The sequence below is a fragment of the Trichosurus vulpecula genome, chromosome 7, assembly GCF_011100635.1.
Source record: "Trichosurus vulpecula isolate mTriVul1 chromosome 7, mTriVul1.pri, whole genome shotgun sequence".
Taxonomy (NCBI): Eukaryota; Metazoa; Chordata; class Mammalia; order Diprotodontia; family Phalangeridae; genus Trichosurus; species Trichosurus vulpecula.
Genome location: NC_050579.1, coordinates 8,868,455 through 9,156,812, shown reverse-complemented (window position 1 = coordinate 9,156,812; position 288,358 = coordinate 8,868,455). Strand labels below are relative to the sequence as shown.

The following is a 288,358-nucleotide window of genomic DNA, read 5'->3' as shown; positions in this document are numbered from 1 at the left end:
TAAATAGCCTGTGGTTCCCAAATAAGTTGCTAAGGAAAGTAACTTTAAGGGGTTAACAATCTCACTTTGATCCAACGTACAAATATCATTCACTTAGTTCAGGAGGAGAAGCCAGCACCCTGGACTTCAGAGCAAACACAAACAAATGTCAAACATACACAACATAAACAGACTAGATCACAATTCATAGTTACCAGGAAAGCCTCAACATCTGGGTTCACAAGCTGGAGGTCTCTTAAAATGGCTGCCCATAGTTCCATGCCACTCTTCTAGTGACTGAGAGCCCCAGGAGAAGATGCCAACCTCTTGAGTTTATATATTCTGTTCAGGGTCAAAGGATGTCACCACATGCAACTCACCTGTGTAACCAAAAAGTTTCATACACCTAGGACTCAAACCAAGGTGGCTTAAAAGCCTCTGGCATCACAAACATGTCACTCAAACCCTTGCAAACCAGGCCTTCCTTTGAGGCAAGGAGGTCATTGAAGACTCCTAATTTAATCAAAGAAACAAAGGCCAGACTCATCAAGGGCACTTGGTTAAATAAGTACTAAAAGAGAAAACAGTAAAAAAGTCCCACCTTAATTGCCAATACTGATGGTCAGAGAGAATGCTTGGCAGGTGAAGAGTCATGTGTGAAGACCCAGCAAAGAGGCCAGCCCAGCAGCCTCAAAGTGTAGGTGGCAGAGAAAAAGTATAAGATGATAAGGAAGGTGAGGGGGAGGGGTGATTCTGCAAACTGTCCTGCTACAGAGACATCCTCTGTCTCTCTTTATATGTGTGCCAGCAAAGGGGCCCCTGCCTGTGTTTATGCATGGGCATATGTGTCTGAGCTTGGGGTTCTGTGTGCATGTGTGCATGGCATACCAAGGCAGTGTCTGTGTTGGTGCTCATAAAGATGTCTGTGAGGTATGTGTCTGCTTCCTGTGTTTAACTACTTATGTGTACTTATGTCTATGTGTGCCTCTGTGTGTGTGCACATGTGCGTGTTGTACTAGAGCAGTGTCTGTGCTGGTGCTAGTGAGGATGGCTGTGAGGTGTGCGTCTAATTACATGTGTACACTTATGTCTATGTGTGCCTCTGTGTGTGTGCACGCCTGCATCTGGCTGTGCATTTGCCTGTGCTTGTCATCTTCAGCAGCTGAGCACATCTAGAAATGATTTCAGGAGGAGGGAGGCCGAGTAAGATTCCAAGCACAGTAAAGGGCAGATGTTTCTTTTAATGTCTTCAGCAAAAAAAGAAAGGAAGAGCAAGGGCTGGTCTGGTTAGTCTCTCATCCCTGGCAAAGCCAACCGGGCATTGTGACATGGTAGGCAGAGCAAATCCTGCCTCAGACACTTACTCGCTGCATGACCATTGGAAAGTAACTTACCCCTTTCTCTCAGCCTCAGTTTCCTCATCTGCAAGATGGGAGCAGAAGCTGGACTCAACCTGGAAGGACTTTATCAGTTCTGAATCATGAAGCCTATAAACACCTTCCATGGTGAGAGAGGGGAGAGTTTGCCAGAGTTGCGCACCAAACCATAGGGTCACAGATGGGGAAGAGACCTTGCCAATAGTCAAGTTAGTGAGGGTTGGATCAGGAGTCAAAGATCTCAGTGTAAATGAAATCCTCTGACTTATTCAATCCAGGTCTCTTTTCTACTCCACTGTTAGCTCTGCCAGCTCCCCATCTTTATCCTACCCCTTGTCACCTCATCTTTACTGGCTACCCGCCTGGGAGCCCAGATTATGATTTCTAGGGAGAGATACCTTTAGACTCAAAAGTCTGGTTCTATGTAGGTGTGGCAATCCTGCCAGCAGGAAGACTTCCCAAGTCCAACTTGCTGAACATCCATCCTCCTGCACCTAGGGCAGAGTTCAAAGGAATAAGGAAATGGAATAACCGACATGGAGTATAAGCATTAAAATGGAGTTGGAGCCAATTAAAATCATATGTAATTCTGGGCTCAACTTTAGCCCAAAGTCCTTTGAGTTGTTAGAAAGGTTCCACATTCTGCTGAAGCAGTGACTGAAACCATTGCTAGGGACACCTGCTGGTAGGCTACCTAACCTTCTGTATTTGCACAAATGGGCCCAGCTCCCACCTGAATAGAGCCATCAAGAGTGGGGAATGGCTAAATTCTTAGGATTGGGGAAATAGATACAGTGTTACAGACAGGAAGATCTGTATTATGAAGGCAGAATTTATGATTTCAAAGAGAATCATATATATGTCTGAAAGGTTCGAAACCGCAGGATATAAGGAATTCTCTAGGTAGAAGGCAGAAGAATTAAAGCATGTATTTAAGCTCTAAAGTAACAGACCCATGAACCAGCGTCCCCATTTTGATATTTTGATCAAAAGCTCCCAGGCCCAATAGGTCCGCCTCACAAGAATAACCAGGAGGCCACAGAGAAGCATGATGGTATAAAGCAAAATCATATACATGCTTCCCCTCTATGGTAAGAAGATTACCCACTGGCCTCAAGTCCTTGCTCAGCACTCCTCGGTCCACATGTGGGTCAGCTCTGCTACCGGCAGCTCCTGCTTCAGCTTTGGCTGTAGCTGTCTCTGGCTCCAACAGAAAAAGGATCTTCAAGCTGTCTTCTCTCCTCTTATAGAGTTTTTGACATCATCAAGCCTCACCTGAATGACCAGAGCCAATTGGTTCTTGAGTTGGCCCCTCCCCTTAGGACTCTGGGAGGTTCACATCCACGTAGATTAGGTTAACACCCAATAGGGCATGGCTCTGGAGTTAACACCTCCCCTTAGCCAGACCCATGAATCATCACAAAGAGGAGGACTTAAACCCACGTGGTCTAAAAGCCTCACTATTCCAGACATATAAACTAGGCCCTCCCTGGAGTTAGCCTTACCTTGGACCCCAAGAGCCCAGCATAAGCCAGTAAGGCTTAATGAAATAAACTGAGTTACTCAAAGAAAACAAAGGTCATTTTGCCTATCGACACAAGATCCTAGAGCAGATTGAATCCACCTCACCCCCATTTTACAGATGAGGAAACTGAGCCCCAGAGCCAGCCGAATGACTCTTTGAAGGCCAGTATAACGCAGTTTAGTTCAAAGGAGGCTGTCTTTGGTGTTGGCTAACTGAGCAAAGATCCAAAGTTTGTTCCTTACTCCTTGTGTGTCCTTCATCAAATCACTTTTGCCTTTGTAGCCCTCAGTTTCCTCTTCCATGATATTTCAACAAAAAGTTGAATCAGAAGGAAAAAAAATGTGAATTAGACACAAGCCCCAGCAAGCTTTCCTGAAAGAGCTAAAGAATGATTTTTAAAAGCAAATATGAGTGATAGAGGAAAAAAGTAGGCAAATAAATGAAAGCAAAGAAAGAAAATTATGAAAAGACAATAGATTGATAAAGAAAAAACGGAGGGGGGAATACTGAAGAAAATAAAACCTTAAAATACAGAACTGGCCAAATGGAAAAAGACATACAAAAATTCACTGATGAAAATAAGTCCTTAAAAATTAGAATGGAGCAAGTGGAAGCTAATGACTTCATGAGACATCAAGGAACAATATGATAAAGTTTTTTAAAAAGTAGAAGAAAATGTGAAATATTTCATCAGAAAATAACTGACCTGGAAAATAGATCAAGGAGAGATACTTTAAGAATTATTGGAATTCTACCTGAAAGCCATGATCAAAGAAAGAGCCTAGACACAATATTTCAAAAAAACAGAAAGTGAAACTATCCTGATATCCTAGAACCAGAAGATAAAAAAGAAATGGAAAGAATCTACTGATCATCACCTGAAAGAGATCCCAAAATGAAAACTCCTAGGAATATTATAGCCCAATTCCAGAGCTCCCAGGCAAAAGAGAAAATGCTTTAAGCAACAAGAAAGAAACCACTCACTCAAATATCATGGAGCCATAGTCAAGATTCAGCAGCTATCACATTAAAGCAGCACAGAGCTTGGAATATGATATTCCAGAAGGCAAAAGAGCTGGGATTACAACCAAGAATAACCTACCCAGAAACACCAAGTATAAGCCTTGGGGGAGGGGAGGCAAGAATGGACACTTAATGAAATAGATGACTTTTTAACATTCCTGATGAAAAGATCTAGAGCTGAAAAGAAAATATAACTTTCAAATACAAGACTCAAGAGAAGCATAAAAAGATTAACATGACAGTGAAATCATAAAGGACTCAATAAAATTAAACTTACAAAGTCCCTAATTTATAAAAAGGTCCCTAAGTGTAGCCTAGTGAAGAGAGCTGCCTCCAGGGCCAGGAAGACATGGGTTCAAGCACAGTCTCTGATCCCTTTGTTTCACAGCCAAAGAAAAACAAATTTTACTAAAGATTTGCCATATTGGGTAGACTCTTAGGGAGCCTGAGCATTTGTGATGCCAATGCCAGTGGGCCAGATCAATCCGAGCTGAGCTAGATAGAATCTGAGCAACAGTTTATGATCCCTTCCGGACATGTGACCCTGGTCACCACTCAGCACTCCAGAAAATTTTTTTGAGATGCTAAATTGCAGGAAGCACCTTCTTCTTGTCCCCAGAACTGATAATAATGGCCGAGACATGGCCTGACCAGGACAACCTCCTCTAGTTGGCTGACCACCTTCTGCATCCTAGACATCATGGCAGTGTCACTTTTAAGGCATCCTAAAGATTGCATTAGCTTTTGGGCTACCATAAGGCACTGTGGATTCACAGAGAAACTTCAGTCCATTTGGAGGTCCAGATTTTTTCTCAATAGAACAGTTGTCCAGACACAGCTCCCATGCTATAGTGGAAAGAACATTGGATTGGTTGTGAGAATATTGTTGAGATTCTAATCCTGGCCCTACCCTTCACGATCTGAAGGACTGATGTAGCTCACTTAACTTTTCTGGGCCTCAGCTGGCTTATCTTTAAGATGAGGACATTGGAGTAGATGGCCAGTAGGTCCTCTGCTAACTCTATATAATGATGATTCAACAATCATCTGATGTGAGACATATGAAAGTGATTACCTGGGCCCAAGAGCAAGACTTTATATTTGTCCCTTTTTGGTTTTATTTCATTAGATTTGGCCTAATTCTCAAGCCTGTCGAGACAGGTTTGAATGCTCATCTTATCATCCAGAGTGTTAGGTGTCCTTCCTGACTCTGTAATTGGGAGCCTGACAAAGTGCGCTATCTATGCGTTTCCCTAAGTCACTAATAGAAATGTGAACCAGCATAGGGCACCCACAGATCACAGGACACTTCCTGAAGATGCCTTCCTGTCTTGTCATTGAACCAAGGATGAGTGTGCATTGGGTCCAACCATTTAACCAGTTCCAAATCCACCTAACTGTATTGCTGTCTATCTAGCTGTGATCTCTGCATCTTTCCTAGGAGAATAACCAGAGATACTCAGTCTAACACTTTGCTAGCCTCCAGGTAAATGACAGCCACTGAATTTTCTAACCTAGCAGGCTAATAACCTTGTCAAGAAAGGCAGTGGGGTTACTCTGGCTTGACCTGCTTCTGATAAGTCATTCTGACTCCTTGAGTCAACTGCCTCCATTTTTAGATCTTCATTAACCCCAGAATTTTGCTAGAAATTGAAGGCTAGAGTGTATAAACTCTGTATTCTTCCATTTTATACCCATCTTTGGCCTTCTGGCATCTCTCCTATTCTCTTTGACCTCTTCAGGACCACAGGCCATGAATGGCTCAGCAATCACATGTCAAGGCTTTTGGTGCCCCAACAGGAGAGGTCATTTGAACTTGGTGGCTTGAATTCATTAAAGGTGCTTCTTAAGCTGCCCTCTTATCCTCTTCCTATTTTCCGGGGACATTCGTTCCTTATTGGAATATCCACTCTGTCTATCCTTTTCAGGCACTCATGGAGGCCACACAGCACATGGAAAACACTCTGACTCTGAAATTAGAGGAGCTGCCTTCTGTGAGCCAATTCTCCCTCCTGGGCTTGTCCTAACCATGTGTCTCTGTTCCAATCCCTTTACCTCTGGAGGCTTCTGTTTCCTATCCCTGTAAAATGAGGGGGTTAGACAAGATGGCATCTGAGGTCCCTGACAGCTGTCACTTTAGGATCTTATGGGAATTATAATGACTAAGCAGCACAAGAATCTAGAGAAAAAAATACCCAGAAACAAAAGAGGAAATGGAAACAGCAAATTTTTGTTAGCATAGTATTAAAGGTGGTGCACAGATTTTTAAAGCAAACCCTGAATAACAAATTTACAGTTTTATCATCCCCTTGCCCTATTATTTGTGTATGGGGTATAATATGACTTAGGCTGCAGAATGTAGTGGAGAATCCACTTCCCTCGGAGACAGGATGACTGGGGGTCAAGTCTTGCCTCTAACACATTGTGGCTGTGTGATGCCAGGCTAATCACTTAACCTCTCAGCATTCTAGGCAGATTGCTAAGACTGAAAGTTGTAGAGAAGGTGCCAACCTTCATTCATAAAGGGGACTTCCTCACTTGGGATTGCCTCAAACCAATGAAATGCCAGGTCTAGCCCCTAGTTTCAAATTGTGGACTTAAACACATGCGCTTATGGCTGGTAAGATTAAGATAAGCATTCTTAACTTCATCTGTATCCTGAACTCCTTTCAAAGACTGCTGACATTTATGGACCCCCTTCTCAAAATCATGCTTTTAAATGCATGAAATAAAGGTGGGGCCATGATGGCCATGTGAAAACAGTGTCTTACAGGAGTTTTCTCTCAAATTCTGTCAGATACCTCTAAAAAAGTGAAGCTGAGCAGATTTTAGAGAGTTAGCAACCAGTAGCGCACTGAATGTGGCAAATTTCCAAGGCAGGAGAGGCCGCAGGGTTGACAGGACAGATCTCTAGGCTGGGAGAGTGCCTAGAGCGTGGAGCTGCACCAGACCACACCAAAGCTGAAGCAGCTGCGGAACTCAGCCAGCAATCCATGCTGGGCGAACCCTGGGCACAAAACTGGTGGAGATTTCCAAGCCTCCCAACACAGGAAAGGAATCTGTTGGACCTATGGGAGGCAGCAGTGCAGTGTCTGCAGCTGTGAGGACAACTACTCTGGAGGCTTGCAGCCCACAGTCTAAAAGTTTGAAACTCACCTTCTTGAACTTCTGGGAGGCATAATGACCAGGAAAACAGCTCTCATCCCTTCCTTCCTCACCTAGATAATAAGGCCTTGGGAGAAATACTGACATAGAGGAGCCAGAAGTGGGGCTTCAGTAGCCAAACAACAGAAGTTCCTGAGCCCCAGGAGGGTGGAGCCAGCAAGGATCACCACCAGAAACCCAGAGGAGCCTTCGCACAGCTAGGAGAAGTGGCAGACATCAGTAGAGACAATGGTTGAGACCACCCATGCCCTAGCACAGCAATATGGGAAGAGGAGACCTCCAGCAACCAGACCACCCCCTACACACCTCATGAAACCAGAGGCCATAGCACACAAAGCCAGTACCTAAGCCCACAATTCCCAGAACAAGAAGCCTGGCATAGAGCCCCCGACCCCAAGAAGAAGGAATCCACTTTAAAGCCATGAAAAAGTTAACCAACATGAAGAAGCACTCAAGAAAACAAAGGACCATTGAATCTTTATGGAGAGAGGGAAGATCAAACTACCAATTTGGAGGAGGACAGCATTGACACTATATCAACATCTGAGACCTCAAAAGCAAATGTAAACTGGTCTCAAGATCATAAAGCATTCCTGAAAGAGCTCAAGGAGTATTCTAAGAACCAGATTAGAGAGGTAAAAGAAAAAAAAGGAAAAAAAATCACTGAGAACAAATCTTTGAAAAGTAAAATTGGAGAAATGGCTAAGGAGATTCAGAATCTAATTAGAGAGAATGATGCCCTGAAAAGTAAAATTAACCAAATGGAAAAGGAGGCTCAGAAGAAAAAAGAACATAACAATTCATTAAAAATTAGAATTGAGCAAGCAGAAGCTAATGACTCTATGAGGCATCAAGAATCAATCAAACAAAATCTAAAGAATGAAAAAATAGAAGCAAACGCGAAATATCTGATTGGAAAAACAACTGACTTGGAAAATAGATCCAGGAGAGAAAATCTAAGAATTACTGGCCTACCTGAAAGCTATGATGAAAAAAGGAGCCTGGACAGTATCTTCCATGAAATCCTCAAGCATAACTGCTCCGAGGTTCTAGAACCAGAGGGTAAAATAGTCATTGAAAGAATCCACCAATCATCGCCCCCTCCTGAAAGAGATCCCAAATGGAAAACTCCAAGAAATATTATAGCCAAATTCCAGAATTATCAGGTCAAGGTGAAAATACTGCAAGCAGCCAGAAAGAAACAATTGAAATATTGCAGAACTACTCCTAGTCAAGATCACGTAGGATCTTCCAGCTTCTACATTAAAAGACAGGAGAAATTGGAATATGATATTCTGAAAGGCAAAGGAGCTTGGACTACAACCAAGGATCAACTACACAGCAAAACTGAGCATAATTTTTAAGGCAAGGAGACGGACATTCAATGAAATAAGGGAATTCCAGACTTTCCTGATGAAAAGGCCAGAGGTCCACGGAAAATTTGATCTTCAAATACAAAACTCAAGAGAGACATTAAAATGTAAACAGTGGGAAAAACCTTGTTAATCAATAAGGGAAAAATTGTTTAAATCCTTATATAGGATTATATATATTATATATATGATATATATAATATATATCATATATATATAATATATATATCGGTCTTGAGAAAAGTACAGTTATTTTGAAAATTGAAAGGGATATAATGGACTGTGGGTGTCAGTATAAAATAACTGATATAAAGATAAAAAACATAATTAAGGGGTGCAAAGGGATTGTTCTGGGAGAAGTGGTAAGGAGGAGGTAGAAAAGGGTAAATTAGACCTCATGAAGAGGCACAAAAACATTATAGCAGAAGGAAAGAAGAGTAGAAGAAGAGTAGTATATGAGCTTTACTCTCATCATATTTGGTTCAAGAAGAGAATAATATACTCTGATGAGTATAGAAATCAAACTTGTGCTACAGGCAGTAGGAGCGGAAAGGGGAAAGAAAAGGGGGGTGGTCAGAAGGGAGGGAAGAAGTAGCAAGGGGAAAAGGGTAAGATAAGGGAGGGAGATCAAGAGGGGTACACTGAGAAAAGCAGTGGTCAAGAGCAAAACTCTTTTGTGGAGTGGAAGGGAGAAGGGAGAAATAAAAGCATAAACGTGGAGGGGGGAATAGGATGGAGAAAAAGAAACAGTAATCATTACTGTGAATGTGAATGGGATGAACTCTCCCATAAAACAGAGGCATATAGCACAATGGATTAAAAAAACCATAATCCCACAATACATTGTTTACAAGAAACACATTTGAAACAGGTGGATACACACAGGGTGAATGTAAAAGGCTGGAGTAGAACATAATGTGCTTCAGCTGAAGTGAAAAAAAAAAAACAAGGGTAGCAAACCTAATCTCAGACAAAGCAAAAGCAAAGATAGATTTAATTAAAAGAGATAGGAAGGACACTATATCCTGCTAAAAGGCATCATAGAAAATGAAGCAATATCATTATTTAACATAAATGCATCAAGTGGAATAGCATGCAATTTCCTAGAGGAGAAGTTAAGGGAGTTACAGGAAAAAGTAGACAGCAAAACCATACTAGTGATGGTCCTCAACCTCCCCTTCTCTGAACCTGATGAATCTAACCTCAAAATAGACAAGAAAGAAGTTGAGGAGGCGAATAGAATTTTAGAAGAGGCAGATATGATAGACCTCTGGAGAAAACTGAATGGGGATAAAAAGAAATATACCTTTTTCTCGGCAGTACATGGCACATACACAAAAACTGGCCATGTACTAGGGCATAAAAACCTCTCAATCCAGTGCAGATAGGCAGACATCGTCAATGCGTCCTTCTCAGATCATGACTGAATAAAAATTATTTGTAATAAAGGACCATGGAAAGATCAACTAAAAACTAAATGGAAACTCAATGATCTAATCCTAAAGAATGAGTGGGCCAAAGAACAGATCAGAGAAACAATTAATAACTTCATTCAAGAGAATGACAATAATGAGACAACATACCAAAATTTATGGGATGCAGCAAAAGCAATTCTTAGGGGAAGATTTATATCTCTAAATGCTTACACGAATAAAATAGATAAAAAGGAGATCAACGAATTGGCCATATAACTGAAAAAGCTAGAAAAAGAACAAATTGAAAATCCCCAAATAGATACCAAATTGGAAATATTGAAAACCAAAGGAGAGATTAATAAAAGTGAAATCCAGAAAATTACTGATGTAATAAATAAAGCTAAGAGCTGGTTTTATGAAAAAAAAAACCAAAAAAACTGATAAACCTTTGGTCAATTTTATTAAAAAAAAGAAGAAAACAAAATTACCAGTATCAAAAATGAAAAGGGTGAAACCACCGCCAAGGAAGAGGAAATTAAAACAATAATTAGGAATTATTTTGCCCAATTGTATGCCCATAAATATGACAATCTGAGGGAAATGGATGAATATTTATGAAAATATAAATTGCCCAGGTTAACAGAAGATTAAAAATAAATTGAGCAAGCCCTCAATGAACTCCCTAGGAAAAAAATCTCCATGGCCAGATGGTTTTACATGTGAATTCTATCAAACGTTTAAAGAACAATTAATTCCCATACTTTATAGAGTATTTGAGATAATATGTGAAGAAGGTGTCCTACAAAATTCTTTTTAAGACACAAATATGGGAGACAAGCTGAACCGTGTGGAGCTGATCCTAGACGAGCTGACCGAAGGCTATGGAGACCAGATGATAATCTTGAAGATCTGGATGAGGCAAATCCATTTTCCTTTAAAGAATTTCTGAAAACCAAGAACCTTGGACTGTCCAAAGAAGAAACAACCAATGCTAGAATTTACACCAAGGAATCTACAATACATACATTAGGACTTGAAAATAATTCCCCAACTTCTAAAGCTGTAGGATATGGTTTAGAATATGAGGAACCTTTTTCCCAAGATCCAACTGGTGCTGGAGATTTGTTAGATGAAGATGAAGATGATGACTGGAGTGGGACTTATCGGCCATCTGCCGTGGAACAAACTCATGCTTCCAGAGTTGCTACTGGCACATCACCATATAATACATATATTTCCTTTTTTACCAACCCATCTGAACTGTCAGGCATTGAGTCTCCTGCTCCGTAGACCTTAAATGATAGTGACTCATGTTTCTCCTACATCTCAAGTGAACAACACAAACAAACCATTTGATGCTCATGGAGAATACTTGGGAGATAGGCATTTTCAGTCACTGCAGATAAGCTATGAAGCACTTAAAGAAGAAAACTGTAAGCTAAGAAGAAAAATTAATGAGATTCAGAACTTCTCTGAATCTCAGACAGAAATGGTAAGAACACTTGAGCGGAAATTGGAAGCAAAAATGATAAAAGAGGAAAGCAACTATCATGATCTCGAATTGGTGGTACAACAAATGGAACAGAATCTCGAATTAATGACTAAGGGGGCTATGAAGGGAGAAAATCAAGTTGCAAAACTGAAGCAGGAAATAAATATGCTCCAGCCTCAGCTTACTAATTATAAGAGAGACAATGAAGCCCTGTGATCTAATCAGTGTGCCAATTTGACAGTAGTTAAGCAAAACACTGATACTGCCTTGCAAAATCTCCGAGTCGTCATGAACAACGCACATGCTTCGATAAAGCAGTTGCTTTCTGGAGCTGAAACATCGAATCTTGTTGCTGAAATCCTTAAATCCATAGACAGAATTTCTGAAATTAAAGAAGAGCCTTGACAAACTGCTGAAATGTCTTCTAACTTAAAGGTATGTTTAAATGCCGAAATCACTTTTTGCTTTACTTGGGGAATACAATTGTGTCTTTAAATATACAGTCATCTTCCTCAGTACTCATCATGAAATACAAATTTCATGACATAAAACAGGGTTATTAGCCTTAAAAACTCAGTTGGGTAGCAACTGTTGGACTTGAGGTGGGTCTGAAGTTTATATAAACTCTTTTAGGTGAACTGTCATATTTCACAAACTCTAATAAACAAAGACTCTCTTACCAACAGTTGAAAAAGGGGAAAATTAATCTGTTTTTAGGGAATTTTCTAAACATGAAGATGAGTTCTGAAATAAGTATTGCTTTCTACTGTCTGTTATGGCATTTCCTGGATATTAATTGCAAGATGAGCCCAACTAGAGTGTCCTTTGTTAGCACTTTTAAAGAAAAAAAAAGAATAAAAAGTATAACACAAAACAAAAAGGTACAAATATGGTACTAATACCTAAATCAGGAAGAGTCAAAACAGAGAAAGAAAATTATAGACCAATTTCTCTAATGAATATTGAGGCAAATATTTTAAATACAGTATTAGCAAAAAGATTGCAGCAACTTATCACAAGAATAGTACACTATGACCAGGTAGGATTTATTCCAGTAATGCAAGGCTGTTTCAATATTAGGAGAACTATCAGAATAATTGTTCATATCAACAACAAAACTAGCAGAAACCATATGATTATCTCAATAGATGCAGGAAAAAAACAACAGTCATTCTCATTAAAAACACTAGAAAACATAGGAATAAATGGAGTCTTCCTAAAATTATAAGCAGCATCTACCTAAAATCATCAGCAAGCATTATATGTAATGGTGATAAGCTAGATCCATTCCCAATGAGATCAGGGGTGAAACAAGAATGTCCATTATCACCCCTATTATTCAATTTGGTACTAGAAATGTTAGCTTTAGCAATAAGAGAAGAAAAAGAAATTGAAGGAACTAGAATAGGCAAAGAAGAAATTAAATTGTCACTCTTTGCGGATGATGTGATGATTTACTTAGAGAATCTGAGAGAATCAATTGAAAAACTACTTGAAATAATAAACAACTTTAGCAAAGTTGCAGGATATAAAATAAACCCACATAAATCCTCAGCATTCCTATACATTACTGACAAAGCCCAAAAGCAAGAGATAGAAAGACAAATTCCATTTAAAGTTACTGTAGACACTATAAAATATTTGGGAGTCTACCTGTCAAGACAAATCCAGGGCCTATATGAACACAATTATGAAAGACTTTTCACACAAATAAAGTCAGATCTAAACAAATGGAAAAACCTCAGTTGCTTGTGGTTAGGCCAAGCTAATATAATAAAAAAATACAATTTTACCTAAATTAATTTACTTATTCAGTGCCATACCAATCGAACTACCAAAAATTATTTTGCAGAGCTGGATAAGACAATAACAAAATCCATCTGGAGGAACAAAATGTCCAGAACATCAATGAAATTATTGAAAAGAAATGCTAGGGAAGGTGGGCTAGCCATAACAGATATCAAACTGCTATAAAGCAGCAGTCATCAAAACTACTTGGTACTGGCTAATAAACAGACTGGTGGATAAGTGAAATAGGGTAGGTACACAAGCCGCAGTGTCAACAACTATAGCTATCAAATCTTTGATAACCCCAAAGAATCCATTTTCTGGGCTAAGAATTCAATATTTCACAAAAACTGCTAGGAAAATTGGAAACAGTACGGCAGAAACTGAGCATAGACCAATATGTCACACTGCATACCAAAATAGAGTCAAAAAGAATTCATGATTTAGGAATAAAGGCTGATACTATAAGCAGTTTGGGAGAGCAAGGAATAATTTACCTATCAGATTTATGGGAAAGGGAAGAATTCATGACCCAACAAGAGATAGAGAGCATTACAAAATGCAAAATGGATAATTTTGATTATGTTAAACTGAAAAGTTTTGTATAAACAAAGCCAATGCAGCCAAGATTAGGAGGGAAGCAGAAAATTGGGAGAAAATCTTTACAACCAGTGTCTCTGATAAAGGCCTCATATCTAAAATACACAGGGAACTGAGCAAAATTTATAGGAATGCAAATCATCCCCAATTGAGTAATGATCAAAGGATATGAACAAACAATTTTCAGAATTAGAAATTAAAGATATCTATAGGCATATGAAAAAGGCTGTAAATCACTATTGATTAGAGAAATGAAAATCAAAACAACTCTTAGGTACCACATCTCTCCTATCAGATTGGCTAATATGACAAAACAGGAAAATGGTAAATGCTGGAGAGAATGTAGGAAAATCGAACATTGATTGTTTGTGGAGTTGTGAACTGATACAGCCATTCTGGAGAGCCATTTGGAACTATGCCCAAAGGCCTGTAAAATGTGTATACCCTTTGGCCCACCAATACCACTTTTAGGGCTATATCCCAAAGAGATCACACAAGTGGGAAAGGGACCTGTATGTGCAAAAATATTTATAGCAGCTCTTTTAGTGGTAGCAAAGAATTAGAAATCGAGGGGACGCCCATCAATTGGGGAATGGCTGAACAAGTTGTGGTATATGAATGTAATGGAATACTATTGTGGTATAAGAAATGGGGAAGATACAGACTTCATAATAATCTGGAAAGACCTACATGATATGATACTGAGTGAGAGAAGCAGAACCAGGAGAACATTGTACATAACCACAGACATATTACTTCTGTGATGACTAACTTTGATGTACTTGGTTCTTTTCACCAATACAAGGTTCAAAGACAGTTCTAAGGGACTCATGATGGAAAGAGCTATCTACATCCAGAGAAAGAACTGTGGAGTCTGAATGCAGATGGAGGCAAACTATCTGCTCTCTTCTTTTTTGGTTTGGTTTCTTCTTTCTAATGATTCATTCCATTGGTCATAATTCTTCTTTACTACTTTACTATTGTGTAAATAAGTTTAATGTGATGGTGTATGTAGAACCTATATCAGGTTCCATGCCATCTTTGCGGGGAGGGAGAGGGAAGGGAGGGGAAGAAAATTTGGAACTCAAAAACATGTTGAACTGAGTGTTGTAAACTCAAAAAATATTAAAAAATTAAAAAACAAGACTGCAAACAAGGCAGTGCATGGGCTTCTGAGGGGTGGTGACCTCAGAGCTGAGGAAGAGGGGGGGCCCTTACTTATGGCAAAGTCCAACAAGAAGACTAAGTAGACCAAAAGGAAGCGCAGCACATCTCGACGGATGACCTGGAATAGACACTCCCGCCCTGAAGGGGAGGTTCGTAATGGAAGGAAGCCTTGGAGTCAGAGGTTCCAAGTTCCCAATCTAGAAGGTGTTAGAATTTGAACTCAGGTCTTCCTGACTCAAATGTACTGACCTAAACCCTAGACTGCATTGCCTCTCTTGTGGTGACCCCCAAAATTCAGCAACCTGCTGGGGATGAACTTCTCCAACTCATCTAGGCTAAATATTCAATTTGGTTCAGTTCAACAAACATTTATTATTTTGTCTTCCCCCCATAATGGAAGCCTCAGAAGGGCAGGGACTCTTTTACAATCTTTGTATCCCCAGTACTTATGATATTCATAAACAATTGATAGTGGGTGGCTTAAGAAATGCTTGTTGAATGACTGATGTGAAAATATGCTTAATGTGAATGTATATGTAGAGCCTGTATCAATTGCATGCTGCCTTAGGGAGGGGGGAGGGAAAGGAGGGGGAGAAAATTTGGAACTCAAAAGCTTGTGGAACTGAATGTTGTAAACTAAAAAGAAATAAATTAAAATTTAAAAATGCATAAAATAAAATACGTACGATTATAAAGGAAACCTATTATTTTAAAATACAGTTACCAAAACACTTTTTTAAAAAGTCATAGGACTCAGGTCAAGAACCTCTGGTTCAGAATTTAAAAATATAGTGTATCAGGTGATTAGTAAAAATAAAAACCCTTGGCAACCAATCAATGAGTTGATTCCTCACCTTTGGATTGAGCTATGTAGATGAGGCAGCTTAAGATCTTGCACATGAGAGGCCTGAGGGAAAAGTTTTTAACTCCTCCAGCCATGGATATAACTAGATAGAGGGTCTTAAGATGCCAGTGTTGGGTCATCAACTCATAGAGTATTTCTGGGTGTGTGCCATGTGATAAACTGATGTACTTTATGGAGAGGGGAAGAAGCAACAGTAGCAGCATTAATTAGCTTTCTGATTCAGTTAGTTTTGAACTAGATGACCCTTCAACCCTAAATCTTTGATTCTATGTGCCTATAATGCACCAGTCATTACATATTGAATTTTAAAATCTTAGAAATATAGAGCTGGAAAGAATGTACACAAATAACCAGTGCACTGCCTTCTTGCGACAAATGAAGATGGGGAGACCCAGAAGAGATACGTGACCTCCATGAGCTCTTCCATTTAGATAGTGGCAGTGCCATGACCTTTGGTTATCTCTGATCAAAACTGTTAGATTCCTCTATAATAATTTTGAGTGTTCGCCCCTCTCCTAACAATTCTCCTTCCTCCACTTCATGCTTGTTTCCCTACTCCTGTTTTCTTTTTCTGCCTTCTCCCTTCCCTCTACCCCCTCTCAACATCACATTCCTGTAAAACAATTCAAGGAATTCTTGGCTGGGTCCACTTATGGACTGGCTAGTTATGCCACATAGACACTTTCCTTTCTTCCCTAATGTTTCAAACTGAATATCCCCAAGGGCATCAGTAGGAAATTCTTTGGTATGTTTTTTATAATTCTGTTTCTCAATTTGGTAGATCTGAGTTCCTGCTGCATGCTGGTTTTGGGCATTTACACATGCTGTTTCTGAGTAGAAGGATATATTGTGGGAGGAAGGAAGAAGAAAGGATTAGCCATCCACATAGACTCTGTGGGAGACACATATAAATGTTATCTCATTTCCTCTAATTAACAGCAGATTCTTGCTGGAAATCTTTCCACTCCTCTGATGCCTCTGGATTGAATGGAGGTGGTGACCCTGGGGCCCCAAAGGCAGTACCAGTGGAAGATGCCTTCTGACAGGTAGAGTTTTGAGGATATGTGCCCTGGTGAGGTGAGTTTGTGTGCTCTGCAAATCACTTTGGCTCTGCTCAGGGGGCTCCCAAGATTGAGATAGGCTACAGGTCCATTTCAACTCTTCTTGAAGAGAAGCTATCAAGTGACATTTCTTCCTTCACTGTCATCTTCTCACAACCAGACCACCCCTTGCTACTACAGCAGTGACCATGCTGTGGATGTTTTACTTTTTAGCTTTTGAATCCTTCACCACAGGCTTTTATTCCCTCCCCCATCCTGATTGGTGAGCCCCTCATGTGGCCTATTTTTCAAGAAGGCCCTTGTCATGCTTCACTCTAATCCCTACCATAATCAAATCAGTCCTGCAATTACACCTAAAAGGGGTGTGTCAGTCTATCTCCCTATGGCTCACTCCCAGTCCCTGTAGCTTTCTAAACCAAATGGCTCCTCCCTGGTCACAATGTCCCCCATTAGAATGTAGGTAGCTCCTATAGAACAACTATTGTCCATGTTGCTTGGAAAACGTTGAAGGCTTAATCAATGCTTTTTCACTCATTCACTCATAGGTGCATCAAGGCAGTGGGTGCCCACATGAGTATCAATGAGATAAGGGTTCCTTGAAATATTGTATGAATACGGTTGCCATCTTAAACAAAGAAAAAATTATACATGTCACAAAAACCCTTGTTTTAATGCTATTGAAACCATTATAAGATGGGAGGATTTAAAAATCTTCATTTAGCAAATATTTCTTTACTGATAATGTCCCATGAACTTTAATTGAAGTACTGAGGGAGATTCAAGGTTAAGGAAGATCTGGTCACCAAATCCCAGATTCTCAAAGTTGGAAAGGAATCTCAGAAGTCACTGAGGCCAACCCAAGAATGTCCTCCCTCAACAATGGCTCATGGACTGTTGGCTTCCTCCTTCAAGGGGGATCCAAGCACGTCCTCAGGTGACCCATTCCAATCTGCCTAAGAACACAGTGTCCCAATCCTTGAATGTTCTGCCCCACCTAGCAACCATCCCATATCTCTCCTGGCCTTTGCCATTTAACTTCTTGATAAGCTTGTCATATCAACTGGTTCTCCCAATTCTTTACTCCCTTCTGCCCCCTTTCCTCAACCTCTTGTGACATGACCTCTGCTGAACTCCAAAATAGCCAATGGCCCAATTCTTGTCCTCATTTTCCCTAGGATCTTTGTGACCCTCTGCTGCTGCAGACTCTATTCCTAGGACTTCAGGGTACCATATTCTACTGATTTTCCTCTCACCACTCTTAAGACTCCTTCAATTCAACATATATTCACAAAGCACTTCCTGGGTACAAGCTTCTTCTCTAGACGTGTTATAGGATGAGTCTTGAGGTTATGGATTTAGAGCTGCAAGGGACCTTAGAGGACACCAAGTCCAACTTTGCTTTAAATTTCCCTTAATATTTTTCACTTAACAAAAATTTTCCCTCCCTCCCATCTCCGCTTTCCCCATTGGTTTTTTTAAGAGCTACAAAGCTTTGGTAACAAATCCCTAAGTTGGCCATATGGTATGTCTCCTTCCACACCCTGAGTTCGCCACTTCTTTGTTTCAAGAGATGGACAGATACTTTCTTGTGGGTCCTCTGGAATCGTGCCAATCCCCTAGATTTTACAGGAGCAGAAATTGAGTTTATGGCACTTACCCAGGGTTGCACAGCTAACAAGCGTCTAAGGAGGAATTTGAACCCAGATCATCCTGCCTCCAAGGCCGGACATCTCTCCATCGGACCCCGTAGCCTCTATCTCCCTCCCAAAGTCTTGTCCTCCATCCTCTTCTCTTCTCTTTTTCCGTGATCTTCCTTAGCAATCTCATGCAGAGACGCCTGGCAAAACTTGTAAGAACGGCATAGATTGAAGATGGCAAAAGAGGGGAAACAACATACCCAGCAATGACGTCAACGGAAAATGAGAAGGCAGCTGACCTTCCACTAACTGTAATGAACAGCCTCGCTTCCAGAGAACAGATGGCCCAGCAGCCGGGTACACTCTTCTTGGTGGGAGGGGGGAACCACCGGGACAGAGTGTCGCATACATAATAGGAAGTGGTCTTGGTGGTGCTTGACTATCTCTTTTTCTTGTGAAGGGAGGCTCAGTAAAGGAGGGAACTAATGGAATAAAATGGAATAAAACCCAAAATTGCCAAAGAATCCTTTAAAGATAACAATAAGCGCGCGTTTTCCTGTCGTCTTAAATAGATTCTTTGGAGCATTTTCCAGAATTTTTTTGTGATACCTCGGGAGGAACAGAAATTCGTGCCTTGTGTGACGGCAGGAACATCCTCGGGTCCTTTTCAATCTGAAGACAATTCCTTGTGCATTTGAGAACGGTTCTGTCCCAAGGATTTCTGGCGGCCGATCGGTTTTCAAGCTTTTGCTTCAACATTTCTTTCATCTCCTCCCTTTGGAGCAGCGGCGGGGGTTGGACCTGTCAGTTGTTCCCTCTCTCCAGTTTTCAGACGTACTTGCTCCCAACGGCTCCTCATCTCTCCTCGGCTCTTCCGATTTCATGGCAGAATCTGCACACGTTCCGGAGCCTTTCTGACCCGCTGAAGTGCGTATGCTTTGGTGAGCTCTCTCTGCTCCTTGGAAGGCTCCAGGGCTTTCTCCTGGGTTCTGGGCTGTTTGCTGAGGTTGAAGCAGACAGCTACGGAGCCACCAGATCCTGACTCTTGTTGGTTACACAATGTGACTGTCAGCACGTGAATGATTCTAAAATCATTCCAGAATCACAAGATTTCAGGGCTGGATGGCCCCTCAGTCGTCCATTAGTCCAATTCTCATCATCCCTGTGCAACTTGCAAAGCAATCCAAAGCAAAAACCTGATATGGAAGGCACTAGGTTAGGTACTGGGCATAAAAAAACAAAATGAAGAACAGGGTTTGCCTTCAAGGAGCTTCCATTCTGTTGGACATGTGGTTAAGCGACCTTTGCTTGGCAACCTCTAAAGAAGCAGAGCCTGTTTCTCTTTGGGGGCAGTTCTAATTGTTGGTCATCTTTACCTTAGGTTAACTCTAAATCTGCCTGTTGTATCTTCACTCAGTGCTCTTAGGTCTGCCCCCCTGGGGCCAAGCTGAAGGAAGCTAATCCCTCCTTGGTGCGAAGAGCTTTCAGCAGGGGAAGAGGATGGAATTTTGGGTTCCTTTGTAGAAAAGACTCTTCTTTAGCAAGATGGGTCAGCACCTCCTTTGTTAGGAACGCATTGGCTTAGAAAGCTAGCTACCTGAGGCACTGGGGTTCTGAGGGATTTGCCCAGGAGTGTCTTTAGGATAGAATGCCCAATTTTCAGCTTGGCATTGTTGGTGCTGTCATCAGCACAATGCACACAAGACTGGACCACTCTCCTCTGAGTATCTTGACCTCCTAATCACTGTAGCATCAGTTTAAATTTGTTCCTGGGTAAGAAAGATTGGATGCTACTCAAAGGGGAGATGATGTGATAGAACAATCTGGATGGAGCCTATCCCACAGAATGCCAAGGTTCTGGAGCACTGAGGGGTGACTCTTGAGGCCCCCCTTTTTGTGGCCTGGTGTAATGGATAGAGCCATGACTTTGGAGCTGGAAAACCTGAGTTCAGATACAAGCTCTGTGAGTCATCCTTATTGTGGATCAGTTACCAGGTCCTCACTTCTCCTTATTTGTGAAATGGGAGGTTGGATGGTGCCTCTCACATAGCAGAGACTTAAGTGCTCATGAGATTCAATTGGACCTGCTGACCTCTCAAGTGTCTTCTAATACAAACCATACTCTTTGGTACACAGTAGGTGATTAATAAGTCATGGCTGAATGTATGGATCTTTCATGGGATTTCTTCTCCCTACACCTCTGTGATTTACCAGGTAGATACAGTTAGGTTTCAGGTAAGGCCTAACATGAAGCCAATGCCATCCATGTACCAGATGCTCAATGTGCTTGTTGAATAGGATTTAACAGAACTTTTTTGTAATCAGGGACCAAACCCACAAGAGAAGCAAAAGTGGCTTACGTGGCCTTGGGATCTTTTGTGAAGAAGACACATACCCTTTTCTTAAAATTTTCCTGAATAAAATTCAGCAAATCCTTAGGACAAAAAGAGAGAACAAAATGTTACAAAGTGACATTGAAACTCAGGTTGCATTAAAAGCAACAATCATTTCTATTTTTCTCTTTCAGATGAAAAGAGCCTCAGCCCTAAAGATCAGTGAAAGAATCACAATAATGGATGCTAAGTCTTTGGAGCTTTCTAGGGTATGAAAGGTGATATACAAATACCAATGACATTTTTCCAAGGTGTAATTCTTCCAAGAGATTTGGGTAGTTGGGTGTAGTAGAGAGAGAGCCAGCCTTGGAGGTAGGGGCCCCTGGATTATTAGTCCTTCCCCTGACACTTTCAGGGGGTGTGTCATCTTGGGAAAATCCCTTAGCCCCTCAGTGCCTGAGGTGACCCTTAGAGACCAGTAGTTACCTGCAGGTTGGTGATTGTTCCTTTTATGGAATCCTCCACTTGTAACTGGGAGGAACTTTAGAGTCACCCAGCCCAACAGCCTTAGTTTACAGATTAAGTCAGGGGCAGAGCTGGGTCTTGAAACACCGAATCTAGCTTCCTTTTCACTTCATCAGGCTGTTTTCCAATGAGGACCTACTCTGGGCAAGTTTTTTTGGTATGGAAGAAGCAAACTTTGGTGAAAGAGCTAAACTTCTAAAAACAAGCACAGGTTTTGCCCTTTGGCAGTGTTCTCCACCCGTACAGAACATTGGCAAATCTGTGCTGCCCTGTCTCTCGTCATCATTTTTATTTTATGCCACTGACAAATTTCAACTCAACTTGACCAAAAGGAAGAGAATTCTACACAATGAGCTGTTATGAGGGTGGAGCCCACTGGACTTTGTTCCAAGGTGCTAGAATTTAGCAGGCACTCATAAAACTTGCCTCTCTTTGGTGGCATGGCAATAGCTGGGTTTGGCACCTGGCTAGCATGGGTAAAAGTTAAAATTGGAGGCTGGGAAGAGGCATTTCCTTCTCCCTTCTCATGCTCTCCTCAGTAGCACTCTCACGGTGCCCATGCGCTCTTCTCCAGTTGAACATGATCTGTGGAATTTGTACCCTTCAGACAAGCACTACTCTTCATGAGTCTTTCCATACATAGAACTTCATTGTATTGGAAAAAAAGTCAATAACTGTCAGTATGGGGAGAGGCTGGAGAAAAGATCTGGGCCTTTCTACACCTGAAACAACCTGTTGGTGGTTTGTTCTGGTGTTTTGTTTTGGCAACAGAGACACATAAGTTTGAACAGAACATGAGACAAGGAAATAAATAGAAAAAGGCAGAAGTAGAGAATCTTCCTATGACTTAGCTGCGAAGTCCTCCCTGTGATAAGTTATGGAGCAGCCCTATTCCTAGGAGGCATCTGAAGTGGTTCTGGATTGGAAGTAAGAGCACCTGCATTCAGATCCCAGCTCTGCTCCTTCCTAGCTGTGTGACTGTGAGAAAGTGGCTCACCTTTTCTGGGCCTCATTTCCCTTGGACCTTCTCTGGTCTCTAAGGTCACTTTCTGACTCTAAAGGTCTTAATGGCTCCCATAGCTTTAAGGTATCTAAAGTACTCTTCTCTTATCAGCTTTGGCAAATTTTATTTTGCAGGTAAGGAAAATGAGGCACTGAGAGGGTAAGCAGTGAATTCCCCTGTCACACAGCTAGCAAATGGAAGAAGGGAAAAGCCAGGGGAAAATCACCAGACTGAGGAAAAGCACTGGCTTTGGATTCAGAAGCTTCAGGCAAGTCACTGCCCTCTGGGCCCTGGTTCCCCATCTTTAAATCAGAAATAATCCTTGCATTCTAAGCACCCCAGCAGGGTTGTAAGGAAAGTGTTTCATCAATTGCAAAGCCCTCTGTGTATGTACTTTAAAACAATTTAGCAGAAGAGGTGGTGGCAAGAATGTTAGCTAAGAGGTGAATGATGGAAAAAGATAACTAGCTGGCCACAGAGGGTGAGGGGGTAGCCCATGGGCTTCACTGAAACATGATTAATGTGAAGATGACCTGAAGAGGCCCCCAGCAAGTGAGGCAGAACAGCAGCGGGGACCTCAGGGAAGGTCCTGGAGGAGGGTCCCACAGCATGGGTGGGAGCGATCAGTGTCCTTGGAGGGAATGAGTGATATCCTCAGTGAGATCCACCCAGGCAGATCCACACCAGCTATCTGTCATGGGGATGGGATTGGACCCATGATTTCCCAGGTCTAGAAAACATCCTTCACCAGTGCAGATAAGCAGCTCTTCTCTAACTTGTAGTCCCACAGAATTGCCAGAGACACTGAGATGTTGAGTGACTGGCACACGTCACACAACCAGTGTACAACAGAGACAGGATCGGAACCCAAGACTTCCTGACTTCCTACCAAAGGAGGGACAAATGGGGCCTTTTGATGGAATTCTAACTTAAAGGAACAGGGGGCAGAGCCAAGATGGGGGCTGGAAAACAGGGACTTGCCTTAGCTCCCCGCCAGGTCCCTTCAAAACCTACAAAAAATGGCTGTGAACAAATTCTAGAGCTGCAAAACCCAGAAAATAGCAGAGGGAAGCAGGCCTCCAGCCCAGGACTGCCTGGATGGTCACTGGGTGAGGTCTATTATACCCAGAGCTGGCAGCAGAGGGAAGCAGAGCCCAGTGTGGGTGGTGGCAGGAGCAATGAGACCAGGAGCCCGGTGGAACAGGCCCTAGGGCCCTGAATCAGTGAGCTATGGCAGTTGCCAGACTTCTCAACTCACAAAAACCAAAGACAAGGTTAGTGGGAAAAGCTGCGGTGGACAGAGTGAAAGGAGTTCACAGTTTGCCCATCTTCCCTGTCCCCGGATATATTAGGAAGGCAGAATTTATGATTTCAAAGAGAATCTCATATGTGCCTAAAAGGTCCAGAACCTCAAGATATAAGGAATTCTCTAGGCAGAAGGCAGGAGAACTAAAGCATGTATTTACACTCCACAATAACAGGCCCACAAACCAGCGTCCCCATTTTGATATTTTCATCAAAAGCTTCCAGGCCCAATAAGTCCGCCTTACAAGGGTAACCAGGAGGCCACAGAGAAGTGAGATGGTATAAGGCAAAATCGTATACATGCTTCCCCTCTATGGTAAGAAGATTAGCCACTAGCCTCTAGTCAGCTCTGCTACCGGCAGCTCAGCTTCGGCTGTAGGCGTCTCTGGCTCCAACCAGAAAAGGAAAGGAGGATCTTCAAGCTGTCCTCTCCCCTCTTATAGAGTTTTTGACATCATCAAGCGCCGCCTGAACGACCAGGGCCGATTGGTTCTTGACTTGGCCCCTCCCCCTAGCGTAGACCATGTTAACACACCTCCCCTCAGCCAGCGCCACGACTCATCACACAGGAAGCTCTGGTCCTGCCCTGAAAGAGCAAGCCCCAGCATCCAGGGAAGCTCAACGAGGCAAGCTGAGTCATTCCAAGAAAACAAAGTCCATTCTGGCTACACCGGAGCTGCATGGGTGGTGCAGCTACGGAACTACAGCTGCAGTTGCTTCCAGTCCCAGGTCCACTTGGTGGGAGGAATTAAGTGGTGGATCAGAGCAGGAGTGCAGAGCCTGCTTAAGATCTGAGTCAGGTCCAGGTTGGTGGTTCTTGGGGGAGGAGGAGCGCTGGTGTGGCAGAGCTCACTGCATAGAAATAGCTCTGAAAACAATGGCGCATCCCCTCAAGCTTGGAACAACGTAGTCTTTGCACTACAAGCAGTCGTGCCCGGAGGAAAAACTCAAGGGTCAAGTAAGTTGGCTGGGAACATGGCCAAGAAGTGAAAATGGATTCAGATTCAGTCTCAGACTTTGGAATCTTTCTTTGGTGACAAAGAAGACCAAAACATACAACCAGAAGAAGTCAACAAAGTCAAAGAGCCTACATCAAAAGCCTCCAAGAAAAACATGAACTGGTCTCAGGCCATGGAAGAGCTCAAAAAGGATTTGGAAAAGCAAGTTAGAGAAGTAGAGGAAAAATTGGGAAGAGAAATGAGAAGGATGTGAGAAAACCATGAAAAACAAGTCAATGACTTGCTAAAGGAGACCCAAAAAATACTGAAAAATACACTGAAGAAAACAACACCTTAAAAAAACAGACTAACTCAAATGGCAAAAGAGCTCCAAAAAGCCAATGAGGAGAAGAATGCTTTGAAAGGCAGAATTAGCCAAATGGAAAAGGAGGTCCAAAAGACCACTGAAGAAAATACTACCTTAAAAATTAGATTGGAGCAAGTGGAAGCTAGTGACTTAATGAGAAATGAAGATATTATAAAACAGAACCAAAGGAATGAAAAAGTGGAAGACAATGTGAAATATCTCATTGCAAAAACCACTGACATGGAAAATAGATCCAGGAGAAATAATTAAAAATTATTGGACTACCTGAAAGCCATGATCAAAAAAAGAGCCTAGATATCATCTTTCGAGAAATTATCAAGGAGAGCTGCCCTGATATTCTAGAGCCACAGGGTAAAATAGAAATTGAAAGAATCCACCGATTGCCTCCAAAAAAAGATCCCAAAAAGAAAACTGCTAGGAACATTGTGCCAAATTCCAGAGCTCCCAGATCAAGGAGAAAATACTGCAAGCAGCCAGAAAGAAACAATTTGAGTACTGTGGAAACACAATCAGAATAACACAAGACCTAGTAGCTTCTACATTAAGGGATCAAAGGGCTTGGAATATGATATTCCGGAGGTCGATGGAGCTAGGATTAAAAACAAGAATCACCTACCCAACAAAACTGAGTATCATGCTCCAAGGCAAAATACAGACTTTCAATAAAATAGAGGACATTCAAGCTTTCTCAGTGAAAAGACCAGAGCTGAATAGAAAATTTGACTTTCAAACACAAGAATGAAGAGAAGCATGAAAAGGTAAACAAGAAAGAGAAATCATAAGGGACTTACTAAAGTTGAACTGTTTTGTTTACATTCCTACATGGCAAGGCGGTGTGTATGATTCATGAGACCTCAGTATTAGGTTAGCTGAAGGGAATATGTATGTACGTATGTATATATATACAGATAGAATGGTGTACATTATCTCACATAAAAGTGGCAAGAAAAAGCTGTTCTGTAGGAAGGGAAGAGGGGGCAGGTGAGGGGGAATGAGTGCATCTTGCTCTCATCGAATTTGAGCCAAAGAGGGAATACCATACACACTCAATTGAGTATCTTACCCCCCAGGAAAGAAGAAGGAAGAAGATAAAAAGGGGGGACAATAGAAGGGAGGGTAGATAGAGGGAGGAGATAATAAAAAACACTTTCTAAAAGGGGCAGGATCAAGGGAGAAATTTCAATAAAGGGGTATATGTTACGAAGGAGAAAAAATATAGTTAGTCTTTCAGAACGTGAGTATTGTGGAAGAGTTTTACATAATGATATGCATGTGGCCTATGTTGAATTGCTTGCCTTCTTAGAGAGGGTAGGTTGGGAGGGAAGAGTGGAGAGAATTTGGAACTCAGAGTTTTAAAAACAGATGTTCAAAAACAAAAAAAAAAGTTTTTGCATGCAACTAGGAAATAAGATACATAGGCAATGGGGCATAGAAATTTATCTTGCCCTACAAGAAAGGAAGAGAAAAGGGGATGGGAGGGGAGTGGGGTGACAAAAAGGAGGGCTTACTAGGGAATGGAGCAATCAGAATATATGCCATCTTGGAGTGGTCAGGAGGGTAGAAATGGGGAGAAAATTCATAATTCAAACTCTAGTGAAAATCAATGCTGAAAACTAAATATATTAAATAAATTAAATAAATAATAAAAAACTTAATAGAACAAAGGGCCGCATTTGAAGACCTAGAGGGCCACATGTGGCATCAAGGTTGCAACTTCCCCCCCTCCCCGTTGGGGACCAAAAAGAGGCTCTGATCGAGTATGATGGGGAGAAGCTGTTTCTGTCAATGGCAGCAGTGGCTACTCACACTCTTGGTGTAGGATAGGTTTGTGCTTCTTGATATTCTGGAGTAGAGCTTTCAAATGCTCTCCGTGGTGCTGTTTCTTAAGTTCCTCATGGAATGCCCCATAGGCCAATGCATGTGACAGGAAATAGGTTTGGAAACACAGCATAAGGATGTGCTGACTCCTCTAGATCACAGTAGGATTTCTGTTGTTTTTTATCAGCAACTTGTTTGGAGCTTCTAGTCTCAGAGAGTAGCCTGGGACACAGAAGTGAGGGACTTATCCATGGACTCTCTACCAGCATTTTTCATGAGTAGAACCTGAACCCAAGCCATCCTGACCACAGGGTCAGTGGTCTAGCTACAATCTCTTATTGGCTCTCAGGTTTTCAGAAGAGAGCGCTTCATTCAGCAAACATGGATGGACGTGTTGGAACAGGCTTAGATTCTGGGGAAGCTACAACGGCGTTGGGTCCTTCTGCACAGAAATGATTTTAACCTTGGAAGTCACCCCGTTTACCCCTGAAGGAGAGTGGAGCTTTTCTTCCTTTTTATTTTAATGAATCTATTTTTTATTCTTAGTTTAAAACACTTAGTTCCACAAGTTTTTGGGTTCCAAATTTTCTCTTCCTCCCACTCCTCCCCCTAAGCCCCTTAGCTGGCATGTAATCCAATGTAGGATTCACATTTAACTCATTTACATAATTGTCCAGTTGTAATGAAGAATTATAACCAATGGAATGAATCATGAGAAAGGAGAAACAAAACCAAAAAAGAAGGAAAAAAAGAGAGTAAAAAGTTTGCCTCAGTGTTCATTAAGACTCCATAATTCTTTCTCTGGATGTGTGTAGCTTTTTCCATCATGAGTCCTTTGGAGCTGTTATTGAATCTTGCATTGATGAGAGGAGTCAAATCTACCAAAGTTAGTCCTTACTGATACCTTGTGTCTGTAATTGTGTATATTGATCTCTTGTTTCTGCTCCCCTCGCTCGGCATCAGTTCATATAAGTCATTCCAGGTTTTAATGAAGTTCGTCTGCTCTTCGTTTCTTATAGCACAATAGTATTCCATTACATTCATGTACCACAATTGCTTTAGCCATTTCCTAATTGATGGGCATCTCCTTGATTTCCAGTTCTTTGCCACCACAAAAGAGCTGTTATAAACACTTTTGTACATACGGGTTCCTTTCACACTTGTATGATCTCTTTGGGATATAGCCCTAGAAGGGGTATTGCTGGGTCAAAAGGTATGCCTTTGGGCAGAGTTCCAAATGTCTCTCCAGAATGGCTGGATAAGTTCACAACTCCATCAACAATGTTCGATTTTCCTACATCCTCTCCAGCATTTATCTTTTTCCTGCTTTGTCGTGTTAGCCAATCTGACAGGAGAGATGTGGTACCTAACAGTTGTTCTGATGTGCATTTCTCTAATCAATAGTGATTTAGATCATTTTTTCGTATGACTTATAGATATCTTTAATTTTTTCCTCTGAAAACTGCTTGTTCATATCCTTTGACCATTTCTCAATTGGGGAATGATTTGTATTCCTATAAATTTGGCTCAGTTCCCAGTATATTTAAGACATGAGGCCTTTATCAGAGACATTGGTTGTAAAGATTTTCTCCCAATTTTCTGCTACCCTCCTTATCTTGGTTGCATTGGCTTTGTTTACATAAAAACTTTTCAATTTAACATAATAAAATTATCCATTTTGGATTTTGTAATGCTTTCTATCTCTTGTTGGGTCATGAATTCTTCCCTTTCCCATAAATATGACAGGTAAACTATTTATTCCTTGCTCTCCCAAATTTCTTAGAGTATCAACATTTATTCCTAAATTATGAACCCATTTTGACTTTATTTAGGTATATGGTGTAAGATATTGGTCTATGCCCAGTTTCTGCCCTACCATTTCCCGATTTTCCCAGCAGTTTTTGTGAAATAGTGAATTATTAGCCCAGAAGTTGGATTCTTTGGGTATGTGAATGACTATAGCATCTTGTGTACCTATCCTATTCCACTGATCCACCAGTCTGTTTCTTAGCCAGTACCAAGTAGTTTTGATGATCGCTGTGTTATAGTGTAGTGTAATATCTGGTATGGCTAGCCCACCTTCCCTAGCATTTCTGTTCATTTATTCCCTTGATATTCTGGATGTTTTATTCTTCCAGATGAATTTTGTTTTTATTTTAACAAGCTCTGTAAAATAATTTGACAGTTTGATTGGTATGGCATTAAATAAATAAATTAATTTAAGTAAAATTGTCATTTTTATTATACTAGCTCAGTGTAACCACGAGCAACTGATATTTTTCCATTTATTTAGATCTGAATTTATTTGTGTGAAAAGTCTTTCACAATTGTGTTCATATAAGTCCTGGGTTTGTTTTGGCAGGTAGACTCCCAAATATTTTTTGGTGTCTACGGTAACTTCAAATGGGATTTCTCTTTCTATCTCTTGCTTTTGGGGTTTGTTAGTAATACACAGGGATGCTGAGGATTTCTGTGGGTTTATTTTATATCCTGCAACTTTGCTAAAATTTTTTATTATTTCAAGTAGTTTTTTACTTGATTCTCTTGGATTCTCTAAGTAAATCATCATATAATCTGCAAAGAGTGACAATTTGATTTCTTCTTTGCCTATTCTAATTCCTTCAATTTCTTTTTCTTCTCTCATTGCTAAAGCTAAGATTTTCAGGACTAAATTGAATAATAGGGGTGATAATGGATATTCTTGTTTCACCCCTGATCTTATTGGGAATTTATCTAGCTTATCCCCATTATATATAATGCTTGCTGATGGTTTTAAGTAAATACTACTTACAATTTTAAGGAAGACTCACCTTTCTTTTTTATTTTTTTAAATTTTTAAATTTTTTTTTATTTTTAGTTTACAACACCTCGGTTCTACATAATTTTGAGTTCCAGATTTCCTTCCCTTCCTGCTCCCCTCCCTCCCCAAGATGGCATGGAATCCCACATATAACTTCGCATTGAATTAATTTGCACACTAGTCAAGTTGTGGAGAAGAATTATGACCAATGGAATGAATCATGAGAAAGAAGAAACAGAACCATAAAAAACCCAAAAACAGAAACAAAAGAGAGAAAAATAAGGGGGAAAATGGCGTGCATGAAGTGTGCCTCAATCTACATTCATACTTCATAGTTCTTTTTCTGGATATAGACAGTATTCTCCATTGTGAGTCCTTTGTAGTTGTCTTTGCATCTTCTGTTGCTGAGAAGAGCAAAGTCTGCCAGGGTTAGTCCTCACAGAATCCATGTATCTATGGTTGTGTATAATGTTCTCCTGGCTCTGCTCCGCTCACTCAGCATCATATCGCATAGGTTTTTCCAGGTTGTTATGAAGTCCGTATCATCCCCGTTTTTTATAGCACAATAGTATTACATTAACTTCATATACCACAGTTTGTTCAGCCACTCCCCAATTGATGGGCATCCCTTTGATTTCCAATTCTTAGCTACCACAAAAAGAGCCGCTATAAATATTTTTGTACGTATGGATGCTTTTCCCACTTGTGTGATCTCTTTGGGATACAACCCTAGAAGTGATATTGCTGGGTCAAAGGGTATGAACATTTTTATAGCCCTTTGGGCATAGCTCCAAATGACTCTCCAGAATGGCTGGATCTGTTCACAGCTCCACAAACCATCAATGTTCAATTTTCCTACATCCTCTCCAGCATTTACCATTTTCCTGTTTTGTCATGTTAGCCAATCTGACAGGAGAGATGTGGTACCTAAGAGTTGTTCTGATTTGCATTTCTCTAATAAATAGTGATTTAGAGCATTTTTTCATATGACTTATAGATGTTTTTAATTTCTTCCTCTGAAAACTGTCTGTTCACATCCTTTGACCATTTCTCATTTGGGGAATGACTGGTATTCCTATAAAATTGGCTCACTTCCCTGTATATTTTAGAGATGAGGCCTTTATCAGAGACATTGGGTGTAAAGATTTTCTCCCAATTTTCTGCTTCCCTCCTAATCTATGTTGCATTGACTTTTTTTGTACAAAACATTTCAATTTAACATAATCAAAATTATCCATTTTGCATTTTGTAATGCTCTCTATCTCTTGTTGGGTCATGAATTCTTTTCTTTTCCATAAATCTGATAGGTTAACTATTGCTTGATCTCCCAAATTGCTTATAGTTTCAGCCTTTATTCCTAAATCATGAACCCATTTTGACTTTATTTTGGTATATGGTGTAAGATATTGGTCTATGCCCAGTTTCTGCACTACCGTTTTCCAATTTTCCCAGTAGTTTTTGTGAAATAGTGAATTCTTAGCCCAGAAGCTGGCCTCTTTGCATTTATCAAAGAGTAGTTTGCTATAGTCGTTGGCTTCTCCATCTTGTGTACCTATCCTATTCCACTGATCCACAACTCTGTTTCTTAGCCAGTACCAAGTAGTTTCGATGACTGCTGCTCTATAGTACAGTTTAATATCTGGTATGGCTAGGCCACCTTCTCCAGCACTTCTTTTCATTAATACCTTAGACCTCTTGTTCTTCCAGATGAATTTTGTTGTTATTTTATCCAACTCTGTAAAATAATTTTTTGGTAATTCATTTGGCATGGCACTGAATAGATAGATTAATTTAGGTAAAATTGTCATTTTTATTATATTTGCTCAGCCTAAGAGCCACCGATATTTTTCCATTTATTTAGATCTGACTTTATTCACGTGGAAAGTGTTTCATAGTTATGTTCATTTAGTCCCTGCATTTTTCTGGGCAGATAGACTCCCAAGTATTTTATGGTGTCTACAGTAACTTTGAATGGAATTTCTTTTTCTATCTCTTGTTGTTGGACTTTGTTAGTAATGTATAGGAACGCTGAGGATTTATGTGGGTTTATTTTATATTCTGCAACTTTGCTAAAGTTGTTTATTGTTTCAAGTAGTTTTTTTACTTGATTCTCTTGGATTCTCTAAGTAAATCATCATACCATCTGCAAAAAGTGATAATTTAGTTTCTTCTTTGACTATTCCAATATCTTCAATTTCTTTTTCTTCTCTTATTGCTACAGCTAACGTTTCTGGTACCAAATTGAATAGTATGGGTGACAATGGACATTCTTGTTTCACCCCTGATCTTATTGGGAATGCATCTAGCTTATCCTCATTACAAATAATGCTTGTTGATGGTTTTAGGTAGATGCTGTTTATAATTTTAAAGAAGGCTCCATTTATTCCTATGCTTTCTAGTGTTTTTTAATAGGAGTGGGTGTTACATTTTGTCAAAGGCTTTTTCTGCATCTGTTGAGATGATCATATGGTTTTTGCTAGTTTTGTTGTTGATGTGGTCAATTTTGGTAATCGCTTTCCTAATATTGAACCAACCTTGCATTCCTGGAATAAATCATACCTGGTCATAGTGTATTATTCTCGTGATAAGTTGCTACAATCTTTTTGCTAACATTTTATTTAAAATTTTTGCATCAATATTCATTAGGGAAATTGCTCTATAATTTTCTTTCTCTGTTTTGACTCTACCTGGTTTGGGTATTATTGTCATATTTGTGTCATAAAAAGAATTTGGTAGGACTCCTTCACCTATTTTCCCAAATAGTCTACAAAGTATAGGAATTAGTTGTTCTTTAAATGTTTGATAAAATTCACATGTAAAACCATCTGTCCCTGAAGATTTTTTCCTAAGGCGTTCATTGATGGCTTGATCAATTTCTTTTTCTGAGATGGGGTTGTTTAGAAATTTTACTTCCTTTTCTGTTTACCTGGGCAATTTATATTTTTGTAGATATTCATTGATATCTCTAAGGTTGTCAAATTTATGGGCATACAATTGGGCAAAATTATTCCTAATTATTGTTTTGATTTCCTCTTCATTAGGGGTGAACTCGCTGTTTTCATTTTTGATACTGGTAATTTGATTTTCTTCTTTCTTTTTTTAAAATCAAATTGACCAAAGGTTTATCAATTTTATTGTTTTTTTTCATAAAACCAGCTCTTTGCTTTATTTATTAATTCAATTGTTTTCTTGGTTTCAATTTTATTAATCTCTCCTTTGATTTTCAGTATTTCTAATTTGGTATTTAATTGGGGATTTTCAATTTGCTCTTTTTCTAGCTTTTTCAGTTGTATGCCCAGATCATTGATCTCCTTTTTCCCTATTTTATTCATGTAAGCATTTAGGGATATAAAACTTGCCCGAAGAACTGCTTTTGCTGTATCCCATGAGTTCTGGTATGTTGTCTCACTATTGTCATTCTCTTGAATGAAGTTATTAATTATTTCTATGATTTGTTCTTTGGCCCACTCATTCTTAAGAATTAGATTATTTAGTTTCCAATTAGTTTTTAGCTTATTTTTCCATGGTTCTTTGTCACAAATAATTTTTATTGCATCATGATCTGAAAAGGATGCTTTGACCACTTCTGCCTTTCTGCACTGGACTGTGAGGTTTTTATGCCCTAGTACATGGTCAATTTTTGAGTACGTGCCATGTACCACTGAGAAGAAAGTATATTCCTTTTTATCCCCATTCAGTTTTCTCCCGAGGTCTATTATATCTGCCTTTTCTAAAATTCTATTCACCTCCGAGCCAAGATGGTGGCTGAAAAGCAGGAACTAGCGTGATCTCCCCACTGAGCCCCTCCAAAAACCTATAAAAAATGGCTCTGAACTAATTGTATAACTGCACAACACACAAAACAGCAGAGGGAAGCAGGTCTCCAGCCCAGGGCAGCCTGGATGGTCTCTGGGTGAGGTCTATCCCGCACGGAGCTGGGAGTGGAGCAGAGCCCAGTGTGGCACGGACTAACCAGAACAGGAGCCGGACAGAGCATGCCCTAGCGCCCTGGATCGGTGAACTGCAGCAGTTACCAGACTTCTAAACCCACAAACACCAAAGACAACAGAGAAGGTTAGTGGGAAAAGCTGCAGGAGTGGAAGGAGTTCGAGGTTCGGCTACTGCCCCAGGGGCAGCAGAGGTGGGGCAGCTACAGAAGAACAGCTACAGTTGCTTCCGGCCCCAGGCCCACCTGGTGGGAGGAATTAAGTGGCAGATCACAGCAGGAATGCAGAGCCTGCTGAAGATCTAAGTCTACTCGGGGTTGGGGGTTCTTGGGGAAGGAGGAGTGCTGGTGTGGCAGAGCTAGCGCATCCCCCCAGACTTGGAACATAGAACTCTTTAGTCTACAAGCAGTCGTACCCCGCTGAAAAACTCAAGGGTCAAGTTAGTTGGCTGGGAATATGGCCAGGTAGTGAAAATGCACCCAGATTCAGTCTCAGACTCTGAAATCCTTCTTTGGTGACAAAGAAGTCCAAAACATACAGCCAGAAGTCAACAAAGTCATAGAGCCTGTAACAAAAGCCTCCAAGAAAAACATGAACTAGTCTCAGGCCATGGAAGAGCTCAAAAAGGATTTGGAAAAGCAAGTTAGAGAAGTAGAGGAAAAATTGGGAAGAGAAATGAGAAGGATGAGAGAAAATCATGAAAAACAAGTCAATGACTTGCTAAAGGAGACCGAAAAAAATGCTGAAAAATACACTGAAGAAAAGAACACCTTAAAAAATAGACTAAATCAAATGGCAAAAAAGCTCTAAAAATCCAATGAGGAGAAGAATACCTTGAAAGGCAGAATTAGCCAAATGGAAAAGGACGTCCAAAAGACCACTGAAGAAAATACTACCTTAAAAATTAGACTGGAGAAAGTGGAAGTTAGTGACTTTATGAGAAATCAAGATCTTGTAAAACAGAACCAAAGGAATGAAAAAATGGAAGACAATGTAAAATATCTCATTGGAAAAACCACTGGCCTGGAAAATAAATCCAGGAGATATAATTTAAAAATTATTGGACTACCTGAAAGCCATGATCAAAAAAAGCCTAGATATAGTCTCTCAAGACATTGTCAAGGAGAACTGCCCTGATATTCTACAGCCACAGAGCAAAATAGAAATTGAAAAATCCACCGATTGCCTCCTCAAATAGATTCCAAAAAGAAATCTCCTAGGAATATTGTCACCAAATACCAGAGCTCCCAGGTCAAGGAGAAAATGCTGCAAGCAGCCAGAAAGAAACAATTTGAGTACTGTGGAAACACAATCAGAATAACCCCAGAACTAGCAGCTTCTACATTAAGGGATCAAACGGCTTGGAATATAATATTCCGGAGGTCAATGGAGCTAGGATTAAAACCAAGAATCACCTACCCAGCAAAACTGAGTATAATGCTCCAAGGCACAATATGGATTTTCAATAAAATAGAGGACTTTCAAGCTTTCCTAGTTAAAAGACCAGAGCTGAATAGAAAATTTGACTTTCAAACACAAGAATCAAGAGAAGCATGAAAAGGTAATCAAGAAAAAGAAATTGCAAGGGACTTACTAAAGTTGAACTGTTTTGTTTACATTCCTACCTGGAAAGATGATGTGTATGATTCATGAGACCCCAGTATTAAAGTAGCTGAAGGGAATATTCATATATATATATATATATATATATGTGTGTGTGTGTGTGTGTGTGTGTGTGTGTGTGTGTGTATGTGTATATATATGTATATGTGAGTGTGTATGTATGTATGTATATATGGATATATATATATATATATATATATATATATATATATATAGAGAGAGAGAGAGAGAGAGAGAGAGAGAGGGCACAGAGTGAGTTGAAGATGAAGGGAAGATATCTAAAAGAAATAAAATCAAATTAAGGGATGAGAGAGGAATATATTGAGAGACGGAGATAGGGAGAGATAGAATGGGGTAAATTATCTCGCATAAAAGTGGCAAGAAAAAGCAGTTCTGTTGGGAGGGAAGAGGGGGTAGGTGAGGGGGAATGAGTGAATCTTGGTCTCATCACATTTGACCTGAGGAGGGAATACCATACGTACTCAATTGGGTAACTTACCCCACAGGAAAAAAGGAAGAAGAAGATCATAAAGGGGGGATGATAGAAGGGAGGGAAGATGGGGGTGGAGGTAATCAAAAACAAACACTTTTGAATGGGGACAGGGTCAAGGGAGAAAATTCAATAAAGGGGGATAGGTTAGGAAGGAGCAAAATATAGTGAGTCTTTTACAACGTGAGTATTGTGGAATGGTTATACATAATGATAGGCATGTGACCTATGTTGAATTGCTTGACTTCTTAGCGAGTGTGGGTGGGAAGGGAAGAGGGAAGAGAATGTGGAACCCAAAGTTTTAAAAACAGACGTTCAAAAACAAAAAAAAAGTTTTTGCATGCAAGTAGAAAATAAGATACACAGGCAATGGAGCGTAGAAATTAATCTTGACCTACAAGAAAGAGAAGGAAAAGGGGATGGGAGGGGAGTGGGGTGACAGAAGGGAAGGCTGACTGGGGAACAGGGCAACCAGAATATAAGCCATCTTGGAGTGGGGGGGGAGGGTAGAAATGGGGAGAAAGTTTGTAATTCAAGCTCTTGTGAAAATAAGTGCTGAAAACTAAATATATTAAATAAAAAAGAAAGAAAATTCTATTCACCTCCTTAACTTCTTTGTTATTTATTTTGAGGTTAGATTTGTCAAGTTCAGAAAGGGGAAGGTTGAGGTCTCCCAATATTATAGTTTTGCTGTCTATTTCTTCCTGTAACTCCCTTAATTTCTCCTCTAAGAATTTGTATGCTGTACCACTTGGTGCATATATGTTAAACAATAATATTGTGTCACTGCTTATGGTGCCTTTTAGCAGGATGTAGTGTCCTTCCTCATGTCTTTTAATTAAGTCTATCTTTACTTTTGCTTTGTCTGAGATTAGGATTGCTACACCTGCTTTTTTTACTTTGGCTGAGGTGCAATATATTTTACTTCATCCTTTTACCTTTACCCTGTGTTTATCCCCCTGTTTCAAATGTGTTTCTCGTAAACAGCATATTGTAGGATTATGCATTAATCCATTCTGCTATCTGCTTCCGTTTTATGGGACAGTTCATCCCATTCACATTCACAGTTATGATTTCTAGCTGTGTCTCTTTCTCCATCCTATTTCCCCCTGTTTGTGCTTTCATTTCTCCCTTTCCCCTTCCACTCCTCAACAAAGTTTTGCTTTTGACTTCTGCCTTTGTCTGTTTACCCTCCCTCTTTATTCCCCTCCCTTATCTCACCATTTCCCACTTGCTACTTCTCCCCTCCCTTCTGACCAGCCCCTCCCTTTTTCCCCCTTTCCCCTCCTAATTCCTGTAAGACGAGTTAGATTTCTATACTTATCAGGGTATGTTATTCTCTTCTTGAACCAGATCATATGACAGTAAAACTCAAATATTGCTTTTTACTCCTCCCTTCTTTCCCTCTACTAAAATGTGTTTTTGTGCCTCTTCATTTGGTGTAATTTACCCTTTTCTACTACCTCCTTACCTCTTCTCTAATAGCCCTCCCTTTACATCTCTTAATTATGTTTTTCTATCCTTATATCAGTTATTTTATACAGACATTCACAGTCTATGTGTATCGCTTTCAATTGCCATAATAGTTGTACTATTCTCAAGATTGACATATATATTTGTATATATAAAACATACGTGAGGTGATATAATCCTATATAAAGATGTAAATAATTTGCCCTTATTGATTAATAAGGTTTGTGGGGGATTCCCCCCGTCTACCTTTTTATGTCTCTCTTGAGTTTTGTATTTGGATATTAAATTTTCCATTGAGTTCTGGCTTTTTCTTCAGGAAGGTCTGGAATTCCCTTATTTCGTTGAATGTCCATTTCCTTGCCTGAAAAATTATGCTTAGTTTTGCTGTACAGTTGATCCTTGGTTGTAGTCCTAGCTCCTTTGCCCTTCAGAATATAATATTCCAATTTCTCCTGTCTTTTAATGTAGAAGCTGAGAGATCTTCCGTGATCTTGACTGTAGGTCCTCGATATTTGAATTGTTTCTTTCTGGCTGCTTGCATATTTTCTCTTTGACTTGTAATTCTGAAATTTGGCTATAATATTTCTTGGTGTTTTTAGTTTGGGATCTCTCTCAGCGGGTGATTGATGAATTCTTTCAATGACTATTTTGCCCTCTGGTTCTAGGACCCCTGGGCAGTTATCTTTGATAATTTTTCGAAGATACTATCAAGGCTATCTTTTTCATCGTGGATTTCCAGTAGACCAATAACTCTTAAATTGTCTCTCCTGGATCTGTTTTCCAGGGCAATTGTCTTCCCAATTAGATATTTCACATTTTTTCTATTTTTTCATTCTTTACATTTTGTTTTACTACTTCTTGATGCCTCGTAGAGTCATTAGCTTCCACTTGCTCAACTCTAATTTTTAATGAGTTACTGTTTTCATTTTGTTTTTGTGTCTCCCTTTCCAATTGGTTGATTTTACCTCTCAGGGTGTCATTTTTTCTATTTAGATTCCGAATTTCCATAGCCATTTTGCCAGTCTTATTCTTTAGGGAATTGATTTTGTTAGTGTATTTTTTTCCATTTTTTCTTTTACCCCTCCAATTTGGTTTTTTAAATCCTCATTTAGCTCTTCCAGTAATGCTTTTTGGGCTTGTGACGAGTTCACATTCCCTTTTGAGGTATCAGATGTGGGTATAGTGTCATTGCTATCCTCTTCCAAATTGGTGTTTTGATCATGCCTGTCTCCATAAAAAGAATCGATTGTGTTCTTCTTCATGTTCGTTAGCCTTTTCCTGGCTTTACAATAAATTTCGCCTTTTGGGGCTCAGGGCTCTTTGTCCCAGCTTTGTGAATTATAGCCTTCAGTTTCCTGAGGTGTGGGGGAATGGTCTGGCTGCCTGATGTCTCTTCCCCTAGGGTTGCTCTCCAGCACTGTTGCTCTTCAGCAATGGTCTCAGCTGTTTGTTTTTTGAGCTGGCGTCTGGCACTTCCCTGGGGGAGCAAGAGTACGTCTGGGTTCCTGGCATTGACCCCTGCTGGCTTTGCCCCACTGGGACTGGGCAACTCCCACTACTCGGCCACTGAAGCCTCACTTCTGTCTCCTCTATTCCAGCGTTTTTTCTCCAAGGAATTCTCTGGGCGGTGGGGGGAGGGATTAGATCCGTTTACCTGGCCATTATGTCTCCTGGAAGTTCAAGAGGCTGCAAGCCTCAGGAGTTGATGTCTCATGGCTGGTGGCCTTGAGCTGCCTCTCCTCGCTTCCACAGGCTGCCTTCCTGTGTTGGGAGGCCTGGGGGTCTCCGCCAGTTTCCTGACCCCAGCTTTCTCCCAGCCTGTCTCCCACGTGGTTTTCCCAGCTGACTGCTTCCGCTTTGGTGCTGTCTGGAGCAGCTCTGCACACCGAGCGCTCTCCAAGCCTACAGATTCGTTCCTTTGGCCTTTCAGACTCTCTTGGCTTGGAAGTTTGCCCCACTCAGACAGCTCGCGGTTTCTAACTCTCTCAAATCTTCTCAAATTCACTTTTTTATAGGGATCTGACAGAATTTGTGGGAGAGCTCCAGTAAGATGCTGTTTTCATGTGGCCATCTTGGCTCCACCAAAGACTCGCTTTCTAGTGTTTAAATAGGAATGGGTGTCATATTTTTTCAAAAGCTTTTCCTGCATTTATTGAGATAATCATATGGTTTCTGCTAGTTTTGTTGTTGATATGATCAATTATGCTGATAATTTTCCTACTATTGAACCGGTCTTTTATTACTGGATTAAATCCTACCTGGCCATAGGGTATTATTTTCGTGATAAGTTGCTGCAATCTTTTTGTTAATATTGTATTTAAAATACTTGCATCAATATTCATCAGAGAAATTGGTCTTTAATTTTATTTCTCTGTTTGGACTCTTCCTGGTTTAGGTATTGGTACCATATTTGAGTCATAAAAAGAACTTGGTAGGACTCCTTCATCTATTTTCCCAAATAGTCTATAAAGTATGGGAATTAATTGTTCTTTAAATGTTTGATAGAATTCACGTGTAAAACCATCTGTCCCTGGAGATTTTTTCCTAGGGAGTTCATTGATGGCTTTCTCAATTTCTTTTTCTGCGATGGGGTTATTTAGATAATTTACTTCCTCTTCTGTTAACCTGGGCAATTTATATTTTTGTAAATATTCATCCATTTCCCTCAGATTGTCGTATTTATGGGCATACAATTATGCAAAATAATTCCTAATTATTCTTTTAACTTCTTCTTTATTGGAAGTGATTTCACCCTTTCATTTTTGGTAGTGGTTATTTGGTTTTCTTCTTTTTTAAATCAAATTAACCAAAGCTTTATTGATTATATTGTTTTTTTCATAAAACCAGTTCTTAGTTTTATCTATTAATTAAATAGTTTTCTTGATTTCAATTTTATTAATCTCTTCTTTGGTTTTAAGTATTTGTAATTTGGTATTTAATTGAAGATTTTCAATTTGTTCTTTTTCTAGCTTTTTTAGTTGCATCCCCAATTCATTGATCTCCTTTTCTCTATTTTATCCATTTAAGCATCTAGAGACATAAATCTTCCCCTAAGAGCTGCTTTTGCTGCATCCCATAAGTTTTGATATGTTGTCTCATTATTGTAATTCTGTTGAATGAAGTTATTAATTGTTTCTATGATTTGTTCTTTGACCCACTTACTCTTTAAGATTAGATTATTTAGTTTCCAATTAATTTTAGTTTATATTTCCATGGTCCTTTATTACAAATAAATTTAATTGCATCATGATCTGAAAAGGATGCATTAACTATTTCTGCCTTTCTGCACTGGATCGTGAGGTTTTTGTGCCCTAGTACATGGTGAGTTTTTGAGTATGTGCCACGTACCATTGAGAAAAAGTATATTCCTTTTTATCCCCATTCAGTTTTCTCCAGAGGTCTATCATATTGTATTGGGAATCAAGATGGGCTCCTAGCAGTTATTAAGCCAAGTGCCTTGAAGGGTTTTGCCTTTGTTTCCTTGATTAAATTAGGAGTCCTTGATGACCTCCTTGCCTCAAGGGAAAGCCAAGTCTACATGGGTTTGAGTGACATGTTTTTGGCCTCAGAGGCTTTTAGACCACGCGGGTTTAAGTTGCATTTTTGTGACGATTTTAGGTCAAGTGGGTTCTAAGGGGAGTTGCTAAGACAAGAGCCAATAGTAAGAGCTTAAGTTCTGGTGGCTCAGATGAGGCTTGTTGGTGGCTAACGAGTGCATAAAAAGAGAAGACAGAGCTATTTGCTTAGGGCTCTCACTCTTGGCGGTGTGCTGATGTGGAGACTGGGCAGCTATAGTTAAGAGCCCCTAGATTGCAAACCCAGATGTTCGGACTTTGTTAAATTCTGGTAATTATGCATTGAGATTTGAATCAGAAAGGTCTGCTTGTTGATGTTAGTAATTTGTTCGTATTTGCTTTGAAGTTCAGGGTGCAGGCTTCCCCCCCCCCCCCGAACTAAGTGAATGGTATTTATATGTTGGATTAAAGTAAGATTGTTAACCTGTTAACATTGCTTTCCTTAGTAAAGCAGATCAAAAGAACCTGGACTTGCTGAGTCCTGTGAGCCAATTGTTGTTGGTTTTACAGCCCTCCTCAGCAGCTGTTAGCTGGATTGTTGCAACACATATATACCTTTTTTTTAAATTCTGCTCACCTCGTTAACTTCTTTCTTTGATATTTTGAGGTTAGATTTATCAAGTCCAGAGAGGGGGAGGTTGAGGTCTCCCACTTGTGTAGTTTTGCTGTCTATTTCTTCCTGTAAATCCCTTAACATCTGCTCTAAGAATTTATATGCTATACCACTTTATGTATATATGTTAAGTAACGATATTGCTTTTAGCAGGATATAGTGTCCTTCCTTATCTCTTTTAATTAGATGTCTTTGCTTTTAATTTGTGTGAGATTAGGATTGCTACCTCTGTCTTTTTACTTTAGTGGAAACATAATATATTCTACTACAGTCTTTTACCTTTCCCTTGTGTGTATACCCCCTTTTAAAATGTGTTTCTTGTAAACAGTATATTGTAAGACTAGGTTTTTAATCCATTCACCTATCTGCCTCCGTTTAATGGGAGAGTTCATTCCACTCACATTTTAATCCATTCAGCTATCTGCCTCCGTTTAATGGGAGAGTTCATTCCACTCACATTTACAGGTATGGTTACTATCTGTGTTTTTTTCTCCATCCTATTCCCCCCACATTTATGCCTTTATTTCTCCCTTATCCTTCCAATCCTTGTTTCAACAATCCAGCTAGCAGCTGTTCTGGGGGTGTGAGACCAACTGAACCCCAACAACAAGAACACTACCAGCACGCTGCAAAAGCACAAGTTCTTTTGATCTGCTTTAGTAAGGAAAGCAACGTTTAGGGGTTGACAAGCTTACTTTAATTCAGCATACAAATATCATTCACTTAGTTCAGGGGAAAAAGCCAGCACTCCGAACTTCAGAACAAAATACAAACAAATTACAACATCGACAGACAGACCTTGTCTGATTCAAATCCCAGTACATAGTTACCAGAGTTTAACAAAGTCTCAGCATCCGGGTTACAAGCTGGAGGGCTCCTAGCTACAGCTGCCTGGAGTCTCCACCTCAGCACCACCATGAGTGAGAGCCCTGCAGAAATGGCTCTGTCCTCTCTTCTTATAGGGCTTCAGACATCATCAAACGTCAACTGAATGACCAGAACTTAGGCTGCTATGATTGGTTCTTGAGTTAGCACCTCCCCTTAGTTAGCCCTACCTTGGGCCCCACCTTTGTTGCCAATCCACACCCACATAGGTTTTACACTTAATAGGGGTTTGGGCCTGGGGCTTAGTACCTAGTAAGACTCAATAAAATACACTGAATTACTCAAAGGAAACAAAAGCCAAACTCTTCAAGGGCACTTGGTCGAACTAAGTGTTAAGAACCCATTTTGCTTACCAACACAATCCTCAAAAGAGTTTTGTTTTTGACCACTATCTTCCTCACTTTTCCTTCCCTAATGACACTCCTTCCTTACCTTGCCCTTTTCCACTTGCTACTTCCCTCCTTTCTATATACCTACCCTTTTCTTTCTCCTTTCCACTCCTACTGCCTGTAGGACAAGTTTGATTTCTATACTTATCAGAGTATGTTATTCCTTCCTTGAACCACATCCAATGAGAGTAAAGCTCAAACACTGCTTTTCTCCCTCCCTTTTTTCCCCTCTATATTTTTGTGCTTCTTCATGTGACATAATTCACTCTTTTCTACCTCCTCCTTACCTCTTCTCCCAGAACACTCCCTTTGCACCCCTTAATTATGTTATTTATCATCACATCAATTAATTTATACTGACACCCTGGGTCTTTGTAGATCCCTTTCAATTGTCATAATAACTGTAAAATTCTCAAGATTGACATATATTTAACATATGTAAATCAATATAATATTATATTAGCATGTAAACAATTTTCCCTTATTGAATAACATGGTTTTGTTTCCCCCCCCCCCCCATTTACCTTTTTATGTCTCTTTTGAGTTTTGTATTTGAAGATGAAATTTCCACTTGAGTTCTGGTCTTTTCATCAGGAAGGTCTGAAATTCCCTTATTTGAATATCCGTCTCCTTGCCTTAAAAATTATGCTCAGTTTTGCTGTGTAGTTGATCCTTGGTTGTAGTCCAAGCTCCTTTGCCTTTCAGAATATCTTATTCTAATTTCTCCTGTCTTTTCTTGTTGAAGCTGCAAGATACTGCATGATCCTGACTGTAGTTCTGCGATATCTGAATTGTTTCTTTCTGGCTGCTTGCAGTATTTTCTCCTTGACCTGATAATTCTGGAATTTGGCTACAATATTCCTTGAAGTTTTCAATTTGGGATCTCTTTCAAGGGGTGATGGGTGGATTCGTTGGCTGACTATTTTGCCCTCTGGTTCCAGGATCTCTAGACAGTTTTCCTTGACTATGTTTTAGAAGATACTGTCCAGCCTCTTTTTTTTTCATCGTGGCTTTTCAGTAGACCAATAATTCTTCAATTGGGTCTCCTGGATCTATTTTCCAGGTCAGTTATTTTCCGAATCAGATATTTCATGTTTTCTTCTATTTTTTTTTTCATTCTTTGGATTTTGTTTGACTGATTCTTGGTGTCTCATAGAGTCATTAGCTTTAACTCACCCAATTCTATTTTTTTAAATCATTATTTATTTATTTAATATTTTTAGTGTTCAGCATTAATTTTCACAAGAGTTTCAATTACAAATTTTCTCCCCATTTCTACCCTCCCCCACTCTGAGATGGTGTATATTCTGATTGCCCTATTCCCCAGTCAACCCTCTCTTCTGTCACCCCAATCACCCCATCCCCTTTTCCCTTACTTTCTTGTAGGGCAAGTGTGTTGGTAATCAAAATGGGCTCTTAGGACTCAGTTCAACCAAATGCCCTTGAAGAGTTTGGCCTTTGTTTCCTTGATTAGATTTGGGTGTCCTTGGTGCCTCCTTGCCTCAGGGGAGGGCCTAGTTTACACATGAGTTTGAGCGACATGTTTGGGACATCAGAGGGTTTTAGACCACGTGGGTTCAAGTTGCCTCTTTGTGACGATCCTAGGTCATGTGGGTGAGTCGCTGTGATGACTCTAGGTCACGTGAGTGAGTCGCATATGTGACTCACCCTTGACCCTGAAAAAGATATAAAACCAGGGGTTGGCTTTCTATTTTTCAGAGCTCTTAACAACAGCTTAGGTGGTGCCAGTGACTCTGGGCCAGCCCTCGTTATGAGCTCCCAGGCTGAACCTAGATGTTGGTAACTGTGAGTCTGTATTTGGTTTGTCTGTCAATGTTTGTAATTTGTTTGTATTTGCTCCGAAGTTCAGGGTGCTGAATTTTTCCCCTGAACTAAGTGAGTGGTATTTGTATGCTGAATTAAAGTAAACTTGTCAACCCCTTAATGCTGCTTTCCTTACTAAAGCAGATCAAAAGAATCTGGTCTTTTGAAACGTGCTGGTAGCATGCTTGTTGTTGGGCTTGTGTTGGTCTTTCACCCTCACAACAGCTGCTAGCCAGATTGTTGAAACAGCAAGATATATTTTATACCCCATTGCCTGTATATCTTATTTCCTAGCTGCATGCAAAAACTTTTTTTGAACATCTGCTTTTAAAAGTTTGAGTTCCAAATTCTCTCCCCTCTTCCCTCCCCACCCACCCTCCCTAAGAAGACAAGCAATTCAACGTAGGCCACACAGGTACCATTATGCAAAACACCTCCACACTACTCATGTTGTGAAAGACTATCCATATTTTGCTCCTTCCTATCCTATTCCCCTTTATCCAATTTTCTCCCTTGACCTTGTCCCTTTTCAAAGTGTTTGCTTTTGATTACCTCCTCCCCCATCTGACCTCCCTTCTATCATCCTCCCTTTTTATCTCCTTCCTCCTTCTTTCTTGTGGGGTAAGATACCCAATTGAGGGTGTATGTCATTCCCTCCTCCGGTCAAATCTGTTGAGAGCAAGATTCACTCATTCCCCCTCACCTGCCCCCTCTTCCCTCCCAACAGAACTGCTATTTCTTGCCACTTTCATGTGAGATAGTTTACCCCATTCTATCTCTCCCTTTCTCAGTCTCTCAATATATTCTTCTCATATCCCTTAATTTAATTTTATTTCTTTTAGACACCATCCCTTCATATTCAACTCTGTGCCCTCTTTCTCACTCTCTCTCTCTCTCTCTCTCTCTCTCTCTCTCTATATATATATATATATATATACACATATACACACACACACATACACACACATGTATATATACATACATATATATATGTGTGTGTATATATATATATATATATATATATATATATATATATATATATATGTATATACACATTCCATTCAGCTACCCTAATACTGAGGTCTCATGAGTTACACACATCATCTTTTTATCTAGGAATGTAAACAAAACAGTTCAACTTTAATAAGTCCCTTATGATTTCTCTTTCTTGTTTACCTTTTCATGCTTCTCTTGATTTTTGTGTTTGAAAGTCAAATTTTCTATTAATCTGTGATCTTTTCACTGAGAAAGCTTGAAAGTCCTCTATTTCATTGAAAATCCATATTTTGCCTTGGAGCATGATACTCAGTTTTGCTGGGTAGGTGATTCTTGGTTTTAATCCTAGCTCCATTGACCTCCGGAAAATCATATTCCAAGCCCTTCGATCCCTTAATGTAGAAGCTGCTAGATCTTGTGTTATCATGATTGTGTTTCCACAATACTCAAATTGTTTCTTTCTGGCTGCTTGCAGTATTTTCTCTTTGATCTGGGAGCTCTGGAATTTGGCGACAATATTCCTAGGAGTTTTCTTTTTGGTATCTTTTTGAGGAGGCAATCAGTGGATTCTTTCAATTTCTATTTTACCCTCTAGCTCTAGAATATCAGGGTAGTTCTCCTTGACAATTTCTTGAAAGATGATATCTAGGCTCTTTTTTGATCATGGCTTTCAGGTAGTCCAATAATTTTTAAATTATCTCTCCTGGATCTATTTTCCAGGTCAGTACTTTTTCCAATGAGATATTTTGAAATGTCTTCCATTTTTCCATTCTTTTGGTTCTGTTTTATAATATCTTGATTTCTCATAAAGTCACTAGCTTCCACTTGCTCCAATCTAATTTTTAAAGTAGTATTTTCTTCAGTGGTCTTTTGGCTAATTCTGCCTTTCAAGGCATTCTTCTCCTCATTGGCTTTTTGGGGCTCTTTTGCCATTTCAATTAGTCTATTTTTAAGGTGTTATTTTCTTCAGTATTTTTTGGGTCCCCTTTAGCAAGTCATTGACTTGTTTTTATGGTTTTCTGACATCATTCTCATTTCTCTTCCTAATTTTTCCTCTACTTCTCTTACTTGCTTTCCCAAATCCTTTTTGAGCTTTTCCATGACCTGAGACCAATTCATATTTTTCTTGGAGGCTTTTGATGTAGGCTCTTTGACTTTGTTGACTTCTTCTGGCTGTATGTTTTGGTCTTCTTTGGCAGCAAAGAAAGATTCCAGAGTCTGAGTCTGAATCTGAGACCATTTTTGCTGCCTGGCCATGTTCCCAGTCAACTACTTGACCCTTGAGCTTTTTATTGGGGTATGTGACTGCTTGTAGAGTAGAGAGTACTTTGTCCCAATCTTGAGGGACTGTGCTGCTATTTTCAGAGCTGCTTCTACACACCAAGCTTTGCCACACCCGCGTTCCTTCTCACCCAAGAACCACCAACCAGGATTGTAACCCAGATCCATTCAGGGCAAAGTAGGCTTTGCACTCCCTCTCTAATCTGCCACTTCCTTCCCCGAATCAGATGGGTCTGGGGCCGGAAGCAACTGCAGCTGTAGCTCTGGAAGCAGCCTCAGAGCTGCACCACCTCCACTGCCCCTAGCACAATGGCCAACTGCGAACTCCTTTCACTCTGCCCCAGCAGCTTTTCCCACTAATCTTCTCTGTTATTTTTGGCCTTTGTGGGTTTAGAAGTCTTGTAACTGCCACAGGTAACTGATTAAGGTTGCTACTACTGTTCCATCTTGCTCCTGGTCTCATTGGTCCTGGTGCCACCCACCTTGGGCTCTGCTCTGCTGCACTCCCAGCTCCATGCGATAGACCCTTCCCAGTGACCATCCAGGTTTTCCTTCCTGGATCTCTGGTTCCCTTTGCTATTTTGTGGGTTCTTCAGGTGTAGAATTTCTTCAGAGACATTTTTATAGGTGTTTGGAGGTACCTGGGGGGGAACTTATGAGAATCCCTGCTTTCCAGCTGCCATCTTTGCTCTCTTTTAAAGTAATTACTTTGAAGCAGTATTGTGCACCAGGTGGGCAAAATGAAATAGCTAGTACTCTATAAAGGAGCTACTTTCAGAGCTGCTTCTACACAGCCAGATCTGTCACACCAGCACTCTTCCTTCCCCAACAACTGCCAACCCGGACCATGACTCAGATTAAAGCAGGTTCTGCACTCCTGCTCTTATCCACCATTTAATTCGTCCCACCAGGTGGGCCTAGGTCTGGAAGCAACTGCAGCTGTAGCTCTGGAAGCAGCTTCAGAGCTGCACAACCTCAGCCGTTCCCACCAATAATATGTGCGTGTATTTCATGCCTTTGTGTTTTCTAAACATTTTCTGTGTCATCTGCTGGCCTTTTCCTTCCACCTGCAGCTTCTGCAAAACTCCCCCCAAATTCCCATTTAACTTTTCATGCCAACATGAAATATATTGAAACTGCAATGGGGAAAGTAGTGATGTGGAAGGCATTTGTGCCATTTAGTTATCTTCATGCTCTTTGTATTCTCCCAGTAGAATGTCAGCTCTGTGAGGCTGATGGGGGCCACTTCATTTTTTTGCCTTTGTATCCCTGATACTTACTACCTTTTATGGTATGCAGAAAACACTGAATAAATGGTTGTTGATGTACATGGAATTGAGAAACAGTGTGGTGCAGTGATTAGAGTGTTGGACAGGGAGTCAGGAATATTTGGGTTTGAATCTCATCCCAGATGCTTAGTACCTGAGGGACCATGGTCACTTAGACCAGAGGATTATAAAAGTTCTTTCTAGCTTTCATGTTATGATCTTCTGAGTGAATTGGCTTGTTTTCCTTATTTCAGTCCTGCTATCAAAGTGGCAGATTTACCAACAATGGGCATCGGAGATGGGGAAAGTGTAACCATACAGATGGACCTCTGCACGCATCTGCTGAACTCCTTCCTAGTCCAAGATCTTTGCTGGTGAAGCCTCTTTCTGTTGATATGGAATGAATGAGTCCACTAGAGGAGAAGGGAATTATTTCTCTTCTAGCAAGGCAGTTCCATGGGACCTTAAACCAAGCCCCAGTTCTCATTATTTAGTAGACTAGTAAGGCTGGCATTTGCAGGGGTGCCTGGAGAGAAGATAATAGCCAATCCATATTTGGAAGGAGCACCGCCATTACTCTGATGGGGTGTCTAGAGCCCTCAAGGAGTAGCCAGAACTTCCGTGTAGACTGCCTAACTTAACAACAGCAGGTGCCTCAGGGCCTGCTAGCTCATCCATCATCTGGTGAGTGACAGGTGTACCTCTCCTCTCTAGAATGCCTATGTTTGGATGAGTCTGAATTAGAGAACAGTAGCAAAAAGATTCTTTGAAACCTTTGAACAAGATAGTGAGGTCAATGCTTGGAAACGTGGAGACTGGGCTAGACACGAGATGGCAGGTCTGGATAGCACCTTTGTTTTACTCACAAGGGAAGAAGGCAACACTCAAAGGTGGAGGATTCACAAAGTCCCAGAATCTCAGTGTTAGGAGGGTTCTCAAAGACTATACACCTCATCCAGCACATGCTGGAGCAAAAAGAGTCTCTTCAACCCACCAACATAAGAGTCTTTGCCCAACACTCACCTTGGGAAGCAGCTTATTCCATTTTTGGATGCCACTGAGGGTTATGAACTTTTCCTCAACATCAGCCCTCAAGAAATTGCACTCATTGGTCCCTGGGGCATAGAAAACAAGTCTAATCTCTCTCCCAAGTGATGACTCCTCAAAGCCCTTAATTTGGCCAATCCTTTGATGCTGACCATCTTCCCACGCTCCAGGGCACATATCAAGGATTAGAGCAAGAAATATTTTAGAAAATAATGCTAAGTAACTGCTTTGCTTTAATTTTTTAAAGATGGTAACTTTAAAAGGAAGAACTCAGAGACACCTAAGAAGATGTACAGAAGGATACAAAGGAAGGTGAGCAGAACCAGGAAAGTTAAATACAACAATGGCTGCAACAATGTAAACAGAGACAACGAAACTAACCACAGTAATTAATAGTGATCAAACTTGTCCTTGAAGAAGAGAAGAGAAAATATTCCCTCCTCCCTCCTTCCATCCTTCCCATCTTTGCAGAGGTGGGGGAGGGGAAGGAGAGGAAAGGGAAGGCTAGGGATTAGGCAGCACTGGGTGCCACAGCGCACAGAGCCCTGGGCTGGGAGACCAGAGTTCAAACATGGCTTCAGACACTCACTGGCTACACAGTTCTGGGCAAATCACTTAACTGCCTCTGCCTCAGTGTCCTCATCTGTAAAATGGAGAGAATAATAACACCTACCTGCCAAGGGCTACTGTGAGGATCGAGTGAGCTAATGCTTGTAAGGCGCCCTGCAAACCTCAGAATGCTTGACAAATGCTAGCGATTATTGTTCTTTGGGGTTCCTACTGCCAGGCTTGGGCAATGTGTTGGCCGATTTGCCAGACTGCCTTTTTCTTCTCTCCCTTTGTCTTACTTTGTTTTTATTATAAGTGATGGCTCTCTGTATAGAGGAGTGAGGAAGATTATAGACAGAAATGAAGGTGATGCCAAAACAGACCAAGGGAAATGAAAACTTAGAAAAAAAATTATAATTTTGAAATCATCAGATCTTAGAGCTGGAAGGGATCTTATTGAACATTGAGTCCAGCTCTTTTCAATTTCAGATGAGCAAACTTGTCTCAGTCAGTTTTAGTGACTGTACATGGCAGAGTCAAGATTCTGATCCAGATCCCTTGGCTCCAAATCACCCATTTCCCCTCTCCCCTTCCCCGAGCTCCCCAACTCTGAAAGCTAGATGTTTCCTTTCTAAATACAGGGTTTATGAATCCCATGGACAGAAACACGTTTTTAGGAACAACTAGACAAGAGGGGTTAATATGGGACAGGGGGAGTGGAGAGGAGGGAGAGAGAAGATTTATTTTCTGTTTTACTTAGGAATCTCAACATTCTAGAAAAGTGACCACGGGCATGGTTGGATGTAGAAAATTAAATAAGAATGAGCACTTTAATTATTTATCCAAATCTCCAAAGTGCCACAGTGTTTTCTGTGTGGCTTTTAAATAATACAGAAGATGCACCTGCTTGAGCAAGTGAGAGACCTGCCTAAGCGGCACAACTTAATTGCAAGCCCCATTTCCAGTTCTCCTCCTATCAGTTAGTATTTTAAAGTTGCTGCTTGTTGGTCAATTTTATGCCACTTGATGAAAAGGCTGACCATGCTTTCTGCCTGCCTCTAGTCTTCATGAGCCTGTTAACTAACTCCAGAGTCCATAGCACAGCACTCGGGAGAACCCCTCAATCCTTGCCCCTCTGAGGAATCCTGCCCCAAACACAGCTGAGCTGAGGCATCCCTCCCCTTCCCCCCAAATCATCCCCATCACAATTTTATCAGCAAGGTAAATGGGCAGAAGGTATAACTGGGATGAAAGCTTGGGTTCACTTTTCACAATACTCTTAGCTGTAAAAATTAGTGTTTAGAAAACCTTTCTAGACTCCTCTGTGTGAGTCAAAAGCAGCACCAAGTTAACCCCTGAATCGCTTCTTCCCATCCTCACCTGATGGCTTTCAGAAAATTAAGATTGTGCTGCTTCTCCAAGTTTAGAATTTCCCTCCAAAGCCCAAGTCTGCCCAGATACAAGGAACAGCAGGAGCCCCTGTCTTCTGTCCCTTAATGGGCACTACAAGGAATTCCTCAGTGAGGAGAAAAGCGCCTGACTCACCATTGTAGCTGAGATGCCGGCAGAGCCTTCTGTTGGCCTCAGGATTCCGGCTGTGCTCAAGGCTTTTTGAGAGGAATATTCCAATATATTTCAGAGGCCAGAGCCCCACCTCCTTCTCTGTGGGATGCTAGCAAAGGGAGGAACATAAAAGTCAGGGCACTGAAAGGAGGTTGGGGGGAAGCAGGAGCCATTTGATATCTGCATAGTAAGGGCCTAATGTGGGACTGAGTGGATGCCTGCAGAGATTCTCAGAGGCAGGTGCCAAGTTCAAGAGACCTACTCGGGGCCTACTGGCATCCCAAGAGGCCACATCCTAGTCACTCTCCAGCTCCCAGATGATTGACAATGCACTCAGAAAACCACAAATGCAACCGGAAATGCTTGTTAAAGAAAGTGATCCAAGAGAGCTAATGAATGGGGGAAATGGGGCCGATTAAATGGAAAGGGAGGGGCACTTGTTTAACAGGCCTCCCTGTCTATTTGGGGAAGATGCTGGGAGAGCCTCCCACTTCTGAACTGTTTTGTCTTTTTTATCCAAGAACAATATCACAGCAATGAAACTTGTTAAGTGCCTACTGTGTACCAGGTCCAGGGAACTGTAAATAAAAAGTGAAAGGGGCTGCCCTCAAGGAGCTTACCTTCTAGCACAAGAGCAATGAAATCAGACCACAAAGGTGGGTGGGAGTCTTACTGTTGGGGAGGGCTCTAAGTATCCCACTGAGGATTCTGTCCATTATGCTAGAGGAGCCAGAAGATCACTGAGCAGGGGAGTGACGCAGGCAGATCTCTGTTTTAGGAGTATCACTTTGGTGGCTGTGTGGAGAATGGACTGGAGAGGGGGAAACCTGGAGGCAGGGAAGCCAAATAGGAGGAGATGGTCTGGCCTGAGGAAGATGCAGTGAGAACAGAAAGAAAGGATCAGATGCAACAGGTGCCAGGGAGGTAATGTGAGCCAGATTTGGTAACTGATGGAAGACAGGGATGAGGAACAGGGAAGGGTTAAGGACGATGTTGAGATTATGGCTGGGCAAGATGGCAACGCTGGTGCCCTCTGCAGAAAGAGGGATGTTTGGAAATGGGATCAGGGCTGGGGCAAAGAGCAGAATGTGAGTCATTCAAGGAAGCAGAGGAGGGGGTTAGATCCCTGGTCTGGAAGAAGCAGGTGCAGCCACAATACAGGAAAGCCTGGCTGGCTCTCTTTCTGGAGCCTTTTCCCATCCCAGATATTTAGGGCACAGGGCATGGTGGACACTGCTGACAGTGACCTTTAACCCTGATAGCTCCATAATCCTGCTATCTGAGTGTGAGCAGGTGCAAGGCAGGAGAGAGGAGGAGGAGCAAGGTGGGATCCCCAGTGCCCTGGAGCCTGGGGTACCAGAGGTGATGCAAGGCATCCTGCTTGTCTCCAAGCACCCGGAGACTGCCTCACCTCCAAGGAGGATGATCAGCAGGGCGTGTGACACTTGTGATATAGGGGCTGTGCCAGAAGCTGTGCAGTGTTGGACCATGGCAAGACCCCCAGCTCTGGAGTCTGGGACCTTGGCTTAATGAGGATGATGAGGGTGACAGTGCACGTTGATGACTTGCAGAGCACTTCACCAAAATGATCTCGTTTGATCCTCATGACAAGCCTGGGAGGTAGGTGCTTTTATTATCTGTATTCTGTTGTTGTTCAGTCATGCTCAGTTTCCAATTCTTTGTGATGCTATTTGGGGTTTTCTTGGCAAAGATGCTGGAGTGGTTTGCCAATTCCTTCTCCAGCTCATTTTACAGATGACGAGACTGAAGCAAACATGGTTAAGTGACTTGCCCAGGGTCGTCCAGTTAGTAAATGCCTGAGTCTAGATTTGAGCTTTAGGAAGATGAGTCTTCCTGATGCCAGGCCTGGCACTCTATCCATCTTGTCACCTAGCTGCCCCAATTCTACAGATAAGGAAACTGAGGAAGACAGAAGTGAAGTGATTTACTCAAGCCCTGGAAGCTGGTAAGTGTCTGAAGCTGAATTTGAACTCAGATCCTCCTGACCCCAAGATGGTATGGAGTTGAACTGGCTTCGTTCAGCTGAAGAGAAGTTAAGGTGGAAGCAGACACTTACACGTGGGTAATAGTTCAGCACCAAGTCCATTGAAGGAGTCCTGTCCATCTCATTTTGCATTTATCCTTTTCCTGAAGAATCCTGTTCATTCAGGATCACTCCCTGCTGCTGCTAGGGGTGGGCGAGGAACATTGTATTGCCTTTTTCCCAAAGTGCTAAAACCACTTGTTGAGGCATTTCCTGGTGGGGTCTTTCTCTTTCTGAGAAGGAAAACATTCCCCTGAGTCTTGTTAGGGTGCAGGAGGTGGCCACCCTGAGCAAGCATCAGAAATGAGGCCTGTGTGTGTCCTTGATGCTCAGAAGCTGGCATGTTAGAGCTGAGAGGGGCTGAGGAGATGAGCTCTTTACCTTGACTATCAGAGCTCATAGGGACCTTTCATGCCATCTCCTTATTGCATGTGGACCTGGAAAGGACCTTAGAGACCACCGAGTCTAACCCCTCATTTCACAGATGAGAAAACAGGCCTAGAGAGAGGAAGTGGGTTGCCCACAGATTTCATAGGCAGAAAATGTGATCTTCAGAAGGAACTTCAGTAGCCACCTAGTCCAGCCCCTACTGAAATGGATCCTGAGTAAATAAACCCAACAAACCGCCATCCAGCCTTTGGTTAAAGATTTCTAAGGAGGAGGAAATGCACTAATCAATCTTTATCCACAATCATTTCATAAGCACTTACTGTGTGCCAGGCACTGTGCTAAGTGTTGATGATACAAAGAAAGAGCAAAAAACAGTCCCTGCCCTCAAGGAGCTGACATTTGAATTGGGGGAATCATCTAAGTGGGAATGTGCCAGATATACACAGAACAGAAGGAAGGGGGATATCGAGGGAATGGTTGGGCATCTGGGGGAGGGGACCGGGAGAGGCATCTTGGAGGAGGTGGTGCTGGAGCTGATACTGAGGAATCTGAGAGTGGGAGGCTGGGAGGGAAGGCACCTGCTGTGCTGTCCCATTCCACATGAGGATGGCTCTTTGTGTCCAGCCATCCTGCCTGCACTAGGCTCTTGGCAGCCTCCCTCAGGGCTCCTGCTTCTTTCTCACCTCAGAGGACAAGGAGAAAGATCTGATAGGGAATCCCCAAAGCTCTCTTCCTGCTGGACCATGTTGTCCCTTGTGTTTGGCATAAGGAAGCTGGGGCTCCAGGAGATGACTGGCCAAGCCCATTCCTAGCAAATATTGTAGTCCAAGGCATCAGTGGAATATGACATAGGAGGGATTGCTCATGTGTCTGCACATTGGTTTGCTCTTATAATATTTGTGCTCCTTGTACTTCCTGGAATCTTGTAGGTGTTTAATATACATTTTGTTGTGGATTGATGAGCATGAGCAGCTCCATGGAAAAGCTTCAGGGTTTGGAGTGGGGAGGTGTAGGTTTGAATCCTAGCTATACCACTGACTAGCTGTATGACCCTAGGTGAGTCTCTCCCTCTCTCTGAGACTTAGCTCTTTCATCCTTAGGATTACATGGAAGGTCCTCTCCAGTTCTCAGTGTATATAATGCAATGAACATGGAGGGTAGGATGGGGGAGTAATGTAAAAAGAGCTGGAAAGGTCTCTTAGAGGCATGTAATAGGAGGGTCAGATAGTGGGTAGAAGTAAAGTAAAGGAGGCAGGAGCGATAGGAAACAAGAGATATGTACAAACATAAAAACAAGGATCAGGAGTGGGAGTATGTTTGGGAAAGTATACATCTACATACACATGTATATATGTATAAGTGCATGTATATATGTGTGTATGTATATATTGAGAAACATATCTAAAATATATTTTAGCCTTCTGGAGGGAGTAGGGGAGGGAAAAAAGGAACAAAGTTAAAAAGTGCACAGCAGAGAACAAAAGAAAACACAAGGAGGCAAAGAAAAGATGGACAATTCTCAATACAAGGTGTATTATTTGTCATGCTGGCTTTCTTGAAATGAAAATTTATCGTTACATATTTGGAATCCTCTCTTATGTTCTGGTATGCACACAATATGCCTTTTTTCTTTCTTTGTATTTAAGCTTCAATATTTAAGTTTACAATATGTTTTTATTTCTTTTCTCTATTCTGTATTTGTGTTTTGGTAAAATAAAATAAAATTAAAAAAATTCTAGACTAGATCATTAAAAAGATCAATAGACCCCTGAGAACTTAATGTTAACTAGTTTAATATTAATGAGGTCATAGGATATCTAGATAAGGAAGTGGTGATGACAGAGGATTAGAACAGGCCATGCTAGGCCGTCTCTTATTCACCAGATTACTGATGTTGGAGATAAAGGAAATACTGTGGAAAGAGTTTACCTAGATCTTAGCAAGGATCTCAACAAAGTATCACTTATTATGCTTGTGGACAAGATAGACACAGAGTCGCTAATAACACAATTGGATAAATCCACAATGTGCTGGCTTGACAGGGCAGACTCAGAATGGCTGTTAAGGGCTTGATGTCAATGAGAAAAGGGGTACTGAGTGGCCTGCCCCAGGGTCCTCTGGCTGTCCCTATGCCTTTAAGCAAATTTATCATTAATTTGGATAAAAGCATAGACAGCAGGCTCACTAAATTTGCAGATAATACAAAACTGAGATATTCTAAGATTGGGCCTGCTGGTCTTGAGACCACCATGACAGTTTTCCCTTGAGGGAGACTATAGCTTACAGACTCTATGCCTGGAAATCATTGTTCTAAGTTTGGGCCTGATGAGGCCATCACAACTATCTCCCCTTAAGAGAGGCTGTAGCTTATGGAATATACTCATGGAAAGTACTGACTTTTTTTAAAGGTTGGTACAGCTGTGTCCACCGAATGAAAACAAAATAAAACCAGCTTGCTTTTTCTCCCTAATAACAACCTCCCCAAATAACATTTTTCCCTGGCCCCTGATTTACAATTCAGCCAGCGGCAGGGAGGCCATTGAAAACGATAGTAGAAGAACCTCACTCTCAGAAGAGCACTTGGGAGCTACCTTTTCCTTCTGCTGAAGCATCCCTTCCCTCCAGCAGGAGCACAGTCTCTCCTCCAGAAGGAGTGGCTCTTCCCAGTGGAGCACAGCCTCCCCTCCAGCAGGAAGTTTCCTTCTTGCTGTAGTACCCCCTTTCTGCTGAATGGATCTGAGGTTCTGTTCTCCTCAAAGCAGCACTACCCTTACATGAGTTATACTCTATGTTAGTATATATACCTATGTTGTGTGTTGGGTCCCTTTTCCTCTCCCCCCTTTCCCATCTTCCCCATTGCTTGTAATAAAGATTTGCATTGAACTGATTTCTGATGTTTTACATGATATTCTTAGCACTCACACTCATCGAGGTTTTTTTCTCAATATGTCTGGCTGTCCCAGGTGTCATTCCTTAGACAAGAACTGGGTACTCAGACAAGGACAGCCACATCCCTACTGGGGCAACATGGCACTATGAGCCCCACTACAAAAAGAAAGGGTCCATAGGGGAACCCTCCATCCTCCCTGGAGTGACTCTCTTATGCCAGAGGATGGTCTTGAAGGAATTGGTGCAGAAATTTGCAGATAAAACAAAACTGAGAGGAATAGCTGACATATTGGAAGGTGCAGTAGAGATCTAAAAGGCTAGTTAGGCCACAGTTCTGAGCTCAGCCTAATAACATGAAATTCAACAAGGAAAGAAAACTCTGAAGGCTTGCCTTGGGGTGCAAAAAACTAGCTTCACAATAATAATGGCTAACATGTACCTGGCACTTTAAAGTTCGAAAATTATTTTACAAATATTATCTCATTTTATCCCCACAATAGTTCTAGCAGGTAAATACAACTATTATCCCCATTTTATAGTTGGAGAAACTGACAGTGGTTAAGTGGCTTGCCCAGGGTCATGCAGCTACTAAGTGTCTGAAGCTGCATTTGAACATGGGTCTTCCCGACTCTAGGTCCAGCTCTATCTGCTGTGCCAGTTCTGGGCTTTACTACCCGTGTAACCTTGGACAAGATCAGAAACCTTTCTGGCCTCAACTTCCTCATCTATAAAATGGGAGTGGTGATAGGATGGTGTCCAAGGTCCTTTTTGGGGATATAGGTCGAAATTTCTGGGACATTCTAGTTCTAAATCTTTTTTTAAAGTATAAACCTAATGGCTCCCAGCCAACATAAATAAATATAATAAGCAGTGCACAAAACCTTGTGTAAGCCCCCAGGCTTTAACATGGCAGAGCTCAGATTGTTACTAAACAAAGGAGCTGCTTCTGTTCTGTAGCCCCTTCCACAGGGAAGTCTGAGGCAGAAGGATGGAGGGGTTAAGTCCATAGTTATGGACTCAGAGAACCTAGGTTCAAATCTTGTCTCAGACACTTACCATTCATTTGAGCTTGGGCAAAGGTCAAGGCTCTCTAAGGTTGGACTTGATGGCCCCTGTGCCCTCCCCTCCCCCACCCTGAAATCCAGATTGATGGTTGTTCTGAAGAACATGTAGCCACCTCGGGAGGAGAATCCCTCTGCATTTTCTCAGATGAGCAAATGAGTTTCCAAGTGCTTCCAGAACATGAAAGTGGGTGCAGGCGGAAAGGAGGAGAGCGACAATTTTAAAAATTATTTCTGTAAATATCAAGCTACATTCCAAGGAGATGGGTCTATGGGTGGGTGGTGCACGCACACTAAGGTAAGGCAGCCCTCCTTGAGTCCACATCAGGAAGAGAACAGCAGCCAACCCACATGTATCTTTGATGAGTATGCCAATGAATCAATGAATCAGCAGGTGTCCATTTGGCCCCTACTATGTGGCTTGCACTGGGCTAGGTGCTGGGAACACAGAGAAAAATGAAAACAGTTCCTGCTCTTAAGGCTCTTTTACTCTAGCACCAGAGAAAACATGCCCACCAATAGGTTTGTGCCAAACATCTGCAGAGGGCTTGTATCTATCGTGACACCAAAAAATTCTCTGATGTACATAGTAAGGCACAGAGCTGGTGCAATAGTAGAGTTTTGGACCCAGATTTTGCTCTGTGAGGGGGTGTCAGTATTAGGTGCAGGGGCTGGGGGGATCCAGAAAGACTTCTTAGAGAAGGTCGTGCTTGAGCTGGGCTCTGATGGAAGCAAGGCTCAGCATTGCAGGTGCCAAGGGTTAGCCAAGGCATTGCAATGCAGGGTGTTGCTGTCACTTAGTAGGCCACTAATGGCCACTATTACAGTTCCTGCCCTATGGTTCTAACCAGAATGTGTTTTTTCTTATATCAAAGTCTTCTGCTTTTATCTTACCAATGCTTGATTTTTAGGGGATGGAAGTGGCTTTTTATCCTTCACCTGGGGCTTTCTGTAACACAAATACACTTCTGGGGTCATGATTAATGTTTTCTAATGGGACATCCATTTTAAAAATCAATGAAAAGAATTTGTAATAAAAATAGAAGACAATTAGGTTGATTTGGTGTGACATATTTTTAAGTCATAATTTATGGGTCTGCAAGTTCTTAGGATACTGTTCTCCCAGCCCTCTCTGATGGACTCTTGTATTACAAGTGTGAATCATTTCTGAGTCAGAGATGGCAGATTAATTGACTCATGATGGCCAGAATCCTCTTTCCTCCCGGGTACCTTCAAGAGGTATGAGACCTGCCCCTATTAGTGATCCTGTCAGGGACAGTTATGGCAACTTTTGTGCCCCTAAGGTTGGTGGTGTCTCTCTTCATGGGCTCTAGCAGCTTCCTTGCTGCAATGCCTCTGGGTCTCTATTTGGGGCATCCAAGACAGACTCCAGAATGACTTTTTTTTCCTATTTTAAAATGCTGGTATTGGTGTCTGTATAAGTAAGGCAAGATTCACCATATCGATGTTGATCATGAATATGCCTGCATAGTTTGGAATTGCAAAATATAAGAGACTCTCTATGTAGAAGGCAGAAGAAACAAAACATTTATTCAGACAGCAGAGGATCAACTCCCCAAACCAACAACTCCAATTTGACATAGCAGTAATTGTATCCCAAAGTGCGCTTTACTATAACAGTGAGGAAATTAAAACACAATATGGCAGCAAGGAGCCAAGCCATCCTGTAACCTTCTCCTCTGCTAGGGCCTTCTCATAAACACCCACTCATGAGTTCTGTCTGCTTGCTTGTGTCCTCTCTTCCCAAAATTTTGAGAGCTTGCAGTTCTGAAAGCCCTTGCAGCGCTCCCTGTCTCTGTCTCTGTGTCTCTTCAGTCTTCTCTCTCAGCCCTCCCAGTGCTCTCTCTGTCTTTCAGTCTCTTCCAGTTCTTGGTCTCTGAGCTTAATGGCTACCCTCAGGATATATATATATACACTTCTTATGGCCTGAGGACTTCACACCTAGTTAGCAAGAGGGTGTGGACTTTCCAACAAACAAACCTCACTCATTCAAGCTTCCTTTAACTAGTTCCACCTGAGTCCTATTAAATGGGCAGGGAAGATATTCAGTCACACTAACAGCACAACATCTTTTGGATTTTTTAAAAAATCACCATAATTTTCCCCCAGCATTCCTTCCCCTCCCCTCCCAGAGAGCCATTACATATTATTTAAAGAAAATGAAAAGAAGAAAAAATCAGCCTAACTCATCCAGATATCAAAAATGAGTGAGAAAATGTGGGATCTGCCTCCCTTGTGGCTTCCTACCTTTGCCAAGGGAATGGGGCAGGAGAGGTCAGACAGGTAGGCAAAGAATCAGGGAGGAGCAACATCACAAAACCCAGGAAGGGTAGAGCACCCATGAGGAGGGTGGGCACTGAACCAGATGCTGCAGATGACAGGGAGGATGAAGGCCAAGGGAAAGGTGGGGCCAAATCCTTCAATGAAGCAACCACCTGTCACTTTGGAAAGAGCAGGGTCAGGTCCAAAGCCAGAATGTAAGAAGTTGGAAAAGGAGCTTGAGGAGAAGCAACGGAGATAATGAGTGTTAATCATTTTCCCAGGAGTTTGGCAGTGAAAAACTTGCCAATAGAATGGCTTGAGAAGATGGTCATTCATTCATTCACTCAATCAGTCATTCATTCATTCAATCAGACATTCATCCATTAAACATTTAATTAGCCCCTACTATGCCAAGGACATGCAAGGGCAAATAAAGTTCTTGTTTTTAGTGTAGTGGGGTTTGATTTCTTTTTTCTTTTGTTTTGTAGGAGGAGATACTAGCAGCTGGGGTATGCTTAGGCCCCACAGGCACCTAGCCTGAGCCTTGAAATAATCTACAAATTCTGCAAGGTGGAATTAAGGGAGAGAAGGCCATCCTGGTATGGAGGACAAAGGCACAAAGACAAGAGGTGGGGTTTCTGTATGTGAGGATGGACCATAGAAAGCTCTGGAGAGTGTTTATGCAAGAGGAAAAGACATGGGCAGAGTGTGATCTGGACATCCTGCCTTTGATGCCATCACAGAGCCTCTGAGTAGCTCACTGAGTCCAGGATGCTAACCAAGTCCTGGGTTAACTCCAGCCTGATTCTAGCTGCATGTTCTGAACTCCACATCTGGACACAGGCTGGCCCTGAGGTCACCGGCACAAGAAACTCATGTCAGGAAAAATTCTCTGTCAATGCGGGGTCATGGTACCTTCCCGGAGTCTTACATTCTGAGAGGATTGCCTAAAGCACTGAACAGTCCCCTAACCCAGAAGTTGGCCTGCAGCCAGGGTGTTGCTTGCTTTGAGGCCAGCATTCTGCCCCCACACTACCCAAGCTGCCTTCTGAAATAGAAATGAAAGAGCATGAAATTCACTCTCTTGGGCACATTTTTGTCTTTTTGTCATGATTTTATTTAAAATCTTTGAATGTGGGTTCATTAAGGATAATGTAGTGTTTTAGAGTTCTCTTCCTTTTCTTGATCCTTTCTTGGTCCAAGTGCTGGTCTCAAGTGATGGGTCTCACAAGGAGCTTGGAAGGTTGTTTTCTTTCTCAATCTTTGAGAATAATTTATGTTACCTAGGTATTAGTTACTCTTTAAAATCTTGATACAATTTTCCTGCATGAAGTTTCTTGAGTAATTCCTTTAGAACCCCCTCACTTTGCCTTTATATTCTGGCCCTGGGGAGCCAGTTTAGAATGATGGTGAGAATGAGGATGAGGATGGTAGTGGTGATCATGGTGATGATGGCTCACATTTCTGAAGCACTTTTCAGGATTGTGAAGTACTTGAAGCATGCATTACCACTTTTGATCTTCACGATAGCCCTGTGGAATAGTACTATGGATATTTTTATTCCCATATTTCAGAATAATCCCATATCCCATATTTCAGATTCCTTTCAGAATAGCCAGGCTCATCATGGCAGCTAAGCCCTGGGACATGTTGAAACCAAAGGCAGTCCTTGCTCACAATGTGCTCTGGGTGTGATGGGGACAACAACAAGCAAAGACATACATATAAACAAGTTGCATTCAGTATAAATAGGAAATATTCAAAAGAAGGAAGGCACTAGAATTCAGGAGGACTGGGAATGGCTTCTTGTAGAGAGGGAGATTGTAGCTAAGACATCAGAGTCACTGGGGAAGCTGGGATTCATAAAGTTTGAGAAAAAGGAAAGTGACAAATGTTTGAAGGTCTGTGGGAAAGCAGACACATTTATATGTTATTAGTGTAGCTATGGACTTGAATAAATCAATGACTTCAGGTAGTCTTGTCATCTTGATTACATTGGATTGGCTTAGCCAAGAGCAAGGAATATTCCTCCAGTTATTTAGATCTCTATTTGTGGAAAGAGTGTTTTGGACTTTTAGTCAGAGAGTTCCTTTAGCTGTCTGGTAGGCAGATTCCTAAGCATTTTGGCATTTATAAATATTTTAAATGTAATTTTCTTTCCATCTTTTTCTGCTCACTTTTTTGGTAGTACAGAAAAGCTGATGATTTCTGTGGATTTATTTTATGTCCTACAACTTTGCTGCAGTCATTATTTTGATTAATTTGAGTTGACTCTATGAGGTCCTCTTTATCATCTGTAAAAGCTATTCTCTCAATTTTTTTCTTGTTTTATTGCTATAGCTCCCATTCCTAGCAGGACATCCAATAGTCACAGTAAGAATGGACATCTTCACTTTCTCCCCCTCTTATCAGGAAGTCTTCTGGTCTTCTTCCCATTCCTTGTAATCCTGGCTCTTGGTTTATGACAGACATTACTTGCCATATTAAAAAAAATCCCTTTTCATCACTTTTTTTTCTGGTGGTTTTTTGGTTTTTCTTCCAGAAATGGTGTGTTTTGTTCAAAGCTTTTCCTGTACTTATTGATAGAATTACATGATTTTTGCTTTTACTAATGTGGTATGGTATGTTGATAGTTTTCCTAATATTGAACCAACACTGCGTTCTTGGTGTGGATCAAACTTGGTTCTAACATAGAATCTCTGTGATGTGTCGCAGCAGCCTCTTTGCTAATATTTGATTTAATAATTTGGCTTCAATGCTCATCAGGAATATCGGTTTATGCTGATTTTCTTTCTCTGTTTTGATTCTCCCAGCTCTAGGTATCAAGATGAGATTTATGCAATATTACGTATTATATAATTACATATTAATATGATATTATAAATATAATTTATATAATATATTTTTCTATTCTGGAATTAATTGTTCTCTGAATGTTTGTAATTAAGGGTAACCAACATTTGTATAGTGCTTACTCTGTGCCAGGCATTGTGCTACACACTGTATAATAACCTCATTTAGTCTTCACAGCAACTCTGTGAAGTAGGTGCTATTATTATCCCCATTTTACATATGAGGAAGCTGAGGCTGAGAGAGGGCAAGAGATTTGCCCAGCGTCACACTGCTAGGAAGTGTATCAGGTTAGATTTTAATTCAGATCTTCCTGACTCCAAGCCCTGTGCCCTATGCAATGTACTGCCTAGCTGCCTTTCTAGTGAAATTCATGAAGGTAGTATTTATGGCCTCCACAGCAAACAGAATTGGCAGATTAGAAAAACTTGGATCCTCAAAGGTGTTTTTTATTAAATAGAATTTTTTTCCAATTACATGTAAAGACAATTTTTAACATTTGTTTAAAAATTTTTGAATTCCAAATTTCTCTTTCTCTCCTCTCTCCCTCCCTCCCTCCCTAAAATAGTAAGCAATTTGATATAAGTTATATATGTGCAATCATGTAAAACATTTTCATATTAGTCATGTTGTGAAAGAAGAAACAGGCCAAAAGAAAAAAAAACACGAAAAAGAAGAAAATGAAAATAGCCTGTTTCAATCTTCATTCTGATTCTATTAGTTCTTTCCCTGGATGTGGACATTTTCCATCATAAGTGTTTGGAACTGACTTGGATCATTGTAATGCTGAGAAGAGCTAAGTCTATCAGAGTTGATCATTGCATAATGTTGCTCTTACCGTATATAATGTTTTCCTGGTGCTGCTCACTTCACTCTGCATCAGTTCATGTAAGTCTTTCCAGCTTTTTCGGAAGTCCACCAGCTCATCATTTCTTATAGCACAGTAGTATTCCATTACATTCATATACCACAACTTGTTCAGCCATTCCCCAGTTGATAGACATCCCCTCAATTTCCAATGTTTTGCCACCACAAAAAGCTGATATAAATATTTTATATAAATAGGTCCTTTTAATGATCTTTTTGGAATACAAACCTAGTAATGGTATTGCTGGATCAAAGGGTATGGATGGTTTTATAGCCCTTTGGGCATAGTTGCAAATTGCTCTCCAGAATGGAGACTCCACCAATAGTGCATTAGTGTCCCAGTTTTCCCACATCTCCTCCAATATCCAACATTTGCCTCTTTTTTTTATTAGCCAATCTGATGGATGTGAGGTGGTTCTTCAGATCTGTTTTAATTTGCATTTCTCTCATCAATAATGATGTAGAGCATTTTTTTTCTTACGAACAAAGATACCTTTGACTTCTTCTTCTGAAAAGAGGTAAGTCTTTCTCAAGAAATAAAAGGGCATGTCTTAGAGGATGACCAACCACTATTAATCCATGATGTGGATGAGTTGACATTTCCCTCATGGACACTTCTCCCCCAGGTGAATGTATCTACAAGAGAGGGGGACAACCAGATCTAGGCCTGATCAGTGGGAGCCAGTATCCTGGGCATGGCCACATTCACTTGACACCAGTGGAGTCCAGACCATGTCTCATAGTGCAGGGAGATGAGGTTTGGGGCCAGCTATGCTGAAAGGACTGCCAGGAATGGGACACACAATGCTTGCAGGTTTCCACCTGCTCTTGTGTCTATTATCCTAAGTACTTCTAGCTTGATGACCACTAAATCTTTGTCAGGCAGCACAGATAGACTTGTATGGTCAAGCTCAGAGGTACCAGCTAGTGTCATCTCTACACCGTCTGATCTCTCTCATCTGGACCTTTTATACTTTCCCACCGAAACTGTCCTGATCTAGCCTTCGTTCACTTTCTCTTGGACTCTATTCTAAAGGTCTCCATGTCTCCAGTCTTTCCCAACTTGAATCAGTCCTCAATATTGCTGTCCTCCCTTGTCACATCATGGTCTTGCTTTTAAATCTGTGCTGAATCTTCATTACCATGGGAAGAATTCCAAACTCCCCAGCCCAAATGTACCTTTGTGTTTCCCTGATTATACCTCCATACTCTCTGATCTCTCTTGCTTTGGTCAAGATGTCCACTCTGCCTAGAATGCTCTTCCTTCTTCCCAACTCGTTCCAAACCGTATTTGCCCTTAGAGTTCTACCTCAAATGTCATTCAGTCTGTGAAGCTGTCCATGACTCCCCCTTCCTGCATCAAGAATTGCTCTCTCCTTTCTCTGAGCTCCTGTGGGACCTTCTACCCAACCTCATATTCTCAAGTTAAATGTCTTTTAAATACCAAGGTTCTTCTAGCAATATTGTTTAGCTGTAAGCCATGGAACACTGGGGATGCCAAAGAACTGAGACTGTCAGTCACCCAAAGGGAAATCGTAAGAAGCATGGTGATGGAAACAAGGCTGCCACAGATGTGCTCAATCTGATCCTGTGGTCAGAGTATCAAGGCTTGAATCTTGGCTTCAGCACTTGGCAGCCAGAAGATCTTGGGCTCCTTCCTTCAAGTTTCTCACTTTCTTCAGCTGTAAAATAAGGGGGCTAGATTTGATGGCTTCTGAGTCCCCTAGTAGGTCTAAGTCTACAACCCTAAGATCCCACCCTTCTACAGCTTCTGTTTCCATTGAAGAATTGAACACTAGAAGCAGTGTTAAAGAGATTGGAAGGGGGTTGGGCAGTGGCACAGCAAAGGCCACAGTGCTAAATGGACAAGTTGTGTGCTCCACTTGCATCCGCATTGTGCTGAGACATTAGGAGGAAGTCTTCTAGGACATTGAGTGCTTCAAGCTTGTTGATTACTGACTGGGGGATTTTGACAAGAATCTGGAAGAATGAGAAGGGATGGATGGGTTTTAGAAGGAGTTGGACCTTTGGAAGGAGGGAGGAGGACCCACATCAATGAGGCTGCAGATGCAACCAAGTAGCAACATATCAGTATGCTTTTAAGTGGCCATATTAGGCTGAAAACTCCATTAGGACTGTTGCTGTTCCACAAACATACATTTGAATGAATCAGTGACTAAATGGTTACCAAAAGAAGCCAAAACAATGCACACAAAAGCAAAATCAAGTCACAAACAAGAGCCTCCAGGAAAAACAGTTAGGGATTTATTCATATATTTTGATGTGTTTTGAGCAATATGATTACTTGTGACTTTGCTACAAACACTGTTTCTGGATGACTGATAACATTTCGATCCATTTGTACTAGCAGAGCACCACGTGACATTTTTCTTTGTTTGGCCTGATCTATATTGGTCTTGAAATGCCGAAACAATCCATTTCATTTGAGGGACACAGTCTAATTCCAAACATTATGAAGATAAGCAGCAGTCCAACTTAGCAGATGTGCCCATCTTCCTGTGTCCAAAGGGATTGCATGAATCTTGAGCCCTAATGGAAGGAATCAGCCAGCAGCGTTTTGAAAAGAAATAGAGGCTGGAACTAGAGAGAAGGTGGTGGGGTGATGCATTAACATTGATAATAAATGATTTACAATCACAACTCATTAAGAAGCCACATAAAAGGGGTGCTGTATGTGTTTCCAGTTTAAAAAAAAATGATTCCAAATGGATAATTGACTCATGCAGTTGTTCTAAGCAAAGGATTTGAAGCTAGAATCTTGAAGAATGGGGAAGAAGAATCGATTCTGCAGTCATGTTCTAGCGTTTTGAGTCTTGACAGCATAGTGTCTTGAAAGGGAGAAAGGAGGGCTAACAGTCAGAAGACCTGGCTTCTGCCATAGCTCAGCTGCAAAGTAGCCGTGTAACCCCAGAGAAGGTCTTAGAATCACAGTATTTGAGAGTTGGAAAAGACTTCAGTGGTCATCGACTCAAACTTGTGCCTGGATCAATCTCCCAGGTTGTATTTACACAACCTCCCAGGCACTGGTCATCCAGGGCTGACTTGGAAAGCTCCAGTGAATGGTAACTCACTTCTACCTGAGGCAGGCCATGACTGCTGGATAGTTCCAATTGTTATGAGGTCTTCACTGACCCTGACATAAATGATCTAATTCCCTTAGTCCTCATTGTTCTTAATTCTATCCTCTTAGGCCAAACTGAGGGCAGCTGATCTCTACTCCATGTGAAATGGGAAATCAGATATCAGGTCCCTCCTCTAAGACTCATCTTCAGTCCAAAAGTTTGCCCTCATTGCACTTCCATTTCCTCAGCTATGATATGAGGTGGTTGAACTAAATGGTCATCTTCTAGCTCTCGGGCTCTATGTTCCTACTTCAATAAACAACAAAATAAGATTAAGATTTTCTTTATCAAAAATTGATTGGAAAATGAGCTGTTTGCATGAGGGTACATATGTGTATTTGTGTGCTTGGGTGTGCATGTAATTCTTATGGGTACATTTTCTGAAACCATAGAGAGAACAAACTAAAATTTCATCTAGTTTTCAAAGTGTGGCTCAATGAGACTTAGGTTTGGTGGCTTTGTTAGGTCTTCCTTTTTTGCCAAAGCATTTCTGGAAACAAAACTTGAGGCATTTTATAGCAATTAGTACAACAGTCAATACAATAGCCAGGAGGAAAGCCATGACATCCAAGGAATGGTACTGGATCCAGTTGAGGTCATGGGCAGCAGCGCGTAAATGTGGGGCCCCTTTGTTTCTCATCACGAATTCCACCCAAAACACAGCAAGGTCAAGGGGGCTGATAGGCCGATCTTTATGAAGAGCTGACATGCGCATGATGTTTTCCTTGTAGCTAAAAATATTAAAAAATGTAGATTAATAGACAAAGCCTCCAATGATAGAGAACTATGCCCTCTTTGGGCAGCTCTAGAAGTAGCCAAGCTACACAGCAGCCAAGACCTTCTTTCTTTGATGTTTTCTATTTCTTTCTCAAGGTTATTTGGTCACTCCATAAGAAGCTAGATTCATAGATTCCAGAATTAAGGAATTATGGAATCATGGGATTTCAGAGCTGGAAGGACTGCAGAGGTTAACTGATCAATCCTACTTCCAAAGCATAAATCCCATCTAAGTTAGCCTCAAGAAGTGATTATTCAATCTCCACTTGAAGACCTCCAGGGATGGTGGATTCACATTCTCCTGGAGGTGGCCCATTTCCAAAGAAAGAACTAAAATCATAGATCAATTTCAGAACTGATGTCATTGATGAATTAATTAATTACTGAATTAACAGATGATCGGAAGACACCAACATAGCGAAGTATTAGCTACAGATAGATAATATGTAAAGGAAGAACCATCAGGTTGGCCAGAACTTCACGGATGCTAGAGCTGGAAGGAGTCTCTGGGGATTATGAAGTACAACTCCTTCATTTAACAAAAGAGGAAACTAAATATCAGAGAATTGAAATGGCTAGTCCATGGTAAGAATGAGAGACAGGACTCAAACCCAAGCCTTGGGATTTTAGATGGTTATTTTTCACTCAGTTTATCAAGCTGGATTTCTTCAGAAGATCTTCTCACACAAAGATCAGCTTTGATTTATGCATTAGGGCAATTGATTTATGCATTAGGGCAATTGATTTATGCGTTAGGGCATTGACAGAAACAGTTTAACTGAATATCAAACATAACCAGGTAAGTAAAACCAAGGAGATTAAAGACAGTGTCAGAGAATAGGATTTGAATTTCTGAACTACAGTTTAAGAGCTAGAAATGATAGACTTGACCAGGAAAAGACTGCCTTTAATGAGGGCCAAAAAATAAAATTGGCTAAAGATTTGTGAATTTGATCAATAGGGCATTAAACAGAAAATAGTGAGGGAGGAAGAAAATAGTCTGCCTATATCCACAGAGCCAGATGCCACAGAATTAATGGGTTTTCCATAAGAAGAAACATAATTATGGAGAAGCCTACACAGAAATGTGCTGTTCTATTAATGAATGAGATGTGAATTACGACTAGAATATACCAGGGGTAGGAAATAACTTGCCTAAATGGAAAAGAGTAGATAAAAGAGGATGAAATAATATTATATATTCAATACAATTCAGTTCAACAAGAATTTATTGAGTGTATATGAAGAAATCGACTCCTGTGAGGAAATCTACAAATCAAGGTGGTGAAACACGGTGGAGAGTGTTTGGGGAGGATTGATGGAGGAAGAGACAGAGGCATGGTAGTGGAAGAAGTAAATAGCAGACTGCATAACCAGAACGAAGAATGATGGTTCCTGAAGTGAATCACAAAGGTACTATACTTGCAGGATGGTAGAGCAATGGTGCACTTCAGTTACCTCTATACCTTCTAGAAGTGTCTCCCTGCTTAAGGCAGACAGCTGGAGCAACTACTCCATTCCCTTGCTGACCTTTGAAGATGTGGAGTAAATCTCAGGAAGAATGATTCCTTTGATCTGAATCTGATTACTGACAGGGAGCTTACTGTTGAAATAAACATAACAGGACGCTTGGGGGAAAAGTGAACACTTCATTACCGTGTCTGTGATAGAGGATGAAATGTCAGAAATCTTCCTGGTGCCCAAGATTTTAGTGGGTGAATTTCAGTGTTAAAAAAAAGAATGTCTAGGATACTATGGCTTAAAATTCTACAAAGGAAATCAGCTCAAGAAGGAGAGGAAGCCGAAAATAATGAGCCAAAATTATTTATTTCATTGAAGAGGAAAGAAGGTGAATTGTCTGAAGATCCTGATGTGGCTGCATAGGGAGCTCATCAAATAACTCAGCTCAGTCAATGAGGAAGTGGCTGTGCACTAAGTACTGGGTGAGAAGGAAACCAAAGGTGATGAAACCCTGGATAAATCATGGCAGCATCCTCAAGGCTACAATAAAAGGAGGTGGTTGGTTAAATCAAAGGATTCCAAAAAGGGCTTTTAAAACTGTATTTGGTGAATGAAAGATCAAAGAAGAGACAGGATCAGAGGGTAGAAGACATGTGACTAGACCATAGTTCATACACATGTCTTATGGACTGCAGGGTTGCTGTCTAGAACTCAAGGGTGTGACATGGTGGTCAGAAAGACTGGAAGGGGCTGCCTTGATCCAAGCTGAGTTTCTTTAATGAGGATGCCTGGACATACTGGATCTGGGGTCCTGTGCTCAGGCTGGCTACTTCGTTTATGAAAGACACTAATGAAGTCAAGCACATGCAGAGGGTGATGATCAAGAATGAACTTGAATGTGAATTGGCTGATAGAACTGGGCATGATTTAGCCTAAAGAAGGGAACATTTTAGGGGAGACATGACAGCTGCCTTCAAGGTTTGCGTGACTGTCATGTGGAAGGGAGAGTAGACTTGTCTTGCCTGGTCCCTGAGGGTGGAAGTAGGAGCAAGGGTGGGAGACATATCAAAGCAGATTTCCAATTTTCAATTACAGTCATCCCAAGGTACAAAGTAGAATTTCTAGCAGGTCATCAATTCCCAAGTATTTCAGATTTTACTGTATGTCAAATAGAACCACTTGTTAGGAAATCACAGAGGGTGTTCCTGCTCAGAGATGTTTGTTTAGAATACTTGTACTTTGTTGTGAGGTAGAGAAGTCATTGGAAGGTGATAGCAATGCAGAAAAAGAGCTCCTAGATGCTATTAATTTAATATGAAATGAAAATGAGTGACTGTTTCCCAGTTTATCTTATTAGTAATCTGGAGTTTGCCCTTAGAAGGGGTACAGCAGCATTACAGTTAGATGTCTGTAGCAAATGGCCATGCCATCGCAACTTGCTTTCTTACCTTTTATCATTGATAACCTTCTTCAGTGCCTTGCTGAGATCATCAGATGTCATTTCAAGGACGTTCAGGGTTACTCCTGCCCCTCTTGACTCCATGCGTTTAGCATTGTCCATCTGATCTCCAAACAAAGGCATCAACACCATTGGCACTCCATTACACAGCCCTTCATAGATCCCATGAGATCCAGCATGAGTGATGAATGCCCGGGTCTTTGGATGAGCTTAGGAAGGAAAATAGAGAAAGAGTTCATCTCCATGACCTGATAATCTACTAATTTGCAGAGGACAGAATATTTCACAATCTGAGGGCACTAGAAACAGCTACTGTTACTATTATCTATTGTGGGAAGTCAGAATATGGGGCCACGAATCAGTGGAATTAGCCCTTATTGCTTGGCTCATAGTGTTAAATTAGAAACTGTGCAAAAAGACTATTCAGCCTTGATGTCAGGAAAAACTCAGTAACAACAAGACTCTCCCAAAGCTAAGTGGAATGAATGCCTTGGGAGGTTATGGGTACATCTTCACTGGAGGTCTTCAGTCAAAGAAAAAAAAAATAATCTCTAGTAAGGGACTTCATCAAAGGAATTCCTACAATGGTCCAGGTTGGATTAACTGGCCATGGGGGTGGGGTTCCAGCTCTGAAGATAACTAAGATTATGCATGTACCATATCAACTAAAAACCATTAGAGTTGTCCCTGTTTCTGTCTACTGATGGTCACTTGGATACAGACTACAAGCACCATTGTAACCTCACTTTCACATTCATACTTCATCCCTCCTACCCCCACCACACACTTGAACACATACCAAGCAGATCATTCTGTGGGAGCCATTTCACAAGTTTGGTATTCTTGGCTAGATTAGATGGTGGTGTTCCAGTGTATCGCCACAATACCTTGGAAGAGCAAAAAGTAATGAATTTGAGAAAAGCACATGATGCAGTTTCAGCCTAGTAGAGGAAGTGGTGACCCCTAAAGACTTGTGATGAATGAATATGTCCTTCAAGAACTCCATCAAAGATACATACATCCTTTGTTTTAAGCCCATCTCCCATTTGTGCCCTTTGAAAAAAAATATGACTTTTCAAAGCAAGAAATCAAAGGCCTTGGTTCATTGGGTAGTTTCTGGAAGAGTCTGAGGTTACAGTTGTTCCTTGCTGATATGGCAACTCAGGTCAAAGTGACCTGGAGAAGGGCTGGGATAGAAAGGGTTATGACCATACCTTTCTCTCAAGATTTGGGAATTTTGTATGTTATAAAATCCATAGATTAACTTGCTCTAAATTCGTTTAACATGGATCCCTGACTCATTCTAGGAAGATATTTTTTTGCCTTAGGATGCATGTCATTTCTAACTCACAAAAAAGAGGTATGGTGTAATTGAAGTCAGTGGACCTGGGTGCAAAACCCATATTGACACTTGATTGTTCCCTGTGTAATCTTGGATGTACCTCTCTGGGGTTTTCCCACCAGAAAATGAGAGAGTTGGGCTTGAAGGCCTCCACAAGTGGAATAATGACCTTTAAGGGGAATATTCCACCATTAAATCAAGTAGTCATACAACGTAAATGGTCCAAAGTATTAGGAGTGGGATATAGTGGGTAGAGAGCACTGGGTTTAGAGTCAGAAGAATTAAGGGCGAATCCTATCTCTGTTATTTACTACCTGTGGGACAGTCCTTCATCTCTCTGGGCCTCAGTTTCTTCATTTGTAAAATGGGGGGGTTGGTTTTCATGACCTCTAAGGTACCTTCCAGGTTCAAGTCTAGACTGCTATGATGCTATTCATATACTTAATGCATCCAAGAAATGCGACAATCTCCAATCGGATGTTTTTAGTAAACAGTCAACTTTTTAGTCCCATTCAAAATATATCTAAGAAAAACAAGTATCCAAAAAAGGATGTTCTGTCCTACTTTTAAAATGCATTTGTAAAGAGGATAGTTAAGTGAGCTTTGGCTAAACTCAGTGGAACATGACTGGGAGGTGGAGGAAGAGAGCTTGGCTATGAAACTACAAACCCCTTGTCGTAGTAAAGACAACCCATTTGGGTCCCGGGGGGCAGCAATTATTAGACTTTGTCTAGGGACGTAAAAGAATGGCAGGGTGTTGTCCTTACCATCTGAGGTATTGTGCCCAAAGCTTCAGCGATTTCCATGGCTTTGGTCATTGGGATTTCTGAGACCATAGAGCCCAGGGAGAAGATCACAACTCCATGCTCCCCAGAAGCATTCACATAGGCTTCGAATTCCTAAAATAAGAGGAAAGGATCTAATTTTATAAATATCATACAATCTGTGCACGATATCCTTCTCTGAGATCAAAAAAAGCTTGGTTCTGAGAAAGAAAAAAAAAACAAGGCAATGTAGTTAAAGGTACAGCAGTCTGATAAAGATGAAATCATAGTAAAAACCTGATAGATGCCAACCCCATCCCACAATGACTGAATAAACTCTCCATAGGTCAACCATTCCCTTTTACCTTTTTTGTTTGCATTTTTAATATTTTAAAATAAAGATGTTTTATTGATGCTCTCTCTTCTTTTTAACATCATGGCATGGAGTAAATGGAGGTGACAGACATTAAACCCCTGAGCCATGCTGCACAAAGCTTACCTAAGAATGAATCTCACAGTTTTAGCTGGAAGAAGTTTGAGAGATCAGAGATAAGTGAAGAAGGCTATCTTCTCTGGGGCGATGAAGCAGGTAGGGTAGGGGCCAGGGTCTATGCTCACTGCTTCTTCCTCAGTGCTTAGCTGGCACTCAGGGAAGCCTCAATATCGACTGCATGAAGAGGGGCCTGCGGGCACTTAATAAACAGGCAGAGAGAAAATGAGGATTGGATAAGAAGCCCCTACTATAGACTGCACACAAAAGGAAAAAGGGTCTGGCAGAGGTTGAGATGGGTAGAGAGTGTCATGAACATGAACTTGGACAGACTATGTGAGATGGGGGATAGAAGGGCTGGTGCATTATGGCCCATGGCATCACAAAGAGTCAGACATGACTTACCAACAACAAGCATAATCTTGACACCAAAACCAAATTCAGTAAAATGTCCAAACTATTTGCATGGAACCAAATGTGCATAGACAAACATACAATGCCTTCAACTCAGGAGAGGAGAAAGCTCCCACTGCCTCGAAGTGCCTGAGCTAAGGCAGCACCTACTAGGAAGGCAGCAGCACAGTGGGGAGTGCTGGCAAGGAAATCAGAAGAACTAGGCTCAAATTCTTGCTCTCATCCATAGAGTCTTAGAAGGGTAACTTCCCATGTCTGATGCCCAATTGCCAATGTATAAAACTGAAATAAAACCCCCCACCCAATTACTTCTTCAGGTTATTGAACAGTAAAACTGAGGTTACATGAGAACACCTGCAATAAAGTGTGGAAAGCACAACAAAATCATTAACTAAGCAAATTCTCACAGTCAGGAGGCTTAAAAAAGTAGGAAGTTGATGCAATACTCACTGGAGATAATGGTTTTGTGTAAGCAGAGTTTATTGCCCCAATGAAAACCATATTGGGATTTCTGAGACCCATATGGGAAAGTCCTTTACAAAATCACTTCTCAGGAGCCAAATGGAACCATAGCTCAGAAGGTCTATGACAGTCACCTCTCTCTTTAGGAGTTCAGAAGCAAGATGTGTGTATGGGGAGTACACAAAATTACAAAGGAAGAACTGGGATAGAGCAACCAGCATGTTTTTAACTCTCTGCAAAAATGTCATGTGATCTGTGCTCTCTGAGAACCCTCGAGGAATGTAATAAGGAGGATTGGGGCACTGTGTGGCATCATAGTCTAAACTGCACGGCAATCCATGCAAAAAGTAGATAGCAGGCAAAGAGAGATATTTGGCTGCAATTGGGCCACATGGTAAGAAAGGGTCCATGAACAGAGCATCGAAGTGATTGTCACCAAGATGGGTCATCAGCTCTTTGTTGTAAACCAAGTGTGAGCAGACAGACAGAAGCAAAGTTGTGACATTTCTCACTCTCTCTATTGTTTCAAAAATAATTTTCCAAAAGTCATTATGTCTCAAAAACTTCATGATTCATCCCATGGAAATGGGATTCCAACTCTCCCATCTGAAAGGGCACCGGGTACCGTGTGAGGGTATAAAATGGTGCTTCTTTGATATGTAAAGTCATGGCAGGGGCAACCACAACGATCTCATGTCCTCTCTGCTGCATCTCCTGAAGGACCCCATGCATACTGAGCCAATGACTACCATCCTGTGGAACCACCAACAGCTTGCCCTCCTTTGCAAATGCCAAGCAATAAATCCAAAGGAGTAGGACATATTGAGATTTCGGTCTTCCAGACATATCTCCACCTAGTCGGCATCACCTAGTACATTGGAAATACTTTGTCCAATACTTCTCCTTTTGCCTACTTCTTCTACAGAAATTGATCTAAGTTAATATTTAATCAGGAAGTCAAACAATCAGCTGAAGAGAACAAGAAATTTGCATGGTAGAAGTTAAAGAGTACCCAACAGTGGGGATTTACTGGGTCAAAAATAGTACCTTGTCTGGAGATAGCCCCCATTTTGGGAGGCTAGGGTGATTCTGCGGCTAGGAGGTCCAGAATGATTTTAAGCAGTTTAATAATAAATTACAACAGGGGTGTTCTGGGGTAGCCAGCCAGATGTATGGCAGATCTCCACAAAGTCCCTGGAAAAGTCCCGTGGTAGTTATAGAGGTAAGATGAAGGAAGAAACATTATAGTGTGTTATTGGAGTTTGGCCAATATTTTGGCTTCTGGCTTAGTATTGGGCCTGAGTCCCAGAGCCCAGGAGCCAGGCCAGTGCTGTTGGTAAATGCTCAGACATACAAGGTCATGTACTGATCAGCATGACCTCTCTTGGCTTTCACCAATAGGGACCCCATAGATATTATCTGATGTTCTCTCCCCTGAAATTCTCAGATATGGAAGAGGTATTCTGGCCCTGGCTTGCAAAGGGTTAGTAACTCATCAACATGTGAACGCCCTCCATCAGGGCAAATCACAGCCCTCCCACACCTTCTCTGAGTGATGCTTGTCCATAGTCTCCCAGAAATATTCCAGAGAAGATCCAGTTAATGCACAGTTGCTGTAGAAGTTCTAGAGTCAGAATCTGAATCCAGGTCTATCCCAGTAACCCAGAGCAGTAATTGTAATAATCATGCCCCAAGGGAAATTTGTGAGTGAGTGAGTGAGTGAGCGAGTGATTGTGTGCGTGTGTGTGTGGGGGGGGGTGGCGGGTGGAGTGGGGTTGGTGGTATCTAAGATCCCTCTTAATTCTAGTGATATGCCTTTGAGATCACCTCCAATTTATCCTGTATTTATTTTGCTTGTACATAGTTGTCTGTCTTCCCCATGGGAGCACCACGAGGGCAGAGGGTAAGAAATCCATGACAGTAGGGTGGTATCTCAGCCATTTGCCCTGTGTTTCCCTTTTGTGAGAGGACATAGCTTGGTGGCTGTTTGCATTTTCCTCCTGTGGGAACCTAACCTAGGTGGTTGAAGAGAGGTATGAAGACTGTGGAAGGCAGAAAAGTCCCTTGATGAAGTTCCTTAGGAAGATAAGGAGGCAGTGTGGTACAGTGGAGAGAACACTAGCTCTGGAGTTAGACACCTGGAGTTTGAGTTCAGGATCTGCTATCTAAATAGACTTTGGGCAAAGAGACTTTTGGCAAACCCCTTAGATTCTCTGTGTCCGCAACTCCTCATCTTTGAAATTTGGGGGTTGGGAAACAAGACCTCTGATCTCTAGATCTGTAATTGATGAGTCTGGCATCCTAAAACTGAGTCCAGGTGACTGTCAGAGACTTTGTTTTGCGGTATTTCCTTCCCTTAGCTATAGCCTTAGAAAGGAGGAGAAAAGACAGAAACTGACATCCTTTGAGAATCCATATACTCCAGCACAGACACATTCCATGTAGAATTGTAGAAGCAAGATGATTGTGAGGGTACAATGAGATCATGCACATGAAAGCTCTTAGAACCCATAATGTGTCACATAAATGTCATCTATTCTGATTCACCCTATGCTACTCATTCCTATCTCAATACTTCCAGAATTCATGGAGTTCCGCTAGGATGGGCATTTCCTCTACCAAAATAGATTGCAACCCCTCTATACCTTAGAAGGTGGTCTTTAGGAGTTGCTGTGGGCACACGATTCATCCTCCTGTAAAATTCTGGTGAGTCTCTATGCACTTAGCTATGCTGTTCCTCAGGTGGCAGATATAGTCCTGGACATGCTCATGGGTTTATCCAGCTTGGACCATCTTGCTAGAGCTTATTCTTCATTGGAATATTCTTGGAGAGGTCAAGGACAAAACATTGGGGAGGAGGACTTCAGAAAGTGATTACTTTAAAGAAAGGAGTCAATCCAAATTCCTTGTATTCATAGGAAGAAACAGCCCCAAAGAGGGAAAGTGAGGTTCCCAAGGTCACTCAGGTTGTAAATGGTGTAGCTAGTAGTAGAACCCCATCTTCAACTTCCACTGTAACATGCTAATGTGAATAAGGGGCTTAAACACCCTGGCTCCTCCACACTCTTCAACCTCCTCTCGTATACCCATAATTGTAATTACACATAGAGTTTAAGGCTGCCCCATTTACAGAGAATAAAGTTAATTTGCTTCCTTTACTCTAGACCAGTTCCTATGAAATGATGCAGCAAATATCTCTTCTGAGGAAAAGAAAAGTGAAGCATCCTAATCTAGAGGGGGGAAATGGAGCTTCTAACAATGCCCATGATGCATGCACAGGATGAATGGCATACAAGTTTCTTAGGGCAAAGTCCTTGTACACACAATCCTTGTTACTTTACTACCCACTTCCTAATTATCTCCATGACCTTGGCCTCAGACCTACAGATTGGATAAAGAAACAAGAAAAGTTTCCATCTAGAGTGATACCTTTGAAAACTTTATGCAAGACATTGTCCTCTTCATGTGTGGTCATCTTGACTACTTAAAGGGAGAGAAAAAAAATTCTATAATGCATGCTGATAAGATAAGCTTGAGAAGAGACAGTCTCTCAGATAAAATATCAGGAGATACATTATTCTGAGGATCTGAGGGAAAATTGCTCCATAAATAAAATGTACTGAGTGGTGTATAAGATAAAGCATATACAGTAATGGAGGAAGAAGTAGGCATTATAAATATTCATATGATTTTTGTTTATATCTGATAAAGAAAGAGTGAACACAATTATGCACAAACACAAAGATTTCATTACAGAAGTTCATTAAACTCAAGAGGGAAATGGGAGACTGGGATGAGGGGGATGGAGAAAGTTCTAAGAGGGAAGGCATGATGAATAAAGGAATAGCTGTATGTGAAATAAGCTTGAATACTCGAAGAAGGAATATGAAAGGAATATCAAAATGAAAGGAAGAAAAAAGAACAACCTGGCATCAGAGTGAGGGAAGGAGAAGAGAAGAGCTACTATGGAGAGGAAACTGGCTTTTTCACTTATTTTTTTTTCCAATAAAAATCTTATTTCTAAAATATATAGGGAACTGAGTCACATTTACAAGAATAAAAGTCATTCCCCAATTGATAAATGGTCAAATGATATGAATAGGCAGTTTTCAGAGGGAGCAATTAAAGCTATCAATAACTATATAAAATGCTTGAAATTAATAGTAATTAGAGCTATGCAAATTAAAACAATGCCGAGGTACTACCTCATACCCATCAGATTGGCTGAGACGACAAAAAAAGGAAAACGGTAAATGCTGGGGGGATATGGGAAAATAGGTACATTAATACACTGTTGGTAGAGCTATGACCTAGTCCAACTATTCTAAAAAGCAACTTGGGACTATGCCCAAAAAGCTTTTGAATTGTGTATTCCTATATGGCTAATGCAGACATTTGTTTTGCATGACTATATATATTTGTAATGGTGGGCTTTTTTTTTTAACCTGAGGAGGAGTGGGAAAGGGAGAACATTTGGAACTGAAAATAAAGTAGAATTAAAAAGTTTTTAAACAAAAACTCCTATAGTGATATTGTAATGGAATCCTGAATTGTGTTGGGTTACATCTGTGTTTAATTAGGTGTTATTTTGTATTAATGCAATGAGTTGCTTATGTTGTAATATGCACAAGTAAGTATATTTCTTGTTGTCCTTGAGAATGTAGAACATGGCCATTTAATTTATCAAACTTTAAAAAATATTATTTTGGGGAAAACTGCTTTCAGATGGAAAATTTCTCTCTCTCTCTCTCTCTCTCTTTATATATATATATATATATATATATATATATATATATATATATATATATATATATATATATGGCTTTTTCACTTATAAAAGCACAAGTGTCAGGCAAACTCCCCTTTCTCCAATCCTCTTATTTATAGAGAGGGAGGTTGGAGAAAAAAGAGAAAAAAATGCAAGAGTACAGGATGGAAGAAAATATTAAATTAAAATTCACAACTGTTATAATGTGAATAAGGTTAACTCAACCATGAAATGGAAGAGGATGACAAAATGGATTAGAAAACAGAACCTAACAGTTGAAAACACAAGAATTCACACAGAATCAAAATGAAGGACTAGAGCAAAACCTATTATGATTCAGCTAAACTAAAAAAAAAAGCAGGGGTGGTAGCCGTTATTTTAGATAAGGGAAAAAACAGCATAAATGATGAACAAATATCAATGCCTAATGTGTATGCACCCCATAACGTGGTATCTAAATATTTTTAAATGTTAAATTATAGGAAGAAATAGATAATAAAACTATAACAGTGGGGGACCTTAGTATACTTTTTCAGATCTAGGCAAATCTAACTAGAAGATACATGAGAAAGAAGTTAAGGACTTGAATAGAACTTTAGAAAAATCAGAAATGATAGCTCTCTGGGAACCAATGAATGGGAATAGAAAGGGTTAGGGTTAGGGTTAGAGTCAGAGTCAGAGGCATTTTAGGGTTAGGGTTAGCTGTACATGACACCTTTACAAAAATTGACTATATATTGGAGCATAAATACCTCACCCAAAATGTAGAAAAGCAGAAACACTAAATACACAATTTAATGATCAGAAAGTAATACAATTTATACTCAACAAAAATTGAAGAAATAATTTCAAAACAATTGAAGACTAAATAACATAATTCTAAAGTCATACCATAAAAAGTAGTATTTATTAAGTGCCTATCATGTGTCAGGAATTGTGCTAACAGCAAGAGATACAGAGAAAGGCAAATAACAGCAACAGTTTCTACTCTTCAGGAGCTCAGAGTCTAATGGAAGGGGGACAACATGCCAACTACTCTATACAGACAGGATATATACAGGATAAATTGAGGGTAGTCTCAGAAGGAGATTAAGCATGACTAGTAAATATATTTTCCAGATGGTAGAGATGAAGTGGAAGAAAGTAAGACACCTTTCCAATCTCTTTCTATATTGCAAATGTGGTCTTGGTACCTAAACCAGGAAGAGATAAAACTAAGAAAGAAAAGTATAGACTACTATCCTTACTGGACATTGGTGCAAAAAAAATGAGGCAGTAGGCTACTACAACATATTAGAAAGATTATATATTGTAACAAGGTTTTGGTTATACCAGGAAAGCAGTATTCATTCAACATAAGGAATACTATAAATATTAACAAATATTAACCCTGTTAATGATATAAATTATAAAACCCATATGATTATATAAATACATTCTGGAAGGACTTTTGACAATATCCAACACTGATTTCTAGTAAAAACCTCTATAAATTATAGGAATAAATCAACTTTTTCTTGATATAGTAAATTGAATTTTGCTAAATTGAAAAGCAAACATTATGAATGAATTAAAGTTAGAATCCTTTCCTAGAAGAATAGGAGTATAGCAAGGATTCCCATTATCACTACTGCTAAATTGAAAAGCAAACATTATGAATGAATTAAAGTTAGAATCCTTTCCTAGAAGAATAGGAGTATAGCAAGGATTCCCATTATCACTACTGCTATTTACCATAGTGGTAGAAATGTTAGCTGTAGCAATAAGACAAGAAAAAGAAATTGATATGATGATGTACTTAGAGAACCCTAGAGAGTCAACTAAAAATTAACTGAAATAGTTAACATTAGCAGGTTTTGAACATAGAAAATAGATCCATGTAAATCATTATCCAGCATTATCAAAATCCAGCAGTAAGATCTAAAAAAAGGAAAATTCTGTAAAATAACTATAGAAGCTATAATATATTTGGGAGAGTATGAATCTAACTATAAAACATTCTTCGAAGATATACAGGCTTAAATAATTTGAGAAATATAGGTTGATTCACTGTAATAAAATGGTAATATTATCTAAATTAATTTACTTATTTCATGCTGTACCTATCAAATTCCCAAAAGAATATTTTCTAGAGTTAGAAGGAATAACAAAATTCACATGGAGGAATGAAAGGTCAAGAATCTCAAGTTTAATAATGAAGAAAGGAGATCTAACTGTACCAGATCTCAAACTATACTACAAAGTGGTGATCATCCGAACAATTTGGCAGTGATTCCCCCAGACAGAGCCTGATCAGTGGAACAAGTTAAGTATACGACATACAGAATCAAACAGTAATGCAGGGTCTGATAGACCCAATGGCTCCAGTTGTGACGAGACTTGTTGGGGAAACAGTACAGCAGTCCGGCAGAAATTAGGTTTAGACTAAGACCTCACAGAATACACCAAAAGAAACTCCAAATGGATATATGATCTGGACATGAAAGGTCATAAATATCAGAAATAAATTAGAGGAGCAAAGAAGAAATTACCTTTGAGATAGGTGGATGTGGAAATAATTCATAGCTAAAGTGATAGAGGAGATGACAGAAGACAAACTGGACAATTTCGATTATAGAAGATTGATACACTCCAACTTCTTGAGATTCATTTATTCAAATAGCTTAGCACAATCTCTTGCAATTTTTTTTGTGGCAAGAACATTTGGCATAGGAATGCCAAAAGATCAGCTTTGGAGGGGACTTCCAAAATTATCCAATACAATGACTACCTGACCAAGTACGCTATCTATATCTTTCTCAGCAATTTGCCACCATCACTGAAACTAGATTTCTCCTTGGATTGGTCCCTGCCTACTCTTTACTTAACACAAGTCAACAATACTTATTGAGTTCTCCCTTCATGCCCAGCACTGAGCCAAGTACTAATGGCAAAAAGTGGGCAGCCTAGAACCTGGTCCATACCCCCATCTGGGTCAACTATTTACACCTCCACATCACACCATTCAGAACTTAATAATGATCCAACAGCTCTGACCTACCCCTCACATTATAATACAATAACAGCTAACGTAGATGTAATTCTCTGAATTTCAGAAAACAATTTTCATTCACCATCTTATTTGATCCTCATACACAACCCCATGACATAGGTACCACCTATGTGATCCAGAAAGTAGCATGGCACAGTGGGAAGTATTTACTGTATTTGGAGTAGCAGTCTAAGGCTCAAATACAACATTTGCTTCACTACCTTGTGACATTTAAAAGCAATTTGCTATTTTTACTTTCTGTTAATCTTTTTTTCTAATCCCGTTTTAAGCCAATTAAAAAAAATTAAAATAAAACTCTCAATGCATAGATACATAGTCCAGGCAAAACAAATTCTTACACTAGCCACATCTGAAAAATATGAATCCTTCTGCATTTTATGTTCATGACCTCTCTGTGGCAGGAGGCAAGAGAAATATTTCATCTTTTTTCTTTTGTGCTTATGGTTTATCGTGTTGATGAGTGTCTCAAAAGTCTTTCAAAGTTTTTCCTTAGTGATGTTACTACATTATATAAAACCTTCTCCTAATTCTGTTCACTTCACTCTGTATTAGCCCATAGAGGTCTTTCCACTTGCCTCTGAAATTCTTCACTTCATCATTTCTTATGGCACAATAATATTCCATTACTTTCACATACCACCATTTGTTTATCTGTTCCCAGGGGTAGGTGCCTGGTACAAGCCAACTCCAGTCCAGCCCTGCCAATTCCCCAATAAGAGGACATCCCCTTAATTTACAATTTGGGACCACCATAAAAAGGACTGCTATAAAGATTTTTGTAGATATCAACCATTTTCCTCTTTCTTTAATTTCTTTGGAGTATGGGCCTGGTAGTGGTATAGATAGGTCAAGGTGTCCGCACAACTTGGTAATTTTCTGGATATAATGTTCTCCAGAATGTGTGGACCAATTCATGTGTTTGCCAACACTGCACTAGAATGCCTGTTTTCCCACAAACTCTCCAACATTTGTTTACTTCTCCTTTTTGTCACCTTTGTCATCCTGATAGTGGGAATCAGAATGTTAGAGATGTTTGAATTTACATTTCTCTAATCATTAGTGATTTGCCTTTTTCATGTGATTGTTGATAATTTAGGTTTCTTTCTGTGAAAATTGCCTGTTCATATCCTTTAGGAATTAGCTTCTAACCTTATGAATTTAAATCAGTTCCTCATACAGCTTTCGTCTCACACCTTTTTCAGAGAAAACTGTTGCAAAGATTTTTTCTGTTACCTCTTCCCTTCTCATTTTTACTATATTAGGTTATTTATGGAAAACATTTAATTTTCTATAATCTAAATTGTCCAGTTTGTCTGCTGTCATTTTAATGCACTTAACCTAAATGCACTTAATGCACTAAAGAGGCTTATGCCAATTCCTCAGTCAAGTCAGAAAATTTATCCCTAAGGGAAAAATACCATATGGGAGTGGGGACAGGGTAGGCAGGAGAACTCTGGATCATGATTCTTGTCTTTGTTCTGCCATTGACTAGCTTTGAGCACCTGGACAGGTCATTGCCCTTCTCTAAGGTTTGGTTGGCAGATGTGTAAAATACCAATGATTGTATCTGGTGACCTGTCAGGACTATGGCAAGAACCAAGGGAGATGATAATTAAGTGTGAGTGCTTTGAAAATGAAAAAGCAGGATACATGTGTGAGATGTTATTATAAAAAATGCTAACAATCAATCTGATAGAGCTACTCAAGGTCAGACTGGCACATGCCATACTATGCTGGCATACAGTGGCACAGCCAGGGAATCTCCTCTTCTGCTTCCGTCCCTTTATACAGTATGTCCTCTCTGCCTGGATTTCTTTTTCTCTTTACCTACACATCTTAGACTACCCTTCTCATCCACTCTTGAAGACTCAGCTTAAATTCAACCTCACTGGATTCCTCCCATTCATTCTTAGGGCCACTCATCATACCCACACTGAAAATTATACTGTATTTCTTTTTTTCTATAAGTATCCTGGGAATATGTTCTATCTACTGAGAAGGCTATAAGCGTCTTGAGGTCAGGGACTCTCTCATTTTTGTATTGGTATGTTGAGTGCCCAATAAAGCACTGGGCCTGTAGCTGGCACTGGAAAAAAATACTTGATTGATTGATAGACTCAAAAGAAAGGGAGTACATTTGCTTCAATACCTACCAGAGACAATGGCTTTTTATAAACACAGTTTATGCCCCTAATGAAAAACATGTTGGGAATGACTGGCTTGGGACACTCTTTCACAAAGTCGTTTTTCAACAGCCAAATCAATTTATAGCTCAGAAGGTCCACCATGGTCACCTCTTTCTTAAGGAGTTCAGAAGCGAGATGCTCATATGGAGAATAGACAAAGTCAGAAAAAAGGGCCTGGACTGCAGTGAGCAACATGTTTTTCAAATGCTGCCCAAAAGTCATCTGATCTGTGTTGCCAGAGAAGCTTCTTGGGATACAAGGGGAAGGATTGGGGCACCTAGTGCTGACCAATCAAGACTACACGGTACTCTGGGCCCAAAGTAGACAGCAGGCAGAGAGAGGTACTGGGCTATGATTGGGCCACAGGGAAGGAACGGATTAGTCAGGACAGCATCAAAGTACATGTCTTCAAGGCGGGTCATCCACTCTTTATTGTAGACCAAGTGGGAACAGGCAGTAAAAAGCAAATCAGAGCTATTTTTCATCCTCTCTATTGTTCTAGAAAAAGTCTCCCAGACTATGGAATTCTGGAAGGGATCATTTTTAATCCATTGAAAGCTGACCTCCAGATCTTCCTTCTGCAAGGGCACTGGATACCGTCTGAGCTCATAAAATGTGGCTTCTTAGATAAAAGCAGTCACTTCAGGGGCAACTACCACAATTTCAAGTCCTCTGACCCACAGCTCTTGAAGGGCCCCATGCCTACTGAGCCAGTGGCTGCCATCCACTGGAATCACCAGCAACCTTTCCCCCTGTGCCATCCTCAAGCAGAGTACCCAAAGAAAGAGTCCCAGAGTCCTGGAATATTGAGCAGTCATCTCTCCCTTAGTTTGCCATTTGCTACAAGCTACTTCTCTCTAGACCAAAGAGCTTTGATCTGTAATTCTCTGTCTTACCTCCAACTGATTTGAATAGCTAGTTAATATTTAGCCCAGCCCCATGACTGCCCTTATTGATAAAAGATAAACTACAAAGAACAATACATTTGCTTTTAAAAGCTAGAGTGGCAAAGGGGCTAGGGATTCTAAGTGCCCTCTCATGCCAAGCTAGGCAAAGATGGCGGGCAGGCTGTGCCACAGATTTCTACCAGCCCCACCCCCACATTGCCATAGATTCTCTCAATGTATGATCTTATCCATGTAGATATTCTTCCCCAACAACAGCGATCACAACACATTCATAGACTCACATTACAAACTCTTCTTGCTGTGTGGTTCTTTGAATCTACAGGATACTCAAGACATCATTTCTGATCCCCCCAATTAAAATCTGTCCAGTCCCATTATTGTGTTCATGGGTGGGAGTATTCTTCCCCTCCTTTTTTGCATATTGCTCACACTTATATATCTCCTTAATTGAATGTAAACTTTTTGAGGCCAGCAATTACTTCCCTTTTGTATTTGCATCCCCAGCACCTAGCAAAGATCCTAGCATGGCATAAGTGCCTAATAAATGCTTGGTAATGGAGCTATTTGGATGAAAATGAGAGTCTTTGAGGACAGGGCCTATTTGGGTTTTGTCTTTATATTCCTACACATATCACAGTACCTGGCACATAGTAGGTGCTTTGTAGATCTGTACATAGCTTTTACATAATGATTTATGTATCTTTGACTGACTATCCCAATTAGAATTCAAGCTTCCTGGAATCAGGGATTTTGTGCTTTTCTTTGTATGCCCCATGCTTAGCACAATGCCTGGTAGACAACAGGAGCTTAATAAATGATAATCGATAGGTTGAATTGAATTGAGTCATCCATGCTTTTGAATGGAAATGTTTCTGAGTTGGTGATTTTCCTTAAGGATTGGGAAGGGGGAAGGGGCTACAAAATTACAACTAAATAAAATCCTATAATGACCACCCTGTCCCTTTCTGAATGAAGAGAACACCCCATCAGTTTCCACGAGTCAAGGAGCCAAGTGCAGCTGTTCAGGGGCTGGCCTCCCTCCCTCACAGCCTGATGGGATAGGGTAGAGCAGAGTCTTCATCACTATTGCCTGCAAGTCTCTCTGGTAGAACCTTGGCTTTCCTGGCATCCCTTAGGTCTCAATTTGCACTTCACCTGTTTCAGGAGGATTTCTTCTGGCCTCACCTATGAATTCTTTCTCTCTTCCATTACAATCCATCAGTTACATCTGTCTTGAACATGCCTCATTATTTGTACACTGTCTGCTCCCATTAGAGTGTCTGCTTCTAAAGGGAAGGGGTGGTTTTTGCCTTCCTGTGTGCACCAGAGCCCAGCACGGTGCCTGGCAGGTAGGCTGCAGTTCATAAGGGCCTGTCATTTAATGCCTCAGTGCCTATAACAGCTATCTAAGGCTAAGAGTGAAGGAGGAATTGCCAACTGTTTAGGAGCAGGGAGTTCCTACCCCACAGAATTCTCTAGTAATGACTAAAAAAACCAAACCTCTCATCATGGTCATGGAATTATAAGAAGTTCATTGGTTAATCATTTCCCTGTGGACACAAGCAGGCTGCCACCATCTCCCATATCTTTCAAAGTCTACAGTGTGTGGCAGATCTTACCTACTTACATATCATAAAGAGAAGATGACCTGGTCATAGAATCCACATTCCTACTCATCCCATCTGCTCATACTAACATTTCTGCCTTCTTGGTTGGAAACAAGTCCCAGTGTATAATTCATTGGGTTAGAGGAAGACTTGAACCCTCAACTTACTGACTCCAAAGCCACCTATCTATCCTCTCGGCCACACTGCCACTCTTTTTCAAATCATTTCTTCACAAGTGTTTAGTGAATTGAGTTGGCATTGCAATTAAAACACAAATCAGTGTATTTCCACCAAGGTCCCACTCCTCTTCACCCAAACCCTTCCATCTCTATTAATGGCACCCCCAGCCTGCCAGCCACCTGGATTCACAACCTTGGGTTGGGTAGTTCCTCTGCTTCTCCCCCCATCTCTAGTCACTTCCCATTTCTTATTGAGTCTATGTTCATATCATCTGTCATATCTCTTGCCTTTTCTCCACTCCCAGAGCCTCCAACCCAGTCAATGCTCTCATCACCTAGCACTCTATACACAGTGCTATGTAGCTGTCCTCTATTCTATAGGTTCATAGATTGAGAAACTGAGGAGACCTTAGAAAATCGCTGAGTTTTCTCATTTTTCAGATGATGAAACTGATGTCCAGAGAGTGGGCATCTCTGTCCAGTAAATGGCTTCCCCAGCATCACAGAGGGAGAAAATGTTTGAATCCAAATATTTATGACTTCAAGTGCAGTGTTCTATCTACCAAACCAGACTGCCTTTCACTGTTTATAAAAGGAGGGGAGGGACTAGAAGGTCTTTGAGGTCCTTTCAACCTATGAGTCTCCAAGCCTATGACCAAAGTCCCAAAGGGTCATTGAAAAAGCTCAAGACTGTGTATTACATCTACTACTGACTAAAGAGGAAAATAAACTGACAAGTGCTGTGGCCACACAGTTAGTCTTTGGTAGAACCAGGTCTCCTGATTCCTAAGGTCCTGAAAGCCTGGAGCGCTGGAGGGAGTGACAACACAAAGAAATCCTGGCAAAAAATGTAAACAAAACCCCTCAGACCTATCCCTCTGCCTCAAACCAACCGCACAGTTCTGCCTAATTCATAAAATGTCACAAACCTTATAAGACAATCTTGTCGGCAAATCCTGGCTCTCCAAAGTTTTGGGGACTAATTAAAAAAGTAGTCAGATTTTCTTTTAGAAACAAGGACATCTAATTAATCCACTGAGTGGCACCTGCAATGTTGGCTAATGCATCATATACCAACCTGAGAGAGCTGCTTGGCACTGGCATAGTTGATGCCCCCAATGAAGACCATGTTTGGCATGATGGGTTTAGGGTAATACATTACAAAGTCTGACCTCATAAGTCACACAGATTCATGGCTCAGAACATCCACTATACTCATGTCTCTCTGAAGGAGTTCTGAAGACAGGTTTTCATAGGGTTTCAGGTACATTGCCACAACAGGGCAAAGGATATAGAATGTTCTTTACCCACTGTAGGAATATCATGTGGTCTGTGTTTTCTGTGGCCATTCTGGGGACATAGGATGATGGGTCTGGGCATTGAGTGCTTTCAGTATCTAAACCACAGGGGAGTCTTCTCAAGAAGTAAACAGCTGGAATGGACAGATACAGTGCCACAAAGGATTAGTGGGATCAGTTAAAATGGCATCATAGTGGGCCTCTTCCAGGGACCTCATCAGTTCCTTGTTATAGAATAAGTCCGTACGAAACTTAAAATACATAACCCATCTTCTTAAGGAGTATAGCAATGTCAAAAACTCTCTTCAGAAAAGGTTTTGGGTCAAATATCAATTGGAAATCAGATCCCACTAATTCTTCAAAACTGTCCTTGCTGAATGTGACAGAAAAGGACCTCAAAGTGTAGTACTGTCCTTCCCTGACATATAAAGACAACTCAGGTGCCAGGACAACAGTTTCATGGCCTCTCAGGCTGAGCTCTTGGACCACTTCACACATGCTGAGTCAATGGCTGCCATCAAAGGGGATCACCAGCAGTTTTCCCCCTTTGACAAACCCCAGGAAGGCAGCACTGAGAGCCAGCCCCACCAGAGCCCAGGGCTGAGGTTGAAACCCTGTGGCCATCTCTGCAACATCCAGGATCCCTAAGAAAGCAGCGTCTCTAAACTCTTCTCTGTCCCTTCTCACAACCTTGCAGTTTTGACAACACTCTGCCTTATATATGTGGGTTATGAAAGCAATAAATTTCATGAGGCAAGAGGCAATTCCAAGAGAGACTGGACTTTTGGTTCTTCATATTAATTATTTACTTCCTTCGGTTAATCCAGTATCTCTCTCTCCCTCTTCGTTGTTCTCTCCTCCTTTGGACCTAAACCATACTCTGAGCAAAACTGCCTTGACAACACTTGTATGTCAGGATTACAGCATCTAAATTTTGAGGTGGAGGGGGATTTAGAAGTCATCTCATCCAATCTCCCCATTGTTCAGCAGAGAGGACTAAAGCCAGAAGAAGAAAAAGACTTTCCCAGTAACTTGGCTAACCACTCTCATTGTCCACTTTCTTCTCCTCCCTTACCTGCCAGTTTTCCATTAATGAGTGGTCTGCACCAGATTGAATATCCCCCTCCTGACTTGTTACTTATTCACTTATGATGTGGTTTCTGTTCCCATATGACCTGGCTTTTGTGCTGCACTGGACACTTGTGTCCCCTGTTTCAGCCTTGGATTTTTCTCTCCCACTTCTGCACTCTCTGATCCTCAGCCTTCCTCTCTACCTTCCTGTTTGTCTTTTTTTAAGTAACAAAGAGTAATAGTAGTAATAATAATAAAGAGATTTACAAAAATATGAAAAACAATGCCACTCTGCGCTAAAATAGTTTTAAATTAAATCATTATTATTCATGTTAACATAAAATTAAGTTATTTTCAATGAATTAATATTTTAAAATTTTATCAGTTTTAATTTCTAAGGTATGAAATATCAATAAATACAATCTACATCAGTGGTTTCAAGCACAAATAGAAATAGGTCCACTAAGCTGTACATAAGGATCCATATGGGTTGCATATTTAATTAGAAAATCACAAACTAACATTGTCTATGTTTCATTGTATTTTTATTTTGTTAAATATTTCTCAGTTACATTTTCATCTGGTTTTGTTTGCGTTCAGAAGTGTTGCAGCCACAAAAGACCAACAGGCCTTGTTTTCACACCTCTCATCTACAGAAACAAAACCTTTGTCCTGAAACACAATTTTTATAGTAGAAAGGGATCCTCTACTTTTTAAGAGTGTAAAGGGGTCTTAACTCTAAAAAGTTTGAGAACTGGTGATCTAGGGAACTCTTGCATGAGGAACCTCACTCTACCAAATGTAGATTGGCATTTAAATTGCAACTTACAAATTTAGAGAGTGATCTAGAGTACTGAGAAGCTAATTGACTTGTCTAGAATCACCCAAGTTGTATAAGTCAGAAGTGGGACTTGAATCTGGCTATTTCTTGCTTCAAGCTTGGCTTTCTAGCCACTGTACCACACTGCCTCTCATATTAGAGATATTATCCCCATTTTATAGTCAAAGAAACTGAGGCTCAGAAGACTTAAGTGACTTGACCATGTTCAGACCCCCAGTAAGTGTCTGAAGTGGAATTTGAATCAAAGTCTTCTAGATTCTACATCAGTAAGCTATCTACAAAGACTCAGTGATGTGTGTGTATTTATATATCTATATTTATATATGTATATTTATATATTATAAATATGCATATGTATATACATATATGTATGTATATTTGTAACCAGAATGGCCTTTGTTTTCTTTGAATGACTCAGCTTACCTCATTGAGCCTCTGGACACTGTGGCTTGCTCTTCTGGGGCAGGAAGCCCAAAGAGCATTCCAGGAAGCAGACAACTTCCTGTGTGATGGGGCTGGCTGAGGGGAGGTGTTAGCTCCAGAACCTGGTCTACGCTAGGGGGAGGGGCCAAGTCAAGAACCAATCGACCCTGGTCATTCAGGCGGCACTTGATGATGCCAAAAACTCTATAAGAGGAGAGAGGACAGCTTGAAGATCCCTTTTCCTTTTCCGGTTGGAGCCAGAGACACCTATGGCCAAAGCTGAGCTGCCGGTAGCAGAGCTGACTCACGTGGAACGAGGAGTGCTGAGCCAGGACTGGAGGCCAGTGGGTAATCTTCTTACCGAACAGGGGAAGCATGTATGCGATTTTGCCTTATACTATCTCACTTCTCTGTGGCCTCCTGGTTACCCTTGTGAGGCGGACCTATTGGGCCTGGAAGCTTTTGATGAAAATATCAAAATGGGGATGCTGGTTTGTGGGCTTGTTACTGTGGAGTGTAAATACATGCTTTAGTTCTCCTGCCTTCTGCCTAGAGAATTCCTTATATCCTGCAGTTCCGGACCTTTTAGGCACATATGAGATTCTCTTTGAAATCATAAATTCTGCCTTCCTAATATAATATTGTATTATATATGTATATACATGTATACACATATATGTATATTGTATATGTATATATGTATATTGTATTATATGTGTATTGTATTATTATGATTAGTATTAGGAAAGAATCATTTAATGTAAGAAATTTAAAGATCTTATGAGATCATTGATGTACAGATTCACAAAATTTTAGAACTGTAAGGCACTACAGATGCTGTCTATTCCAACCCACACACAAAAAGGAATCTCAACTGTAATTTACCCAGTAAATAAGTAGTAGTCTAGCTAGGATCTGATTAACACTGAAGACCATCAATGAGGGAAAACCCAAAACTTGCTGAGGCACTCATTCCATTTTGAACAGTTCTAAATGTGAGGAATTTCCCAACATCAACTAAATTTTGCAAAGGGCTGCACAAAGCCTGTTTAATCTTCCTTCCACAGTTTAGGAATTTTGTCTCCCCCAACATCTTTTCTTCTTCAGGCTAAACATCCTTACTTCCTTCAAACCACCCTCATGATACATGAACTCAAGGCCCTTCATCAACCTGGTGGTCCTGCTCTAGATACTCTCCAGATTATTATTTACCTTCTTAAATTGTGGTGCTCAGAACTGAGGATAATACTCCAGACAGAGTGGTCTGTCTGACCAAGGAAGAGTATGGAGGAACTATCTATCACCTCTTTGTTCATAGAAGCACTGCCTCTCTTAACAGAGCATAAGATTATATTTCTTCCTTTGGCTGCCCACATCACACTCCTGTATCTTTTTTCTTTTCTTGTTTCTTTTTCTTTTTTTTTTTGGAATTTTTTAAAACTTTATTTATTTAATATTTTTAGTTTTCAGCATTGATTTTCACCAGTTCGAATTACAAATTTTCTCCCCATTTTTACCCTTCCCCCATTCCAAGTTGGCATATATTCTGATTGCCCTGTTGCCCAGTCAGCCATCCCTTTTGTCACCCCATTCCCCCTCATCCCCTTTTCTCTTCCTTTCTTGTAGGGCAGGATAGATTTCTACACCCCATTGTTTGTATATCTTGTTTCCTAGGTGCATGCAAAAACTTTTCTTTGAAACATCTACTTTTAAAACTTTGAGTTCCAAATTCTCTCCCCTCTTCCCTCCCAAACCCCCCCTCCCAAAGAAGGCAAGCAATTCAACATAGGTCCCATGTGTATCATTATGGAAAACCCTTCCACAATACTCATCTTGTGAAAGACTAACTATAGTTTGCTCCTTTCTATCCTATCCCCCTTTACTCAGTTTTTCCCTTGACCCTGTCCCTTTTCAAAAGTGTTTGCCTTTGATTATCTCCTCCCCCTATCTGCCCTCCCTTCTATCATCCCACTTTTACATCTCCTGCCTCCTTCCTTCCTGTGGGGTAAGATACCCAATTGATTGTGTATGTTATTCCAACTTCAAGTCAAATCCAATGAGAGCAAGATTCACTCATTCCCCCTCACCTGCCCCCTCTTCCTTCCATTGAACTGCTTTTTCTTGCCACTTCTTTGTAAGATAATTTACCTCATTCTATCTCTCCTTTTTTCCTTCTCTCAATATATTCCTCTCTCATCCCTTAATTTGATTTTATTTTCTTTAGATATCATCCATTTATATTCAACTCACCCTGTGGCCTCTCTCTGTCTCTCTCCATATATATATATATATATATATACACACATACATACATACATATATAAGTATACACACACACACATATATGTATATATATATACATATATATATATATATATATATATATATATATATATATATATATATATATATATATGTATGTATGTATGTATATATTCCCTTCAGCTACCCTAGTACTGAGGTTTTGTGAATTGTGCACATCATCTTTCCATGTAGGAATGTAAACAAAACAGTTCAACTTTAGTAACGCCCTTATGATTTCTCTTTCTTGTTTACTTTTTCATGTTTCTCTTGATTCTTATGTTTGAAAGTCCAATTTTCTATTCAACTCTGATCTTTTCACTGAGAAAGCTTGAAAGTCCTCTATTTTGTTGAAAATCCATATTTTGCCTTGGAGCATTATACTCAGTTTTGCTGGGTAGGTTATTCTTGGTTTTAATCCTAGCTCCATGGACCTCCGGAATATCATATTCCAAGCCCTTCAATCCCTTAATGTAGAAGCTGCTAGATCTTGTGTTATTCTGATTGTGTTTCCACAGTACTCAAATTGTTTCTTTCTGGCTGCTTGCAGTATTTTCTCCTTGATCTGGGAGCTCTGGTATTTGGCAACAATATTCCTAGGAGATTTCTTTTTGGGATCTATTTGAGGAGGTGATCGATGGATTCTTTCAATTTTTATTTTGCCCTGTGGCTCTAGAATGTCAGGGAAGTTCTCCTTGATAATTTCTTGGAAGATGATATCTAGGCTCTTTTTTTGATCATGGCTTTCAGATAGTCCAATAATTTTTAAATTTTCTCTCCTGGATCTATTTTCCAGGTCAGTGGTTTTTCCAAGGAGATATTTCACATTGTCTTCTATTTTTTCATTCCTTTGGTTCTGTTTTATAATATCTTGATTTCTCATAAAGTCACTAGCTTCCACTTGCTCCAATCTAATTTTAAAATAGTATTTTCTTCAGTGGTATTTTGGACTTCCTTTTCCATTTGGCTAATTCTGCTTTTCAAGGCATTCTTCTCCTCATTGGCTTTTTGGAGCTCTTTTGCCATTTGAGTTAGTCTGTTTTTTAAGGTGTTGTTTTCTTCAGTATATTTTTCAGTATTTTTTTGGGTCTCCTTTAGCAAGTCATTGACTTGTTTTTCATGGTTTTCTTGCATCACTCTCATTTCTCTTCCCAATTTTTCCTCTACTTCCCTAACTTGCTTTTCTGAATCCTTTTTTAGCTCTTCCATGGCCTGGGACCAGTTCTTTTTTTTTTGGAGGTTTCTGTTGTAGGCGCTTTCACTTTGTTAACTTCTTCTGTCTCTTTGTTTTGGTCTTCTTTGTCACCAAACAAAGAAACCAAAGTCTGAGACTGAATCTGGGTGCGTTTTTGCTGCCTGGCCATATTCCCAACCAACTAACTTGACCCTTGAGTTTTTCAGTGGCGTATGACTGCTTGTAGACTAGAGAGTTCTATGTTCCACCTTTGGGGGGGATGTGCCAGCTCTGTCACACCAGCACTCCTCCTTCCCCAAGAACCCTCAACCCGGACTGGGCTTAAATCTTCAGCAGGCTGTGCACTCATGCTCTGATGCGCCACTTAATTCCTACCACCAGGTGGGCCTGGGGCTGGAAGTAAATGCAGCTGTAGCTGCCCCACCTCCATTGCTCCCGGGGCTGGTAGCCGAACCGCGAACTCCTTCCACTCCCGCAGCTTTTCTCACTAACCTTCTCCGCAGTCTTTGGTGTTTGTGGGTTGAGAAGTCTGGTAACTGCTGCAGCTCACTGATTCAGGGCGCTAGGGCCCACTCCGCCCACCCAGCTCCTGGTCTGGTTGGTCCACGCCACTCAGGCTGGGCTCTGCTCCGCTCCGTTCCCAGCTCCCAGCTCCCAGCTCCGTGTGGGATAGACCCCACCCAGAGACCATCCAGGCTGACCTGGGCTGGAGCCCTGCTTCCCTCTGCTGTTTTGTGGGTTCTGCCGTTCTAGAATTGGTTCAGAGCCATTTTTTATAGGTTTTTGGAGGGACTCAGCAGGGAGCTCATGCTAGTCCCTGCTTTCCAGCTGCCATCTTGTCTCTGCCCCTCTCTCTTAAATAATTTACCAGAAATGTTTACAGAATTGAATTGAGATTTGCAATTGAAACACAAGTAAGTCTATATTCACCACCTTTCTACCCAAAGCCCTTCTATCTCTGCTGATGGCACTCCCAGCCTGCCAGTCCACAGGATTCACAACCTTAAGTTTGATCTTTCCTGTCTTTCAATCCCAGGATCCATTCACTTCCCATGTCTTAGTCAGTCTACGTTCATATCATCGGTCATATCTCTTGCCTTTTCTCCACTCACGGAGTCTCCACTGTATATACTATGCTATCTAGCTGACCCCAGTTCCATAGGCTGACCTCAACAGATTTAGAAATTGAAAAGACATTAGAAGTCCCTGAGTACTGGTCCATTTTTTCATATAACTAAACTCATACTCAAAGAGTGGGTATCTTTGTCCAGTAAGTGGCTTCCCCAGCATCACAGAATTAGAAAATGTTTGAATCTATGTCTTCATGACTTCAAGTCCAGTGTTCTGTCCACCAAACCAGGTTGCCACTCACTGTAAGTACAAAGGTAGGAGGTACTAGAAGTTCTCTGAGGTCTTTTCAATCTATGAGGCAGTGAACCTCTTACCAAAGTCCCAAAGAGTCAGTTAAGAAGCCCAAGTCTGTGTATTACATCTTGTTTAACTGACAAAAGGGGACAATAAACTGCAAAGAAGTAAATCCCTTCACCCATGGGCACACAGTGGGTCATTTGCAGAACCAGATCTCCTGCTTCCTAAGGATCTGAGAGACTGGAGAACTAAAGGCAGTGAGAACACAAAGAAATCAAGGAAAAAATTGTTTGCAAACAAAAAGCACTCAGGCTTATCCCGCTGTCTCAAGCCAACTCCACAGTTCTGCCTAATTCACAAAATGTCACAAAACTAATGAACAATCTTCTTCTCAGCAGACCCTGGAAGACCAAAAATTTAGGGGCTAATTAAAAATGTAGCCAAATTTTCTCTTAGAAACAAGATGCTCTAATTAGCTCATTGGGTCGCACTGGCAGTGTTGGCTAACACATCACATACCAACCTGAGAGAGCTGCTTGGCACTGGCACAGTTGATTCCCTCAATGAAGACCATGTTTGGCATGATTGGTTTAGGGTTCTCTGTCACAATGTCTCTCCTGGTAAGCCACAGAGAACCGTAGCTCAGCACATCCACTATACTCATGTCTCTCTGAAGGAGTTCTGAAGCCAGCCTTGCAAAGGGTGAATAAATCATCTGGCACACTACATGATGGGGCCAAGAGTATAGAATGTTCTTTATTGGCTGTAGGAATATCATGTGGTCTGTGTTTTCTGTGGCCATTCTGGGTATATAGGAAGATGGGTCTGGGCACTGAGTGCTTTCAGCATCTAAACCACAAGGGGTTCCTCACAAGAAACAAACAACTGGAATGGACAGATACTGTGCCACTAGGGCTCCACAGGGAAGAGCAGGATTGGTTAAAACGGCTTCATAGTGGGCCTCTTCCAGGGACTTCATCAGGTCCTTGTTATAGACTAAGTCCAAACAAAAAGCTAAAATGCATATCAAAAACCTTTTTTAAGGTTGTAATGACATAAAAAAATCTCTTCAGGAAAGGTTCTGGGTCAAACACCTTCTGGGCACTATTGCGGTTCATCACCTGGGAAAGATCCTTGCTGAAAGTGACTGGAAATGTCCTCAAGGAGTAGTAGTGTCCATCCCTGATGTGCATGGACACCTGGGGTGCCAGGATGTGACTTTTATGGCCTCTCAGACTGAGCTCCTAGACCACCTCACGCATGCTGAGCCAGTGGCTGCCACCCAGGGGGGTCACCAGCACCTTCCCTGATTTGGCAAAGCCCAGGAAAGCAGTACAGAAATCCAGCCCCACCACAGCCCATTGTAAAGGTTGGAGCCCCGTGACCATCTCTGCAAAGACCAGAACTCCTGAGAGTGAGCGGAATCTATGTAAACTCTGCTCTGTTCCCTGCTTTGATAACTTTGTGCCTTATCTTTGTCTGGTCAAGAAAGCAATAAATTTAATGAAGGAACAGATAATTCGAAGAGAGTAAATGCTTGGATCTGCACGTAGATGATTAGCTTCCTTAGATTAATCATTAAAAGAAATATCAGTTTCTCTGTCTCTATCTCCATTGATCTCTCCTCCTCTGAACGAAAAACACTCAGAGCAAAATTGTCTTGTAAATATTTGTATGTCACAATCATAGCCTTCCAAACTCTAGGTGGAGGGGGATTTAGAAGTCATCTCATCCAATAACCCCCATTTTACAAAAGAAAACAGTTGAAGGAAAGGAAGGGACTCATCTAGGAACTTGGCTGCCCACTCTCTTTGGCCAGCTTTCTTCTCCTCCCTTATCTGCCCATTTTCCATTAATGAGTTACCTGCACTGGATTGATTTTCCTCCTACTAACTTCTCACTAACTCCCTTATGATGTACTTTCTGTTCCTGAACTGACTTTTTTCCTGCCCTGGACTCTGGTGTCCCCTGCTTCTTCCTTGGATTTCTCTCACCATATACTGAACTGCTCTGATTCTTAGTCTCTCCCTTGTAATACCCCAAAACCCCGTGAACCATCTGATGTTCAGTTGTTAGGTCATAAGGGAGGGCATCCTCTCCCTTTTCTCAAAACTCTTTGTAATCTGTTCTCCCAAGTCTACAGTGTGTGTCAGATCATATGTGCCTATGTGCCATAAAGAGAAGATGATGTAGTCATAGGTCCCAGTTGTCTTCCATCTTTCAAGTCTGTTTATAGCAGTGTTTCTGCTTCCTGGTCAGAAACAGTCCCTGATGCATAATTCACTGGTTCAGAGGAAGACTTGAACCCTCATCTTTCTCACTCCCAGGCCTCCTCTCTACCATCTCTGCTGCACTGCCTCTCTGTCTTAAATCATTTATCCACATTTGTTTACTGAATTGAACCGACATTGCAATTGAACCACAAATCAGTCTATTTCCCTCAACTTCCCACTCCTCTTCATCCAAACCTTTCCCTTTCTGGATGGCATCCCCAGCCTTCCAGGCACCTGGATTCACAACCCTGTTTAGGGTCTTTCTTCTCCTCCCCCCCAGCCTCTAGTCACTTCCCATGTCTTAATGAGTCTATGTTCATATCATCTGTCATATTTATAGCCTTTCATTCACTCACAGAGCCTCCAACTTAGTCAAGGCTCTCTTCACCTTGCACTCTATCCACTGTGCTATGTAGCTGCCCTCAATTCTATAGGCTTATAGCCTGGGAATCTGAAAAGACCTTAGAAGTCACTCAATCTTCTCATTTTTCAGTTGATGAAACTGACGCCCAGAGAGTGGCATCTTTGTCCAGTAAGTTGCTTTTCCAGCATCACAGAGTAAGAAAATGTTAGAATCCAAGTCTTCATGACCTCAGGTTCAGTTTCTATCCACCAAACCAGGTTGCCTCTCATCATTTTTGAAATGAAGTGAGGGACTAGATAGATTCTGAAATCCCTTCAACCTATGAGCCTGTGAGCCCATGACCAACACTCCAAACACTCATTGAAGAAGCCCAAGCCTGCCTACTACATCTCCTTCATTTGACTAAAGAAGAAAATAAACTTTAAAAAAGTCAGACTCCTTCATTCACACATATGGACAGTGGCTGAACCAGGTCTTCTTATTCCTAAGGACCTGAAGTACTGGAGAACTAGAGATAATGACAACAGAAAGGAATCATGACAAAAAGTGTTTGCTAACAAAACCCTTCAGCCAGATCCCTCTGCCTCAGGTCAACCCCACAGTTCACAAAAATTTCACAAAACTTATAAGGCAATCTTCTCAGCGTGTCCCGGGACACCAACATTTGGGGATGAATTAAAAATGTAGCCTGTTTTTCTCTTAGAAACAAGATGTACTAATTTACCCATTGGGCGGCACCTGCAATGTTGGCTAGAATACAAACCTGAGAGAGATGCTTTGCACTGACACAGTTGATTCCCCCAATGAAGACCATGTTTGGCATGATTGGCCTGGGATAATCCATAACAAAGTCTGTCCTCACAAGACACACAGATCCATGGCTCAGAACATCCGCTATACTCATGTCTCCGAAGGAGCTCTGAAGCCAGCCTTTCAAAAGGTGAATATATCATAGAGCAAGCCATGTTCTGGGGCAAAGGTATAGCATGTTCTTTACCCTCTGTAGGAAAGTCATCAGGTCTTTGTTTTCTGTGGCCATTCTGGGTATATAGGAAGATGGGTCTGGGCACTGAGTGCTTTCAGTATCTAAAGCACAGGGAAGTCCTCTCAAAAAAAATAAGCAGCTAGAATGGACAGATACTGTGACATCAGGGCTCCACAGGGAGTAATAGGATGGGTTAAAATGGCATCATAGTGGGCCTTTTCCAGGGATTTCATCAGTTATTTGTTATAGAATAAGTCTGAACAAAAGCTAAACTACATATTGCTCACCATCTTTCGAACAATAGCAATGTCAAAAATAGTCTTCAGGAAAGGTTTTGGGGCAAACACCAAATGGAAAGGAGACATCATCAGCTCTTGAAATTGATCCTTGCAGAGAGAAATCATGGGGTAGAGCCAAGATGGTGGCTGGAAAGCAGGGACTTGAGTGAGCTCCCCGCCAGGTCTCTCCAAAAACCTATAAAAATGGCTCTGAACAAATTCTAGAACTGCAGTACCCACAAAATAGCAGAGGGAAGCAGGGCTCCAGCCCAGTACAACCTGGATGGTCGCTGGGTGAGGTCTATTGTGCATGGAGCTGGGAGTAGAGGGGAGCAGAGCCCAGTGTGGGCGGTGGCAGGACCAACCAGACCAGGAGCCATGCGGAACAGGCCCTAGCACCCTAAATCAGGGAGCTGGAGCACTTACCAGACTTCTCAACCCACAAACACCAAAGACCACGGAGAAGGTTAGTGGGAAAAGCTGCGGGGGACAGAGTGGAAGGAGTTTGTGGTTTGGCCCAGGGGCAGCAGAGGAGGTGCACCTACAGAACTACAGCTGCAGCTACTTCTGGCCCCAGGCCCACCTGGTGGGAGGAATTAAGTGGTGGATCAGAGCAGGAGTGCAGAGCCTGCTTACGATCTGAGTCGCTGTTCAGGTTGGTGGTTCTGGGGGGAGGAGGAGCACTAGTGTGGCAGAGCTGGCTGTATAGAAATACCTCTGAAAACAACAATGCATCCCCTCAAGCTTGGAACAAAGTACTCTTTACTCTACAAGCAGTCATACCCTGACAAAAAACTCAAGGGTCAAGTAAGTTGACTGGGAACATGGCCAGGCAGCGAAAACTGACTCAGACTTTGGAATCTTTCTTTGGTGACAAAGAAGACCAAAATATACAGCCAGAAGAAGTCAACAAACTCAAAGAACCTACATCAAAAGTCTCCAAGAAAAACACGAACTGGTCTCAGGCCATGGAAGAGCTCAAAAAAGATTTGGAAAAGCAAGTTAGAGAAGTAGAGGAAAAATTGGGAAGAGAAATTTGAATGATGTGAGAAAACCATGAAAAACAAGTCAATGACTTGCTAAAGGAGAACCAAAAAAATATTGAAAAAAATACTGAAGAAAACAACACCTTAAAAATAGACTATCTGAAATGGCAAAAGAGCTCCAAAAAGCCAATGAGGAGAAGAATGCCTTGAAAGGCAGAATTAGCCAAATGGAAAAGGAGGTCCAAAAGACCACTGAAGAAAATACTAAATTAAAATTAGATTGGAGCAAGCGGAAGCTAGTGACTTTATGAGAAATCAAGATATTATAAAACAGAACGAAAGGAATGAAAAAGTGGAAGACAATGTGAAATATCTCATTGGAAAAACCACTGACTTGGAAAATAGATCCAGGAGAGAAAATTTAAAAATTATTGGACTACCTGAAAGCCATGATCAAAAAATGAGGCTAGATATCATCTTTCAAGATATTATCAAGTAGAACTGCCCTGATATTCTAGAGCCCGAGGGTAAAATAGAAATTGAAAGAATCCACCGATTGCCTCCTCAAAAAGGTCCCAAAAAGAAAACTCCCAGGAATATTATTGACAAATTGCAGAGCCCCCAGATCAAGGAGAAAATGCTGCAAGCAGTCAGAAAGAAACAATTTGAGTATTGTGGAAACACAATCAGAATAACACAAGATCTAGCAGCTTCTACATTAAGGGATCAAACGGCTTGGAATATAATATTCCGGAGGTCAATGGAGCTAGGATTAAAACCAAGAATAACCTACCCAGCAAAACTGAGTATCATGCTCCAAGGCAAAATATGGATTTTCAATAAAATAGAGGACTTTCAAGCTTTCTCAGTGAAAAGACCAGAGCTGAATAGAAAATTTGACTTTCAAACACAAAAATCAAGAGAAGCATGAAAAGGTAAGGAAGAAAAAGAAATCACAAGGGACTTACTAAAGTTGCACTTTTTTGTTTACATTCCTACTTGGAAAGATGATGTGTACGATTCATGAGACCTCAGTATTAAGGTTGCTGAAGAAAATATGCATATATATTTATGTGTATATGTGTATATATATATATATATGTATGTATATATATAAATATATATGTATGTGTGTATGTATATATATGTGTGTGTATGTATGTATATATGTATGTGTATATATATAGACACAGAGGGCACAAGGTGAGTTGAATATGAATGGATGACATCTAAAAAAGTGAAATCAAATTAAGGGATGAGAGAAGAATATATTGAGAGAGGGAGAAAGGGAGAGATAGAATGGGATAAATTATCTCACATAAAAGTGGCAAGAAAGAGCTGTTCTGTAGGAAGGGAAGAGGGCGCAGGTGAGGGGGAATGAGGGAATCTTGCTCTCTTCAGATTTGACCTGAGGAGGGAATACCATATACACTTAATTGGGTATCTTACCCTACAGGAAAGGAGGAAGAAGATAAAAAGGGGGGATGATAGAAGGGAGGGCAGAGAGGGGGAGGAGGTAATCAAAAAGAAACACTTTTGAAAAGGGACAGGGTCAAGGGAGAAAATTCAATATAGGGGGATAGGTTGGGAAGGAGCAAAATATACTTAGTCTTTCACAACATGAGTATTGTGGAAGGGTTTTACATAACGATACATATGTGGCCTATGTTGAATTGCTTGCCTTCTTAGGAAGGGAGGGTAGGGAGGGAAGAGGGGAGAGAATTTGGAACTCAAAGTTTTAAAAACAGATGTTCAACAACAAATACAAAAGTTTTTGCATGCAACTAGAAAATCAGATACACAGGCAATGGGGCATAGAAATTTATCTTGCCCTACAGGAAAGGAATGGAAAAGGGGATGGGAGGGGAGTGGTGTGACAGAAGGGAGGGCTGACTGGGGAATGGGGCAACCAGAATATATGCCATCTTGGTGTGGGGGAAGGGTAGAAATGGGAAGAAAATTTGTAATTCAAACTCTTGTGAAAATCAATGCTGAAAACTAAATATATTAAATAAATTAAATAAAAATATTTAAAAAAAGAAAGAATAATCATAAGGGACTTACTAAAGTTGAACTGTTTTCTTTACATTCCTATGTGGAAAGATGATGTGTTTAATTCATGAGACCTCAGTATTAGGGTAGCTGAAGGGAATATACATATATATAGACAGAGGGCACAGGGTGAGTTGAATATGAAAGGATGATATCTAAAAAAATAAAATCAAATTAAGGGTTGAGAGAGACATACATTGAGAGAGGGAGAAAGGGAGAAATAGAATGGGGTAAATTATCTCGCATAAAAGTGGCAACAAAAAGCAGTTTTCTAGGAAGGGAAGAGGGAGCAGGTGAGGGGGAATGAGTGAATCTTGCTCTCATTAGTTTTGACCTGAGGAGGGAATAACATGTACACTCAATTGGGTATCTTACCCCACAGGAAAGAAGGAGGAAGGGGATAAAAAAGGGGGGATGATAGAAGGAAGGGCAGATGGGGGAGGAGGCAATCTAAAGCAAAAACTTTTGAAAAAGTACAGGGTCAAGGGAAACAATTGGATAAAGGGGGATAGGATAGGAAGGAGCAAAATATAATTAGTCTTTCACAACATGAGTATTGTGGAAGGGTTTTGCATAATCATACACATATGGCCTATGTTGAATTGCTTGCCTTCTTAGGGAGGATTGGTGGGGAGGGAAGAGGGGAGAGAATTTGGAACTCAAAGTTTTAAAAGCAGATGTTCAAAAAAAAGTTTTTGCATGCTACTAGGAAATAAGATATACAGTCAATGGGGCATAGAAAGCTATCTTGTCCTACAAGAAATTAAGGGAAAAGGGGATGGAGGGTAGTGAGGTGACAAAAGGGAGGGCTGACTGGGGAATGGGGCAATCAGAATATATGCCATCTTGGAGTGAGGGGAGTGTAGAAATGGGGAGAAAATTTACAATTCAAACTCTTGTGAAAATTAATGCTGAAAACTAAAAATATTAAATAAATAAATAAGAAAAAATTGATCCTTGCAGAAAGTGACTGGAAAGGTCTTCAAAGCGTAGTACTCTCCTTCCCTGATGCACTGGGACAGTTCTGGTGCAAGCACAACACTTTAATGGCCTCTCAGGCTGAGTTCCTGGACCACTTCACTCATGCTGATTCAGTGGCTGCCATCCATAGGCATCATCAGCAACTTCCCCCCTTCAACAAAAGCCCAGGCAGGCAGCACAGAGAGCCAGCCCCAACAGAGCCAGGGATGAGGTCAGAGCCATGTGGCCATCTCTGCAATGTCCAGGGTCTCTAAGAAAGCAGGGTCTGTAACCTCTGCTCTGCTCCCTCTCACAACCTGGCAGTTTTCACATCCCTGTGCTGAATATTTATCTTGTCATGGAAGCCATAAATTTCATGAGGCAAAAGGTAATTGAAAGAGAGATTGGACTTTTGGTTCTTCTCTTATATAATTGGTTGACTCCCTTAGATTAATCATTCAAGGAAATGTCAATATCTCTCCCTCTCCGTTGTTCTCTCCTTCTCCGGACCAAACATATACTAAAAGCAAAGCTGCCTTGACAGCCATTGTACATTAGAATCGAAGTATTCCAAGAACTGTGGAAGAGTAGGATTTAGAAGTCATCTCATGCAATCCGCCCATTGTACAGATGAGAAAACTAAGGCCAAGAGAAGGGAAAGACTTTCCCAGGAACTTGGCCCTCCACTCTCTTGCCAACTTCTTCTCTTCCCTTTTCTGTCCATTTCCCATTAGCGAGTGGTCTGCACCACATTGAATATCGTCCTTCTGACTTCTTACTCTTATGATGTGGTTTCTGTTCCTGTCTGACCTGACGTTTCTGCTGCACTAGACTCCAGTGTCCCCTGGTTCTTCCTTAGATTTTTTTTCTCCCATTTCCTGCATTGCTCTGATTCTCAGTCTTCCTCTCTAGCTTCCCCTTTGTCTTTCTGTCTGAGTTTCATTCTTGCAAGACTCCAAGGCCTCTTGAACCATCTGATGCTCCATTGTAATGTCCTGAGGGAGGGCATTGGCCTCTTTTTTTCTCATAACTCCTAACTCATAACTCATAACCTGCTCTCCCAATTCTACAGTGTGTGGTAGATCATATCTGCCTATGTGCCATAAAGTGAAGATGATGTGGTCATAGGACCCAAGTGTCTCCTGCCCTTCCTGTTTGCTCATACTAACTTTTCTGCCTTCTTTGTCAGAAACAGGCAGTGATGTGTAATTTGTTGGGTTAGAGGAAGACTTGAACCCTCATCTCCCTCACTCCACGACCTCCTCTCTATCATCTCAGTCACACTGCCTCTCTGTCTTAAATCATTTCTCCACAAATATTTACTGAATTGAATCAGCATTGCAATTGGAAAACAAATCAGTATATTTCCCCCAACTTCCCATTCCTTTTCACCCAAACCTTCCATCTCTGTTGATGGCACCTCCTGCCTTCCAATGACCTGGATTCACAACCATGTTTTGGGTCTTTCCTCTACTTCAGCCCCAGTCTCCAGTCACTTCCCATGTCTTAGTGAATCTATGATCATATCATCTGCCATATCTCTTGCCTTTTGTGCACTCACAGAACCTCCAACCTTGACAAGACTCTCATCATCTGCCTTTTTTTTGAAAGATCTTGAGCTTGTCAACAAATGCCCTCCTAAAACTATGTCTTCCAAAACCCGACCCTACAAACCATATGTCGTCTGATAAGGCAGGACTGAACAGAACCATCCCTCCCCTAGTCTGAAACCTCCTCCTTCTCCTAACAGGACCTAAGGAAGATTGATTTTATGAGCTTTCTGGCCTTTCCCATTATTGGCTTTAGTAAAAAGAAGTGAAGATGAGTCAATAAAAGAGAAGATGAATCTCTCCCTTTCCCTTTGTTCCTTAGTTCCTGGGATGCTATGGCCCAGCCCTTCCAGATACTCTCCAGCTAATATGCTGAGGCCCCAAGGACACACAAGTAGCAGAATGCAGATTCAAACTCAGGTGCCCTGTCTCCGAATCTAACTTTCTTTCTCTTGGTCCATGTTACAGTAAACATGATTGATATGTGTCTGATGATAATGTGTTGTCTATACTGTGATAATATGTCATAGAACACATTATTTATGTATTACTATATGTGTGGATGGCTATTCACAGCCCTGCTCCACTCTCTCACATTCTCTGTCTCTCTCTCTGCCTCTCTCTGTCTCTCTTTCTCTTGGTCTCTCTCTTTCTTACTCTTTCTCTCTCTTTCCCACACACACACACACACACACACACACACACACACACACACACACATTCATTCTAGTGACCTTCCAGTCTCTCTTGCCTTTCACATGGTTCATGCACTTCACTCAATGGTCCTTCAGAAGTAGATGGATGAACCATGAAGGCGGCTTGCTAGGAAATGATGTTTGGAAAGTGGTTTTCCAACCCTTCAATGAGATGAGCCCTTGGAAATCATGAGTGCTGTGTCCCTTCCTAAATGAAGGGGATCCCACATAAGTTTTTATGAGTCAGTGAGTCCATTGCAGCTGTCTTCAGTGGATGCCCTTCCCCTCCCCCTGCTTCCAAAGCCTAACAGGATAGTACAGAGCAGAGTCTTCATCCCTATTGCCTGTAGGTCTCTCTGTTAGAAGCTTGGCCTTTATGGCATCCTTCGGGTCTCAGTTCACACTTCACTTGCTTCAGGAGGCTTTCCTTTTCTCCCCAGCTATGGATTCTTCCTCTCTCCCATTACTTTCCATCAAATGCATATGTCTTGAACATGACCCATTATGCTCCCATTAGAGTGTCTGCTTCTAAAAGGCATGGGTGGTTTTTGCCTTCCTGTGTGCACTAGAGCCCAGCACAGTTACTGGCAGGTAGGCTGCAGTTCCTAAGGGCATGTCATTTAATGCTTCAGTGCCTGAAACAGCTATCTAAGGCTAAGAGTGAAGGAGGAATTGCCAACTGTTTAGGTGGAGGGACTTCCCACCCCAAAGAAATGTGGAGTACTGATAAAAAGAAAACTTTCATCAGGGTCATGGAATGATAAGAAGTTAATTGGTTAATCATTTCCCTCTGGACACAAGATGCCTGCCACTATGTCCCATGTCTCCCAAAGGCTGTAGTGTGTGTCAGATCATACCTGCTTATGTATCATAAAGAGAAGATGACATGGTTGTAGATCCCAAGTGTCTTCTACCCTTCCTGTATGCTCAAACTGACATTTCTGCCTTCTTGTTCAGAAACAGGCCCTGATGTGTAATTCATTGGGTCAGAGAAATACTTGAATCCTCATCTTCTTCACTTTACCGCCACCCCTCCATCACCTAGGCCACACAGCCTTTCTGTCTTAAATCATTTCCCAAGAAGTGTTTAGTGAATTGAAGTGGCATTGCAATCTGAATACAAATCAGTTTCTTTTCCCCAACTTCCTACTCCTCTTCAGCCAAACCCTTTCATCTCTGTGATAGCACCCCCAGCCTGCCAGTCACTGGATTCACAGCTTTGGGTGAAGTTTTCCCACTCCTTCTCTCCCAATCTCCAGTCACTTCCCATGTCTTATTGAATCTATATTCAAATCATCTGTCATATCTTTTGCCTTTTCTCCACTCACAGAGCCTCCAACCTAGCAAAGGCTCTCTTCATTTGGCACCCTATTCACTGTGCTATGTAGCCGCCCTCAGTACCATAGGCTCATGGACTGAGAACTTGAAGAGACCTTACAAGTCAACGAGTCTTCTCATTTTTCAGATGATGAAACTGCTGTCCAGAGAGTTGGCATCAGTGTCCAGTAAGTGGCTTCTCCAGCATCACAGGGTGAGAAAACGTTTGAATACAAATATTTATGACTTTAAGTCCAGTGTTCTATCCACTAAACCAGGTTGCCTCTCACCATTTGTAAAATCGTGGGAGGGAATAGATGGTCTCTGAGGTCCCTTCAATTTATGAGTTTGTGAGCTTCTGACCAAAGATCCAAAGACTCAATGAAGAAGCCCAAGTCTGTGTATTACATCTTTTTAACTGACTAAAGAGGAAAACAAACCTCAAAGAAGCCAGACCCTTTCCCCATGGCCAAAAAGTAGGTCAGAGTCAGAACCAGATCTCCTGATTCCTAAGGACTTGAAAGACTAGAGAACTAGAAACAATGAGAACACAAAGAAATCTTGGCAAAATGCAAACAAAACCACTCAGAGACATCCCTTGGACTCAAACCAACCCCACAGTTCTGCCTGACTCACAAAATGTCACAAACTTCATAAGGCAAGCTTCTTGCTAGCAAACAATCTGTCTCCAAAAGTTTGGGGACTAATTAAAAACATAGCCAGATTTTCTTTTAGAAACAAGACCCTCTAATTAACATACTGGGTGGCACCTGTAATGTTGGCTAATCTATTACATTCCAACCTAAGAGAGCTGCTTGGCACTGGCACAGTTGATGCCTCCAATAAAGACCATGTTTGGCATGATGGGTTTGGGGTAATCCATCACAAAGTCTGCCTTCACAAGCCACACAGATGTATGGCCCAAAACATCTACTATAATCATGTCCCTCTGAAGGAGTTCTGAAACCAGGCTTGCAAAAGGTGAATATAACATATAGCACACCACGTTCTGTAGTAAAGGCTATAGAATATTCTTTATCTGCTGTAGTAATGTCATCTGGTCTGTGTTTTCGGTGGCCATTCTGGGGATATAGGAAGATGGGTCTGGGCACTGAGTGCTTTCAGCATCTAAAGCACATGGGAGTCCTCTCAAGAAATAAACAGTTGGGAGGGACAGATATCATGCCACAACGGCACCACAGGGAATAGCGGGATTGGTTAAAATGGCAACATAGTGGGCTTCTTTCAGGGACTTCATCAACTCTTTGTTATAGACTAATTCTATACAAAAGCTAAGGTACATGTCACTCACCCTCTGACTGACTATTACAATGTCAAGAATTCTCTTCAGAAAAGGTTTTTGGTCGAACATCAAAAGGAAAGAAGACTTCACTAGCTCTTGAAATTGGTCCTTGTTGAACATGACTGGAAAGGTCTTCAAAGTGTAGTACTGCCCCTCATGGTGTGAATGGAGAGCTCTGGTGCCAGGACAACATTTTGATGGCCTCTCAGCTCCTGGATCACTTCATGCATGCTGAGCCAGTGGCTGCCATCCATGGGAATCACCAAGAGCTTCCCTCCTTTGGCAAAGCGCAGGCTGTTAGATTCATTCTGGGAAGACCCCAACGACTCCTGAGCAATCTGATGTTTAGTGGTAAGGTCCTAAGGGAATGCATCCCCCACTCTTTTCTCAAAACTTGTTGTAACCTGCTCTTCTAAGTCTGCAATGTGTGTCAGATCATACCTGCCTACTTGCCATGAAGAGATGACCTGGGCATAGGACCCAAGTGTCTCCTACCCTTCCTGTCTGCTCATGCTAACATTTCTGCCTTACTGGTCAGAAACAGGCCCTGATGTGTAATTCATTGGATCAGAAGAAGACTCGGACTCTCAACTTCCTCACTCCAATGCCTCCTCTCTACCATCTCTGCCATTCTGCCTCTCTGAAATTATTACTTTAGAAGAGTTTACTGAATTGAATTGGCACTGTAAATCAGTCTGTTTCCCCAACTTCCCACTCCTCTTCACCTAAACCCTTCCATTTCTGTTGATGTCACTGCCACACTTTTAGTCACTTGGATTCACAACCCTGGGTCGGATCTTCTATCTTCTTCATTACCAGTTTCCGGTCACTTCCCATGACTTTGAGTCTATGTTCATATCGTCTGTCCTATCTCTTGACTTTTCTCCAATTACAGAGCTTCCAACATAGTCAAAGATCTTATCAACTACCTTTTTTTAGGAAGATCTTGAGCTTGTCAAGCAATGCCCCACTAAAGCTATGTCATCCAGAACCGCCCCCCCCCAACAGTCTGGATGTGGTCTGATATGACAGGACAGAACAGAACCATCCCTCCCCTAGTCTTAGATCTCCTTCCTCTCCCAACACAACCTAAGGAAGATGGTTTTCATGAGCTTTCTTGCCTGTATCACTATTGCCTTTAATAAAAAGATGTGAAGTTGAGTCAATAAAAAAGAAGATGAATCTCTCCCCTTCTCTTTGTTCCTTGGTTCCTGGGATGCCATGCCCTAGCCCTTCCAGATGCTCTTCAGGCTAAGATGCTGAGGCCCTAAGGACACGCAAGTAGCAGAATGTAGATTCAAACTCGCATCTCCTGTCTCTCAATGTACCTCTCTTTCTCTTATTCCATGTTACAACAAACATGATTGATATGTGTGTGATAACAATACGTTGTCTATATTATGATAACATATCATAGAATACATTGTTTTTTGTGGTACTAGGTGTGGGGATGGCTGTTCACACCCCCGCCCCACTCTCTCAGATACTCTCTCTCACATTCTCTATCTCTCTTCCCTCCTTCTCTCTCTCTCTCTCTCTCTCTCTCTCTCTCTCTCTCTCTCTCTCTCTCTCTCACACGCACACACACACACACAAACACACCCCTCCAGTGTGATGACCGTCCAGCCTCTGTGGCTATCACGTTGTTCAGAGAAGTCGTTCAATGGTTTTTCAGAAGTAGATGGAAGAACCATGAAGGGGGTTTGTTAGGAAATGTCAGTTGGAAAGTGTTTGACTAAGAAGTCAAAGAGGTGAGTCCTTGGGAATAATGACCACCGGGTCCCTTCCTGAATAAAGAGGATTCCCCATCAGTTTCCATGAGTCAAGCAGCCCAGTACAGGTGTCCAGGGGCTGGTCTTCCTCCTCCACAGCCTGGTAGGATAGTGCAGAACAGAGTCTTCATTAGTATCACTAGGCAGGTCTCTCTGGCAGAACCTTGGCTTTCCTAGCATCCCTCAGGTCTCAGTTCACACTTCGCCTGCTTCAGGAGGCTTTCCTCTGCTCCCCAGCTACATAATCTTCCTCTCTCCCATTACATTCCATCCACTGCACACATTCTGTATGTGCCTATTTATTTGCACACGGTCTTTTCCCATTGGCATGTCTGCTTCTAAAGAGCCTGCTGTGTGTCCAAGAGCCCAGCACAGTGCCTGGCATGTAGGAAGCAATTCATAATGCCCTGTCACTTAGTGCCTCAGTGCCTGAAACAGTTATCTAAGGCTAAGAGTAAAGGAGGAGTTGCCAACTGTTTAGGTGGAGGGAGTTCCCACCCCAAAGAATACCCTAGTACTAATAAAAATCCCAAAAGACCTTTCATCAGGGTCATGAGAAGATAAGAAGTTCATTGGTTAATCATTTGCCTCTGTCCACAAGGTGGCTGCCACCAGCTCCCTGGTCTCATCCAGCCAGAGACTTGGGGGGGGGGGGGTGTTGCTCCTGGGCTGCGGGGTGGGACCTGGGTCAGGAGGCCAAGGTTGGACAGTTACCACCTTGGGCAAATCTTTTCACCTATCTCAGCCTCAGTTTCCACTTGTGCAAATGGAGATAATTATCACACCCACCTCAATAAGGTTGTGAGGGTCGAATGAGATAATGTATACAAAGTGCTTTCTGGTGCGAGCTATTTATTGTTGTCATAGTTATTCTCTCACCAGGCCTGGTGAGGAAGTACACCAGCATGGTGGAGATTGGTGAATGGTGGAGGTGGAGGCAGCACCAGGGAAGGGCCTGCATTAGCAGGTTGGGTAGATACCATCATTTGAAAACAAAACTGGATCTTTCCCTCTAAGCACACAAAGGAGATTGGGGTCCTTAGCTTTAAAATACCTATGGTGCTCTCTTCCCAAGGCTGAGGTCAGGCAAACTCAGATAGCAATTGACCAACTGAAATGTCTGTCTGACTTAAGGTCATAGGCCTTCAGAACTGGGTGGGAGGTAAGGATGTCATTGAATCCTATGGCCTCAGTTTACAGAAGAGGAAATTAAAACACCAGTGTGAGGATGACTTAGTGGCAGAGTTATGACTCACCCCCAAGCTGTCCTCCTGTTTATCCCAAATGGCCTCCCTCCTTGGCTTCAGAGCCTTTTGCCTTGAGCCCAGAGGATTTAAATTAGTGTGACTGAGTCTGCTCCATGTAGTTCAGATCTGTTTAAAAAGGTGTATCCTGGGATTAGGAAGGTCTTTTTCAACTGTGTAAAGTGTTAGATATACAAAGAAAGACAAAAGACAGTCCTTGGCCTCAATGAACTCATGGTCTAATGGGGGAGATGATGCACAAACAACTATGCACAAACAAGACAGGATACATTGGAAAAAACCAGCATATGGAAGGCAATAAGTTGAGCAGAAGGGTACTCCTGGCATGCAGTGAGTCAGTGAAGAGGGAGTCAGGAGACAGGGCACCTAGTTGGAGGAAGAGCAGAGAGGCTGATGTCTCTGGGTTGAAGAATCACAGGGAGGTGTCAGGTGTAAGAAGGCTGAAAAGAGGAGGTGAGGGCACAGGTGTGTGTTGGTAAACAAAATGGGCTCTTAGCACTCAGTTCAACCAAGTGCCCTTGAAGAGTTTGGACTTTTTTTCCTTGATTAGATTTGAGAGTCCTTGGTGACCTCCTTGCCTCAGGGGAGTGCCTAGTTTACACATGGAATTTGAGTGATATGTTTGGGACAGCAGAGGCTTTTAGACCACGTGGGTTTAAGTCGCCTCTTTGTGATGATTCTAGGTCACGTGGGTGAGTCGCTGTGATGATTCTAGGTCACATGGGTGAATTGCATGTGTGATTCACCCTTGACCCTGAAAAAGATATAAAACCAGGGGTTGGCTTTCTATTTTTCAGAGCTCTTACCCACAGCAGTGGTCATGTGCATGACTCTGGGCCAGCCCTTGTTACGAGCTCCCGCTGAACCTAGATGTTGGTAACTATGAATTGTATTTGGTCTCTCTGTTGATGTTTGCAATTTGTTTGTATTTTGCTCCTAAGTTCAGGGTGCTGGCTTTTCCCCCTGAACTAAGTGAATGGTATTTGTATGCTGGATTAAAGTAAACTTGTCAACCCCTTAACGTTGTTTTCCTTACTAAAGCAGATCAAAAGAACCTGGGCTTTTGCAGCATGCAGGCAGCGTGCTTGTTGTTGGACTTGTGTTGGTCTTTCACCCCCACAACAGCTGCTAGCTGGATTGTTGAAACAAGGTGAGAAAGGCCTTTGAAGACCAGAAGGTTTTTATTTGATCCTGGAATAGGGAACCACTGGTCTTTACTGCATGGGGATAGTGGTGGTGGTGATATGGTCCCACCTGCCCTTTAGGAAGATTAGCTTGACAGCTGAGAAAAGGATAGATTGGAGTGGGGACAGACTTGTGGCAAGGAGTCCAACCATTAGGCTGTGGCAAGAGTCCAGGGGTGAAGTGAGGTGAGGTGAGGAGGAATGGTGTCAGAGGAGAGAAGGGGAGAGTTACTAGCAAGGTAATATAGGAGGAGAAAAATTACAGAGACAAAATTAATAGGATTTGTCATAAGCCATATTGGATGGGAGGTGAAAGAGAGTGAGCAGTCAGGGATAACACCTAAGCTATGGGGTTGGGGACTGGGAGGATGGTAGTGCCCTTGAGAGTAAAAGGAAAGTCAGGAGGAGGGAATGGTTGGGAGGGACAGGGAACATTCAGATTGGAACATGCTGACTTGAGGACATCTGTAAGACATCCAATTTGATATGTCCCACAGGCATTTAGAGATGTGAGACTAGAGATCAGCAGAGGTTAAGGCTGGATAATCTGAGAATCATCAGTGTAGAGATAATATTTGGAACCATGGGAAATGGTGAGATCATCAGGTGAAATAGAATAGAAGAAGAGGGCTTGGGACAGAGACTCCTGGGACACACCCATGGTAAGTGGGCATGCCCTGGACAGTGATCGATCACAGGAGCCTGAGAAGGAGCAGTCAAGTGGGGAGGAGAACCAGAGAAGAGGGTTATGAAAATCTAGAAAGAAGAGAGCAGGAAGGAGGAGAAGGTGACTGATGATGTCCAAGACTGCAGAGAGATCAAGAAGAATGAGGACTAAGAAAAGGCCATTGGATTTGGTCATTGACAACTTTGGACAGGGCAGTTTGTGTTGAAAGATGCAGTGAGAATCCAGACTGCAGAGTTAGGAAAAGAGTGAAAGAAAAGAAGTGAAGACTTATGTTGTGGATAACCTTCTCAAGGAGTTTAGCCACAAGAAACCCAGAAAGGCACAGGACAATAATTACCAAGGATTGATTGAAATGTGGATATTTTGTAGAAGGGGGAGAGATGGGCATGTTTGTAGGCAACAGGGAAAGAGCCAATAGCCAGGGAGAAACTGAAGAAAACAAGATGGAAGGGGATCTCTTGTGCAGGCAGAGGGATCTGACTTGTCAAAGTAAATTCACTTGTCTAAGGCCACACAGGTAGAAAGTAGCAGATCACTGAGTAGTTCCAAGTCTCCTGATTTCATATCACACAAAAGACTTGGGTAGTAAAATCAATGAAAAAACAAAGAAATCACTGCAAAAACCTGTTTGCAGGCAAACTATTCCCATCTCAACCATCACCTCTAATTTGTTTTTATAGAGCTGCCCCCGGGGCTGGAAGCTGAACCGCCAACTCCTTCCACTCCTGCAGCTTTTCCCACTAACCTTCTCTGCTGTCTTTGGTGTTTGTGGGTTGAGAAGTCTGGTAACTGTTGCAGCTCACTGATTCAGGGTGGTAGGGCACATTCCGCCCAGCTCCTGGTCTGGTTGGTCCGTGATGCTCACACTGGGCTGTGCTCCACTCCGCTCCCAGGTCCCAGGTCCCAGCTCCCAGCTCTGTGTGGGATAGACCTCACCCAGAGACCATCCAGGCTGTCCTGGGCTGGAGCCCTGCTTCCCTCTGCTGTTTTGTGGGTTCTGCAGTTCTAGAACTGGTTCAGAGCCATTTTTTATAGGTTTTTGGAGGGACTCGGCAGGGAGCTCACGCTGTTCCCTGCTTTCCAGCCGTCATCTTGGCTCCGCCCCCCACTCCCTGCATTTCTGCCTTAGAGGGCAACACATTCAGTATTGCTTACAAAGCCCAGGCTGTACATTAGGAAGGGTAAATCCCCAAATATTGGAGAGAGCATTTGCCTCTCTGACAAATTCTTCTCTTTATTAAGATTCCACTAAATCCTAATGCTCCTTCATTTACTGCTCTCCACATGACTTCAAACTGAGATAACATGGGACCTGAAAGCAACCTTAGAGCAAGTATAGTCCAGACTTTCACAAACTAATTTGATATGGCACATTTGTCTTTCAAATATATCAACAGAAGCTCCAAATGTTGAACTAGGACAAGGACGTGTCTGTCTCAATGTAACGCTCTTTTGAAGGTAAGTATCATGAAGACAAGATCTGTGTATTCTCAATACCTTGTATGTGAGAAATCTTTGTTGAATTGTTGAATGGACACTTTAAATTCTTTCATACTTAGTATTTAAGGGGGGAAATAGAAATAGTGTTGACTGAAAAAAAGAAAACCTGTTCATCATGAAGCACCGGGGTTTGAGGCTTCTTACTTGAATAACCTGTGATGAGTCAATTGAATTCCCTGAGTTTTGATTTCATGGGCTCATAAATTAAGAATGTGAAGAGATTATAATGGTAATTGATCCAAAATTCACTATATAGATGATGACAGTAAATCTTAGAGAAGTGAAGTGGCTTTCCCAGAAGCACCCAATGAGAAAATATTTGAGGTGGAATTTAAAATCCAGGTCTTTATGCTTGCAATTCCAATGTTATATCCACCAAACCAGCTTCCCTCTCATCATTTGTAAGGTGATGGATTGGGCTAGATTGTCTCTGACATCCCTTCAACATATAACCCCATGAGTCTATGCCTGGAAACCCAAAGAATCACTTAAGAAGCCTGGTTCCTGTCATACATCTCCTTTCTTTAACTAAAGAGGAAAACTAACCCAGGAAAAGCCAAGTCATTCTGAACAAAGGACTTTCTGTCAGTGGCAGAACCAGGACTAGAATGTAGGTCCCCTGATTCCTAAGGGCCATAAAAACTGGAGAATGAGAGGAAAGGAAGACACAAATAAATCACTACAAAGAAAGATTTGTGAGAAAAAAAAACTGATCATATATTTACCCCTCCCCAGTCCATCTCTACAGACCTGGGACCACATGAGGCCATCTATCTAGGAGATTCATTAAAATGTAACCAGATTTCATGATACAGAGTGAAGCAAGCAGAACCAGGAGGACATTATACACAGTAACAGCAATATCTTGTAATGAAGAATGACCTAGCTCTTCTTAGTAATACAATGATCCAAGGCAATCCTAAAGGATTCATGATGAAAAATTCTATCTACCTCCAGAGAAGGAACTGATGGTGTCTGAATAAAGACTGAAGCACAATATTTTCCTTCCTTCCTTCCTGTCTAATTTTCTTACACAAAATGACTAATATGGAAATGTTTTACATGATTGCACATGCATAATTTATATCAGATTGCTTACACATCTCAGGGAGGCACGGGAGAGGGAAGAAGAGACAGTATTTGGAACTCAAAACTTTAAAATGAGTATTAAAATTGTATTTATGTGTAATTGGGGAAATTATTAAGAAAATTAAAAGTAACAAGATTTTTGTCTTAAAAACCATATGCTAAAAATGAAATTCAGCATGTTCTCATTTGACCAAAGGGCATCAACTAACATGATGGCTTGTTACATGTCACATGCCAACCTGTGGGAGCTGCTTGAGATTGGCACAGGTCATGCCTACAATGAAGATCATATTTGGCATGGTTGACCTGGGGCAATCTAGCAGAAAGTATGACCTCGTAAGCCACACAGATCCATGGCTCAGAACATCCACTATACTCATTTCTCTCTGAAAGAGTTCTGAAGCCAGCCTTGCAAAAGATGAAAAAAAACATATGGCATGCCACAGACTGGGGCAAAGTATACAAAATGTTTTTTACCCGCTGCAGCAAAGTCATGTGGTCAGTGTTCTCAGTGAATGTCCTCGGAATATGATGGATCAGGACACTGAGTGCCTTCAGCTGTGAAATCACATGGGATTCCCCGGAAGAAATACACAGCTGGAATGGAGAGATACTGAGCCAGGATAGCTCCACAAGGAACCACAGAATCAGTTAAAACAGCATTGTAGTGGGATTTCATCAGTTCCTTATTAGGTACTAAGTCAGTACAAAAGCCAAAATGCATGTCAGCAAAACCTTCATGGCCCCAGCCATCTCAAAGAACCGTTTTAGGAAAGGTGTTGTTTCAAAGAGCAAATGGGAATTCCACTGACTTTTATGAAACTGGTCCTTGGTTAAAGTGACTGGCAAGGTTTTCAAAGTGTATAATGGTGCTTCTCTGATATGCATGAACAGCTCTGGTGCCAAGACAAAACTTTGATGGCCTCTCAGACTGAGCTCCAAGACCTCTTTACTCATGCTGAGCCAGAGGTTGCCATTGAAGGGGATCACCAGAAGCTTCCCCACTTTGACAAAGTCCAGGCAGGCAGCACAGAAAAACAGCCCCACAAGATCCCAGTGCCATGGTTGGAGCCCTGTGGCCATCTCTGCAAAATCCACGATCCCTCAGAAAGACCAGGATTGGTAAAGTTTGCTCTGTTCTCTCCCATAATCTGCGAGTTTTCATAACCCTTTGCTGTGTATTTATCTGGCCATGGAAGCAATAAATTTCATGAGGCAAAAAGTAATTGGAAGAGAGATTGAACTTTTGCTTCTTCACATATAAGATTGATTTACTTCTTTAGATTAATCATTAAAGAAATGTCAATCTCTCTTTCTCCCTCCCCTGGACCTAAAATAGACTCTGAGTAAAACTGCCTAGACAGCACTTGCATATCAAGATTACAACCTTCAAAATCAAGGTGGAGGGGGATTTAGAAGTCATCTCATCTCATCTCCCCATTGCACATAAGAGAAAATTAAGGCCAAGAGAAGGGAGAGAATTTCCCAGGATCTTGTCTGCCCACGGTCATTGGGGACTTTCTTCTCCTCCCTTATCTGCCAATTTCCTAGTAATGATGTGGTTTCTGTTCCCATCTCACCTGAATTTTCTGCTGCCTGTACACTGGTGTCCCCTGCTTCTTCCTTGGATTTCTTTCCCATTTTCTGCACTCTGATTCTCCTCCTTCCTCTCTAGCTTCCTCTTTGGCTTTTTGTCTGCTTTTCATTCTTGGAAGACTCCAAGGCCTCTTGAGCCATCTGATGTTCAGTTGTAAGGTCCTAAGAGAGGGAATTCCCCTCTCCTTCCTCAGAACTCCCTGTAATCTGTTATTGTGTGTCAGATCATACCTGCCTATGTGCCATAAAGAGAAGATGATGTGGTCATAGGAACCAAATGTCTCCTACCTGTCCTGTCTGTTCAAACTGACATTTTTGCCTTCTTGGTCAGAAACTGGCCCTAATTTGCAATGCTTTGGGTCAGAGGAGGACTTGAACCCTCATCTTCCTGACTCCAAGGCCACCTCTCTATCATCTGCAGCACTCTGACTCTCTGTCTTAAATCGTTTCTCCACAAGTGTTTAATGAATTGAACTGAGATTTGCAATTGAAACACATATAAGTCTATGTTCGCCACCTTCCCACTCCTCTTCACCAAAACCCTTCCATCTCTGTTGATGGCACTCCCACCCTGCCAGTCAACAGGATTCACAACCTTAAGTTTGGTCTTTCCTCTCCTTCATCCCCAGGCTCCAATAACTTCAAATGTCTTAGTGAGTCTATGTTCATATCATTGGTCATATCTCTTTCCTTTTCTCCACTCACAGATCCTCCACTCTACACACTGTGCTATCTAGCTGACCTCAATTCTATAGGCTCATAGATTTAGAAATTGAAGAGACATTAGAAGTCCCTGAATTTTTTCAGATTTTTTTCTCAGATAATTAAACTGATGCCCAAGGAGTGGACATCTCTGTCCACTAAGTGGATTCCCAAGCATCACAGAGAAAATGTTTGAATCTAAATCTTTATGACTGCAAGTCCAGTGTTCTGTCCACCAAAACAGGTTGCCACTCAATGTAAGTAAAAAGTGGGGAGGGACTATAAGTTCTCTGAGATCCTTTCAATCTTTGAGGCAGTGGGCCTCTGACCAGAGACCCAAAGAGTCAGTTAAGAAGCCCAAGTCTGTGTATTACATCTTGTTTAACTGACAAAAGGGGGATGATAAACAGCAAAGAAGGCAAATCCTTTTACCCACGGCCACACAGTGGGTCATTTGCAGAACCAGGTCTCCTGCTTCCTAAGGACCTGAGAGACTGGAGAACTAAAGGCAGTGAGAACACAAAGAAATCAAGGAAAAGGGGGTTTACAAAGAAAACCACTGATACCTATTCCTCTGCCTCAAGCCCTCCCCACAGTTCTGCCTAATTCAGAAAATGTCACAAAACTAATAAGGTGATCTTCCTCTCAGCACAGTCTGGGACAGCACAAGTTTGAGGACTAATTAAAAATGTAGCCAAATTTTCTCTTATAAACAAGATGATCTAATTAACTCACTGGGTGGCACCTGCAATGCTGGTTAATGCATCACATACCAGCCTGAGAGAGCCACTTGGCACTGGCACAGTTGCTGCCTCTAATGAAGACCATGTTTGACATGATGGGTTTAGGGTAATCCATCACAACGTCTCTCCTCATAAGCCACACAGATTCATAGCTCAGGACATCCACTAGACTCATGTCTCTCTGAAGGAGTTTTGAAGCCAGGCTTGCAAATGCTGAATACATCATTTGGCACAACGCATTATGGGGCAAAGAGTATAGAATGTTCTTTACCTGCTGTAGCAATGTTATCTGGTCTGTGCTTTTGGTGGCCATTCTGGGGATATAGGTATATGGGCCAGAGCACTGAGTGCTTTCAGTATCTAAACCACAGGGGATTCCTCACAAGAAATAAATAGCTGGAACAGACAGATACTGTGCCACCAGGGCTCCACAGGGAAGAGCGAGATCGGTTAAAACAACATCATAGTGGGCCTCTTCCAGGGACTTCATCAGGTCCTTGTTATAGACTAAGGCCCTGCAAAAGCTAAAATACATATCAAAAACATTCTTCAAGTTTGTGATGACAACAAAAAAATCTCTTCAGAAAAGGTTCTGCATTAAAGATCTTATGGGAATTATTGTGCATTATCTCTTGGAAAAGACCCTTGCTGAAAGTGATTGTAAAGGTCCTTGGAGTGTAGTACTGTCCTTCCTTGATGTGCAAGGACACCTTGGGTGCCAGGATGTCACTTTCATGGCCTCTCAGACTGAGCTACTGGACCACTTCACGTGTGCTGAGCCAGTGCCTGTCATCCAGGGGGATCACCAGCAGCTTCCCGCCTTTGACAAGCCCAGGCATGCAGCACAGAAAAACAGCCCCACCAGAGCCCAGGACCAAGGTCGGAGCCCTGTGGCTGTCTCTGCAAAGACCAGAACCCCTGAGAGTGAGTAGGGTCTATGTAAACTCTGCTCTGTTCCCTGTCTTGGCAACTCTGTGCCTTGTCTTTGCCTGGTCATGGAAGCAATACATTTAATGAAGGAGCAGGTAATTCGAAGAAACAATGAACTTTTGGTTCTCCACATAGATGATTAACTTCCTTAGATTAATCATTAAAAGAAATATCAATTTCTCTCCCTCTCCATTGATCTCTCCTCCTCTGAATAAAAAACACCCTCAGAGCAAAACTGTGTTGACAATACTCATATGTCACTATCACAGCCTTCCTAATTCGACGTGGAGGGGATTTAGCAGACACCTCAGCCAATACTTACCATTTTACAAAAGAGAAGCAGGCCAAAGAAAGGGAAGGGACTTATCTAGGAACTTGGCTGCCCACTCGCATTGCCAACTTTCTTCTCCTCCCTTTTCTGCCCATTTCCCATTAATGAGTGGTATGCAACAGATTGAATTTTCTCCTGCTGACTTCTCAGCTACTCCCTTTATCATGTGGTTCTTGTTCCTGACCTAACTTTTCTCCTGCACTGGACTCTGGGGTCCCTTGCTTCTTTCATGTATTTCTCTCTCCATATACTGAACTACTCTGATTCCCAACCTCCCTCTGTAGCTTCCTCTTTGGCTTTTTGTATGAGTTTCATTTTTAGAAGACCCCAAAGCCCCATGAACCATCTGATGTTCAGTTGTTAGGTCCTAAGGAAGGGCATCCCCTCCCTTTTCTCAGAACTCTTTGTAAGCTGCTCTTCCATGTCTACAGTGTGTCAGATCATACCATAAAGGGAAGATGATTTGGTCATTGGACCCAAGTGTCTCTTACCCTTCTTGTCTGCTCATATGAACATTTTTGTCTTCTTGGTCAGAAACATATCTTGGTGTGCAAGGTTTTGGGTCAGAGGAAAACATGAACCCTCATCTTCCTCATTCCAATGCCTCCTTTCTAGCATCTCTGCCACACTCACTCTCTGTCTTAAATTATTTCTCCACATGTGGTTACTGAATTGAATTGGCATTGCAATTGAAACACAAATCAGTCTATTTCCCCCAAGGTCCCACTCCTTTTCACCCAAACCCTTCCATCTCTGCTGACGGCACCCCCAGCCTGTCAGTCACCCGGATTTACAACCTTGGGTCGACTGTTTCCTCTCCTCCCCTCCCCCAGTCTATAGTCACATCCCATGTCTCAGTGAGTCTATGTTTATATCATCTGTAATATGTCTTGCCTTTTCTCCACTTACAGAGCCTCCAACCTAGTCAAGGTTCTCTTCACCTGGCACTCTATCCACTGTGCTATGTAGCTGCCCTCAGTTCTATAGCCTCATAGATTGAGAACTTGAAGCTACCTTAGAAGTCACTGAGGTCAGGCTCATTTTTCAGATGATGAAACTGATGCCCAGAGAGTAGCATCTCTGTTCAGTAAGTGGCTTCCCCAGCAACACAGAGTTAAAAAAATGTTTGAATCCAAGTCTTTATGACTTCAGTTCCAGTTTATATCCACCAAATCAGGCTGCCTCTCATCATTTTTGAAATGGAAGGAGGGACTAGACAATATATAAGCCTGTCAGCCCATGACCAACACTCCAAACACTCATTGAAGAAGCTCAAGCCTCCATATGACATCTCCCTCATTTGACTAAAGAGGAAAATAAACTGCTAAAAAGTCAGCCTCCTTTATGCACACAGCTGATCAATGCTTGAACCAGGTCTCCCAACTCCTAAGGACCCGAAATACTGGAGAACTAAGAAATCATGACAAAAAGTGCTTGCAAACAAAATCCCTCAGACAGATCCCTCTGCCTCAAGCCAATCCCATAGTTCTGCATATTTCAGAAACCTTCACAAACTTTATAAACCAATCTTCTTCTGGTCATACCCTTGGACACCAAAAGTTAGGGGACTAATTGAAAACATAGCCAGATTTTCTCCTTGAAACAAGATGTTCTAATTAACCCATTGGGTGGCACCTGCAATGTTGGCTAACACAAAACATACCAACCTGAGAGAGCGTCCTGGCACTGGCACAGTTCATGCCTCCAATGAAGATGATGTTTGGCATGATTGGCCTGGGGTAATCTAGCAGAAAGTCTGACCTCATAAGCCACACAGATCCATGGCTCAGAACATCCACTATACTCATTTCTCTCTGAAGGAGTTCTGAAGCCAGCCTTGCAAAAGATGAAAAAAACATATGGCATGCCACAGACTGGGGCAAAGTATACAAAATGTTTTTTACCCGCTGCAGGAAAGTCATGTGGTCAGTGTTCTCAGTGAATGTCCTCGGAATGTAGGAGGATGGATCAGGACACCGAGTGCCTTCAGCTGTGAAATCACATGGGATTCCCCGGAAGAAATACACAGCTGGAATGGAGAGATACTGAGCCAGGATAGCTCCACAAGGAACCACAGGATCAGTTAAAACAGCATCATAGTGGGCCTGCTCCAGGGATTTCATCAGTTCCTTATTAGATACTAAGTCAGTACAAAAGCCAAAATACATGTCAGCAAAAACCTTCATGGCCCCAGCCATATCAAAGAACCGTTTTAGGAAAGGTGCTGTTTCAAAGAGCAAATGGGGATTCCGCTGACTTTTATGAAACTGGTCCTTGCTGAAAGAGACTGGAAAGGTCTTCAAAGTGTAGAATGGCCCTTCTCTGATATGCATGGACAGCTCCGGTGCTAGGATGACACTTTCATGGCCTCTCAGACTGAGCTCCTGGACCACTTCACGCATGCTGAGCCAGTGGCTGCCATCCATGGGGATCGCCAGCAGCTTCCCCGCATTGGCAAAGCCCAGGCAGACAGTACAGAAAGCCAACCCCACCAGAACCCAGGGAGACGATCGGAGTCCTCTCACCATCTCTGCAAAGTTCAGGATGTCTAAGAAAGAGTAGGATCTGTAAACTTTGCCCTATTCTCTTTCACAACCTGGAAGTTTTATGCTTTATCCTTATCTGGTCATTGTGGAATAAATCAATGAAATGAAAGATAATTGGAAGAGAGGCTGAACTTTTGGTTTGTTACATATATGATTGATCTCTTTAGATTAATGATTGAAAAAGAGTGAATGTCTCTTTCTCCCTCACCACAGACCTCTTTTTCTCCACTGTGCCAAAAACGGACCTCATTTTCTGATCTCTCTGGCTTGGGATGGGATCATGAAATCATAGATCTTGAGTGGGAAGTAATGTAATTCTTGTTTCAAGATTAGTAAACCAAGACCCAATGAGGTTAGGGTATTTGTTAAGTGTCACACAGGCAGCAAGTGACCAAGGCAGAATTTGGACCCAGGCTTTATGATTCATCTCAAAGCCAGGGCTCTTTCTATTCTGACAAGTTCCTTGCTAACTCTGAGTCCTTTAAGGCCATGAAAGGGTACTGACTGAGGAATACAGCAATGTCCCAATAGGAAAAGCTAGCAGCAGCTTTAGAGGGGAATCCTCCCTGGGAGCTACCAAGGCAATCTTCTCTGACCTTTGTTACAGAAATTGTGAAAACTGAGATACTGAACTGTATGCAAATGCTGCTTTGGCCACTGTTTATGGCCAAGCTTTGACTCTTGGGCACCAGTACTTTCTCTTCTTAGATTATCTTCTATGTACTCTGTAGATATCTTGTATACACCCAATTATTCAGATACTGCCCCCCCCCATTGAATTATAAGCTTTTTGAGGGCAGGAGCTGTGTTTTGTCATCTTTTGTACTCCCAGCACTGAGATAATGCCCAATAGAGAGTTAATTCTGATAGATGCTTGTTAACTGTCTGACACTGCATAGACACTTAAGGGACAGAGGTGAGGCAGCAGCAAAACCCTGTTGTGGGCTCTTTTAGTAAAATGTTCAGAAATTTCAATTATAAGGAAAAGCAAATTTATTGCAAAATCAATAATGGGTGTGTCTTAGATTCAACAAATATATACATGGTTGGCCAAGTAGAAATAATTCAATGAAGAATAACACTTGGGCCTTGAGTTTGGCTCAGGCAAAGGCTGCATGGGCTTCTCCTTCTGGAGGGACCTCTCCTTAGCTGTTCCCACAACACATGCTGAGGGCAGAATAAAGGCTTACAAACTGCTTATGGACTTGTTGAGTTAGAACCATTATCCTTCTCTTTCCGGATAAACTTCTGGGATTGCTCTTCTTTATCCTAGAGCTAACCACCTCTCCTGCTCTTCAGAGAAACTGCTTCCCTGTTTCACTGTAGGGGTAGGCCAGGGAAAGGTGCACACACAATGGATAGGAGGAAGCATTAAAACGAGGCTGCTGTCCAAGGTCCTCGACCCAACCAGGACACCCCTTCCTTTGCAATTGTGCTTTGAAGGGCAACACATTCAGAATGGCTTAGCAAACTCCAGGTTGTATCTTAAAAAGTTCACATCCCTGAATGCTGGAAAGAGAATTCACACATCTTTCTGTCACTGGCCACTCAGCAGTCATACAAAGTCAAAAACCAGAGGAGCTAGACAGGACTTTAGAAGTTACATTGCCTAGCCTTTCACAAACCAAATTAGATGTGGCATATTTCGGATTTCAAATATGTCAACAGAATCTTCAAATAGTTGTCCTAGATGAGGAAAGTCCAGCTCTACTGAATCCCCAGTAGAATTTAAGATACTTGAGGCCAGGGATCACTTAATTTTTGTCTGTGGATCCATGGTAACTTGCACGTAATAAATATTCATTGATTGACTAACTGAAATGAACACCCGTGAGTGGGTACAGCTACAGAAAGTTATTTGGAATTATACACAAGTAGTTACTAAATCCTTTGACCCAGTTACGCCACTGCTACACTTTTGCCCAAGAGAGATCAAAGAAAGAAGAAAAGGTATTTCATACCAAAAAACAGGTTTTGCAGCTCTTTTTCATGTTGGCAAATGTTAGAGCCCCTTGTCATGAAGGAATGGTTGACTAAGTTATGGCATTTGAATTTGAGGGAATGCTATCATGCTATACAAAATGAGGAATGAGATGATCTCAAAACCTTAAAAATGAATTGACCTAAGAGACACTGAGGAAATCTGAAAGAAAATACAGAGAATTATCTATTTCCATCCCCTAAATGCTGAATAACATAATTCTCTGTCTCTGTCTCTGTGTCTCTGTCTCTGTCTCTGTCTCTGTCTGTCTCTCTCTGTTTCTCTGTCTCTCTGTCTCTGTCTCTCTCTGTCTCTCTGTCTCTGTCTCTCTCTGTCTCTCTCTCTCTCTGTCTCTCTCTGTCTCTCTCTATCTCTGTCTCTCTCTGTCTCTCTCTCTCTCTCTCTCTCTCTGTCTCTCTCTCTCTCTCTCTCTCTCTCGCTCTCCCTCTCTCTCTCTCTCTCTCTCTCTCTCTCTCTCTCTCTCTCTGCAACGGGGTATTTGGAACATGCCCAGATAGCCTAGCATAAAGGTGTCCTGCGTCTTCTTCTGTGCGGGGTGGAGGAGTCACTTTTAATTGGCTCCATGTCCAGGTCCACATTGTGTCTTTAAAAACTGCCATAACGGGACAGTTTCTCTCTCCTGTTGCATCTGAAGGGTGAAGATTCCAGTTAACTCCCAGAGCAGGTGCAATGAACTGAACCAGGAAGGGAGGGGGATACTTTTCCCTCCATCCCTTCCCCCTCAGCCATTGCCTTTCTCTTGTAGCCCTGAGCAATGGAACTATGGTCCCTGTTCTCTTTGTCCTTCTCACTTTCAGGTGCTGAAAGTGCTGCCCATGAGACCCAGGAGTATGAGTCCTAGGAGTCTTATAGCCAGGATCCCAATTAGATGTTGCAGTTAGACAGACAGGGAAGGTCAAAGAAGTCCGGGTACCCAGGACATGAACCCAAGGTGAGGGCTTAGACTTGAACTTGGGACTAGGCTCCATAGGAACTGAATTAAGCTGGGTCCTAATCTCCCTTCCCTTCACAGAGACTGAGGTGGTATGGTGTGGGAAGGACTCAATTGCATGAGTTGGGGGAATAAGTTTGTATGTTTGTGATTATGCTTTGATTTGGAAAAGGTTATCTGACTGTTAGTGGCTACATTGGGATGAATACCATTGATGGGAGTTAGAGCCATTTGCCAAGCACCTAGACCTCCCTAATCACCTCCGTAGGAAGGGTCAGAGGTAATCCAGCTGGCATTTAGGCAGTAAGGACAAAGTGGTCACTGTTACATGTGTATTTTTAAAAAATTCATATTTGTAATATCAGGAGGAGATATCATTAATGTTGACATTTGCATATAGAAAATATATGTTCATGCTCTTACTGTTGAAACCGAATATAATCCTTCAGGGAGGAAAATGGATATTTAACGAAATAGGGGACTTTCAAGCATTTCTAGTTAAAAGACCAGAACTGAATACAAAAATTGATCTCTAAATACAAGGCTCAAGGGAAACATAAAAAGAGAAAAAAGAAACAAGAAAGAGAAAACATAAGCAAATCAATAAAGCTAAATAGTTTATATTTCCCCATGGCAAGGTAATATTTATAATCCTTAGGAACTTTATTACAAACACAGCAATTAGAAGGGAGTATACATAGAAAGAGAGTGTGGATACAAGGTGACTTTGATGGGATGATCCCCCCCAAAGAAAAAAAAAGGAGTGAAAAAGAAGACTGCACTGGAAGAAGAAGTTGTGGGGGTAGATAGAATGAGGTAAATTATCTAACATAAAAGAGGCAGGAAAGAGCTATTATAATAGAGGGAAAGATGAGGAGAGTGGTGGGAAAACTTTACTCTCATCAGAATTGCCTCAAAGCAGGAATAAGATAGCACTCAGTTGCATACAGAAATCTATTTTACCTTATAAGGAAGTGAAAACGGATGGGAACAACAGAAGGTGGGGATGATAAAAGGGAGGGCAGACTGGGGTGGGGGGGGATAGCCATGAAAAGCAAAACACATGTAAGGAGGGACAGGCAGGTTCTTGTACAAAATTGCTAATATGGAAATGTTTTACATGATTGTGCATGTGTGACCTACATTGGATTGCTGACTGTCTCAGGGAGGGGAGGGAGGGAGAAACAGAAGGATAGAATTTGGAACTCAAAATAAGAAAAAGAAAAGTTAAAAAGTGTTTTAACATGTAATTGGGGAAAATTATATGTATATGTATATATATATATTTAAAGAAAATATATGTTCATCATGTAGCACCTATAGGTTCCTATTTTCATGACCTGTGGCAAATCACTTAAATTTCCTGAACTTGAATTTTATTTTGTTGCAGTTGTTCAGTCATTTTTAGTAGTGCCCAGCTCTTCATAACAACATTTGGGGCTTTCTTAGCAAAGATACGGGAGTGTTGCCATTTCCTTCTCAAGCTCATTTTACGGATGAGGAAACTGAGGTAAACAGGATGAAGTGACTTGCCCAGGTCACACAGCTAGTAAGATGTTTTCCTGAATCTAGGTATGGCACTCTATCCACTATGCTATCTAGGTGCCTTCAATTCTATAGGTTCATGGATTAAGAAACTGAAGAGAACTTAAAAGTCATTGAGTCCAGGCTCATTTTATAGATGATGAAATTGAAGCCCAGAGAATGGGCATCTCTGTCCAGTAAGTGGCTTCCCCAGCATCACAGATTGAGAAAATGTTTAAATTTGAGTCTTCATGACTTCAAGTGCAGTATTTTGACGACCAATCCAGGTTGTCTCTTATCATTTTTAAGTGACAGGAGGTATGAGATGGTCTCCGAGGTCCTTTCAATGTATGAGTCTGTGATACTATGACCAAGGCCCCAAAGGCTCATTTAAGAAGCCCAATTCTGTGTATTACATCTCCGTTATTTGACTAAAGAGGAAAATAAACTGCAAAGAAGCCAGACTCTTTACCCATGGCCACAGAATTAGTCAGTGGCAGAAGCAGGTCTCCTGATTCCTAAGGACCTGAAGGACTGGAGACCTAGAGGCAATGCGAACACAAAGAAATCAAGGCAAACAGCATTTATATAAAAAAACCACTTAGATCCCTCTACCTCAAGCCAACCCCACAGTTCTACCTAATTCGGAAAATGTCACAAATCTTATAAGACAATCTTCTCTTTACACCCTGGGTCTACAAAATTTGTTGACTAATTAAAAATGTAGCCTGAAGAAAGAGCAGGGTCTGTAAAACCTGTTCCCTATCTTGACAACTATGTGCCTTGCCTTTGTTTGGTCATAGAAGCAATAAATTTAATGAGGCCAAAGGTAATTAGAAGAGAAACTGAACTTTTGGTTCTTCACTTATATGATTAACTTACTTAGATTAATCATTGAAAGAAATGTCAATATCTCTATCTCTCCCTCCCTATTGATCTCTCCTCCTCTAGAGTAAAAACATACTCAGAGCAAAACTGTCTTGACAACACTTGTATATCACAATCACAGTCTCCCAGATGTCGAGGTTGTGGGGGATTTAGAAGTCATCTCCTCCAATCTCCCCATTGTACAGAACAGAAAAGTGAAGCCAAGAGAAGGGAAAGACTTTCCCAGGGACTTGGTTGCCCATTTCCCATTAAAGAGCAGTCTGCACCACAGTCAATTTCTTCCTGCTGACTTCTTACTTACTCCCCTGTAATGTGGTTTCTGTTTCCCTCTGACCTGACTTTTCTGCTGCACTGGCCCCTGGTGTCCCCTGCTTCTTCCTTCCTTGGATTTCTCTCTCCATGTACTGTACTGCGCTATTCTCTGCCTCTAGCTTCCTCTTTGGCTTTCTATGTGTTTCATTCTTGGAAGACCCCAAGGGCTCTTGAGCCATCTGATGCTCAGTTGTAATGTCCTAAGGGTGGGGGTCCCCTCTCCTTTCTCAGAACTCTTTGTAACCTCTTCTCCCAAAGTCTACAGTGTGTGTCAGATCCTACCAGCCCTCATCACCTCCAATGGATTTAATTACCATCTGTATGCTGATGATGCTCAAACATATGTCCTGCCCCGAACTCTTTATTGACCTCCTATCTTGAATCTCCAACGTCCTTCAGACATCTTGAACTGGCCTTCTAGAAGATGTGTCAAACTCCATTTGTCCAAAACAGAACTCATCATCCTTCCTCCTAAATCTCCCCCGCCTTTTCTACCTTGGCTGTTACTGTTGATGGCAATACCATCCTCCCAGGACCTCTAGGAGTCATCCTGGATTCCTCATTGTCTCTCCCTCCCCATGTCCAGGATGTTGACAATGCCTGGCAATTTTACTCTGTAGCATTTCTGCAATATGCTCCCTTCTTTCCTCTCACACTGCCCCCACTGTAGTGCAGACCCTCATCACCTCATCCCTGGACTACTGCAATAGCTCCTGGGGAGTCTGCCTGCCTCAAGTCTCTCCCTGCTTCAAACCATCCTCCATTCAGTCACCAAAGTGATTTTCCTAAAGTGTAGGACCAATAATGTCACTGCTTCCCTGCCCCCCACTCAACAAACTCCAGTGGCTCTTTAGGAGCAAATACAAAATGCTCTGTGTGTCATTCAAAGTCCTTCATAACACATCCCCCTCCTTCCTTTCCAGTCTTCTTACCTCTTTCTCCCCACCACCTACTTTTTTGATCCAGTGACACTGGCCCCCTGGCTGTTCCAAGAATAAGACACTCTATTTCTCAACTCCACACATTTTCTCAAGGGCTCCTTCCTTTGCCTGGGATGCTCTCTTCCTCCTCTGCTCTCCCTACCCACCTTCCTGGCTTCCTTTAAGTTCCAACTAGAATTCTGTCTTTTACTGAAAACCTTCACTGACCTCTCTTACTTTTAGTGCAAGCATTCTCTTAATTACTTCCTGTTTATCTTGTATAGAGCTTGTTTTGTATATATTTGTTTGCATGTTATCTCTCCACTCTTAGATGGTAAGCTCCTTGAAGGCAGGGACTGTCTTTTGTTTGTTCTTTTTTTTTCTTTCAGAGAGGGGAAGGAGGGCAGTTGGGGTTAAGTGACTTGCCCAAGGTCACACAGATAGTATTTGTCAAGAGTCTGAAACTGGATTTGAATTCAGGTCCTCCTGACTCCAGTTCCAGTGCTCTACTCACTGTGCGTCCTAGCTACCCCCTGTCTTTTGTTTCTTGTTTTTTTCCCCGAGTGCTTCACACCATGCCTGGACTGTAGTAAGTGTTTAATACATGTTTATTGCTTCCTTGCTTTATGCATTATAAAGCGATGATGTAGTTACATGTGATGGTGTTGTCACAAGCTCCTACTCCTTCATGTCAGTTCACACAAACATTTCTGCCTACTTGGTCAGAAACAAGTCTGAAATTATAATTCAGTATGTCAGAGGAGGACTTGAGCCTTTCTACTTCATACATAGTACTTGCTTAGCAAGTGTGTAAGGAATTGGATTCAATTGAAATTGGAATTAGCGCTGAAGCAACTCGTTCTACCTGATATCAACCACTTCTCATCCAAACTCTTCTGCTTCTGTTGATGGCCTGTCGCAACAATTCAGCTAGCAGCCTGTAAGGGTGTAAGATCCGCCAACAACCAGCACACGGAAAGATGCCAACACAGGTTCTTTGATCTGTTTTACTAAGGAAAGTAATGTTAAGGGGTTAAGAATCTCAGTTCAATCGAACATACAAATATCATTCACTCAATACAGGGGAAAAAGCCAGCACCCTGAACTTCAGAGCAAATACAAACAAATTACAAATATCAAAAGACAGACATTGTTTGATTCAAATCTCAATGCATAGTTACCAGGGTTTAACAAAGTCCTGACATCTGGGTTTACAAGCTGGAGGGCTCTTAACTGCAGCTGTCCAGAGTCTCCACATCAACACACCTCCAAGAGTGAGAGCCCTCAGCAAATAGCTCTGTTCTCTATTTTTATATACTCTTTAGCCATCATCAAACATCATCTGAATGACCAGAACTAAGGGTCCTACTACTGGCTCTGGTCTTGGCAACTTCCCTTAGGACCCTGAGGGCTTCACACGCACATAGGCTTAGCACCCAGTAGATAGGGGTGTGGGCTTGTGGTTTATCACCTAGTAAGACTCAATCAAAGACACCCAACTTAATTGATATTACATGGCCTCGCCAGCCTTGCAATTACTCAGGCTCACCACCCCCGAGTTAGCCTTGACTCTTCCTTCTCCTTCAAGTCCAACATTCAGCCAGTTTAGAGGACTTGCCAATGCTACTTCACCACCATCTCCTTCATCAATTCCCTTCACTTTCTTTCCCGAGCCCCCATGTCTTAGTTTCTGCTTTCATCCCCTCTTGCCTAGACTATTACAAAATCCATGCTCTATCCCAATCTACCAGTCTCCTTCCATTCAATCTGATCCAACACAGCATTTGTTAAGCCCCAACTCTGTTTGAGGTACCATGCCAGGCCCTGGGGCTACAAGCACAGAAAGGAAGTAATCCTTACCCTCTGGGACCATGCATTTTTCTAGGAGAATTGAATGTGTGCACAAATGAGCACACACAATGTAGAGAGGAGGAGGAAAGGGTCAGTGGGAAAGGCTTTGAGTTCTAGAAGCCAATTGACCTGTGCTTTGAGTAGGAATTCCACAAGGCTGAAGCAAGGATGAAGAACATCAAGCCAACTGTGAAAGGGCATGGAGAAAGCAGATAGGGTTTGCCCACAGTTTCCTCTTGATTCTTTGCTAATCTTCCCCCTTGACTACTAGGAGTGGATAAGATCTATTCTGATCACTGTCCTTCTCTTCTTCCCAATTTCATCAGGACTCAGTCTCGTTTCAGGAGCAGCAGCAAATTGTCAAATCTCAGAGCTACAAAGGAGCTGAAAAGGCATAGCTGAATAATAATAATAATAATAATAATGATAACAAGCTAGCATTTCTGTGGTGCTCGAAGTTTTGAGAAGTCCTTCACAAATTGTTATCTTATCCTCATAACAACCCTGAGAGGTAGCTGTGCTTTTTATTCCCATTTTTACAGATGAGAAAACTGAGGCCTGAGAGAGGGTAAGTGACTTTTCCAGGGTCCAGCATCATGCGTCTGATTTGGGATTTGAACTCAGGCCTTCCTGACCTAAGGAATAGCACCAAGCCTGACACATAATATTTGTTGATTAAGAAGTTGCATGCAGGTTTTGCTTGAAATGCTGTCCTGTGATGGGATGGACTACCCTCATAGGATATGGGTCAATGCCTGGAAGTCATAAAGGAAACATGGCTGTTTCTTAAGAGACTCAGAAGAATGGTTTGTAGATGGATGAATGGCCATGGCTGGGCTGCAATATGGACCCCTGAAGAAATTATCCATTTCAGTGAAATCTCACATCTATTCAGGTATTTAGGACTGAAGCATTACTGACTTGTTCGATCTTTTGGTTCAGTCTGGCTGAAGGCCTGGCATTTTGTAACTGTGAGCCAAGCATCAGCCCCATTAGAGAAGACATCATTCGGATGGCCTCGGTCCACTGACTCACCGCCTTTGGGCACTCACTCATCAGTGCTGGTGTTTCCTCTCTCTTATGCCATCCATCATTTTCCACCATCTTATATATGGAGCCCTCATCTCCTCGGGGGCACTGACCAAAACTTATGTTCAAATCAATTCAACTTGACAAGCACCGGCTGTGTGTTAGGGCCGGCGCCTGTTGTGTGTTTGGCGTACAAAGACCGAACCGAAAGGGCACCTGCTTAAGGAGCGACACACTAGAAAGGATGTGGGGCCGAGCCTGGGCACGTCAGTAACACAAAGAAGATGGAACAGATCTGTTTCCACAGATGGATCAGGGGTGATGCCAAGAGGGAGAGCCTATGACCAACTGGGGAGGGGGAAGATCCGGAACAGGCTCCTGGCACACGGGCTGTGCTTTCCACAAAGCTGGTAGGCAGTGTATTACCGAGATGGGGGCTGTCTGTGCCAAGGGGTGGAGGTGGAGCATGGATGGGGTAGAAGGGAAGAAAAGGGGATGAGTTTAGCAAGTAGGACAGGGGGCGTGGAAGAGGAATCAGAGGAAAGGGAATTGGCAAGGTCAGTGGAAACCATATTGCACATAAGAGATACTGCATAAGTCTCTGGTGAGTTTGGAATGCTTATTTCCTCCCTGCATTCTCTATATTCCCTGTAAAATGAGAGGGATTTGAGCTGGACTTGATGCCTGCCTCCAGCTCAAAATCTATGAGCCTCGGATTCTTTGTTTCCTTTTAAATGAGGGACGCAGTAGACATTTGTTGAATGAATGCAAAAAGCAGCATCCTTGAAGGTTGGGCTTTGGTCAGCTCCAAACCATGTTCAGTGATCTGAGATAGCAAATCTTCAAAATAAAGAATAACTTTTATATGGTAGCAAAGCCCCTAAGTCATCATGGGAATACCTGTATTTTTCCATTGTGCCTATTGATTGTGACTCCATGGTCCCTCCCACTATTTGGAGAACTTGGTTATTTGCACTTTGTGAAACATTTTCTGATGATCTGTTTCCACAGATGGATCTGGGTTCCAACTCAGAAATTCTGTCTGAAGTGCAAGCCTATAGTTGAATCTCTGGAAACTAGAACACACACACACAGATACACACACACACACACACACACACACACACACACAAAATTTGATTGCAGAACCTCATTTCATAGGAGGGTATAGAAGGAGGCCTGGGATATTTTCACTTTGTCTCAGTGGTCCCAGTGCCTGGCACATAGTGTTCGCTAAATTAATGCTACCCATTTAGCAAGTGGCATTGATATGACAAATGCATTATTCTGCAGGATTGCTGGGAGGCAAGTCTCATCAGTTTTATTATCTACATTTTACGCGTGAGGAAACTGAAGTGCAGAGCAGTATAGTCAGTTGACCCTGGCCACAGAGCAAACACCACAGGTGACATTCCAACCCAGGAGTTTCCAATTTAAGCACTAGCTCTCTCTCTCCACTAGGACACCTCCATGCAATGCTGTTTCCCTTACAAGACTCACTTTGTGTTTCTAGAGCACAAGAGGGTGCTGGAAAATGAATGCCATGCTTTCCTAGTTGCTGGAAAACTGGAATAATTTCATGCAGAATCAATGGCCAAGGGATGTTGGAAAACCACCAGAACTATAGGAAGTATGAGTAAGCTCCCGTGGGCATGTCAGACTCAGCATCACCAAAAAAAGATGTCATTATCTTTCCCCCTAAATTCCCCCTTCTTTCCACCTTTTTCATTACTGTTGAGATGACCAGAACAGTAGCTGTTATGAGCCCTTACAACTCTACAATTCTGATGTTTAATTTGCAAACTGACTTGGCGTCAACATACTACTGATGAGCATCAATGTGCAAGAGAAGGCATGAGGGAATCATCCAGGAAATGGGGCCCAATAAGACAAAGTGTGCTACTCTTGTGGTGAGAAGCCTGGATCAAATACCAGTGGATAACTCAGAAGCTGCTCTGGTGCTCCTGAAGTATTAGTAGACCTAAAGAAAATTCACTTAGATAGCAACAGTATTTCTAGGAAGACATGGTTAAGAACCATGCTGGATGAGCAAGTAAGGAAGGGTGTGATCTGAGCTCATGGAGGGAAGGTGTGGCACAGACTCCACAAAGTGTCAAATACAATCTTACCTCTCCAGCTCCCATGAACAGAACAACCTCCCCTGGCATCCCACTGCTCACCTTTCCACACCACACTGTATGTCTAAGATGATCAGCTCCTTCAATGCAAGGTTCACATTTCTTTGATATTAACACACATAATCACCAAGATCCATTTATATTTTGAGTACTGGGGCCGTGTTGCTTTTCCTTTTGTATCCACAACCTCTCTGCTGACCTCCAGTGTCACATTCTCAAACACCTATAGGATATCCTGACCTGGATGTCCCAGAGACTTCTTAAACTCACAATGTCCAAAATGGAAGTATTTCTCTTCACTCAAACTCATACTTTAAACCCCCCTTTTACTGTTAAGGGCACCGCCGGTTTCCTCCCCCAACCCAAGCACACGGGGCTGGAAATCCAGGTGTCATCCTCAACTTCTCACTATCTTATTCACTCCCTATTACCAAATGTTCGCCGTGTCCTCTCAAGTCTAACTCAGAAGCATCTCTTGGATATGCCCCCTTAATTCTGACCCTCCCCCACTCTGTGATAGGCCCTCCTCACCACATTCAAAGCTCTTCATCACCAGCCCCCTCATACCTTTCTAGTCTTCTTAAACATTATGCCCCAACACATACCGTTGGATGCAGTGACTCTGGCTTCTTGACTGTTCCACAAAAGACCCTCCATTTCTCAGCTGTCCTCCATTTTCTCTTGCTTGGGAAGCTTTCTTTCCTTTGCTCCACCTGCTGACCTCCCTGGCTTCTCCAGGAAGCCTTCCCTAACTCCTTTTACTGCTCTTTTCATTGTCTCCCAGTTTGCTTTGCGTACATACGTCGTCTTCCCCCTTAGACTGTGAGCTTCCTGGGGGCAAGGACTGTCTTTCTGTCTTTCCTGGCACGCCCAGCACTTGGCACAGTCTGACATACAGTAGACACTTAATACTGAGCGTTGAATTGAATTGAACTCCTCCTGCCTCTAGACTCCGCTCACTCCAGTTCATCCTTCACTTGGCTGACAACACGAGCCTCCAAAAATGCACATGTGAACAAATCTCAGTCTTGCTGAATAAACAGCAACCTGGAGGGATGAAATAGAAAATCCTCTGCCATTCAAAGCCCATCACAACCTGCACCAGCCGTACGTTGCTGATCTTACAGCAAACGCCAAACATGCCTGCCGCTTACTCTGGGACCCACGGACTCTGGTGTCCCGGCTGTTCTGCACATGGGACCATCCATCTCTGGACTCTGGGCAATTTTCTCCGAAACCTGACCCCGCCCCCCCGCATGCCTAGAATTGTATTCCTCCTCCTCTCTGTCTCCTGGCTCCTCTGGCCTCCTTTATGTCTCCATTAAAGTACTCACTTCTACAAGAAGCCCTTCCTTTTCCTCTTTCCTATTACAGCCTTCAGTCTGTTGATGTTTGTCATTTTCTCCTGTCCATATCTTGTTTGTATATCCGTGTTCCTATGCTTTACCCCTTCGCTAGACGATGAGCTCCTTGAGGGCAGGGATTGTCCTTTTGTCTTTCTTTGCACATCCAGCACTTTGCACAGTGTCTGACATGTAATAGGCTTTTGATAAATGCTTGTTGATTTGACCTAACATCACCTCAGGAGCCCAATACAACGCCTTGTACAGACTAGAGATTAATAAATACCATTTGGATGAATGAACAATCTACAAGCTGCTGAATGGTCACTCCACTCCATCACCACATGTGGTGCCATGCTAAGTACTTCCCTGTTGCCATCTCCTACATCCTCATCTTCCCATCTCCCATATGGACAGTAACATAATAACCAGGGAGACCTTGGACAGGGGCTCAGGAAGCTGTCCCCCACACACTTTGTGATCTTGGCTAAGTCACTGAATGTCTCCAGCTCTCACTTGCCTCATCTGAAAAACCTGATATTCAATTAGATCTACTGGAAGATTTCTTTCTAATCTTGAATCTTGAATGCAGATTGAAGCATTCTTTTTTTACTGGATTTTTCTCTTGTGAGCTTTTTTGTGGGTTTTCTTTTGCGAGATGGCTACTATGGAAACACATTTTCCATGACTTCACATGTATAGCTGCTATCATATTGCTTGACAGCTCAAGGGGTAAGAGGAAGGGAGAGATTTTGGAAATCAAATTTATAGAAAAAGAATGTTAAAAATTTTGTTAACATGTAATTGAGAACTATGTAACAAAATAAATAAAAAAATATGAAATAAAGATTTCTATCTGTTCTAAACCTTTATGTTTGGTCCCATCTTGCCCGCCCAAATTGATCTTCTGTTTTTCTCAACACAAACCTTTTCCCCAAGGATCATTTATCTAGAGTAGGAATAGATAATCTAGCCCAATCCCCTCATTATATAAATGAGGAAACTCAGGCCTCAAGAGAAGTGACTTAGCCAAGGTCACTCAGCAAGCAACGGAACTGGGATTAGAAAGTCAGTCATAGATCCAAAGAGAATAAAGAGTTAGAAGGGACCTCAGAGAGCAGAAAGTCTAAGTCCCTCATTTGACACAAAGGCAAATGACAACCAGGAAGGAAATGTGACTTCCTCAGTTACTCAGCTGGTGGTGGCAGAACGGAACATGAACCTGGTTGCTCTGCGATCAATCCAGGGGTCTTACTATTCTATTCTTTCCTTCTTCCCTCCCTCCCTCCCTTTCTTTTTCTCTTTCTTTCTTTCATCCTTTCTTTCTTTCTTTCTTTCTTTCTTCCTTTCTTTCTTTCTTTCTTTCTTTCTTTCTTTCTTTCTTTCTTTCTTTCTTTCTTCCTTCCTTCCTTCCTTCCTTCCTTCCTTCCTTCCTTCCTTCCTTTCTTTCTTTCTTTCTTTCTTTCTTTCTTTCTTTCTTTCTTTCTTTCTTTCTTTCTTTCTTTCTTTCTTTTCTTCTTCCTTTCTTCCTTCCTTCCTTCCTTCCTTCCTTCCTTCCTTCCTTCCTTCCTTCCTTCCTCTCTTTCTTTCTTTCCATACTTTCTCTCTCTCCTTCCTTGCTTCCTTCCTGCCTTGCTCCCTGCTCTTCCACTACTCCTCGGAAAATGTTCTGGTTGTTCCCTTAGTTGGAAATACCATCCCTTCACTCTTAGAATACAGTCAGTGAGTCTGTCCTCTGGGTCAGCAGGCATGCACAAATTCAGGGGACCAACATCTCCTCTGTCCAGAACAGCAACAGTATGATTGGCTGAATCAGTGATGGAGAAAGGTGCCATCCACTAATTCATTTCAATGCATGTCAGTTCCAGCCAGCAACCATTAACCAGACATATATTGCTGGCAGGGCTTAGGCAGTGGTAGGAGATAGAAGAGCCCAAGAAAGCAAAAATGACAAACCTGTTGGAGTCTTTTCCTTTGTTTGCAGTTTATTCCTCCAATGAAGGCCATGTTGGGCATGATAGGCCTGGGATACTCAAACACAAAATCATATCTCAACAGCCAAATGGATCCTTGTCCATAGAGGGTTGGCAGGTCCACCTCTCTCTTTAGGAAGTCAGCAGCAATCTCTAGGTATTTTGTGTACAAGTCCTTAAAGAGGAGGGTCTCTAAATCATTCACCAGGAAGTTGATCACTCTCTGGTAGAAGGTCATATGGTGAGAAAAGGCAGTGTAGCACCTGGGGATGGAAGACACGGGGTTGGGGGTCCTGCTCATTGTGTGCTCCAAAGCACAGGGAAAGCCTCGGAAAAAGTATACAGAAGGTATGGACAGATGCTCGGCCAGAATCATCCCACATGGCAATGCTGGGTCTGTGAAGAGGGTGTCAAATTGGCTTTCTTCGAGGTATCTGATGGTTTCATGGTCCTTCAGCAGGCTGTCGCAGTTGAGGAAGTACATGTCGATGATAAGCCGGACATTCCAGTATTCAGCCCAGGCTGTGCTAAGGAAAGACCTCTCTGCAAAGAGATTGTGGCCAAATGTCTGGAAGCTCTTCTCCATTTCATCAAGGGGATAGGGGACTGGGTAGAGTTTTCTTTTGTAGAATTTTGATTCTTTAAGGAGCAAATTGACTTCAGGCACAAGGACCACAATTTCATGCCCCTTCTTACTGAGCTCTTCAATCACATCCCGCATGCTAAGCCAGTGACTTCCATCTTGAGGGAAAACCAGGAGTTTCTTACTTTCAGCCATGGCCCAGAATTTTAAGAAGAAAAGGCTTCCTACTCCCCAATACAAGGGGAGAACAATGTGAGCCTTCATCTTGTAAATATAGAAAAATCTCTCTTCTCTTCTCACCAAACTCTGGAGGATTTTTTGTCTCCAAACAGACCTAAGTCCACAGATTAATATTTACCTTTGACTGGGCATGCAGAGCCCTGTTGGTAAACACGGTCCTTGCTTGAAACGATACCTGCCTCATTTCAACACCCACATAGACTGTCGATCAGCCTTCACCTCAGGGAAGGTTTCCAATGCCAAGTCATGGGGCTCTGTTCTCAGCCTTGCCTCATGCAACCCCTTGATTAGTAAAGATACACATACAGTGTGTTTGGCAAGTTTGCAATGGACATAAAACTAGGTGAAGTGGTTAATATGTTGGATGACAACCAAATTCAAACAGACTTCCATGGGCTGAAAGAATGGTCTGTTTAATTTAAGAAAAATAATATTCAAGAGATATAAATCTAAAGTCTTGTAACCTTTGGTGTAAAAACTCAGTGGCACAAGAACAACTTAGAAGAGACTTGGTTTTAAAAAGGACCTGATGGTCTTAGTGGATCTCAAACTCAATAAGCGTCAACTGTGGAAAACAGAGACAAAGTAATGAACCATAACTTCCCTCAAAGAACAAGAGCATACAGCTGCAGTTGGAGGAAGCTGAGGCCTTGATCTAACCATGTTCTGCAGTGTCATGTCTACTTCTGGGTACCATCCTTTTAGAAGAGGATTGATAAATTGGAATGGGTCTTGAGAAGTGGTTCTTAAGTGGGGTTTTTAACTTGTTTTTTTTGGTATTTTGATACCTGCATTTCAATACACTTCACTTCCTTTGTATTTTATTCCTAGGTGTTTTATTTCATACATTTCAGAATATGATTCTGAGAAGGGAGGGCTCCATAGGCTTCCCTAGACTGTCACCTAAGTGATCCAGGACTCAACGAGAGTGAAGAACTCCAGTTCTAGGGGATGGTGAACAGCATGTCACAGAGGGGAGGAGACCCTCAATGAAATGGAGCTCTTATCCTGGTGAAGAAACATCTTGGAGGCTGAAAGAAGCAGCTCATTTGGCCATTCTGTCTGACAGACAGCTCCTCCTTCTCTGCTCAGGATCCCATCCAGTGGGCAGGACATGGTGGCCATCATCAAAGATCCGAAGAGGTGCCACATGAAAGAGACTTCCAGATTTCATCCATGGGTCTCCAAACAGTAGAACTGAGACAAATGGTTGAGGGCTCCTGAGGGAGAGATTTTCATGGAATCATGGTATCATTGGGTTCTAGATGGAGAATAATGAAGGACCTCAGAGTTCATCTCTGTTCACTTTACAGAGAAGGAAAGAGAGACTTGGGAGCTTTAGATCTCTTCTGAGCCTAGGAAGTGCCTGACTTCTCTCCACAAAACAACTCTGGAGTAATCATGGCTTGATGTCACTCTCCCCCTTTCCGGTTTGAACAATAACCCTGCCAGGAAGCTGGGACAGGTGTTTGACAAATGCAGAGATCAAGGTTCAGACCAGTTCAGTTACTTGTCCCACATCACACAGCTTCTTAGGTATGCTCCTTCTCTCCTCATGTAGCTACCACCCTAGTTCAGACCCTTATCCCCTTTCACCAGGACTATGGAATAACTTTCTAATACAGAGGCATCTAGTGGAATGAAGGATAGTGCCCTCGATCTTGAATCAGGAACACCCAAATTAAAATCTGGCTCCAGACATTTACTAACACTGTCACCCAGAGCAAGTCATTTAACTGCTGTCTGTTTTAGTTTCACCACCTGTACTTTCCTCCAAAGGTTCTTGTGAGGATCAAATGGGATATTTTAAAAATTCTTTGCAAACCTTAAAGCGCTATTTAAATAGTGGCTATTATATTTATAATTATGAATTTTTTTCCCTGCCTCAAGTACTCTCCCCAGGCTAATTCACCCTTAATTCAGCTGACAAAGTTATTTTCTATAAGCGTAGGTCTGACTATATTAACCCCTTGCCTCAACCTGCTCAATGAGCTCCAGTGGCTTCCTATCACTTATGGGATCAAATGTAAAATCCTTGTTTAGCATTCAAATCCCTTCCCCGCCTGGACCCTTCTTAACTGTACAGTCTTCTTATACTTCTCACCACTCCACAAACTCTGATTCTGACACAGTGACTTTGATGTTCCATGTGGAGACTCTGGGCATTTTCAGTGGCCATCCCCCATGCTTAGAATTTTCTTTTTCCTCTTCTCTATCCTGCACCTCTGGCTTCCTTCAAGTCTGAGATAACATTTTAGTTTCTGCATGAACCTTTCCTGGTCCTGTTTAGTCTCAGTGCCTATTCTTCTGTCCTTTATCTCCAATTTATTCTGTGCACTGCTTGTTTGTACATGGCTGTTGGTAACTTGTCTCCTCCACTAAACTGTGGGGTCCTTGAGGGCAGGGACTGTATTTTGCCTTTCTTTGTATCCTTAGAGCTTAACATAGTCCTTGGTTCATAGTGGATTCTTAACAATGATTGTTGCCTACTGACTGACTATATTATTCACACACATGCACACTTTTAATAGCATGGAGTCTTGTACAGGGGACTGTACTTGTAGTTAGAAAGACCTGACTTCAAATCCTACCTTTAAGTTCACTAGCTGTGTGACCCTGGGAAAGTCATTCGTCTTCTCCTATAGTTAGTTTTCTCATCTGTAAAATAGGAATTATCCCATTCTACTACCTCAATAATCCAATGCGATATAGTATATAAAGTGCTTTGCAAATCTTTAATCACTGTATGCTTTTCATTATTATCACTATTAACATCATCATCATCATCGTCATCATTATCACTAATAGAAGACCTATGTTGAATTGCTTGGTTTAACACTATCTGCTTGTATGACTTTAGGCAAGTCATTTGAACTTATTATTATTACATCTGGTAATTACTTTTATAATCACACGTCAGGGGCTCTCTATTTTTCATGGTTTGACAGATGAAAAATTCCTCCTCTACAAATCCAGGCCTCAAAATACACATGACAACTCAAACAGTCAACTATTGTCAAGCCACAACAGTGTCACAGACTAAACTGTGACTCTGCCTTCTCAGACATAGCGATGGTCTATAAAACAATTAAGAACAGTGTTTTCTAATAGAAAATAACCTCACCCCGGGACCTATGCTGTGATAGGTAAGCATTTACATTCTCTTGTCTAGACTCAGCCCCCTCCCCCAATGCCTCTTCCTAGGCCTCCACACCAAGTATTCCCAGGTACCTTTCTCCATGTTTCCCTTTCCAGCTTGTGTTCTAAGAACAATAATCATATCAGCACTACTCTTCCTGGAAAGGATGCTTTAGACAATTGTCCTATGATACTATTCATCATTCTCTTTGATGTCTTTGTCCATAACAACCTTCCCTGGACACCACTACTTTACATATATAGTTTTCCTCACGAGAATGTAGGCTATTTGTATACTTTATTTATCAATTGGGAAATAGCATTTGATCTTACAAATTTGAATCTGTTCCTTATATATCTTAAAAATGAGACCTTTATCAGAGAAACTTGCTGCAGCGAATTTTCCCCAACTAAGTGTTTCCCTCTGAATTTTTGCTGCAATGGTTTTGCTTGGGCAAAACCTTTTAATTTTATGTAATCAGAATCATCTGTTTTCTCTTGTGTAATCCTTTCACTCCCTTGTTTGGTCGTGAATTCTTCCTTTAACCCTATATCTGACAGGTAATCTTCTCTATTCCTTTAATTTGTTTATAACGTGATCTTTTACATTTGTCATGTATCCATTTGGAGCTTCTTTTGGTATATGGTGTGAAGTGTTGGTCTACATCTATTTTCTGCCAGATGGATTGCCAGTTTTCCCAGTAGTTTTTGTGGAATGGTGAGTCCTTACCCCAGTAGCTGAAGATTTGGGGTTGATCACACATGGTGCTACTGGGTTCATTTTCTTCTGCTTTTCATGTACCTATTTTTTCTATTAATGGATTTCTCAATTTTTAAAACCAATCCCAAATCACCTTTTTGTGTGTGGTTACCTAGGCACCTTATTTATTTCTGAAATCCTTTAATGAGTCTTCTCAAAGATACATGATAAACAGTGATAAGATGTTTTTTGAGTTGTGATATTCCTATTGATGATTTCCTTGACCTATTCTCTCTTTTTTGTTTTTTAAATATATTTATATATTATATATATATATATATATATATATGTATGTCTATGTATATTTCTCCCCAATTACATGTTAAACAATTTTTTAAACATTTTTTGAAATGGAACCCTAGTGTATTGTTTGTGGAGCTGTGAACCAATCAAACTATTCTCTAAAGCAATTTGGAACTATACCCAAATGGCTGTAAAACTCCATATCCTTTGATCCAGCAATAACACTGCCATTATCCCAAAAATATAAAAGAGGCAGGGTGAGAGGAAAAGACCTATTTGTACAAAAATATTTTAGAGGCTTTTTTGTGGTAACTTGCACATAATAAGTGTTCATTGATTGACTAAATCAACTGCAGACCTGTGAGTGGGTACAGCTATGGAAAGTCATTTGGAATTATACAAAAATAGTTACTAAATCCTTTGACCCAGTTATGCCACTGCTGTGGCTTTACCCAAGAGAGATCAAAGAAAGAAGAAAAGGTGCTTCATACGAAAAATAGGTTTTGCAGCTCTTCTGTGTTGGCAAAAGCTAGAGCCCTATCTCATGGAGGAATGGCTGACTAAGCTGTGGCATTTGCATGACAGGGAATGCTATCATGGTACAAAATGAGGAAACAGATGATCTCAAAGGGACTTGGAAAGGCTCACATGAATTGGTGCAGAGTGAAATGAGTAGAATAAGAAGAACACTTGATGCTACAACATCAGTAGTATAAAAAAGAATAGTTTTGATGACCTCTATAAACTGCAAAAGAACAAAATTAGCAGCACCTGAGGAAGAATTTATATGATAAAAACACTAAAATAAACAACTTTGGAAGTCATAAGAACTATGATCAGCAGAATGAGTGTTCATGGTTCCAGAAGACTGATGATGAAACATACTATCCATCATGGAAAAGGGATAGATTCAGAGTAGAGAGTGAGACGTAGCAATTTTCATATACAGCTATTAAGGGAATTTGTTTTACTTGTCTGTGCTTCTTTCTTAAAAGAAATTTTATCTTCTTTTGTTTTCTTTTTCCCAATGGAGAAGAGTGTGGGAGAGACAGAAAATCAACTTCTGTTGATTCATTAAAAATAGGGAAGTGAGATGGTCTCTAAAGATGTGAAATGTACGCATATTCATATGGAATTGCTGTATAATATTAGTTTTACTTAACTGTTTTGCTTTGTTACTCTCATAAAATGGGAGTAACCTATAAATGTAATGTAAAAACAAGACATCAATAAAACCTTAAAAATGAATTGACCCAAGAGACACTATTTTTTTAAAAAAGAAAACATATGTTCATCATATAGCACCTGCCTCTAAGGTTCCTATTTCCATGACCTGTGGCAAGTCACTTAAATTCCCTGAACTTGAATTTTATTTTGTTGCAGTTGTTCAGTCATTTTTAGTAATGTCCAACTCTTCATGACCACATTTGGGGTTTTATTGGCAAAGATACGGGAGTATTACCATTTCCTTCTCAAGCTCATTTTACAAATGACAAAGGTGAGGCAAACAGTGTGCAGTGATTTGCCCACGTTCACACAGCTAGTAAGATGAGTCTTCCTGAATCCAGGGCTAGCACTCTATTCACTGCACTATCTAGTTGCCCTCAATTCTATTGGCTCGTAGATTAAGAAAATGAAGAGACCTCAGAATTTTCTGAGTCCAGGCTTATTTTTCAGATGGTGAAACTGATGCCCAAAGAGTGGCATCTCTGTCTAGTAAGTGGCTTTTCCAGCATCACAGAGTGAGAAAATGTTTGAATCCAAGGCCTCATGACTTCAAATGCAGTCTTTTATCCACCAAACCAGGTTGCCTCTCATCATTTTTAAATGAGGGGTTGCACTAGATGGTCTCTGAGGTCCTTTCAACCTACGAGTCTGTGAGCCTATGACCCAAGTCCAAAAGGCTCATTGAAGAAGCCCAAGTCTGTGCATTACATCTGCCTTATTTGACTAAAGAGGAAAATAAACCACAAAGAAGTCAGACCCTTTACCCATGCCCACACTGTTGGTCAGTGGCAGAACCAGATCTCCTGATTCCTAAGGAACTGAAAGACTGGAGAACTAGAGACAATGGGAACACGAAGAAAGCATGGCAAACAGTGTTTACAAACAAAACCACTCAGACCTATCCTTCTGCCTCAAACCAACTCTACAGTTCTGCCTAATTCAAAAAATGCCTTTATAAGGCAATCTTCATCTTAGCACGTGCTGGGTCACTAATTAATAATGTAGCTAGATTTTCTCTTAGAAACAAGATGCTCTAATTAACTCCCTGGGAGGTACCTGCAATGTTGGCTAATGCATCACATACCAACCTGATTAAGTTGCTTGGCACTGGCACAGTTGATGCCCCCAATGAAGACCATGTTTGGCATGATGGGTTTAGGGTAATCCATCACAAAGTCTGACCTCAGAAGCCACACAGATCCATAGCTCAGAACATCCACTATACTCATATCTCTTTGAAGGAGTTCAGAAGCCAGGATTTCATAGGGTTTCACATATGCATGGCACACCATGCTCTGGGGCAAAGGATATAGAATGTTCTTTACCCGCTGTAGGAATGTCATCTGGTCTGTGTTTTCTGTGGCCAGTCTGGGGACATAGGAAGATGGGTCTGGGCACCGAGTGCTTTCAGCTTCTACACCACAGGGGAGTCCTCGTAAGAAATAAACGGCTGGAACGGACAGATACTGTGCCACCAGGGCTCCACAGGGAGAAACAGGATCAGTTAAAATGGCATCGTAGTGGGCCTCTTCCAGGGAATTCATCAGTTCCTTGTTATACATCAAGTCCTTACAAAAGCTAAAATACATGTCAGTTATCATCTTAAAGAGTATAACAATGTCAAAAAATCTCTTCAGAAATGGTTTTGGATCAAATGACCATTGGAAATGAGATCCGGTTAACTCATTAAAAAGGTCCTTACTGAAAGTGACTGGAAAGGTCCTCAAAGAGTAGTACTGTCCTTCCCTGATGTGCTGGGACAATTCCGGGGCCAGGACATCACTTTGATGGCCTCTCAGACTGAGCTCCTGGACCACTTCACGCATGCTGAGCCAATGGCTGCCATCCATGGGAATCACCAGCAGCTTCCCCCCTTCGACAAAGCCCAGGCAGGCAGCACAGAGAGCCAGCCCGAGAAGAGCCCAGGGCCAAGGTTGGAGTCCTGTGGCCATCTCTGCAATGCCCAGGATCCCTCAGAAAGAGCAGGGTCTGTAAAACCTGCTCTGTTCTCTGTCTTATCAACTGTGTGCCTTATTTTATTTGCTCATGGAAGCACTAAATTTTATGTGGCCAAAGGTACTTTGATGAAAGATTGAACTTTTGGTCCTTCACTTATATAACTGACTTCCTTAGATTAATTATTACAAGAAATGTCAGTATCTCTTTCTCCCCCTCCATTGATCTCTCCTTCTCTTGATCAAAATATTTCATTTGCTCACTGTTCTGGTATCATCATATTACTGGTGAGGATCAATTGGCAAGAGGGGGCATAAGGGTATCATACAAGAAATGTGGGTCAATAAGACAAAACAGGCCCAGATGAAGCCCAGATCAAGCACAAATAGATAACCCACAAGCTGCTCTGGTGCTCCTGAAGTATTAGTAGACCTAAAGAAAATTCACTTAGATAGCAACAGTATTTCTAGGAAGACATGGTTAAGAACCATGCTGGATGAGCAAGTAAGGAAGAGCGTGATCTGAGCTGGTGGAGGGAAGGTGTGGCACAGACTCCACAAAGTGTCAAATACAGTCTTATCTCTCCTGCTTCCATGAACAGAACAACCTCCTCTGGCATCCCGCTGCTTACCTTTCCATACCACACTTCCAGGTCTAAGACCATCAACTGCTTGAATGCAGCGATCACATTTCTTTGATCTTAATACACATAACCACCAAGATCCATTTATATTTTGATTACTGGGGCCACGTTGCTTTTCCTTTTACATCCACAACCTCTCTGCTGACCTCCAGTGTCCCACTCTCAAATGCCTATAGGACATCCTGACCTGGATGTCCCAGAGACATCTTACACTCACAATGTCCAAAATGGAAGTATTCTCTTCCCCTCAAACTCACACTTTGAACTCCCCTTTTATTGTTAAGGGCACCACTGTTTCCTTCCCCCAATCCAAGCACACGGGCTTGAAATCCAGATGTCATCCTCAACTTCTCACTATCTTATTCACCCCCTATTACCAGTTGGTCATCATGTCCTCTCAATTCTATTTCAAAAGCGTCTCTTGGATATGCCCCCTTAATTCTGACCCTCCCCCACTCTGCTATAGGCCCTCCTCACCACATTCAAAGCCCTTCATCACCAGCCCCCTCATAAACTTTCTAGTCTTCTTAAACATTATGCCGGAACACATATTTTTGGATACAGTGACTCTGGCTTCTTGACTGTTCCACAAAAAAGACCCTCTATTTCTCAGCTGTCCTCCATTTTCTCTTGCTATCCCCAGTGCCTGGAGTGCCCTCCTTCCTTTACTCCACCTACTGACCTCCCTGGCTTCATTTATGTCACAAACAAAATCCCACCTTCTCCAGGAAGCCTTCCCTAACTCCTTTTACTGCTCTTTTCATTGTCTCCTAGCTTGCTTTGCGTATATATGTTGTCTCCCCTCTTAGACTGTGAGCTTCTTGGAGGCAAGGACTGTCCTTTTGTCTTTCTTTGGACATCCAGCACTTTGCACAGTGTTTGACATGTGGTAGGCTTTTGATAAATGCTTATCGATTTGACCTGACATCACCTTAAGAGCCCAATACAATGCCTTGTACAGCGTAGAGAGTTAATAAATACCAACAAACAATCTACAAGTTGTTGACTGGCCACTCCACTCCCTCATCACATGTAGTGCCATGCTAAGTCCTTCCCTGATGCTATCTCCTACATCTTTATCTCCCCTCTCCCATAGAGACAATAGTTGTTGTGTTTGTCCTTCTTTCTCACAGAGGACCATGACATCAGGGAAATGATGACATGACTTGCAGTTGACTTTGATTTGAGTGGGGGAGGGCTGTACAAGGTCACCAGCCTACACTTTCTCCTCCAGAGCCATCTGAGTCCAGTGGCCAGATATTCACCAGGATGAATGGAGATGGCCCAGTATGCATTGCGAGACCCTGGCCCTTTCAGGCTAAGGTCCCTTCAGGTTCTCACTTTGAGTGAGATAATGCCCATTCAATGAATAGGCCTCTTTTATAATAGCCAGAGAGACCCTGGACAGAGGCTCAGGAAACTGTCTCCCACACACTTTGTGAGCTTGGCTAAGTCACTGAATGTCTCCAGCTCTCAGTGGCTTCATCTGAAAAACCTGATGTTCAATTTGATCTACTGGAAGATTTCTTTTTAATCTTGAACTTTAAAGGCAGATTGAAGCATTCTTTTTTTTTTGCTGTCTTTTTCTCTTGTGGGTTATTGGGTGGGTTTTCCTTTGCAAGATGGCTAATATGGAAATATATTTTCCATGACTTCACATGTATAGCTGCTGTCATATTGTTTGACTTCTCAAGAGTGAGAGGAAAGGAGAGAATTTGGAAATCAAATTTTTAGAAAAAAGAATGTTAAAAAATTTGTTAATATGTAATTGTGAACTATGTAACAAAATAAATAAAAAGTATATGAAATAAGTATTTCTTTCTGTCCTAAACTTTTATGTTGGGTTCCATCTTGCCTGCCCAAATTGATCTCCTGTTCTTCTCAACACAAACCTTTTCCCCAAGGATCATTTATCTAGAGTTGGAATAGATAATCTAGTCCAATCCCCTCATTATATAGATAAGGAAACTGTGACCCCAAGAGAAATGACTAAACCAAGGTCACTTAGAGAGTAGCAGAGCTGGGATTAGAAGGTAGGTCATAGATCACAAGACAATAGATAGAAAGAGAGTTAGGAGAGACCTCAGAGAGCAGCATGCCCCAGTGCCTCACTTGGAACATAAGGAAAATGAGAACCAGGTAGGAAGACCTCTCTGCAAAGAGACTGTGGCCAAATGTCTGGAAGCACTTCTCCAATTCATCCTGAGGGTAGGGGACTGGGTAGAGTTTTCTTTTGTAGAATTTTGATTCCTCAGGTTACTCAGCTGGTGTGTAGCAGGGACTGAACATGGACCTGGAATCTTCAATCCACAGCTCTTACTCTTTCATTCCTTCCTGCATTCCCTTGTTGCTTCCTCTCTCCCTCCCTTGTTTCCTCCCTCTCTCCCTCCTTCCTTCCTTCCTTCTTTCCTTCCTTCTTTCCTTCCTTCCTTTCTCCCTCCCTCCCTCCTTCCTTCCTCCCTCTTTCCTTCTTTCTTTTCTTCCTCCCTCCTTCTTCCCTCCTTCCCTCTCTCCTTCCCTCCATCCCTCCATCCCTGCCTTCCTCTCTTCCTCCCTTCCCTCTTTTGTTCCTTCCTTCTTTCCTTCCTTCCTTCCCTCTTTCTTTCCTTCCTTCCTTCCTTCCATCCTTCTTCCCTCCCTTCCTCCGTTCCTTCCTTCCTTTTTCCCTTCCTTCCTCCCTTTCTTGATCCCTTCCTCCTTTCTGTCTTTCTTTCCTGCTTTCCTTCCTCCCTGCTCCCCCACTCCTGCTTTCAGGCAATCCTGGTTATTCCCTTAGTTGGAAATGCCACCCCCTTCACTCTTAGAATATAGTCAGTCAGTCTGTCCTCTGGGTCAGCAGCCTTGCACAAATTCAGGGGACCAGCATCTCCTCTGTCCAGAACAGTAACAGTATGATTGGCTGAATCAGTGATGGAGAAAGGTGCCATCCACTAATTCATTTCAATGCATGTCAGTTCCAGCCAGCAACCATTAACCAGATATCCATTGCTGGTAGGACATAGGCAGGGGTAGGAAATAGAAGAGCCCAAGACAGCAAAAATGACAAACCTGTTGGAGTCTTTTCTTTTGTTTGCAGTTTATTCCTCCAATGAAGGCCATGTTGGGCATGATGGGCCTGGGATACTCAAACACAAAATCATATCTCAACAGCCAAATGGATCCTTGTCCATAGAGGGTTGGCAAGTCTACCTCTCTCTTTAGGAAGTCAGCAGCAATATCTAGGTATTTTGTGTACAACTCCTTAAAGAGGAGGGTCTCTAAATCATTCACCAGGAAGTTGATCACTCTCTGGTAGAAGGTCATATGGTGAGAAAAGGCAGTGTAGCACCTGGGGATGGAAGACACGGGGTTGGGGGTCCTGCTCATTGTGTGCTCCAAAGCACAGGGAAAGCCTCGGAAAAAGTATACAGAAGGTATGGACAGATGCTCAGCCAGAATCATCCCACATGGCAATGCTGGGTCAGTGAAGAGGGTGTCAAATTGGCTTTCTTCGAGGTATCTGATGGTTTCATGGTCCTTCAGCAGGCTGTCGCAGTTGAGGAAGAACATGTCTATGAGAAGCCGGTTATTCCTGTACTCAGCCCAGGCTGTGCTGAGGAAAGACCTCTCTGCAAAGAGACTGTGGCCAAATGTCTGGAAGCGCTTCTCCAATTCATCCTGAGGGTAGGGGACTGGGTAGAGTTTTCTTTTGTAGAATTTTGATTCTTTAAGGAGCAAATTGACTTCAGGCACAAGGACCACAATTTCATGCCCCTTCTTACTGAGCTCTTCAATCACATCCCGCATGCTAAGCCAGTGACTTCCATCTTGAGGGAAAACCAGGAGTTTCTTACTTTCAACCATGCCCCAGAATGTTAAGAAAAGGCATCCTACTCCCCAATACAAAGGGAGAACAACGTGAGCCTTCATCCTGTAAATAAAGAAAAATCTCCCTTTTCTTTCCATGAAACTGTGGAGGAGTTTTTGTTTCCAAGCCAACCTAAATCCACAGATTAATATTTACCTTTGACTGGGCGTGCAGAGTCATGTTGTAAACATGGTCCTTGCTTGAAATGATATCTGCCTTTTTTCAACATCCACATATGCTATAAATCAGCTTTAACTTCCAGGAGGCCAAACCAGAGGACTCTGTCCTCAGCCACACCTGGCACAATCCTTTTATGGGTAAAGACACATATACAGTGTGTTTGACCAGTTTGCAACGGACATAAAAGTAGGTGAAGCAGTTAGTACATTGGATGACGACCAAATTCAAACAGACTTCCAAGGGCTGAATAAATGGTCTGTTTAATTTAAAAATATAATATTCAAGACATATAAATATAAAATCTTATAACCTTTGGTGTAAAAATTCAGTGGCACAAGTACAACTTAGAAGATACTTGGCTTTAAAAAGGACCTGGTGGTCTTAGTGGACCTCAAACTCAATGAGTGTCAACCATGGGAAGCAGAGGCAAAGTAATGAACCATAACCCCTCTCCAAAAACAAGAGCATACAGCTCCAATTGGAGGAAGCTAACAGTCTCTTTTCTGTTGCCTTGATCTCAACGTGTTTTGCAGTATCATGTCCACTTCTGGGTACCATAGATTTAGCGGTCTTTTAACTTGGTTTTTTAGTATTTTGATACCTGCATTTCAATACGCTTCACTTTCTTTCACACATTTCAGAATATGATTCTGAGAAGGGAGGGCTCCATAAGCTTCCCTAGACTGTTACCTAAGAGATCCAGGACTCAAAAAGAGTGAACAACTCTAGTTCCAGGGGATGGTGAACAACATCTCAAAGGATCAAGAAACCATGTCACAGAAAGAATGAGACCCTCAGTGAAACGGAGCACTTATCCTGGTGAAGAAACATCTTGGAGGACCAGAGGCTGAAAGAAGCAGCTCATTTGGCCAACCTGCCTGACAAACAGCTCCTCCCACTCCCCTCAGGATCCCAAGCCAGTGAGCAGGACACGGTGGCCATCACCAAAGTCTGACGAGCAGCCATGTGAAAGAAACTTCTAAAGTTCATCCATGGGTCTCCAAAAGGTAGAAATGAGACTAATGGATCTCTCCTGAGGGAGAGATTCTCATGGGATCATGGCATCATAGGTTTTTAGATGGAGAATGAGGAAGGACCTCAGAATTCATCTGTGTCCACTTTACAGAGAAAGAAAGAGAGACTTGGGAGGTTTGAATCTCTTCTGAGCCTAGGAAGTGCCTGACTTCTCTCCACAAAACAGCTCTGGAGTAATCATGGCTCCATGTCACACTCCCCCTTTCAGGTTTGAACAATAACCTGCCAGGCAGCTGGGACAGGTGTTTGACAAATGCATAGATCAAAGCTCAGGACAGTTCAGTTACTTGTCCCACATCACACAGCTTCTTAGACATGCTCCTTCTCTCCTCATGTAGTCACCATCCTAGTTCAGACCCTCATCCCCTTTTACCAGGACTATGGAATAACTTTCTAATACAGAGGCATATCATGGAACGAGGGATACTGCCCTGGACCTGTAGTCAGGAACACCCAAATTAAAATCTGGCCACAGACCGACTACAGAGAGAAGGTGATTTGTTCTAGGACTCTTTCCTGTGAATCCTCTTGAAAAAGATGTGAATAAGAGAATACTAACCGATTTCTTTGTATTGTTGTCTAGGCAAGCACAAGGACTGACACCAGCCTTCCCAGGAAGGATCTCTGGGTGGAAAGGATTCAGGAAAGCAAAGGAAACTGGAACATCCAGGAAGTCATGCTAGCCGTATCTTCACCTGAGTTGGGCAAAGAAGCCACATCCCAAGGGAGGATTCTTAGGGATATCAGATATGACCCCTGTCCCAGAGGGATGGTACCAAAGGACCTGGGCTCAAATCCTGTTCCCATGCAATTTTGGCTCCCTTTCTTTGGGCCTCAGTTTCCTCATATTATAGATGAGGAGGTTGGGTCAGAAAGCTCCTGACGTTCCTCCCACTGACTTTTTGGGTGAGTGCCCTTATCCCCACATCTCTCCAGTAGGGGTGGTGACCCAAAGAAAGCAAACCAAGAGCCTGTCCCAGAGGAATGAACCTCGAAGATGAAGTGGGATAATCCATAAGATGGCTGACAACAGCAGGAGGTGAGAAGATCAGGGGCCAGATGGTTCCTCACCAGTCTGGGCTTGCTCATGGCTCAGCACATGTGTGGGTTTCCAGGGCTTTTGGGGCTTGTTCTCATCCCCATCCATCCTTCCCATGGCTTCGGCAGCTGGCCCCAATGGAGCACAAAGGGCACTTGCATGAAGGCCCACGGGCTGATTCTTCTGTGGCCCGTTTTGGAATTTTCCAGGGAACATGGCACCAAGAAAAGTCAAGCTCTGCTGTTCAAAAGGCTAAGTCCATCCCTACTCAGAAAACCCAGCTATGGAAAATGACAGCCCTTGAAGGCTTTGGAGGGAGAAGCCCGTTTTTACTGGACTTAAATTAGCTCATTTCTATTAAATCATTCCAATAAGAACCTCCTATGAAAAGCCTGGTAGCACCTTGCGAAATTAAGAAAGAGAGAAAGGCACGGGCTCAACCCCCGCCCCCCACGCCCCTCAGAGTGGCTGTGTCAACAATGTCAGTACCACTGGGCGGATGAGCGGCCCTCAGTGCCCCGGGCCATTTGCCTTTCTGTATTAGTAGGCCTTTTTCCACTTGGCTGGGGAATCTGGCAGCAAGCTCTTCCTTCTGAGGTTCATCTGTAAGACTGGTAGAGAAGAGGGTTGGACTCTCATCTGTGGTCCTGAGTGTTTGGCACTGGGGGTACTCTGCCCTCAAGGGGCTTCTGTTCTACTCTACCCAGAGTGATGTCCAGAGGGAGGATCAGGAAAACCTCTGGAGGGCAGAGTAGCAGGCAACATGGCTAAGCCCGGGGGGACAGAGAGGCTAGACCTGGGCCAGCTAGTGAGGCCAGAGGGGGTCAGGATCAGAGCTGGGTGGATAGCAATGTTCAATGATACGTATCTTCCTTGTAGGATTGTAGCTGCGGACCTCAGAATGTCTTGCTTAGTGCCCCCTTCATGGTGCAGAGGGACCTTGGCTCCGAAAAGGCTGAGTCAGGATAATCCATGCTCTTGGAGGAACCCCTGGCCTGCAAGGCATTGTGTACACAAGTGCCCAAGGATGGGCAAGGTCAGGCTAAGTTCAGAGAGCCCCAGGCACCCACAAGGACCATTTGTTAAGTTGCTGAGGGGTCACTGAAGCTGTGTAGTGGCCTCAAAGAATAGGGTTCAAACCCTGCTTCAGATTCATCCTGACTGGTGACCCTGGGCAAGTCCCAGGTATAATCCTTATCTCTCCCTACTGGGCCCAGAAGCCTTCGAGAGGTCTTTAATGCAGTGCCAATGACCAAATGATGCAGCTCTCTTCCTCCCTCTCTAGCAAACACACCACCAAGACTCAGGCTGCAGAGCTGGCCTGGGAAGCTCCTGGCTTAGTCTGTCGACCCCAGAACTTCATTTCCTAATCAGTTCCCTGAGTCTCTGAGGAAGGCGCTGTCCACAGAACAACAAAAGACCTTCAGGTTTGCATTTGGCAGCCCTGCTCTGGCAGCTTCACAGATCAGATAAGAACCTTTTTCAGGAACTCAGTCAGGCTATTACCATCATTTCTGGATTTAGGGGAAGTCCCACACACTGAAGAAGGCTGCATGAATGATACCATCCTCAAAGAGGTCAGAGACAGGAAGTAAGGCCTAGATACCTAGCAAGTTGGTCGTACTGGGGTTAGAGGTCCAAGCTTGTTGCAACAATTTGGCTAGCAGCTGTTGTGGGAGTGAAAGACCAACACAAGCCTCACAATAAGAATGCTCCCAGCACATGTTCTTTTGATCTGCTTTACTAAGGAAAGTAACATTAAGGGGTTAACAATCTTACTTTAATCTAACATAAACATAGAAACTCACTTAGTTCAGGAGGAAAACTAGCAACCAGAACTTCAGAGCAAATACAAACAAATTACAAACATACCCAATATAAACAGACCAGATCACAATTCATAGTTACCAAAAATATCAACATCTCGGTCCATGAGCAGGGGAGCTCTTAACATCGGCTGGCCCAGAGTCATGCACCACTCCTCCTGTGGCTCAGAGCCCCAAGGGAGAATGCTAACCTTTAGATTTATATATCTTGTTCAGGGTCAAAGGTGAGTCACACAGGCGACTCACCACATGACCCAAAAGTGTCACAAAAATGAGACTTAAACCCTTGTGGTCTGAAAGCCTCTGATGTCACAAACACATCATGCAAACCCATGTAAACTAGGCTTTCCCTTGAGGCAAGGAGGTCATCAAGGACTCCCAATTTAATCAAAGAAACAAAGGCCAAAATCTTCAAGGGCATTTGGTTGAATAAGTGCTAAAAGCCCACTTCAATTACCAATACAAGGCCTGGAATCAGGAAGACCTGAGTTCAAAGCCAGCCTCAGACACTTACTAGCTGTGTGACCCTGGGCAAGTCACTGGACCTCTCTCTACCTTAGTTTCCACATCTGTAAAATGGCTGTAATAATAACACCTCCTTCGCAGGGTTGTCATGAGGCTCAAATGACAGAATGAATGGGAAGCACTTAGTACAGTGCCTGGAGCATAGCAGGTGCAGATAGGAATGTTAGCTATCCTTAGTATTACTATTAATTGAAAAATGTGGGGCCAGAGGACCTGAGTTATAGTCCTTTGTGACTTTCAACCTGGCTTAATAAATGTGTATTGATTGATTGACTGCCACCCTTAAAGTGCATTGTAGATGCTCCCTATTATAGTTTGGTCCTGGAGGGAAGCTGAGAAAATGGACCCCTCTGCCCTTATCGCAGAGTTGGGGGCCTATGGATGCAGAAAAGTGTACACACTGTCAGCTATGGTCTATATGTTGGTTTCTTTTGCTGCAGTGCTTTTCCTCCCCACCTCCATTTTGTGTTGTTTTAAGGGATGGTTCACTGAGGCGGGGAGGAGGAAGGGATATACTGAGAAAGGAAATAGCATGTAAGAACAAAAGGTATCCACAAAGAGACAAAAATCTAAGTCCCCTCAAATCAATTATTTCAAGGAAAATTCAGTTGAGATTGGGAGGGACTTTGGCCTTTGCAAAAAAGACCCAGTGAAAAGGAAAAGGAGATTCTCCAGAGCTAGGCCAATGTGGTGGAGGTGGGGGGTGCATTGGGGTGGGACAGGGGGGGCGGGGCAGCGGGATGGGGCTGGGTGGTACCAGGCTGGGCAGGATTTCCTGAGTGGGGATGGCCAAAAGGTAGAAGAGAGGGGGAAGAAATCACCCCCCTGTTGGCTTCCTATTTGAAACAAATATTCACTTGCTAACTACAAGTGAATCTCAATTGTTCCTACCTGCAGAAGGAGCCTTCCCAGTCATCTCCATTCAGGCCATCTTCACTTGGGCCATCCCCTATACTCCTCCCCCACTCTGTCCTGCATATGTCCCCACTAGACTGCAAGCTCCTTGAGAGCCAGGACTGAGTTGCTTGCTTTTGTTTATGTCCTTAGTACATAGTGCATCTCTCTCTCTCCTTCTCTCTCTCTCTCTCTCTCTCTCTCTCTCTCTCTCTCTCTGTCCCATCTCTGTCTCTCTCTCTGTCTCTCTTTGTTTCTCTCTCTCTGTCTGCCTCTCTCTCCCCCTTCTCCTTCCTTCATCTTCTTCCTCTCTTCTCTTCTCTTCTCTCTCCTCCCTCTGTCTCTCTTTGTCTCTCTGCCTGTCTCTCTTTGTCTCTGTCAATCTCTCTCTGTCTCTGTCAATCTCTCTCTCTCTCTCTCTCTCTCTCTCTCTCTCTCTCTCTCTCTCTCTCTCTTTCTCTCTCTCCCTCTCTGCTTCTCTCCTCTCTCTGTCTCTCACCTTCTTTGTCTCTCTCTGTCTCTGTCTCTCCCCTCTCTGTCTCTCCCCCTTTCTGTATCTCTCTCTCCTCTCTCTCTTTCTATATGCATAATACGCATGACAATAAACCTGTCCCCAGATCCTTCTGCTGTTTTTTTGATTCTGACCAAAGGCACTGGCAGAATCCACCCAGATCCTCATCATCTCACCAGCTGATTCTTCTTCACATATCTTCACAGTGGGTGTTAGGCAATTTCCTTCTCACCAGTTACCAAGGAAAAGAGGGGATGGAGATTTGACCAGTGATTTCACCATTATATTGAACTTCCAGGTGAGAAAACTCCTGCTCTTAGGCTAGTGCCTTCTTTGAAATTTATAGTCTTGGAGAGCTGGCTAAAGCCCAAGAAGTTAAGTGACTTCCCTGGGGCCACACAACCTCGGTGTGTCAGAGACAGGATTGGAACCCAGGTCTATCAAAGCTCCAAGGCTGGCACACTATGCATTATTCCACCACCCAGCCTCCCGCCACAAGCACTGTCTCTTCTCTGAATTCACTTCCTTTCTCTGTGTCTTCAGCTTTTCTTACACAATGACAAACAAGCCAATGCACCCATCTTCCCAGCTCCCCTTGGGCTTATACTGGGAATTATCTCTCCCCATAGTTTGTCAAGTCCTCACAGACACAAAGAGCCAGAACACAAAGTCTGTCCCAGACTCTATTGGTAGAAGCCCACGTGGTCTCACCCTCCTCTTCACAGACCCTTCCTCACAGTTCACATCTCCAGCATCCATGTTGGCCCTAACTGCAGGGGAAAGGGGCTTTGCTTCAAGCCATTTCCTCTAAGCCTGTGCATCTGATTTAAAAGCATGATTCTGAGATAAGCTCCATTCCCTTCAGCAGACTGCCTCCCAAAGGGGTATAGAACTTGAGAAGAACCCCCAGGTCCCCCTGTCTCTTCAGTGCATGGAATCAGTTACCTAGGGATAGCACCAAATTACTTTGGAGGTAGTAACAACTCAGGAACCACTCTCCCAATGGAGTTAGGAACAGATTAATTTACTAGTTTGGCCCTTGACAGACTAATTGACAGGATGGATTAATGATCAATTAAAGCTTAGGGTCCCTGCCGAGCTTCAGCTTCACCACAACCCTCGCAGGGTCAGATATAGGTAAAAGTGTCCCCATTTTACAGGAAAGAAAAGTGAGTCCATGAGAGATGAAATGACCTCCCCTAAGGTGGTGTGGCTGCTTAGCTTTAGAGGCAAGACTCAGACCAAAGATCCAGATTCAGAGCTGAGCACTTATCCCTTTTCACCATGCAGCACTGGATTAAGAGGGAAGGCTGGGAATTCCACATAAAAAGAAAGTAGCATCTTTTTCCTCTCCATCTCACCATCGTTTCAGTCATAAAGCTTACAAAGAATCTGAATCTCTCATTCCAAATTGAGTTAAGCATGGGAACATGGGGTTATCTAAGCTGGGGAGCAAGAAAGGAGCCTGGAGCCATTAAGTCCAAACCCTGATTATACACATGATCAAGCTGAGACCAGAGAAGCTCAGTGATTAACCCTAGGTCTAGCAAGAAGTAATCAGCCCACAGAGGACTTTCTAAAATACTGAAGACTGTGGATGCCACCCTTCGCTCCTTTTCAATATCCCATTTCATGGAAGTTGACAAGAAAAAAGGACCGGTGATCTCTCAAGCAAAGCTCCACTTGGGCAGAAGTCTAAGCCTTCACCAAGTACAGCTGGGGAAGCTGGCTAACGGTCAGGTCTCAGCAACTAAATAGCCAGTGGTCCCCAAAGGCCTTTGCCAGGCACATCTCTGAGATAAGTGGGAATTGGATAATGACTATTTACCTGTGCTCCAGATCCATTTGACCTGCTTTCCTATCCTTTATTGCTCTCTGCTCTCTGTGCTGATGGTAGTCCAACTTTACACATAAAATGTTTTTCTTTGTTAAAAAATAACCTCTTTGAAGTGCTTTGGGCTGCAGAAAAAGAAATGCATTGCTCTATACAAACTTGCAGAGGTAATGGGACTGGCTTTGTGAGATATCCCAGCTCATTGCCAACCTCTTCCTTGGCCTCTGATTGCTACCAAGGGAGGAGGACTCGATCCCACCCAAAGAGGACACTTGAGAAATGCTTCTTGACTGATTGCTGACCATTACCTAGCAGAGAGCAGTTGGGATATTTGGAAGTTAACAAGGTCAGCCAGGAAATCCCTTCTCTTCCCTGTATTGCTGCTGAAAGTCTTAGAAAACCAACCAACCAAAGGGCTTTGCAAACACAAGTCCAACTTCACTCTTGGAGGGCCTGCCCCACCTCAGGTACATGGAGAAGATCTATTTTCACTGCTCAAGGCTGCCTACATCAAGGATAAGTGGATAGAGCAGAGTGGCCCTGGAATTTTTGAAAAGGCTTGATATGAGTGTACTGATTGCTTATTCTGACAAGTTAGGATGTCCAGGGCTCACCAACCCAAAACCTTTTCCTTTTGCCTGAAGCAGTTTGCTAGATGTCCCCCATATAGGACAGTCCACTCTTGGCCTCCATGCCTTTACCCGAGTGAAGTCCTCTCCCCCTCCTCACCTCCAGCTCTTAGAACCACTAACTTCCTTCAAAGCACAACTCAAACACCTCCCATGACCCAAGACACTGGAAACCATAACAGCAGCTCCCATGTGACCTGTTTAAATTGACTGCCAAGTCAGAAACAGCATAAATGAACAAAAGCAAATGCATCAATTAAGATCCTAGGTGTGGAGCTGGAAGGGGCTTCAGAGGCCTTTGAGAAGAGAGATCTGCCACACGTGTACTGCCTACAGGGTGGGACCACCACACTCCTCAGACCTCAAACTACCATGTGAAGAAGGGGATGGGGCTCTTAGGAAGTTGAGGTTGGAAAACGCTCTAAGCCTGGTTGAAAGAATCCCTGGGCTTATGATCTCATTGATTTTGCAGCTCCCACCGATAATCAAGTTGTAGGCCACCCATATCTGCCCATCTCATAAGTTTTAAGTCTGTATGCCCTCCCATAAATTTTCCATAGGGGTCCACCCCATGTGATAGAGGTCTTCCTTTACTTATTCATCTATGTATGTATGCATATATGTATGTATGTATGTATGTATGTATTTTTGGCCATGGCAATCCACGATCAGAGACTGAGAAGAGATCTGCACTGGGGGTAGCACAGTGTAAAGATGAGAAGACCCACTTGAGTGGCCTTTCGTAGGGATCTCAAAGATGGAAAGATTCCAAGAGAAAGAAAAGATCACTGATGTCACTTATCAACCCCACTCCCAAGAAAAGCAATCATTCTGTAATCATTCACTCATCCAACAATGAAGATCCCCACTACATGCAGGGTCCTGCGTCTACAAAGTTAAATGTTGTCCAAGTGCTCTTCGCAGACAGCTTACAAACTAATGGTGGAGGAGGAGGGACAAACAACCAAGTTGAGTCTTAGAAGACTAAATGCAGAGCCAGAAGTCATGGAGCCCAGCTCTCTCCCTTTACAAAGTGAGTCCCCGGAGCCCTGAAGAAGTTAAGTAATTCTTTCAATGTCCCAGGGGTAGCAAATGCAGATTTGGGCTATTAAAGAAAGACCATGGAGGCTACCTCCACTCTTTCCTCTTCCCCATATCTCATTGGATAGAAGTTCCCTATTGGACACAGAGAGGGCTTACCTCATGCAGAAATTTACTTGGGTGGCAGTGTAAGCCTCCGACAAAGATCATGTTGGGTATGACTGGCTGAGGAAACTCGAAAACGAAATCATATCTCAACAGGCAAATAGCATCCTGCTTCAACAGGTCCCTGACGGGCACGTCCCTGTGAAGAAACTCTGAGGCCATTCTGTCAAAGGGGTAGTGCAAGTAGTAACAGTACCAATGCTCCATAGTGGAGATGAAGACATTGAGTAGCCTTTGTGGGAAGGTCATATGATCTGAAAATTTGGAAAAGATCCTGGGAACATAGGCAGGTGGGCTCGGACACTGGGCTGAGTGGTAGTGCAAGCTGCACATCAGCCCCATGGTCAAATAGATGGAAGGAAGCAAGAGGTGCTCAGCGAGGATCGTTCCACAGACTGATGAGGGGTTGGTGAGGAGGGCATCAAAGTGACTCTTTTGCAGGTCCTGGATGATCTCAGTGCTCTTCAGCAAACTCTCCTGCAGAGTCTCCATAAGCTTTGCAAATGACCCTATACTTTGCAAAATCTCGACAAAAGCCAGTGGCCATGCATGCTTCTGGAGACTGGCCAGCTCAAAGACATGCAGGGCTTCACTGAGCTGCTCCTCTGTGTATGGGACCAGATACATTTTAGTGGTAAAGGTGTCCTGGCTCTTCATCTGCCAGTTCTTGTGGGGCAAGAGGACCACCACCTCATGGCCCCTTTGTCTGAGCTGCTCCACAACAGGAAGCAAGCTGAGCCAGTGACTGCCATCCATGGGCACCACCAGCAGCTTGTCCCCAGAAGCGAAGGCAAGCAATGGCAGGAGGAACTTGAAGACAAGAGACTCCTCCTGGGACATTTTCCCTAGAAATGGAGACACCTGGAGCCTGCTGGGCTGAGACTGAACAAGACAAAAGAAGCACAGATTTAGCAGAGACTGTCAAGGAGACGAGCTCAAACATTGACCCTGGAGTTACTCATTGATGGCCATGGCTCCCTGCCATGCCTTTGGTCTAACGGAACTGAAGCCTCTCACCCTATTGATAGTATTTGCCTGCAAGCATGAAACCCCTAAAGACTTGGATTTAAATGTCATTTAGTCCAGGGGTGGGGAACCTGCAGCCTTGAGGCCACATGTGGCCCTCTAGGTCCTCAAGCGCACCACTAAATTTTAGTCCAATTATTTATCAGATGCAAAATCCTCCCCCACTCCCCGAGTCCTCTGTTGATGGGGAAGTCCCTGGTACATAGTAGGTACTTAATAAAGATTTGATGAATGAGTAAACAAATGAACGAGGCAACTTATTTCGTTTTTGGACATCTCCGATAGAAAACAACTTACCAAAAAGGGCAGTTAGGTGGCACCATAGTGCACAGAGCACTGGACTTGGATTCAGGAAGATTCATCTTCCAGAATTCAAATCCAGCCTCAGACATTTACTAGTTATGTTATCCTGGGTAAGTCACTTAACTCTTTTTTGCCTCAGTTTTCTTATCTGTAAAATTAACTGAAGTAGGAAATGGCAAACCACTCTAATATCCTTTCTAAGAAAACCCCATGTGGGGTGATGAAGAGTCAGACATGACTGAAAAAAACTGAACAACAGAATACATCTAAAGAAGAGTGATGCCAATAAGTACATGGTAGGAGCAAGTACGCAGAGGAAGAAGGAAGAAGGCCAATTGTTGCTTTCTTTCCTCCCCCACCTCACCAAATTTCATCTAAAGGTGTTCCTGTAAGACCAAGGAAAGGGGGATGCACACTGCATCTTCCTCCCCTTTCTTCCAAGGCTTCAAGCACACATACCTCAAGTGCAGGACTTCAAAAGATTAGGGATAACTCACAGTCCCTCCAAGCTTGAGAAATTTTCTGAGCTTCTGTGCACAAAAATAATGCACCTGTGTACCCATTCTCTGACAGGAAGAGATACTTAATGTCAGAATGTAGGATCATAGATCAAAAGCAGGAAAGGCCTTCAGCCAGCATCCATCTAATTTCCCTCACCCCTATTTTAGCAATGGGGAAATGAGGCTCCATTTTCCCTCCATTTAAAGTGACTTGTCCAAAGTCACACAGATAATGATGAATAGCAGGGTCAATATTCAAACCCAACTCATAGAATCATAAATTTAAAGTCAGAAAGAAAAAAAAACAATCAAATGGATCCTTGCCTTCAGAAAGCTTACATTTTATCTGGGGGACAACATGCATACATATAAGCATACCCTAAAAATACACACAATTGATACAAGGTCATTTTCTTATAGAAGAAAGGTGCTAGGAGCTGGGGGTTCTGGAAAGGCTTTGACAAGGTAGGTAACAGTATTTTTTCTTAAATAAGTAGATTTTTTATTTTTGGTTTACAATGCTTAGTTCTACCTGTTCTTGAGTTTCAAATTTTCTTCCCTTCCCTCCCCTCCCCCCCTGACTCCCAAAATGGCATGCAGTCTGATATAGATTCTACATAAACTTTCGCATTAAACTTATTTACACAATAGTCAAGTTGCAAAGAAGAATTATGAACAATGGAATGAATCATTAGAAAAAAGAAACAGGGGGCGGAGCCAAGATGGCCGCATGAAGGCAGCGTCTTACCGGAGCTCTCTCACAAGGTCTGTCGGATTCCTATAAAAAAATGAATTTGAGCAGATTTGAGAGAGTCAGAAACCGCGAGCAGTCTGCGTGGGGCAAATTTCCGAGCCGGGAGAGTCTGAAAGGCCGGAGACACGAACCTGTAGGCTCAGAGAGGGCTTGGTGTGGAGCTGCTCCAGACCAAGGCAGAAGCGGCTGGCCAGGAAATCCATGTGGGAGATGGGCTGGGAGAAAGCTGGGCACCCAAAACCCGCGGAGATCCCCAGGCCTCCCAACACAGGATGGCAGTCTGTGGAAGTGGCGAGAGGCAGTGCAATGCCACCGGCCCTGAAACACCAACTCCTGATGCTTGCAGCCCAGAAATTTGGATTCTTGAACTGCCGGGAGACATAATGGCCAGGTAAATGGCTCTAATCCCTCCCCACCCAGAGAATTCCTGGGGGAGGAAAAGAATGCTGGAACAGAGTAGATAGAAGTGGGGCTTCAGTGGTCAAATAGTAGAAGTTCATTAGTCCCAGAGGGGCAGAGCCAGCAGGGGTCAACACCAGGAGCCCAGATGTAATCTTGCCTCCCCCAGGAGAAGTGCCAGACATCAGCTCAAACAAGAAACAGCTGAGACCATTGCTGAAAAGCAAGTGGTGGAGAGCACCCACAGGGAGTGAGATGCCAGGGAGCCAGACCCCTCCCCCACACCTCAGGAAACTGAAGGTTATAATTCTAGACTCACAACCCCCAGAATAAGAAAGCTGGGACAGAAAGCCCTGAGGCCCACAGATAGAAATTCGTTGTAAAGCCAGCGAAAGGCAAACCAACATGAAGAAGATCACAAAAAAACTGAGGACAATAGATTCTTTTTATGGAGACAGGCAGGATCAAAATACAAATATGGAAGAGAATTAATAACTTCATTCAAGAGAATGACAATAATGAAACAACATACCAAAACTTATGGGATGCAGCAAAAGCAGTTCTTAGGGAAAGTTTTATATCCCTAAATGCCTACAGGAATAAAATAGGGAAAAAGGAGATCAATGATCTGGGCATACAGCTGAAAAAGCTAGAAAAAGAGCAAATTGAAAATCCCCTATTAAATACCAAATTAGAAATACTGAAAAACAAAGGAGAGATTAATAAAATTGAAACCAAGAAAACTACTGAATTAATAAATAAAACAAAGAGCTGGTTTTATGAAAAAACCAATAAAATTGATAAACATTTGGTCAATTTGATTAAAAAAAAGAAAGAAGAAAATCAAATTATCAGTATCAAAAATGAAAAGGGTGAGGTCACCTCTAACGAAGAGGCAATCAAAACAATAATTAGGAATAATTTTGCCCAATTGTACGCCCATAAATTTGACAACCTTAGAGATATGGATGAATATCTACAAAAACATAAACTGCCTAGGCTAACAGAGAAGGAAGTGAAATTTCTTAATAACCCCATATCAGAAAAAGAAATTGAGCATGCCATCAATGAACTCCCTAGGAAAAAATCTCCAGGGCCAGATGGTTTTACATGTGAATTCTATCAAACATTTAAAGAACAACTAATTCCAATACTTTGTAGACTATTTGGGAAAATAGGTGAAGAAGGAGTCCTACCAAATTCTTTTTATGACACAAGTATGGTACTAATACTATATTAGGAAGGCAGAATTTATGATTTCAAAGAGAATCTCATACGTGCCTAAAAGGTCCGGTTCTTGACTTGGCCCCTCCCCCAGCATAGACCACGTTAACACACCTCCCCTCAGCCAGCGCCACGACTCATCACACAGGAAGCTCTGGTCCTGCCCCGGAAGAGCAAGCCCCAGCATCCAGGGAAGCTCAACGAGGCGAGCTAAGTCATTCAAGGAAAACAAAGTCCATTCTGGCTACACTCCACCCCTCACAATGTTCTAGGATGCACAATCCAATCATAATTCAAATTAAATTATATACCCTATAACATTGTGATCCAATTATGCAGGAAACTAAAACATATCATTCACAATAAAGCAAAACATATCATTCAGTGACATTCCCAAATATTGGTTTACAATTTAAATGTGATCCACCCTTAGATCCCAGCCAGATAATCTCTTCAATCAATCATCCCAAAATAATTATTAATAATTCAAATGTCCACCCCTAGATCTTCGTAACCATTACATAGGATCAATAATATCATAACAATAAAACAATATAGCAAGGATAACACAAAATAAGTACACTGAACACTATCATCATCCCCCCCCTCAAACAATTGGGGCTCAAAATCTTGGGGTAAGGGGTGAAGGTCTCATTTTCCATAGCTTCTTCTTGCTGAAATTGGATGTAGAGGTGTCCCTGCCCCAAAGAGTCCCATTCCAGAGTTCAGTTCTTTAGCGAGCTGGCAGGAATTCCAAGAATGCTACATGCTTAGGCAGTCACCGGAAACTGCAGGGTGCTTAAACCTGCAGGAGACAGAACTAGCGACAAGGTTAACTAAAACAGAGAACAAAAAGAGTAGGCAAGTATGGGCTATTATCCTTCAAATAAAATCATCTCCAGTTTAGTTGAAATTTCCATTATGCAGAGATCCAATATCAGAGCCAAACTCAGATGGGAAATGTTTCTATTTAAACGGAACACAATGAGGAAACTAAGCCAAGAAGATCCCACCCTAGATGGAGACCAAGATTGTCCTCCCAGCCTTTCCCCAAATGTACAAGGGAACCAGGAGGATTCCATCTAGATAGACTAGGATTGTCCTCCCAGCCTTCCCCAGATGTACAAGGGGAACCAGGAGGATCCCATCCTAGATAGACTAGGATTGTCCTCCCAGCCTTTCCCCAGATGTACAAGCTTTCATCCGTTAATCACACAAAGTCACCTTCCCTCTGAGTGGCTTGTGTCAATTACCAGCATCAGCCATACCTGTGGGGTCCGTGAATCTAATATTATAGCCCTATTCACAGTAAAATATATGGTTCAGGGGTACGATTTGGTAATTATCTTCCCCTGAATAGACAACTGTTACAGTGTTGTTCTTCCCATGGGCTATGACTTCTGCAGCCTTTGGAATATCATCTGGCTTCCGTTTTACCCATACCTTAGCTCCCAACTTTATTCTATCAATGGAGCAAGCCCCTTTTGCCCCTTTAGTAATTATTCTGGGAGGAGGGTCAGTTTTCACAAAGGGTATTTTTTCACAGGGGATAATAATCACTTGAACTATCCTATCATTCCTACCAAATTGTACAGGTTTTTCACCCAAATTCTGGAGTGTCACAACAATTTCTTTTTGATAATTCGAATCTATCACTCCAGCCAATACATGTACTCCTTGAGCTGCTAATCCTGGTTTAGGTAATATCCATCCAAAATGATTCTTGGGGATTCTCATACATATTCCAGTAGCGGTTTTTCTTATCTCTTTCCTATTCAACCTAAAATTCTCTATACAATGTAAATCATATCCTGCCGAACCAGGTGTTCCTGGACATGGTAGGGGGACATCTTCCCTCACAGTCCAAAATTCAATATTTTGGATCTCACGTGTTTGCTGTTCTCTAATCTGCAAATTTGGGGTCATCATTCTGGCTAGAGGTGTACTCCCCCCTAAGGGCCTATTATTCAAATTACATAAGGCAATAGACAAATTATCCTTCCAATGTCGATATGAATTATTAGAGCTTAATTTTCTCAGCTGTTCTTTCAACAATCCATTCATTCTTTCAATCAGCCAAGATGCTTGTGGGTAACATGGAATATGATATATCCATTCTATATTATTCAACACACAATATCTTTTCACTTCTTTGCCCTTGAAATGTGACCCATTGTCACTTTGAATCTGCATTGGGGTTCCGTAGTATAAACTTACAATATCTAGGGTTTTACAGGTGTTTTTCTGAGTTGCATCCTTATAAGGACAAGCAACTAGGACACCTGAATAGGTGTCAACACACGTACATACATATTTACATCCTTTATCCTGGGGTAGTGGGCCAATATAATCTATCTGCCAAATTTGGGCTGGAACTTTTCCCCTTGCTATTTCTCCAGTTACTATCCTAGGAAGAGTTCGTTCTTTTTCTAATTGACATATACAACACCCCTCTGTTATTTGTTTTAACAACGCATGAGAGATACTGATACCTCGATCCTGTGCCCATCGGTGGGTGGCCTGGACCCCTAAATGGCCGGAGGTCTGGTGGACCCATCTCGCTAAGGCTAAGTCATCAGTTGGAGTTGGAGTAGGGACAATACATTCAGTGGCAATCTTTGCTAGTTGATCCGCGTGTGCATTGTACTCACGCTCTGGTGTGGTCAGGGTCGCGTGAGCATCAACATGAAAAACTGACAAATCCGTAACCAAAGACATGTCCCATATATTTTCCCATAACTCTTTACCCCAAACTTGTTTGCCATGAATCTCCCAATTCTGATTCCTCCATATAGGCATCCAAGTAGCTAATCCATTAGCTACCGCCCATGAATCAGTAAATATATGACACTGTCCTCCCTTCTCCATTCTGATGGCCTGATGTACTGCCATCAGTTCAGCATATTGGCTACTTCCCCCTATCCCAGAACTTTCCAGAGTTTGCCTAGTACAGGGGTTATAGGCTACTGCTTTCCAATGTCTCTTCTGTCCTAAATATTTTGCTGTCCCGTCAGTAAACCAAGCATGTTTCTTCTGTTCTACATTTAGTCCATCATACCCATTATTCCATTTCACTAAGGATGGCACCATCTGTTGCTTAGATTCAAGGGGTTTTTCATTTCTCTCAGTGCCAATGTTCGCCACCGATTCATGTAAAGCAGAAACTCCACTTTTGCCTGCTCTGGACCTATTCTGAATAGACCACTTCCATTTGATTATGCTTGCCTCTTGTGCATGTCCAATTCTGTGAGAAGCTGGGGTACTCATTACCCAAGTCATAATTGGAATTCCAGGCCTTAATATCACTTCATGACCCAGGGTTAGTTGCTCAGTTTCTACTAAAGCCCAATATGCAGCTAACAGCTGCTTCTCAAAAGGTGTATACTGCACTCCAGATGAGGGCAGTTTCCTTGACCAAAAGCCTAAAGGAACACTTCGGCTCTGTTGTTTTTGCCACAGACTCCAATTTGCATAGTCATCTTGTACAGTCACTTTTAACTCCACTGGCCCATTTTGCATAGGCCATAAGTCCAGGGCTAATTGTATAGCAGCCTTTGCTTCCTCAAAAGCTCTACTTTGTTCAAGGCCCCAATCGAATTCATATTTCTTTCTGGTCACTTTATACAAGGGTTGTAAACTTTGTCCCAAATGTGGGATGTGGTGTCTCCAATAACCAAATAGCCTTATGAACTTTTGGGCCTCTTTCTTATTAGTAGGGGTGGGAAAATCCTGAATTTTTTGTCGAGCTTGTGGGAGAATTTCTCGCAGTCCTCTATTCCACTGTATCCCCAAGAATTTTACAGTTTGAGCTGGCCCCTGAACCTTTGCGGGGTTGATTTCCCATCCTTTGCTTTTCATATGGTCAATTAATAATGCTAAACTCTCCTCCACTTCTTTTATATTCTTTCCCTGTATCATGATGTCATCTATGTAATGTGTAAGCTGTACCCCAGGTAGCTTTAATTCATCCAAATGCTCAGCTACAATCCTGTGGCAAATAGTTGGGCTATGAATATATCCTTGTGACAAGCGTGTAAATGTATACTGTCGGCCTTGCCAAGTGAAAGCAAACTGGTTCCATTGCTTGTGGTCTATTGGGATTGTAAAGAAGGCATTGACCAAATCAATAACTGCATACCAAGTCCCTTCATGTTTTTGTATTCTCTCTATTAAAGTAACCGTGTCTGGAACAGCAGCACACAAGGGAGGAGTCACTTTGTTCAGCTGTCTATAATCTACTGTCATCCTCCATGTCCCATCTGACTTTCGGACTGGCCAGACAGGGTTGTTCCATTGAGTAGTTGTAGGGACTAACACTCCTGCCTCAACACATTCTCTTATAGTGTTGGCAATTTCATCTTGCCCACCTGGCACACTATATTGCCTCAAAGTAATTACTTCAGAAGTTTGGGGCAAAGTGATTGGATCCATCTTGATTTTCTCCACTAAGACTGCATTAATGCCTATTTTCCTCACAGCAAATTGGTATTTCCCTTCAGGTAAATTTAAGGTCATACCCTTCAAAATGTCTATTCCAATGATGTATTCAGGAATAGGCACAATAACCACACTATATTCTTTCTTGGGCAACTGTCCAATTGTCATCATCAATTTAACTTGTCTGGCTGATATTTCAGTCCCTCCTAGTCCTGTGATGGTAATAGGAGTTCCATGGCTGAATTTGTCTGGATTCCCATAGATAAGGGTGGCCTCGGCCCCAGTGTCTATCAATGCCCTAGTTACTGTACTTGACTCATTTTTCCAATATATGGTCAAGTTAATGTGAGGTCTGCAATCCAGCTTACGTATTTCCTTAATTTGGGCTGGGGCCTGGCCTGTTTCCTAGTATTCCCTGGCATGTGATTCACTTGGGTATGAAGGTTCACCATCTGTAGCATTTGCAGGAGCAGTTCTTATTTCCCTGTCTCTCCTGTTATCGAGTCCTTTATCTCGGTACATCCTGTACAATTCATTGGTTGGAATGCCATCTATCATTTCAAAACCTACCCCTGCTCTCAAAAGAGCAGTGAACATTTCTTTTCTTGTCACTCCATTTTGGCACCAAGTTTGCTGGCTGTTCACCCTTCTCTCTCGAGGAGATCTGTCCCTTCCCCAGTCTCCTAAGTCATGTAACTGTAAAATCTTATTTATCACCTCTGTAAGATGGCTCCCTACTTCCCCAAGTAACAGATTCAAAATTAGTTGTTTATAAGCAGGGGGAGCTGTCCTAATTATTAAATTCCTATGAGGGATTCCTATGGGATCATTGTTATATTTGTCTGCAGTTCCTGTCATAATAGCAGTCTTCATTACCTCCTCCTTTAGTCTCATGATACAATCTTTAAGTGAATACCAGAGTCTGTGCTCAGTGGGCCACATAGAATCATTAGTATATCTCTTATTGCATCCCGCAGCAGCTAATGCCAACAGAGTAGTCCTGCTAGCATCATCTCCTTGCTGATGATGTTTCCTAAAAGCTTGCTGAACTAGAGGATCGTGGCTGATACCTATGAATCTCATACAGTCCCTCTTATCTACTAATATTCCACCAGCCCCTTGATCACTGAGCCTTACCATCCAAGATATTAATGGTTCTCCTACTCTTTGGCTGAATCTACTCAAAATGTCTGTGACCTCTTGTGGTGAGAAATCTTCCTGAAATTCCCTCCTAACTAAATTGCCACCTCTGGTTTCTGTCCTCCTCCTCTCTACGGGACGAACGCTTGTCTGAGTATTTAACCATCTCCCACTCTCTGTGCGAGGGATGTCCTGAACCCTAGTAGCATTTTCTCTCTCAGCCCCTAACACTGTCTCATTTTCCCCCCACTCGCTTCCCCTGCCACCATGGCAAGGACAAAGCAGGCAATCAGGCTGGGTCTGGGCTGAGTTGGGATGCACTCTTGGCTTATTTGACCTCCTGTTGCTCCTAGCCACATGAATAGAAAAGTTCTCATCTGAGTCAGTGGGTTCTTGAGCAGCAATTTGTTCTCCTGCTACCTGAGATTCCCCTTCTTGCTGTGGGATAGGAGTGCCCCCATCTCTTTCACTTAATCTCAATCTTTCATATACTAGCTGGTAGGCTGATAACACTATCCAGCTTTGCCTAGATAGTGATGCCCCTGACTGAATCCCAACCTCTTGTAAACACCTTTCCAAATCCTTAGGATCTCCTCTCTGTTGCCTTGGTTCCCAGTTTTCACAGGGTCCGGCTTTTTTAGCCAATTCCTTTGCTAAGGAGTAATAAAATGGATCCTCCCACACTGGGATATTCATCTCTTCCTCTGAAGTTCTTCTGCTTCTGAACAGAGATCTTATATCTAACGATCCCATCCACCTCATCGCCAAATATATTAGGAAGGCAGAATTTATGATTTCAAAGAGAATCTCATATGTGCCTAAAAGGTCCGGAACCACAGGATATAAGGAATTCTCTAGGCAGAAGGCAGGAGAACTAAAGCATGTATTTACACTCCACAATAACAAGCCCACAAACCAGCGTCCCCATTTTGATATTTTCATCAAAAGCTTCCAGGCCCAATAAGTCCACCTTAAAGGGTAATCAGAAGGCCACAGAGAAGCGAGATGGTATAAGGCAAAATTGTATACATGCTTCCCCTCTATGGTAAGAAGGTTACCCACTAGCCTCTAGTCAGCTCTGCTACCGGCAGCTCAGCTTCGGGTTTAGGTGTCTCTGGCTCCAACCAGAAAAGGAAAGGAGGATCTTCAAGCTGTCCTCTCCCCTCTTATAGAGTTTTTGACATCATCAAGCGCCGCCTGAATGACCAGGGCCGATTGGTTCTTGACTTGGCCCCTCCCTCAGCGTAGACCACGTTAACACACCTCCCCTCAGCCAGCGCCACGACTCATCACACAGGAAGCTCTGGTCCTGCCCCGGAAGAGCAAGCCCCAGCATCCAGGGAAGCTCAACGAGGCGAGCTGAGTCATTCAAAGAAAACAAAGTCCATTCTGGCTACAAATACCCAAACCAGGGAGAGCCAAAACAGAGAAAGAAAATTATAGACCAATTTCTCTAATGAATATTGATGCAAAAATTTTAAATAAAATATTAGCAAAAAGATTGCAGCAAGTCATCACGAGAATAATACACTATGACCAGGTGGGATTTATTCCAGGAATGCAAGGCTGGTTCAATATTAGGAAAACTATTAGCATAAGTGACCATATCAACAACAAAACTAGCAGAAACCATATGATCATCTCAATAGACGCAGAAAAAGCCTTTGACAAAGTACAACACCCATTCCTATTAAAAACACTAGAAAGCATAGGAATAAGTGGAACCTTCCTCAAAATTATAAATAGCATCTACCTAAAACCATCGACAAGCATTATTTGTAATGGGGATAAAGTAGATGCATTCCCAATAAGATCAGTGGTGAAACAAGGATGTCCATTATCACCCCTATTATTCAATTTGGTACTAGAAACATTAGCTGTAGCAATAAGAGAAGAAAAAGAAATAGAAGGAATTAGAATAGGAAAAGAAGAAACTAAATTATCACTTTTTGCAGATGATATGATGATTTATCTAGAGAATCCTAGAGAATCAAGTAAAAAAAACTACTTGAAATAATAAACAACTTTAGCAAAGTTGCAGGATATAAAATAAACCCACATAAATCCTCAGCATTCCTATACATTACTGACAAAGCCCAACAGCAAGAAATAGAAAGAGAAATTCCATACAAAGTTACTGAAGGCACTATAAAATATTTGGGAGTCCATTTGCCAAGACAAATCCAGGGCCTATATGAACATAACTATGAAACACTTTTCACGCAAATAAAATCAGATCTAAATAAATGGAAAAATATCAGTTGCTCATGGTTAGGCCAAGCTAATGTAATAAAAATGACAATTTTACCTAAATTAATCTATCTATTCAGTGCCATACCAATCGAACTACCAAAAAATTATTTTACTGAGCTGGACGAAATAATAACAAAATTCATTTGGAAAAACAAGAGGTCTAGAGTATCTAGGGTATTAATGAAAAGACGTGCTAGAGAAGGCGGCTTAGCCACACCAGATATTAAACTGTACTACACAGCAGTAGTCATCAAAACTGCCTGGTACTGGTTAAGAAACAGGGGTGTGGATCAGTGGAATAGGATAGGTACACAAGTAGGAGAAATCAACAAGTTTAGCAATCTACTCTTTGATAAACCCAAAGAGGCCAGCTTCTGGGCTAATAATTCACTATTTCACAAAAACTGTTGGGAAAATTGGAAAATGGTAGGGCAAAAACTGGGCATAGACCAATATCTTACACCATATACCAAAATAAAGTCAAAATGGGTTCATGATTTAGGAGTAAAAGTTGATACTCTAAGTAATTTGGGAAAGCAAGGAATAGTTTACTTATCAGATTTGTGTAAAAGTAAAGAATTCATGACCCAACAAGATATAGAGAGCAATACAAAATGCAAAATGGATAATTTTGATTATGTCAAATTGAAATGTTTTTGTACAAAAAAAGCCAATGCAACAAGAATTAGGAGGGAAGCAGAAAATTGGGAGAAAATCTTTGCAACTAGTATCTCTGATAAAGGCCTCATTTCTAAAATATACAGGGAACTGAGCCAAATATATAGGAATACAAGCCATTCCCCAATTGAGAAATGGTCAAAGGATATGAACAGGCAGTTTTCAGAGGAAGAAATTAAAGCTATCTATAGGCATATGAAAAAATGCTCTGGATCACTACTGATTAGAGAAATGCAAATCAAAACAACTCTTAGATACCACTTCTATCCTGTCAGATTGGCTAAAATAATAAAACAGGAAAATGATAAATGCTGGAAAGGATGTGGGGAAATTGGAATATTGTTGCATTGCTGGTTGAGTTGTGAGCTGATCCAGCCATTTTGGAGAACAGTTTGGAACTATGCCCAAAGGGCTATAGATATGTTCATACCCTTCAACCCAGCAATACCACTTCTAGGGTTGTATCCCAAAGAAATCACACAAGCGGGAAAAGGACCATTATGTACAAGGATATTTATAGCAGCTCTTTTTGTGGTAGCCAAGAATTGGAAATCAAAGGGATGCACATCAATTGGGGAATGGCTGAACAAGCTGTGGTATATGAAGGTGATGGAATACCATTGTGCCATAAGAAACGGGGATGATGCAGACTTCATAACAACCTGGAAAAACCTACACGACATAATGCTGAGTGAGCGGAGCAGAGCCAGGAGAACGTTGTGCACAGCCACAGATACATGGATTCCGTGAGTACCAACCCTGACATACTGCACTCTTCTCAGCAACGTAAGGTGCAAGGACAACTCCAGTGGACTCACGATGGAGAACGCTATCTTCATCCAGAGAAAGAACTGTGAAGTTTGAATACAGATCGAGGTGCACTACATGCTCACCCTTTTTTGCTTCTCTTTTTTTTTTGTTTTTGGGTTGTTTTTTTTTTTTGGTTCTGTTTCTTCTTTCTCATGATTCATTCCATTGGTCATAATTCTTCTCCACAACTTGACTAATGTGTAAATTAATTCAATGCGAAGTTATACATGATAATTATATGAGACTCCATGCTGTCTTGGGGAGGTAGTGGGGAGGGAGAGGAGAAAATCTGGAACTCAAAACTATGTAGAACCGTGTGTGGGAAACTAAAAATAAATAAATAATAAAAAAATTTGGAAAACAAAAATCTAGTAAAACTGAATGCTAAAAATTGTCTTGACATGTAATAGGGAAAAATATACTGCTATTTAAAATGTCAAAAATTGTTTTAACATGTAATTGGGGAAAAATAAAACATATTTAAAAAAAAAGAAAGAAGAAACAAAACTAAAAAAGAAGAGAGCAAATAGTTTTCCTAGATCTGCATTCAGACTCTATAGTTCTTTCTCTAGATGTAGCTGTCTCTCTCCATCATGAGTCCTTTGGATCTGTATTTGAGCCTTCTGTTGCTGAGGAGAGCCAAGTCTATCAAAGTGAGTCATCACAGAATCAAGATGATGTGGTTATGTACAATGTTTTCCTGGTTCTGCTTCTCTCACTGAGCATCATAACATGTAGGTCTTTCCAGGTTATCATGAACTTTGTATCTTCCCCACTTCTTATAGCACAATAGTATTCCATTACATTCATATACCACAACTTGTTCAGCCATTCCCCAGTTGATGGGTATCCCCTCGATTTCCAATTCTTTGCCACCACAAAAATAGCTGCTATACATATTTTTGCACATACAGGTCCCTTTCCCACTTCTGTGGTCTCTTTGGTATTGCTGGATCAAAGGGTATGGACATTTTTATAGCCCTTTTGGCATAGTTCCAAATTGCTCTTCAAAATGACTGGATCTGTTCACAACTCCACCAAAAATGTGTTAATGTTCCAATTTTCCCACATCCTCTGCAGGATTTATCATTTTCCTGTTTTGTTGTGTTAGACAATCTGACAGGAGAGATGTGGTGCCTAAGAGTTGCTCTAATTTGCATTTCTCTAATCAATAGTGATTTAAAGCATTTTTCCATATGCCTATAGATATCTTTAATTTCTTCCTCTGAAAACTGCCTGTTCGTATACTTTAACCATTTCTCAATTGGGCAATGGCTTTTATTCCTATAAATTTGGCTCACTTCCCTGTATATTTTGGATATGAGGCCTTTATCAGAGACATTGGATGTAAAGATTTTCTCCCAGCTTTCTGCTTCCCTCCTAATCTTTGTTGGATTGGTTTTTTTATACAAAAACTTTTCAGTTTAGCATAATCAAAAGTATCTGTTTTTCACTTTGTAATGCTCTCTGTCTCTTGTTGGGTCACGAATTCTTCCCTTTCCCATAGATCTGATAGGTAAACTATTTCATGCTCTCCCAAATTTCTTATAGTATCAGCCTTTATTCCTAAATCATGAACCCATTTTGACTTTATTTTGGCATACAGTGTAAGATATTGGTCTACGTACAGTTTCCACCATACCATTTTCCAATTTTCCCAGCAGTTTTTGTGGAATAGTGAATTCTTAGATCAGAAGCTGGATTCTTTGGGCTTATCAAAGTGTAGATAGCTATGGTTTTTGACTTCTGCCTCCTGTATACCTAACCTATTCCGCTGATATACCACTCCCTTTCTTAGCAAGTACGAGGTAGTTTTGGTGACTTCTGCTTTATAGTTCAGTTGAATATCTGGTATGGCTAGGTTACCTTCCCTAGCATTTCTTTTCATTAATTCCCTAGATATTCTGGATGTTTTGTTCTCCCAGATGAATTTTGTTATTATTTTATTCAACTCTGTAAAATAATTTTTGGTAGTTCGATTGGTATGGCACTGAATAAGTAAACTAATTTCGGTAAAATTGTCATTTTTATTATGTTAGCTCAGCCTAACCACGAGCAACTGATGTTATTCCATTTATTTAGATCTGGCTTTATTTGTGTGAGAATTATTTCATAATTGTGTTCATACAGGCCCTGAGTTTGTCTTGGCAGGTAGACTCCCAAATATTTTATAGTGTCTACAGTAACTTTAAATGGAATTTCTCTTTCTATCTCTTACTGTTGGGCTTTGCTAGTATTGTATAGGAATGCCGAGGATTTCTGTCAGTTTATTTTATATCCTACAACTTTGCTAATGTTGTTTATTATTTCAAGTAGCTTTTTACTTCAATCTCTAGCTTTCTCTAAGTAAATCATCATATCATCTGCAAAAAATGATAATTTAGTTTTTTCTTTGCCTATTCTAATTCCTTTAATTTCTTTTTCTTCTCTTAATGATAAAGCTAAGATTTCTAGTACAAAATTGAATAATAGGGGTCATAATGCATGTCCTCATTTCACTCTTGATCTCATTGGGAATGCATCTAGCTTATCCTCATTACATAAAATGCTTTCTGATGGTTTTAGGTAGATGCTATTTATAATTTTAAGGAAGACTCCATTTATTCCTATGTTTTCTAGCATTTTTAGCAGCAATGGGTATTGTATTTTGTCAAAGGCTTTTTCTGCATTGAGGTAACCATATGGTTTTTGCTAGTTTTGTTATTGATATGATCAATTATGCTGATAGTTTTCCTAATATTGAACCAGCCTTGCATTCTTGGAATAAATCCTACCTGGTCATAATATATTTTTGTGGTGATAAGTTGCTTCAGTCTTTTTGCTAATATTGTATTTAAAATTTGTGCATCAATATTCATTAGGGAAATTGGTCTGTAATTTCCTTTCTCTGTTTTGACTCTTCCTGGTTTAGATATTAGTACCATATTCATGTAACAAGAAAAATTGGTAGGACTGCTTCGCCTGTTTTCCCAAATAGTCTATAAAGTGTAGGAATTAATTGTTCTTTAAATGTTTGATAGAATACACATGTAAAACCACCTGGCCCTGGAGATTTTTTTTCCTGGGGAGTTCATTGGTGGCTTACTCAATTTCTTTTTCTTAGATGGGGTTATTTAGGTTATTTACTTCCTCTTCTGCTAACCTGGTCAATTTGTATTTTTGCAAATATTCATCAATTTCCCTAAGGTTATCAAATTTACAAGCATACAATTGGGCAAAATAATTCCTAATTATTACTTTAATTTCTTCTTTATGGGAGTTGATTTCAACCTTTTCATTTTTGATACTGGTGATTTTGCTTTCTTGTTTCTTTTTCTTAATCAAATCGACCAAGTGTTTATCAATTTTATTGTTTTTTTTTTCCACAAAACCAGTTCTTAGTTTTATTTATTAGTTCAATAGTTTTCTTGATTTCAATTTTATTAATCTGTCTTGATTTTCAGTATTTCTAATTTGGTATTTAATTGGGTATATTCAATTTGTTCTTTTTCTAGCTTTTTCAGTTGCATGCCCATTTCGTTGATTTCCTTTTTCCCTATTTTATTCATGTAAGCATTTAGAGATATAAAACTTCCCCTAAGAACTGCTTTTGCTACATCTCATAAGTTTTGGTATGTTGTATTATAATTGTCATTCTCTTGAATGAAGTCATTAATTGTTTCTATGATATGTTCTTTGGCCCACTCATTCTTTACAATTAGATTGTTTAGTTTCCAATTCATTTTTATCTTTTCATGGTCCTTTATTGAAAATAATTTTTATTGCCTTATGGTCTGAGAAGGATGCATTAACTGTTTCAGCCTTTCTGCTCTGTATTGTGAGGTTTTTATGCCCAAGTACATGGCCAGTTTTTGAGTATGTGCCATGGATCTCTGAGAAAAGTATGTCGCTTTTTATCTCCATTCAGTTTTCTCCAGAATTCTGTCATATTGGCCTTTTCTAAAATTCTATTCATCTCCTTAACTTTCTTGTTTATTTTGAGGTTATATTTATCAAGTTCAGTGAAGGGGAGGTTGAGGTCCTACACTAGTATGGTTTTGCTGTCTATTTCTTCCTGTGATTCCCTTAACTTCTCCTCTAGGAACATGCATGCTATCCCACTTGGTGCATATATGTTAAGTGATATTGCTTCATTGTCTATGGTTCCTTTTAGCAGGATATAGTATCCTTCCTTATCTCTTTTAATTAGATCTATCTTTGCTTTTACTTTGTCTGAGATTAGGATTGCTACTCCTGCTGTTTTTACTTTAGCATAAGTGCTATATATTTTACTGCATCTTTTTTACATTTACCCTGTGTGTATCCCCCATTTCAAATGTGTTTCTTGTGAACAACATATTGTAGGATTATGGTTTTTAATCCATTCTGCTATCCACCTCCATTTTATGGGAGACTTCATCCCATTCACATTTACAGTGAGTGTCACAATCTGTGTCTTTTTCTCCATTCTGTTTCCCTTCCCCAGTTTATGCTTTTCTTTCTCTCTCCTCACTTTCACTCCTCAAAAGAGTTTTGCTTTTGACCACCACCTTCCGAAATTTATCCTCCCTCTTGATTTACCTCCCTTATCTTACACTTTTCCCCTTGCTACTTCTTCCCTCCATTCTGACCACCCCACTTTTCTTTCCCCTTTCCCATCCTACTGCCTGTAGGACAAGTTTGATTTCTATACTTATCAGAGTATGTTATTCTCTTCTTGAACCAAATCCGAAGAGAATAAAGCTCAAATACTGCTATTCTCTCTCCCTTCTTTCCCTCTACTATAATATGTTTTTGTGCCTCTTCATGTGATGTAATTTGCCCTTTTCAACTACCTCCTTACCTCTTCTCCCAGAACCCTCCCTTTACATCTCTTAATTGTTTTTATCATTTTATTAGTTATTTTATACTGACACCCACAGTCTATATGTATCCCTTTCAATTTTGATAATACAGTACTATTCTCAAGATCGAGTTGCATATATATATATATATATATATATATATGTATTTATAATAAATAAAACAATATAACCCTATATAAAGATGTAAAGAATTTGCCCTTATTGATTAACAAAGTTTGTGGGTTTTCCCCCCTGTTTACGTTTTTATATCTCTCTTGAGTTTTGTATTTGAAGATCAAATTTTCCATTGAGTTCTGGCTTTTTCATCAGGAAGGTCTGGAGTTCCCTTATTTCTTTGGATGTCCATCTCCTTGCCTGAAAAATTATGCTCATTTTTTCTGGGTAGTTGATCCTTGGTTGTAGCCCAAGCTCCTTTGCCCTTTGGAATATCATATTCCAATTTCTCCTGTCATTTAGTGTAAAACCAGAAAGATCCTGACTCTAGTTCCACGATATGTGAATTGTTTCTTTTTGGCTGCTTACAGTATTTTCTCCTTGACTTGATAATTCTGAAATTTGGCTGTAATATTTCTTGGAGCTTTTAATTTGGGATCTTTTTCAGGGTGTGATCGGTGGATTCTTTTGATGACTATTTTACCCTCTGCTTCCAGGACCTCTGGGCAGTTATCTTTGATAGTTTCTTGGAAGATACTCTCCGGGCTCTTTGTTCATCTTGGCTTTCCAGTAGACCAATAATTCTTGAATTATCCCTCCTGGATTTATTTTCCAGGTCAGTTGTTTTTCCAATCAGATATTTCACATTTTCTTCTATTTTTTAATTCTTTAGATTTTCTTTGACTACTTTTTAAATTAGATTTATTTTATTTTTAGTTTACAACATATACTTCTAAATGTTCTTGAGTTTCAAATTTTCTTCCCTTCCCTCCCCTCTCCCCTCCCTCCGAGATGGCGTGCATTCTGATGTAGATCCTACATAAACCTTAGCATTAAACTTATTTTTTTAAACAAACAAACCAACTTTGTTAAGCACTTACTCTATGGGGGCGCAATGCTAAATACTTACAAATGTTATCTCTCTTATTTTATTCATTATTGATTTATTTAATGTTTTATTTTTCAGCATTAATTTTCACGAGTTTGAATTACAAATTTTCTCCCCATTTCTACCCTCCCCCCACTCCAAGATGGCATATATTCTGGTTGCCCGGTTAACCAGTCAGCCCTCCCTTCTGTCACCCCACTGCCCCCCATCCCCTTTTCCCTTACTTTCTTGCAGGGCAAGATGGATTTTTGTGCCCCATTGCCTATATATCTTACTTCCGAGTTGCATGCAAAACCATTTTTTTGAACATCTGTTTTTAAAACTTTGAGTTCCAAATTCTCTCCCCTCTTCTTTCCCCACCCACCCTCCCTAAGTAATCAAGCAAATCAACATAGGCCACATGTGTATCATTACGTAAAACCCTTCCACAATACTCATGTTGTGAAAGACTAATTATTTTTCCCTCCATTCTATCCTGTCCCCCTTTATTCAATTTTTTCCCTTGACCATGGACATTCTTTACATTCTCCCATGTAAAGAATATATATATATATATATATATATATATATATATATATTCCCTTCAGGTACCCTAATACTGAGGTCTCATGAATTATACACATCATATTTCCACGTAGGAATGTAAACAAAGCAGTTCAACTTTAGTGAGTCCCTTATGATTTCTCTTTCTTGATTACCTTTTCATGTTTCTCTTGATTCTTGTGTTTGAAAGTCAAAATTTCTATTCAACTCTGGTCTTTTCACTGAGAAAGCTTGAAAGTCTTCCATTTTATTGAAAATCCATATTTTGCCTTGGAGTACGTTGCTTACTTTTGCTGGGTAGGTGATTCTTGGTTTTAATCCTAGCTCCATTGACCTCCAGAATATCATATTCCAAGCCCTTCAGTCCCTTAATGTACAAACTGCTAGATCTTGTGTTATTCTTGTGGTGTTTCCACAATGCTTAAGTTGTTTCTTTCTGGCTGTTTCCAGTATTTTCTCCTTGATCTGGGAGCTCTGGAATTTGGAGACAACATTCCTAGGAGTTTTTTGGGGGGATCTTTTTGAGGAGGTGATTGGTGGATTCTTTCAATTTCTATTTTACCCTCTGGCTCTAGAATATCAAGAAAGTTCTTCTTGATAATTTCTTGAAAGATGATATGTAGGCTTTTGTTTTGATCATGACTTTCAGGCAGTCCAATAATTTTTAAATTATATCTCCTGGATCTATTTTCCAGGTCAGTGGGTTTTCCAATGAGACATTTCACATTGTCTTCCATTTTTTTCATTCCTTTGGTTCTGTTGTATAATATCTTGATTTTTCATAAAGTCACTAGCTTCCACTTGTTCCAATCTAATTTTTCGGGTAGTATTTTCTTCAGTGGTTTTTTGGACATCCTTTTCCATTTGGCTAATTCTGCCTTTCATGGCATTCTTATCCTCATTGGCTTTTTGGAGCTCTTTTGCCATTTGAGTTACTTTATTTTTTAAGGTGTTATTTTCTTCAGTATTTTTTGGGTCTCCTTTAGAAAGTCATTGACTTGTTTTTCATGGTTTTTTCACATCATTCTCATTTCTCTTCCCAGTTTTTACTCTACTTCCCTTAATTGCTTTTCCAAATCCTTTTTGAGCTCTTCCATAGCCTGAGGCCTCTTCATGTTTTTCTTGGAGGCTTTTGATGTAGCCTCTTTGACTTTGTTGACTTCTTCTGGTTTCTGTTTTGGTCTTCTTTGTCACCAAAGAAAGATTTCAAAGTCTGAGTCTGAATCTGAGTCCGTTTTCACTCTCTGGCCATGTTCCCTGCTAACTACTTTACCCTTGAGTTTCTCGTCAGGGTGTGACTGCTTGTAGATTAGAGAGTACTTTGTCCTAAGCTTGTGGGGTTGTGCTGTTGTTTTCAGAGCTATTTCTGCTCAGCAATCTCTGCCACACTAGCACTTCTCTTCCCCCAAGAACCGCCAATCCTGACTGGACTCAGATCTTAAGCAAGCTCTGCACTGCTGCTCTGATCTGCCACTTAATTACTCCCACAAGGTGGGCCTGAGGCTGGAAGCAACTGCAGCTGTAGTTCTGTCTTCAGAGTTGCACCACCTCCGTTGCCACTGGTGTGGTGGCCAAACCACAAATTCCTTTCACTCTGTCCCCGCAGCTTTTCCCAGTAACTTTCTCTGTTGTCTTTGTTGTTTTTGGGTTGAGAAGTCTGGTAACTGCCACAGCTCACTGATTCAGGGCACTAGGGCCTGTTCCACATGGCTCCTGCTCTGTTTGGTCTGCGTGGCCCACGCTGGGCTCTGCTCCCAGCTCCGTGGGATAGACCTTACCCAGCGACCATCCAGACTCTCCTGGGCTGGAGCCCTGCTTCCCTCTGCTATTCCATGGGTTCTGCAGGTCTAGAATTTCTTCAGAGCCATTTTTTATAGGTTTTTGGAGGGACTTGGTGGGGAGCTCACACAAGTCCTTGTTTTTCAGCCGCCATCTTGGCTGCATTAAATTTATTTACATAACAGTCAATTTGCAAAGAAGATTTATAACCAATGGAATGAATCATGAGAGAGAAGAAACAAAAGTAAATAAAAACAGGGAAAAAAGAGAGAGCAAATAATTTGCCTCAATCTGCATTCAGATTCTACAGTTCTTTCTCTGGATGAATCTAGGCTTTTCCATCATGAGTCTTTTGGAGATGTCTTTGAGGCTTCTATTGCTCAGGAGAGGCAAGTCTATCAAAGTTAGTCATTACAGAATCAATATGTCTGTGGTTGTGTACTTCTTGATGCCTCATAGAGTCGTTAGCTTCTATTTGCTCAATTCTAATTTTTAATGAATTGTTGTCTTCCTTTCAGGGTGTCATTTTCTCTATTTAGATTCAAAATATCCTTAGCCATTTCACCTATCCGACTTTTTAAAGATTTGATCTCATCCGTGGTTTTTTTCCATTTTTTCTTTTACATCCCTAATTTGGTTTTGGAAATCCTCCTTTAGCTCTTTCAGGAATGATTTTTGGTCTGGAGACCAGTTCACATTCCCTTTTGAGGTATCAGATGTGGGTATAGTGTCCATGCTGTCCTCTTCTGAATTGGTATTTTGATCTTCCCTGTCTCCATAAAAAGAATCAATGGTCCTCGGTTATTTCGTGTTCTTCTTCATGTTGGTTAGCTTTTTCTGGCTTCACAGTGGGTTTCTGCTTTTGGGGCTCAGGGAGCTCTGTTGCAGTTTCTTCTTCTGGGAATTGTGAGCCTAGTTACTGGCTTTGTGTGTTGTGGTCTTTGGTTTCCTGAGGTGTGAGGGAGGGTTCGTTTGACTGCTGGAAGTCTCCTCTTTCCCTGGGGCTGCTCTCCAGCACTGTTGCTCTCCATCAATGGCTTCAGCTGTTTGTTGTCTGTGCTGGTGTCTGCCACTTCCCTGGCTGTGCAATGGCACGTCTGGATTCCTGGTGTTGACCCTTGCTGGCTGCCCGCTTCTGCAACTCAGGAACTCCCACTGCTCTGCCACTGAAGCTCCAGTTCTGTCCCCTCTATTCCAGGGTTTTTCCCAAGGTATTCTCTGGGCCAGGGAGGTATGAGGGTCCTTTACCTGGCCATCATTTCTCCCAGAAGTTCAAGAAGGCATGTTTCAAACCTTTGGGCTGCAAGCCTCAGAAATGGATGTCTCATGGCCACAGGCTGCCTCATGTCGCTTCAAGAGTGTCTCATCCTGTGTTGGGAGGCCTGGGCACCTCTGCCGGTTTTGGGCACCCAGCTTTCTCTCAGTCTGGATCGCTGGCTGGTTTTCACATCTGCTTCCTCTTTGGTGTGGTCTGGTGCAGCTCCGTGTGCTGCACACTCTCCCAACCTACAGATCCGTCCTGTCAACCTTTCAGACTCTCCTGGCTTGGAAATTTGCCCCACTCAGTGTGCTAGTGGCTTCTAACTCTCCCAAATCTGCTCAGATTCACATTTTTAGAGTTATCTGACAGAACTCGTGAGAGAGCTCTGGTAAGACGTTGTTTTCATGTGGCCATCTTATCTCCACGTCTGAGAAGGCTTCTTTTAGAAGGAAAGATTTTAGCTGGAACTGTAAGGAAGCCAGAGAAACCAGGAGGCAGAGATGGGAAAGGAGAACCACCCAGGCATGGCAGATGGTGTAGCAACAATTTGGCTAGTAGCTGTTGTGTGTTGTAAGACCCAACAAGACCAGCAACAAGAGCTGCCAGCAGAGGTTGTTTTCATCTGCTTTACTAAGGAAAGTAACTTTAAGGGGTTAACAATCTCACTTTAATCCAACATACAAAAATTGTTCACTTAGTTCAGGAGGAAAAGACAGCACCCTGAACTTCAGATCAATCAGAAACAAATTTCAAACAGACACAACATAAAGAGACTAGATCACAATTCATAGTTACCAGGAAAGCCTCAACATCTGGGTTTACAAGCTGGGGGTCTCTTAAAATGGCTGCCCATAGTTCCACACCACTCTTCTAGTGACTAAGAGCCCCAAGGGAAGATGCCAACCTCTTGAGTTTATATATTCTGTTCAGGGTCCAAGGACGTCACAACATGCGACTCACCTGTGTAACCAAAAAGTTTCATACACCTAGGACTCAAACCAAGGTGGCCTAAAAGCCTCTGGTGTTACAAACATGTCACTCAAACCCATGCAAACCAGGCCTTCCTTTGAGGCAAGGAGGTCATTGAAGACTCCTAATTTAATCAAAGAAACAAAGGCCAGACTCATCAAGGGCACTTGGTTAAATAAGTGCTAAAAGAGAAAACAGTAAGAAAGTCCCACCTTAATTGCCAATATTGATGGCTAGAGAGAATGCTTGGCAGGTGAAGAGTCATGTGTGAAGACCCAGCAAAGAGGCCGGTCTAGCAGCCTCAAAGTGTAGGTGGCAGAGAAAAAGGTGTAAGATGATGAGAAAGGTGAGGGGGAGGGGTGACTCTGCAAACTGTCCTGTTACAGACATCTGCTGTCTGTCTTTATAGGTATGACACCAAAGGGTCCCCTTCTTGTGTTTATGCGTGGGCATGTATATATGTCTGAGCTTGGGGTTCTGTGTGCACGTGCACATGGCATGCTGGGGCAGTGTCTGTGCTGGTACTCATGAGGGTGTCTGTGAGGTATGTGTCTGCTTTCTGTGTTTCACTACTTATGTGCACTTATGTCTATGTGTGCCTCTGTGTGTGTGCACGTGTGTGTGTTGTACCGGGGCAGTGCCAGTCCTGGTGCTAGTGAGGATGGCTATGAGGTATGCATCTAATTACATCTGTATGCTTATGTCTATGTGTGCCTCTGTGTGTGTGCATGCCTTCATCTGGCTGTGCATTTGCCTGTGCTTGTCATCTTCAGCTGGCATTGAGCTGAGCATATCTTTGAATGATTTCAGGAGGAGGGAGGCAGAGTAAGATTCCAAGCACAATAAAGGGCAGATGTTTCTTTTAATGTCTTCAGCAAAAAAAGGAAAGGAGGAGCAAGGCCTGGTCTGGTTAGTCTCTCATCCCTGGCAAAATCAACTGGGAATCATGACATAGTAGGCAGAGAAAATCCTGCCTCAGACACTTACTCACTGCATGACCATTGGAAAGTAACTTACCCCTTTCTCTCAGCCTCAGTTTCCTCATCTGCACAATGGGAGTGGAAGCTGGACTCAACCTGGAAGGACTTTATCAGTTCTGAATCATGAAGCCTATAAACATCTTCTGTGGTGAGAGATGGGCCATGGGGAGAGTTTGCCAGAGTTGTGCACCAAACCATAGGGTCACAGATGGGGAAGACACCTTGCCAACAGTCAAGTCAATGAGTGTTGGATCAGGAGTCAAAGACCTCAGTGCAAATGAAATCCTCTGACTTATTCAGTCCAGGTCTCTTTTCTACTCCACTGTTAGCTCTGCCAGCTCCCTATCTTTATCCTACCCCTTGTCACCTCATCTTTACTGGCTACCCGCCTGGTAGCCCAGATAATGATTTCTAGGGAGAGATATCTTTAGACTCGAAAGTCTGGTTTTATGTAGGTTTGGCAACCCTGCCAGCAGGAAGGCTTCCCTAGTCCAACTTGCTGAAGGTCCATCCTCCTGCACCAAGGGCAGAGTTCAAAGGAATAAGGAAACGGAATAACTGACATGCAATATAAGCAATAAAATGGAGTTGGAGCCAATTAAAATCTTGTGTAATTCTGGGCTCAACTTCAGCCCAAAGTCATTTGAGTCATTAGAAAGGTTCCACATTCTGCTGAAGCAGTGACTGAAACCATTGCTAGGGACACCTGTTGGTAGGCTACCTAGCCTTCTGTATTTGCACAAATGGGACCAGCTTCCACGTGAATAGAGCCATAAAGAGTGGGGAATGGCTAAATTCTTAGGAGTGGGGAAATAGATGCAGTGTTAGGGACAGGAAGAGCCTTAGAGAGGATTGTATCCACTCCACCCCCATTTTGCAGATGAGGAAACTGAGTCCCAGAGCCAGCCGAATGACTCTTTGAAGGCCAATATAATACAGTTTAGTTCAGGGGAGGCTGTCTTTGGTGTTGACTAACTGAGCAAAGATCCAAAGTCTGTTGCTTACTCCTTGTGTGTCCTTCACCAAATCACTTTTACCTTTGTAGCCCTCAGTTTCCTCTTCCATGAAATTTCAACAAAAAGTTGAATCAGAAGGAAAAACAATGTGTATTAGACACAAGCCCCAACAAGCATTCCTGAAAGAGCTAAAGAATGATTTTCAAAACCAAATATGAGAGAGGAAAAAATTAGACAAAGAAATGAAAGCAAAGAAAGAAAATTATGAAAAGACAATTTTTTAAAGAAAAAAATGGGAGGGGGAATACTGAAGACAATAAAACCTTAAAATACAGAACTGGCCAAATGGAAAAAGACATACAAAACTTCATTGATGAAAATTGATCCTTAAATATTAGAATTGAGCAAGTGGAAGCTAACGACTCCATGAGACATCAAGAAACAATATAATAAAGTTTTTTTTTAAAAAAGTAGAAGAAAATGTGAAATATTTCATCAGAAAATAACGGACCTGGAAAATAGATCAAGGAGAGGTACTTTAAGAATTATTGGAATTCTACCTGAAAGCCATGATCAGAGACAGAGCCTAGATGCCATAGTTCAACAAAACAGCAAGTAAAACTGTCCTGATATCCTAGAACCAGAAGATAAAGAAGAAATGGAAACAATCTACTGATCATCACCTGAAAGAGATCCCAAAATGACAACTCCAAGGATTATTATAGCCCAATTCCAGAGCTCCCAGGCAAAAGAGACAATGCTTTAAGCAGCAAGAAAGAAGTCAGCCACTCAAATATCATGAAGTCATAGTCAAGATTCAGCAGCTATCACATTAAAGCAGCAGAGAGCTTGGAATATGATGTTCCAGCAGGAAAAAGAGCTGGGATTACAACCAAGAATAACCTACCCAGCAAGACCAAGTATAAGCCTTGGGGTAGGGGAGGTGAGAATGGACATTTAATGAAATAGATGACTTTTAAACTTTCCTGATGAAAAGATCTAGAGCTGAATAGAAAATATAATTTTCAAATACAAGACTCAAGACAAGTATAAAAAGGTTAACATGAAAGTTAAATCATAAAGGACTTAATAAATTAAATTTACAGAGTCCCTAATTATAAAAAAATCCCTAAGTGTAGCCTAATGGAGAGAGCTGCCTCCAGGGCCAGGAAGATATGGGTTCAAGCACAGTCTCTGATTCCCTTTTTTTCACAGCCAAAGAAAAACAAAGTTTATTAAAGATTTGCCATATTGGGTAGACTCTTAGGGAGCCTGAGCATTTGTGATGCTAATGCCAGTGGGCCAGATTATTCTGAGCTGAGCTAGATTGAATCTGAGCCACAGTCTCTGATCCCTTCTGGCCACATGACCCTGGTCACCACTCAGTTCTCCAGGAAATTTTTTCAGATACTAAATTGCAAGAAGCACCTGCTTCCTGTCCCCAGAATGGAGAATAATGGTCAAGACATGGCCTGACCAGGACAACCTCCTCCAGTTGGCTGACCACCTTCTGCATCCTAGACATCATGCCAGTGTCACTTTTAAGGCAGCCTAAAGATTGCATTAGCTTTTTGGGCTACCATAAGACACTGTGGACTCACAGGGAAATTTCAGTCTATTTGGAGATCCAGATTTTTTCTCAGAAGAGCAATTGTCCAGGCACACCTCCCATTAGCTGTGAAAAGACTGTTGACATTCTAATACTGGCCCTACTCTTCATGATCTGAAGGACTGATGCAGCTCACTTAACATATCTGGGCCTCACTTGGCTTATCTTTGAAATGATGACCCTGGAGTAGATGGCCAGTAGGTTCTCTCCTAACTCCACATAATAATGATTCAATAATCATCTGATCTCAGACATATGAAAGTGATTACCTGGCCCCAAGAACAAGAATTTATATTTGTCCCTTTTTGGTTTTATCTCATTATATTTGGCCTAATGCTCAAGCCTGTCAAGACAGGTTTGAATGCTCATTCCATCATCTAGCATGTTAGGAGTCCTTCCTGACTGTGTGTCATTGGGAGCCTCACAAAGTGTGCTGTCTATGCCTTTCCCTACATCACTAATAGAAACATGAACCAGCGCAGGGCACCCACAGATCACAGGACACTTTCCTGAAGATACTTTCCTGTCTTGTCATTGAGACAAGGATGAGAGTGCATCAGGTCCAACCATTTAATCAGTTCCAAATCTACCTAACTGTATTGCTATCTATCTAGCTGTAATCTCTGTATCTTTCCTAGGAGAATAACCAGAGAAACTCAGTTGAACTCTTGGCTAACCTCCAGGTAAATGATGGCTGCTGAATTCTGTAACCTAGCAGGCTGATGACCTTGTCAAGAAAGGCAATGAGGTTACTCTGGCTTGACCTGCTTCTGGCAAAGTCATTTTCGTTCCTTGGGTCAGATGCCTACATTTCTAGATCTTCATTAACCCCAGAATTTTGCTAGAAATTGAGGCCTAGAGTTTATAAACTCTGTAGTCCTCCATTTTGTTCCACTCTTTGGCCTCCTGGGATCTCTCTTATTTGCCAGGATCTTTTCAAGACCACAGACCATGAATGGCTCAGCAATCACACGTCAAGGCTTTTGGCACCCAACAGGAGAAGTCATTTGAACCTGGCAGTTTGAGCTCATCAGAGGTGTTTCTCAAGATGCCCTCTTACTCCTTTCCTCTTTGCCGGGTTTGTTCATTCCTTATTGGAATATGCACTCTGTCTTTCCTTTTCAGGCACTCATGGAGGTGACACAGCACACGGAAAACACTCTGACTCTGAAATTCGAGGAGCTGCCTTCTGTGAGCCAATTCTCTCTCCTGGGCTTGTCTTAACCATGTGTGTCTGTTCCAGTCTCTTTACTTCTGGAGGCTTCTGTTTCCTTCCCCTGAGAAATGAGGAGGTTAGACAAGATGGCCTTTGAGGTCCCTGACAGCTGCCACATTATGATTCTATGGGAATTATAATGACCAAGCAGCACAAGAATCTAGAGAAAAAATACCCAGAAACAAAAGAGGAAACAGAAACAGAAATTTTTTGTTACCGTCTTATTAAAGGTGGTGCACAGATTTTTAAAGCAAACACCGAATAACAAATTTACAGTTTTATGGACAATCATCCCCTTGCCTTATTATTTGTGTATGGGGCACAATATGACTTAGAGAAGCTGCAGAATGTAGTGGAGAATTCACTGCTGTTAGAGCCAGGATGACTGGGGGTGAAGTCTTGCATCTAACACATTGTGGCTGTGTGATGCCAGGCTAACCACTTAACCTCTCAGGGTTCTAGGCAGATTGCTAAGACTGCAAGTTGTGGAGAAGGTGCCAATCTGCATTCACAAAGGGGATTTCCTCACTTGGAAGTTCCTCAAACCAATGAAATGTCAGGTACAGTCCCTACCTCCAATTTGTGGACTTAAACCAAAGACCATTGAATCTTTTTATGGACAGAGGGAAGATCAAAATATCAATTCAGAAGAGGACGGCATTGATACTATATCCACATCTGAGACCTCAAAAGGGAATGTGAACTGGTCTCAAGCCCAAAAAGCATTCCTGGAAGAGCTAAAGGAGGATTTAAAAAAACAAATTAAAGAGGTCAAAGAAAAAATGGAAAAAAAATCACTGATGAGGACAAATCTTTGAAAATAAAAATTGGAGAAATGGCTAAGGAGATTCAGAATCTAATTAGAGAGAATGATGCACTGAAAAGTAACATTAACCAAATGGAAAAGGAGGCTCAGAAGCAAAAAGAAGATAACAATTCATTAAAAATTAGAATTGAACACATAGAAGCTAATGACTCTATGAAGCATCAAGAATCAATAAAACATAATCTAAAAAAATAAAAAAAAGAAGAAAACGTGAAATATCTGATTGGAAAAACAACTGACCTGGAAAATAGATCCAGGAGCAACAACCAAAGAAATACTGGTCTACCTGAAAGCCATGATGAAAAAAAGGGCCTGGACGGTATCTTCCAAGAAATCCTCAAGGATAATTGCCCCGAGGTCCCAGAACCAGAGCTTAAAACAGTCATTGAAAGAATCCACCAACCACCCTCTTGAAAGAGATCCCAAATTGAAAACTCCAAGAAATATTATAGCCAAATTTCAGAATTATGGATCAACGCTAAAATACTGCAAGCAGCCAGAAAGAAAGAATTCAAATATCACAGAAGTACTCCTAGTCAGGATCATGCAGGATCTTGCAGCTTCTACATTAAAAGACAGGAAAAATTGGAATATGATATTCTGAAAGGCAAAGGAGTTTGTACTACAACCAAGGATGAACTACTCAGCAAAATTGAGCATAATTTTTCAGCAAAGTAGATGGACATTCAATGAAAAAAGGGAATTCCAGACCTTCCTGATGAAAAGGCCAGAGTTCAATGGAAAATTTGATCTTCAAATACAAAACTCAAGAGATACATTAAAAAGTAAACAGTGGGAAAAACCTTGTTAATCAATAAGGGCAAATTGTTGAAATCCTTATATAGGATTGTTTCATATATGTTATATATAGGTCAGTCTTGAGAATAGTACAGTTATTATGAAAATTGAAAGGAATATACATAGACTACAGGTGTCAGTATAAAATAACTGCTATAAAGATAAAAAACATAATTAAGGGGTGCAAAGGGATTGTTACGAGAGAAGAGGTAAGGAGGAGGTAGAAAAGGGTAAATTACACCACTGGAAGAGGCACAAAACATATTATAGTAAAGGGAAAGAAGGGAAGGAGAAGAGCAGTATTTGAGCTTTACTCTCATCGGATTTGGTTCAAGAAGAGAATAACATACTCTGATAAGTATGGAAATCAAACTTGTCCTACAGGCAGTAGAAGGTGAAAGGGGAAAGAAAAGGGGTAGGTGGTCAGAAGGGAGGGAAGAAGTAGCAAGGGGAAAATGGTGAGATAAGGGAGGGGAATCAAGAGGGAGGTAAACTGAGGAAGGCGGCAGTCACAAGCAAAACTCTTTTGATGAGTGGAAGGGAGGAGGGAGAAATAAAAGCATGAACGGGGGAGGGGGGGAAGGGTGGAGAAAAAGACATAGATAATAATCATGGCTGTGAATGTGAATGGGATGAAGTCTCCCATTAAAGGAAGGCAGATAGCAGAATGGATTAAAAACCATTATCCTACAATATGTTGTTTACAAGAAACACATTTTAAAAAGGGGGATACACACAGGATAAAGGTAAAAGACTGGAGTAGAATACTTTGTGCTTCATCTAAATTAAAAAAAAAAAAAAACAAAAGCAGGGGTAGCAAACCTAATCTTAGATAGAGCAAATGCAAAGATAGATTGAATTAAAAGGGACAGGGAAGGACACTGCATCCTGCTCAAAGGCACCATAGACAATGAAGCAATATCATTACTTAACATATATGCGAAACAAATGGTATACCATGCATATTCTTAGACGAGAAGTTAAGGGAGGTACAGGAAGAAATAGATAGCAAAACCATACTAGTAGGGGACCTTAGTCTCCCCCTCTCTGAACCTGATAAATCTAACCTCAAAATAAACAAGAAAGAAGTTAAGGAGGTAAATAGAATTTTAGAAAAGGCAGATACGATAGACTTCTGGAGAAAAGGGAATGGGGATAAAAAGGAATATACTGTTCCCCCAGTGGCACATTGCACATACACAAAAATTGAGCATATAGTAGGGCATTAAAAACCTCTCAATCCAGTGCAGAAAGGCAGACATAATCAGTGCATCCTTTTCAGATTATGATGCAATAAAAAATTATTTGTAATAAAAGACCATGGAAAGATAAACTAAAAACTAAATGGAAACAAAATGACATAATCCCAAAGAATGAGTGGGCCAAAGAACAAATCAGAGAAGCAATTAATAACTTCAATGAAGAGAATGACAATAATGACACAACATAGCAAAACTTATGGGATGGAGGAAAAGAAATTCTTAGGGAAAGTTTTATGTCTCTAAATGCTTACATGAATAAAATATATGAAAAGGAGATCAATGAATTAGGCATGCAACTGAAAAATCTAGAAATAGAACAAATTGAAAATCCCCAATTAGATATCAAATTAGAAATATTGAAAATCAAAGGAGAGATTAATAAAATTGAAATCGAGAAAACTATTCAACTAATAAATAAAACTAAGAGCTGGTTTTATGAAAAAAACAACAAAATTGATAAAACTTTGGTCAATTTGATTAAAAAAGAAGAAGAAAACCAAATTACCAGTATCAAAAATGAAAAGGGTGAATTACCTCCAGTGAACAGGAAATTAAAACAATAATTGGGAATTATTTTGCCCATTTGTATGCCCATAAATATGACAACCTGAGGGAAAAGGATGAATATTTACAAAAATATAAATTGCCCAGGTTAAGAGAAGAGAAACTAAATTACCTAAATAGCCCCATCTCAGAAAAAGAAAATGAGCATGCCATCAATGAGCTCCCAAGGAATGAAATCTCCAGGGCCAGTTGGTTTTACGTGTAAATTCTATCAAAAAATTAAAGAACAATTAATTCCCATACTTTATAGACTATTGTGTTGGTAAGCAAAATGAGCTTCTTAGCACTTAGTTCAACAAGTGCCCTTGAAGAGTTTGGCTTTTGTTTGCTTTGATTAATGCAGTGAGTCTTACTAAGTGCTAAGCCCCAGGACCCAAATCCCTATTAGGTGTAAAATCTTAGTGGCTGTAGATTGGCAACTAAGGTGGGGCCCAAGGTGGGGCTAACTCCAGGGAGGGCTTAGTTTACCTGTCTGGGAGAGCAGAGGCTTTTAGACCACGTGGGTTTAAGTCTGCCTCTCTGTGAAGATTCTAGGTCACATGGGTGAGTCGCATGTGTGACTCACCCCTGAAGCTGAAAAAGATATAAAAACCAGGGGTTGGCTGTTTGTTCTTTGGAGCTCATTCCTACAGCAGTGGTGGCGTGTGACTCTGGGCCAGCCCTTGTTCTGAGCTCCCAGGCTGAACCAAGATGTTGGTAACTATGAATCTGTATTGGGTCTGTCTGTTGATGTTTGTACTTTGTTTGTAATTTGCTTTGAAGTTCAGGGTGCTGGCTTTTCCCCCTGAACTAAGCGAATGATATTTGTATGCTGAATTAAAGTAAGCTTGTCAACCCCTTTAACCTTACTTTCCTTATTAAAGCAGATCAAAACAACCTGTGTTTTCCCAGCGTGCCGGCAGCTTTCTGGGTGCTGGCTGTGGGTGGATCTTACACCCCCACAGAAGCTGCTAGCCGGATTGTTGAAATAACTATTTGGAGTCCAACCAAATTCTTTTTATGACACAAATATGGCACAAATACCTAAACCAGGCAGAGTCAAAAGAGAGAGAGAAAATTATAGACCAATTTCTCTAATGAATATTGATGCAAAAATTTAAGTAAAATATTAGCAAAAAATTGCAGCAAATTATCACAAGAATAATACACTATGACCAAGTAGGATTTATTCCAGGAATGCAAGACTGGTTCAATATTAAGAAAACTATCAGCATAATTGATCATATCAGCAACAAAACTAGCAAAAACCATATCGTTATCTCAATAGACACAGAAAAACTTTTGACGAAAACAACAGCCATTCCTATTAAAAAGACTAGAAAGCATAGGAATAAACGGAGTCTTCCTAAAATAATAAGCAGCATCTACCTAAAACCATCAGCAAGCATCATATTTAATGGGTATAAGCTAGATGCATTTCCAGTGAGATCAGGGGTGAAACAAGGATGTCCATTATCACCCCTATTATTCAATTTGATACTAGAAATGTTAGCTTTAGCAATCAGAAAAGAAAAAGAAATTGAAGGAATTAGAATAGGCAAAGAAGAAACTAAATTATCACTCTTTCCAGATGATGTGATGATTTACTTAGAAAATCAATTAAAAAAGTACTTGAAAAAATAAACATCTTTAGCAAAGTTGCAGGATATAAAATAAACCCACATAAATCCTTGGCATTCCTATACAATACTAACAAAGCCTGACATCAAATACGAAAGAGAAATTCCACTTAAAGTTACTGTAGACACTATAAATATTTGGGATTCTACTTGCCAAGACAAACTCAGGGCCTATATGAACACAATTATGAAATAATTCTCATAGAAATAAAGTCAGATCTAAATAAATGGAAAAACATCAGTTGCTCTTGGTTAGGCCAAGCTAATATAATAAAAACTACAATTTTACCTAAATTAGTTTACTTATTCAGTGCCATACCAATCAATTACCACAAAACCTATTTTACAAAGCTGGATAAAATAATAACAAAATTCATCTGGGAGAACAAAACATCCAGAATATCTAGGGAATTAATGAAAAGAAATTCTAGGGAAGGTGGTCTAGCCATACCAGATATCAAACTGTACCATAAAGCAGTAGTCATCAAAACTACTTGGTACTGACTAAGAAACAGACTGATGGATCAGTGTAATAGGGCAGGTACACAAGCTGCAGTAGTTACCAACTATAGCTATGTACTCTTTGATAAGCCCAAAGAATACAGCTTCTGGGCCAAGAATTCATTATTTCACAAAAACTGCTGGGAAAATTGGAAAATAGTATGGCAGAAACTGGGCATAAACCAATATGTTACACTGTATACCAAAATAAAGTCATGATTTAGGAATAAGGGCTGATACTAAAAGCAATTTGGGAGAGCATGGAATAGTTTACTTATCAGATTTATGGGAAAGGATGAATTCAGGACCCAATAAGAGATAGAGAGCATTACAAAATGCAAAATGGATAATTCTGATTTTGTTAAATTAAAAACTTTTTCTATAAACAAAGCCAATGCAACCAAGGTTAGGAGGGAAGCAGAACATTGGGAGAAAATCTTTAAGACTAGTGTCCCTAATAAAGGCATCATCTCTAAAATATACAAGGAAGTGAGTCAAATTTATAGAAATACAAGTCATTCCCCAACTGAGAAATGATCAAAGGATATGAACAGGCAGCATTCAGAGGAAGAAATTAAAGATATCTATAGGCATATGAAAAAAGTGCTCTAAATCACTACTGATTAGAGAAATGCAAATCAAAACAACTCTAAGGCACCACATCTCTTCTGTCAGATTGGCTAAACTGATGACACAGGGAAATGATAAATACTGGAGAAGATGTGGGAAAATTGCTACACTGTTACATTGTTGGTGGAGTTGTAAACAGATCCAGCCATTCTGGAGAGCAATTTGGAACTATGCCCAAAAGGCTGTAAAAATGTGCATACCCTTTGACCCAGGAATACCGCTCCTAGGGCTACATCCCAAAGAGATCACACAAGTGGGAAAGGGACCTATATGTACAAAAATATTTGTAGCAGCTCTTTTTGTGATAGCAAGGATTAAAAATCAAGGGGATGCCCATCAATTGCGGAATGACTGAAAGAGTTGTGGTATATGAATGTAATGGAATGCTATTGTGGTATAAGAAATGGGGAAGATATGGACTTCACAAAAATCTGGAAAGACCTACATGATATGATGCTGAGTGAGAGGAGCAGAACCAGGAATACATTGTACACAACCCCAGATGTATTACTTCTGTGATGACTAACTTTGATACACTCGGATGTTCTCACCAATAGAAGGTTCAAAGACAGTTCTAAAGGACTCATGATGGAAAGCACTATCTACATCCAGAGAAAGAACTATGGAGTCTGAAAGCAGATCCAGGCAAACTATTTGCTCTCTTATTTTTTTTTCTCTTCTTTTTTGGTTTTGTTCCTTCTTTCTAATGATTCATTCCATTGGTCATAATTCTTTTTTACTACTTTACTATTGTGTAAATAAGTTTAATGTGAAGTTACATGCAGAACGTATATCAGGCTACACGCCATCTTTGGGGGAAGGGGTGAAGGGAGGGAGGGGAAGAAAATTTGGAACTCAAATACATGTGGAACTGAGTGCTGTAAACTCAAAAAAACTGAAAAAGTAAAAAATAAGACAGCAAGCAAGGCAGTGGGTGGGCTTCTGGGGAGTGACCTCAGAACCTAGGAAGAAGGGGGGCCTTACCCATGGCAAAGCTGAACAGGATGACAAAGTAGACCAAAAGGAAGTGAAGCAGATCTTGGAGGATGACCTGGAATAGACTTCACAGCCCCCAAGCGGAGCCTCATAAAGTAAGGAAACGTTGGTGTCAGAGGCTCCAAGTTCCCAAGCTAGAATGTGTCAGAATCTGAATTTAGCTCTTCCTGACTCAAGTGTACTGACCTAAACTCTTGACTGCACTGCTTCTCTTGTGGTGACTCCCAAAATTCAGCAACCTGCTGGGGATGAACTTCTCCAACTGATCTACGCTAAATATTCAATTTGATTCAGTTCAACAGACATTTATTATTTTGACCTCCCCCCCATAATGGAAGCCTTGGGAATGCAGGGGCTCTTTCACAGTCTTTGTATCCAAGAAATGCTTGTTGAGTGACTGATGTGAAAATATGTTTCATGTGAATGTATATATAGAGCCTATATCGGATTGAATGCTGCCTTAGGGAGGGGAGAGGGGAGAGACGGGAGAAAATTTGGAACTTAAAAGCTTGTGGAACCGAATGTTGTAAACTAAAAAGAAATAAATTAAAATTTAAAAAATGCAAAAAATAAAATACATTGATTATTAAAGAAACCTATTATTTTAAAATACAGTTACCAAAACACTTTTTTAAAAAGCCATAGAACTCAGGTCAAGAACCTCTAGTTCAGAGTTTAAAAATATAATGTATCAGGTGATTAATAAAACACAAAACCCTTGGCAACCAATCAATGGGTTGCTTCCTCACCTTTGGATTGAGCCATGTACATGAGGGAGCTGAAGATCTTGCACATGAGAGGCTTGAGGGAAAAAGTTTTTGGCTCCTCCAGTCATGAATATAACTAGATTGAGGGTCTTCAGATGCCAGTGTTGAGTCATCAGTTCATAGAAGATTTCTGGGTCTGTGTCACGTGATAAACTGATGTACTTTGTGGAGAGGGGAAGAAGCAACAGTAACAGCATTAATTAGCATTCTGATTCAGTTAGTTTTGGACCAGATGACCCTTCAACCACAAATCTTTGATTCTATGTGCTCATGATGCACCAGTCATTACAGAGTTGGTTTTAAAATCTTAGAAATGAAGAGCTGGAAAGAACGTACACAAATAACCAGTGCACTACCTTCTTGTGATGAATGAAGATGGGGAGACCCAGAAGAGATATGTGACCTCCATGAGCTCTTCCATTTAGATAGTGGCAGAGCCATGACCTTTGGTTATCTCTGATCAAAACTGTTAGATTCCTCTATAATAATTTTGAGTGTTCGCCCCTCTCCTAACAATTCTCCTTCCTCCACTTCATGCTTGTTTCCCTACTCCTGTTTTCTTTTTCTGCCTTCTCCCTTCCCTCTACCCCATCTCAACACCATATTCCTATAAAACAATTCAAGGAATTCTTGGCTGGCTCCACTTATGTATTGGCTAGTTATGCCACAAAGATACTTAACTTTCCTTTCTTCCCTAATGTTTCAAACTGAATATCCCCAAAGGCATCAGTAGGAAATTCTTTGGTATGTGTTTTATAATTCTATTTCTCTATTTGGTTGATCTGAGCTCCTGCTGCATGCTGGTTTTGGGCATTTACACATGCTATCTCTGAGCAGAAGGATATATTGTGGGAGGAAGGAAGAAGAAAGGATTAGCTATCCACATAGACTCTGTGGGAGACACATACAAATGTTATCTCATTTCCTTTAATTAAAAACAGATTCTTTCTGGAAGTCTTTACACTTCTCTGATGCGTCAGGGTTGCATGGAGGTGTTGACCCTGGGGCCCCAAAGGCAGTACCAGTGGAGGATACCTTCTGACAGGTAGAGGATGAAAAAGGTTTGAGGACATGTTCCTCGGTGAGGTGAGTTTGTGTGCTCTGCAAATTACTTTGGCTCTGCTTGGTGGGGCTCCCAAGATTGAGATAGGCTACAGGTCCATTTCAACTCTCCTTGAAGAGAAGCTATAAAGTGACATTTCTTCCTTCCCTGTCATCTTCTCACAACCAGACCACCCCTTGCTACTGGACCAGTGACCAAGGAGTGTATGTTTTACCTTTTTAGCTGTTGAATACCACGGACTCTTCTTCTCACCTCCCCCATACTAATTGGTGAGCCCCTCATATGGCCTAGTTTTCAAGAAGGCCTCATTCTTGCTTCACTCTACTCCTTACCATAATCAAATCAATCCTGCAATTACACCTAGAAGGGGTGTATCAGTCTATCTCCCTATGGCTCACTCCCAGTCCCTGTAGCTTTCTAAACCAAACTGCTCCTCCCTGGTCACCATGTCCCCCATTAGAATGTAAAGTGGCTCCTATAGTGCACCTATTGTCCACGGTGCTTGGAAAACTTTGAAGGCTTAATCAATGCTTTTTCATTCATTCACTCATAGATGCATCAGGAGAGTGGGTGCCCACACGAGTATCAATGAGATCAGGGTTCCTTGAAATATTGTATGAATACAGTTGCCATCTTAAACAAAGAAAAAATCATAAATGTCATAAAAACCCTTGTTTTGATGCTATTAAAAACCTTATAAAATGTAGAGATTTAAAAATCTTCACTTAGGAAACATTTCTTTACTGATAATGTCCCACGAACTTTAAGTTAAGCACTGAGAGAGATTCAAGGTTAAGGAAGATCTGGTCACCGAATCCCAGATTCTCAAAGTTGGAAGGGAATCTCAGAAATCACTGAGGTCAACCCAAAAATGTCCTCCCTGAACAATGGCTCATAGACTGTTGGCTTCCTCCTTCTATGGGGAGCCCAGCACCTCCTCAAGTGACCCATTCCCATCTGCCTAAAACATAGTGTCCCTATCCTTGAACGTTCTGCCCCACCTAGCAACCATGCCATATCTCTTCTGGTCTTTGCTATTTAGCTTCTTGATAAGCTTGTCGTATCAACTGGTTCTCCCAATTCTTTACTCCCTTCTGCCCCCTCTTTCCTCAACCTCTTGTGACAAGACCTCTGCTGAACTCCAAAATAGCCAGTGGCCCAATTCTTGTCCTCATCTTCCCTAATATCTTTGTGACCCTCTGCTGCTGCAGACTCTATTCCTAGGACTTCAAGGTACATACTCTACTGATTTTCCTCTCACCACTCCTAAGACTCCTTCAATTCAACATATATTCATAAAGCACCTACTGGGTATAAGCTTCTTCTCTAGACATGTTATAGGATGAGTCTTGGGATCCTGGATTTGGAGCTGCAAGGAACTTTAGAGGCCACCAAGTCCAACTTTGCTTGTTTAATTTAAATTTTACTTAATATTTTTCACTTAACAAAAGTTTTCTCTCCCACCCATCTCTGCTTTCACCATTGTTTTTTTTTTTTTTTTGGTTGTTGTTGAAGAGCAGCAAAGCTTTGGTAACAAATTCCTAATTTGGCCATGTTGTATGGCTCCTTCAACACCCTGAGTTCACCACTTCTCTGTTTCAGGTGATGGACAGATACTTCATTGTGGGTCCTCTGTAATCATCACAATCCCCTAGATTTTACAGGAGCAGAAATTGAGTTTATGGGACTTGCTCATGATTACAAAGCTAACAAGCATCTAAGGTGTAATCTGAAGCCAGACCTTCCTGCCTTCAAGACCAGCCATCTCTCCATCAGACCCCATAGCCTCTGTCTCGCTCCCAAAGTCTTGTCTGCCATCCTCTTATCTTCTCTTTTCCCATGATCTACCTTAGCAACCTCACACAGAGAAGCCTGGCAAAACTCTAAATCTGCCTGTAGTATCTTCCCTCAGGGCTCCTAGATCTGCTTCCTGGGGCCAAGCTGAAGGAAGCTAATCCTTCCTTGGTGTGAAGAGGTTTCAGAAGTTGACAGGGATGGAATTTTGGGTTCTTTCATAGAGGATATTCTTCTTTAGCAAGATGGAACAGCACCTCCCTTGCTAGGGATGCATTGGCTTAGAGAGCTAGTTACCTGACGCACTGGGGGTCTGAGGGATTTGCACAGTCAGAGTGCACAGTCAGATAGTCAGAAGCAAGACCACTGTCCATCCAAACCACACTGACTTCAGTTCCCTATAAAAGCGAGCTGTTCATAGCAGTCACGTTATGAAACAATAATGGCTCCATGATTTGTGGTGTTTGTGTTTGACAGTTCTGACAACTGCAAGAGCTCTTTGCTCAGAAGATGCTTGTTGTAGCTTCTCCACAAACCACTGAAGTTTAGTTTAAATGGCGCTCAAGTTTATCCCTCTGTTGAACTCATGTGGCTTTTCCATATCACTCTACCATGGTGTTGGAGCAAGGCACTCCTTTGGACGTCCCTGGAGGGCAATGAGAACTTCAGAGGGCACTCTCCAGATAAACTTCGTAAAGAGACACTGACTGTAGCATCCTTAGAAACCTTATCAGATGGTATGAGGTGGGTGAGGAACCAAAAACTGGAATAATTCCAGGCCCTAAAGCTCACTCTGGAAAAAATATTGTAGCTGAGAATCCTGAGGAATCTTGGCTTCTTAGTCCATGCCCACAAAAGCAGCCCTTTTACCAGAGATCAGAGAACAGTGGGCTTGCTGGAAAGATAAGCCTCAGAACACTTGGTATTTTCTGTGCCACAAAAATTAGAACCACAGAATTGCTAAATTGTAAAATTTCAGAGTTGGAAGGAAACTTGATGGCCAAGCAGTCCATCCCTGAGCCCCAAAAGAATCCTCACTGCAAGATAGTCAATAAATGCCATTCCACCCTTGCTGAAACCTGTCTCGGGAGGGGGAACCTAAGGCTAATCCTCTTCTACTTTTCAGGTGCTTGAGGAAAGCCCTCAGTATCCCTCCCACCCCACCTCTCAATCTTCTAGGGGCTGAACATGGTCAGTTCCTTCAACTGATCCCTATATGACATGAACTTAAACCATTCTGGTTTAAGGTTCTCCAGCTTATTAAGGTCCTTCCTAATGAACTGCAGTGCCCCCAACTATACATAACCCTGCCTCTTTTATTGGACTAGGGCAGAGGCCAGGAGGACCACGGGCCCCCTCTACACCACTGCTGTGCTGCTAAAGGTCATCTTATCTTTGGGGGCTGCTATGTGAGCCTGCTGACTCGGAATGAGTTTGAAGTCCATCCAAACATCCCAGATTTTATTTTCTCAGATGATCGGCTATCTAGTCATGCCTCTCTCATCCTGTAGTCAGGAAAAAGGTATAGGAGATTGTTGAACTCATGGTATTGATTCCTATTGCATTTCATCATTCCCCCCAAACTTGTCCCTCCTCACTTCTCGTCTCTTTTGAGGCACGACCCTCTTTCTAGTTACCCACATTCACAGACAACCCAGAGTCTTCCTATACTCTTCTTTTTCCATGACTCCTCATTCTTATCCAACCCTTTCCCATGCCCAATCAGTGGCCAAATGTTGTGAGTTCTGTCCTGACAGTCACTGTTATATCCAGATATCTGGGACTCTTATTTAGGGTCTTTTCTGAACCATTGCAATAGCCTCCTCACTAGTCTCCCTGCCTCCAGCCTCTCCTCACCCTCATCCATTCTCCACACATTTGCCAATGTATCTTCCTAAAACCCTTTTGAACATGCTCCTCTCCAGCAGAAGAAACTCCATGGGCTCCCCTTGTCTTTAGCAGAGAATGCCCAATTCTCAGCTTGGCATTGTCGGTGCTGTCATTAGCACAATGCACATAGGACTGGAACACTCTCCTCTGAGTATCTTGTTGACCACTAATCACTGTAGCATGAGTTTAAATTTGTTCCTGGGTAAGAAAGATTGAATTCTAGTAAAAGGGGAGGTGATGTGATAGAGCAATCTGGATGGAGCCTATCCCACAGAATGCCAAGGTTCTGGAGCACTGAGGGGTGACTCTTGAGGCCCCCCCGCTTTTTGTGGCCTGGTGTAGTGGATAGAACCATGGCTTTGGAGCTGGAAAACCTGAGTTCACATACTGTCTCTGTGACTCATCCTTATTGTGGGCCAGTTCCTGGGTCCTCACGTCCTTCAGAAATGGGAGGTTGGATGGTGCCTCTTGTATAGCTGAGACTTAAGTGATGGTGAGATTCATTTGGACCCAATAACCTCTCAAGTGTCTTCTAGTACAAACCGTACTCTTTGGCACACAGTAGATGATTCATGAATGGTAACTGAATGTATGGATCTTTCATGGGATTTCTTCTCCCTACCCTCTGTGAATTGCCAGGTAGATACAGTTAGATTTCAAGCAAGGCCTAGCATGAAGCCAATACCATCCATGTACCAGATGCTTAATGCGCTTGTTGAATAGGATTTAATAGAACTCTTTTGTAATCAGGGACCAAACCCACAAGAGAAGCAAAAGTGGCTTACATGGCCTTGGGATCTTTTGTGAAGAAGACACATCCCCTTTTCTTAAAAATTTCCTGAATAAAATTCAGCAAATCCTTAGGACAAAAAGAAAGGACAAAATGTTACAAAGTTACCTTGAAACTCAGGTTGCGTTAAAAGCAACAATAATTTCTATTTTTCTCTTTAAGATGAAAAGAGCCTCAGCCCTAAAGATCAGTGAAAGAATCACAATAATGGATGTTAAGTCTTTGGAGCTTTCTAGGGTATGAAAGGTGATAATTGACAATTTTCCATGGTGTATTTCTTCCAAGAGATTTGGGTAGTTGGGTGTAGTAGACAGCCAGCCTTGGAGGCAGGGGTTCCTGGATTATAAGACCTACCCCTGACACCTGGGGGCTGTGTGATCTTGGGAAAATCCCTTAGCCCTCAGTGCCTGAGGTGATCCTCAGAGACCTCTAGTTACCTACAGGTTGGTGATTGTTCCTATTATGGAATCCTCCATTTAGAGCTGGGAGGGACCTTAGAATCATCTAGCCCAACAACCTCAGTTTACATAAGAACCTTAGAGTCAGAAAGTGACCTTAAAGAGCAGACAGGGTCCAGGGGAAATGAGACCCAGAAAAGGTGAGCAACTTTCTCACAGTCACACAGCTGGGAAGGAGCAGAGCTGGGATCTGAACGCAGGTGCTCTGACTCCCAATCCAGAACGACTTCAGATGCCTCCTGGAAATAGCTCTGCTCCCTCACTTGTCACGGGGAGGACTTCCCAGCTAAGTCATAAGAAGATTCCCCACTTCTGCCTTTTTTCTATTTCTTTCATTGCCTCATGTTCTGTTCATGCTTATGTGTCACTGTTGCCAAAACAAAAAAACAAGAACAAACCACCAACAGGTTGTTTCAGGTGTAGAAAAGCCCAGGTCTTTTCTCCAGCCACTTCCCCCATGGACAGTTATTGACACTCATCCAATACGAAATAGCTCTATGTATGGAAAGACCCATGGAGAGCAGTGTTTGCCTGAAAGGTGCAAACTCCAAAGATCACATTCAAGTGGAGAAGAGAGAATGGGCACCATGAGAATGCTACTAAGGAGGGCATGAGAAGGGAAAAGGAAATGCCTCTTCCCAGCCTCCAATTTTAACTTTTACCCACGCTGTCCAGGTGCCAAACCCAGCCATTTCCATGACACTAAAGAGAGGCACGTTTTATGAGTGCCTGCTAAATTCTAGCACCTTGGAGCAAAGTCCAATGGGCTCCACCCTCACAAGAGCTCATTGTGTGGAGCTCTCTTCTTTTTGGTCAAGTTGAGTTGAAATTTGTCAGTGGCATCAAACGAAAATGATGAGGAGAGACAGGGCAGCACAAGTTTGCCAATGTTCTGTACGGGTGGACAACACTGCCAAAGAGCAAAATGTTTGCCTGGTTTTAGAAGTTTAGCTGTTCCTCCAAAGTTTGCTTCTTCCATACCAAAATTTGGCCACACTGGGTTCTGATTGGGAAACAGCCTGTTGAAGTCAAAAGAAGGCTAGATTTGGTGGTTCAAGACCCAGCTCTGCCCCTAACTATTAATGGCCCCTTTCCTAAACTGGAACAATCCTCACCAAGTAAGCTTTATGGAATTACCTCCTAATTGAAGTTAGTACTATCTGTGATTTATAGAATCGTCAGCTTGGGAGCTAGATTCAATTCTTGCAAACATCTTACCCTGGGCCATTTCCTAGGACTTGATGGGACCCGGGCAATGCATCACAGATGGTGGCATTGAGCTCACTCAGTGCCTGTCCCTCAATCCATCATTACCTTGGCTTAGGTTCTCTAGATTCCTGTGTTGGAACTAGAGCAAAGGAGATGAGCTCCCAGCAGCTGGTGAGGATGCAGAGGCTGGGGCCCTGGATGCTGCTGAATGCCTTTATTGAAAGCAAGAGAAATAGCCAAGATACTGCATTTCAGAAGAAAAAGAAAAGCCCTCTGAGAGATGAAGCCACACTTTCATGAAAAATACATGAGACTGCTTCCAGTAATTATGGATTAGGGTGGATCAGTTTCTTTCATGGTCATTAATTTATATCAATGATTTATCTGATGCCATGGCAGCAGTGTTGGCAGTGCCTGCCTGAACACACTGACACTTAGGGATTTTTATGTACGTGTCAAAGACACACGTGATGGATTCCACTCCGAGGGAGATTTTCTCATTTCCAATGATGGCGATGAATCCAAAGTCTGGAGCAAACTCATCCAACCAATCTGTGGATGAAATGATTGTCTTCCTTTGCCTCCTCTAAGGGACTGAGGAGGGTTTCAAAAATTGTTGTTCTAAGATCTGGGCCTCCTGGGACTTATCAGATAATCACATTTCACAGGAGACCTAGGGGTTTTCAATAACAGGAAGACATACTTTCTGGAACAGTTGGGGTGTCTTGCTGATGTCTCCCAGATTTAGACTGAGAAGCATCTTATTGGTGTTCTCATTTTACAGAGAAGGCCAAAGAAGATAAGACTTGCCCAGGTTGCTCCCATGTTACTAAGTGGCTTCTTCTTTGCCCACGACCCACCCTTGGGGCATCTTCTCCAGCTGTCCCACATGCTACTAACTCTGCCTTCTCAGCCCTGCCTGTTGGCTCTCCTGGCTTCCTCCAAGTCTCACCCAAGGGCCATGCTGAAGCCAGCTTAAACCTGCTAATTGTGACATTTTCAGTGGCAGCACTTACACCTGATAAAGAAGCAAATGCTACAAATCAGGGCTTGTTCTTGTTTTGTTGATTGTCTAGGTTTAAGAAAGTGATGAAGAAATTGTTTATGAAGCAAATTAAGCTTAAGATGCCTCCTATTTATTTTGTAGGCAGGTAGATGGCTTAATGGATATGGATAGATCATTAGGCCTGGAGACAGGAGGACTTGAATTCAAATTCAGCCTCAGACACTTACTAGCTATGTGACCATGGGCAAGTCACTTCACCCTGTCTGCCTCAGTTTCCTCATGTGTAAAATGAGCTGGAGAAGGAAATGGCAAACTACTGCAGTATCTCAGCCAGGAAAACCTTAAATGGGGTTACAAAGAGTTGGAAATAACTGAACACTTACTTTCCCCCCAGAGGGGTAGGTGTTAAACATTTACCAGCACACCAGTCCCACCTTCTGCTAGAAGCCTTTTCCCATCTTCTTTAATCTTACTGCTTTATGATAGTGTCTCTAATTTATCTTGTAAAAATCTTGTTTGTACAAAATTGTTTGCCTGTTGTCTTCCACCAGACTGTGAGCTCCTTGAGAGTAAGAGTGTTTTTTGCCTTTGTTTGTATCTTCAGTGCTCATCACCCCACCTGGTACACAGCAGGTGCTTAATGAATGCACATTGATTAAACGATTTGAACCTGGGCCCTTTGATTCCAAACCTCCAGCAATTGCCCACTGTGCCACACTTCATCTCCTTTTTCAGCCAAGCTTAGGACGGCAAGGTGACTTTACTTCCAGGTTTCCTTGGTGTTCGAGTATGAAAGCAGCCCTGATCCTGGAGAAAAAGGACTGTAGCTTCAAGAGCACCGGATTTGGAGTCAGAGGGCTGGGTTCCCAATCCGGACAGTCACTCGCTGTGTGACTTTGGGCAAGTCCCTTGATTTCTCCGGGCTTTGGTTTCTTTTTTACAATGAGGCTTCTGAGGCCTATCCCAGCTCTGAACCTAGGCTGCCCCTGGCCAGGGCCTTCCAGGCTGGTGCCACTCTACATGGCAGGTGTCCTATTACTTCAGGGGTTCTTATTATTTGCAGTAAATGGCTATGAGTGGTGTTAGAGGGATGGGAAGAAAACTGTGGGGCTATGGTTTCACAAGTGTTCTGCAGGGTTATTTTAATGCCAGTGAGAACAGCACCCACTTATCTTGTCTAGAACTTGTTTGTACATAGCTATGTGGATGTTCTCTCCTCTATTAGGTGGGGAGCTTTCTGAGAGCAGGAGTTTTTTTTGTTTTTTGTCTTTCTTTGTATCCCCAGTGCTCAGCACAGTGCCTACCACATGGTAGGTGATTAATAAATGCATATTGACTTGAAAAGAGCAATAGTGGTGTGACACCATCCCTAGAGTTATGGGGACAGTCCTGGGCAGTGAGTGAGAGACAATGGCATAGAGTTCAGACCAAGGTGGAGCCTGCAGTTCTACTATTCTGAACCTATAGTGCCTCTCAGATAGCTGAAGGGTCCAGGAGCTAGAGCCAGTAACACATTACTGGAGCTCTTACCAAGGGCAAGCCTATACTTGTGTTGCCTACACCAGTCACGTCAAACTGAAATTGAAATGGATCCCTGTGTGTCACATATTGACTTCAAAAACCACAAATTAAAATTATCTATGTTGTACTGCATTTTTGTTTATTTTGTTAAACATTTCCCAATTATATTTTAATCTTGTTCAGGACACACTTGGGAGTGCTATGGACCAAGCTTGACACCTTGGGTTTAGATCCAAGTCAGGGTAAACAGCTTGACTGGGGCAATGATCAGACTTTGACCTAGCTCAGATCCCTTAGAGCGAAAGTCAGCAAGCCCCTGGCATAAGTTGCCTGGAGATCCTTGAACAACATAGCACTCGATACCCAGACAAAGCAGCAGAAAGATGCTAGAGAATACCAATCAGGACCAAACAGAGCCCCAAACTTCCCTTCAGAAGTACAAAGAGAGTTGCTCTGATACAAAGTACTAATTTGCCTTGGGAATTCTGAAAAGTGAAGAAGAGGTTAGCAAAATGTAAAAGAGAAAAGCCCAGTACGTTAACACATGAAAGCTGTTTTTTTATTAAACTAACAACTTAAGTCAACCATAAGTTAATTTGATTTAAAAAGAGGAAAACCAAATTGTCAGTATAAAAAAGAAAAAAAAATAATTCACAAAAATGAAGAAATAAAGAAAATTATTCAAACAATTTACCTAATTATATACTGATAACTTAAATGAATTTGATGAATTTTACAAAAGTATAAATTGCCCAGGCAGGAGAACAAGACAGAGAATCTAAACGACCCAATTTCAGAAATAGAAAATTTAAAAGCTATAAATGAATTCCCAAAGAAAAAAATCCTGATGTCAGATGGCTTTAGGGAGCTAAGTGGTACAATAGAGAGAGTATCAGGCCTAGAGTCAGGAAGATCCAAGTTCAAATCTGATCTTAGACTAGTCATTTAACTTCTGCCCACCTCAGCTTTCTTATCTGTAAAATGGGGATAATAATAGCACCCTATCTCCCAGGCTTGCACTGAGGGTCAAATGAGATGATATTATAAAGCACTTGGCCCATAGTAGGTGCTTATTTCCTTGTGCTTTATTTTTCTTTTGAACCATTAGGAATCCTTATGTGATTCCATGCCCTCTTGGAAATGCATAGAGTCTTTTGTTTCATCAGGTATTGGTTTATTACTTGGTCTCACGGAGAAGTTTGGACTCATTTAGATGTCCTGGTGGCCATTTTCTTTCGTTCAAACATTGTTTCTGTTGATTTATCTCCTTTTGCTCTGAGTTTTTAATCTGAGCTTTCTTCTTCTTGAGAGCTTCCAATTTCAGCCTTTTTTTCTTATATTCTCCAATATTTGTCTCCACTTTCTGACTCTTTCTCCTTTGATGGCACATCACCCAAGACCCTCAAAGCTATTTAAACCTCCTCCACCTTGGGGACTTTGCTTTTAACTAGCCTCATTTCCTACTCCAAATCAGTTCTGGGAGGATAGTACTGGCCCTAGCTGGATGTACAGGAACCTTCCCACCCCATTTAGACTATAGGTGATGGTTGTGATGGTCATGTCAGTGACATGGGAAAAGTCATGGAAGACAGGAGTGAGTATATACATAGCAAGTCTCAGGACCCACAGTTTAAGGAGTGCTGAAGGGGTCTTGAGTAGAAAAAGTTTAAGAAGCCCCAGTCTATAGGACTGGAGAGGGAAGGATGGGAGGAGAGAAGGGTCTGTATGCTCTTGTCTTCCAGTGAGCTTCACTTTCATGCATGTAAAAATTCTAGACTAGATCATTAAAGAGATCAGAGAACATAGACCCCAAAGAACTTAATGTTAACTAGGTTAATATTCATGAGGTCAGAGGATATCTAGATAAGGAAGTGATGATGGCAAAGGGTCAGAAGAGGCCATGCCAGGCTGACCTTTGCCCCTTATTCACCAGATTATTGATGTTTGAAATAAGATAAATACTGTGGAAAGAGGTTACCTAGATCTTAGCAAGCCTCTCAACAAAGTATCACTTTTTATTCTTGTGGAGAAGATAGATACAGAGTAGCTGATAACATAACTGGATATGTTCACAACCTGCTGGCCTGGCAGGGCAGACTCAGAGTGGCTGTTAAGGGTTTGATGTCAATGAGAAAAGAGGTGTTGAGTGGCCTGCCCCAGGGACCTATGATCATCCCTATGCCTTTAAGCAAATTTATCATTAATTTGGATAGAAGCATAGATAGCATTCTCACCAAATTTGCCGATTATACAAAACTAAGATATTCTAAGATTGGACCTGCTGGTCTTGAGACTGCCATGACAGTTTTCTCTTGAGGGGGACTGTAGCTTACAGAATCTATGCCTGGAAACTATTCTTCTAAGTTTCCGTCTGATGGTTTTGAGGTCATCACAACAATCTCCCCTTAAGAGAGGCTGTAGCTCATAGAATATACTCATGGAAAAATACTGACATTTCTTAAAACTTGGTACAGCTGTGTCCCCTGAATGAAAACAAAATAAAACCAGCTTGTTTTTCTCCCTAATAACAACCTCCCCAAATAATATTTTTCCCTGGTCCCTGATCTGTAATTCAGCCAGCTGCAGGGAGGCCATACAAAATGATAATAGAAGAACCTCACTCTCAGAAGAGCACTTCGGAGCTACCTTCTCCTCCTGATGAAGCATCCCTTCCCTCCAGCAGGAGCACAGCCTCCCCTCCAGAAGAAAGATTCCTTCCTGGTGTAGAACATCCTTTCTGCTGAATGGATCTGGATCTCTGTGCTCCTCAAAGCAGCACTGCCCTTACATGAGTTATACTCTACGTTTGTATATATACCTAAGGTGTATGTTGGGTCCTTTTTCCTCTACCCCCTTCCCCACCTCCCCGATTGCTTGTAACAAAGCTTTTCATTGAACTGATTGCCAATGTTTTACATAATATTCTTAGCACCCACACTTATTAAGGGTTTTCCCCTCAGTACCTCTGGCTGCACCAGGGGCCTTTACTTAGACATGAACTGGGTTCTTGGACAAGGATAGCCACATCCCTACTGGGGCAGCATGGTTTTATGAGCCCCACTACAAAAGAAAGGGTCAACTGGGGACCCCTCCATCATCTGTGGAGTGACTCTCTTATGGCAGAGGATGGTGTCGAAGGAATTGGTGCAGAAATTTGCAGACAAATCAAGACTGAGAGGAAGAGCCAACATACTGGAAGGTTCAGTGGAGATCTAAAAGGTTATTTAAGCTACAGCTCTGAGCTCAACCTAACACGATGAAATTCAACAAGGAAAGAAAACTTTGAAGACTTCCCTTTGGGTGCAAAAAACCAGCTTCACAATAATAATAGCTAACATTTACCTAACACTTTAAGGTTTGGAAAGTATTTTACAAATATTGTCTCATTTTATCCCCACAACAGTTCTAGGAGGTAGGTACCACTATTATCCCCATTTTACAGTTGGAGAAACTGAGCCAGACAGTGGTTAAGTCGCTTTCCCAGGGTCATGAAGCTGGTAAGTGTCTGAAGCTGCATTTGAATATGGGTCTTCCTGACTCCATTCCCGCTCTATCTGCTGTGCCTGCTCTGGGCTTCACTACCCACGTCAACTTGGACAAGATCAGAAACCTTTCTGGCCTCCACTTCTGCATCTATAAAATGGGAGTGTTGATAGGATGGTGCCCAAGGTCCTTTTGGTCTTTAGGTCGAAGTTTCGGGGACCTTCTATTTCTAAATTTTTTTTAAAAGTATAAACCTAATGGCTTCCAGCAAACATAAATAAACGTAACAAGTAGTGGATGAAATATTGTGTAACACACTCCTAGGCTTTAACATGGCAGAGCTGAGCTTCTGTTCTGTGGCTCCTTCCAGAAGGAAGCCTGAGGCAGAAGGATGAAGTGCTTAAGTCTCTGATTACAGACTCAGAGGACCTAGGTTCAAATCTTGTCTCAGACACTTAGTATTTATTTGAGCTTGGGCAGAGGTCAAGCCTCTCTAAGGTTGGACTTGATGGCCCCTGCGCCCCCCCCTCCCAGCTCCAGATTGATGGTTGTTCCGAAGAACATGTAGCCCCCTCAGAGGAGCAGATGAGTTTCCAGGTTCTTCCAAAGGTGAAAGTGGGTTCAAGTGGGAAGGAGGAGAGTGACAATTTTAAAATTATTCCTATTAATATCAAGCTAGAGTCCAAGGAGGTAGGTCTATAGGTGGGTGGTGCATACGTACACAGTAAGGTTAGACAGCCTGCCTTGAGTCCGCATCAGGAAGAGAACAGCGGCCAACTCACATGTCTCTTTGATGAGTATGTCAATGAATCAATGAATCAGCAGGTGTCCATTCAACCCCTGCTATGTGGCTAGCACTGGGCTAGGTGCTGGGGATGTAGAGAAAAATGAAAACAGTTCCTTCTCTTAAAGCACTTCTAGTCTAGCACCAGAGAAAACATGCCCACTCCTAGGTGTGTGCCAAAAGCTGTAGGGGGCTTGTATCTATCGTGACACCAAAAAATGCCCTGATATAGAGAGTAAGGCATGGCACAATAGTAGACTCTTGGACCCAGATTTTGGTTTGGGAGGCAGGTCAATATTAGGTGCAGGGTCGGGAGGGGTCTGGAAAGGCTTCCTGGAGAAGGTTGTGTTTCAGCTGGTATCTGATGGAAGCAAGGCTAAGCATTGTAGGTCCCAAGGATTAGACTTGGCATTACAGTACAGGGGGGTGCTGTCACTCAGTAGGCCACTAATGGTCACTATTATACCACCTGCCTTATGGTTCTACCCAGAATGTTTTTTTTTTCCCTAGATCAAAGTCTTCTGCTTTAAACTTACTGCTATTTTATTTTCAGGGGATAGAAAAGGCTTTTTATCCTTCCCTTGTGGCTTTTTGTAACACAAATACAGTTCCGGGGTCATGATTAATGTGTCCTAATGGGACATCCATTTTAAAAATCAATGAAAAGGATTTGCATTAAAAAAGAAGACAATTATGTTAATTTGGTGTGACCTATTGTTTTTAATTAATTAATTAATTTATTTATTTAATGTATTTAGTTTTCAGCATTGATTTTCACAAGAGTTTGAATTACAAATTTTCTCCCCAGTTCTACCCTGCCGCCCACTCCAAGATGGTGTATATTCTGGTTGCCCCCGTTCCCTATTCAGCCCTCCCTTCTTTCACCCCACTCCCCTCCCATCCCTTTTTTCCCTCACTTTCTTGTAGGGGAAGATGAATTTCTACACTCTATTGCCTGTGTATTTTGTTTGCCAGTTGCATGCAAAAACATTTTTTTTTTTTGTTTTTGAACATCTGCTTTTAAAATTTTGAGTTCCAAATTCTCTCCCCTCCTCTGTTCTCACCAACCCTCCTGAAGAAGGCAAGCAATTCAACATAGGCCACATGCATATCATCATGTAAAAGCCTTCCACAATACTCATGTTGTGAAAGACTAACTATATTTTGCTCCTTCCTAACCTATCTCCCTTTATTTAATTTTTTCCTTGACCCTGGCCCTTTTTGAAAGTGTTTGTTTTTGATTACCTCCTCCCTCTATCTGTCCTCCCTTCTATAGACCCCCTTTTCATGTTTTTCCTCCTTCTTTCCTGTGGGGTAAGATACCCAGTTGAGTGTCTATGGTATTCCCTCCTCAGGTCAAATTGGATGAGAGCAAGATTTACTCATTCCCCCCTCACCTGACTTCCCTTCCCTTCCTACATAACTGCTTTTTCTTGCCACTTTTATGTGAGATAATTTACCCCATTCTATCCCTTCCTTTCTCCCTCTCTCAATATATTCCTCTCTCATCCCTTAATTTGATTTTATTTTTTTAGACATAATCCCCTCATATTCAACTCACCCTGTGCCCTCTGTCCATATATATATATATATATATATATATATATATATATATATACACATGCATATATACATACATACAAACACACTGTATATATACATACACACATATAGATGTGTATATATGTATATGTATATACATATATATGTTGTATATATACATATATATGTGTGTATATATATGTGTATATATATACATACACACACACACACACACACACACACACACACACACACACACATATATATATATATTCCCTTCAACTACCCTAGTACTGAGGTCTCATGAATCACACACATCATCTTTCCATGTAGGAATGTAAACAAAACTGTTCAAATTTAGTGAGTCCCTTGTGATTTCTTTTTCTTGTTTACCTTTTCATGATTCTCTTAATTCTTGTGTTTGAAAGTCAAACTTTCTATTTAGCTCTTGCCTTTTCACTGAGAAAGCTTGAAAGTCCTCTGTTTTATTGAAATCCATATTTTGCCTTGGAGCATGATACTCAGTTTTGCTGGGTAGGTGATTCTTGGTTTTAATCCTAGCTCCATTGACTTCCAGAATATCATATTCCAAGCCCTTCCATTCTTTAATGTAAAAGTGGCTAGATCTTGTGTTATTCTGCTTATGTTTCCACAATGCTCAAATTGTTTCTTTCCGGCTGCTTGAGGTATTTTCTCTTTGATCTGGGAGCTCTGGAATTTGGCAACAATATTCCTAGGAGTTTTATTTTTGGGATCTATTTGAGGCGATCTGTGGATTCTTTCAGTTTCTATTTTACCCTCTGGCTCTAGAATATCAGGGCAGTCCTTGATAATTTCCTGAAAGAACATATCTAGGCTCTTTTTTTTGATCATGATTTTCAGGAAGTCCAATAATTTTTAAATAATATCTCCTGGATCTATTTTCCAGGTCAATGGTTTTTCCAATGAGATATTTCACATTGTTTTCCAGTTTTTCACTCCTTGGGTTCTGTTTTATAATATCTTGATTTCCCATAAAATCACTAGCTTCCACTTGCTCCAGTCTAATTTTTAAGGTAGTATTTTCTTCAGTGGTCTTTTTGACCTCCTTTTCCATTTGGCTAATTCTGCCTTTCAAGGCATTCTTCTCCTCGTTGGCTTTTTGGAGCTCTTTTGCCATTTGAGTTAGTCTGTTTTTTAAGGTGTTGTTTTCTTCAGTATGTTTTTTGGTATTTTGGTGGGGGAGGGTCTCCTTTAGCAAGTTATTGACTCTACTTCTCTAACTTGCTTTTCCAAATCCTTTTTAAGCTCTTCTATGGCCTGGGACCAGTTCATGGTTTTCTTGGAGGCTTGGATTAAATAAGGATACCCAACATTTCTATAATGCTTACTACTTGCCAGAGACGGTACTATGCACTGTATAATTATCACATTTGATCTTTACAGCAACTCTGTGAGGTAGGTGCTATTATCATCCCCATTTTGCATATGGCAAAGCTAAGGCTGAGAGAGCACAAGTGACTTGCCCAGGGTCACATTGCTAGGAAGTGTATGAGGCTAGATTAGAATTCAGATCTTTTTGACTCCAAGTCCAGTGCCTATGAAACGCACCACTTGGCTGCCTGTCTAGTGAAATTCACAAAGTTAGCATTTATCTTCTAGACAACAAATATAATTGGCAGAATAGAAAAACTTGCATCCCCAGAGGTGTCTCTTTTAAATAGTATTTTTATAATTGCACGTAAAGACAATTCTTAACATTTATTTAAAAACTTTTTAATTCCAAATTTCTTTCCCTCTCTCTGTCTCTCTATCTCCTCCCCCTCCTAAAATAGTAAGCAATTTGATATAGGTTATGTATGTGGAATCACGTAAAACATATCTCCATATTAGTTGTGTAGTAAAAGAAGAGATAGACCAAAAGAAAAAAAGCATGAAAAAAGAAAAAAAAATGAAAGTAGTCTGCTTCAATCTGTATTCAGACTCTATTAGTTCTTTCTCTGGATGGGGACAGCATTTTCCATTGTGAGTCTTTGGAATTGTCTTGGATCCTTGTACTGCTGAGAAGAGCTAAGTCTATCATAATTGATCGTTGCTTAACATTGCACTTACTGTGTATAATGTTCTCTCGGTTCTGCTCCCTTCACTCTGCATCAGTTCATGTAGGTCTTCCCAGGTTTTTCTGAAGTCCACCTGCTCATCATTTCTTATAGCAAAGTAGTATTCCATTACATTCTTATACCACAACTTGTTCAGCCATTACCCAGTTGATGGACATCCCTGCAATTTCCAATTTTTGCCACCACAAAAAGAGCTGCTACAAATATTTTTGTATTAATATGTCATTTTCCTTTTTTATTATCTCTTTGGAATACAAACCTAGTAGCCGTATTGCTGGATGCTTTTATAGCCCTTTGGGCACAGTTGCAAATTGCTCTCCAGAATGGAGACTTCACCAATAGTGCATTAGTGTCCCATTTTTTCCACATCTCTTCCATTATCCAACATTTGCCTTTTTTGCTTTATTAGCCAATCTGATAGGTGTGAGGTGGTACATCAGAGTTGTGTTAATTGCATTTCTCTCATCAATAATGATGTAGAGCATTTTTTCCTATGAACACAGAAATGTCTTTCCAAAGAAGTAAGGGGGCATGTCTTAGAGGATGACCAATCAATATTAATCAATGTTGTGGTTAAGTTGACAATTCCCTCATAGATACTTCTCCCCAAGGTGAATGTATTTACAAAAGAGAGGGATGACCATGCCCAAACCTGACCAATGGGAGACACTATCCTGGCCATGGCCATATCCACTTGATATCAGTGGAGTCCAGACCATGCCTCATATTACAGGAAGCTCAGGTTTGGGGCCAGCCATGCTGAAAGGGCTTCCAGGAATAGGGCACACACTGCTTGCAGGTTTCCACCTGCTCTTATGTCTGTTATCCTAAGTCCTTCTAGCTTTATGAGCATTAGGTCTTTGTCAGGTGGCACAGCTGGACTTCTCTGGTGAAGCTCAGAGGTACCCGCTAGTGTCATTTCTACAGCATCTGCCCTATCTCTTCTGGAACTTTTATACTTTCCCACAAAACTGTTCTGATCAAGCCATCACTCACTTTCCCTTGGACCAATTCTAAATGGTCTGTGTGCCTCCAGTCTTTGACAACTTGAATCCATCCTTAACATTGCTGTACTCCCTCATTACATCACAGCCTTGCTTTTAAATCTGTACTGAATCTTCATTCTCATGGGAAGAATTCCAAACTTCCCAGGACAAATGTACTTTTGGGTTTCCCTGACTATACCTCCATACTCTCTGATCTCTCTAGACTTGTTCGAGATGTTCACTCTCCCTAGAATGTTCTCTCTTCCTTCCTCCCAACTCTACCCAAAACCATATTTGCCCTTGGAGTTTCAGCTCAAAACTCATTCAATCTGTGCAGCTGTCTATGACTGCCCCTTCCTCCATCAAGAATTCCTCTCTCCTTTCTCTGAGATCTTGTGGGACCTTCTACTCAGCCTTACATTCCCAAGTTACATGTCTTTTAAACACCAAGATTCTTCTAGCAATATTGTTTACCTGTAAGCCACGGAACACTGGGAATGCCAAAGAACTGAGGCTATCAGTCACCCAAAGGGAAATGTTAAGAAGCATGGTGATGGAAATAAGGCTGCCACAGAGGTGCTTGATCTGATCCTGGAGTCAGAGTACGGGGGCTTGAATCTTGGCTTTAGCACTTATCCGCCAGCATATATTGGGCTTGTTCCCTCTAGTTTCTTACTTTATGCAGCTGTAAAATAAGGGGGGTAGATTTGATGGCTTCTGAGTCCCCTTGTAGGTGTAGGTCTACAATCCTAAGATGCCACCCTTCTACAGCTTCTGTTGTCATTGAAGAATTGAACACTGGAAGCAATGTTAAAGAGATTGGAAAGGGGGTAGGCAGTCTCCCAGCCTATTGATCATCAGTTGGGGCATTTTGACAATAATACAGAAGAATGAAAAAGGATGGATGGGTTTTAGAAGAAGGTGGACCTTTGAAGGGAGGGAGGAAGACCCACATCAATGGGGCTGCAGATGCATCCAAGTAGCAACATATCAGTATGCTTCTTAGTGGACCATTTAGGCTGAAAACTCCATTAGGACTGTCGCTGTTCTATAAACATACATTGTTGAATCAATCAATGACTAAGTGGTTATCAAAAGAAGCCAAAACAATGCACACAAAAGCAAAATCAATTCACAAACAAGAGCCTCCAGGAAAAATAATTAATAGGGATTTATTCATATATTTAGTTCTGTTTTGAGCAATAGGATGACTTGTGACTTTGCTACAAATACTGCTTGTGGGTGACTGATAACATTCTGATCCATTTGTACTAGCAGAGTACCATGTGGCATTTTTCTTTCTTTGGCCTGATCTGTCTTGCTCTCGCAATGCAGAAATAATCCATTTCCTTTGAGGGACAGAGTCTAATTAATTGCCAACATTATGAAGAAGAGCAGCAGCCCATCTTAGCAAATGTGCCCACCTTCCTGCATCCCAAAGGTTCACATGAATCTTGAGCCCATGAGCCCAAGTATTATTAGCAGAAGAGCTCACCCAGCAGTGTTTTGCAAAGAAATGGAAGGTGGAACTAGAGAGAAGGTTGGGGAGGGAATGCACTAGCATTTATAATAAATGATTAACAGTCACAACTCATTAGGAAACCACACAAAAGGGGTGCTGTATATGTTTCCTGTTTTAAAAAAAATGATTCCAAATGGATAACTGACTCATATAGTTGTTGTAAGCAATGTTGTAAGCAATTCAAAGCTGGAATCTTGAAGAAGGATAATCAGTCCTGCAGTCATGTTCTAGCTTTTGTGCCTTGAGAACATTGTGTCTTGAGAGGGAAAAAGGAGAGCTGACAGTCAGAAGACCTGGCTTCTTTCCTAGCTCAGCTGCAATGTAGCTGTGTAACCCCAGAGAAGGTCTTAGAATCACAGAATCTGAGAGTTGGAAAAGATCTTAGTGGTCATTGTGTCAAACTTGTACCTGGAGCAACCTCCCAAGTATTATTTATACAGCCTTCCAGGCACTGGTCGTCCAAGGCTGACTTGGAAAGCTCCAGTGAATGGGAACTCACTTCTTCCTGAGTCAGGCCATTCCTGCTGCATAGTTCCAATTGTTAGGAGGTTTTCACTGACCCTGACCTAAATGATGTAATTCCTTCAGTCATAATTGTTCTTAATTCTATCCTCTGAGGCCAAGCTGAGGGCAGCTCATCTCTCCTCCATGTGAAAAGGGAAGTAAGCTATCAGGCCCCTCCTCTAAGACTCATCTTCGTCTGCAAAGTTTTTCCCTCATCGCACTTCCACTTCCTCAGCTGTAATATAAAGTGGTTAGACTAAAGGGTCATGCTCTAGCTCTCAAGCTCTGTAATATTAATGTGATTGAAGATGTTCCCCACCTATTCAATAAGCCTCAGGTAGCCCTAGATGGGAAAGTCTGATTATATCTTTGTTTGTAAGTAGGCTTAAAGCCCCTACTTACTAGGTGCTAAGGAGATGTGGGCATGAAGCATTTGGGGCCCTAAGGGGAGTTGCTAAGACTGGAACCAATGGTACGTTCTCTGAGTTCTGGTCCATCACGAATTCAGTCAATCAGAGATCTGAGTTCAAGCGAATCGGATGCCACTTAGGACTGTACAAAAAGAGAGCCCAGAACTGGGAGCAGCAGAAGGGAGACAGCAGGATTCAGAAGCAGACATCAAGAAGACATTGAGGCAGCAAACATAGAGGGAGAGACAGCATCGAGAGAGACAGCAGAGCAGAGAGTGCAGAACAAGAGAGAGTTTCGAGGATCGAGGAACTCAGAATCAACAGAGCTGCAGAAGAGAGTGTTGAGCAGAGAATTAGTATTCCTGAGTGATTATTTAATAAACGACCCTTTGGAGGTGGAGGGTGGGGGGTATGTGGTTACAGTACAGCTTGGTCCTTTGGTATAATAAGAATTATTGGTCCTGAGATTAAATTCTCTTGTGTTTAAATAAATGTTATACTTCCTCTGCCTTCTATCTAGAGAATTTCTTATACTTCTCAGTTCCAAACCATTCAAGCAGGTTCGTGGTCATCCTCGAGGTCATGAATGTTGCCTTACTACTATAAGCTCTATGCTCCTACTTCAATAAACAACAAAATTAGATTGAGATTTTTTTTATCAAAAATTGATTTGAAAATTAGTTATCTGTATGAGGATACATATGTGTATTTGTGTGCTTGGGTGTGCATGGAATTCATATGGGTACATTTTCAGAAACCATAGGGAGAACAAAGTAAAATTTATCTAGTTTTTGAAGTGTGGCTCAATGAGACTTAGGTTTGGTGGCTTTCTTAGCTTTTCCTTTTTTACCAAAGCATTTCTGAAAACAAAACTTTAGACATTTCACAACAATTAGTACAACAGTCAATACAATAGCCAGGAGGAAAGCAATGACATCCAAGGAATGGTACTGGATCCAGTTGAGGTCATGGGCAGCAGCACGTAAATGTGGGGCCCCTTTGTTTCTCATCACAAATTCCACCCAGAACACAGCAAGGTCAAGGGGACTGATAGGCCGATCTTTGTGAAGAGCTGACAGATGTATGATGTTTTCCTTATAGCTGAAAATATTAAAAAGATAGATTAATAGAAAAAAGTCTCCAGTGATAGAGAACTATGACCTCTTTGGGTTGCTCTACAGGTAGCCAAGTTATAAAGAAGTTAGACTTTCTTTCCTTGCTGTTTTTTTATTGTTTTCTCAGTGTTACTTGGTCACTCCATAAGAAGTTAAGATCATACATTCCAGAAGTAATTAATTATACAATTATATGATTACAGAGCTGGAACGACTGCAGAGGTCACCTAATCAATCCTCCTTTCAAAGCATATATATCATCCAAGATAGTCTCAAGAAGTGATCTTTCAATCTCTATTTGAAGATCTCCAGAGATGGTGGATTCACATTCTAATGGAGGTGGCCTATTTCCAAAAGGAAGAATTAAAATCATAAATCAGTTTCAGAATTGATGTCACTGATGAATTGTTAAATTAACAGATGGACCGAAGACACCAACATAGTAAAGGATTAGCTACAGATAGACAATATCTAAAGGAAGTTCCATTAGGTGGCCAGAATTCCATGGGTGCTGGAGCTGGAAGGAATTTCTGGGGTTTATGAAGTCCTACTCCCTCATTTGACAAAAGAGGAAACTGAAGATCAGAGAGTTGAAATGGCTAGTCTATGGTAAGAATGAGAGATAGGATTGAAACCCAGGCCTTGAGATTTCAGGTTCTTATTTCTTACTCAGTATATCAAGCTGGATTTCTTCAGAAGATCTTCTCACACAAAGAACAACCAGAGGCAATTGATTTATGCATTAAGACACTGGCAGAAAAAGTTTAACTGAATATGAGACACAACCTGATAAGTAATGCTAAAGAGATTAAACACAGTGTCAGGGAATAGGACTTGAATTTCTGAGCTACAACTTAAGAGCTAGGAATGACATACTTCAGCAGGGATGGAATGCCTCTAATGAGGGCCAATAAAATAAAATAAAATCGGCTGAAGATTAGTGAATTTGATCAAAAGGGCATTAAACAGAAAATAGTGAGGGAGGAAGAAAATTGTCTGCACATATTCACAGAGCCAGATGCCTCGGAATTTAGTAGGTTTTGCATAAGAAGAAAATAATTACGGAGAAGCCTACACAGAAATGTGCAGTTCTATTAGCTAAGGAGATGTGACTGATGACTAGAACATATCAGTGGAAGGAAATAACTACTTCAAATAGAGAAGAGTAGATAAAAGAGGATGAAATGACAATGTATATTCAATTCAATTCAGTTCAACAAGAATTTATTGAGTGTGTATCAAGAAATCGATTTTACCAAGTGATGTGGTGAAACATGGTGGAGAGTGATTGAGGAGGATTGACAGAGGAAGAGACAGAGGCATGGTAGTGGAAGAAGTAAACAGAAGACTGCATGACCAGAAAGAATAATGATGGCTCCTGAAGTGAATCACAAAGCTAGTATACTGGCAGGATGGTAGGGCAAGGGTGCACTTCAGTTACCTGTACACCTTCTAGAAGTGTCACCCTGCATAAGACAGAGAGCTGGAGCAACTCCTCCATTGACTTGCTGACCTTTCAAGATGTGGGGGAAATCTCAGGAAGAACCATTCTCTTGGATCTGAATCTGATTACTGGCAGGGAACTTATTGTTGAAATAAACATAGCAATAAGCTTGGGGGAAAAGTGAACACTTCATTACAGTGTCTGTGATAGATGAGGAAATGTCAAAAATCTTTGTGGTGCCCAAGATTTTTAGAGAGTGAATTTCAGAGTTAAAAAAAAGAATAGCTAGGGTACTATTGCTTAAAATCCTACAAAGAAAATCATCTCAAGAAGGAGAGGAAACTAAAAATAATGAAGCAAAATTATTTATTTCAGTGAAGAGGAATAAAGGTGAATTGTCTGAAGATCCTGATGTGGCCACATAGGGAACTCATCAAATAACTCAGCTCAGTCAATGAAGAAGCGACTGTGTACTAGGCAGTGGGTGAGTGTGTTGGTAACCAAAAATGGGCTCCTTAGCACTTAGTTCAACGAGTGCCCTTGAATAGTTTGGCTTTTGTTCCCTTTGAGTAATTCATTGAGCCTTACTAGGTGCTAAACCCCAGGCCCAAACCCTATTATGTGTAAAACTTTAGTAGGTGTGGATTGGCAACTAAGGTGGGGCCCATGGTGGGGCTAACTCCAGGGAGGGCCTAGTTCACATGTCTGGGAGAGCAGAGGCTTTTAGACCACGTGGGTTTAAGTCCGCCTCTCTGTGACGATTCTAGGTCATGTGGGTGAGTCGCATGTGTGACTCACCCCTGACGCTGAAAATGATATAAAAACCAGGGGTTTGCTGTTTATTCTTTGGAGCTCTTTGCCACAGCAGTAGTGGCATGTGACTCTGGGCCAGCCCTTGCTCTGAGCTCCTGGGCTGAACCTAGATGTTGGTAACTATGAATTGTATTGGGTCTGTCTGTTAATGTTTGTAATTTGTTTGTATTTTGTTCTGAAGTTCAGGGTGCTGGCTTTTCCCCCTGAACTAGGTGAATGATATTTGTGTGCTGAATTAAAGTAAGCTTGTCAACCCCTTTAACCTTGCTTTCCTTATTAAGGCAGATCAAAAGAACCTTTGCTGTTGGCAGCTTTCCGGGTGCTGGCTGTGGGTGGATCTTATACCCCCACAGAAGCTGCTAGCCGGATTGTTGAAACTGTGAGAAGGAAACCAAAGGTGACCAAACCCCAAATAAATCATAGTAGCACCCTAAAGGCTACAATAAAAGGAAGTTGTTGGTTAACTCAAAGGACAACAAAAAAGGGCTTTTCAAACTCTTTTTGGAGAATAAAAGATCAAAGAAGATACAGGATCAATCAGAGGGTAGAGGAAATGTGACTAGACCATAGCTCATGTACATGTCTTATGGAGTGCATGCTTGCTGTCTAGCATTCAAGGGTGTGAGATTGTAGTCAGAAAGACTGGAAGGGGCTGCCTTGATCCAAGCTGAGTTTCTATAATGAGGGTGCCTGGACACACTGGATCAGGAGTCCTGTGCTCAGGCTGGCTACTTAGTTTATGAAAGACACTAATGAAGTCAAGCACCTGCAGAGGATGATGATCAGGAATGAACTTGAATGTGAGTTGGCTGATAGAACCGGGCATCATTTAGCCTAGAGAAGGGAACATTTTAGGGGATACATGACAGCTGCCTTCAAAGTGTGAGGGACTGTCACATGGAAGGGAGAAGAGACTTGTCTTGCCTGGTGCCTGAGGGTGGAAGTAAGATCAAGGGAGGAAGACATATCAAAGCAGATTTCCAGTTGTTAAGTAAAGCCATCCCAAGGTACAAAGTGAAATTCCTGAGAGGTCATCAATTCCCAAGTATTTCAAGTTTTATCACTTGTTAGAAAGTCACAGAAGGCATTCCTGGTCAGAGATATTTCTTTTGAATACTTATACTTCTTTGTTGTGAGGGAGAAAAGTCAATGGAAGATGACAGAAATGTACAAAAAGAGCCCCCCCCCAAGCTATTAATTTAAAATATAATCTAAATGAATGATTGTTTCCCAATATATCTTATTAGAAATCTGCAGTTGCATAAATTAAGTTTACTCTAAGAAGGGGCAGACCAGCATTAGAGGTTTCTGTAGCAAATGGCCATGCCATCCCAACTTACTTTCTTACCTTTTATCATTGATAACCTTCTTCAGTGCCTTGCTGAGATCATCAGATGTCATTTCAAGGACGTTCAGCGTCACTCCTGCCCCTTTTGACTCCATGCGTTTAGCATTGTCCATCTGATCTGCAAACAAAGGCATCAACACCACTGGCACTCCATTACACAGTCCTTCGTAGACACCATGAGAGCCAGCATGAGTGATGAATGCCCGGGTCTTTGGGTGAGCTAGGAAGGAAAATAGAGAAAGAATTAGTCTCCATGACTTAATAATCTGTTAATTTGCAGAGAATAGAATATTTCACAATCTGAAGGCACTAGAAACAGCCAATGTTACTATTATCTATTGTGGGAAATCAGAGTATTTTTTTCTAAAACATACTTCATTGGTCAAGCACTAGAAAACACTAGTGACTTGGCCCCTATGATGGTATAATAGAAGTTCTGTTATTTGTCCATTTACATGCCCTATGACAGGCTTGGTTTCTTGCTGTTCAGTTGTGCAGTCATGTCTGACTCTTTGTGGCCCCATTTGGGGTTTTCTTGGTAGAGATATTGGAGTGGTTTGCCATTTATTTCTCCAGTTCTTTTTACAGATGAGGGAACTGAGGCAAACAGGGTTGAGTGACTTGCCAAGTGTCACACAGGTAGTAATAACTAAGGTCAGATTTCAACCCACATCTTCTTGACTCCAGGCTCAGTGCTCTATCTACTGCATCACATAGCTGTCCAAATCTGTAATTCTTGACCATGACCACCACACCATGGGCAGTGGTGAAAATGGTTCTGAGCTTTAAAACTTACATTCCCAGAATCCTACTTTGATGACTGATGACTTTTAGCTACCATTTAGACCCTCCCTATCACTCTATAACAACTTTAGGGAAACACAATGATTTTACTACAACTAATTTACTTAAAAGCCATTGTTGTAAAGGTAATACCCCTATGCGTCAACTGGGCCAATCATTATTGGATTGAGTCATTTTGATGTCATAACAGCAATGCTTTCTTTTTATTAAAAATTAGGCCAAATAGTCCTTAGCAAATTGATTTCAGGAAAATTGACAGTGCGCCATTGTCATACTTGTTAATTCCCAACTGTTGTAATTTTCCTGGCATATCTATGGACCCCGAAAGGAATGATCAATGCCAACTATTGGTTCCTCTATCTGACCCTCACCACAACCTATGCCCATGGTCAGAGCTCCAAGAGTTCCAGAGCTGAAAAAAAATCAGAAAATCTTAGAGGTAGTCCATCTAGTCCAATCTATTACCACTCACCTGTATCTTTTTTGCTGGAAAAAAAGTCTGTGGATTTCCACTGACTACAAGCTTGAGTCAACCAAAGCTAGTGCAAATTCACAGTGCATTACTGAGGCCTGGCCTTGTCAGACCATGTTTGGAACATTGTGCTCTATGCAGAGTGCAGAGTGCCACATTTTAGAATGGACACTGATAAGCTGGAAAGCATCCAAAAGAAAGTGACCTGGATGGTGAATATCTTGAAATCTATGCTGTATCAGGAATAATCATGGAAATGGGGAAATTGAGCCTGGAGAAGAGAATGCTTAAAGGAGTATATGAGACCTGTCTTCAAATATGTGAAGGATGGCCATGGATCACTGGAATGAGCCCTTATTGCTTGGCCCAGAAGGCTAAATTAGAAACTGTGCAAAAAGACAATTCAGTCTTCACATCATAAAAACTTGATAATAGTCACACTCTCCTAAAGCTAAGTGGAATGAATATATTGGGAGATTGTGGGTACATCTTCACTGGAGGTCTTCAGTCAAAGAAAAAATGATCTCTTCTAAGGGAAATCATCAAAATGAGTTCTACAGAGGTCCAGGTTAGATTAACTGGCCTTGAGGGGTCCTTTCCAGCCCTGAAGATAACTACAATTATGTATGCACCTTATCACTTAAAAACCGTTAGAGCTGTCCTTGGTTCTGTCTACTGACAGTCACATAGATATAGTCTACAGGCACCTCTGTAACCTCACTTTCACATTCTTACTTCATCCCTTCTAACCCCACCACACACTTGAGCACATACCAAGCAGATCATTCTGTGGAAGCCATTTCACAAGTTTGGTGTTCTTAGCTAGATTAGTTGGTGGTGTTCCAGTGTACCGCCACAATACCTTGGAGGAGCAAAAAGTAAAGAATTTGAGTAAAGCCCACGATTCAATTTCAGCCTAGTTGAAGAAGCAGTGACCATGAAGGACTTGAGGTGAATGAACAGAGACTTCAGTCACTCAATCAAAGATAAAATACATCCTTTTTTAAGGCCTATCTCCCATTTGTGCTCTTTGGAAAAAAATCTGACTGTTCGAAGCAAGAAATCAAATGCCGTGGTTCATTGGCTAGTTTCTGGAAGAGGTAAAAGTTGTTCCTTATTGACATGGTAACCCAGGTCGAAGTGACCTGGAGAAGGGTTGGAATAGACAGTGTTATGACCATACCTTTCAATGGAGATTTTGGAATTTAGATATGTTATAGGAGCCACAGACTAATTTGTTCTAAATTCCTTTAGCGTGCATCCGTGACTCATTCTGGAAAGCTTTATTTGTCTCGGGTTGAATGCTATTTCTAACTCGCAAGAAAGAAGTATGGTGTGTTTGAAGTCAGTGGAACTGGGTGCAAAACCCTGATTGCCACTTGATTGATACCTGTGTGATCTTGGATGGACATGTCTGAAGTTTTCTTTTTTTTATCAGGATGTATTAATTTTTTTAAATTTTTTATTTATTTATACATTTTATTTATATAATTTTATTTATAAGTTTTTATTTGCGTGGTTTTTCTTTTGCTTATGTAATTTTTATCTTTTTTCCATTTTTTAATTTAATATTTTTGTTTTCAGCATTGATTTTCACAAGAGTTGGAATTATAAATTTTCTTCCCATTTCTACCCTCCCCCCTACTCCAGCCCTCCCTTCTGTCACCCTTCTCCCCCCCATCCCCTTTTCACTTACTTTCTTGTAGGGCAAAATAGATTTCTGTGCCCCATTGCTTGTATATCTTATTAACTATTTGCATGCAAAACCCCCTTTTTTAATATCTGCTTTTAAAACTTTGAGTTCCAAATTCTCTCCCCTCTCCCCTCCCCACCAACCCTCCCTAAGAGGGCAAGCAATTCAACATAGACCACATGTATATCATTATGCCAAACACTTACACAACACTCATATTGTGAAAGACTAATTATATTGCTACTTCCTATTCAATCCCCCTTTGTTCAGTTTTCTCCCTTGACCCGGTCCCTTTTCAAAAGTGGTCCTTTTGATTACCCCTCCCTCTATCTTTCCTTCCTTCTATCTTCCTCCCTTTATATCTCCCTCCTCCTTCTTTCCTGTGGGGTAAGATACCCAATTGAGTGTGTGTGTTATTCCCTCCTCAGGTCAAATTCAATTAGAACAAGATTCACTCATTCCCCTTCACCTGCCCCCTCTTCCCTTCTAACAGAACTGGTTTTCTTACCACTTTTACGTTGTGTTGGCAACCAAAAATGGGCTCCTTAGCACTTAGTCAACAAGTGCCCTTGACTAGTTTGGCTTTTTCCCCTGAACTGAATGCTGTTTGTATGTTGGACTGGAGTAAGCTTGTCGGCCCCTTCACCTTGCTTCCCTTGCTTAAGCTGATGGAAAGAACCTGTGCTTTCCTGGTCAACCCCTTCACCTTGCTTAAGCAGATTGAAAGAACCTGTGCTTTCCCCGGCGTACCTTACACCCCCGCAGAAGCCGGATGGTTAAAAGCAGCTCCCGTTGGAGCCAGAGGCTGCTATAGCCACAGCCACAGCCACAGCCACAGCCGAAGCAGGAGCTGCCAGTGACAGAGCTGACCTACGGGAGGAAGCTGAACAAGGACTTGAGGCCAGTGGGTAATCTTTTTACCATAGAGGGGGAAGCATGATTTTGCTTTATGCAATCATGCTTCTCTGTAGCCTCCTGGTTACTCTTTCAAGGCCTACTTATTGGGCCTGGAAGCTTTTGATCAATATATCAAAATGGGGTTGCTGGTTCATGGGTTGGTTACTGTGGAGCCTAAATATATGTTTTGATTTTTCTGCCTTCTACTTTGAGAGTTTCTTATATCTGGCGGTTCCGAACCTTTCAGACATGTATATGATCTTCTTTGAGATTATAAACTCTGCCCTCCTAATGCATATGTGAGATAATTTACCCCATTCTATCTCTCCCTTTCTCCCTCTCTCAATATATTCTTTCTCATCCTTTTATTTGATATTTTTTTTAGATATCATCCCTTCATAGTCAACTCACCCTGTGCCCTTTATACATGTATTTTCTAGTTGCATGCAAAAACTGTTTTTTTTGAATATCTGTTTTTAAAACTTTGAGTTCCACATTCTCTCCCCTCTTCCCTTCCCACCCACCCTCCCTAAGAAGTCAAGCAATTCAACATAAGCCACATGTGTATCATTATGTATAACCCTTCCACAATACTCATGTTGTGCAAGACTAACTATATTTTGCTCCTTCCCAACCCATCCCCCTTTATTGAATTTTCTCCCTTGACCCTGTCCCCTTTCGAAAGTGTTTGTTTTTGACTACCTCCACCCCCATCAGCCCTTCGCTCCATCATCCCCCCCCCCATTTTTTTATCTTCTTCCCTCTTCTTTCTTGTGGGGTAAGATTCCCAACTGGGTATGTATGGTATTCACTCCTTAGGCCAAATCTGATGAGAGCAATGTTCACTCATTCACCCCTCATCCGCCCTCTCCCCTCCTCTCACAGAACTGCTTCCTCTTGCCACCTTTATGCAAGATAATCCACCCCATTCTATATCTCCTCACCTCCCTCTCTCAGTATGTTCCTCTCTCATCCCTTAATTTGATTTTATTTCTTTTAGATATCTTCCCTTCATCTTTAACTCACCCTGTGTCTGCTCTCTCTCTCTCCATATATATATATATATATATATATATCTCTCTCCATATATATATATATATATATATATATACATACACACTCACACATAGATATATACATACATACACATTCACCCATATATATGTACATAAACATATATGTATGCATATTCCCTTCAGCTACCCTAATACTGAAGTCTCATGAATCATACTTGTCATCTTTCCATGTAGGAATGTCAACAAAACAGTTCACCTTTAGTAAGTCCCTTGCAATTTCTTTTTCTTGTTCTTTTTCTTGATTGCCTTTTCATGCTTCTCTTGATTCTTGTGTTTGAAAGTCAAATTTTCTTTTTTTTTTTTTTTGAATGCAATTTATTTATTTAACATATTTGGTTTTCAGCATTGATTTTCACAACATTTTGAATTACAAATTTTCTCCCCATTTCTACCCTCCCCCCCACTCCAAGATGGCTTATATTCTGGTTGCCCTGTTCCCCAGTCAGCCCTCCCCTCTATCACCCCCCCTCCCGTCTCATCCCCTTTTCCCTTCCTTTCTTGTAGGGCAAGATAAATTTCTATGCCCCATTGCCTGTGTATCTTATTGTTTAGTTGCATACAAAAACTTTTTCTGTTTTTGAACATCTGATCTTAAAACTTTGAGTTCCAAATTCTCTTCCCTCTTCCCTTCCCACCCACCCTCCCTAAGAAGTTGAGCAATTCAACCTAGGCCACACATGTATTATTATGTATAACCCTTCCACAATACTCATGTTGTGAAAGGCTAACTACATTTTGCTCCTTCCCAACCCATCCCGCTTTATTGAATTTTATCCCTTGACCCTGTCCCCTTTCCAAAGTGTTTGTTTTGATTACCTCCACCCCCATCTGCCCTCCCCTCCATCATCCCCCCCGCCTTTTATTTTTTTTTTATCTTCCTCCCTCTTCTTTCCTGTGGGGTAAGATACCCAACTGAGTATGTATGGTATTCCCCCTCAGGCCAAATCTGATGAGAGCAATGTTCACTCATTCCCCCCCTCATCCGCCCTCTGCCCTCCTCCCACAGAACTCCTTGCTCTTGCCTTCTTTATGCGAGATAATCCACCCCATTCTATCTCTCCTTATCTCCCTCTCTCAGTATGTTCCTCTCTCATCCCTTAATTTGACTTTATTTCTTTTAGATATCTTCCCTTCATCTTCAACTCATGCTGTGTCTGCTCTCTCTCTTTTACATATATATATATATACATACATATATATATATACACATACATACACATACATACATATAGACATAGATATATACATACATACACATTCACTTATATATACATAAACATATATATATATGTACATGCATATTCCCTTCAACTACCCTAATACTGAGGTCTCATGAATCATACTCATCATCTTTCCATGTAGGAATGTAAACAAAACAGTTCAACTTTAGTAAGTCCCTTGCAATTTCCGTTTCTTGATTACCTTTTCATGCTTCTCTTGATTCTTGTGTTTGAAAGTCAAATTTTCTATTCAGTTCTGGTCTTTTCACTGAGAAAGCTTGAAAGTCCTCTATTTTATTGAAAATCCATATTTTGCCTTGGAACATGATACTCAGTTTTGCTGGGTAGGTGATTCTAGGTTTCAATCCTAGCTCCATTGACCTCCGGAATATCGCATTCCAAGCCCTTCGATCTCTTAATGTAGAAGCTGCCAGATCTTGGATTATTCTGATTGGGTTTCCACAATACTCAAATTGTTTCTTTCTGGCTGCTTGCAGTATTTTCTCCTTGATCTGGGAGCTCTGGAGTTTAGCGACAATATTCCTAGGAGATTTCTTTTTGGGATCTATTTGAGGAGGCGATCGATGGATTCTTTCAATTTCTATTTTGCCCTGTGGCTCTAGAATATCAGGGCAGTTCTCCTTGATAATTTCTTGAAAGATGATATCTAGGCTCTTTTTTTGATCATGGCTTTCAGGTAGTCCAATAACTTTTTAAATTATCCCTGCTGGATCTATTTTCCAGGTCAGTGGTTTTTCCAATGAGATATTTGACATTGTCTTCCATTTTTTCATTCCTTTGGTTCTGTTTTATAATATCTTGATTTCTCATAAAGTCACTAGCTTCCACTTGCTCCAATGTAATTTTTAAAGTAGTATTTTCTTCAGTGGTCTTTTGGACCTCCTTTTCCATTTGGCTAATTCTGCCTTTCAAGGCATTCTTCTCCTCATTGGCTTTTTGGAGCTCTTTTGCCATTTGAGTTAGTCTGTTTTTTAAGGCGTTGTTTTCTTCAGTGTATTTTTCAGTATTTTTTTGGGTCTCCTTTAGCAAGTCATCGACTTGTTTTTCATGGTTTTCTCGCATCCTTCTCATTTCTCTTCCCAATTTTTCCTCTACTTCTCTAACTTGCTTTTCCAAATCCCTTTTAAGCTCTTCCATGGCCTGAGACCACTTCATGTTTTTCTTGGAGGCTTTTGTTGTAGGCTCTTTGACTTTGTTGACTTCTACTGGCTGTATGTTTTGGTCTTCTTTGGCACCAAAGAAAGAATCCAAAGTCTGAGACTGAATCTGGGTGGGTTTTCGCTGCCTGGGCATATTCCCCACCAACTAACTTGACCCTTGAGTTTTTCAGCAGGGTATGACTGCTTGTAGACTAGAGAGTTCTATGTTCCACGTTTGGAGGGGAGATGCCGGCTCTGCCACACCAGCACTGCTCCCTCCCCAAGAACCCCCAACCTGGACTGGGCTTAGATCTTCAGCAGGCTGTGCACTCCTCCTCTGATCAGCCACTTAATTCCTCCCACCAGGTGGCCCTGGAGCCGGAAGCAACAACAGCCATAGCTGCCCCACCTCCGCTGACCCCGGGGCTGGAAGCCGAACCGTGAACTCCTTCCACTCCCACAGCTTTTCCCACTAACCTTCCCAGCAGTCTTTGGTGTTTGTGGGTTGAGAAGTCTGGTAACTGCTGCAGCTCACTGATTTAGGGTGCTAGGGCATGCTCTGCCCGGTTGCTGGTCTTGTCGGTCCATGCCGCTCAGGCTGGGTTCTGCTCCACTCCATTCCCAGCTCCCAGCTCCCAGCTCCGTGTGGGATAGACTTCACCCAGAGACCATCCAGGCTGTCCTGCTTTCCTCTGCTGTTTTGTGGGTTATGCCATTCTAGAATTGGTTCAGAGCCATTTTTTATAGGTTTTTGGAGGGACTCGGTATGGAGCTCATGCTAGTCCCTGCTTACCAGCTGCCATCTTGGCTCTGCCCCTCGAGTTAGTCTATTTTTAAAGTGTTATTTTCTTCAGGATTTTTTGCTATCCTTTAGCAAGTCATTGACTTGTTTTTCATGGTTTTCCCACATCTCTCTCATTTTTCTTTCCAATTTTTCATCTAATTCTTTAACTTGCTTTTCCAAAGCCTTTTTGAGCTCTTCCATGGCCTGAGACCAGTTCATATTTTTCTTGGAGGTTTTTAATGTAGGTTCTTTGACTTTGTTTATTTCTTCCAGCTGTATGTTTTGCTCTTCTTTGTCACCAAAGAAAGATTCCAAAGTCTGAGTCTGGATCTGAGTCCATTTTCGCTGCCTGGCCACGTTCCCAACAGAACTAGGCTTTTCTGGGCTTAGAGAAGGATATTGTGCACAGATTGTATGATATTCAGTACGTGGCCCTTGAGTTTTTTGTCAGGGTGTGACTGCTTGCAGAGTAGAGAATACTTTCCCTGAAGCTTGAGGGGCTGAGCTGTTGTTTTCAGGGATTTTTCTACACAGCTAATTCTGCCACACCAGCACTCCTCTGCCACCAAGAACTGCCATCTTGGACCGCACCTCAGCTCTGCACTCCCACTTAGATCTGCCACTTAAATCCTTCCACCAGGTGGGTCTGGCTCCGGAAGCAACTGAAGGTGTAGTTCTGTAGCTGCTCCCCCTTTGCTGTCCCTGGGGTGGTGACTGAACCCCAAACTCCTTTCACTCTGTCCTCATAGCAGTTTTTTTTCTCACTAACCTTCTCTTTTGTCTTTGGTGTTTATGGGTTGAGAAGTCTGGTAACTGTCACAGCTCTGTGGTTCAGGGCGCTAGGGCCTGTTCTTCCTGGCTCCATGTCTGTTTGTTCCGGGTGTGGCCCACGCTGGGCTCTGCTCCACTCTGTTCCAAGTATGATATGATGGACCTTACCCAGGGACCATCTAGGCTGTCCAGGGCTGGAGCTGTACTTCTCTCTGCTATTTTTTGAGTTCTACAGTTCCAGAATTTGTTCAGAGCCATTTTTTGCAGGTATTTGGAGGGTCCTGGGGGAGAGCTTTAGGCCAGTCCTTGCTTTCCAGCCACCATCTTGGCCCCGCCCCCCCAGGGTTTTCTCATCTATAAAATGAGAGAGTTGGGCAGGAGGCCTCTAAAACTGGAGTGATGACTCTGGGGACAATATTCCACCCTTAAATTGAGTAGTCATACAACATAAATGGTCAAAAGTGTTTTGAAAGTGCATGAGAATAACTTGGAGGACTTAGGGGTGGCATGTGGTGGGTAGTGAGTACTGGATTGAGAGTCAGGAGAATTAAAGGCTAATCCTAACTCTGTTATTTACTACCTGTGGGACAGTGGTCAGGTCCTTCATCTCTCCGGGCTTAAGTTTTTTTTTTTTTCATTTGTAAAATGGGGGAGTGTTGGTTTTGATGACCTCTAAGGTTGACCTTACAGGTTCAAGTCTAGACTTCTATGATGCTGTTCAGATACTTAATCCATTAAACAGGTGCCACCATTTCCAATCAGATATTTTTATTAAATAGTCAACTTTTTAGTCTTATTCAAAATATATCTAAGAAAAACAAATATCCAATAAAAGCTGTTCTTTTAAAATGCATTTGTAAGGAGGATAGTTAAGTGAGCTTTGGCTACACTTAGTGGAACTTGACTGGGAGGTGGAGGAAGAGAGCCTGGCAGTGAAACTCCAAACCCTATGTCCTAGTAAAGACAACCCATTTGGGTCCTGGAGGACAGGGATTATTAGACTTTGTCTAGTGACATAAAAGAGTAGCATCATATTGTGCTTACTGTCTGAGGTATTGTGCCCAAAGCTTCAGCAATTTCCATGGCTTTAGTGATTGGGATATCTAAGACCAAAGAGCCCAGGGAGAAGACCACAATTCCATGTTCCCCAGAAGCATTCACATGGGTTTCAAATTCCTAAAAAAGAAAAACAAAACACCTAATTTAGTGAATATCATACAATCTGTGCACAATACCTTTCTCTGAGCCCAGAAAAAGCCTGGTTCTGAAAAAGAAAAAAAGCAACCTAACATAGTTAAAGAGACAGCAGACTGAGAAAAGATGAAATTGCAGTTAGTAAAAACCTGATAGATGCCACCTCCTCCCACAATGACTGAATAAACTACCCATAAGCCAAGCATTCCCTTCTACCCTTTTGTTTGCTTTTTTAATGCTGGATGCAGGATGAATACCAGGATGAAGAGAAACCTGTCAATCATGCCCGGGAGAATGAGTCTGAACTACTAGAAGTGTTTTGCCTTGAGAAGGCTGGGGAGCAAGAGAGAGGAACAGGAATAATAGTTATCTTCAAATACTGAAAGGAGAAGGATTTCTCTTGCTCTTGTTGCCCCAAGAACCAATAAATTAATGAAGAAGCACTTCATAAGCAGTCACCTCATGACAGGTGCCATCTTGGGTCCTAGGAATGCAAAGAAGCAGTCTCTGGCCCCAAGGAACTCAGATTAAACTAGAATGGAAGGGGAAGTTTCCATGTATGTGGAGTACTGGAGTTGTTGACTGAGGGCTTAGGTTTCAAATCCTGCTTTCCACATACGAGGTTTGTCGTGGACAAGTGACTAACATATTTGCATTTCAGACACCTCATATCTAGTAGTTATAGCAGCAACAGTAATTGTTATGATGATAGCTAGTATTTACACTTTGCTTACTATGTGCCAGGCACTGTGCTAAGTGAGGTAGAGTGAGGGGGTTTGACTCAGTGAGCTATTCAGTATCATCTTCCTTAAAAGTTCCTGCAATACCAGAAAATAGAGGATCTGAGCCCAAATGTTGGCTGGAAAACAAGGACTTGCTTAAGCTCTCCCCCAAATCCCTCCAAACACTTGTAAAAATGGCTCTGAACAAATTCTAGAGCTACAGGACCCAGTAAATAACAGAGGGAAACAAGTCTTCAGCTCAGGATGGCCTGGATGGTCACTGGGAAAGATCTCATGTCCTCTTCACTGCATCTGCTGAAGGACTGCATGCATACTAATCCAATCACTGCCATCCGGTGGAACCACAATCAGTTTGCTCCCCTCTGCAAACACCAAGCAAGAAATTCAAAGGAGTAGGACATATTGAGGTTTCAGTCCTCCAGACATATCTCTGCAGTGGGGAGAAAAACCCAGGGATGCAGGGATCTCCAACCAAATTTCCCCGGGTGAAGACACCTGGAATGAATTCATGGACACAAGCATTCTTTAAGTCAAGGAGGCAAAGATTTATTATGCTTTTTCAGCAGGCAAGAGTTCTTAGGGAACCTGCACATTTAGTATCTAATGTGTAGGCATATCACCCAGAGTTCTCTAGGCCCAAAGGGGGTTACTAAGTGTGGGGTCTTTACTGTGAAAGGTCAGTAAGTTCACTGTCAGGGATAAAGGGAATAGTTTCTTGTCCAGTGTTTTGTGAGACAAAATACTATGACAAGGATACATGTTAGAAAGGTCAGTGAATAGTAAATATGGTTATGACTCAGTGTATAGTCAATTACCAACATCCAGAAATTAATCTGTAATTGGGCATAGTTGCTTATTGAGGAAGAAGCAGAGATAAGTTGGGTCATGCCACCCTTTGTCTAGAGAGAGACAGCCTGAGAGAGAATATGTTTTGAGAACTAGTTGTGTTTATGAGAACTGGATGTATTTTGGAATTGGGGTTCAGGCACAAGCACCCAAGCAGAGGCTGTCAGAATTTAGGTTCAAAGCACAAGCACCTCATCATCTCCACTTAATCGACATTACCTATTACGTTGGAAATACATTGTCCATTACTTCTGCTTCTGCCTACTCCACTTACAGAAACTGATTTAAGTTAATATTTAATTAGGAAGCCAAACAATCAGTTTAAGAGAATGAGTAATTTGCAGGGTAGAACTTAAAGATTACTCAAGAGTGGGGATTTCCTGGGTCAAAAAATATTGTGTAGTTCGGGGATGTTCATAGTTCCCCCATTTTGGAAGCCTAGGGTGATAATGAGGCTAAGCACACCAGGATGATTATAAGCAATTTAATAATAACTTAGAACATGCATGTTCTGGGGTGGCCAGCCAGATGTATGGAGGATCTCTACAAAGACCACAGAAAAGCCCAGTGGCAGTTATTGAAGTAAGATGAAGGAAGAGGCATTATAGATTGTGTCATTGGAGTTTGTCCAATACTTTGGCTTCTTGCTTAGTATTGGGCTTGAGTCCCAGAGTTCAGGAGCCAGACTCGTGCTGTTGGTAAATGCCCAGACACACAAGGTCATGTACTGATCAGTGTGATCTCACTTGGCTTTCACCAATAGGGACCACATAAATATTATCTGAAGCTCCTTCCCCTGAGATTATCAGATATGGAAAAGTTGTTGTGGCCTCTGGCTTGCAAGGTTCAGTAACTCATCAACATGGGAACTCCCTCCATCAGGGCAAATCACAGCCCTCCCAAACATTCTCTTAGTGATGTCTGTCCCTACTCTCCCAGAAATATTCCAGAGAAGATCCAGTTAATGCACACCTGGTGCAGAAGTTCTAGAGTCAGAATTTGAATCCAGGTCTATCCCAGCAACCTAGAACAGTAATTATACTAATCATGCACCAAAGGAAAATCTGAATGTGTGTGGGGTGGGGGGTGAGAGGTGGAGTGGGGTTGGTATCATCTAAGGTCCCTTTTAGTTTTACTGATTTGGCTTTGAGATCACCTCCAATTTATCCCATATCTATTTTGCTTGTACATAGTTGTTTGTCTTCCCCATGGAAGCTCCTTGAGGGCAGGGGCTATTGTTGTTGTCTTTCCATGTATCCTCAGTGCTTAGGGTAGTGCCTGGAATATAGTAAGTGCTTAATAAATTCTTGCTCACTGACTTACTGACTACATAGGGACAAGTGGGTGTCTGGAGGGGTATAACTGAAACCACATTTGGAAGAGAATACTTTAAAAACTGTAAAACACAATAACATCATTAATTCATCTAATTAACACAGTAAAGAGGCTTGTAAGATAGGGAGTACTTTCCTAGGCAGGGCTATAATGCTGGGAAATGAGCACAATGGTGTGCACCAGTGATGGGCAGATCTTGGACAGCAGAGGGTAGGAAAGTCATGACAACAGGGTGGTCCTCACCTATTGGCCCTGTGTTTCTCTTTGTGAGAGGTCAAAGGATGGGAGCTGTTTGAATTTTCCTCTGGTGGGAACCTGACCTAGGTGGCTGAAGAGAGCTATGAATATTATGAAAGACAGAAAAGTGCCTTGGTGAAGTTCCTTAGGAAGATGAGGAGACAGTGTGGCACAGTGGAGACAACACTTACCCTGGAGACAGAGACCTGGAGTTTGAGTTCAGGCTCTGCCATCTACTACCTGTAAATAGACTTTGGGCAATCAACTTTTTCTTCATGTAGCCAACAGAAATTAGCTAAAACAAAAAGCAAACATTGTGTAACGGAGAAAAGTTAGAATCCTTTCCTAGAAGAATAAGGGCATGGAAAGGATGGTCATTATCACTACTGCTATTTACCATAGTGGCAGAAATGTTAGTTATAGCAAGAAGACAAGAAAAAGAAATTGGGGGAATTAGCTTGGGCAAAGAGGAAAGAAATTTATCACTTTTGTGGATGACATGATGATGTACTTAGAGAACCCTAACGAGTCAACAAAAAATAATTGAAATAGTAAAAAAATCAGCAAGGTTTTGAGCATATTTAAAATAGATTAAGGTAAATCATTATTCAGCATTATTGAAAATCCAGCAGGCACAGTTAAAAAAGGAAAATTCTCTAAAATAACTACAGAAACTATAAAATATTTGGGAGTGTGTGAATCTAACTATAAAACCCTCTTTGAAGAAGTACAGGCTTAAATAATTAGAGAAACATAGGTTGAGCTAATGTAATAAAATGGTAATACTACCTAAATTAATTTACTTATTCCATGTTGTATTGATCAAACTCCCAAAAGAATATTTTGTAGAGTTAGAGGGAATAACAAAATTCACTTGAAGGAATGAAAGGTCAAGAATCTTAAATTTAATAATGAAGAAAGGAGGTCTAACTGTACAAGATCTCAAACTATACTACAAAGTAGTGATCATCAGAACAATTTGGCACTGATTCCCCCAAACAGAGCTTGAAAAGTGAAACAAGTTAAGTATACAACGTACAGAATCAAACAGTAATATAAGGTCTGATAAACCCAATAACTCTAGTTGTGAGAAGACCTGTTGGGAAAACTGTATAGCAGTCCGGCAGAAATTAGGTTTAGACTAAGACTTTACAGCATACACCAAGAGAAACTCCAATTGGATATATGATCTGCAAATGGAAGGCCATAAATATCATAAATAAATTAAAGGAACAAAGAAGAAATTACCTTTCAGATACATGGATGTGGAAATAATTCATAGTTAAAGTGATAGAAAAGATTACAGAAGACAAACTGGGTAATTTAGAGTAGAGAAAATTAATACATTCTAATCTGTTGAGATTAATTTCTTCAAATAGCTCAGCACAATCTCTTTCAATTATTTCTTTGTGGCAAGAACATTTGGCATAGGAATGCCAAAGGATCAGCTTTGGTGGGGACTTCCAAAGTTATCCAGTACAATGAGTACCTGACCAAGTATACTGTCTATACCTTTCCCAGCAATTTGCCACAATTGCTGAAGCTAGATTTCTCCTTGGATTAGCCCCTACTTCCTGTTTATTTAATACAAGTCAACAGTATTTATTGAGCTCTCCCTCCATGCCCAGCACTGAGCCATGTACTAATGGAAAAATGTGGGCTGCCCAGAACCTGCTCCATATGCTCATCTGGGTCAACTATTTACACCTCTACATCACACCATTCACAACTTAGTAATGATCCATCAGCTCTGACCCACCCCTCACATTATAATACAATTACAGCTAACATAGATGTAATTCTCTGAATTTCACAAAACAATTTTCATTCCCTGTCTCATTTGATCCTCACACACAACCCCATGACATGGGTAAAACCTATATGATGCAGAAAGCAGCATGGTACAGTGGGAAGCGTTTACTATATTTGGAGTAGGAGTCTAAGGCTCAAATACAACATTTTCTACACATTACCTTGTGATGTTTAAAATCAATTTGCAATTTTTACTTTTCATGTAGCAAGTATTTTAATTGATCTGTTCTATTTACTAACCCCACATTAAGTGAATTTAAAAAAATAAAATAAAACTCTCAATGCATAGATGCACAGTCCAGGCAAAACAAATTCTTACGCTCACCATGTCTGAAAAGTATGAATCCTTCTGCCTTTTATGTTCTTGACCTCTCTGTGGCAGGAGGAAAGAGAAATATTTCATCTTTTTTCTTTTGGACTTGTTTTTCGTCATTGTGTTGATGAGTGTCTCAAAAGCCTTTCAAAGTTTTTCCTTAGTGATGTTACTACATTATATAAAGCCTTCTCCTAATTCTGTTCACTTCACTCTGCATTAGTCCATAGAGGTCTTCCCACTTACCTCTGAAATTGTTCATTTCATCATTTATTATGGCAATCCTATTCCATTACATTCACGTATCACTATTTGTTTACTTGTTCCCAGTGGTAGGTGCCTGGTACAAGCAGACTCCACCCCAGCCTTGGCCATTCCACACTAAAAAGACATCCTCTTAATTTCCAATTTGGGGCCACCATGAAAAGGACTGCTCTAAAGATTTTTGTAGATATCAACTGTTTTCCTCTTTCTTCAATTTCTTTGGAATATGGGCCTGGTAATGTTATAGATGGGTCAAGAGGTCTGCACAATTTGGTAACTTTCTGGATATGGTGCTTTCCAGAATGTATGGTCCAATTCACGGCTTTGCCAACACTGCAGTAGCATGCCTGTTTTCCCACAAACTCCAACATTTGTAAGCTTCTCCCCTTTGTCATCTTTGTCATCTGGAGAGTGGGAATAAAAATGTTAGAGATGTTTGAGTTTACATTTCTCTAATAATGAATGATTTAAAGAATTTTTATATGATTGTTGATTATTTAGATTTCTTCCTTTGAAAATTGCCTGTTCATATCCTTTAGGGACTAGTTTCTAATCTTATTAATTTTAAATCAGGTCCTCATACAGCTTTGATTTGACACCTTTTTCAGAGAAACTTGTTGCAAAGATTTTTTTCTATTACCTCTTCCCTTATCATGTTTACTATATTGGGTTTTTTAGTGGAAACATTTAATTTTCTATAATCTAAATTTTCCAGTTTGCCTTCTGTCATCTTAATGCGCTTAATTTAATGCACTTAATGCACAAAAGAGGAGTACACCAATTCATCAATCAAGTCAGAAAATTTATCCTGGGGGGGGTGGGGGTGGGGAATAGCATATGAGAACAATGGGGATGGAGGAGAACAATGGACCATGATTCTTGTCTTTGTTCCACCATTAACTAGCTTTGAGCACCTGGACAGATCATTGTCCTTCTCTAAGACTTGGTTGGCTGATGTGTAAGATACCAATGATTGTATCTGGTGACCTGTCAGGACTATTGCAAGAACCAAAGGAGATGATAACTAAGTATGAGTGCTTTGAAAATGAAAAAGCAGGACACGTGTGACATATTATTGCAGAAAATGCTAACAATCCAATAAAGCTACTCAAGGTCAGACTGACACATGCCATACTACGCTGGCACAGCAGTGGCACAGACAGGGCATCTCCTCTTCTGCTTCCATCCCTTTGTACAGTATGCGCTCTGTGCCTGGATTTCTTTTTCTCTTTACCTACACATCTTAGACTACCCTGCTCACCCTTAGTTGAAGTTTCAGCTTAAATTCTACCTCATTGGATTCCCCTCATTAATTCTTAGAGCCACTCATCATTCCCACGCTGAAAATTATACTGTATTTCTTTTTTCTTTTCTATAAGTATCCTGTGAATATGCTGTATCTACTGAGAAGGCTATAAGCTTTCTGAGGTCAGCGACTCTCTCCTTTTTATATTGGTACCTTGAGTGCCCAATAAAGGATTGGGCTTTTACTTGGCACTGGAAAAAAATACTTGATTGATTGAGAAGCTCAAAAGAAATGGAGTCTGCCACAAGCTCCCGAAGCCTCATGACTACGCTCGGGGTTCCCCCCAAGCCCCAGGCCTCTGCCTAAGCAAAGGGCCTGATCTCGCGGACAATGTATGGGGCGGGAGCCGAACAAGATGGTGAATGACTCCGTTTATTATTTCAGCAAGCAGCACATTTATACCTTTAATGACGTAGGTACACTCTTTGGTTATGTGGGTGAAGGACAGGTAAAACTATACACCTGGAGACTAGGACCGCCCTGACTCCGCCTACTCTCCTCCCCTTCTCTTCCCGCACTACCCAAAGCTCCCTGCGGGCAGGCAGTCCAGGCAAAGACCGGAAACTCCATGTGGTCAGGCAGCCGGAAGTTCCACATGCTCTGCCAGAGAGCTGGAAGTTCCAAGTGGTCAGGCAGGTCCGACCTGGAATCGCTAGGGAGGCAACAAAGGCGAGACCCCTCCTCCTGGCTCCACCCACATCCCAAAGCCCTGAGTTTATCTCAGCAGGCCCCTGGGCCTGGAGGTCCGAGGAGGACAGGGCTTGGCTCTAACTCTGCCCGTAACATCTCCCCCTTTTCTGTTTAGCAACAAGAGTCAACGGGTACCGACTCAATGACTGTATACAGGGCCCCAAAAAACATACTCATCACTAAAGGAGTACAACGTAGCAAAAAAGGCAAAGCCCCCACAATGGCCATAGTCTCTAAGACATGACTAAGCCAATTGAGGGTTAAAAGGATCTTAATATGACTCAAAGTTGTCTATAACACTGTCAGGTTGTAAATTCTCATGTACTACCCCTCCTTCCTCAATGGCCAATTGTAACACCTGGGTAATTTCTGCTGTAATGTTCTGACTATGAAATAAGGCTTAAACATAACATTCATTATCCTAAGGACACAAGGTAGAGAAAAACTTATTTTGACCTAACAAAAACATAAGGTACTGTATGGAAAATAGTCAAGAATACATTAGGAAATGGGTAAATGTTTTGAAAATACTAATAATTTTTGAAACTATCAATAATCAATAATTGTTCTGCTACTTCAATACTCCACTCAATTACGCATACTCCCCTTTTTTGTCTTTGCTGACACCTCACCACTACAGGTACATCCCAATTTTTCCTTTAACTATCCCCTAGTAAATAAACATTGGGAAGATTGAATGACACATTGATAAATCAAAGGGGGCAGTCCCCTTTGTAAATACAGATACATAGACCCAAAAGGAAAAGCAATGATGTAATTGTCCCTTTAAGATTCAAAGAGTCTTTTCCCGTATAGCTGTCCAGCAGGGAGCATCAAGTCTTCTGGTCCTTGGCATCTGCTCCAATCATCTCCAGCAGAGGCTTCTTCTTCTTTTCTTCTTGAAGGAACCAGCTTTCTGTCCATTCGCCTACAAGAGTAATCTCAGCAGAATTTTAAGTTACCATTTCTAATCCTTATAACCCTGATCATTTTACAAATTTAAAATTGGAACCTTGACCAATTGTTCTATTTAAGAAATTCACATCAGAACCCAAATTCTTATACTTTACATTACTCATCATTAATTTTCCCACCAGAGGGATGAAACACCAGTACATACATAAATACATTAAATAACCAATTTTTAACACAGTACATATTAATGTCATAAACTTTTGTCATGCCATGTTTCTTTGATGGCAGTTAGAGGATAATACACAAACCATTCTTCTTACATTACTAATTGTAACAAAGGTTTAGACAAGCTTAATATTAACCAAATAGCAAAATAATATTATCACAAGCCCTTGACCTAAATTGTCTCTATACTGTTACTGAGAGAAAACCTAACTTATGCCTATACAAAAACACTGATCCCAGTCCTATATAATCTAAGATGTTCCATAATTAATATTAATAGACTTTCACTGTGCTTACAAAACCTTCTGATTAATAGAAATTTGCCACCAAGAGTAGGGACACAAAGTAAGGGGACGATATATTCCCCAGCTTCCTGTCAACTCCAGGCAGAGGCCATGTTAAACTGCAAGCTGCATTGAGTCAGGCTTAGACTGCCAGGTTTCAATTGAGGCATCAGGACAAAACAGTCCCACCTCAGCACAGGCTGAACAGTTGCCCTCTCAACCCTGCCAAGAAATCATACCTGCAGCTCATGCTTGCCCTCTCACAGGGCTGCTGGCATCTTGGGTCAGCCTTCCTTGATACTCACACCTGGAGTTAGACTCAGAAAGACAGTCAGTTAACAGTCCCATAAAGTCTTTGAATGGCAAGATTGAATGAATATAATCTCACATTGCTTCAGGAACATCCTTAAAACTAGCTCTAAATAGCTTGTATGCACTTTCTCCCTTGCACATAAAATCTTCCCCTAAAGATCATAAATTACTGCTCTAACACATTTGCATCAGTTTCTCTTCAATCTTCCTATTCTTCTCTAATTATGCCTGATCTGAAAGAATTGAGCCATATAACTTTATCTTTATGTTTTAGATGATGGAATGAATTCAAATCCACATTTAACTTTTTCCCATTAATACAGAAATATTCTACAACTTCTCTTTTGTCAATACCTGCTTATTTCTGATTACAGAGATCTGCCATAAAAAAGTATCATATCATCTCACCCAGAACTTGGATAACTCAAAGAAAACTGCAACCAATTAGGTTACAGGTGGAAATTCAGCAGGCCTTCTGAAAATCATACAAAAAGAGTTTACAGATTGTTTTAAAAACAATTTAAAATTCATCGTGATATAAACAGGGATGGTCACTAAACTTTCATGAAGAAAAATTATTTAGAGAGCTTTAAAATGAGATGTGTCTCCTACTTAAAGCAAAATAACCTTTAAACATTTGGATTCATTCACAAATTAGACCATAAACCTCCAGATTAACATAAATACAGCTTTAGATGATACAGGTTTGAAAATCACACTCCTATATTTTCAAAGTATTATAACAACTGAATTCTTTGTTATTGCAGAATTTCTAAAAAACTTTTTCATAGGAATTGTTGATCCTGTGACTTCTGGTATTTCTATATTAATACATTAATATAGAAATACATGCATAACATATATTAATGCATTAATATCTTAAATATACTTTATTAGGAATATTTGCCTGGCCATGAATGAACTTATAAGAGAAAAGAAAAAACTTTATTTGCACCCCGCTTTCTCCAAGCTTCATCTTATGCATTCCAATCCCTGACTCTAATTCTTCTGCTTTTACAAAAAGGGTTTGAATTAACAAAAAACCTAAGAAATTTGAAAGAGGTGAGCCACTTCCTTTTAAGCAAAAGGAGCAAGCTAAAACAATTTCAGTTGCTGAGCAGAACTGGCAAAGGTGAGTTAAAAAAGGAACTCAGGATTATCCATGATAAAAATCTCAGCCACAGGTAAATTACCTTGGGCTGGGAAGAAGTCCCATTGAAAAAGAAAAGAACCTGCTTATGTTAATTTCCCAGGCGGGGAGCTTCCAGGACCAACAGTAAAATTTTTAACATTTTTAACACAGTCGTACCTTACATAGACAGAGCTTAATGAATCAAAATCTTTCTGATAGTAAATACCCAGAGATACAATAAAACCTTTCATCATTAACTACAGGTTACAAATTTCTTTTAGTTTCAGCTCCTAAGGTGGAGTGGGGGGAGGGGTTGGCCCCCAAGCACATGGACCCCAAGGCCACATGGACTGCTTCTATCCCCACAAACTCCTCCATACCAGTCTCTCTCACCTTCCCAAACTTTTACCTTAACTTTTTTTTTCTTTTCTTTTTACCCTCTGTATCTCCAATTACAATCTTTCTTTCCCAAACTACCTTGAACATTTCAAGCAAATAAATTACACACTCACCCAGCTTTCCCTTTCCCCAGCTGGCTTACTTTTCACCTTAAAACTTAAAGATTAAAATGAGCAACAGCTTAAAACTTTTTGGAAGAGAGAACTTTGAACTTGCCAGTCAAAGGTGAGTAGGACTCTGGAAAAAAGAGAATCCAGTGGTACCTTGTCCCCTCTCCTTGTACTGGAAGACTCAAAGTGTCTCTTTATAAGAGATTCACGCATTTTCCGAATTTGCCTTAGTGCCAAATGGTATAAAAATTCTGACTTTATCTTAAGCCAAATTAGAACACATTTCCACTTAAATTTTAAGGGAAAAGTTCCCGCTTTCTTTCTTTTCTCTCTTCAGATCCTTCAAACTGGCCACATTTGAAGAAATGAAGTGAAAAAGAAAGAGCATTATTTTCCAGCACTTTTCCAAAACTACTTTTTTCTCTCTCTTTCTCTCTCCCCTGCCCCACCCGCTGCTTCAAAGAGCCTGGGGTCAGGAAGGGAGAGAAAGAGATAAGGAAGATTACAGGGTGGCTGATTACACTCACACAGAAGACGCAGACAGAGACACAGAGACACAGAGACAGAGACACAGAGGATTTTTTGAATCCTATACACAAAAGTTCTTGGCCCTCTGATGTAACAGAGGCCAGGTGCCATGCTTTGCTGGGGTTGTGGAGACCCTGCTTTTAAAATAATCTGGGGCAAATCCCCGTTGGTCTCTTCCAGTTGTTTAGGAGATATTTTTCCTTTGCTAGCTTCTTCCGAACTTTCCTGTAATGTATTTTAAGTTCCCAAATGCACGGATTGAATTTGTGTAGAGGAGTTGGGGGAGGGGCCGAAGGAGACTTCATTCTTTCCTCCGGATCACAGTCTAAGTTGCCTTTTTCTGGTATCTTGTCCTTTAAATCTGCCAAGTTTGCAAGTCCCTCCTCTTGCTCTGTTCCAATAGCCCCAAAAGTCTGTAAAACTTGTTTTGAGGAACTTCAGTGCCTGCAGCTGCTGCTGTGATGTGATGCCCCTAACTTTTCTCAAATAAATCATGCATCCTTGCTTCTTGCTAAGCTTGTGAAGTATTCTACGGAATGTCTCTAAGTCCTTAGAGCCTGTGAAGGATGCACACTGCCCCATGATAAGAAGATAGACCTCCTACCTCATCAGCTTTGTTGAGTTGTGGTTATGAAGCTGAGTTGTCCGCGGAGACGAGAAGATAAAGCGTTTCTCGCTGAGTTGAACCTGGACCAAGGCTGTGCGTGCACATGAAGTCTTCCCCCCTGACCATCTCCTTCTTGTTCCCCGAAGGAGGCACCTTGGGTACCGCGGGAACACACAGGCGTGGCCAAATCTGTGTCTCCGCCCCACGTTGGGCGCCACTTGTCACGAGCTCCCCGAAGCCTCGTGACTACGCTCGGGGTTCCCCCCAAGCCCCAGGCCTCTGCCTAAGCAAAGGGCCTGATCTCGCGGACAATGTATGGGGCGGGAGCCGAACAAGATGGTGAATGACTCCGTTTATTATTTCAGCAAGCAGCACATTTATACCTTTAATGACGTAGGTACACTCTTTGGTTATGTGGGTGAAGGACAGGTAAAACTATGCACTTGGGGACTAGGACCGCCCTGACTCCGCCTACTCTCCTCCCCTTCTCTTCCCGCACTACCCAAAGCTCCCTGCGGGCAGGCAGTCCAGGCAAAGACCGGAAACTCCATGTGGTCAGGCAGCCGGAAGTTCCACATGCTCTGCCAGAGAGCTGGAAGTTCCAAGTGTTCAGGCAGGTCCGACCTGGAATCGCTAGGGAGGCAACAAAGGCGAGACCCCTCCTCCTGGCTCCACCCACATCCCAAAGCCCTGAGTTTATCTCAGCAGGCCCCTGGGCCTGGAGGTCCGAGGAGGACAGGGCTTGGCTCTAACTCTGCCCGTAACAGGAGTCCATTTGCTTAAATACCCACCAGAGACAATAACTTTTTATAAACACAGTTTACCACATTGGGCATGACTGGCTTGGGATACTTTTTAACAAAGTTGCTTTTCAACAGCCAAATTGATCCATATCTCAGAAGGTCCACAATGGTAAACTCTTTGTTAAGGAGTTCAGAAGCAGGATGCTTATATAGAGAATAGACAAAGTCACAGAGAAAGGTCTGGGCTACAGTGAACAACATGTTTCAAGCACTGCCCAAAAGTCATCTGATATGTGTTGCCAGAGAAGTTTCTTGGGATATAAGAGGAGGGATAGGGGACCCTAGTGCTGACAAAGTCAAGACTACATGGCATTCTGGGCCCAAAGTAGGCATCAGGCAGAGAGAGGTACTGGGCTACGATTGGGCCACAGGGAAGGAACGGATTAGTGAAGACACCATCAAAGGACAGGTCTTCAAGGCAGGTCATCCACTCCTTATTATAGACCAAGTGGGAACAGGCAGTAAAAATCCAAGCTATTTTTCATCCTCTCTATTGTTCCAAACAGTCTACCAGACTGTGAACTTCCAGAAGGGATCATTTTTAAGCCATTGAAAGCTGGCCGCCAGATCCTCTTTCTGGAAGGGCACTGGATACTGTCTGAGCTCATGAAATGTGGCTTCTTAGATGACAGCAGTCATTTCAGGGGCAACTACTATAGTTTCATGTCCTCCAACCCACAGCTCCTGAAGAGCCCCATGGATACTTAGCCAGTGGCTGCCATCCACTGGAATCACCAGCAAAGTTGTGCCTCCGCCCCGGCCCCCACCATCCCCAAGCAGAGTATCCAAAGAGTCCCCAAGTGCTGGAATATTGAGCAGACATCTCTCCCTCAGTTTACCATTTGCTACAAGCTACTTCTCTCTAGACCAAAGAACTTTGATCTGTAATTCTCTGTCTTACCTCCAACTGATCTGTACAGCAAGTTAATATTTAGCCCAGACCCACAGCTGCCCTTAATGATAAAAATAAATTACAAAGAATAAGGCATTTACTTTTAGAAGCTAGAGTGGTAAAGGTGCTGGGGATTCTAAGTGCCCTCCCATGCAAAGCAAGCCAAAGACGAAGGGCATACTGTGCCACAGCTTTCTACCACCACACTGCCATAGATTTTCTCAATGTATGAACTTATCCATGTAGATATTCTTCCCCAACAACAGCGATCACAACACATTCACACACTCACATTACAAACTCTTCTTGCTGTGTTGTTCTTTGAATGTCCTGGATACTCAAGCAGCCTTTTCTTGTCCCGTCAGTAATGATCTGTCCAATCCCATTATTGTGTTCATGGGTGGGAGCTTCCCCCCCTCCTTTCTGCATATTGCTCACACTTATCTATCTCTCTAACTGAATATAAGGTCTTTGAGGGCACAAATTATTTCCCTTTTGTATTTGCAGCCCCAGCACCTAGCAAAGATCCTAGCATGGAATAACTACCAAATAAATGCTTGGTAATGGAGCTACTTGGGTGAAAATGAGAGTCTTTGAGGACAGGGCCTATTTGGGTTTTGTCTTTATATTCCCACACATAGCACAGTAGCTGGCACATAGTAAGTGCTTTATAGATCTGTATATAGCTTTTACGTAGTGATTTACGAATATTTAGCCCACTACCCCCATTGGAGTTAAACCTCCCTGACAGCAGGGACTTTTGACTTTTCTTTGTATCCCCAGTGCTTAGCACAATGCCTGGTAGACAACAGGAGCTTAATAAATGATTATTGATCGGTTGAATTGAATTGAATTGAATCATCCATGCTTCTGAGTTGGTGATTTTCCTTGGGGACAGGGAAGGGGGAGGGGCTACAACATCTTAACTAAATAAAAATCCTACAGTCCTCCTGATACCTGGGAAACAAGGGGAAAGTGCCCATGTGATCAAAACAATGCCAACAGCTATCTCGCTGTAGCGAAAACTTTGGACCTTTCCCATTGTTGCATGGAACAAGCTTATTTAGCAATCCCAAGAGAAAATCCATACTATGTGGTTCAGAAGTTAAGAAGACTTTCTGACCAGTGACAAATGTCAAGAAGGTTCATGTGCTGGTGGCATAGGGTGAAGGTGGAGCAAACACAAATACACACAAACCTCCGCTGTGATGACCCTCCAGCCTCTGAGGCCTTTCAGGCTTGTCATTCAATGAGCCTTCAGAAGTAGATGGATGAACCATGAAGGGGAGTTGTTAGGAAATGACATTTGGAAAATATCCAACAAGCCAATGACACAAGCTATTGGGAATAATGGCCACTGGGTCCCTTTCTGAATGAAGAAGCTTCCCCATCAATTTCCATGAGACAAGGAGCCCAGTGCAGCTGTCCAGGGCGTGGCCTCCCTCCCCCACAGCCTGATGGGATAGGACAGAGCAGTCTTCATCACTATCCATCGCTGCCAGGTCTCTCTGGTAGAACCTTGGCTTTCCTGGCATCTCTTGGGTCTCAGTTCACACATCACCTGCTTCAGGAGGCTTTCCTCTGCTCCCCAGCTATGAATTCCTCTCCTCTCCCATTACCTTCCATCCATTTTTGTACACCCTGAACGTGCCTTGGTATTTGCACACTGTCTTCTCCCATTAGAATGTCTGCTTATAAAGGGCAGGTATGGTTTTTTATGTGTGTCCCAGAGTCCAGAACAGTGCCTGGCAGATAAACTGCTGTTTATACTGGCCTGTCACTCGATGCCTCGGTACCAGGAACAATCATCTAAGGCTAAAAGTAAAGGAGGAATTGCTGACTGTTTAGGTGAATTCTCCACAACTGATTAAAGAAAAGCCTCTCATGGAGGTCATGGAATGATAACACATTCGTTGTTTAATCATTTCCCTCTGGCTGCCACCAGATGGCTGCCACCGGCTCCCAGGACTCATCTAACAAGAGGCTGGGGGCTGGGATGGATGCACTTGGGCTGTAGGGCTAGACCTGGGGTAAGCGGTCAAGGTTGGCCAATTACTAGCTTGGGCAAATCTTTTCACCTATCTCAGCCTCAATTTCCATTTCTGCAAGTGGAGACAATTATCATGCCCACCTCCCATAATGTTGAGAGGATCCAGTATCTCTGTTTCTGTCTCTTTCTGTCTCTCTGTCTCTTTCTCCTCTCTCTTACACACACAGACACACAGACACACACACACACACACACATAAACACACACCCCTCCACTGTAATGACCTCCCAGGCTCTGTTGCTTTTCATGTGGTTTAGGCATGTCACTCAATGGGCCTTCAGAGGTAGATGGAAGAACTATGAATGGGGTTTGCAATGAAATTTGTAAAGTGTTTCTCCACCAAATCAATGAAATGAGACAATGGGAATAATAACCACCGGGTCCCTTTCTGAATGAAGAGAATTCCCCAGCAGTCTTCATGAGTCGAGGAGTCCAGTGCAGCTGTCAGGGGCTGGCCTCCCTCCCCCACAGCCTGATGTGATGGGACAGAGCAGTCTTCATCCACTATTGCCAGGTAGGTCTCTCCGGTAGGACCTTGTCTTTCCTGGCATCCCTTAGGTCTCACTTCACACTTCACCTGCTTCAGGAGACTTTGCTCTGGCCCCCAGCTATGAATTCTTCCTCTCTTCCATTACCTTCCATACACTGCATACATCCTGAATATACCTCATTATTTGCACACTGTCTTCTCCCAATAGAGTGTCTCTTCCAAAGGGGAGTGGTCATTTTTTTCCTTCCTATATATACTAGAGCCTAGCATGTAGGAGGCAGTTTATAATGGCCTGTTACTCAATGCCTCACTGCCTGAAACATTCATCTAAGGCTAAGAGTGAAGGACAAATTGCCAACTTCTTAGGAAGAGGGAGTTCCCACCCCAAAGAAATCTGGAAAATGGATTTAAAAAAAGAAACCTTTTATTAGGGTCATGGAATGAGAAGAATTTCATTCTTTAATCATTTCTCTCTGGCCATGACATAGCTGCCACTATGTCCTGTGTATTCCAAAGGTTAAAATGTGTCAGATCCTACCTGCTTACATAGCATAAAGAGAAGATGACATGGTCATAGGAACCAATTGTCTCCTTCCTGTCCTGTCTGCTAAAACTGAAATTAATGCCTTCTTGGTCAGAAACTAGACTTAATTTGCAATGCTTTGGGTCAGAGGAAGACTTCCATCCTCCTCTTCCCGACTGCAAGGCCACCTCTCTATTTTCTGTAGCACACTGCCTCTCTCTCTCTTAAGTCATTTCTCCACAAGTGTTTACTGAATTGATTTGAGATTTGCAATTTAAACACAAATAAGTCAACATACCCCAATTTTTGACTCCTCTTCACCCAAACCCTTCCATCTCTGTTGATGGCACCCCCAGCTTGCCAGTCACCTGGATTCATTACCTTGGGTCAGGTCTTTCCTCTCCTTCACCCTCAATCTCCAGTCAGGTCCCATACCTTGTTAAGTATATGTTCACATTGTCTTGCCTTTTCTCCACTCACAGAGCCTCTGGGCTAGTCAAGGCTCTCTTCACCTGGCACTCTGTCCACTGTGCTATCTTGCTGCCCTCAGTACTATGGGTTCATAGACTGAGAACTTGAAGAGACCTTAGAAGTCACTGAGGCCAGGCTCATTTTTCAGATGATGAAACTGATGCCCAGAGAGTGGCATTTCTGTCCAGTAAGTGACTTCCCCAGCATCACAAAGTAAGGAAATTGTTTGAATCCAAGTCTTCCCGAGTTCAGGTCCAGTTTCTATCCACCAAACCACATTGCCTTTCAATTTAGAAATGAGAGGAGGGACTAGATGGTTTCTGAAATCTCTTAAATCTATGAGCCTGTGAGCCCATGACAAACACTCAAAACACTCATTGAAGAAGCCCAAGCCTCTGTACTACATCTTCTTCATTTGACTAAAAAGTAAAATAAACTGTTAAAAAGTTGGACTCCTTTATCCATACAGCTGGTCAATGCTTGAACCAGGTCTGCTAATTTCTAAGGACCTGAAATACTGGAGAACTAGAGATAATAAGAACAGAAAGAAATCATGACAAAAAGTGTTTGCAAACAAAATCCTTCACCCAGATCCCTCTGCCTCAAGCCAACCCACCCCCACCCCCGGTTCTGCTTATTTCACAGAAATTTCACAAAACTTGTAAGGTAATCTTCTTCTGGGCATACCCTGGGGCACCAAAAGTTTGGGGACTAATTAAAAATGTAGCCAGATTTGCTCCTTGAAACAAGATATTCTAATTAAGCCATTTGCAGGCACCTGCAATGTTGGCTAGCACATCACATACCAACCTGAGTGAGCTGCTTGGCACTGGCACAGTTGATGCCCCCAATGAAGACCATGTTTGGCATGATGGGTTTAGGGTAATCCATCACAAAGTCTGTCCTCACCAGCCACACAGATCCATGGCTCAGTACATCCACTATATTCACATCTCTCTGAAGGATTTCTGAATCCAGCCTTGTAAAAGGTGAATGTAACATATGGCACACTCCCTTCTGGAACAAAGAGTATAGAATGTTCTTTACCCTCTGTAGGAATGTCATCCGGTCTGTGTTTTCTGTGCCCAGTCTGGGGATATAGGAAGGTGGGTCAGGGCACTGAGTGCTTTCGGCATCTAAATCACATGGGAGTCCTCGCAAGAAGTAAACAGCTGGAACAAACAGATACTGTGCCACTACTGCTCCACAGGGAGAAAAAGGAGCAGTTAAAATGGCATCATAGTGGGCCTCTTCCAGGGACTTCATCAGGTCCTTGTTATAGAATAACTCCTTACAAAAACCAACGTTAATTTCACTGGCATTCTTCATGACTGTAATCATATCAAAAAGTCTCTTCAGGAAAGGTTCTTGGTGAAAGATCTTATGGAAATTATTGCGCATCATCTCATGGAAAAGGTCCTTGCTCAAAGTTACTGGAAAGGTCTTCAAAATGTAGGACTCTTCTTGCCTGATATGCAAGAACACCTCCGGTGCCAGTACGACACTTTGATGGCTTCTCAGACTGAGCTCCTGGACCACTTCACGCATGCTGAGCCAATGGCTGCCATCGAAGGGGATCACCAGCAGCTTCTCCCCTTTGGCAAAGCCCAGGAAGATAACACAGAGAGCCAGCCCCACCAGAGGCCAGGGCCAAGGTTGGAGCCATCTCTGTTGTGGCCATCTCTGCAATGTTCAGGATCCCTCAGAAAGAGCAGTGTCTGTAAGCTCCCCTCTGTTCCCTCTCACAACCTGGCAGTTTTGGCAGCCCTGTGCTTCATATTTATCTGGTCATGGAAGCAATAAATTTCATGAGGCAAAAGGTAATTGAAAGAGAGATTGGACTTTTGGTTTTTCACATATATGATTGGTTGACTTCCTTAGCTTAATGTTTAAAAGAAATGTCAATATCTCTCCCTCTCCTTTGTTCTCTCCTTCTCTGTAACAAAAATGTATTTAAGTGCCTTGACAGCAATTGTACATCAGAATCAAAGTATCCCAAGAATTGTGGAAGAAGGGGATTTAAAAGTCATCTTATCCAACTTCCCCACTGTACAGAAGAGCAAACTGAGGCCAAGAGAAGGGAAAAAACTAGCCCATGAAATTGGCTGTCCACTCTCTTGCCAAGTTTCTTCTCCTCCCTTTTCTGCCCATTTCCCATTAGCCAGTTGTCTGCACCACGTTGAATTTGCTCCTCCTGACTTCTTACTCTCTTATGATGTCGTTTCTGTTCCCATCTGACATGCCTTTTCTGCTCCATTGGACACTGCTGTCCTCCGCTTCTTTGTTGGATTTTTCTCTCCATTTTTTGCACCCTCTGATTCTCCTCCTTCTCCTCTAGTTTCCTCTTTGGATTTCTCTGTGTTTCATTCTTGGAAGAACCCAAGGCTTCTCCAGCCATCTGACATTCACTTTTAAAGTCCTAAGGGAATAGATCCCCTCTCCTTTCTCAGAACTCTTTATAACCTGCTCTCCCTAGTCTACAGTATGTTTCAGATCATACCTGCCTAGGTGCAATAAATAGAAGATGACCTGGTCAAATGACCCAAGTGTCTCCTACCCTTCCTGTCTGCTCATACTAACATTTCTGCCTTACTGGGCAGAAACAGGCCCCGATGTGTAATTCATTGGATGAGAGAAAGACTTGAACCCTCAACTTCCTCATGCCAAGGCCTCCACTCTACCATCTTTGCCATGCTGCCTCTCTGAAGTGATTATTCTAGAAGTGTTTGCTCAATTGAATTGGCAGTGTAATTGAAACATATATCAGTCTGTTTTCCCCAACTTCCCACTCCTCTTCATCCAAACCCTTCCATTTCTGTTGATGGCACTGGCACCCTTTTAGTCACTTGGAGTCACAACCTTGGATAGGGTCTTTTTTCTTCTTCATTACCTGTCTCTGGTCATTTCCCATGACTTTGAATCCATGTTCATATCATCTGTCATTTATTTTGCCTTTTCTCCACTCACAGAATCTCTAACCTAATCAAGGATCTTATCACCTGCCCTTTTTGGGAAGATCTTGAGCTTGTTAACCAATGTCCCACTAAAGTTATGTCATCCAGAACCACTCCCCTCCAATAGTCCAGATGTGGTCTGATAGGGCAGGAGAGAACAGAACCATCCCTCCCCTAGTCTTAAGCCTCCTCCTTCTCCCAACAGAACCTAAGGAAGATCATTTGCATGAGCTTTCTGGCCTGTCCCACTGTTGCCTTTAGTAAAAAGATGTGAAGTTGAGTCAATAAAAGAGAAGATGAACCTCTCTTCTTCTCCTTGTTCCTTGGTTCCTGGGGTGCCATGCTCCGGCCCCTCCAGATGCTCTGCAGGATAAGATGCTGAGGCCCCAAGGATACACAAGTAGCAGAATGTATATTCAAACTCGGATCTCCTGTCTCTCAATTTACCTCTCCTTCTCTTATTCCATGTCACAATAAACATGATTGATACGTGTATGATAATAATATGTTGTCTATATTATGATAATATATCGTAGAATACATTGTTTATGTGTTGCTAGGTGTGTTGATGACTGTTCACACCCCCGCCCCACTCTCTCACATTCTCTGTCTCTGTCTCTCTCCCTCTCTCTCTCTCTCTCTCTCTCTCTCTCTCTCTTTCTCTCTCTTGCACACACACACACACACACACACACACACACACACACACGCATACGCGCGCGCACACACACACACACACACACACACAAACACGCACCTGCTGCGTGATGACTGTCCAACCTCTGTGCTATCACATGGTTCAAAAATGTTGCTCAATGGTCCTTCAGAAGTAGGTGGAAGAACCATGAAGAGAATTTGTTAGGAAATGTCATTTGGAAAGTGTTTGTCTAATGAGTCAAAGAGAGGAGCCCTTGGGAATAATGACCACCCGGTCCCTTACTGAATGGAGAGGACTCCCTATCAGTTTCCATGAGTCAAGGAGCCTAGTGCAGCTGTCCAGGGGATGGTCTCAGTCTCCCACTGCCTGATGGGATAGTGTAGATCAGAGTCTTCATCACTAGTGCTTGGCAGGTCTCTCTGGTAGAACCTCAGTTCACACTTCATCTGCTTTAGGAGGCTATCCTCTGGCCCCCAGCTATGAATTCTTCCTCTTTCCCATCACCTTCCATCCATTGCATACATCCTGAATGTGTCTCATTATTTGCACACTGTCTTTTCCCATCAGAATGTCTGATTCTAAAGGGCAGGAATGTTTTTTGCTGTGTGTACCAGAGCCCAGCACAGTGTCTTTCATGTAGGAAGCAGTTCATAATGCCCTGTAACTTAGTGCCTCAGTGCCTGAAACAGATATCAAAGTCTAAGACTAAAGGAGGAACTGCCAACTGTTTAGATGGAGAGAGTTCCCATCACAGAGAAGTCTCTAATAGTGATAAAAAACAACAACCAAGAGACCTTTCATCAGGGTCATGGGATGATAAGAAGTTCATTGGTCAATCTTTTGCCTCAGGTCAGAGGTGGCTCCCATCAGCTCCCAGGTCTCATTTAGCCAAAGGCTGCAGTGGGGTGCACTTGGGCCAGGGGATGGAACCTGGGTCAGGAGGCCAAGGTTGGACAATTACCACCTTGGGCAAATATTTTCAACTCTCTCAGCCTCAGTTTCCACTTGTACAAATGGAGATAATTATAACACCCACCACACATAATGTCGTGAGGATCCAATGAGATAATGTATATGAAGTGCCTTGTGGTGCAAGCTATTTATTATTGTCATAGTTGCTCTCTCACCAGGCCTGGTGAGGAAGTATTCCAGCATGATGGAGATTGGTGAATGTTAGAGATAAAGGCAACACCAGGGAAGAACATGGTCTAGCAGTTTGGGTGGATATCATAATTTGAAAACAAAACTGGAGCTTTTACTCTAAACACACAAAGGAGATTGGGGTCCTTAGCTTTAAACTAATAACGGTGCTCTCTTCCCAAAGCTGAAGTCAGGCAGACCCAGATAGCAATTTACCAACTGAATGTCCATCTGACTTAAGGTCATAGGCCTTCAGAACTGGGTGAGAGGTAAGAAGGTCATTGAGTCTTACAGCCTCAATTTACAGAAGAGGAAATGTGAACAATCCTGTCAGGGTGACTTAGTGGAAGAGTTATGACTCAACCCCAAGCTTTGCTCCTGCTTGTACCAAATGACCTCCACCCCTGGTTCCAGACTCCTGTGAGCCTTTTGGCCTGAGCCCAGTGGAGCTGGGTTGGCATGACTGAGTCTGCTCAATATAGTTCAGATCTGTTTAAAAGCTACATCCTGGGATTAAGGATGTCTTCTTCAACTGTGCTAAATGTTAGGTATATGAAGAAAGTCAAAATATAACCCCTGCCCTCAATGAGCTCATGGTCTAGTAGGGGAGATGATGTACAAACAACTATGCACAAAAAAGACAAGATACGTTAGAAACAACCAGCAGATGGAAGGCAGTAAGCTGAAGCAGGAGGGCAGCCTTGCATGGAGTGGGTCAGTGAGGAGGAAGTCAGGAAATAAGGCACCTTGTTGGAGGAAGAGCAGAATGTCTTATATCTCTGGGTTGAAGAGTCATGGTGAGGGGTATAAGGTGTAAGGCAGCTGCAAAGGGGAAGGGAGGACACAGGTGAGAAAGGTCTTTGAAGACCAGAAGATTTTTATTTGATCCTGGAATAGGGAGCCTCTGGGCTTTACTGCATGATGATTGTGGTGCTGGTGGTATGGTCTCACCTGCCTTTTATGGAGATTAGCTTGAAAGCTGAGAAAAGGATGGAGGAGAGACTTGTGACAAGGAGTGCAACAATTAGCCTATGGCAAGTGTTCAGGGGTAAAGTTAGGTGCGGAAGGCCTACCGCAGGGTGAGGACGATGTCGGGGAAAGAAGAAGGGGAGCAATACTAGCAAGGCAATATAGGAGGAAAAAAATTACAGATACAAAATTAATATGACTTATCATAAGTCATATTGAATGGAGGGGGGGTGAAAGAGAGTGAGCAATCAAGGATAACACTTGAGCTATGAGCCTGGGGACTGGGAGGACGTTAGTGCCCTTGAGAGTAACAAGAAAGTCAGGAGGACAGAATGGTTTGGAGAGAGAGAGGGGGTTCAGTTTGAGACATCCTGACTTGAGGATGTCTGTAAGCCATCCAGTTTGATATGTCAAACAGGCAGTAAGAAATGTGAGACTAGACATCAGAATAGAGGTTTAGGTTGGATAATCTGAGAATCATCAGCATGGAGATAACATTTGGAACCATGGGAAATGATGAGATCATGAGGTGAAATAGAATAGGAGAAGAGGTCTCTGGACAGAGATTCATGGTAAATGGGCATGACCTGGACAGTGACCCAGCAAAGAGATTGAGAAAGAGCACTCAGGTGGGGAGGACAATTGGAGAACAGGATCATGAAAATCAAGAAAGAGAGAAGGAAGGAAGAGAAGGTGACTGGTGATGTCCAAGACTGCTGAGAGATCAAGAAGGATGAGGACAGAGAAAAGGTCATAGGATTTGGCCATTATGAGATCATTGATAACTTTGGAGAGGGCAGTTTGTGTTGAAAGATCCACCGAGGATCCAGACTGCAGAGTTCAGAAAAGAGTGAGAGAAAGTAGGTCGAGACTCATGTTATGGATGACCTTAAATTTAGCCACAAGAAATTCAGAGAGACAAAGGACAATGGTCCACAAGGATAGATAGACCAAATGAGGATATATTGAAGGAGGGGGGGAGATGGGCATGTTTGTAGGCAATAAGGAAATAGCCAATAGCCAGGGAGATCCTGGAGAAAACAAAATGAAAGGGGATCTCTTGTGCAAGCAGAGTGGTCATACTTGGCAAAGTAAATTCACTTGTCTAAGGGCACATAGCTAGACAGTAGCAGATCCCGGACTAGAACAAGGTCTCCTGATTTCGTATTGCTCAAAAGACTTGGGTAGTAAAACCAATGAAAAAAACTAAGAAATCACTGGAAAAAGCTGTTTGGAGGCAAACTATTCCCATCTCGATCATCACCTCTACTTTGTCTCTATAGAGCTTATAATGATTTTCTGGGACCACACTGGATAATCTTACCTTTGGGGGCTAATTAAGTATATGGTCATGTTTTCTCTTAAAAAAGAAGATGCTTGAATTAGCCCACTGGATGGTATCTGCAATGTTGGCTAACACATCACATACCAACCTGAGAGAGTTACTTGGTACTGGCACAGTTGATGCCCCCCGTGAAGGCCAAGTTTGGCAAGATTGTTTTAGGGTAATCCATCACAAAGTCTGCCATCACTAGCCACACAGATCCATGGCTCAGAACATCCACTATACTCATGTCTCTCTGAAGGCAATCATATACTATTCCATGTTACGGGGCAAAGGGTATAGAATGTTCTTTATCCGCTATAGGAATGTCATCTGCTCTATGTTTTCTGCAGTTGATTATTTTCTGTTCCTATATGTGTGGATGGCTGTTCGCCCCACCCCCAACACACACGTTTTCTCACATACTCTCTCTCTGTTTCTCTCTCTCTCTCTCTCTCTCTCTCTCTCTCTCTCTCTCATGCACACACGCACACACACACACACACACACACACACACACACACACACACACATCTTCATATCTACACCACCTATGTGTTCCCATATGCACAAGGTTTGACAAGTGCTGCAGGGGCTACTCCTAATGGAGGGAATATTTTTTCCTTCTAAATTATTGCCCTAATCCTTCTGCATAAACACTGTGATAACAATAATCTCTGCACCTTCCCAGGTAAGTCATTTCCTTATTTCACTTTAGGCAAGGTTGTGGGTAAAGTCCACCTACAACAGATAAAAGCTTAGGAGGAGGAGAGTTGGCAGCTTTCCAGGGTCCTGGCCACAGCCTAGACCCTACAACTCTCCCTGCATTTTTGCCCTGTAGGGCAACACATTCAGAATTGCTTGCAAAGCCCAGGTGGTAAACTAGAAAGTGTAAATCCCTGAATATTGGAGAGAGCATTTGCCTCTTCGACAAATTCTTCTCTTTATTAAGATTCAGCTAAATCCTAATGCTCCTTCATTTACTGCTCTCCACATGAATTCAGACTGTGATATCATGGGACCTGAAAGCAACCCTAGAGCAAGTGTAGTCCAGACTTTCACAAACTAATTTGATATGTAACATTTGGGGTTCAAATATGTCAGCAGAAGCTCCAACGTTGATCCAGGAGAAGGAAGAGTCTGTCTCAGTATAATGCTCTTTCGAAGGTAATCACCATGAAGGCAAGATCTGTGTATCTTCAATACCTTGTTTGGAGAAATCTTTGTTGAATTGCTGAATGGACACTTTAAATTCTTTCATGTTTAGTTTTTAAGGGGGAAATGGAAATAATTTTGACTGAAAAAAGAAAATGTTCATCATTTGTCTTACCAACAGCGAACAAGACACGCCACAGAGTATAAGTTTTAAATGGAGAATTTATTAGCCAGCGTCCATCCCAGGGCATTAGCAGCCCAAATCAGAATGGCCAAGAGTAGGGGTGAAGGAGACATATTCATACAGAAAAATCCAGGTGCAGTGGTTAATTATTTCTTGAAACTTACATATGTTATTTTAGCAGACTCGGCAAGCCTGTGTCATTTCACTTTTATGGCCATGATACAAGAAGAGGAACTTCCTTAATGGAATAGATTGTAAATCCAACAAATTAGATAGTTGTCAAAGTGTCAACTGAAATTACAACCCAGGATCTCTGTGTCCAATTTGCCATTAACATTCCACAACATGGTATATGTTCATAAAATATAAGGATAAGGAAAAGTCATATAATTCAAGATAATGTCTGGGGCTAAGGTTTTCACCCTTAATGGCCATAGACAGACCAAGGGATGCTCCATCTGGGTTTGTTGACATAAGATAGAGACATCTCTGAGCCTACTCAGGGAACAAAGAGACTGTTAGGGTTAGGCTTTTCTTCTAGTTAATTAGTTCAGTCTCTGAGTCTTGAGCAGTCATGGGGCCCCAGGGACATTTGCTGAACACCAAAATGGCAGGATCTTAGTCCATCCTTTCTTATGCCAACTGGGAGTTTTATCAGGGGCTGTGGGGCAGGGATCTACAGCAGTAACAAGTACTGCAATTAATCAGAGAAAGAAAATTATAGACCAAACTCTCTAATGAATATTGATGCAAAAATTTTAAATAAAATATTAGCAAAAAGATTGCAGCAACTTATCATGAGAATAATACACTACGACAAGGTAGGATTTTTCCCAGGATTGCAAGGCTGCTTCAATATTAGGAAAACTATCAGCATAATTGATCATATCAGTAACAAAAGTAGCAGAAACCATATGATTACCAGAATGGATGCAGAAAAAAGCTTTTGACAAAACACAACACCCATTCCTATTAAAAACACTAGAAAGCCTAGGAAAAAAGGAATCTTCCTTAAAATTATAAATAGCATTTACCTAAAACAATCAGTAAGCATTATATGTAATGAGGATAAAATAGATGCATTCCCAATAAGATCCAGGGTGAAACAAGGATGTCCGTTATCACCCGTATTGTGTAATTTGTACCAGAAATGTTAGCTTTAGCATTAAGAGAAGGAAAAGAAATTGAAAGAATTAGAATGGGCAAAGAAGAAACTAAATTATCACTTCTTGCAGATGATATGATTATTCACTTAGAGAACCCTAGAGATTCAAGTGAAAAACTACTTTAAATAATAAACAAGGATAGCAAAGTTGCAGGATATTAAATAAACCCACGTAAATCCTTGGCATTTCTATATATATATTACAGACAAAGCCCAATAGCAAGGGATATAAAGAGAAATTCCATTTAAAGTTACTGTAGACACTATAAAATATTTGGGAGTTTATCTGCCAAGACAAACTCAGGGCCTATATGAATATAATTACACAACACTTTTCGCATAAATAAAGTCATATCTAATTAAATGGAACAATGTCAGTTGCCCATGTTTAGGCTGAGCTGATATAATAAAAATGACAATTTTGCCTAAATTAATTTATTTATTCAGTGCCATACCAATCAAACTACCAAAAATTATTTTACAGAGCTGGATAAAATAATAGTAAAATTCATCTGGAAGAACAAAAAGTCCAGAATATCAAGGGAACTAATGAAAAGAAATGCCAGGGAAGGTGGCCTAACAGATATTAAACTGTACTATAAAGCAGTAGTCCTCAAAACTACCTGTTACTGGCTAAGAAACAGAGTGGCAGAACAGTGAAGTAGGTTAGGTACACAAGACGCATGAGTCAATGACTATAGCAATGTACTCTTTGATAAACCCAAAGAATCCAGCTTCTGGGCTAACAATTCACTATTTAACAAAAACTGCTGGGAAAATTGGAAAATGGTATGGCAGAAACTGAGCACAGACCAGTTCTAAGTCTACAGAGCTTCCCAGATAGCTGAGGGGTCCAGGAGCAAGGGCCAGTAATACATTACTGGAGATCTTACCAAGGCCAAGCCTATAGTTGTGTTGCCTAGACAAGTCATATCAAACTCGAATGGAAATAGATCCCTGTATGTCACATATTGACTTCAAAAACCACAAATTAAAATTATCCGTGTTTCATTGAATTTTTCTGTATTTTGTTAAACATTTCCCAATTACATTTTAAGCTGGTTCAGGACACACTTAGGAGAGTTACGGGCCAAGCCTGACACCTTGGGTTTAGATGTGAATCAGGGTAAAGAGCTTGACTGGGGCAATAATCAGACTTTGACCTAGATTAGAAACCTTAGAGTGAAAGTCAGCAAGCCCCTGGCCTAAGTCACCTGGAGATCCTTGAACAACATAGCACTACATACTGAGTCAAAGCAGCAGAAAGATGCTAAAGAATACAAATCAGGACCAAACAGAGCCCCAAACTTCCCTTCAGAAGTACAAAGAGAGTTGCTCTGATACAAAGTCCTAATTTGCCTTGGAAATTCTGAAAAGTGAAGAAGAGGTTAGCAAAATGTAAAAGAGAAAAGCCCAGCATGTTAATACATAAAAGCTATTTTTTATTAAACTAACAACTTAAGTATGTCGTTAGTTAATTTGATTTAAAAAGAGGAAAACCAAATGGTAAGCATAAAAAAGAAAAATACTTCACAAAAATGGAGAAATAAAGAAAATTATTCAAAACAACTTACCCAACTATATACTTACAACTTAAATGAATTTGATGAATTTTACAAAAATATAAATTGCCAAAATAAGAGAACAAGACAGAGAATCTAAATGGCTCAATTTCAGAAATAGAAAATTTTAAAGCTATAAATGAATTCTCAAAGAAAAAATCCTGGTGTTAGAGCGCTTTAGGGAGGTACGTGGTACAATAGAGAGTGTCAGGCCTGAGTTCAGGAACACCGAATTTCAAATCTGATGTCAGAGTTGTCACTTAACCTCTGTACACCTCAGATTCTTTATTTGTAAAATGGGGATAATAATAGCACCTATCTTCCAGGGTTGCAGTGAGGATCAAATGAAATGATAGAATAAAGAACTTGGCACAAAGTAGGTGCTTAATTCCTGTGCCTTATTTTTCGCTTGAACCATTAGGAATCCTGATGTGCTTCCATGCTTTCTTGGGAATGCATAGAGTCTTCTGTTTCATCAGGTATTGGTTCATTAATTAGTCTCATGGAGAAGTTTGGACTAATTTATTTATTTATTTTTCCTATTATTATTTTATTATTTAATATCTTAGTTTTCAACATAGATTTCCACAAGATTTTGAGTTACAAATTTTCACCCCAATTCTACCCTCCCTCACTCCAAGATGGCATATATTCAAATTGCCCCATTCCCCAGTCAGCCTTCCCTTTTGTCATCCCACTCCCCCCCCATTCCCTTTCCCCTTACTTTTTTGTAGGGCAGGATAGATTTCTATGCCCCATTCCCTATAGATCGTAGTTCTCAGTTTTATGCGTAAACAACAGTTTTTGAGCATCTGCTTTTAAAACTTTGAGTTCCAAGTTCTTTCCCCTCTTCCCTTCCCACCCAACCTCCATAAGAAGGCAAGCCATGCAACATAGACTCCACATGTATCATTATGTAACACACTTCCACAATACCCATGTTGTGAAAGACTAATTATGTTTCCCTCCATCCTATCCTGTCCCACTTTATTCAGTTTTCTCCCTTGACCCTGTCCCTTTCCGAAAGTGATTGCTCTTCGGGAGAGGAGTCAAAATGGCCATGTGAAAACAGTGTCTTACCCGAGCTCTCTCACAAGTTCTGTCAGATTCCTATAAAAAAAAGTGTATCTGAGCAGATTTGAGAGAGTTAGAAAATGTGAGCAGTCTGAGTGAGGCAAATTTCTAAGCCAGGAGAGTCTCAAAGGCCAATGGGATGAACCTGTAGGCCGGGAGAGCGCTCACAAGTGGAGCTGCTCCAGACAGCAACAAAGCAGAAGTGGCCATGGAAACCAATGTGCAACACAGGCTGGGAGAAAGCTGGGGGCCGGAAACTGGCAGAGATCCCCAGACCTCCCAGCACAGGTCGGGAGTCTGTCAAAGTGACAGGAGGCAACAGCAGCACAGTGCCAGTGGCCGTGAGACACCAACTTCTGAGGTTTGCAGCCCAAAGGCATAAAAGACGTCTTCTTGAACTTCCAGGAGACAAAATGGCCAGGTAAATGACTGTAATGCCTCCCCCCATCCCCCGACGAAGAGAATTTCTCAGGGAAAAAAAATGCTGGAATAGAGGAGACAGAAATGGGTTTTCCGTGGCAGAGCAGTGGGGGTTGCTGAGTTCCAGAGGGTCAGAACCAGCAGGGGTAAACAGCAGGAGCCCAGATGTAACCTTGCTCCCTCATTGGACGTGCAAGACACCAGCTCAAAAAACAAAGAGCTGAGACCATTGCTGAAGAGCAACAGCGCTGGACAGCAACCCCAGGGAAAGAGGAGACTTCAGGCAGCCAGACTTCTCCCCCACACCTCAGGAAACTGAAGGCTATAATTCACTAAGCCAGTAACTAGACTCACAATCCCCAGAACAAGAAACCTGGGACAGAGAGACCTGAGCCCCAAAATCAGAAATTCATTTTTTAAATTTTTTTTAAATTAAATTAACATATTTAGTTTTTAGCATTGATTTTCACAAGAGTTTGAATTACAATTTTTCTCCCCATTTCTACCCTCCCACCCACTCCAAGATGGCGTATGTTCTGGTTGCCCTGTTCCCCAGTCAGCACTCCCCTCTGTCCCCCACTTCCCTCCCATCCCCATTTCCCTTCCTTTCTTATAGGGCAAGATAAATTTCTACACCCCATTGTCTGTGTATCTTATTTTCTAGTTGCATGCAAAAACATTTTTGTTTGTTTTTGAACATCTGTTTTTAAAACTTTGCGTTCCAAATTCTCTCCCCTCTTCCCTTCCCACCCACCCTCCCTAAGAAGTCAAGCAATTCAACATAGGCCACATGTGTATCATTATGTATAACCCTCCCACAATACTCACGTTGTGAAAGACTAACTATACTTTGCTCCTTAGCAACCCATTCCCCTTTATTGAATTTTCTCCCTTGACCCTGTCCCCTTTCGAAAGTATTTGTTTTTGACTACCTCCACCCCCATCAGCCCTCCCCTCCATCATCCCCCCCATTTATTTTTATCTTCTTCCCTCTTCTATCCTGTGGGGTAAGATTCCCCATTGGGTATGTATGGTATTCCCTCCTTAGGCCAAATCTGATGAGAGCAATGTTCATTCATTCCCCCCCTCATCCGCCCTCTGCCCTCCTCCCACAGAACTCCTTGCTCTTGCCTTCTTTATGCGAGATAATCCACCCCATTCTATCTCTCCTTATCTCCCTCTCTCAGTATGTTCCTCTCTCATCCCTTAATTTGATTTTATTTCTTTTAGATATCTTCCCTTCATCTTCAACTCACCCTGTGTCCTCTCTCTCTCTCTCTCTCTCTCTCTCTCTCTCTCTCTCTCTCTCTCTCTCTCTCACTATATATATATATATATCTATATATATATATATCTATATATATATATATCTATCTATATATACCCACACATAGATATATACATACATACACATTCACCCATATATATACATAAACATATATGTATGCATATTCCCTTCAGCCACCCTAATACTGAGGTCTCATGAATCATACTCATCATCTTTCCATGTAGGAATGTCAACAAAACAGTTCACCTTTAGTAAGTTCCTTGCAATTTCTTTTTCTTGTTCTTTTTCTTGATTATCTTTTCATGCTTCTCTTGATTCTTGTGTTTGAAAGTCAAATTTTCTATTCAGCTCTGGTATTTTCACCGAGAAAGCTTGAAAGTCCTCTATTTTATTGAAAATCCATATTTTCCCTTGGAGCATGATAGTTTTGCTGGGTAGGTGATTCTAGATTTTCATCCTAGCTCCATTGACCTCTGGAATATTGTATTCCAAGCCCTTCGATCTCTTAATGTAGAGGCTGCCAGATCTTGGGTTATTCTGATTGGGTTTCCACAATACTCTGGCTGCTTGCAGTATTTTCTCCTTGATCTGGGAGCTCTGGAATTTGGCGACAATATTCCTGGGAGAATTCTTTTTGGTATCTTTTTGAGGAGGGGATTGATGTATTCTTTCAATTTCTATTTTGCCCTGTGGCTCTAGAATATCAGGGCAGTTCTCCTTGATAATTTCTTGAAAGATGATATCTAGGCTCTTTTTTTGATCATGGCTTTCAGGTAGTCCAATAATTTTAAAATTATGTCTCCTGGATCTATTTTCCAGGTCAGTGGTTTTTCCAATGAGATATTATACATTGCTTTCCATTTTTTCATTCCTTTGGTACTGCTTTATAATATCTTGATTTCTCATAAAGTCACTAGCTTCCACTTGCTCCAATCTAATTTTTAAAGTAGTATTTTCTTCAGTGGTCTGTAGCCAGAATGGTCTTTGTTTTCTTTGAATGACTCAGCTTGCCTTGTTGAGCTTCCCTGGACGCTGGGGCTTGCTCTTCGGGGGCAGGAGGCCCAGCAACTGTGCCAGGGATCAGAGAGCTTCCTGTGTGATGAGTCATGGGGCTGGCTGAGGGAGGTGTGTTAACGTGGTCTACGCTAGGGGGAGGGGCCTAGTCAAGAACCAATCGGCCCTGGTCATTCAGGCGGCACTTGATGATGTCAAAAACTCTATAAGAGGGGAGAGGACAGCTTGAAGATCCTCCCTTTCTTTTCCGGTTCACCCAGAGACACCTACAGCTGAAGCTGAGCTGCCGGTAGCAGAGCTAACTAGAGGCTAGTGGGTAATCTTCTTACTGTAGAGGGGAAGCATGTGTACGATTTTGCCTTATACCATCTCGCTTCTTTGTGGCCTCCTGATTACCCTTGTAAGGTGGACTTATTGGGCCTGGAAGTTTTGATGAAAATATCAAAATGGGGATGCTGGTTTGTGGGCTTGTTATTGTGGAATGTAAATACATGCTTTAGTTCTCCTGCCTTCTGCCTAGAGAATTCCTTATATCCTGCGGTTCCGGACCTTTTAGGCACATATGAGATTCTCTTTGAAATCATAAATTCTGCCTTCCTAAGATATTTGGTGACGAGGATGGGATGGGATCACTAGATATAAGATCTCTATTCAGAAGCAGAAGAACTTCAGAGGAAGAGAGGAATATCCCAGGGTGGGAGGATCCATTTTATTCCTCCTTAGCAAAGGAATTGGCTAAAAAAGCCGGACCCTGTGAAAACTGGGAAACAAGGCTACAGAGAGGAGATCCTAAGGATTTGGAAAGGTGTTTACAAGAGGTTGGGATTCAGTCAGGGGCATCACTATCTAGGCAAAGCTGGATAGTGTTATCAGCCTACCAGCTAGTATATGAAAGATTGAGATTAAGTGAAAGAGATGGGGGCACTCCTACCCCACAGCAAGAAGGGGAATCTCAGATAGCAGGAGAACAAATTGCTGCTCAAGAACCCACTGACTCAGATGAGAACTTTTCTATTAATGTGGCTAGGAGCAACAGGAGGCCAAATAAGCCAAGAGTGCATCCCAACTCAGCCCAGACCAAGCCTGACTGCTTGCTTTGTCCTTGCCATGGTGGCAGGGGAAGTGAGTGGGGGGAAAATGAGACAATGTTAGGGGCTGAGACAGAAAACGCTACTAGGGTTCAGGACATCCCTCGCACAGAGAATGGGAGATGGTTAAATACTCAGACAAGCGTTCGTCCCGTAGAGAGGAGGAGGACAGAAACCCGAGGTGGCAATTTAGTTACGAGGGAATTTCAGGAAGATTTCTCACCACAAGAGGTCACAGACATTTTGAGTAGATTCAGCCAAAGAGTAGGAGAACCATTAATATCTTGGATGGTAAGGCTCAGTGATCAAGGGGCCGGTGGAATATTAGTAGATAAGAGGGACTGGGGGGGCAGAGCCAAGATGGCCGCATGAAGGCAGCGTCTTACCGGAGCTCTCTCACAAGGTCTGTCAGATTCTTATAAAAAAGTGAATTTGAGCAGATTTGAGAGAGTCAGAAACCGCGAGCGGTCTGCGTGGGGCAAATTTCCGAGCCGGGAGAGTCTGAAAGGCCGGAGGAACGAACCTGCAGACTCGGAGAGTGCTCGGTGCGGAGCTGCTCCAGACCAAGGCGGAAGCGGCTGGCCGGGAAATCCACGTGGGAGACGGGCTGGGATAAAGCCAGGCGCCCGAAAGCGGTGGAGATCCCCAGGACTCCCAACACAGGACGGCAGTCTGTGGAAGCAACGAGAGGCAGCACAACGCCACCAGCCGTGAAAACACCCACTCCTGATGCTTGCAAAACCCAGGAACTCGGCTTCTTGAACTTCCGGAAGACTCCCCCCCTCACCCAGAGAATTCCTCGGGGAAAAAAAAAAAGAGAACTGAAACAGAGGAGAGAGTATTGGGGCTTCAGAGGACAAATACTAGAAGCTCATTAGTCCCAGAAGGGCAGAGTCAGCAGGGGTCAACACCGGGAGCCCAGACTTAACCTTGCTCCCCCAGGGGAAGTGCCAGACATCAGCTCAAACAACAAACAGCTGAGACCATTGCTGAAAAGCAAGTGCTGGAGAGCACCCACAGGGAGTGAGATGCCAGGGAGCCAGACCCCTCCCCCACATCTCAGGAAACTGAAGGTTATAATTCTAGACTTACAACTCCCAGAATAAGAAAGCTGGGACAGAGAGCCCAAAGATAGAAATTCGTTGTAACGCCAGGAAAAGGGAAAACAACAAACATGAAGAAGAATACAAAAAAAAACCGAGGACAATAGATTCTATTTATGGAGACAGGCAGGATCAAAATATCGATATGGAGGGGGACGGCAATGACACGGTAGATACATCAGATACCTCAAAAGCTAATATGAACTGGTCTCCAGCCCAAAAAGCTCTGCTGGAAGAGCTAAAGGAGGATTTTAAAAACCGAATTAGGGAGCTAAAAGAAAATATGGAAAAATGGAAAAAAGGGAAAAAAAATCCACTGATGAAATCAAGTCCCTAAAGAATAAGATTGGCGAAATGGCTACAGAGATTCAGAATCTAGAGAGAGAAAAGGACACCCTGACAGGTGAAATCAACCAATTGAAAATGGAGGCTCAAAAGCAAAATGTAAACACTAACTCATTTAAAATTACACTTGAGCAAGTGGAAGCTAATGAATCTATGAGGCATCAAGAAGTAATAAAACAAAACGTAAAGAATGAAAAAATAGAAAAAAATGTGAAATATCTGATTGGCAAAACAACTGACCTGGAAAATAGATCCAGGAGAGACAATTTGAGAGTTATTGGTCTACCGGAAATCCACGATGAAAAAAGGAGCCTTGACAGTATCTTCGAAGAAATTATCAAAGACAACTGCCCAGAGGTCCTAGAACCAGAGGGCAAAATAGTCATTGAAAGAATTCACCAATCACCCCCTGAAAGAGATCCCAAACTGAAAACACCAAGAAATATTATAGCCAAATTTGAAAACTACAAAGTCAAGGAGAAAATACTGCAAGCAGCCAAAAAGAAGCAATTCAAATATCGTGGAACTACAGTCAGGATCACGCAGGATCTCTCAGCTTCCACATTAAAAGACAGGAGAAATTAGAATATGATATTCCGAAGGGCAAAGGAGCTGGGACTACAACCAAGGATCAACTACCCAGCAAAACTAAGCATAATTTTCCAGGCAAGGCGATGGACATTCAATGGAAAATTTGATCTCCAAATACAAAACTCAAGAGAGACATAAAAAGGTAACCAGGGGGATAAACCCCACAAACCTCATTAACCAATAATCTTAGGTTGTTTACATCTTTATGTGGGATTATATCATCTTATGTATGTTTTTTATGTATGTATATATATATATATATATATATATATATATATATATACATATATAAGTCATTCTTGTGAATGGTACAACTATTATGACAAATGAAAGGGATATACATAGGTTGTGAATGCCTGTATAAATTAACTGATGTAAAGATATAAAATATAAATAAGAGATATAAAGGGAGGGCTATGAGGGAAGTGGTAAGAAGGTAGTAGAAAAGGGTAAATTACACCAAAGGAAGTGGCATAAAAACATATTATAGTAGAGGGAAAGAAGGGAGGGAGAAGAGCAGTATTTGAGCTTTACTGTCATCTGATCTAGTTCAAGAAGGGAATAACATACTCTGATAAGTTTAGAAACCTAACTTGTCCTACGGGAAGTGGGAGGGAAAGGGGGGAAAAAGGGAGGGGGGAGGGCAGAAGGAAGAGGAGAAGTAGCAAATGGGTAACGGTAAGATAAGGGAGGGGAATAAAGAGGGAGGGTTAACTGAGGAAAGCGGCGGTGAAAAGCAAAACTTTGTTGAGGAGGAGAAGGGGAAAGGGAGAAATAAAAGCATAAACAGGGGGAATTAGGATGGAGAAAAAGACACAGATAGAAATCATAACCCTGAACGTGCAGGGGTTGAACATTCTCACAAAACAAAAGCAGACAGCAGAATGGATTAAAAACCATAATCCTACAATATGCTGTTTACAAGAAACACATCTGAAACAGGGGGATACACATAGGGTTAAGGTAAAAGGCTGGAGTAAAATATATTGTGCCTCAGCTAAAGTAAAAAAAGCAGGTGTAGCAATCCTAATCTCAGACAAAGCAAAAGTAAAGATAGATCTAATTAAAAGAGATAAGGAAGGACATTATATCCTGCTAAAAGGCACCATAAACAATGAAGCAATATCATTGCTTAACATATATGCACCAAGTGGTAAGGCATACAAATTCTTAGAGGAGAGGTTAAGGGAGTTACAGGAAGAAATAGACAGCAAAACTATAATATTGGGAGACCTCAACCTCCCCCTTTCTGAACTTGATAAATCTAACCTCAAAATAAATAAGAAAAAAGTTAAGAAGGTAAACAGAATTTTAGAAAAGGCACATATGATAGACCTCTGGAGAAAACTGAATGGGGATAAAAAGGAATATACTTTCCTCTCACAAGTACATGGCACATACTCAAAAATTGACCATGTACTAGGGCATAAAAACCTCACAATCCAGTGCAGAAAAGCAGAAGTAGTCAATGCATCCTTTTCAGATCATGATGCAATAAGAATCATTTTTAATAAAGTACCATGGAAAAATAAGCTAAAAACTAATTGGAAACTAAATAATTTAATTCTAAAGAATGAGTGGGCCAAAGAACAAATCAGAGAAACAATTAATAATTTCATTCAAGAGAATGACAATAATGAAACAACATACCAAAACTTATGGGATGCAGCAATAGCAGTTCTTAGGGGAAGTTTTATATCTCTAAATGCCTACATGAATAAAATAGGGAAAGAGGAGATCAATGATCTGGGCATACAGCTGAAAAAGCTAGAAAAAGAGCAAATTGAAAACCTCCAATTAAATACCAAATTAGAAATACTGAAAATCAAAGGAGAGATTAATAAAATTGAAACCAAGAAAACTATTGAAGTAATAAATAAAACAAAGAGCTGGTTTTATGAAAAAACCAATAAAATTGACAAACCTTTGGCCAATTTGATTAAAAAAAAGAAAGAAGAAAATCAAATTACCAGTATAAAAAATGAAATCGGTGAGGTCACGTCTAATGAAGAGGAAATCAAAACAATAATTAGGAATAATTTTGCCCAACTTTATGTCCATAAATTTGACAACCTTAGAGATATGGATGAATATCTACAAAAACATAAACTGCCCAGACTAACAGAGAAGGAAGTGAAATTTCTTAATGACCCCATATCAGAAAAAGAAATTGAGCAGGCCATCAATGAACTCCCTAGGAAAAAATCTCCAGGGCCAGATGGTTTTACATGTGAATTCTATCAAACATTTAAAGAACAACTAATTCCAATACTTTGTAGATTATTTGGGAAAATAGGTGAAGAAGGAGTCCTACCAAATTCTTTTTATGACACAAATATGGTACTAATACCCAAACCAGGTAGAGTTAAAACAGAGAAAGAAAATTATAGACCAATTTCTCTAATGAATATTGATGAAAAAATTTTAAATAAAATATTAGCAAAAAGATTGCAGCAACTCATTAGGAGAATAATACACTATGACCAGGTAGGATTTATTCCAGAAATACAAGGCTGGTTCAATATTAGGAAGACTATTAGCATAATTGACCATATCAACAACAAAACTAGCAGAAACCATATGATCATCTCAATAGACGCAGAAAAAGCCTTTGACAAAGTACAACACCCATTCCTATTAAAAACACTAGAAAGCATAGGAATAAGTGGAACCTTCCTCAAAATTATAAATAGCATCTACCTAAAACCATCAACAAGCATTATTTGTAATGGGGATATACTAGATGCATTCCCAATAAGATCAGGGGTGAAACAAGGATGTCCATTATCACCCCTATTATTCAATTTGGTACTAGAAACATTAGCTGTAGCAATAAGAGAAGAAAAAGAAATTGAAGGAATTAGAATAGGAAAAGAAGAAACCAAATTATCACTTTTTGCAGATGATATGATGATTTATCTAGAGAATCCTAGAGAATCAAGTAAAAAACTACTTGAAATAATAAACAACTTTAGCAAAGTTGCAGGATATAAAATAAACCCACATAAATCCTCAGCATTCCTATACATTACTGACAAAGCCCAACAGCAAGAGATAGAAAGAGAAATTCCATTCAAAGTTACTGAAGGCACTATAAAATATTTGGGAGTCTATTTGCCAAGACAAACCCAGGGCCTATATGAACATAACTATGAAACACTTTTCACGCGAATAAAATCAGATCTAAATAAATGGAGAAATATCAGTTGCTCATGGTTAGGCCGAGCTAATATAATAAAAATGACAATTCTACCTAAATTAATCTATCTATTCAGTGCCATACCAATCGAACTACCAAAAAATTTTTTTACTGAGCTGGACAAAATAATAACAAAATTCATTTGGAGAAACAAGAGGTCTAGAGTATCTAGGATATTAATGAAAAGATATGCTAGAGATGGTGGCTTAGCCACACCAGACATTAAACTGTACTACACAGCAGCAGTCATCAAAACTGCCTGGTACTGGTTAAGAAACAGGGGTGTGGATCAGTGGAATAGGATAGGTACACAAGTAGGTGAAATCAACAAGTTTAGCAATCTACTCTTTAATAAACCCAAAGAGGCCAGTTTCTGGCCTAATAATTCACTATTTCACAAAAACTGTTGGGAAAATTGGAAAATAGTAGGGCAAAAAGTGGGCATAGACCAATATCTTACACCATATACCAAAATAAAGTCAAAATGGGTTCATGATTTAGGAGTAAAAGTTGATACTCTAAGTAATTTGGGAAAGCAAGGAATAGTTTACTTATCAGATTTGTGTAAAAGTAAAGAATTCATGACCCAACAAGAGATAGAGAGCAATACAAAATGCAAAATGGATAATTTTGATTATGTCAAATTGAAATGTTTTTGTACAAAAAAAGCCAATGCAACAAGAATTAGGAGGGAAGCAGAAAATTGGGAGAAAATCTTTGCAACTAGTATCTCTGATAAAGGCCTCAGGGAGCCCAGCCAAATATATAGGAATATAAGCCATTCCCCAATTGAGAAATGGTCAAAGGATATGAACAGGCAGTTTTCAGAGGAAGAAATTAAAGCTATCTACAGGCATATGGAAAAATGCTCTGGATCGCTGCTGATTAGAGAAATGCAAATCAAAACAGCTCTTAGATATCACATCTCTCCTGTCAGATTGGCTAAAAAAACAAATCAGGAGAATGATAAATGCTGGAAAGGATGTGGGGAAATTGGAACATTGTTGCATTGCTGGTGGAGTTGTGAGCTGATCCAGCCATTTTGGAGAGCGGTTTGGAACTATGCCCAAAGGTCTATAGAAATGTTCATACCCTTTGACCCAGCAATACCACTTCTAGGGTTGTATCCCAAAGAAATCACACAAGCGGGAAAAGGACCCATATGTACAAGAATATTTATAGCAGATCTCTTTGTGGTAGCCAAGAATTGGAAATCAAAGGGATGCCCATCAAGTGGGGAATGGCTGAACAAGCTGTGGTATATGAAGGTGATGGAATACTATTGTGCCATAAGAAATGGGCATGATGCAGACTTCATACAACCTGGAAAAACCTACACGACATAACGCTGAGTGAGCGGAGCAGAACCAGGAGAACCTTGTGCACAGCCACAGATATATGGATTCCATGAGGACCTGCCCTGACATACTGCGCTTTTCTAAGCAACCTAAGGGGCAAGGACAACTCCAGGGGATTCACGATGGAGAATGCTATCTTCATTCAGAGACAAAGAACTGCGAAGTTTGAATACAGACTGAGGCACACTACATGCTTGCCTTTTCTGCTTCTCTTTTGTTTTTGTTTTTGGTTTTTTTTTTTGGTTCTGTTTCTTCTTTCTCATGATTCATTCCATTGGTCAAAATTCTTCTCCACGACTTGACTAGTGCATAAATTAATTCAATGCGACGTCATACATGAGAGTTATATGAGACTTCATGCCGTCTTGGGGAGGGAGGGGGGAGAGAGGGGAGAAAAACTGGAACTCAAAACTATGTAGAACCGTGTGTGGTGAACTAAAAATAAATAAAGAAATTTATAAAAAAATAAAGATAAGAGGGACTGTATGAGATTCATAGGTATCAGCCACGATCCTCTAGTTCAGCAAGCTTTTAGGGAACATCATCAGTGAGCAGATGATGCTAGCAGGACTACTCTGTTGGCATTAGCTTCTGTGGGATGCAATAAGAGATATACTACTGATTCTATGTGGCCCACTGAGCACAGACCCTGGTATTCACTTAAAGATTGTATCATGAGACTAAAGGAGGAGGTAATGAAGACTACTATTATGACAGGAACTGCAGACAAATATTACAATGATCCCATAGGAATCCCTCATAGGAATTTAATAATTAGGACAGCTCCCCCTGCTTATAAACAACTAATTTTGAATCTGTTACTTGGGGAAGTAGGGAGCCATCTTACAGAGGTGATAAATAAGATTTTACAGTTACATGACTTAGGAGACTGGGGAAGGGACAGATCTCCTCGAGAGAGAAGGGTGAATAACCAGCAAACTTGGTGCCAAAATGGAGTGACAAGAAAAGAAATGTTCACTGCTGTATTGAGAGCAGGGGTAGGTTTTGAAATGATAGATGGCATTCCAACCAATGAATTGTACAGGATGTACTGAGATAAAGGACTCGATAACAGGAGAGATGGGGAAATAAGAACTGCTCCTGCAAATGCTACAGATGTTGAACCTTTATACCCAAGTGAATCACATGCCAGGGAATACTAGGAAACAGGCCAGGCCCCAGCCCAAATTAAGGAAATATGTAAGCTGGATTGCAGACCTCACATTAACTTGACCATATATTGGAAAAATGGGTCAAGTACAGTAACTAGGGCATTAATAGACACTGGGGCCGAGGCCACCCTTATCTATGGGAATCCAGACAAATTCAGCCATGGAACTCCTATTACCATCACAGGACTAGGAGGGACTGAAATATCAGCCAGACAAGTTAAATTGATGATGAAAATTGGACAGTTGCCCAAGAAAGAATATAGTGTGGTTATTGTGCCTATTCCTGAATACATCATTGGAATAGACATTTTGAAGGGTATGACTTTAAATTTACCTGAAGGGAAATACCAATTTGCTGTGAGGAAAATAGGCATTAATGCAGTCTTAGTGGGGAAAATCAAGATGGATCCAATCACTTTGCCTGAACCTTCCCAAGTAATTACTTTGAGGCAATATCGTGTGCCAGGTGGGCAAGATGAAATTGCCAACACTATAAGAGGACGTGTTGAGGCAGGAGTGTTAGTCCCTACAACTACTCAATGGAACAACCCTGTCTGGCCAGTCCGAAAGTCAGATGGGACATGGAGGATGACAGTAGATTATAGACAGCTGAACAAAGTGACTCCTCCCTTGTATGCTGCTGTTCCAGACACGGTTACTTTAATAGAGAGAATACAAAAACATGAAGGGACTTGGTATGCAGTTATTGATTTGGCCAATGCCTTCTTTACGATCCCAATAGACCCCAAGCAATGGAACCAGTTTGCTTTTACTTGGCAAGGCCGAGAGTATACATTTACACACCTGCCACAAGGATATATTCATAGCCCAACTATTTGCCACAGGATTGTAACTGAGCATTTGGATGAATTAAAGCTACCTGGTGTACAGCTTACACATTACATAGATGACATCATGATACAGGGAAAGAATATAAAAGAAGTGGAGGAGAGTTTAGCATTATTAATTGACCATATGAAAAGCAAAGGATGGGAAATCAACCCCGCAAAGGTTCAGGGGCCAGCTGAAACTGTAAGATTCTTGGGGATACAGTGGAATAGAGGACTGCGAGAAATTCTCCCACAAGCTCGACAAAAAATCAGGATTTTCCCACCCCTACTAATAAGAAAGAGGCCCAAAAGTTCATAGGGCTATTTGGTTATTGGAGACACCACATCCCACATTTGGGACAGATTTTACAACCCTTGTATAAAGTCACCAGAAAGAAATATGAATTTGATTGGGGCCTTGAACAAAGTAGAGCGTTTGAGGAAGCAAAGGCTGCTGTACAATTAGCTCTGGACTTATGGCCTATGCAAAATGGGCCAGTGGAGTTACAAGTGACTGTACAAGATGACTATGCAAATTGGAGTCTGTGGCAAAAACAACAGAGCCGAAGTGTACCTTTAGGCTTTTGGTCAAGGAAACTGCCCTCATCTGGAGTGCAGTATACACCTTTTGAGAAGCAGCTGTTAGCTACATATTGGGCTTTAGTAGAAACTGAGCAACTAACCCTGGGTCATGAAGTGATATTAAGGCCTGGAATTCCAATTATGACTTGGGTAATGAGTACCCCAGCTTATCATAGAATTGGACATGCACAAGAGGCAAGCATAATCAAATGGAAGTGGTATATTCAGAATAGGTCCAGAGCAGGCAAAAGTGGAGTTTCTGCTTTACATGAATCGGTGGCAAACACTGGCACTGAGAGAAATGAAAAACCCCTTGAATCTAAGCAACAGATGGTGCCATCCTTAGTGAAATGGAATAATGGGTATGATGGACTAAGTGTAGAACAGAAGAAACACGCTTGGTTTACTGACGGGACAGCAAAATATTTAGGACAGAAGAGACATTGGAAAGCAGTAGCCTATAACCCCTGTACTAGGCGAACTCTGGAAAGTTCTGGGATAGGGGGAAGTAGTCAATATGCTGAACTGATGGCAGTACATCAGGCCATCAGAATGGAGAAGGGAGGACAGTGTCATATATTTACTGATTCATGGGCAGTAGCTAATGGATTAGCTACTTGGATGCCTATATGGAGGAATCAGAATTGGGAGATTCATGGCAAACAAGTTTGGGGTAAAGAGTTGTGGGAAAATATATGGGACATGTCTTTGGTTACGGATTTGTCAGTTTTTCATGTTGATGCTCACGCGGCCCTGACCACACCAGAACGTGAGTACAATGCACACGTGGATTGACTAGCAAAGATTGCCACTGAATGTATTGTCCCTACTCCAACTCCAACTGATGACTCAGCCTTAGCAAGATGGGTCCACCAGACCGCCGGCCATTTAGGGGTCCAGGCCACCCACCGGTGGGCACAGGATCGAGGTATCAGTATCTCTCATGCGTTGTTAAAACAAATAACAGAGGGGTGTTGTATATGTCAATTAGAAAAAAGAACGAAAGCATTTGTGGAAAAAATGCATTGCTGGAAGAGCTAAAGGAGGATTTTCAAAACCAAACTAAGGAGCTAAAAGAAAATATGGAAAAGAAATCCAATGATGAAATCAAGTCCCTAAACAATAAGATAGGCAAAAAGGCCACAGAGATTCAGAATCTAAAGAGAGAAAATGACACCCTGAGAGGCAAAATCAACCAACTGGAAAAGGAGACTCAAAAGCAAAATGAAAACACTAACTCATTAAAAATTAGGATTCAGCAAGTGAAGCTAACGAATCTATGAGGCACCAAGAAGTAGTAAAACAAAATGTTAAGAATGAAAAAATAGAAAAAAATGTGAAATATCTATTTGGGAAAACAACTGACCTGGAAAATAGATCCAGGAGAGACAATTTAAGAGTTATTGGTCTACCGGAAATCCAGGATGAAAAAAAGAGCCTTGACGGTATCTTCGAAAAAATTATCAAAGACAACTGCCTAGAGGTCCTAGAACCAGAGAGCAAAATACTCATTGAAAGAATTCACTGATCACCCCCAGAAAGAGATCACAAACTGAAAACACCAAGAAATATTATAGCCAAATTTGAAAACTACAAAGTCAAGGAGAAAATACTTCAAGCAGTCAAAAAGAAACAATTCAAATATCATGGAACTACAGTCAGCATCACGCAGGATCTCTCAGCTTCCACATTAAAAGACAGGAAAAATTGGAATATGACATTCCGGAGAGCAAATGAGCTGGGACTGCTACCAAGGATCAACTCCGCAGCACAACTAAGCATATTTTTTCAGGCAAGGAGATGGACATTCAAAAAAATAAGGGAATTCCAGGCCTTCCTGAAGAAAAGGCCAGAACTCAATGGAAAATTTGCTCTCCAAATACAAAACTCAAGAGAGAGGTAAGAAGGTAATAAACAAGGGAAAACACCCCACAAACTTTATTAATCAATAAGGGCAAATTATTTGCATCTTTACATAGGATTATATCATCTTATGTAAGTTTTATATATAGACATATGTATGTCAGTCTTGAGAATAGTACAGCTATTATGATGATTGAAAGGGATATACATAGATTGTGAAAGTCTGTATAAAAAAGTTGATGTAAGGATAAAAAACATAAGTAAGAGATGTAAAGGGAGAGCTATGAGAGAAGAGGTAAGGAGGTAGTAGAAAAAGGTAAATTACACCAAATGAATTGGCACAAAAACATATTATAGTAGAGGGAAAGAAGGGAGGGAGAAGAGCAGTATTTGAGCTTCACTGTCATCTGATCTGGTTCAAGAAGGGAATAACATACCCTAATAAGTATAGAAATCTAACTTGCCCTACAGGAAGTAGGAGGGGAAGGGGGGAAAAAGGGAGGGGGGTGGTCAAAAGGGAGGGGAGAAGTAGCAAGTGGGAAACGGTAAGATAAGGGAGGGGAATAAAGAGGGAGGGTAAACTGAGGAAGGCGGCAGTCAAAAGCAAAACTCTGTTGAGGAGGGGAAGGGGAAAGGGAGAAATAAAAGCATAAACAGGGGGAAATAGGATGGAGAAAAAGATACAGATAGAAATCATAACTGTGAACGTGAATGGGATCAGCTCTCCCATAAAATGGAAGCAGATAGCAGAATGGATTAAAAACCATAATCCTTCCATTTTTTCATTCCTTTGTTTCTGTTTTATAATATGCTGATTTCTCATAAAGTCACTAGCTTCCACTTGCTCCAATCTAATTTTTAAAGTAGTATTTTCTTCAGTGGTCTTTTGGACCTCCTTTTCCATTTGGCTAATTCTGCCTTTCAAGGCATTCTTCTCCTCATTGGCTTTTTGGAGCTCTTTTGCCATTTGAGTTAGTCTGTTTTTTAATGTGTTGGTTTCTTCAGTGTATTTTTCAGTATTTTTTTGGGTCTCCTTTAGCAAGTCATTGACTTGTTTTTCATGGTTTTCTCGCATCCATCTCATTTCTCTTCCCAATTTTTCCTCTACTTCTCTAATTTGCTTTTCCAACTCCTTTTTGAGCTCTTCCATGGCCTGGGACCAGTTCCTGTTTTTCTTGGAGGTTTCTGTTGTAGGCTCTTGCACTTTATTGACTTCTTTAGGCTATATGTTTTGGTCTTCTTTGTCACCAAAGAAAGAATCCAAAGTCTGAGACTGAATCTCGGTGCGTTTTCCCTGCCTGGCCATATTCCCAGCCAACTAACTTGACCCTTGAGTTTTTCAGTGGGGTATGACTGCTTGTAGATTACAGAGTTCTATATTCCACGTTTGGGGGGGAGGTGTCAGCTCTGCCACACCAGCACTGCTCCTTCCCCAGCCCCCAACCTGAACTGGGCTTAGATCTTCGGCAGGCTGTGCACCCCTGCTCTGATCTGCCACTTAATTCCTCCCATGAGGTGGGCCTGGAGCCGGAAGTAACAACAGCTGTAGCTGCCCCACCTCCGCTGCCCCCGGGGCTGGAAGCTGAACCGGGTACTCCTTCCACTCCCGCAGCTCTTCCCACTAACCTTCTCCGCAGTCTTTGGTATTTGTGGGTTGAGAAGTCTCATAACTGCCGCAGCTCACTGAATCAGGGCGCTAGGGCCCCCTCTGCCTGGCTTCTGGTCTGGATGGTCCACGCCGCTCAGGCTGGGTTCTGTTCCACTCCGTTCCCAGCTCTCAGCTCCCAGCTCGGTGTGGGATAGACCTCGCCCAGAGACCATCCAGGCTGTCCTGGGCTGGAGCCCTGCTTCCCTCTGCTGTTTTGTGGGTTCTGCCATTCTAGAATTGGTTCAGAGCCATTTTTTATAAGTTTTTGGAGGGTCTCCGTACGGAGCTCACACTATTCCCTGCTTACCAGCTGCCATCTTGGCTCCGCCCCAAGGCAAAATATGGATTTTCAATAAAATAGAGGACTTTCAAGCTTTCTCAGTGAAAAGACCAGAACTGAATAGAAAATTTGACTTTCAAACACAAAAATCAAGAGAAGCATGAAAAGGTAATCAAGAAACGGAAATTGCAAGGGACTTACTAAAGTTGAACTGTTTGGTTTACATTCCTACATGGAAAGATGATGTGTATGATTCATGAGACCTCAGTATTAGGGTAGTTGAAGGGAATATGCATATATATATATATATATATATGTTTATGTATATATATATAAGTGAATGTGTATGTAGGTATCTATATGTATATGTATGCATGCATATGTATGTGTATATATATGTGTGTTTTTATATATATACATATATATATATGTGTGTGTGTGTGTGTGTGTGTGTGTGTGTGTGTGTAAAAGAGAGAGAGTAGACACAGGGTGAGTTGAAGATGAAGGGAAGATATGTAAAAGAAATAAAATGAAATTAAGGGATGAGAGAGCAACATACTGAGAGAGGGAGATAGAGAGAGATAGAATGGGGTGGATTATCTCGCATAAAGGTGGCGAGAGGAAGCAGTTCTGTGGGAGGAGGGGAGAGGACAGGTGAGGGGGGAATGAGTGAACCTTGCTCTCATCAGATTTGGCCTGAGGAGGGAATACCATACATACTCAGTTGGGTATCTTACCCCACAGGAAAGAAGAGGGAGGAAGATTAAAAAAAAATAGAAGGGCGGGGGGATGATGGAGGGGAGGGCAGATAGGGGTGGAGCTATTCAAAACAAACAGTTGGGAAAGGGGACAGGGTCAAGGGAGAAAATTCAATAAAGCGGGATGGGTTGGGAAGGAGCAAAATGTAGTTAGCCTTTCACAACATGAGTAGTGTGGAAGGGTTATACATAATGATACATGCGTGGCCTAGGGTGAAGTGCCCGACCTCTTAGGGAGGGTGGGTGGGAAGGAAAGAAGGGAGAGAATTTGGTACTCAAAGTTTTAAAAACAGATGTTCAAAAAGAAACAAAAAAATAAGTTTTTGCATGCAACTAAAAAATAAGATACACAGGCAATGGGGCGTAGAAATTTATCTTGCCCTACAAGAAAGGAAGGGAAAAGGGGATGAGAGGGGAGGGGGGTGATAGAGGGGAGGGCTGACTGGGGAACAGGGCAACCAGAATATATGCCATCTTGGAGTGGGGGGGAGGGTAGAAGTGGAGAGAAAATTTGTAATTCAAACTGTTGTGAAAATCAATGCTGAAAACCAAATATGTTAAATAAATAAATTTAAATAAAAAAAGCCATAATCGTACAATATGCTGTTTACAAGAAACAAATCTGAAACGGGGGGATACACACAGGGTAAAGGTGAAAGGCTGGAGTAAAATATATTGTGCCTCAGCTAAAGTAAAAAAGTAGGTGTAGCAATACTAATCTCAGACAAAGCAAAAGTAAAGATAGATTTAATTAAAAGAGATAAGGAAGGACATTACATTCTGCTAAAAGGCACCACAAACAATGAATAAATATCATTGTTTAACATGTATGCACCAAGTGGTATGGCATACAAATTCTTAGAAGAGAGGTTAAGGGAGTTACAGGAAGAAATAGACAGCAAAACTATAATATTGGGAGACCTCAACCTCCCCCTTTCTGAACTTGATAAATCTAACCTCAAAATAAATAAGAAAGAAGTTAAGAAGGTAAACAGAATTTTAGAAAAGGCAAATATGATAGACCTCTGGAGAAAACTGAATGGGGATAAAAAGGACTATACTTTCTTCTCAGCGGTACATACTCAAAAATTTACCATGTACTAGGGCATAAAAACCTCACAATCCAATGCGGAAAGGCAGAAGTAGTCAAAGCATACTTTTTAGATCATGATGTAATAAGAATTATTTTTAACAAAGAACCATGGAAAAATAAACTAAAAATTAATTGTAAACTAAATAATCTAATTCTAAAGAATGAGTGGGCCAAAGAACAAATCAGAGAAACAATTAACAATTTCATTCAAGAGAATGACCATAGTGAAACAACATACCAAAACTTATGGGATGCAGCAAAAGCAGTTCTTAGGGGAAGTTTTATATCCCTAAATGCTTACATGAATAAAATAGGGAAAAAGGAGATCAATGATCTGGGCATACAGCTGAAAAAATTAGAAAAACAGCAAATTGAAAATCTCCAATTAAATAACAAATTAGAAATACTGAAAATCAAAGGATAGATTAATAAAATTGAAACCAAGAAAACTATTGAATTAATATATAAGACAAAGGACTGGTTTTATGAAAAAAGCCAATACAATTGATAAACCTTTCGTCAATTTGATTAAAAAAAAAGAAAGAAGAAAATCAAATTGCCAGTATCAAAAATGAAAAGGGTGAGTTCACCTCTAATGAAGAGGAAATAAAAACAATAATTAGGAATTATTTTGCCCAATTGTATGCCCATAAATTTGACAACCTTAGAGATATAGATGAATATCTACAAAAACAGAAATTGCCCAAGTTAACAGAGAAGGAAGAAAAATTTCTAAGAAACTCCATCTCAGAAGAAGAAATTGAGCAATCCATCAATGAACTCCCTAGGAAAAAGTCTCCAGGGCCAGATGGTTTTACATGTAAATTCTAACAAACATTTAAAGAACAACTAATTCCTATACTTTGTAGATTATTTGGGAAAATAGGTGAAGAAGGAGTCCTATCAAATTATCTGACCCAAATATGGTATTAATATCCAAACCAGGTAGAGTCCAAACAGAGAACGATAATTATAGACCAATTGCCCTAATGAATATTGATGCAAAAATTTTAAATAAAATATTACCAAAAAGATTGCAGCAACTTATCATGAGAATAATACACTATGACCAGGTAGGATTTATTCCCGGAATGCAAGGCTGGTTCAATATTAGGAAAACTATTAGCATAATTGACCATATCAAAAACAAAACTAGTAGAAACCATATTATCATCTCAATAGATGCAGAAAAAGCCTTTGACAAAATGCAACACCCATTCCTATTAAAAACACTAGAAAGCATAGGAATAAATGGAGCCTTCCTTAAAATTATAAATAGCATCTACCTAATACCATCAACAAACATTATTGGTAATGGGAATAAGCTAGATGCATTCCCAATAAGATCAGGGGTGAAACAAGGATGTCCATTATCACCCCTACTATTCAATTTGGTACTAGAAACGTTAGCTATAGCAATAAGAAAAAAAAAGAAATTGAAGGAGTTAGAATAGGAAAAGAAGAAGCTAAATTATCACTTTTTGCAGATGATATGATGATTTACTTAGAGAATCCTAGAAAATCAAGTAAAAACTACTTGAAATAATAAACAACTTTAGGAAAGTTGCAGAATATAATATAAACCCACATAAATCCTCAGCATTCTTATACATTACTAACAAAACCCAACAGCGAGAGATAGAAAGAGAAATTCCATTCAAAGTTATTGTACACATGATAAAGTATTTGAGAGTCCATCTGCCAAGACAAACCCAGGGCATATATGAACATAATTATGAAACACTTTTCATGTGAATAAAGTCAGATCTAAATAAATGCAAATATATCAGTTGTTCATGGTTAGGCCAAGCTAATATAATAAAAATGACAATTTTACCTAAATTAATCTATCTATTCAGTGCCATACCAATCGAACTACCAAAAAATTATTTTACATAGCTGGACAAAATGGTAACAAAATTCATCTGGAAGAACAAGCGGTCTAGAATATCTAAGGTATTGATGAAAAGAAATGCTAGAGAAAGTGGCCTAGCCATACCATATATTAAACTGTACTATAGAATAGCAGTCATCAAAAGTACCTGGTACTGGCTAAGAAACAGAGTTGTGGATCAGTGGAATAGGAAAGGAACACAAGATGGAGAAGCCAACAACCACAGCAATCTGCTCTTTGATAAACCCAAAGAGGCCAGCTTCTGGGCTAATAATTCACTATTTCACAAAAACTGTTGGGAAAATTGGAAAATGGTAGGGCAGAAACTGGACATAGACTAATATCTTACACCAGATACCAAAATAAAGTGAAAATGGGTTCATTGTTTAGGAGCAAAGGCTGATGCTATAAGTAATTTGGGAGAGCAAGGAATAGTTTACCTATCAGATTTATGGAAATGAAAAGACTTCATGACCCAACAAGAGATAGAGAGCATTACAAAATGCAAAATGGATAATTTTGATTATGTTAAATTGAAATGATTTTGTACAAAAAAATGCCAATTCAACAAAAATTAGGAGGGAAGCAGAAAATTGGGAGAAAATCTTTACAACTAGTGTCTCTGATAAAGGCCTCATTTCTAAAATATACAGGGAACTGAGCCAAATATATAGGAATACAAATCATTTCCCAATTGAGAAATGGTCAAAGGATATGAACAGGCAGTTTTCAGAGGAAGACATTAAAGATATCTATAGGCATATGAAAAAATGCTCAAAATCACTACTGATTAGAGAAGTGCAAATCAAACAACTCTTACTTGCCACATCTGTCCTGTCAGATTGGCTAAAGTAGCAAAACAGGAAAATGATAAATGCTGGAGAGGATGTGGGAAAATTGGAACATTGTTACATTGCTGGTGGAGTTGCAAGCTGATCCTGCCATTTTGGACAGCAATTTGGAACTGCGCCCAAAGGTCTATAAAAATGTTCATACTCTTTGATCCAGCAATACCACTTCTAGGGTTGTATCCCAAAGAAATCACACAAGCGGCAAAACGACCCATATGTACAAAAATATTTATATCTGCTCTTTTTGTGGTAGCTAAGAATTGGAAATCAAAGGGATGCCCATCAATTCGGGAATGGCTGAACAAGCTGTGGTGTATGAAGGTAAAGGAATACTATTGTGCCTTAAGAAATGGGGATGATACAGACTTCATAACAACCTGGAAAAACCTACATGACATAATGCTGAGTGAGTGCAGCAGAGTCAGGAGAACATTATACACAGCCACAGATATATGGATTCTGTGAGGACCAACCCTGACAGACTTCGCTCTTCTCAGCAACACAAGATACAAAGACAACTCCAAAGGACTCACGATGGCGAATGCTTTCTACACCCAGGGAAAGAACTATGAAGTATGAATGCAGATTGAGACACATTTCTTGCTAGCCTCCCCCCCCCTTTTTTTTTCCTTTTCTCTCTTTTGTTTTTGGGTTGTTTTTGTTTCTGTTTTTGTTTTTTTTTTTTTGGTCCCGTTTCTTCTTTCGCATGATTCATTTCATTGATCACAGTTCTTCCCCATAACTTGACTGGTGTGTAAATTTATTCAATGCAAAGTTATACATTGTAGCTATATGGGATTCCATGCTGTCTTGGGTAGGGACAGGGGGAGGGAGGGAAGAAAATCTGGAACTCAAAATTATGTAGAACCTAATGTTGTAAACTAAAAATAAAAGAAATAAAAAATAGAAGATAATTAAGTCGATTTGGTGTGACCTACGTTTAAGCCATGATGTACAGGCAAGTTCTTAGGATACTGTTCTCCCAGCCCTCACTGATGGACTCTGGTATCACACATGTGAATCATTTCTGAGTCACAGATGGCACATTAATTGACTGATGATGGCCAGAATCCTCTTTCCTCCTGGGTACCGTTAAGAGGTATGAGAGTTGCCCTGATTAGTGTTCCTGTCAGGGACAATTACAGTAACATTCATGCTCCTAAGGTTGGCAGCTGTCTCTCACGGGCTCTAGCAGCTTCCTGGCTCCAATGCCTCTTTGTGTCTATTTGGGGCATCCAAGACAGACTTCAGAATGACTTTTTTTTCCTATTTTAAAATAAGTTTTTATTGTTGTCTGTAACAGTAAGGCAAGACTCACAATATTGATGGTGACCATGGATATGCTTGTACAATTTGGAATTGCAAAATATCAGAGACTCTCTATTTAGAAAGCAGAAGAAGTAAAATATCGATTCAGACAGCAAAGGATCAAATCCTATAACCAACAACTCCAAATGACATAGCAGTAATTGTATCCCAAAAACAGTAAGTACACTTTAGTATAACAGCAAGGAAATTAAAACACAATATGGCAGTAAGGAGCTAACCCATCCTGTAACCTTCCCCTCTGCTAGGGCCTTCCCATAAACACCCACTAAAGAGTCCTGTCTGCTTGCTTGTGTCCTCTCCTCCCAAAATTCTGAGAGCTTGCAGTTCTGAGACCACTTGCAGTACTCTCTGTCTCTATCTCTGTGTCTCTCAGTCTCTGTGTCTCTGCAATCCTCTCTTTCAGCCCTTCTAGTGCTCTCTCTGTCTTTCAGTATCTTCCACATCTTGATCTCTGAGCTTAATGGATATATATCTATATATATATCTATATATATATGTATATCTATATATATCTATATCTATCTATATCTATCTATCTATCTATATCTATCTATCTATCTATCTATCTATCTATCTATCTATCTATATATATATATATATATATATATATATATACACATACACCCTTCATAGGGCCTGAGAACTTCACACCTAGTTAGCAAAAATGTGTGGGCCTTCCAGCAAACTTCCCCTATTCAAGCTTCCTTTAACTAGCTCCACCTGAGGCCTATTAAGTGGGCAGGGTAGATCTTTAATCACATTAACATCACAACATCTTTTGGCTTTTTAAAAAAAAAATCAACATACTTTCCCCCCAGCATTCCTTCCCCTCCTCTCCCAGAGAGCCATACCACATTATTTGAAGAAAATGAAAAGAAGAAAAATTTATCCTAACTTATCCAGGCATCAAAAATGAGTGAAAAGGTGTGGGATGTGCCTCTCTTGTGCTTATGCCAAGGGATGGGTTAGGAGAGGTCAAACACATAGGTGAAGAATCAGGGAGGGGCAGTGGATCAACAATCAGCCTAGCAATTTTTGTGGGGGTGTAAGATCCACCAACAATCAGCACCCAGAAAGCTGACAATACAGGTCCTTTTGATCTGCTTTACTTAAGGAAAGCAATGTTAAGGGGTTAACAATCTTACTTTAATCCAGCATACAAATATCATTTGCTCAGTTCAGGGAAAAAACCAAGCACCCTGCATTACAGACTGAATACAATTCAACATCTGGGTGTACAGCCTGGGAGCACATTATAATGGCTGACCCAAGGTCATCCACCACTCCTGCTGTGACTCAGAGCTCTAAGAGACAATGCTAAACTCTGAGCCTATATATCCTGTTCATGGCCTGGAGGGCCCTGACCTCACCCTGGATGGACATGGAGAAGTTCCCCACCCCCAATATCACATCAGATGCAATTCAGTGGCTCCCAATTGTCTAAGTTCTGAGAAATACAAAAACATCCCACTTTATCCCCATTCAGACAAAGGCCAGACTCAATAAAGGTCAACAACAAAAGTCCCACCTTAATTACCATTACAAGCATCATCACAAAACCCAGGAAGGGGAGAGCATTAATCATTTTCCCAGTAGTTTGGCAGTGAAAGGCTTGCCAATAGAATGGCTTGGGAAGATGATCATTCATTCATTCACTCAATCAGTCATTGATTCATTCAATCACACGTTCCTCCAACAAACACTTAATTAGCCCCTACTATGCCAAGGACATGCAAGGGCAGATGAAGTTCTTGTTTTTAGTGTACTGTAGTTTATTTTCTGTAGTCTTTTGTTTTGTAGGAGGAGACACTAGCAGTTGGGGGAGGGATAAGCCCCATGGGCACCTGGCCTGAGCCTTGAAGGAATCTAGAAATTCTACAAGGTGGATTTAAGGGAGAGAAGGCAGTCCTGATATGGAGGACAAAGGCACAGAGATGAGAGATGTGGTTGCTGTGTGTGAGGATGGACCATGGAAAGCTCTGGACAGTGTTTACGCAAGAAGAGAAGGCATGGGCAGAGTATGATCTGGACATCCTGCCTTCAATACCATCGCAGAGACTCTGAGCAGCTCACTGAGGCCAAGATGTTGACCAATTCCCAGGTAAACTCCAGCCTGATTCTAGTTGCATGTTCTGAACTCCAAATTAGGATGGGGGCTGGGCCTGAGGTCACTGGCACAAGAAACTCCGGTCACGAAAAATTCCTTGTCAGTGTGGTGTCCTGGTCCCTTTCTCTAGTCTTACAGTCTGAGAGGGTTGCCTAAAGTGGCAAGCAGTCCCCCAACCCAGCTGTGTCAGAGGATGGGCTGGAACCCGGGCTTTGCTTGCTTTGAGGTCAGCATTCTGCCCCCACAATACCCGGGCTGCTCTCTGAAATAGAAATGAAATAGCATGAAATTCAATCTCTTGGGCACATTGCTGTCTTTTTGTAGTGATTTTATTCAAAATGTTTGAATGTGGGTTGATTAAGGATAATGTAGTGGTCTGGAGTTACCTTCCTTTTCTTGATACTTTCATTGTCCAAGTGTTGGTCTCAAGTGATGGGTCTCATAGGGAGCTTAGAAGGGAGTTTTCTTTCTCAATCTCAGAACAATTTGTGTTACCTAGGTATTAGTTACTCTTTAAAACCTTGATAAAATTGTCCTGCATGAAGTTTCTTGAGTAATTCCTGTAGAACCCCCTCACTTTGCCTTTATATTCTGGCCCTGGGGAGCCAGTATAGAATGATGGTGAGAATGAGGATGAGGATGGTGGTGGTGATCATGGCGATGATCATTTATGACATTTATGAAGCGCTTTTCAGGATTGCCAAGTACTTGAAGCATGCATTACCACGTTTGACCTTCACAACAGCCCCGTGGAATAATACTATGGATATTATTCTTCCCATATTTCAGGATAAACCCATATCCCATGTTTCAGATTCCTTTCAGAATAGCCAGACTTTTCATGGCAGGTAAGCCCTGGGACATAGGGAAAACCAAAGACAGACCTTGCTCATAAGGTGCTCTTGGTGTTATGGGGGTGACAAGAAACAAAGAAATATGTACAAACAAATTGCATTCAGGATAAATAAGAAATACTCAAAAGAAGGAAGGCACTAGCATTGAGGGGGATTGGGAGATTGTAGCTAAGACGTCAGAGTCACAAGGGAAGCTAGAAGTGGTAAAGTTTGCAAAAAAGGAAAGTGACAAATGTTTTGAAGTCCGTGGGGAAAGAGACACATCAATTTGTTATCAGTGGAGCTATGGACTTGAATCAATCAATGACTTTAGGTAGTGTTGTTGTCTTCATTACATTGGCTTGGCTTAGCAGAGAGCAATGAACATTCCTCCTGTTATTTAGATCTCTATTTGTGGAAAGAGTGTTTTGCCATTTTAATCAGAGAGTTCCTGTAGGTGTCTGATAGCCACAATCCCAAGTATTTTTTGAATTCTGTAAATATTTTAAATGTAATTTTTATTTCCATCTTTTTCTCTTCAGTTTTTATTTTGGTAGCACTCAAAAGCTGATGATTTCTGTGGATTTATTTTATATCTGACAACTTTCTTGCAGTCATTATTGTGAGTAATTTGAGTTGATTCTACGTGGTTCTCTTTATCATCTGTAAAAGCTATTCCCTTAATTTTTTTTCTTGTTTTATTGCTATAGCTCAAATTCCTGGAAAGATATCCAATACTTTCAGTATGAATGGACATCTTTGCTGTCTCCCTCTCTTAGCAGAAAGTCCACTGGTTTTGTCCCCATTACTGGCAATCTCAGCTCCTGGTTTATGACAAGCATTACTTGCCATATTAAGAAAACTCCCTTTTCATCCCTTTTTTTCTAGTAGTTTTTTTTGTTTTTCTTCCAGAAATGGTGTTGTGCTTTGTTCAAAGCTTTTCCTTTACTTATTTTTTCTTTTATTTAATTTATTTAATATATTTAGTTTTCAGCATTGATTTTCACAAAACTTTGAATTACAAATTTTTCTCCCCATTTCTACCCTCCAGCCCACTCCAAGATGGCATATATTCTCGTTGCCCCCTACCTCAGTCAGTCTTCCCTTCTGTCACCACAGTCCCCGCACATCCCCTTTTCCCTTACTTTCTTGTAGGGCAAGATAAATTTTTATGCTCTATTGCCTGTGTATCTTATCTCCTAGGTGCATGCAAAAACTTTTTTTTTTTGTTTTGGAACATTTGTTTTTAAAACTTTGAGTTGCAAATACTTTCTGCTCTTCCCTCCCAACCCACCCTCCCTAAGAAGGCAAGTAATTCAACATAGACCACATACATATCATTATGTAAAACCTGTACACAATACTAATGTTGTG

At 41.4% G+C, this 288,358-nt stretch overlaps 3 protein-coding genes and 1 pseudogene across 7 annotated transcripts; 1 reads left to right on the top strand and 3 right to left on the bottom strand.

Annotated features, from left to right (window-relative positions):
• The first annotated feature begins 898 nt into the window (after positions 1-898).
• LOC118856507 lies at positions 899-11,753 on the top strand (annotated as a pseudogene).
• A 53,973-nt stretch (positions 11,754-65,726) lies between these two features.
• On the bottom strand, positions 65,727-145,233 carry LOC118856159 (UDP-glucuronosyltransferase 1-2-like). 5 transcript variants are annotated; one of them, XR_005010841.1, is made up of 6 exons: positions 136,996-137,912; positions 72,433-72,564; positions 71,123-71,210; positions 70,313-70,532; positions 65,980-67,357; positions 65,727-65,941 (listed from the first exon to the last, which is right to left on the bottom strand). XR_005010841.1 is itself a non-coding variant. In XM_036766280.1 (5 exons), exons 1-5 carry the CDS (start codon positions 145,153-145,155, stop codon positions 67,060-67,062), a joined length of 1,602 nt encoding a protein of 533 aa, XP_036622175.1. In that variant the 5' UTR covers positions 145,156-145,233; the 3' UTR covers positions 65,727-67,059. The 5 variants fall into 5 exon arrangements, 4 of the variants coding, with proteins under 4 accessions (XP_036622175.1, XP_036622174.1, XP_036622177.1 ...); XM_036766280.1 differs by lacking the exon at positions 136,996-137,912 and adding an exon at positions 144,292-145,233 and having other exon boundaries at positions 65,727-67,357; XM_036766279.1 differs by having other exon boundaries at positions 65,727-67,357.
• Positions 145,234-148,772: 3,539 nt separating this feature from the next.
• On the bottom strand, positions 148,773-149,711 carry LOC118856506 (UDP-glucuronosyltransferase 1-6-like). The gene has a single exon (XM_036766821.1). The coding sequence runs from the start codon at positions 149,709-149,711 to the stop codon at positions 148,773-148,775; it is 939 nt and encodes a 312-aa protein (XP_036622716.1).
• Positions 149,712-217,746: 68,035 nt separating this feature from the next.
• LOC118856505 (UDP-glucuronosyltransferase 1A3-like) lies at positions 217,747-256,403 on the bottom strand. Its single transcript, XM_036766820.1, has 7 exons — positions 256,321-256,403; positions 254,652-254,727; positions 249,964-250,836; positions 231,717-231,848; positions 223,846-223,933; positions 221,796-222,015; positions 217,747-218,176 (listed from the first exon to the last, which is right to left on the bottom strand). Exons 1-7 carry the CDS (start codon positions 256,401-256,403, stop codon positions 217,879-217,881), a joined length of 1,770 nt encoding a protein of 589 aa, XP_036622715.1. The 3' UTR covers positions 217,747-217,878.
• Positions 256,404-288,358: the final 31,955 nt, after the last annotated feature.

Bases quoted from the DNA above. Each gene is read 5' to 3' on its own strand.
- LOC118856506 (XM_036766821.1), bottom strand. From the start codon at position 149,711: ATGAAGGCTCACGTTGTTCTCCCTTTGTATTGGGGAGTAGGATGCCTT.
- LOC118856159 (XM_036766280.1), bottom strand. From the start codon at position 145,155: ATGGCCACAGGACTCCAACCTTGGCCCTGGGCTCTTCTCGGGCTGGCT. The intron at 71,211-72,432 runs GTAAGGACAACA...TGCTCTTCCAAG, and splicing joins TGGGCACAATACCTCAGATG to GTATTGTGGCGATACACTGG. The intron at 70,533-71,122 runs GTATGTGTTCAA...TTCCTTCCTAAG, and splicing joins CCCACAGAATGATCTGCTTG to CTCATCCAAAGACCCGGGCA.
- LOC118856505 (XM_036766820.1), bottom strand. From the start codon at position 256,403: ATGGCAGACTTTGTGATGGATTACCCTAAAACAATCTTGCCAAACTTG. The intron at 231,849-249,963 runs GTTGGTATGTGA...TTTCTTTTTTAG, and splicing joins GTGCCAAGCAGCTCACTCAG to GAATTTGAAACCCATGTGAA. The intron at 218,177-221,795 runs GTAAGAAAGTAA...TAATATTTTCAG, and splicing joins AAGGTTATCAATGATAAAAG to CTATAAGGAAAACATCATAC.